Raw genomic sequence first — 284,065 nt, forward strand, 5'->3', positions numbered from 1 at the left:
CTCTTCCTCCCTGAGCCCGGCTCCCAGCTTCCACCCCACACCCCACACCCTTCCCTGCTGCTTCCCCCGGTCTTCCTGCTGCATCTGGAGGGACAGCAGCCCTGGGCAGCAGGGCCTTGCCACCTCAGGACCCCAGCCCTTCCTGGGGCTTTCAGAGCCTCCCAGCTGAGGCTGGGGTGGGGAGAGGGAGTGCTAGCTTTCTAAGCGGGTTCTTCCGGATTGTTCTCTGGCCAGGGTCTGTGAAGCTCCCCAAGGATGGGCAGATCCTGGACTCGTGCAGGGAGGGTCCAATACGGAATCAAGTCAGGCATAAGACAACACCCAGTCGGGCTGAGCTTGAGAGGAAGGAGGATCCCAGGGGAAATGGACAAACTGAGCAGGCTTGGGGGCTGAGCCCTCAGCTGCTCTGCCCCTACGCTGCTGGCCATGCCCGAGCCAGCTACTTCCTTAGGGTCCATGTCACAACAGCGGGGAGTAGAGGGTGACTTGCTGATCAAGCATCTCCCACCCCCACCATGCGCCCTGGAAGGCATGGGGAGAGTGTGTATGTGTGTGTGTGTGTGTGTGTGTGTGTGTTTATGTGTGTGTGTGTGTGTTTATGTGCCAGGTGCTACCTGTTAAACTGTGCGGATTAACCCATTGAATCTTCTCGACCGCCTGCAGGACAGATACTAGGACTGTCCCCACTGTTTTGTTTGTTTTTGGGGGGCCACACCTGGCAGTATCCAGGGGTTCTTCCTGGCTCTGTGCTTAGGGTTCACTGCTGGTGGTGTTCAGGGCATGAAACGGAATCCTGGACAGGGACCCAGCCTGGGTCAACTGTGTGCAAGGCAAGCACCTTCCCTACTGTACTATCACTCGGGCCCTGGGACTATCCCTACTTTCCAGAAAGGAAATAGAGCCCCAGAACTTTAAGCCAATTGTTCAGGGCCCTAGTCAGGAGCAGATGAGATGACAGCCAATCAGATGAGACGTCTGCCTCCTCCTGAGCTCACCCTTGCACCTGTCGGAGATGGATGCCATGTCCGCATATATGTGTGTGTGTGTGTGTGTGTGTGTGTGTGTGTGTGTGTGTATACACCAATGCACGCATGTGTGCGAACAGGGTGGTAGTGGTCCTGTGTGTCTACCCCAGCACTGTTCCAGGGAAACGTGGAGACTTTGACCTTGTCCTTTGCCCAAGAAGCCCTTGACTCGCTCTGTCATTGTGCCCAACTTTGACAAGCCCCCGAAGCCTCCCTGTGCCCGGGCTGCTGGCAAACGGGGGCCCAGCAAAGTGAAGGCACGTGGGCTCGTCGGGCTGGGCTGGGGCTGGCCCCTGCTGTAGCTGGACTCCTGGCCACCCGTGGGCTGTCTTGGCACACACACCAGAGGTGGTGCTGCAGTTGCTGGGGCCAGCTGGGCGGAGGCTGTGTCACTGGGGGACCTGCTGTACTGTGGAGAGGGGCAGTCCCCACAAGGACTGTGGGTGACATTGTGGGGCCACTGGGAGCTCCCACAGCCGCCTGGCTTCCAGGCATCCTTCCCAGGAGGCTGCGCCCCCTGCCTCGGGGCCCTCCTTCCCTCGTGTGCCCCTCCACTCACCGCCTGGCTGCCTGCCACCGTGCCTTTCTTGCGGGCAGAGAGACGCCGTACCTGCATGCCAGAGAGGCACAGGTGTGCCCGCGCCACTCACACAGCGGACCACCTGCTGGAATCTTGGCGAGGGCGGGCTTGGGATGGGATCCACGGGAGAGACAGTCTGTGGCATAATTAAGAGGGAGCAAAACACAAAACAAAACATTGTTTTCCTTCCTCTCTCTTTCCTACCACTTGCCCTAATTATTTTCCCACTTTAAAATTCTACATCAACTTTAATTAAGCTGGCCTCGGGCAGGGAAGTCTGGCAAACTTGAAGTTCACTTGTTTGTTTTCTCATTGCGCTGTGATTGTGTTGTGAGGTGCTCTGTCTGTTTCTCTCTCTCTCTCTCTCCCTCTCCTCCTCTCACTCTCTCTCCCGTCCTCTCACTCTCTCTCTCCTCCTCTCAGTCTCTCTCTCCTCCTCTCACTCTCTCTCCCTCTCCTCTCATTTTCTCTCTCTCCCTCTCTCTCCCTCTCTTTCCCTCTCCTCCTCTCACTCTCTCTCCTCCTCTCACTCTCTCTCCTCCTCTCACTCTCTCCCTCTCCTCTCATTCTCTCTCTCTCCCTCTCTCCCTCTCCCTCTTCCTCTCCCTCTCTCTCTCCCTCTCCCTCTCCCTCTCTCTCTCTCTCTCCCTCTCCCTCTCCCTCTCCCTCTCTCTCTCCCTCTCTCTCTCCCTCCCTCCCTCCCCACCACTCCCCTCTTTGGCCCCACTCTGTGGAACCTTATTCCCATGCAGGATGGGGAGACTGCCTTTCAGCACCTAGGGAGGTCTTTCTAGGGAAACCGCCATTGTTCACACCCGCTATTGGCCAATTCGTGCTCCAGCTGTGCTTTGCCTCCTGGCCGGACCTTGAAGGTCAGGGGGGTAGCAGAGGGGAACTAGTTATCAAGTGACTGAGGGAGTCACTGGGCTCGGGGCCCAGAAAAGTGTGCTTGAAGCTCAGTCTTGTAGCCCACTCATGGTGCTCAGGCCATTCACAGCCGTTCATTCGTCCCCCTATTCACCCACTTGCTTATCCCTTCATTCTTCTCTCCCTCATCCCCCCCCCCCCTTGTCGTGCGTTTGCTTATTCACCTGCTCTCTCCTGCGCACGCTGAGAGAAGCACATGCAGCAGCTGCCTGGGGCCCCTCTCCCTGCCAGCCTGTTATTGGACGCCCCCGAGCCCTTGTTTTCCTCCTGGGGTTGTTTCAAGGACAAAGAGATCACGCGGATGGAAGCCAGTGTGCCACCTGGCTCAGGAGGGTGGCATCACGTGGCCCCACTAATATTCTATTCATCACCGAGTCTGGACTCGAGGTCTTCGGGGGACCTTGGTCTTTCAGGTAAGTTCATTGTCCAGACAGTCTCCGTGGTCAAGGTTGTCCTCTGAGTCCTGAACGTGGCTGAGTTTTGTGATCAAGTGAAAGATACCAGCGCAGGGGGTTCTGAAGGAGCCCGGCGGACCTCAGCGCATTGTTGTGGATGGTTCAGAAGGCGGGGGATGCGCCTCAGGCTGGAAAGCAGTCGTGGGGCAAAGCAGGCTGGTGGTGGTGGCTCTGCCTGGTGGGGAGGCCACGCGTGACCAGCAGCCAGTGAAGAAGCAGGTGTATGGGATGCGAGTGAGCACCGGCTGGAGGAGAGGATGAATGAGGAGATCCTGGAGTGACTCACAAAAGAGCCGAGGACTGAGCAAACGAATGAGTGAATGGATGTGTGAGCAAACAGGTGATCCGGTAATGAGACAACAAAGGAATAAAGGAGTGAATGAGAGTCATCGCAGGGTCCAGTGGATGTGGACAGACCAGCTGAGTGGACGGAAGCGTGCAGATCGGAGAGCATACATCTGGGAACGAGGGAGAGATCGAGCGGCGACTGCAAAATAAGTGAATGAATGAAGTGACTGGGCAATGTCTGTGAGGACAGGTCGGTGATGGCATGAAAATCAGAGAGGGTCTGATCCGATCGATGCAACGTCTGAGCAGGCAAAGACATCCTCATCCCCGACAGCCAATCAGCCGCCGGCCCCTGGGAGGGGACCAAGGTTCACCTCCTCCCCGCCCCCCAGGGCAACAGAACCCCCCAGGGCGGGCGCTGCCCCATTGTGTGCCATCCACAGAGCGCTGCTGGGTGTCCTTTGCTCCTCCACCAGCACTGCACTGGAGTTACTGAAACGCAGATGTCAGTGAAATAACATATCTCTGGTGACTTGTCTACCTGTCTCCCTCACTGCTGAGAAATAACTCGCAGCAGCGGGTTAAGCTGACAATAAACACAGGAATTGACTTCACTGGGAATGAACTTGCTTGACTGTTGACAAAAATCTAAGGTGATGCAGCCTCTGCTGGGCTGGCTGCCGGGCGCCAGCAGCCAGCCCAGCCACCCCCAGCCAGCCCCCAGCCTCTCTCGTTGGGCTAGGAATGGGGGACAAAGCCCCCTCCGCCCCCCCACCCCCTGTCTGAGGCACAGCTCACAGGATCCTGTGAAGGAAGGGCTGAGGCTTGCCTCCGGGGTGGGGGGGGTGGCACAGGTTTTGTCCTGAAGGAAGAACTCTCCCTCCTCCTCCATGCCAGGGCAGTTGGCAAAGAACAAGCCAGGACTGGCAGTGGCCACTGCCACCACCGCTGCTGCCGCTGTCCCCCGGACCCCCTCCAAGGTGGGCGGGGGCAAGCTGCTCTCCCGCCTCTTCTCACCCCCATGCCCCAGTACAGATGCTTGTGCAGGCCTGCGGGAGGCCAGGGGAGCAGCTGGGGCCCCGTGGCAGTGCCCTGCCCGCAGCAGCCTGAGGGAGAAGGTAGGCAGGCCTCGGCAGAGGGCAGTCAAGCCCTAGGAATCTGCACTCAGCAGCCGCCGGCGCCCCGGCTCCGGGAAGCGGAGATCATGAATCTCCGTAACTCGAGCCCTGGGTCTCATCACTCAGTGTGATTGGGGGGCATGAGAGCTGGAGTGGATGAGTCTAAACAAAATACACACACTGGGGACTCATCCAAAGAAGCCCGCTTGGCCTCCACCGGCACCCCTTGAGCAAGCCTGGGAGGGGCCCCGGGAGGGGCGGGCGATGCGGGTGGGGAGGCCACCGTTGAGCTTCTCCTCCTCCCACCCCACCTGTGAGCCGGTGGGAGCCATGAATCTCCCTGGCAGTGACTTGGGCCAGCTCAGCCGTTTTAGGGGGATGCTAATGAAATGCAGGAGCACTTGTCCTTTCAGACAGGGCCCCTTTTATTTCGGAATGAAAAGCTGCATTAGTCTGAATGAGGTTTGGAGGCCTCGTAAATCCGGAGCTGGCGGCCTCGCAGGGGAGCCAGGCCTGGCGGTTGCCTCCACTTGTTTACCAACAATCCCCAAAGCCAGACTCCGAGGCCCGGGTCCCCGGAGATGCCGCCTGAGAGGCTGCCAGCCTGGGTACTGGCGAGTGGCAGGCCAGGCGACAGGTTCCTCTTGATGAGTTGGGGTGACAGCTCCCCAGAGTCTTCCAGTCAAGGACGCCCTAGCCCTATTTCCCGGCCCATCTTCATACAAGAGCCCCCTGCCCTGGCCTCTAGCAGAGGTGAGGCGGGTCTGCGAGCTCCTGCCCCTCGCGCTGGCCCACAGGGTCAGACTCTGGCCAGCCCTGAACCCTCAGAGTCACAGAGGCCTGCAGGCACACCTAGCTGGACACCCGCAGAGCCTGGCCACCAGGGGAGGGAGGGAAGGAGAAAGGAGGAAGGGGTGTGACTTGGACTGCTCCATTTTCACCTGTAAAATGGAAGAACCATGCAGCTCATCCCCTCCGGGGGGGGGGGTGCGAGGGTCCTCTGAAGACTGGCTGCGTGCTACCCGCCAGCCACCGGGACTGAGGGTCAGAGACATTCTGAAAGTCTCTGGCGTGGACCTTTTTCTGAACCCAATTGCAAGCTGTTCCATAACAGAAAAGGTCTCCCCAAACTGGCAACAGCCTGCTCCCCCAATTCGGGGATGATGAGACACATTCCAACAACAACAACAACAACAACAACAACAACAACAACAACACAGCAAGACAGTCCTGGGCCCAGATCTTCAGCGGGCTGCTGGGCTTCTGAGGAGCCTGACTTGACCCAGCAGCTGGGCAACTGGGAAAGGGCCCCCTGCCTCCTCCTTTTCTCCCCCCACCACTTCCTCCCGCCTCCCCTCCCTCCTGTCCCTTCTTCCCTCCCTCTCCTCCCTCCCACCATCCCTTCCTCCCTCCTCCCCTCCTTCTTTCTCCCATCCCTCTTTCCCTTCCTTCCATCATCCCTTCCTCCTCCTCCCCTTCATCCTTCCCTTGCTCTTTCCTCCCTATCTTCCTTTTTTCCTTCCATCATTCCTTCTTCCTTCCTACCCTCCCTCCATCCCCTTTCTTCCCTCCCTGCAGTATTGCCTCTCTCCCTCTCCTCCTCTTCTCCACTTTGCAGTGCTGCCTCTTTCCCTCCCTCCTCTCCTTCCCTCCCTGCAGCCCTCCTCCTGCCTTCCCTCCCTCCTTCCCTCCCTCCCTTGCTCTTGCTGTTTCAAGGGTGTCTGGGGGCTGCAGGGGAGGGGACTCTCCCCCAGAGAGGGCCCACTCTGCCTTCACCCCTCCCTTCTCCAGAACCACTCTCCTGCAAGCTTTGAAACACCCTGCTGCTCCGCCTCCCCTCCCACCTGTAGTCCTTCCTCCCGCCAGCCTTTCCCATACTTTCCCCTTGGGGTGCAGTGCTGCCCCTCCCCCAAACTCTCCCCTCCTGCTTTTTATGTTGTCCTGCCCAGCCATGCATCCCCTCCCCCTCCCCAGATGGCGGCTACCTTCTGGCAAACCCAGAGTGCTCCCCCACTGTCCCAGGGTGTTGCCAGGGATGCTTTCAGTCCTGCCTGCTTTGCCCCAGCTTCAAGTTTTGCCACCCATCCCCTCTCCATTTCCCCATTAGGATACAGGAGTTTTCTTCCTGAGAAAGCTGCCTGCATGTGGGGTTTCCCTAGAGCTGTAGGAACTGTATGATGATGAGGACAGGCGCCCAGTGTTGAATGAAGAGGCTCTCCCTAACTGGGCCCTGTTGGGTGGGACCCCGCCCCTCCTCCTGTGGCCAGGAGGGGAGTGGTGTATCACTGGCCACCAGGAGGCTGCCTTCCCTCGGGCAGCATTTTCCAGTGGCTGCTTCCCAAACCAGCAAGCAGCCGGGCTGCTGTGAGGCAAGGCGGGCCCACGTGTGGCCAACAGGCAGCGTGGGTGCCCTCATGCTCTGCCTACTCTCCTCGGAGATCCTCAGGACAGGCTCGAGGTGACGGGGGAGCAGGAGGGGGGGAGCAGGAGGGGGGCGCCTGGACTCTCTTCCCCTCAGCCACTGGGCGGCCACTTCCCTCCTGTCCTCCTCCTGGCCAGGATGGGCCATGGTGCCTGCTTCTGTCCCCACAAAATGCCAGGCCCCCCACGTTGCCCCTGACACAGGGAAGAAAGGGGAGGACTGGAAGATTCACGGGCCAGCGAGTGCTCGACTCACAGTCTATTTGTAAGAAAATTAAAGATTTGTTTTTCAGATGTTGGGGGCCAAGCTCTTACCAGGCAGCTGGCAAATGGAAGAGATTGGGAATGATGAAATAGATCAAATTATTTAAATGAGAAAAATAAATTCACACGCAGCCTAGCCGCTGCCCGGTGACAGACCCCTTTATTTATCTACTGTTTCGGCACCGCTTTGTCTCTGTCAAAAAGGTCATTAAACTCGCCTAACTGCGTCATTCGCTGCCTCCTGCTCCCTTCCCTCGACGCCCAGCGCCACTTGAAAAAAAAATTTATTATTGCTAATAAACAACGGCGCTTTTATTTTTAACCCTTTCTAGCTGGCTCGCCCACGGGGCCCCTACTCGTCCCGCGGAGAATCGTAGCGTCTCTTTATCCTTTCTGAGGAGGGTTGGGGCCGCGGGAGCCTTCTGCGTGCTTGAGGGGGAGAAACGGGGAGTAGCCCTTGGTCGCCGCGCTCTCTGGATTTAGCCATTTTCCTCCAAAGCGGCAACAGTAGCAGCGCGCGGCCCAGGGGGGCCCACCGGCTGGGCTCTCCCACCCCTGACAGCTGCCAGAGGCTTCCCCTCGCCCCAGCGCGGACCATCCGCTGCATTCTGTCGCCCCTTAGCCCCGGTCCCAACTCAACTTCCACGAGGAATGGGGTTGCGGGGACAAGCCGCCGCCCGGCTCGGTCTCCCGCCGCTGCCGTCCCGTCCACGCGCCAGAGAGCTGCAAGGCGAGGTCCCGCGCGCGGCGGGCCCGGGGTGCCCGTGCTCCCGCGGGCGCGCCTCCCGCAGCCGCTCGGGCCGCTAAGGCAGCCGCCGCCGCGCCAAGCCAGCGCCCGTGCTCCGCGCCCTCGCCGCAGCCGGAGGGACCGGGGGGGACGTCTGGGCAGCGAGCGGGGACCAGGCTCTCCGGCCGAGCCCCCGCCCCGAGCTCGGCCGGCCGGCCCCGGCTGCCCTTCCCCGCCCCCCGCGCCCGCCGTGCAGGTGTGAGCGCGCGAGGGTCCGCCCGGGCGGGCGTGAGTGTGAAGCGCGTGTGCGCGGGGGAGTGCGCGGAGGGAGCGCGGGCGGGCGGGAGGCAGGGCGCGGGGAGGGGGCTGGGCGCGAGTGTGCGCGTGCAACTCCACTCCGGGGCTTTGTGCGAGCCCGGGCGATAGCATCGGCGGCGGCTGGAGGAGGAGCGGCGGGAGACGCGTGCAGCCCGCCCGCCGCCCGCCCGCCAGCGCCCGGCAGCCGGGGCAGGTGGGAGCCCGCGCGGGAGCCGAGCCGACGCGAGCCGCAGCCGAGTCCGAGCGGAGCCCCAGGAGCCTCGCTCGCGGGCGGCCCGTGGGCGGCAGCCGGGCGCGGCGGGCGCCGGCGGGGCGGCCCCCCAGTAAGATGTGCGCGGCGCCGCGGGGCGCCCCCCACTCGCAGCGGCGCTCGCGAGCCGGAGCCGGGCAGCTGGGCCAGGCGGCGCCTCGGGGGCTGCTGCGCGCCGGCGCCTAGAGCTGCCCGCCCCAGGGAGCCCGCCACGGCCGCGCCCCGGGCACGCTCGGCGGCGCCCAACGATGACCGCTCCCTGGCGGCGCCTCCGGACTCTGGTTTGGGAATACTGGGCCGGGCTCCTCGTGTGCGCCTTCTGGATCCCGGACTCGCGCGGGATGCCCCACGTCATCCGGATCGGTAAGAGCTCCCGGGAGTCGGGGGTCTGCGTGCGCCCGGGCGGGGGCAGGCATGGGGTGGGAGCAGCGGACGCGATCCCAAGAGATTATCTCCCCCCTCCCCCCAGCCTCGCCGCGGGCAGCCGAGGCCGGGGGCACCCCTGGGAGCTCGTGCCCGCGAGGACAAAGTTCCAAAGCCGGGGGGAGGAGGGGGGCATCGGCCTCACTTATTAGCACGGAGGCCGCACCGGGCCGCGCCGGGCCAGGGGCCCTTGGCGCGCATTGGGAGGCCAGACGTGTCTGAGTGTAGCCGAGCATTCCGGCCTCGACCGAGTTGCGGGCGCGCTTCCCGGGCGTTCTGGCACCCTCGGTCGCAGATCGAGTTGTGGGAGCCGATTGCTCCACGGAACGGGAACCAAACCCGGGACAGGCGCCAACTTCTCTCCAGCCCTCGCTGCCCGCGGGCGCCTGGCCCCTACCTGGGCCACGGCTCCAGAGAGCGCGTCCGGGAAGCAACGGGGCAGGAGGGGGCGTCCCTCCTGGCAGCGACCCCCTTGCAGCCTCAAGGTGCTGCGCAGGGGAGGAGCAGCCCCCAGCTGGCTGATCCTGCGGAGCTTGGCGACCGAGGCCTCTCCCGGGCCTGGGGCAGAGCGGGAGGGCGCGCAGAGGAAGCTCCGGAGCGCGCCCCGCGCAGCGGGGGAAGAGGGTGCGCGAGCGGTTTGTAAAGTTATCCCCCAAACCCTCGGCAGCCCGCGGCGGCTGCGGGGCTGCGCGCGGTTCTCAGGGGCTCGGCGGCTCAGCGTCTCTTCTTGCTAGAGACTCTTACTTGGGGCTTTAACTTTGTTGTGGGCGCCCTGGGAACCCTGGTGGCCGCGCTCTGGGCTGCGCGGGGGCGTACGGGGGCGACGTACGTGTCCCGGGTATCCGTGGTCGTGGCCAGCCCTGGGCCCGGCCTGGCCACGCGGGAGCCTCCGCCACGCAGGCCACGCGCCCGCCGCAAGGCCGGAGCCCCTGGGCCGCCTGGGTTCTCTAGAAGCCCTCGCTTGCGTGTGGCACCTGCCAGGCAGAGCTCAGCAGAACCGCTCTGCTGCTCCCCTGCAGCCCGGCTCCCCGCGCGCACCCTGACCTGCCAGAACGGGGTGCGGAAAACCCGTGTCGCCCGATGGGTGATGGTACTTGAGGTTTTTCGAGGAGACAGTGGGAAATCCTAAAGGGTCTATCTCCTCCGTGGGCTCCCTCCCTTGAACTCCACGTCTGCAGGGGAGAGAGCTGGGCCATGGGCTTTGCCCCAGGAGGCAGTGGACCGGGAGCTCGCCCCAGGCTTAACCCGTTGTAACCCGAACTGCTCCTGGCCGAGCACTGAAACCTGTTCCCTGCATTTTTGCCCGCCTCAGTGCTAAATTGGGTGACCATTCATTCCAGGAGTCGTGGATCAGCACTTTCTTCCCTCCATCCTTCCCTCTTTTTTCTGAGGGGGCCTGTATAGTTGGGTGCCCTTGGGGGGGGGGAAGAGAGGGGACCCCAGTGATGCCACGTGCCCACGCATTGCAGTTCCTCTTCCCTGGCCCCTGCACCATGGGGAGGGGCTGTGTGGCTCAGCCCAGCCCAGAGATGGGGGTGTCCGGGGGTGCCCTGGATGGAGGAACAGGTCAGAGCAGCCAGAAAAAGATGAGCTGGGGGAGAGCCGGGACATATCCTGGCTATCCCCCCTAACTGTGAAATTGACTTGAAAGGGGGCGGGGGTCCCTCACTGCCCAGAGGGGATGCCCTGAGCCTGCCTGCCCGCCCTTTCTTGGGTACAGCATGTAATGATACAATTAAGGAAGGCAAAGCCCTCCTCTCTTTTCATCTTCTTCGTATTAAACCCCGGGATTAATTAGCGTGTCGGCCCAGGTCATTTATATCTGAGCGCCTGCCCTGTTTGGTTCCCAGCCCAAGAACGGGGGTGCTGTGCTGATGCCAAACGTGACCACCGGAGCTGTGCCAGCAGGCTGGAGGAGGGACCGGAGGGCTCTGGCTTCTCAGGCGCTTCCTCGGAGCTTCCCAGGGCGCTCAGCCTGTGTCTTTTTCAGCCGTGGCTTGAGTCTCAGCTGGAGAGGCGGAGGGCAGAGAGGGGTAGTTACAGTGGACCTGACATACAGAGAGATAAATACTCTGCCCGAAACCAAGTACACCCCTTACTGGGTCTACGCCCTCTCCCTTCCCCTTTAGCCCTGTCCTGGCATCTCGTGGGCTCAAGTGGGGGTCACCAGCATGGAGGCCAGGAATTGTGTTCTAGAGACTGTGTGGGGAGTGGAATCTTCCTCAGTGATGGGGCGGTGCCCACACCCGCCTGGTGGAAGGTTTTTCTGCAGGTGTGCCAGGGGCTCTCCGGGTTGGGGAGCGGTGTTCCCGCCCCCTCTCTTTGTGCCTCTTATGGGGGCTGAAATTTCCTCTTAGACAAGGAGATGGATAGCTCAGCAGTGTGACAAAGTGTTCAAACAATCCGGCTTGAATAGATGAATTGCATTGCTCTGTCTTTTTGTAATTGTGTCTATCAGAGGGAGAGGTCAAGGCATTGATTGCTTGGATGGTTTGCAAGTAACAAAGGAGAGTGAGGGAGAGAGCGAGGGAGAGGGAGTAATTGGATTGTAGTCTGCAGGAAAAAAATGATCATTGATTATTTTATATGAATATGTGGAAGATGTATTCTGTGTGTGATTATCAAGTGCTGCTCATTGAAGGCTTTCAAGGCACATTGTTCTGCATTTTATTATTATTATTATTATCATCGTTATTATTGTTCAAATTAAACCTGGTCTTAACCCATGGGAAGCGGTTTAATGCTGGGGTTCTCTCAGCCAACTGGGGCTGAAGGACCTCCAGGTGGATTTTCTGCTTCTTTGGCCTGGGAGCTTCAAAGGGACCAGTGCAGGGCTGAGGGCCCCAGGGTCTGAGATTTTCTGCTTTGTCTCCACCAATTTTACAGGCCTACCTAGGTCTAGTCCATGTCAAGGGTCAGTTTTCCCATCTGTAAGCTGGTGGCTGGTCCCCAAAATGGTTTGTGACAGTCTGAGGTTTCCAAGCTCCCTGGAGGGCAGGCTGGTGGGGATGGTGGCACCATTGCAGGTGTCACTGGTGACTCTCCTCTCTTGTTACACATCTCCATGGATGGAGACCAGCCTAGCATTTGAAAAGGAAAGCCAAGAGGGAAGAGGGTGGTGTCAGTGCAGGGGGGCGGGGACAGGGGTGGGGGTGAGTGGATGGTGGGGCTCTCCAGCCAGCTAGAGGAGAGGTGCAAAGCCGTGACTGTGGAGGCAGCAAGCAGGTGGTTGCCTGTGTGTGAGAGAGGGACTGGGGGCAGGGAGCAGGGCTCAGTCAGCTCTGGACTCTCAGAGGATTTTGCAGACGGAGCCAAGCCCAGCTGCAGGGCCCTGAGCCTGGGTTGGGGGGCCCCAGCAAGCAGCTTCAGTCTTTCTCCAGGGGGTGCCATCCTCGCCCCCCCCAGAGCTCCAAACCTGCCGGGCCTCCCAGCCAGCATCCCAGTTCTTCATGCAAATGGTCCTGAACGTGCGTTTGTCTCTAGAGTTTGGGAGCCGCTGCCTGTAAAACAATGAGGAATTTCTCGCAGTGGCTGGTGATGCGCTGAAACAATCCTGCCGTGTAGGCACAGACAGGAGTTGAATGAAGATCAATAGGGTTTCCCCCTGGAAGTAAATAGCTTCAGACAAGACCTGGGAGTGGCCCTAGGGGCCTTGGAAAGCTTTCACTTGAGGAATTTCCGCCTCCCCTGCCTGGGAGCCCAGCTGCTCCCTGCGGCCCGGGCTTCCCCCCTGCACCGGGCCAAGTCTCATGGCTTCTCCGTGCTTGCCTCGCACTGCGCTAAACAGGCTTTTGACGTCAGGATGATCTGGGGGTTTAGAGGTGGTTGGTGCAGGGGTACGAGAGACGCTGCCTTCCCACAAGCCCCCGCCAAGGTCACTGGCAGCCCCTTGGTTCGCAACCCCACCCCAGGACCAGCCCCTGCCGCCCTGCACCTTCCCTCCAAGAGGGCCGGCTACACTTCCTCCCCCTCCAGGAATGCAGGGCTGCTCAGCCGCGTTTGGGGGCCGTTCCCTGAGACCCCCACATCTACATACACTCTGTCTGTCCCTCATCTCCTCATCCCTGGGCACCCGCCACCGATGGGAGGAGGTGCTGAAGATCCCTGACACCCCCTCCCTGCAACACACACACTGGAAGGAGCTATCTGCTTGGTGGGGGGTGATACAGGGCGTACACGGGGGAGTCTGCCGGGGTGTTCCGTGAGCCGGGGGCACCCGCCGTGTGCCCAGCCACTGGAACCATTTCTGACTTTGCTGAGGCCAAGCCGCTGCCCTGCGGTTCCAGTCGGCGGTCCTAGGGGACCGCCCTCTATGGGACGCTCGCTCGCAAGGAGACCAGAGCACAGACTCTGCCAGCCCCCCCACGGGCCCCGCCTGGCAACAAGGCAGCCAGGGCGGGCGGACACTGGCTCAGGGATCGGGGCCCTCTCTTCAGAGCCCCGCTGGTCCTCCTCCCAGCGGAGCGGGAGCCTGGGGTGCTGAGGGTGGGGGTGGGGGTGTGCTGGGGCTTCGGAGGCTCTGCTGCCGCCTCCCCCCTTGGGGTTGGTGCGCCGCTGTGTCCTGGTTGGCTGGAGCCCTCTTCTCCCGCGTGCCCATTCCCCGCAGCAGCACCAGGGGGCAGTGTGCCTGTGCTGAGGTGCCCGAGCTTCTCCCGCTTGGGACCCCACCTGGTCGGGAGCAAAATCAAAACAGGAACCACCCTCCTCAGGCCTGCGGTTCTCTGTGGCTACCTGAGTTGGTGCGTTTGGGAGGGGGGGGAGCGGTAGCATGGGGGTGGGGGTGAGCAGTGAGTGCTCCCTCCGTCAGAGGGATGCCCCTTTGACAATAAGTGTCCCGTTGCCCGTGATCACACAATGAGTGAGTGGTGGAGGCCGCTGGGCAGGTCTGCGGCCTGGCTGTGCAGTCTGAGGGGTCTGGGGACAAGCAAGTTGATGATTTTCCTGGGGTCTGAGTGCCGGGCCCTGCCCCTGTGGTTTTGGGTGCTGGGTGGGGCCTCGGTGGCTGGGCTGGGCTTGGCTGGCTGTGGGGGTGGGTCTGTGGGCACCCTGGGGCTGTTCTCAGAGTGAGGCCGTCCTGAGCAGGGCTTTGCCGACTCCCAGGAAGAGGTTGGAGGATCTCCCCACTCAGAATGGCTGCACGCGCGCCCCCTGCCCCACCCCCGCCTTCTGGTCTCTGGTCAAGCCTCTCCCCCAAGCCCCAGGAATGCGTGGATGCCCCCTGCGGTGTGGCCGGGACCCTCACCCACAGGACCCCTCTGCTCTGGCTCAGACTGTAGACCTAGACCATAGCCTCGACCAGACTGTCCTCCAACACATAGCCCCCACCCCGTCCTCCCGCAGGAGGGACCCGGCTGCCAGGGAAGGTGGTCGGTCTGTGTGCTCTGTGCTCTTCCTTCCCTCCTGCCTCACCCCTGTCCGTGCACACCGTTCTTATTCCTGCCAACCTTTCCCAAGACAATAGGTTTCATGGTCATTTTTTTTTTAAAGACTCGCATTCTGTCCTGGCGAGGGCTCCCTCCCGACCTCCTGGGGCGAGGTCCTAGTGCAGGGCCTGGGGGGGGGGGTGTTGCTGTCTTGCCCAAAGATGTTGTGCACTGGGTGTGTCAGGGGCAAAAGAGCAGTAGCTCCGCCCCGCCCCACACTACCTCCCTGGCAGATCCTGATTGTCCTCCTCTAGATGCACCCGGAGGCTGAAGGGGCGGGGGTGTTGGCCAGGAATCTCTTGTGGACATGAGGGCCGTGCTTTTGGGGGCTGTACTATGGTCCAGAGCCTCAGTCTTCCTGTCTTTGAAATGGGGCTGCCCCCATTTCAAGACAGGTGCAATGTCCTATCAGGAAAGCTGAAATGTTGTATAGGGAGGAACATTTTTTGTAGGCTGAGGAGTGAGGGAGTTGGCACTGCACCCAAGGTGTGGTAAGGTGGCTGGGGAGCAGGACCTAGGGGGCTCTTAGAGACACCCCTGCCTTAGTGTGATGGTGTAGTGTGGGCACCACCTTCAAATTTGTGTTTTCTTTTTTTCTTTTTGGGTCACACCCAGTGATGCACAGGGGCTACTCCTGGCTACTCAGGAAATTACTCCTGGCAGTGCTTGGGGGACCATATGGGATGCTGGGAATCGAACCCGGGTCAGTTACGTGCAAGGCAAACGCCCTACCCGCTGTGCTATTGCTCCAGCCCCATCAAATTTGTGTTTTCATATTCCTCACTGGCCTTGTGCCTGTGTCTGTCTGTGTGTGGCCATGTGTGCCTGTGTGTGCCTATGTGTGCATGTGTTGTCCATGTGTGTATGGGTGTTTGCCTGTGTGTGCATGTGTTTGTGTGCCTATGTGTGTATATTAGTGCATGTGCCTGTATGCCTGTGTAGATGTGTGTGCACATATGTGCATGTATGTCACCGTGTGTCTCTGTGTGCATGTGTGTGCATGCACGCACCTATGCATATGTGTACCTGTGTGTGCATGCCTGTGTGCACCATGTGTATCTGTGTGCACATTAAAATGTATGCTCACGTATGCATGTGTGTATGTGTGTGTTTGGGGGAGCCTGCCAACATCCTTGTTTACTGTGCAGTCAATACGTTCTTCTGCTTCTCTGTGCTCCAGAGACAAAACCCTAATGGAGTGTGATTGGGAGGGAGGGGCTGGACTGATAGTTCAGGGCCTGGGGGGGAAGACAATAGGTCATTGTAGTGTCCTTGTCTACCTCCGCCCCGGTCCAGGGCAGCTATGTAGAGCCCTCTGCAGCTCCGCCCCGCCATGTTTGCTTTCCGTGGACTTACCTCCCTGCTCACACTGTCTAGGGCTCCAGCCTGGCCCTCTCGGCTCCCTGCGCTCACTCTCCCTCAGCCCTCGCCTCCCGCGACCTTTCTACCTTGTTTGCTGTGCTTATTGACCTCAGCTGCGGTTAAGCTCGTGGGAGTGTCTGCGGCTTTCTCTCCTGCGCCGACGGGGCTGCCCAGGGCACTGCTCATGGCCACTGCTCGAGGCAGGATGGACAGAATGCTTTGGAGACAAGTACCATGTTTCACACATTCCAGCTCGCCTCCCGGTTGGGCAAATCTCCACCATCAAGTGTCAGCTCAGGGCTCGTGCGTAGGAGTTTATTCTTTCTTGGCTTCTGGAAACCTGTGTCCAAGTTCGAGGCGAGTGTGGGTCTGATGTGATGGGAAACATCAGAGTCTGGGGGTGGACCTAGCAGAGACTTGAGTCCCCACTTCCTCCTCTGTACGCGACAACTGTTAATGTTAGGTTAAACCGAAGTCTGCTGGTTCTGACCTCCAAGAATTCCGTGAGGCTGAACCTCATTTCTCTTTGTGTGGTTATTGTGCGGATTAAAGGAGAGGAGGTATGGAAGGCGCCATACAGTGCCTGATGCTTCGTGTGGGCTGGAAGGAAGGGGAGGGGCTCACCCAAGGGGAGGCCAGCCTCCGCCATCAGACCACAGCCACCGAGGGGGTCTGATTCTCAAGTGCCCTCTGCCTCATGCGGATGCTGCTGCTCAGTCCTCGAGCCTCTCGGAGAGCACTGCCCATTTCCGTGTGAGGGATGGGTCCAGCAGCTGGGATGGTTTTCCAGCAGAGTAGGAGGCAGGAGAGGTGGCAGGCCCTGCCAGGGATGCGCCTGTAGGTCAGCTCTTGGCTTAGTATCGACCTTGCCTTTGTAGCCCCTGGGGTACCGGTTCTTTCCGCTTTGGCAGCCCTTTTGTGGAAATGCATTTTCCATGTGTTCAGAGTCAGAAAGAACCCGTTTAGGGAGTGCGCCCGAGCACTTGTCTCCTGGAGCCTGGGTCAGTCTTTGGGTAGGGTGGCCAAGGTCTCTGCTTCCCGAACAGGCCAGCATGGCCCAGCAAGGCTCTGCAGCTGGGTGCTGGGCCTCAGGGGAGAGACACTGCTGGTTCTGCCGGGAGACACAGGCTAACGAGGCGAGGAAGAGAGAGTCCCCGGTGATCTTGCGGATCGGAGCTAATGAGATGGAGTGAGATCCAGGGGGAGTGGCGGCTTGGACTCCGGCTCCTTTGGTGCCGCGCTGAATGGTGGCTGAGGACGGCGGAGGGAAAAAGAGGAGCCGGGAGGAGCCGAGCTCCTGGTCGGCGTGAAAGGGGGCTCCAGTCCACGAGACACAATGAAGTCTGGCACTATTAAAGGGCCCGATGCCGGCAGGCTGCCGAAGGACGAGGGCTGATCGCCTCCTCGGAACAACTGCAGGGATAAGCTCTTTAAATATGGGAGTGAGGGGGCCTTCCGCAAAGCCTTCCTGCATCTGCTTTGCAGAACTGAAATATGTGATTCCAAGAAGCCTGCCCAATTGGGCGGAAAAGCAGGAGCAGAGAGCCAAGGACTTCGCGGGGCTCTGGGCATCACATTTCCTGTCTCTGCCGACTGGAAAGAGCCCCTTGGGTTATTCTAGACCTCTGGTTTTCGAACAGGAGCATGCAGCTGAGTCCGAGGTGGGCCTGTCGGAGCACAGATTGCTGGGCCCATCACCGGAGTTGTGAGGTGAGGTCTTAGAGTTTGCTCTTTAAGGGGGTCCCGGACCGAATCAGTGCTGCTCATCTGGGGAAGCTGCTAAATCTTTGGGGACCCTCGCCTGTGGACCGGTGGTCTCTGATTGCACGCCTCCTGTAACACCGAGTTCCCCACATCATCACCCGGCTTTGCTCTTTGTCATTATGGTCTTTTATGCACTAAGGGGCTTCCAAAAAGTGCTCAGGAGGCTTGGGGACCCCTTCTCATGACACTTGGCCTGGTTGTACTGGCCTGAAGGTCCAGTACTCTGTTTTTTGTTCTGTTTTGTTTTTCTTTTTGGGTCACAGCTGGCGATGCTCAGGGGTTACTCCTGGCTTTGCACTCAGGAATTACCCCTGGCGGTGCTGGGGGGACTATATGGGATGCTGGGAATCCAACCTAGGTCAGCCCCATGCAAGGCAAACGCTCTACCCACTATACTATCACTCCAGCCCAGGTCCAGTACTCTGGCCTGGCATGCTTGAGCCCAACAGTGTTGGGGTCCACCAAGGTTGTGTCCAGCAGTGTTGGGGTGGTGGAGAGGGCCTGGGGCTCAGAATGTGCCAGGCATGTGCTCTAGTCCATTGAATTATATGGCAAATGTTTTGACCTAATCCAATATTGGTTGCAAATTTCCCTCTAAAATGTATCTCCCTGCAGTTCAGTGGAGGGTAACCTTTGAAAGTAGAGGTTCTGAAATCCATCCAACTCTCAGTCCCGCCCTCTCAACTGAGTTACTTGGGGTCAAGTCACTTCATTTCTGTGATCCTAGATTCCCTCACCTGTGAAATGGGTATAACAGTAGTTTGGGCCTCCTGGGATCCATGTGGAAAGCCTCCCCGCCTGGCAAACAGGAAGCTCTCAATAGGTGTTAATAATCTGTGATAATCTGCGAGGTTCGGCATCAGAAACTGGACATGCTCACAGATTCTAGAATTTGACAGCCTGAGTTTGATGGTTGTGTCGCATCCTACATGGAACATCTTGGGCAGGTGGTTTACTCTTTCAAAATAATTATAATGAAGACCAGAGTGATGGTACCAGTAGGACACTTGCCTTGGGTGTGGCTCATCCCGATTTGATCCGCAGAACCACATATGGTTCCCCAAGTCCCACCAAGAGTGATCCCTGAGCACAGAGCCAGAAGTAAACCCTGAGCACTGCTGGGTGTGGCCCTGGAACCAAAATAATAACAATAGTGATAATGATAGTGTCTGCCTCGTGATTTTTATAAGGCTTAAATGAACCTATGCGTATAAAGTGTTGTGTCCTGGCAAGTGCTTGGCAGTGTTCGCTGTCACTCTTACCATCACAATCCCCCCGCCCACTGATTCTGGTTTGGGTTTGATCCCTGTTCCACTTGGCAGCCCCCTCAACCCCGAAATGTAAAGACCTTTGTCCAGATTCATGCCGCCCAGTTTTTCTAGGATGCAGTTAAGCAGCATCATGGTACTGCGAATGTTCTGAAACCTGAGTGCGTGTCCCCCCACCCTCCCTCGCCTCAGTTCTCCACCTCGGCAGCCAGTTATCCAGCCCCAGTTACTTCAGCCCTCAGCTGCCACTTCACTCTGGGGGTCTCCAACCAGCTGGTGGTCTCAGAGGCTCACAAGGCAGTTGGCAAGGGCACGGGTGCCGGTCTCTAACTTCTCTCATCTTTTCTTTGGTAGTTGATCCTTTGAGTTGAGAAGGCAGGACCCATCATTTATTCCTAGCAAAGTCATCATAGAACCTCTGAGTAGTGATTCTAGCTGTTTCTGGACCACCCTAAGCCTGTTTCCCTTCCTCTATCCTGCGGAGGCGGGCATGTCCCACCCCCTCTTCCTTCATGGCTTCCCCCTGGATGAGGGGAGTCAGTGGGGCAGTGGTTTATTAGTTCTTCGCCACAGAGGTGGAGTGCTGGGAGCCACTTCTCTGGGCAGTGGCGCTTTTGTATCTTCCTTTCTGTTGCCTGGCCTGCTTCCTGGCATCTGATCCCGATGCCAGCCTTCCTTCACTTCTGCCAAGTCTGCCATCAGCATGTCGGACAGGAAATGACCAATGACAGAAGTTTCTGGACTTTCTTCAGGGGTCTGTGATCTACCACTCTTCTCTTGAACCAGTCTCACACTTCCGCTGGCTTCTTCCTCCTTTTAGTCAACTACAGGCAGCGTCTTGGTGATGCCTTCTTGTTTTTTGGTTGTTTTCTTTTTCTTTTTGGGTAACACCTGGCAATGCACAGGGGTTACTCCTGGCTCTGCACTCGGGAATTACTCCTGGCAGTGCTCAGGGGACCATATGGGATGCTGGGAATCGAACCTGGGTCGGCTGCATGCAAGGCGAACGCCCTACCTGCTGTGCTATTGCTCCAGCCCTGGTGATGCCTTGTTGCACTCTCTCTTCTTCAGGTCTTCAGCTCCCAGGTACCCAGAAGGCACTGTGCCTCCTCAACCCTGGGCCTCTGTGGTTCATTCTTTCTTGCCAACTTCAAGTACCCTTTGGGCAGCAGCAAGCACGGTGTTTCCTCCAGGAAACCTTTCTTACTTCACACCTCCTCTGGGAGTCCCCACCACACCCTGGTCATAGGAATTGCCGTTTTGTAAATCCATTGCTAGTTTGTAATAGGTGGGAGCTATGCCAGAGATGGCTTAGTGGTCACTTTATCTGTCCAGTACATCTAGCACCGTCCATGACATAGTAGGGAGTTTTAATACTTAAATGTAGGTAGATTCATCTGTTAAATAAATGGGATCATTGATAAATCTAATAATTTGATGCTAACCCATCTAATTTCCTTGTCCTTCAGTTCAGCACTTTGCCCATGGACCAGACCATGAAAAACCTTGTTAGAATCTTCCACGAAGCTAAGGAATTGGTGCTGTCCACTGGGCTCTTCTGAACCATCCATTTGGCATCTCCTAGGCCAAGACCTTTCCAGGGAGTGTCCTGGAAGAGAAGGGGATTCCGAGAGGATGAACCTTCTCTCCCAGACCACGGGCAGGTCTTCCTATGTGCTGTGGAATTTGTTACATCACGCAGAGTAGCACAGCTTTCTACCTCAGGAAGAGACCGAGGCAATGACTCATGGTCTTCCTGCCTTTCCTGATCTGCCCCATGAGGAGGTGTAGACAGCAGGTCCGCTCGGCAGTGAACCTGGAGATTCAGGCTGTAGAGACAGTTCGCTTGGACCACTTTGCCCTGGGGGTGTAGGTATTCTCCACACAGGGTGCTAGTAAGGGTCTCACCGTGGGAGGTCTGCCTTTCTGGTTCAGACTTCCCAAACTGGGTCTCACCAGTTGTCTTCCTTAGACCAAGCCTGCTGACTGAGGGTCGCCTTTTCTTTGCAGGTGGGGAAACCGAGGGCTCCCGCTATCTGTGCTGCCCTGATTGCCCCATCAGCGAGGCTGAGAGTGAGGGTGATGCTGTTTCTGGGGCAGCCCTGCACAGGCCTCCACCTGGGGCTTTGTTTTCCCCTCTCTTACCTCCCTGCCCCAGGAAACGGGAGAGCATTACGAGTGGAAGGAGCCCGTTGCCACACGCCATTTTTCCTGCCCAGTTTAATAGAGGTGACAGCGTCTATTTCACTTGTCTCGTAACATCGAGTCAATAAATAAAATATGGGTAACACTCAGGTTTAGCTGAATTATGGCTGGTTCACAGGGGACCGAGGACAAGACGTAGGGGGAGTTGAGCAGAGATTGACGCCCCTGCTTATGACGGGAGGAGCGGAGTCTGATGTCTTCCTTGGGACTCAGGAAGTCTTTCAGACAAGGTCACGCTGTTGGGAGTTGCTGCATCCATGGAGAGCCAGGGCACAGGCAGAGGTACCCTTCAATCTGGGGCTTCAGAGCCAATGGGCTGCCCTCATGCGTTTTTTTGTTTTTTAGTTTCTGGATAGGGAGAACGAAGGCTGTAAAGTGGAAATAACTTGTGCTGCCTCTCTCGGTGAGCCCAGGGGAAATGAGATGAAAACCAGGCTCTCTGACCCCCGTCTGTGAAGAAAACTCCCCCACTCCCACCCACCTCTCTCGTCCCCCTCCACATGTTCGCATTGGAGGTTTTTTAAAATTTGCAGTCTTAAGAGAAAACGACTAGGTTTGGTTTATCTTCCCCCCTCACGGTGGCAAAACAGACATTTAAACCATTTTTCCACATTGAGGAAGAAACACAAATCAGATTCATGTGTGTTTATAAAAGCTCCCAGATAATGATACACCCTGCGTAGTTTGGCAAGAGGCAGGGAAATTAAAGTTCACCCTTAACCTCTGCGATCAGCACCCTGGAGAGCAGCCAGACCTCAGGGTAGCCAATGAGCATCATCGCAGGCTGACACTTCTGGGCTGGGAGAGGTGCTCATTGCAGGGTCTTGGTGAAACAGGCTTTTCCTGAATGCTGTGTGTTCCTGAGGAGTCTGGCGGCCTGAGGTGTGGAGCCAGCACACAGTAGGCTGGTAAAGACAATCTGTGTTTATTCAGATAGAGTAATTCTCCATGAAGGAAAATGAGCCCAATGTGTGAAATCCTCCCTTCCCCCCGGACTCTTATTATTATTATTTTTTCCTCCCCCATGCAAATCGTTGCAAAACCTTTGTTGCCTTGCGCAGCTTGTCTGCTCAGGAGCACTAGCAGATGACAAAACGCGTGAACATTCCATTGTCAAATGTTTTACCTGATCCTGAGCGTCTTTGGTCTGCTTGTCAGCAGCAGCCGCTCCCGTTGCATTTGGTAAGTAGACTTGTGTCAGGTATTTATATCCTGCTAAATGTGATGTCTTCAAACTGTTTTTTGCATGATTATTTCCTGAGTTGTGGAGCCCTGTGACGCCTACAACAGAGCTGTATTTGCGGCTAGTAAATAAAATGACTCCATGTTCAGGTGATGGGAATTAAATGTGAACCCAGCTTTGTGGCAGTTCCCCAAAAGAACTCCAGGAGCACCAGGTGTTCTGCCACCTGGACGTGTCTAAGAAACCTCATGTTGGCACTGGGTGTTGGCAAAGGCCCCTCCCAGGCGGGACTGGCACTCTCGGTGTGTCTCAAAGGAAGGGGTCTGGGTGGTCGTGCCTGGGATACCTGGACTAGAAGCTAAGGGCTTTGGGATGATAGAGGGACGGGCATTTGCTTCCGAGTCAGGAGTGTGCTTTAGAGAACTGGGCTCTCGGGCATCAGGGGGAAGATGCCAACAACCCCAGAAGCAGCTAGAGAGATCCAGAACAGGCAGGGGGCGGGGTCCACACAGTAGGGCTGCTTCAAGCATCAATCCCGAGCTAGTGAGAGGTTTTTTTTTTTTTTTGGTTTTGTTTTTGCTGTTCCTGCTTGGATTCGCAGAATCAGAAAAATGAAAAATCTGCTTTGGAAATGTAGCTATTTTTATGCTGTTTGTAATTTAGTGTTTATTTCCTCTCTTTTTCACGTGGACTCTGGGCTGACTCATTGATTCACCAAACGTTTATGGAGCGCCCACTCTCAATACTGCAGAATCTGGGGTGGGGTGGGGGCAGGAGGAGCCACTGGGAAGTGGGATATATTCCCTGAGGGCACCATCCCTTAACCATTTAGTTGCCACAGTTCTGAGAGTCCTGTGTGAGTTTCCTTGCTTCCCCTGTGTGCTGGGGGAGGTGTCAGGAGCCTCCCCGTCCCAGGCGAAATGTCATCCAGGCAGCCTCTGGGAAGCCGCACCTCCCTTCCGCCTTCTCTTTCCTCCTCCTAGTCCTTACTCCTTCTGTGTCATCTTGCCATCATCTGCATTGTTCCTTCTTTCCTACCGGACACGCCTCTCCTCGAGTCCCCCTACCCCACCCCGCCAGGCTTCTCCAGTTCTCTACATCCTGCAGAACAGAAGCTCAGAAACTCAGCTCCTCTCCAGAGATGCTGCCTCGTGTGTGCTGGGCGAAAGTTCTTCTCCCTGGCGATGCCTCCTGCTGCTGCGGCCATCAGTCTTGCCCCCGACGTGACTCGGCCATCTGTGGCTTGGGGAAACGACGTCTAAATTGGGAGCCAGTAGCTTCGGGGACTTTGCTGTCTGGGGCCAGAGCAAAGATATTCGCAGACAATTAAACTGAAGCAGCTCCGCTTCTTGGCTCACACAGGCTCAGCCAGATTTACAATATTTTCCCTTTACAAAAAAAATTGGTATTTTTTTTTCATGGAGACAATGATTTATGGAATAATCAATTTCTTTATCTACCTAATACATTGGAGCCATCCGTCAGTGCAGGCATCAATCTCCCCCCGAGGTGAGGGCAAGGGGCGGGGGTGGGGGGCAATGCAGAACCCCTGAGCCTGACTCAGCGGGCAGAGGCCTCGCTGGGAGCTGCGCAGGGCCGAGCGTGGCCGTGAGGGCTGTTGTCAGGACAGTTCTGTGGCACCCGCAGCTTTATTTTGAGAAAAAAAAAAAAAGGACAATGCCTTTCTCCTCCTGGGTCTCTGGGCCCGTGTGCTGCAGGTCCAGAGTGTGGAACCAGAGAGGGTGCCCACACCAGAGCCTGGGGAAAATCTCACAGAGGGAGCCTAGAGGTGCAGAGAACTGGGGCCCTTGGGGGGCAGGGCCACAAGGGCGGAATTCCACTCGTCTGTCATGAGTCGCACACTCTCAGCCATTTCCGTGAAGTCCCCTGTGCAGGACTGAGCCCCCTGTTAAGGGAGATATTCAAGGAGGGAGAGGTCAGAGAGGTTCCTGGTTGCTTTCCCGGGGGTAGTCCGGCCATGCTACACAAACCCAGTTTTCTAGGTTTCTGGAAAAGTCTGGTCTGTGCCGCCCTCGGGTCCTTGCTGGCGAGCTTTGTGCTTTTCTCTCAAAGGGCGTCTCTGTTGCACGGGGACCCACCCCACCCCAGGAATGACATTGGTGGCCGAGGTCAGCACCAGGGAAGGCCCGCGACAGTTCTGAGCCACATCATGGCAAACATCCATCGGCCTGACAGGTCTTTTTCCATGTTGGTAGGCTGACCTCCTTCCTGACGTCCAGGAAGGGGACGGCCAGGCGCCTTCGCTGGTCGGGGCGGGCCTCCCTCCCCTCTGCCACCTGCACAGCTTCTCAGCCAGACTTGTCTGAGCAGAAGCCTGTGGTTTTCAAGCCTGTTCCACCTGCCGATCCATGAAAACTGGAGAAATGTTGTGCAGACTGACTGCAGAGGCAGAAATAAAAGCCATTACTGACAGGATGAATATTTATTTACATACAACATGTGTACTAGTATCTGACCCAGGTGGATCGTGTGTGACTATGCGGAAATAACTTTTTCAGTAAGTGGCTGGAAATCTCACTCATTGGATCTGCCCTGGCCTGTGGATTGCCGGTCACAAGTCCACTGACAGTAGCTCTGTGCGTGTCCCTGTTGGATGCTGGTCTGTGTGCTGAGTGATATCCCAGCACCCTTGTCCTCTCAGAGGCAGGTGGTCATCTGGCAGGAGCAGCAGACACTGGAGAGCCTTTCTAGTTCAACAAATGTTCCAGGGGAAGAGCATCTGCAGGGAACATCAGGAGAGGCTTCCTGGAGAAGGAGGCCATTTGGTCTGAGACCTGAGAGGGGCCCCTCATGGCCATTAATTCAGTTTTAAATGAAATTCATTAAAAAAATTTTTTTGAGTCACACCAGGCAATGCTCAGGGGTTCCTCCTGGCTTTGCACTCAGGAATTACTCCTGGCAGTGCTCAGGGGACCATGTGGGATGCGGAGGATCAAACCCAGGTCGGTCGTGTGCAGGGCAAATGCCCTCCCCGCTGTACTATCGCTTCAGCCCCAAATGGAATTCATTTTTTTTTCTTTTTTGGGTCACACCCAGCGATGCACAGAGGTTACTCCTGGCTCTGCACTCAGGAATTGCTCCTGGCAGTGCTTGGGGGACCATATGGGATGCCGGGGATCGAACCCAGGTTGGCCGCGTGCAAGGCAAATGCCCTACCCGCTGTGCTATCGCTCCAGCCCCTGGAATTCATTTTGTAAATGTATCCAACACTCCCCAATTGGGGGCTTTGTAGACACACTTGGATTTCAGTCCCTGGCCACGTTCCCCCACGTGACAGCCCCATCTCCCTTTGCAGGGCGCTGCCACCCCAAAGTGAGACTACTGTCATCAGGCAGTTGTCCTGTAGGGAGGGAGGAGAAGGGATCCTGTGGGGCTGGGTGTGGATTCCCAGAGGCAGCCAAAGGCTGTTCTTCAGGTACTATACTTGGTCCTTTCCGTCTTTATTGCTCCTGTGGCTCCTGGTTCCCGCATCCCCACCTGGCCCGGGGCTTCTCCAAGGCAGTGGCCTTCTGTGACTGCACGTTAGCTCTGTAGTAACCGTGGCTGTCTGTCTCGGAGCCCTTTCCTAAAGCCTCCCCTCACCCTTGGGTGCAGTTCCTCCCCCTTCCAGATGAAGGGCTGGGGTGGGGGGGGGCAGCCCCGTGGGTGAAGGTCTCTTTCAGGAGGGGAGAGCGGGCATCATGACCCAGGCTGCCCTTCCGGTTCCAGCTCCCCGCCCCTCTGACCCCCCTTCCCTCGGAGGCCATTCCTCAGTGGCCTGAGCTGTGGGGCACCCCGGGCTCTCCCGCCCCTCTTCTGTCTCTGAGCGGAGGATGCTTGCTCCCAGGTGGCCTTGCCCAGGCTCCAGTTAACATGTGCTGGGCAGAGAGTCTGCTGTGAGGCCCTTGGCGGGACCGTGTCTTCCGGGCGCCGGGACACGGTGTGGGCCTTGGCGCTCAGCAGGAGCATTTGCACAACCTCTGTCCTTGTTCGCTCCCCACAGTCTGAGCAGCCGCCACCAGCCCGCAGCTCCGACACAGTGCAGCGACTAATTGGACCTGGATAATAGGCCACCGAGACATGAGCCCTTTCTGACGCCCTCCCAGCTCGGAGGGGGGCTCGAGAGAGGATTCTCTGCAGAGCCTCACGTCTGCCTGGAGCAGCTGGGAGAAAACAGGGCATGGGGGGAGCAGCTGTGCCCTGCCCGGGAGACACGGGGCACTGATCCCCCCCCCCACAACCCCATTGACACCTAGAGTGGGAGCGTGGGCTGACGGTGTTAGGAGGCCCTGGGAACACTCTCGGAAAGTGTCTATAACAAGGAAAATTTAACAAATGGGGTGTGCCAGCTCCCCACGCTGGATTGGTGCCCATCTCTGAGCCCAGCTCCAGGTGTGACCCAAACCCATCCCCCCAAAAAATATACACGAGATCCTCTTCTTTCTGGGCTCCCCACTTACAGGATGGCGGACAGCAGACGCTGAAACTAGGAAGCGCAGTGAATCCCAGCAAATGCCTGAAAACAGGTTTTGGTTTGGGAGCTGGAGGGCATCTTGGCAGAGGTGGCATTGTGACCGGGCCTGAAGCCTGGGAGACGCAATGTCCACTGGAGGGAATAACATGAGTGAGGGCCTGGAGAGGGGACAGAGTGACAGAGAGGGAGGCCTCTCTGAGGCCAGGCATGGCACAGCAGCCACGAGCCCTGCTCTGCTGGGACCCCTTGGTGCTCCAAACAAGCTCAGGGTCTAGCCAGGGCCCCTCCCAGCCTCTCACTGGCCCATTGATTCTTTTGGCCTTTCCTTGCTTCTGCAGGGCTCAGCCTCACAGTCCCTTCTCTGCGTCTGTCCTTGGTGCTGCCTGAGTGGGTGACACTGCTCCCCGCTGAGGAGCCTCTCTGAGCCTGTCCCGCCTTGGCGAGCACACAGGCATAGGCACTGAGGGGCTGAGCCCAGCTCTCTGCAGGGGTGGGGCCTCCGCCTCCTGCAAACCCCAACTTCCAGGTGCGCCAAGCCCTGCACGCTGATGGTGCTGAGTCACTCTGGGACCAGCACAGCACCTCGGGTCCTGACTGACGCCTTCCCCGCCTTCCCCGAGGCCCGGCACAGTGGGTGCCTGCACACCTGGAGGAAGAGCTCACACACACTCCCCAGGCACAGCTGACCCACCAGGTCACCAGGCTTTGTCCACCACGGCCTCTCCCACGGGGCCCCAAGCCCAGGGAAGACCTTCGGGGTCCTTGTCTTCAGGAGTGACGTTCTCGTCCCTGTGCTAAGCATTGTCTCATCTGTGTCCTGCTCCATCCTCCCAGCTGAGAGCTCTGCGGGCAGGACCCTCCACCCCGCCCACAACCGTGATTTGCGGGCACCAAGGTTCTATGTCTGGAGCCACACCAGTGAGTGCTGAATTGGGCCATTCCTGACGCAGGATCTGAAGGTCTGTCCACCTTTCACCCCTCTAGTTGTTCTGTGACCTTGGGAACATAATGCCTGTCTCATTTTCTTCCCACCTGAATAGCAGGAAAGACAGGGCCAGATGCCAAAGCGTCATAGCCGGGGCTGAAAGGAGTGGGTGCTAGAAGAGGTGGAGTCCCCCTGCCTCCTGCCTCCAGGCCGTGTCCGCTGGCTGGCAGCTCTGCATGGTAGCTGCTGCTGGTGCCATCGCCTGCCCTCCTGCTGCTGGGTTTCAGCTTGACGCTGGCCCTCAAGCAGAAATGTCTTGGTGTTTGCTGCCAGGCAGACAGACAGCTGAAAGACCGACCCGTCTTTCTCTCTCTCCGCTCCAGTGTTCTCTTGTCATGAAGATAAAGCCAGAGACGAGTGGCCAGGGCCTCCTCCCAGTGGCCATAAAGCATGGCCCATCCCGCCAGCCCTGCCCGCCTCAATCCAGTAAAGTGCCCCTTGCATCTAGCACATGGGTGATTTTTTACAAAATCGCTGAACTGGCCATGTTAGCTGTATTGATCAATAAATTACTTTGATGAAAACTCAATAGACAATGGCCCCCTGGCACTCATTCCCACACAAAGGAAGGGCTCTGCACTTTTTATTTCAGAAACCTTGGTGCCGCTTCCCATCCCATTTTTCTCCTCTGCCTGACACGCCCAAGAACCACTTGGCAACTTGGAGATTTCTGGGACACATGGCAGGCTTTCTTCTGGCCTGGGAGGAGAATGGATGCAGGCTTCGGAGAACTGTTTTGATTCAGGGGACATAGCTCAGTGGTAGAGTATATGCCTTGCATGTGTGATGTCCTGGATTCAATCCCTGACACCATGAGAAAGAAAGAGAAAGAAAGAAAGAAAGAAAGAAAGAAAGAAAGAAAGAAAGAAAGAAAGAAAGAAAGAAAGAAAGAGAGAGAGAGAGAGAGAGAGAGAGAGAGAGAGAGAGAGAGAGAGAGGAAGGAAGGAAGGAAGGAAGGAAGGAAGGAAGGAAGGAAGGAAGGAAGGAAGGAAGGAAGAAAGAAAGAAAGAAAGAAAGAAAGAAAGAAAGAAAGAAAGAAAGAAAGAAAGAAAGAAAGAAAGAAAGAAAGAATCAGTTTATTTTCCAGGGTACACAGAACCCAGCCCCAGTCCTGCTGCTACTATGTATCGTCCTTAAATCCGTGAGACATCCCCCAGCCTCCCTGCCCCTTTAAATGATCAATTACAGAACTTCTGCTAAGAAGACCGGGAATGTGAACATTCCTAAGCATGTCCTTCATTCATTCCTTCCTTCCTCATTTCTGCTCTGTGCTGTTCGTGGAGAACTGATATCATAGGATCTTAAACAGTGGTAGGTGTTGGACGCTAAGTCTTCCCCGTTCCCCTTGGGTTTAGCAGTCGCCGGGGCTTAGGGAAGGCAGGAGCTGTGCAGAGTGTGTCTGGGTCCCGCAGAGCCGCGAGTGTGCTGCTTACCATCCCAGGCTGGGGCGTGCTCTCCCGGTCAAGTCCTGGCTCTTGATTTGGGGCAAGATTAGACCTTCTCTGTGCTTCTGTTTCTTCACCTGTGAGATGCAGATGAAAATGCCTGGCCCCTCGGGGTGGTAGAGGTTGAGTTTCTGTGGGGGAAGCCCATGTGGCCGGGACATGGAAGCAACATCTCGGGGCTGGCTTTTACTGGAGAGGAGTAAATGGGCTCATATTTGCCTGGTGCTCCGGACCAATGTCTGATTCTTAGAGCTAGAGGCATCCAAACCCTTGCCAGTTCCATTCGCGGTTACCACAGTGCTAGGAGACCCAAGCAATTCGCCTCCCCACTTTACAGTGAGAAAACTGAGGTCGAGCATACCACCTGGATTTCAGAGCAGAGATTTTACCCAGCAGGGCTGACTTCAGCGAGCCCCACCTTTTTCTCTGAGCAGTAATACTGCTTTGGAGGTGGCCAGTGTGGGAAATGCTGGCCCGGCTGAATACACATGAAATGGAAGGGAAATTGACTGGAAAGGCACCGGGTCCTGCCTGAGTGCACAGGACAGGCAAGTGCTGACTTCTGGGCTGCCCGTGTGCATGGCAGGGGGGCGCCGCAGGTGCTGAGGAGGACTCGGTGAACCTGGGGAAGGGCCCGTGTATGTGTGCCTTGTGCCCCCTTCCCTCCCAGGGCTTCAACTAAGAGCTCTCTTGGCAAAGCTGCTAAGAAAGCAGGTTCTTGGGTCAGGCTTGCGAGGCTTCAACCCTGGGTCCACCGTGTCTCTACTTCACGGTTTCTGAGCCTCATTTTCTCTTGCCCTCATTTCTCTTGTAGAAATGATTTGGTGGGGGTCCCATGTTCAGTGCGTAGAAAGCACTTAGTGGATGTTCTCTTTCATTTATTCTCAAGAATAAACATTGGGTTGGAAAGACTCAAGGTCCATTTGACAGCTGCAAACATAGTCACAGCTTGTTGGGAGCCTCAGATGGCCCAAGCGTTGGAAGGATCAAGTTTATCTTTCCTAATTGTAGCTGAGGTCCAGCTTGCTCCACTTCTTCCGGCTGGACAGCTGGCTGGTGAGAGGGGCAGGCGGCAAATGCACATCTGCAGCTTGGCCACCCGGTTCACAAGCTCCGCCCAAGGGAAACCCTCCCACCATAAAGAAGCTGGTCCCCACTGGGTGCCAGTGTGAGTTCAGAAGCATCTGCCTTGCCCTGGGACTAGGAGTGGCCAGGATTGCTGGCCCTGCCCACTGACTGTCTCCTTTTCCCATTCGCCCCAACTCTCTAGGCCCCGCCCCTATTCCCAGCCCTTGCCCTGCCATTAGCATTCACAGGATCCGTGTTCCCCTCCCCCACAAGCCCTGCCCCTGTTCCCGGCCCTTCCCCCTGACATCAGCATCCTCAGGACCCAGACATTCTCCCCAATTACTCTTCCCAACTTCCTGTTTCAGCCCTGCCAGGCCCAGCCCCATTTGCATACCATTATCTCTGATGCCATGCATTATGGATTCATATTTAATTTTAGTACTTTTTGGAGGCAACTCTAACCTAATTAAAATCTCCTCTCCAAGATCCAGACGTTTTCCTGAACTCTGGTAACATGGGTGCCTCACAAATGGATCCCCCACACCCTTGAGCACACTCACATACCCTACCAGCCCTAGACATGTACACACAGATGCACAGACACGCAGACACGCGCGCGCGCGCGCACACACACACACACACACACACACATGCACACACTGCCATTTCAACCCCAGTTCCATAAATTCAATTCTTAAGTGAAAAGGAAAAATATGAAAAAGTCTTTTTCCCCCATGATGATTTGTATGCAGACTGAGCCCTGTAAGGCCTCCAGGGCTAGTGCCGGGAGAGGCTGTGGGGCAGAAGCCAGCAGGAGCTGGGGAGGGGGGGAGCCAGGCTCGGGCCCAGCCCCTGCCACCTCCCTCCAAGGCTCAGCTCGGCCTGCTTGAGGTTGTTGCAAGAAAGACAAAAAAATTAAATTCCCACTTCATGTCTTTACCCTCAGTCCTGTGGGCAGTTGGAGACAAGGTCCAGGGGGATCTTCCAGTCAGGGAGATAAATAACTGGAGGGCAGGAGGCACACAAGGATGGGGCGTGAGGTCGCCAGGATTCTGTAGGGTCCTGCAAAGGCAGATACGTGTTATTATCCTTTTTGTCAAAGCCTGAGGTTGAGCCACAGGGATAAACCCTGCTGTACGGTGAACCCTGGGTGATCCGGTGTCGCTGTGGGTTCATTGACTGGAGTCACTGTGCCTTTCAGGTTGGGGAAGGCTGTGTGGAGAGAGGGATGGCAATGCAATTATTCCTGTTCCTGTTCTCTATGAACCTGAAACTTCAAAACAAGATTTCTTACAAGAATACTAAACTAGCTTTAATTTCCTGATGTTTACCCTCTGCCAAGCACTTTCATGCTCTAATTCCAGACAACAATTTGAGGTCGCTGTTGTAGTGGAATGGTTCCGTCCCCATAATTCAGAGGAGGAGACTGAGGCTCAGAGGGGTCAGTAGCTTACCCAAAGGTCACACAGCGAGGGCCCGGGGCAGAATGGATTTGGACTGCACTGACCTACCTCCTATGCCCGTGCAGGTCTTAATTCTTCCCCAGCTGCCACTTCCTTTGTTGCAGGGAAAGCGTCAGGGAGAGGCAGGAATGGCCCCCTTGTTCCAGTGCTGTAAGGCAGAATCCCTCTGACCCAGGAGCGGTCTCAGATCTTTCTCCCAGATCTGCAGGTCAGAGTTTGCTGCCCACATCCTGCTCAGACCAGGTAGCCGGACATGGCCCTGGCTCTGTGTCCTCGTGGGCAGCCTGCAGAAAGAGGCCAATGGCTTTGTCTGGGCTGCAGAGACAGGTGCCTTGTCAGAAACGTGCTAATTCTGCCCCTGAGCTTCTAGAAAGCTCCGAAGTGCACAGCAAAGCTGAAAGGACTGTGTGGCCACCCAGCCTTTGTAGGACCTGTGTTCAGTTGTCCCTGCCTGCCTGCCTGCTGGTGGGATGGGGCAGTGCTGACCAGTGAGGCACACAGACCCACTTTCCAGAGGCAGTGCTGACCAGTGAGGCACACAGACCCACTTCCCAGATGAGGGTGCCGTGAGGGCAGCAGGCAGGTGCAGGAGCCTTCTGGATGTCTCCAGCCCCCCACCCCACCCCCCGCCCACCTGCCTTTGTGCCTGACTGCTCTGCCCGGGAACCCCCATGGGACTCTGGGAAGCCCTTTGTGGTGTAGACAGTCCCCCTCCCACACCACGTCTGGAGCTGCTCTGTGGCTTGCGTGAGGAGCAGAGATGAGAACGGGATGGCCAGTGCGGCCACATTTCTGGCGTAGCAATGGCTCCAACTCTGGGGTTCCTGGACCCTTGGGTCTCAGAGCCCCAAAGAGTCCTTGAACCCTGAGAAAGGCAATGGCTCCCTGGCTCCAAGGATGCCCCCATTGGCTCAAGGACACCCCACTGGCTCCAAGGATGCCCCCACTGACTCCAGGGACACCCTTACGGGCTCCAGAGACCCCACCTTGCTGCTTCTGCCTGCTGTATTGACTGCCCGGTGAGGGCGGGATTGGTCAGTGTCCCACCCCACCCTGCTGTTCTCCTGCCATGCTGGGCCTGCACCTTGGACAAGGCCAATTGGCTCTTCCACTTCCGGGTGCTGAACCCCAGGCTGGGCCTTTCGTGGGCACCCAGAATGTACCCTCTGCCCAAAGCTGCCCGACACTTTGTACCCCTGTCCCCAGCCAGGCCACAGAGCACCCTAGTGTCCCTGTGACCTTAGGCCTGCTCTATCTTCACTGGGCCTCTGTGCCTGCACTGTGCCCCTCCCATCAGGGTCCACATCCTCTCCTCCAGGAAGCACTCCCAGGTTTCTGGAGGAAGACTTGTCCGGGCTTCCCTCTCCATTTGAGCGCATGGCTGAAAGTAGTCTGTGCCAGCTGCCCACTGGGACAGTCCACTCTCTCACTTGCTGGTGATGTGACCTGAGTAGGAGAACTGCCTTCTCCATTCATCTGTTTCTTCTGAGTTCCTGTAGAGAAGCACAGGGGCAGGTTCCAGGGAGCCCCCACACCCTCACGTCCTGGTGTGCAGATTCGGGGGGCCCTTGGAGGAGTTGATGTGACTCTTGAGTTTTGTCTCCACAACTTAGCACAGGGGGTGCTGGAGAGGGAGCAGGATACCCCAAAGGCAAGAGCAGGCCAACTGGCCGGGGAAGGGAGTGGGCCTGACCCGGCAGCATGGCCAGGGCTGTGGGCTGGGTGGCTCAGCAAAGTTGGGATTTCCCGGGCTGGAACTTGTAAAGGCTTGGAAAAAGATGAAAAGAAACATTGTCCCAAATATACTACCTGCAGGTACCAGCACAAAAATGGGCTTGGTCGTCATGAATGCCTGCATAGATACATATAGGGTCTCCGGGGACAATGTATCCCTGCCACCACACACCACCCCACAGAGCTCCACGAGGCCTTTCTTGTACTGCTTGGAGCAGCTGCCCAGGGGACGGGTGGCTCTGAGTTCATACCTGGCTGCACTGCCAGCACAGGCCCCTCCTGGCCGCCTCTTCTCTCCTCTCCTGCCCCTCTGGCACCCCAAGACTCTGCCACAGCCGCAGGCTCCTCACAACCTCCTTGGCCCCGGCAGGCAGGAACAGAGGTCTGCACCAGACTGGTTTGTCCACACATCGCCGGGGATAAGGGTGAAGTTTGTGCCAGTCAGCTTCCCCAGCCCACCCTGCAGGGACCCCCACCTCCCATTAGCCCCCACTGCCTCTCACCTGGGCCCTTTGGCAGAAAATCATTTCACGTTTCTCTGTGTTGTAAAGGAGACTCTGGGAAAGGCCCTGGTTCTTTCAGGACAGTGTGATGCCCAGAGGGATTGGTTCGTGACATTAGGGGAGGTCTCAGATGAGCTGGGCCACTGGGGAGGGGAAACACGGGCAGTGGCGTGGCCTGGGGGGACAGAGACCAGAGCGGGCACCTGAGACCAGGAAAAGTTCAAGTACCTAGGAATCAGCCTAACTAAGGAAGTAAAGGATCTCTACAAGGAAAACTACAAAACACTACTCAATGAAATAAAAGAGGACACGAGGAAACCCGGAAAGGTGGGGTAGGTGTGGGCCTTCTGGGGTGGGAAAAACTGCCAGGCTGGCATCCAGCTGGCCCAGGGAACAAGGAGGAACTGCCCCCAGAGACCAAGGAAGGCATCAGGGGCTGAATAGGCTGGGCTGGCCTGCAGGTGGGCACCGAGGGAGGTGAGAGTGGGCTTCAGCCCGTGTAGACCGTGGTGTCCCCACAGAAGATGCCACATCCCAGTCAGCTGTGTGACATTGTCTCCATGGGAAGGCTTCCTAAGACACACATACAGACACATGTGCACACAAAAGCACATAGACATCACACACACATGCATGCAGATTCCCATGTACACAGACCACATGTATATACACAAAGACATGGGCACACCCAGACACATACAAGCACAGCTACACGTGCATGCAGAGTCACATGGACATGGACACACATGCACACAGACACAGGTACACATGTGTGCACACACATACACACAGATACACATGCACATAAGGTACACTTGTGCACACAGAAACAAGTACATCAACATGTGTGTAGACCCAAAAGCATACACATATGCATGTGCACACAAGACATGTGCACCCAGGTACACATATGCATAGGCACACATATACATGGTAAAACGAGCATGTGCATGTGCATGAACACACATGTGAGCATACATGGTTCAGTGACAACAAAGGACCCCAGTGTGGAGCATGGAATGGTCCGATGCCTCCCAGTGATCTGGACGCCCCTGCTCAGAAGGACAGAGTCTGTGCTTGAAGACAAAGGGAGGACTCATTGGTTCCAGGGGCAGCCTTTGGGCCACCCCCAGGCTCCTGCCCTGCTACAGACCTGAAACCCCACTTCTCCTGGCTCTCCTGTGATCACAGAGGAACAATTCGCAGGACACTGCCCTGTGCCCTGGGTCCTGCTTCCTTTCCCCAGTTAGAGCCTTTTGTGTACGTTTACATTCCATGACCCCCTACGAGCCCAGCTGCACTCAGGTGTTAGGGATAAGCCTGCCCTCTAAAGTGAGTCTAGAGGACCCCAAAGGAGGCAGAGACCAGAACCTGCACTCAGGCATTAGAGATGAGCCTGCCCAGAGCAGAGAAGGGTCTTCTCAGAGCCTCGGCAGGGGCAGGTGGCCGTGGGTCAGGGATTGGCACCTGGGCGGTGACCTGTCTGGGGCATTTTCCATTGACCGTGGGTGTGGTGTTTTCGGGGTGCAGCTTCCATGGGCTGTCCATGCTACCCAATGTTTTCGGGTCTGTGGGGGCATGTTCTGGTCAGAACAAAATCCATAATGACCAAAACCCTGCTAGGAGTTTCAGTCCTGGATCCATCCTAGGACAACCAGAGAGGTGAGTGGCTGCCCAGCCTCTCTATCTGTTCTCCCAACTGCTGCTTCTCTCCATCTCTCCCGGGGGGTCCTGTTGGGCAGGAGACAGCAGGAGCTGCTGTCTCTGGCTGGAACTGCCATCCAGGTGGCCGGAGGGGGCAGGTCTCGCTTTCCGTCAGCATCAGGCTTCTTTGATGGATAATGATCACCTCTTAGCAACAAGACTTAGCGTGTTCTCAATAATGGGATTCTGCTCCTCTTTAAGGCTGTACACAAGTATGCCGCAGTCGATCTGCTCTGTGCGTTACACATCACACACACATCATTAAGAAGGGTGAGGAACCAGGTCACTGTAGGAGGGAGTTAATAGTCATGTCCTCTCCCGGTGGGTGGCCTTGTGCCTGAGAGGGGGTGGAGATGCACATTTTCCTCTGGATGGTTTCACCAACCTGGCAGCTGGCAACCCTAGCAGCGGGCAAGGGCTCACGGGGCACTGCCCGCTTCCTCTCCCCTGGTGCCTGTGGCCAGGACCCCACTGAGGTCTGCACTCCTGGGGCAACGTCCCTTCCTTTCCCTGCCTCCCCCTCACCTATGGAGCCAGGGATCACCCGGGCTCAGGTTCTGGTCTCTGCCTTCTTTGGGGTTCTCTAGACTCAGAGCTCCCTTGGGAGGGCATCGAGGGGTCTTGTGAGATTTATCTTCTGACTGGAGCACAGAGAAAAGGGCCATGGCATTTCCCTTCCCACCCAGCCCCGAGTTCACTCCCACACTTGAACAGATGGGCAGCTCTGTCGCTGGTGTGGTGATTTGGGCCTGGAAGATTTCCCTGTTCACCCTTGCTCCCAACAGGTGCCCCCCGCAAGAGTCCCAGGTTGGAGCCCCCTGGCAGAACTCACTCCCCCCTCCCCCCCGCCCCAGTAATGCAGTTAAGGCCCCCCGCTCTTTGGAGTTATTGAATAGAAACTCGTTACATTTGAGAGGACAACAGCCAAATGCAATTGATTTTTGCTTTAGAACAATTGATCTCCAGCAGTTCTGTCTGACAATAGGCAGATGAAGGGTCTCTTCTCCAGGGCCACTGCTCCTGGCTGGGGACAATAGCCTGGAGCTCTGGGTCTTGAGCTTATCTTTCCAGCTCCTTTGGGCAGTGTGGGAGCAGGACAAGCGACTTCCACCTGAAGCATCCAAAGGCATCTTGGTGGTAGGTTAGGAAAAATCCTGTAATTCCAGGAATAATCTGGGATAGTTGCTGACAGGAAGTTCAGGAGAACAGACCTGAGGCATTCTGCCCCTTCCTTCTTCCACACAGTGCCCTCCTGGCTGCCCGGCTGAGTTGCTAGTGAAGGCTTTGTCATGTGTCTGTAGTTGCTTGCTGACTGTGGACTTAAGACCTGTAACACCCACCCCAACAGGCATAAGAAAGAATTCGAACTTGGGCCACTGTTTTGTTTGTTTGTTTCTTGGACCACACTTGGCAGTGTTCAGGGCTTACTCCTGACAGTGCTCAAGGGACTACATGGGGTGCTGGGGGTGGAACCTAGGTGAACTACATACAAAGCAAATGCCCTACCTGCTGTACTGTCACTCCCATCCCAGGGCTGGAACCTGGGTTTCAACCCCTCTGATTTCAAGTCCCTCTGAACCCCCATCTAGTTCAGCTGGGCAGAGGGCAGAGGAGACTGAATTGCATTCAGACAGATGTAAGAATGACTCTTGACTGCCTTGATTCCCATATGACCTATGCACAGCCATTGCCTCTCTCTGGAATCTCTATGGAATTCTCTTCCTGTAAGATAGTTGTCAGCCATAAACTACACTCAGCATGGTGCCCTCATGGCCTAGAGTTGTGTGATCTTGGGTACATTTTCTTACCTCTCTGAGCTCCACTTCCTCACCTGTCAAATTGGGTTATTAGTGCTTGACCTCGTAGGGTGGATATGAGGATAAAGGTGTTAAATGTGTGTGTGTGTGTGTGGAATCTCCCAGGAGTGTCCAATCAAGATGAGCTGTTTTGTCTGTAGTGATGTCTCACTTGTGGAGCTAACAGTGGTGTTGAAGGTTGTACCATCTTGTCCCCCTGCCCTATAGGAGGGCTGAGAGATCAAGGAGAGGATGGTTTTGTGAAGGTCATTCCTTCATCCTCTAACCATGATTTTATCCATGGTCCAGTTACTCTTCTCAGCACTCCAGAGGCAGCAGGAAGTAAATCCTTGCAGGCAGCAGAAATCCTGGACCCTAGGGAACCTACTTTCTAGTGGGGCCAATAACTGCAAGTGAAATAACCTGAGTAAGGCTAGAATGTACTTGCACAATTAAGATCGAAGGAGACATGTTGCTTGGAGGAGGAGTGAGTGGGTGGGAGGGGTTCCCAGCTCAGGGACACCGCTCTGAACAAAGACTCAGAATGCTTTAGAGCTGAGAGGTATCCCAGTGACATGAATGCCCTGAACTAGGATTTTCTGTCTAGGCCTTGATTGATGCTGGAGGCAGGATAAATGAGATGGGGGGTGATCCCTGGGGCCTGTGGGCCTGCAGGGGAGGCAATGTGAAGGTATGGGGCCCAGTAGTCAGATCCTAGCAGAGGTGCAAGGGGATGCGGGGAGATTAGCAGGCAGTCAGGGAAGAGCCGGGCCTGCACTGATGGGAAGGAATCCTTGGTTGGGATGGGGTGGCGTAGGGGCTGGGGTAGGTCTTTCTTGCAGCAGGAGGCAGTAGTTTGGTTAGATCCCCAAACATGGGCCCAGCGAGCAGTCAGTGGCTTTTCTTAGGCCTATGGGACGGCCCCTACTTCACCATCCCTTCTCTCCAGGGCCCTGTATTCTATATCAGCTCCGATGTGTGACCCTGGACCAAGAGAACGTCCATCCTAGTTGGGGAAGGTGATGGACCTGAGGTGTGTGGACACCAGCCCTAGCCTCTCCACCTCCCCACTGAGAACAGCCCCGCCGCCCACATCGGTCCTGGCCTCTCTTGGACCAAGCCTGGACTGGACATCCCTGGCCCCTCTGAGGACTTAGGCTGGGTGACCGCTGTCACTTTCTGCAGGAGCCTCCAGAAGGGCAGGAGCTGGTGAGGGCTTTGGAGGGAGTCCAGCACCCTTCCCCCAGGCCTCCCGCACCCTGCACTCCTGCCCGTGCTGTAAAGTTGGGGGCCTCCCCCCCTCCTTGTGTGTGGTGCCAGCTCTGGAGTTATCGTTCCTGATTTAACAACTGCAAGTGCTTGCCGCAGCTTTACTGCCTTAAAAATGTTTTCTAATAATCCCCAGGTGTTTCTCTCACATACAATAGCCTAGCTTGTTACAGCCCAATTAAATCCTTATTTGAGACGCTTAATTAAAACTCTGCACAGAACAAGCCATAAAACTTGCTCTTTGCCAACCTCATGCCCAAGTGCCAACCGACCTCGACCTGCCACCCTTCCTCGGGCCTGGCCTGGCACTGACCACTTCTGATCTTGACCTAGTATGGAGCTGGGTCAGGGGGAGGCTCTGCTTTCCCCTCTGGGGGGTAAGCTGGGCTTGAATGCCCAGCTCGGTTACCCAGAGACATAGGATGGCCTTGAACCCTTGTCTCCTGCTCGCCTGCCCCGACTCTCTGCATCTGTCACAGGCTCATCACCGCTGACTTGGGGACAATGCTTGTGTGTTGTGGGGCGGCACCCCTGGGCTCTCCCCATCCCACTCCCCGTATCTCCAGACATGGCTGATGTCCCCAGGGGCTGGCGGGTGCCCAGTGACTGCTGCTGAGAACCCCAGGAGGCGCCATCCCAGCTCCACAGTATCCAGGAGAATTGGGTGGAAGCAGATTCTTGCCCTGACCCCAAGCTCATCCTCAGAGACTGTGAAGCTTCAGGTGACAGACAGCCCTATCCCCACAACCCCTGCAGGAACCGCCTTTACCTTTGAGTCCCGGACTTCCCTGCACCCCACTTCTGGCACCTCAGAGACAGTTCCTCTGAGTTCCGTCTTCCAAGTGGACGTGGGAGGTGGGAGGGTCTGACCCTCAGGTCCCTTTGCCAGGACTTTCTGGCTCAGCTCTGGTGATTCAGGCCCAGTAAACAGGAAGTGGGCTGGTACCCAAAGTCTGTGCTCCTGCCCAAACCCCGAGTCCCTCCAGTGTGCCAGCTGCCCTGGGCCACCACCCCTGCCAGCCTGCAGGGCCAGGAAGATCTGCACCGTGACTCAGGCAGCAAGCGGGGAGCCCTGTGGCTCCATTCAGCCTGTGGCTGCCCACTTCTCTCTCAGCCCTGCTGCCATCCTTGGATCATGCCCACAGGGGCTGGGGGCTGGTGGCCAGGAGCAGTCTCGGTCTGGAAGGAAGAGGCAGGAGGTGCTGAGCAGGCCCCATGTGGAGTGGCAGGAAGGCGGCTGGGGAGGGGCTGCCAATAGCAGGGGGCCTGAGATGCGGAGAGGATGCCCGTTTCCTGCTGCACGGATGCAAGTAGACCCAAGGATGGGGAAAGGGCTCTGGTGGGCCTTAGCCTGGGATATGGAAGCCCCACGGAGACCTGGGTCTCAGGGCTCGCATCTGAGGCTGAAAAGGGAGGGGCTTGGCCCTTCCCAAGGAGGAATTTCAAGTGCTGAGACTCTAGGGCAGCCCACCCAACCAGAAAGAGGATCTGGCCCACCCGGTGCAGCCCAGGAGCCGAGGCTCAGCCTGCTCCCTGGTGCCGCTTGGGTGGGTCTCACAGTGACCTTGAGGTTGGGAGCATTTCTTCATTCTTGTCAAATGAGGAAATTGAAGCAGATGATGGTGCCCACCCAGAGGTCGAGGGGTCAGCAGTGGAGGCAGCTGTAAAGAGTTACACAGACCTGGGGTGAAGTTTGGGTGAGGCTCTGGGTCATCTCTCAGCGTCTCTACTGGAACGGGGCCATGAGGCCTGGAGTTCGTGCCAGCTGTTCCCCTGAGCCGTGCCGTGCGGGCGTTTCCTGGGCACTGGTGTCCTGGTGGCCCGGGGTGCAGGGGAAGGGGTGCTGCATGCCGAGGGGAGAGGAGACAGGCTCCAGTTTCTCTTGAGAGTCAGGCAAGGGCTTTGAGCCCCTGGATGGCTAGTGACACGGAGGGGCACCTCATATGCGTTCTGCACTTACAGTTTGAAGGGAGTGGTGAGAGCTGGTGAGTAGTAGGGGGAGAATAATCCCAGGGTGGGTTTACTGGGCCTCTAGGCCTGGACGCTGCAACATGTAGGGCTGAGATACTGAACCCCACAGGTCACTTCTGGAGAAAGGGCGGGTCCTGGGAGATGGGGGTAGGCAGATTGCCAAAAGTAGGGGAGGGGACTTCTAGACATGACGCATTGGGAGCTTGTTTGAGGCCCAGGGTGTGGACACAGAGACCCAACATGCATCCCCAGAAAAGCTTTCTGAAAGGCCTCGCCTGGTCACAGGCTCCGTAAGGGACAGGGGCAGTCTTGCCCGATGGATGCCCACTGCATCCAGAGGCATCATACAAGCATCATGGTGCCTCTCACAGGGCAGACTGTGGCTCTCAGGACAGTTAGGAGGATTCGTTGGAGACTCGGTGACAGAGTTCCAAGGGGCTGGCCAGATGGAAAGGGCTTTCCCTTGCAGAGTCCCACGGGCCCGCCCTTGGCTCCCATGCAAAACCTCTACATGGGCCATGGGGACAGAGCCAGAGTCCAGGCGGAGCCAGCGCTGAGGGTGCTTTAGGTCCAGGGTGTCCAGGACCTTGGCGGCGAGAGTGCTTCGTCTTCCGGACTGGGGTACCCTTCCCTCTGCCCTGCCCCTGTGACTGTTCATGGCCTTCTCCTCCTGTTCCCTGCCTTGAAATTCTTCTCATCCCTCACTGCAGCCCCGAGGATTGTCCGCCAGAACCTCTCCACACCTACCCGGACCCCACGGCATCCACTAACACCTGCTCCACGCTCAGATCCCCACGAGGACTCAGAGGGGGGCTGTTCACCCAGGCTTTGGCCATCCTATAGTAGAATCACCAGCTTCCAGCCTCTCAGGGAGGAGCGCTGGGGTCACAAGCTGCCCACAGGCTGCCCACTCCAGGCTGTGTCTGGGCCCAGTGAACAAGTCACGAACAAGAGATCATCACTGGTGTGGTAGCTAAGAGCAGGATGACTACCACCACGTGTAATGAGAGATGTGGAAAATGACAAGGATGTCGATTACGTGGTGACACACCATGCTTCTGGGCATCCCAATGGTGCCGCCGTGTTCGTTTACACACTCCCTTGTGCTGGTAGCCTCTGGACTGCACTGTCTTGGGGCTTTGCTTCGTCCACTGCTCTGCGAAACCCTCACTGCCCGACTCTTCTCTCTAGAAAGGACCCTAGGCTGAGCCAGCGGGACCGGGGTAGCTGGCAGGACTGGGGGTGCTTTGCCCGCAGGGCCTGAATCCACAGTTGTCAGCAAAAGGGTTTGAAAATCTGAGATGTTTCTCCTGGGATCTTCTTTTCTTTGTGGGGGTGGTTGGAGAGGAGTTTGTTTAGTTTTGTTTTTTCATTTTGCCACGAATCTTAGAATGATGCATGGAGGCGGAAAAGCCCCCTTCTCTAACTTCTGGGCGGTGTTCATGGAAGTAATGAATCCAAAATGGAGGCACTAATGTCACTTTATTCTGTTGGGAGAGACCAAAGCCAATAGCTACATGTTCGCTTCTGGTGCCAGCTGATGGAACAGAGTTAGGAAGACCATGGGCGATGTTTACTAGCCTCGAAGCGTGCAAGACACTGTCACCGAGCCTTGTCGGGGGGACAAACTCACTCATCCTTGCAGTGACCCTCGGACCCAGATGCTGTTTCATAAACATTCAAGGAGGCATGGAGAAGTTCTGTGACTGGCTTCAGATGGTTCTGCTGACAGCCGAGAGAAACCGGGCATTTGGGCAGTCTCTGGGGAAATCTGGGATGAGGATGCTCGGTGGTCAGGGGGTTCAGAGGCAGAGTCTGTGGGAGCAGCACAGGGACAGGGAAGCGGCACTTGCTGGTGCCCCTGCACACGTGTGAGGGAGGGGGCTGTGCCCACAGGCCTCCCTCCAGGCTGGCGCTGCCCTGCAGGGAGTCTGACACGGGTGGGCACAGAAGTCCCCTGGCAGGCGGTCTGGTGGGGAGGGCTCTGGGCCCACCTGTGGGACACAGGATCGGGCAGCAGAAATCAGTAGAAGGACCCAGTTCCCCTGGTCACATGGGGCGGGTCTCCACATGCCCCCAAGAGGGCCCCTGTCTGTATACCTGATGCTGATCCTACGTTCCAGACGGGCCCTCTGGAGCAGGTGGGACCTTAGACAAGACCATGTTCGCCAGCACACTGGGCTGCTGGCAGAAGCCGGTCCCTCCATGCACTTTCTTCCTGAAGAATGGGGGCTCTAAACAGTGCCCTGCAGCATCACCATGCCACTCTGTCTGTGTCATCTATCCCACCTGCCTGAGCTCACTTCCCTCGGGAATACCCAACCTACTCCGGTTTGGGACCCCCGAGTTCCCTCCATGGCACCATGTGGCCCAGGGGTGGTCCTGATGAACCCTCAGCACAGCCAGACGCTAGCACAGCACTGCCTGCCAGCACCTTACATCTCAGGCCTGCACCACCGGGAGTGGGCACTGTTCAGAAACCCCCACTTATGTCCAGGGGTGCCCTGAGTGCCCTCCCAGACCCCCTGAGTATTGCAAACAGCCCCCGGGAGGGTATAGGCATGAGGTGTAAATTCACAGACTCTCTGCCAGCAAGAGGAGAAGCCACTGGGGCACCAGCAAACCCAGCTTCTGAGCCAGTGTGACTGCTTCTCGCTCAGAGTCAGGAACCCCGGGAACTGGTGCGGGGAGACCCCAGACTGTGATCACCCTCCCAGCTCTTCCTGTGTCTGCCCCACACCCCACCCAGGGCTCTGACTCCGCCTACAGAACATCCATTCCCTGCTGAACCCAGCCCCACACGTGGCCCATCCACCTGTCCTCCATATCCCCTAGTGTCCAGCTCTGACCAAGTCTCTGGCCCCAGCCGCGCAGGGTGAGAGGTCAGGTGGGGACCAGCCTGGGTTCAGAGCTGGGTCAGCAATGACTTGCAGTGTCAGGACAGTGTCCTACTAGCTCTAGGCCTCAGTCTTTGGGGGACAGCACGGTGGCCCCACCTTACCCTGGTGATGGTCAGCACAGCTGATGGTGTGAGGGGCTTGCAATGGGTCCCTGGAAACAAGAGCTTATTACCAAGTGCTCCTGAGGGCTTCACACGTTCCCCCACCTGACTTGTAGAGTGCCCCATTTTTCCTGTTGCCCCCTGTCCCGGGCACACCTGCCCACTGCTTCCCTGTCACTACTGTCTCAGCCACACCAATGTCACTTTTCACCAGGACCTTATAGTATTTCCTATAAGGCTTGGCCAAGCCACCCCGGGGCCCTGCAGCCGCTGATGTGACCTTTAGTGGTGCTCCATCCATGCTCCCTGTTCCCCAGCTTTCTGAGAGGGGTACACAGTTCCTCTGCCAACCCCACCCCCTCTCCAGCCTCTTCCTGCACCTCATGCCTCTTGGGGGTCCCCATTGCACTTGCTGCCGATGACCCTCTCTCCACCTTCCTCCCCTGGTTCCAGGAAGGGCCAGCAACCTCTCAGCATCTCTGGGGTCGCTCAGTGGAAGACCCCGGTAGAGTGTGGCCCTATAGGGGCCGCCCCAGTGGGCCCTCCTTTTCTGGCCAGGGCTTGGCCTGTCCCAAGTCTTTGGCCCTGCCCTCTTGGCCGACCTGACCTCCCCCATAACCTTCCCCAGAACTTCACCCCCAGCAGTCTCCTCCTCCTGTTTGGATTTGGCCCCCCTGCAGAGGCCAGGCACTGCCCCAGGGTGGACTGTCCAGAGACCCTCATCCTCAGCTCTCCAGACACTCTTGTTTCCTGGCGGACAGCCCCAGGAATGGTGGCTGCCATTAGGGTCCCAGCGCACAGGGGGTGAGGGCTGCAACCCCTGGGCAGAACCCAGCCTTCCCCCTAGCTGTGGTGCAGACACCCCTGCCCCTCGCCATGGCCTGGCTGTCGGTCTGCAGGATGAGCTGTGGTGGGCGCGGGGGCACTGCCCTGGGAGGCTCGGCCTCTGAGTTCCTGCCTGCTCACGGCCTCTCTCTGCTGCAGGGCGCAGGCACTGGGGAGATGCTGCAGACTCCAGCTCTGAAGGTCTGAGGTTCCTGGGAAAGGGTGTCAGGGCATGGGGAGCAAGCAGAAAGGCACTGGGGTGTGTGAAGCCCTCCTGAGGTCCTGACTCCACATGCTCAGTGCTCCATGTGCACGCACACTTGAGTCTTCCCTGCAGCTGGCGAATGGAGGGCGAGTATTGCTTCATGACAGATGGAAGACAGGCTCAGAGAGGCCAAGTCACCTGCCTCCGGCCACACAGCATGGGCCTGGAGTGTTGCCCCTGGGGCCAATGTGCTTCCATCGGGCACCTCAGCCTCTTGCCCCACCTCATCTGTCCCAGGAAGGGGCCGCTCTGGAGCTGAGAGATGATGAGAAGGCTGGCACGCAGGGACCACCTGCACCGCAGAGGCCAAATTGGGGTCCTCACCCAGACCTTCGAGCCCTGAGACCCTGTGCCCGCAGCTGAACAGCACCCCTGAAAGCCAGTGGCCCCTCGAGCCACCCACTCTCCTGGGAACTCTGATGTGAGCTCAGCGCACTCTGCAGTTTTCTGCCAACCCCCGCCACTGGCCAGGGCCCTCCCTCCCTTGACATACCGGGAACCTGCACAGCCATTCGGGAAAGCGACCCTGCCCCCTCCTCGCGAGCCGGGCCCCAGCGACTGTGCTGGGGTTAGCTGGGGTTAGCTCCCGACTAACCAGATATTCAAACCTGCAGGCTGCCGGGCTGGGGGTCCGCCCACGAGTGCACAGCTGATGGAGCCCGCCCAGCCCCTGCACAGGGGGACGTGACTCTCTCTAGCCAGGCCACGAGGCAGGATCTCCGTGCACCTCAACTCCGTGGTGCAATTGAGGCCAGGAGACCCTGCAGGCGGCTGTCCTGATGGGCACACTGTGTTGGCCTCTGGCTCAGAAGTAGGACCTCTGGGAGGCCACAGGAAGGACTGGCCAGGGGTCCCAACACCCCCTGATAAGTGTGGGTTCTGGCTGACTGTGGTGAGGGCTGGAGGGGGCACCGGAAGTGGACACCTGGCTGCTGCAGAGACCGAGGGTGTTACTCCTCTTCCTCCACTTCCCTGGGGCTTGGACGAGCTTTTGGTCCCCTCAGTGCACCCTCAAACTGTCAGGGAGGCTCAGCGCAGAGCCTGCAGGATGTCACTGTGATGGGGTGCTGGGAGGGAGGGGCTGAGTGGGGGCTGCTCCAGGTTGAGCACGTGGGGGAGGGCACAGGCTGTGGCCCCAGCGGGCCATGCAGGAGGAGACCCCTGCGGCCCCCAACGGGCCGAGCACAAGGGATAGCCCAGCCTTTCCGCGCCCACTGCCTGGTGGGTGAGGCTGGGCCAGGATGGGGGTATTGGGGGCCCAGACATAGTCTCCCTGGGAGAAGCCTGGGATCGGAGCGTGTGATTCAGGGGGCCCGTTTTCCAGCCAGCTCCTTCCACTACAGACTCCAAGCAATTAAGCAGCCAGGCCCCCGGGAGGAGCGCGGCGGCGGCAATCAGAGCAACCTTGTTCTCCTCGTGCTGCCCTGTAGTCGCCGCCGACCTTCCCTCCACAAGGTGCTCTTGAGTGGAGAAGGGCGTCCCCTCCCTCCTGGCCTGGGGACACTCCTCCTTCTCCTCCTCTGCCAGCTCTGGGGAGCGGGCAAGGGCTCCTGGGCCTGGTCCAGCTGCTGGCACTCCAGTCTCCCAGGAGACCTCACCCTCCTTTGGCCTTTCCCGACGAAAATCCCTTCACAGCCCCTGGCGTCTTCCTTAGCAAGGCATGACATCCTGAGCTCTGTGTGTGTGTGTGTGTGTGTGTGTGCGCGCGCACGCGTGTGTATGCGTGAGTGTGCACATGCATAGGTGTAACACGTGTGTTCCTGTGGGTGCAGGGGCTGAGGCCTCTGTCTACTTGTGCAGGGCTGTGGGGATCCCGAGCCTGCAGAGGGGCGGAGCGTGTCTGCAGGGGGCGGGCAGGGGTTGCTGCACTCCAGAGGAGAGGGGGTGTGTCGGAGGTCTTGGGAGGCGGGAGATTCGGGCTGGAGGGGGTGCGGAGGGCTTCAGGCTTTCGAGTTTGAGCCTGGAGAGACAGTCCTCTTCCCGCCCCCCCTCTGCACCAGCTCGGGCCTGTACGTTTCAAATACTTCATTGTCAGCCCTGGTAAAGCCTTTATTTATAAAGTGCGGGTGTTTCATTCAGCTTAACTGAAAAGGCCTTTAAATCACCGCAGCTGGGAAGGGCTAATTGCAGTTAGAGTTGTCAAGGACTCTCTTGTCTGCTTTTGCCATCTGTGACATAGTGAATGCAAAGATCATTTTAAACATAGGCAGTTAATGTAGAGAATAATTTGAGAGCTTTAGATATTTATGGTAAATTATTTAACTTTATAGTTGAGTTTTATTGCCTCATTATTCTATGCGTGAGGATTCTTGGCGTTTTCTGACGCTGCACTTTGTGAGTTTCACTTTGCAGCGCTCAGGAGGAAAGTTACTCTGCACTCACGGTGCCCAGCACGTCGGGAGGCCTCCCACGGAGGGCTCTGAGCTGTGCCTGGCGGCTGGCCGCCCAGGAGCCTTCCTGCTCCACCGTCGGGGTCTGCAGGAGGCCCAGGATTCTCAGCCAGGCTTTGGGGCACTTCTCACCACCAGATGAGTGTGGCTGCTTCCGACTTCCTCAGAAGTCAGAAATGTGGGGTGGCCAGGTCACGACCCTCGGATAGCCCCGCCATGCGTGGGCTCCACGGGGCTGCCTGGCTTCTAGGACGATGGTGCATATGTTTGCATCTGCAGGCGTGCATTGGTGGGCGTTTGCAGGAAAGCTCTGTGGACGCCCTGTCCAGCTGCTGTGGCTCCTACCTGAGTCCTATTAGGGCAGGCACTTGTCATCTGGATGTCTCAGACGGACTTTAGTGATCTCGGATCACTGTTCGGAACGAAACCTTCCCAATTACTGAGATTTCTGTCGGAAGCCTAAGTCTTCCCTCGGAAGAGCAGCTGGCCTCTCTTTCTCCGCAGTGTGTGGGCGTGGGTCGTGGCCTTCATGTGGCCGCAGAAGCTATTGGTGCCATGGCCATGTGTCCTCCTGCCCATCTCGCTGGGAGGATTTTCTGCAAGCAATCAACAACGCGATGGATGCTGACACCTCTGGGTGGGCCTGGAGGCTGAGGCCCCTAAGACTTTGCTGTCTGGGACATGTGTGCTGGGCTACAGTCTGCACCTCCTCCCGGCACGTCCGGCCTGATGGAGCGCTAGTTGCTCTTGGGGGGAATCTCTCTTGCTTTTTCCCCTTCCCTGCCTGTGCCTTCTCCAGGGTTCCCTGGCAGCACCTCTCAAACAAGTCCCTGTCCCTGGGCGTGCTTTAGGAGAAACCCTGTGAGCACAATTGGACCTGATGTCATGCCCTGCAGCTGTGGCCCTCGATCTCTGCTCCTTCCGCTCTGCTAGGCTTTATATGCTGGGGCTCGGCCAGGCTTCTGCTCTTGATGAGAACTTCTGCATAGAGGAAGAGAGTGTCCAGCTAGCCGGAGTGGTGCTGAGGCCCCTAAGAACCTGTGCTGGGATCTGCAGGGGTGGCTGTGTCCTTGGGGGTGGCGGGCCACTCTTTTCTGTGAGGTTCCAGTTCCCAGGTACAGGTCTAAATGACGGATTCAGGTCTGAGCTTAATGGCAGGGGAGGATTTAGTTCAAACCTCAAAGTTATTAGTTGTGGAGCTAAACCTGTCACCAGACACTTCTGAGGGCTGTTGGGACGAGCTCTCCCCCACATCTCTGGCTGGAAAACTGCCACTCATTCTTCAGACTCAGCTGAAATGTCACCTATTCTGCCAAGTCTTCCGTAGCTCCTTCAGGCCCTGGCCAATGTGTTTCCACAGCTCTTTATTCAGAGGTTGGTGATCCTACTTATCACGTTGTCTTGTCATTTATCTGTCTCCACATCTAGTCCCTCACCAGGCTGGATGCTCCTCGGGGCCAGGAATGTGTTGATTCATTTATTTGTCCTTTGAGTGAGGGCTTGGCATGGCCATTGCTCAGGGAACATGCTCTGAATAAATGAATGGATGATTGGATGGGTGGGTAAATGGATGGATGAACTAAGGGAGGGAAGGAAAGAGGGATGGAAGACTGGAGGAAAGTATGGATAGATGAATGGATATGTGGATGGATGGATGGATGGATGGAGGGAGGGAGGGAAGATAGATTAAAAGGGAGATGGATGAATGTATGGATGACTGGGAAGATGGATGGTTGGGCTAAAGGATAGGTGGATGGATGGATGGATGGATGGATGGATGGATGGATGGATGGATGAGTGATGGATGGATGAACTAAGGGCAGGATGACTGGGTGGATGGATGAATGAATGGACTGAGGAGTAGAAGATGGGTAGGAGAGTGGATGAGTTAAAAGAGGGAGATACAGATGGGTAACTGGGTAAAGGGATGCATAATCTAAGGAAGGATGGATGGGTGGATGGATGGTTGTACTAAGTGTGGGTGAATGGATGGATGGATGAGTAGATGGAAGGCTGCATGGAAGGATTAATAACTGGGTGGATGGATGAATGAACTAAGGATGTAGAACTGACTGGCTGGACAGACTTTTGGGTGGATGTTGAAGAAGACTGATTTCGTCAAATTATGTTCATGTTGTTTCAAAAAAAAAGCTGTTTACTTTTTCCTATGGCTCTGTATTATTGTGCAGTTGGCTTCTTAGGATCCTCTCTGAAAGCAGATTGACAGAGACAGGGAGTTCAGGTCCCTTGAGGTTGGCTGAGGTGGCCCTAACCCTTGTGGGTTGGGTGAGAAATAGCTAGGTAGGTGCTTCAGTGCTTGGAAGATTCCCTAACTTCTGTACCTTGTCCCTTTCTCTTCTACCCCTGCCCCATTGATTTATAAAGACTCGAGTTGATGATGAGGGGATGTCATCTGGAAGGGGTCTTTGATGGTAAGTCCTACCTTGGAGGATACCATAAAAGAAATGCCCCCAAAAGTGGCATGCCCAATTGCAGTAGGGTGCCAGCTAACGCCCCCAGCTTTGTAGGAGTGAGTCTGGGGGTGATGAGCTAGCAGCAATCTGGAGGGCAAGAAGTTGTGTGCCTTGGTGGCATCATGAGCTAAGTGCATGGTCTCAGAAATGCCAACTTCTCTCATTTGGCAGTTCCTGGGGTGCTTTCCTCACCTGACTTTTTGTGCCCCACATGAAGGCCATCCCTCTACCGAATTTGGACCCATCTCAGCTCTGGGGAAGACCACCACTCATGGGGCCCTCTCACAGAAAGCACAGGAGATGTCTGGAGGACCCCTGTGCCTAGGCCCATGTCTGGTCTCAACACGGATGCACAGTGAGCATCCTGGAGATGGTGCTCAGAGGCCGGGGAGGGTGACGACAGCCCCCAGAAGGCAGATTTGAGGTGTAGGACCTGGGAAGGAGCCCGTGCCCCAACCCAGCTGCAGGGTGCCCTGTGTCTTCTATGCTCCAGGGCTCTCTGGGGGCAGGTGGAATGTCCTGGGACAGTCCAGGTAGAGGAGCAACCTGACCCTCCCTGATCCCTCCTTGATTCCAGGCTCTCAGACCCTCTCCTCTGCTCTGTGGTCCCCAAGCTAGAGGTACCCCTGAGAACCCACCTGGGGGGACTCTGAGCGGCTCCGAACGTGTATGTGAGTGTGAGTATGGCGTGTGCATGTGAGAAGATGCTTAGTGTGTATGCATGTGTGTATGGATGTGGATTGGGTGTGAGTGCATATGTGTTTGTGTGAGTACAGTGTGGTTATATGAAGTAAGTGTGCAGTATTAAGCATGTGAGTATATGTGAGGGCTCTGTGTATGTGTATGTGTATAACATGGCATATGAGTATGTGCATGTGTGTAGTATAGCATGTATGGGCATATGTGTAGGATGGCATGTGTGTGCTTCTGCATGTATGTATATGGCAGGTATCTGTGTGTAGTGTGCATGCATAGTTTGTGTGAGCAGTTGCTGGTGTGTGTGCTTGGCATGCTATGTGTGTGAAGGTGTGCATGTGTGATGTATCCTTGCAGTATGTGTGTGGTATGTGCACGTATGTGGTATGCACATGTGTGTGGGGGGTGTGTGGTGTGTGGTATGTGCATGTGTGTGGTGTGTGTGTATGGTGTGCACACATGTGTGGGGTGTGTGTGGCATGCATACATGTGTGTTGTATATGTGTGGTGTGGTATGTGCATGTGTGTGGGGTGTGTGCATGTGTGGTGTGCACACGTGTGTGGGGTGTGTGTGGTTTGTGGTACGTGTGTGTGTACAGGGGTATGCCTGTGGAGGTGACTCCAGGTCCACTGCGCACTGTTGCCCTTCTGTCTGTGTTTTCCCCTAGGAGTGCTCAGCCCCCAGCAGAGCTCAGCCCAGGCCTGTGGGGCTCAGGCCAGCAGCGCCATCGCGGGCAGAGCCAGGGGCCTCTAGAGCTACACCACGAATGCCTTGGAGGTCACACAGTGCCGAGGATGGAACCCAGGACCTGGTCCTGCCGGGCACGTGCTGTCCCTCTGGGTGGGTGCATTCCCACCGAGCAGCTGCCCTGCCCAAGGCACCTGCTGATATCGCTGACTGAAGGTGACAGTGATGGCCCCTTCCTCATACCACTCCCTAGAGCACCGACCCCGTGGGAACCAGGGCCCCCCGGCCTATGTCAGAGGGATCTGCTTTGAACAGAGGTGGAGAGGAGGGTCTCGGTTGTGATGACTCTGCTCTGGGCTCCGGGGATGAACCCTACAAAGCAGTGGGTGAGAGCTTGGGGCTGAGGCCCTGCTCTGCTGCCCGGGTGCCGCGAGACCCGGGTAACTGCCCTGACCTCTCTGTGCCTGCCCACCTGTCAAATGGGAACAACCTGGCTGGTATCTTCTGGGGCCGCAGGCGTCAGGGGTGGTCATGGAAAGCTCTTAGGACAGCACCGGTCTACTAGGAAGCCTGAGTGACTGTCCCCTGGAATTCCTACCCACCCTCACCTCTGCAGTGTTGGAAGCACTGAGCATGCACGGGGGGAGATACTGTGTGGGGCGGAGTGTGTGGCAGCAAGTGTGGAGATGGGGCCACCAACAGCAGTGTGTGAGATTGCGTGTGGTGTGTGTGTGTGTGTGTGTGTGTGAGAGAGAGAGAGAGAGAGAGAGAGAGAGAGAGTGTATGCATGTGTGTTCTCTTTAGGAATGGCATGCTATGGCTGGTGTGTGTGTATGTGTGAGTGTGTGTTCTCTGTAGGAAGCAGTGTGCTCTGCCTGGTGTGTGCACGTGTCATGTGTGTGTGAGTGTGCACGGGAACCTTGCTGGGGCCCAGTGACCCCGAGGGAGCCCCGGGAATGCTGCCCGGGGTGCAGAGCCTGGGCATCAGCGGCATGTGTGACTGAGGATCAGCGTGCACCGCGGGTGGGGAGGGTGGGGTAGGCGCTGTGGCGGCGGCAGCAGGTGGGCCTGGCAGCCAGGGCTCCCCGGGAGTTTTAATTGTCCGTGGAGATGAAGGCCCTGGGGAGCTGTCAGCGGCCCTGGGAGTGCTGCGGTCGGCTCCGTGCCCTACTTGTTGGCCAGCATCCTCCAGCGGGCTGGCAGCCGGCCCCTCCCTCCTCTCCTCCCCATCTCCTCCTCCTGTTTCCTCTGTGTTCCCTCCCTGGCTCCCTGCCTCTCCCAGCCTCCCTGCTGCAGCCTCTGGGCCCCCCTTCCACCCTGAGGCACCCTCAGGGGGCTGGCCCAGGCACCCTGCAAAACCCCATAGTGGGAGGGGGGCTCGCTTTAGGCAGCGCTTCCCTGACTGCAGGGACTCACTGTGCTCTCATTGGCGGGTCTGGTGTGGAGCCTGGGACCTTGCATTTCTATCAAGCCCTCGACAGGGGTGAGGCTGGTCATCCAGGACCTTAGGCCAGCACGGTCCTAGTGGCTTCCCTCGGGACTTGTGACCTCTCTCTCTTTCTTGTTGGAGGTTGGGGCCAGTTGGGCTATGTCCGGAGGCTGCAGACAGGACCCTGGATGACAGCAGCCACAGTGCACGTGGCATTTCTGGCCAGCAGTCTGGCTCCAACCTGCCGTGTCCTCACCCCAGGTCTACCCATCTCCAGCACCACCTGTCCCCACCTGTCCCACACAGTCCTCCTGGACAAACTGGGACATCTCCTGAGCATTCAAAGGTCTCGTTTTCTTGGGGGACTTACAGCCACTGCTGAGCCGGCTGAGGTGAGGGTGGGGGTGTGCAGCCTCGGGAAGGGTCACGAGCTTGGGGAGGGTCCCTTCTCCCTGCTTGACTCTTCCCGGCTTCCCACCCCCACCCCAGTTGCAGCTTCCGAATCCTTTGCAGACACCCCAGGCACAGATGTTCTTTCTGCTCTATTTATCTGACCACCACGAGAGGCCCCCATGGCCCAGCCCCAGGGCCTAGAACCACAGGGGCAGTGAGCAGGAACACGGGAGCAGGGCTACAGAAAGGCCATTGCAGTCTGCCAGGGGGTGGGAGGGCCCAGGCACCCGCCTGCCCCAGGAGGGAAGGAGGAAGGGACAGGCAGAGCCACTCATGGGGTCTGGCTGAGCCCTGGGCTGACCATGAGGAGGTGAGCGCTGGGCAGATGCTTCCCTGAGTGTCCTCAGCCACCAACTGCGACAGCAGCCCCAGAGTTTCTGAAATGAAGCCCTGGCAGCTCCCCCCATCAATGGCTTCCTCCTTGCCACTCCTTGCCTCTTTGCCAAGTGACAAGGCCCCTAGGCAGGGCGGGTGGTGAGACCCAGCCCAGAGTCACCCTACCCAGACATCCAGAGGGCTCCCTCCATCAGCAGACTCCCCCATAGTTGCAGATGCAGGGGGACAGAGCTTTCTGGGTGAGATCCCACCTGCACTTGGAGGGTTCAGAGCTCCCTGCCCTAGACTTCTCAGTCTGGCACCCAGTATGTCGGCCGCGGCTAGGTGGGGGGCGGGGGGCACTCATACATTTCCTCTGTGCTCACTGTTTCCTTTGGGACAGAAGGTGGTGGGGGACACTGGGCAGTAGGAGAGACTTGGGTCCCTCCCCTACAAGTTAAGGAACAAGACAGTCCTGCTCATTATTTCCTGCTGCTATGCACCTGCACTTCGCCTCTTCCTCCTTGTGGTGCTCTGCACAGTCTTCCCTGGGGGCGGGGGGGGGCGCTGGCAGAGAGCGGCCCACCAGGGGAAGCCAGTCCAGCCCAGGACTGGGGTGGGTGGGGCCTGGACTGGGCCTCCTGCCACCTGTGTGGGCAGGGAGAGTCTCCGAGTGCCTCTGAGGATGTCCAGGCATGCCTAGTGTCCAAACCACACACCGATCTCGGCAGCCAGAGGGGCAGAGGACACCGCAGAGGAGCGAGCGTGCCCAGGAAGGGGGAAACAGCACTGCCGAGGTCTCTGGGCTGTAGAAGCGGGGAGGGGAGGGCCGAGACGTGCCCCACCGACCTTAGGAGGAAAGGAGGCTTATGATCAGAGCAAGGGGCAGTGCCCACGAGCTTTACACGGAGCCATGGCCTTCTCGCACTCCCAGAACGGGCTGAGTGGGGGTGGGGGTCGGGCTTTGGTCCTGCTGGTTCCACCACCACCAAGTGAGTCTCTCTGGGAAGGAGCTTTGCTAGGATGGAGAGAAGGGACGCGCCGGGACACGTGGGCCTCTGGAGTGCTGTGGTCGGCTGTGTTGAATTGCAGGGAATAAAAGCCCACTTAAGAGGGTTTACTCTCAAGATGCGTGTGGACTGGAGCTGTAGCCAGAAGCCGCTGGGATCCTGAGGATGCTGAGAGCAGCCCGCTCCTCTCCTCACCCCCCCCACCATCAGAGGGTGTTTCAGCCGAGTACAGTGCGAGTCTCCTTGCCTTCCTCCTCCCTCTGTCTCTACCCTCCTGGGCCATCGCCAGCACCCCTCTGAGCAGTCTTCTCTGTCTCTTAGCGCTGGTTCCCCGGAGATGAAGTCTGATTGGATGAGCTGTTCTTTAGCACCCGCCCCCCCGCAAGCTGACCGCTCAGTTGGCTGCGTGATGTTCAAAGTTTGGTGGGCTCTGATCTCCCGCTAGAGGTTGAGACCCTGGCCGAAACCCAGATCAATCCCAGCAGGGGCCTCTGCATGGAGTCAGAGGGATTGGGAGACTTTACCCCTCTTTGGACTGGCTCATTAACCTGGGGCTGCGTGTCACACACACACACAGGGCCATTCGCTTCCTAGAAACCACCACAGCCAAGAATCGTTCGCGTGGCCCTGGGCTGCCAGCAGATGCAGCATCACGAGGGAGTAGCTGGGCACGGCAGTGCTTGTCCTCAGCTCTGCAGCATCCACACCTCCCGGGGCGGGTTGATGGTGACAGGTGGTGTTTTCCTGCCTCCCCCCGATCACGGTGTCGGCAGTGTGCTGCAGCCTCTCCCATCCAGAGTGGAAGTCAGTCACCGTCCCTGGAATATGGCAAAGGGACATTAGGCAGTAATGTCCTTGAGTCAAGCCTAGACCTCAAGACTTTGTGCATGCTTTTGCTCTCCTGGAATCTGGCTTCTGGCCAACCAAGAAACCTGCTGTGTCTGCGGTGATGGGACATCGTGGCTAAGCCACTCCACATCGCCTCAGATGATAGCCAGTTGTCATTAAATGGGGCCCGAACGATAGTACAGTGGGTAAGGTGCTTGCCTGGCATAAGGCCAAACCAGGTTCGATCCCTGGCATCTGATATGGTCCCCTGAGTACCAGCAGGAGTAATTTCTGAGTGTGAGCCAGGAGTAACCCTGAGTATCAGCAGTTGTACCCAGCTCCTCAACCCCCACCCTGTTTCCCCCACACACAAAAAAAATGAGGCCTCCCTCCAGATGCCTGAGACATCCTAGCCGAGACTTGCTTTGCCATGTCTTCTGGGTTATGTCAGTGGAAGCGTCCAGGTGATCCAGGGACTCCTGAGTGACAGCAAACGTGTCTTGTTTTAGGCCTGGTTTGTTACACGGCAGGCAGGGTAGCTAACTGATACACTTCCCTGCTGAGAGACCTCCAGGAATATGTTGATGCATGTGCTTTCTGGCTCTTCTCCTTCTCCCAGAAGGCTCACTCCCTGCAGGCAAGACTCACAAGGGGGGCGGCCCCATTGCGAAGATGACTCATGTATTGATAGATGCCCTGTAATCTGGGTAATCTGGGTTGCAGTGCCCGCCAGGCAGCTGCAATTCCTGCCACTTACAGAGAATTTGCTGTAATGCATTGTGATGCATTAGCATAATAATTGCTAAGCATTCGCAAATGAATAGCTCACTGACTGATGGATTTTGTACAGAATCTGTGAAGGTTACATCGAGGGTGAAAACATTTCACTGTGTCAATGAACATACTTAATTTTTCTGGAAGTGCTATTTAAATTGCGTCTTGCTATGACATTAGCATAACAAAGACATAATGCATTCGTTTATGCTGTAGTAGGAACGCTGCCTTAATCAGTGGACACACCATGGGGAGGAGGGAGGGAGGCAGGAGATCAGGTGGCCAAGAGCTCCAAAGAGCAACCCCATTGGGTCCCTGTGGCAGGGCAGGGGCGGTGCCACTCCTGCAGGAACCACCCCCTGGCTTGGCTTCAGAGGCTGGGCAGCCTCTGGCAGTGGGCGGGCTCTGCTTATTGGCTTTTTTCCTTCTCACTGATTTTTCGCATCTTCCTGCTTCTTCCTGCTCAGGCTCAGGGAGTTCTGCTAATGGGGGGGTGGGTCTCTGCTGTCAGAAGAAACTCCCTCAGGAGAATAAGGAAACCTTTGGATTAGGCAGGACTCATCCGCCCCTGCAGGGGTGCCAGGGCACCTCCCCAGCATTCACCAGCTGGTCCCAGGAAGCTGAGCCTGGCACTCTGGCATCTCACCTACTCCCCCAAAGAGCCTCTGGGGCTGTCACTGAAGGCTTCCTGGGGAGGCTGTCGCCTACATTTTAGGTTTTTCCTTCATATCTGACTCTTGGAGGGGTCAGTGTCTAGGGAGGAGAATCTGCTAATTGAGCACCTACTGCTCTCTAGTATGGATCTGCCTTCATGCTTGCCTGACCCAGCTCAGGTTAAACAGGGCCACCAGATTCTGATTTGCTGGATTTCCCAGAAACTTTGGGGGATTGTATGCGCTTCAAGAGGAAACAAGAAGAGGATCTGAGACCTTAAGGCCCTCAACCCTGAGTAGGGAGAGGCAGTGGTGACTGTATGTCTTCCCTCCCTCCTTCCCTCTGTCCCTTCCTCCCTCCTTCCCTCTGTCCCTTCCTCCCTCTCTCCCTCTCAGCCTTCTTCCTTCCTTCCTTCCTTCCTTCCTTCCTTCCTTCCTTCCTTCCTTCCTTCCTTCCTTCCTTCCTTCCTTCCTCCCTCCCTCCCTCCCTCCCTTCCTCTCTCCCTCCCTCACTCCCTTCCCTCCCTCCCTCACTCCCTTCCTTCCCTCCCTCCCTCCCTCCCTCCCTCCCTCCCTCCCTCCCTCCTTCCTTCCTTCCTCCCTCCCTCCCTCCCTCCCTTCCCTCCCTCCCTTCCCTCCCTCCCTCCCTCCCTCCCTCCCTTCCTTCCTTCCTTCCTCCCTCCCTCCCTCCCTCCCTTCCCTCCCTCCCTTCCCTCCCTCCCTCCCTCCCTCCCTCCCTTCCTTCCTTCCTTCCTTCCTTCCTTCCTTCCTTCCTTCCCTCCCTCCCTCCCTCCCTCCCTCCCTCCCTCCTTCCTTCCTTCCTTCCTTCCTTCCTTCCTTCCTTCCTTCCTTCCTTCCTTCCTTCCTTCCTTTCTCCCTTCCTCCCTCCTTCCTCCTTCTTCCACTCCCTCCCACACTTCCCTTGTCTCTCCCTCTCTTCCTTCCTTTCCTCCCTCCCTTTCTTCCTTCCTTCCTTCCTTCCTTCTTTCCTTCTTTCCTTCCTTCCTTCCTTCCTTCCTTCCTTCCTTCCTCTCCCTCCCTCCCTTCCTTCCTCCCTCCCTCACACTTCTTTCATCCCTCCCTCCCTCCCTTCCTTCCTTCCTTCCTTCCTTCCTTCCTTCCTTCCTTCCTTCCTTCCTTCCTTCCTTCCTTCCTTCCTTCCTTCCTTCCTTCCTTCCTTCCTTCCTTCCGCCACACCCAGCACTGCACAGAACTTACTCCTGACCCTGCACTCAGGAGTCACTCCTGGCAGGGCTCAGGGATCATTTGTGATGCTGGGAATTGAACCCAGGTTGGCTGCCTGCAAGGCAAGTGCCCTGCCTGCTGTACTGTCTCTCCAGCTCCCCATTTGTTACCTTCAGATGAGATTAGTGATTTCTACCACGAGGAAAGTATTGCTAACATATCGCTAAGGGAGAAGACTTCTCTGGAAAGTGCTCTGCACAGGGCTAGCAAATGGCCTCAGAGGGCCACGTGTCCGAGTCCCCATCTCTGGTGCTGACACTGGAGGACAGTGGGACTAGTTTCTGGAGGGGGACAGAGGGGCTGACAGGCATCCTTTGGAGGGAGAGACCCAAGGAGGCGATGGGCAGTCACCACTAGTCACACCCGCTCAGCCCATGACCAGTGGGGAATGTTTTGGAGGTGTGGGGGAGGCCAGAGCAGGGGGGCATGGGCCCTGTCCATCCAGGGGCAGCCGAGGGAGGGATCCCATAGGTGCTAGTCTCTAAGGGGGGACACTTCACACAAGAGTCCTGGGTATGAAGGGGCTGCAAGACTGTCGGGGGTCTATCCCCAATGGTGGCTCCAGGAAGGAGGGAGGAATGGGGGAGATCCCAGAGTCATGGGGAAAGGGGGCACCAGCATCCCCAGGCCCCACACCGACAGCCCACCCTGAGCAGTCCCTTGGCCTGACATTTGCCTTTTCAGCATCTCAACCCTCCTCCCCGGTGGTTGGGGTCTGGGTAGTGTCTGAGCTCACAGGGGGCCTCACCTGCATGTGGAGGAGTGAGCTAGTGGTGCTAGGACTGTGCAGGAGGCGGGGCAGGGAGTGGTTCCCTCCCCGGATGGCTTTCCCCAGAGCACTTCTTGTTCTTAGAGGATCACTAAGTCCTTTCAGAATTACTTGGGAGATACGGGCCCTTGCCCCAGAGAAGTGCACATTTGCCTCCTAAGTTATGGGCACAGCTGCCCTGAAGACTGTCCTCAGTAGGCCCTGCTATCTTAGGAGAAATGAACTGAGCAGTAGAGCAGGGGCCTCCCCTGGGCTTACGAGGGCCCATGCCAAGGCCAGCAGCTGGCACTGGGCTCATTTCACCTTCTACCTTCCTTTTCAGCTGTCCTGCACTAGCTCCCTCGTATGTTCCCCCAACCCCTTGCATGCTCACCAGCTGCGGGTCCCGGGAGCACTGTGGCTCTCCCACCTTTGAGCCCCACCCTTGGATTTGACCCTCTTGCAGTAGACCTCCCCACCCCCACCCTCACCCTCGGCTTTCCCGGTATCGTTGAGTTCCACCCCATTTGACTGGGCATTTACGTCTTAAGCTCTTGCCACAGGTCACCTGTAGGGACACATGGAGAGTCATGGCTTACTAGAGGGAACCGGCATGGAGGTAAATGCTAGCAGGTGTGAGGAGTTTCACAAAAGGATTTACATGCTGGTGCTTCCTGGAATCACAAAGCAGTGGGGATTTCATTCCATGGTGGGGAGAGGGTAGCCCCAAACTCTGATCATTACAACTTTACCTTCATGGTTCTTTCCCTACCAGCATTCTCTGTGCTGTTTTTTTACTTCGTACTGTTTCTCATGAAATAAACTTTAGCTAGGTTCATCGATCTTCGCCTTATCCTAAGCAGTATATCTATGGAGTCACATTTTTCCTAATGGACTCATTGTATACTTGGGAAAGTGAGAGTTATGTTTCACTGTGGTAAAATATACAGGACCGCGACTTTACCATGTGACCATTTTTAAACGCGTGACAGCATCGTTGAGTGCACACATAGTGCAGTACGCGCATCTCCTGGTCCACTCCCGGGAACCATTTCATTCACCCTCCTGGACTGAAATCTGGACCATTAGGCCATCACGCTCCAACCAGCCCCAGCCCCTCCCCCGTCCACCTCTCTTCTACTTCCTGTCTCTGTGAATTTGCCTCTTCTCAATAGCTCATACAGATGGAACAATACAACATTATCCTTTTGTGTCTGGCTTTTTTCACTTAGCATAATGTCCTTAGAGTTCAAACATTTTGTAGCCTGTATCTGAATTCCATTTCTTTTGAAGGCTGACTAATACTCCATTGGGTGCATCTACCACTGTGTTTGTTCTTCCGTGATGGGAATTCAGGTCATTTCCACCTCTGGGCTCTCATGTATGCTGTTTGTATTTTAATGTATCTTAAATCCCACACAGAAATCTGATGTAAAAAAGAAAGTTCTCTGTGATGGCCTCTCCTGAGAGCAGAGCCCAAGATAAGGACTGGAGTGCAGGTGGTTTCCAGGGAATGATTGCCTGCTGAGTGGAGGAGCTGATGAAGATAATCCAGGGAGGGACAGGACCCAATGAAATAACGAGCCGGTGACTATTCTGGCTCATTGAGCTGCTGTCCCAGGACAGCTTTCCGAAGAACTGGGTAGAAGGTACCTGAGAAGTTGCCCTGGGGCACAGGAAGCTGGCACACCCTACCATTCCCAGCACCCACTGCTATGCTCCCTCCCCCATACACTTATTGCTGGGCTTTGCTCCCTTTTTTTTTAGGATTCTAGGAAGTGGAGAGTCCCTATGGTCAAGGCTTGAGGCTGAGTGAGCAGGGAACTGTCCACCACAGCAGTGCTGAACTCCAGAGGGGGCATCCCGAGTCTGAATTGATAATTTGAATTTACACTTTGGGAGGGATGGCCCCTAGGACAAAGGCGGCTCCACTGGCATTTAAGGAGGGGCTAGGAGCCAGCTGGGGTGCCAGAGGCTGTTCCTGATGGGAAAACAGTTCAAGCCCTGCAGCACCGTCTTAAGGAAGCAGGTCCCAGAAAACTGGTGCTGCAGGGGGTTGGGAGGTGGGATGGAAAGATGACTCTGGGGAGGTAGGCAGTGCAGGGGTGGGCTCTGGGGGACCCTGGAGCATAAGACGTAAATGCCCAGTGAAATGGGGACCATGAAATCCATTGAGGATTTCATGCTCTCCCTTGAACCATGGGAGTTTGGGAAGGACTGAAATGTGACCTCAGTGCTTTGCCTGTCCTGTGTTCTCCAGGGGGGCAGTCTAGACTATGGAGGTCACTCACTGTAAGACTGGACAATTTCAGGAGTCTGCAGTGAGGCCTCCCTGGCCCCTGGACTCCTAGGACCTGGCTGGCCCCTTGTGCAAGCTCAGCACACGCAGAGTGTTGATGATGGAGACTCAGGTCTGAGATCTGGGTAGGGCTGGGGGATGGGTCAGGGAAGGGGCAACAGCCATGGTGGAAGAAGGCATTTAATTGGGTGTCTGAGGTGGAAGGTGGTAAAGTGTTAGGCATGAAACCCTATTGTCAACAGTACTGTAAACCACAGTACAAGATCTTGCCCCAAAACAGTAGTGTCTCTTATAGAGGCAGACTGGTAGGTGGCAGTGAAATGTGCGTGTGTATGTGTGTGTGTGTGTGTGTGTGTGTGTGTGTGTGTGTGTGTTTGGGGCGGTTGGAGTAGGGAAGTGGACAGTGGTGAAGATATCAGAGTTGAAGCACCTAAAACCCAATATATACCTAAAATCCAATCATATACCAATATATATACCAATACATACCAATATATGCCTAACCCAATATATATACTAATATATACCTAAAACCCAATCATAAATAACTTTGTAATTTCATGGTGACTAAATCTTTCAAAAGAGGGGTGTAAACAATCACTGTATGACTGAAATGCAAGCATGAAAGTTCATAAGTTTGTAACTGTACCTCACAGTGATTCACTAATAAAAAGTTTTTTTAAAAAGAGGGAGAGACCCAGGCAGGGCAGAGCTCCATGGGATTCTCTTAGAGTTGACAAACCTCTCCCCAGGACACATGTTCATTCCCCCACCCCCTGTAGTGTTGTGGGAAGGGAAGAGTCAGGGGAACTGGGCCCCACCTCTGATTTCAGCTAGTTGAAGGACCTATATTTAATCACTTCTCATCTCTGAAATTCACTCCCTTAGTCTGGGAAGTGGGAGGGATGTTCTGTGTCTCGCATGGTTGGGGCAGGGCAGAACCCCCAGGCAAGCATTGTCAAGGGCACGCCAAAGAACTTGGGAGTCAATATCTGAAAATGGGGTTCACACACTGATCTTGGTCCCTGAACTTGGCCTGTGTGAGATAGAGGTGAGGTCACAGGTAGAGGAAACTCTGGTAGCAGCCTGTGCTCGGACAGAGTCCACGGCTCGTTCATAAGAGTCTGTCCCTACTCCTTCGATCCTCTAGGGACTCTTGCGGGGGCAACACCATTGTCATTCATTTTGTTTCCTCATCCAGGATGGCTTCAGCTGGGTCTGGTTCTTTGCTGTCAAGGTGCTGAAGTCAGGAAGGGATGGGTCAATCGGATCTGTCCACTCTTCATCCTCTGGCTGGACAGATTGGGGTCCTGGAGGATTCCAATGTAGCTCCAGTCTCTGCAAGACTCTGACAAGCAGTTCCCAGGGCTCCCAGTCCCTGTGGCTTTCCCTCCAGTGATACTGGTCCTGTTGGGATTCTGGGCACGTGGCAGAGCCCCTGCCTAAGATGGAGCAGGAGCCCCGTGTGTGGCCCGGCCAGGATGAATTCTACGGCAAAGGAAATTGCCATCACCTCCTCCAGCCCCACTCCTGCCTGACTCTGATTCATTTCCGTTCAGAGAAGTTCAATAATTAACAAAGGGGATTTCTAAGAACAGATGGTGCTTGGCCCTGGGGAGTGGTTCTGCTGCAGACGTACTTTGCAGAGAGGTAAGTTGGAGATGGTCTCCTGCTCGCTCCATAGTCTCTAGAGCTCTGTGACTACTGAGTTCATTTGCATAATGAGGTTGCAAGGAGAGCTGAGTGAAAAAAAGGGTGTCAGTGGGGACTTGTGGGTGCTGGTGTCTGCTGGAGAGGGGGCTGCCAGGCAACTGTCTCCTTCACTCTGCTGTCCACCTAGAGGTCTTCGAGAGAAGGTCAGAGCTGCCAAGGGTCAGGAGAGACTGTTTCAGCGCCTTTCCAGGAACAGGTGAAGCAGCTCTCACATGAATGTGTCAGAAGCCTCCAGGGACATCTAAGACACCTCAGTGTCCATACATTCTCCAGATCGCTTCTGAAAGCAGGGAAATTTTCTCATTTCCAATGTTCATGATATAGAGGGAGAATGTACTCTTGAGCAGTCTGGATTTGAGAATTCCAACTCAAGGTACCTTAAGGAGATTTGACAGAGTCTCTGAATTGAAGGGTCTGGGTTTCAATTGACATTGGGGGACTGGGCCATGCTTTCCCTTGCCTTTGCTTGTGAGGGTCTGGAGTGGACGTTTCCTCCTCTCGATTTGTGTGAGAAAGATCTAGTACAAGCCCTCCACCTCTACCTGAACTTGGTCCTATGCCTATCCTGGAGTTGATTTTGGTGGCTATGAGAATGACTGCTGATTTGCCATTTTAGACATGTGTCTGTCCCTGTGGTTGGAAGAGAGGACACCATGCTTGACAGCCCACAATAAGCACAGAGTATGGCGCTTTCCAGGGGGAGGGCTGCAGAATAGCCAGACCCGCTGTGCTCTGGAGCCCAGGAGATGCAGTCACCCAGATTCCCATAGCAGCAGGGCTGAGAGCAGGAAAATTGTGTTTTGTTCAGCTGCCTCGTGGCTTCTCACAGCTCAGCATGAGCCCTCAATGAAGGCTTGTTGTGAGTTCCTATAGGGACTTGCCCAATGATCCAGGACTATCTTGGAACAAAATTCAGTGTCTTTCTTTTTGCATTAATTGCAGACTCTTAGAGAATAAAGATGTAGAAAAACCAGTTGTAAAACCAAAAGAAATAGAAATAACAACAGTGGGGGGGCAGTCTGGAATGAAGGCATGATTCATTTCCTAGTGAGCATGGCATACCCATTACCAGGAAATAAGAGGAACGAGTAATTACTGTGCTAAGCATTGGACTGGGGGGAATGAGGAGTCCTGGAGGTGAAGTGTTATGATCCAACCTCACGGGTAAGCTAGACTTGAAAAGCGAGTGCCCAGCAGAGCAAATGCAATGGTAAGAGTTCATTCACCTATTTAACCATTCATCTGTCCGTCTGTTCTTTTATTCATTCTACAAGATATCCAGTGAGCCCGGTTTATGTATGTAAGTTCAAGGAACCCAGCTTACAATGGTGATCAAAACAGTATAGTATGGACAGGAAGTGGTGAGTAGAAAGGTCCAGTAGGAGGGTGCGGGAGTGAAAGCAAAGGCGGGGATGGAACCTGGCTCAGAGGAGGAAGGTCTCAACTCTCAGATGCCTGGTTTCAGGATTTCCCAAGGGTAGCCATAGTGAGGTGATGCCTCTCAGCACAGCCTCCAAAGCTGAGTCAAGAGTCTCAGGAGCAGAGACATCTTCGGCAGCTCTGATCATGGGATGTTCTTTTCCCAAATCACACAAATGGCGGAGTTGATAAGATGTCCTTCAGCACCTCAATCCTTGATTGTTTGTTTTATTTTTATTTTTTTAATTTTTTTGATTGTTTGTTTTAAACCCTCCTGGCTCCAGTCAACTCTAGCAGATGACATAGCTAGTGACAGATGAGTTGGGGGCGTCACCCCTGACCTCCATCACCCTCCCCGCCAGATCTGTTCACCTTTGATGTAGCCACAGGAAGAAGACTCGAATCATCCCTTTTACCTTTCCAAAGTAGGATTTTCATGTGGTTTCCCTCAGAGAGTGACTGTTGATATAACCTAATGTCTATTTGCCAAACTGGTCTTAGTTTACCAGTGAAATTCTTTGTCTGCATTTTCACGCTGTTCCTTGGACTTGGGGGTGTGATTTGGATGAGTCTGAGAAGTCTTGTGTGGAAGCCTAAAGCCAGCATGCATGACCTCCCCAGGGGTTCCCCTCTTCTTGCACCAGAGCCGGCAGCCCCTCTGCTATGAAGCCCTTTCTGAGTGGCCAGGGAGGCCTGCCCACTGTGATGTCACACGGGACACTATGCTTCTGTGAACTCTTTCACTGAGTTTCCGCTTCCGCACCTCCTCATCCCTCCTGGTGCAGTACATGTTGAAGGAATGGAGACATTTATCTGGGATCACATGTGATATCATCGAACATATCTCAAGTTCAGTGAGATGACCTTGCTTAGGTCAAAGCTTTGGGAACTCTATACCAGAACCAAAGCCCAAATCCGTCCCCAGTCAGATGCCTGCTCTCCATGGCAGCCCCCACTCTGGGCTTCACAGGGCAGCTGTAGGATAAGGCGACCTGCCTCAGCCCTCCGTGATCGGTTGCCAGGGACCGGGATGATCACCCTGACTTGTGTGAGTCCCGTCCTCCCCCTGCTTCCAGGTTGCCTTGACGGTCTCCAGCCATTGGCAGGTACCCATCCCCACCCCTAGGAAACACTTGACCCGGTGCCCTCTGGGGCTAATGGAGCAGATGAGCTGAAGGATGCTCGCCTGGTTTTCTGGAAAGGTCGCTTTGTCTTGGGAGCCATAGTGATTTGAGGACTGTGAGGGCAGCATCTGCAGCATTTCATTAATCTGGTCCTGTGGGGAGCGGAGGAGCGGAGAGGGGGAACCGGGAGGGGCTGGATCCACCCACGCCCTCTGATGAGGCCACTTAATTAGTTTGCCTCCCCGGGGGAAGGTTGGGAAGGCTCTCTGCCTCGGGTTTGTTTCTGTTGAGTCATTCTGTTTGCTGAACCCATCCGCAATACAACAGTTGTGAGGATGTCCTGGGTGGGGGTGTTGGTACTGCTTTGAAAGGCTCGTGCGTCTGAGGGACCAGCTCTGGGGACTTGCTACTGCTCTCCCTGCACCACTGACCCAAATGTCTTGGCAAGGTCTCTGAAGTCTCACTGCTCTCTCCATGGAGCTGTGGCTGGGGGCTTTGGGAGACTGGGAGTCCAGCTGTGAGGCGGATGCTCTTAGCCCACACCCCACTGCTGCTGGACTGGCGAAGTATCTAGTGGACATTATTATGGGGAGTGGCTGATCTCTCAGCCTTTGGGAAAGCAGGTGAGGACCTCCTCAGGGATTCCCACAGCCTGACTTGAAAATGGTTAGAATGTTCCCTGCTCTGAAGGAGAGGTATCAGTCCCTGGGGCACAATTGCCTGAAAATTGACCTACGAAGAGAGAGCTGCTGGTCTTCCTCCTGGGAGCATCCCTCCTCTCGGTGGTCTCAGGTTATTGTGACCCACTGGATAATGATAATGGTAGCGGGAGGCAGAGAAAGTGCATACATGAGGGGGAGAGACAGATAGAGACAGACAGATAGACAGACACAGACACAGAGAGAGACAGAAAGAGAGAGAAAGTGAGAGAGAGCTCATAAATAGAGCAAAACAAGATCGAAAGAGACAGAGCCTTGAGATATGAAGAAAAGCATTTGAGCAAATGGAACTAGGGGAAGGGAGAAATCATACCCCCCCAAGCCAGGGTATAGGGCTCTCCTCTCTGCAAGAGACCAGGGAGTGGTTGGCACCGTGGGGTTCACAGTCAAGAGCACCTGCTCTCTGCCTATGGGGAGGAAGAGCTCCGAACCTCCACTCCCAGCTCCCGGGAGTTGGGGCTTTTCAGAGCCACGTACTAGACAAATCTAAGGCATTCACAGCAACTATCATTTATTGAGCCCTGACTATGGGTTATAGATTAGTAATCTCAACTGCTTGTCATTAGGATGTATTTTGCTATTAGTCCCATGTTACTGATGAGGAAAGTCTTAGTTTAAGTAAATTGCCTATAGGCAGCAAAGTTGGGCTTCAGACTAAGGCCCATCACACACCAAAGCACAGCTTCTGTATCCTTCTGCCCCTCGTTTTCCCTCACCTGCCTCCTGCAGGACTCTGCACCTTGCCCCCCGCCCTCCTGCTCTCTTAGCTGGGTTTCCTCACATTTGCCTGCTTCCTCTTGCCTCCTGTGCCATCATTTCCCACCTCGCCAGAGGTGCCTCTGCACCAGCATTGGTTTTTTCAGGTGACATAGGACTCTGCTCCCTCCTTTCTGATGGCACCATCTAGAAGCCTGAGCTGTACATTGTGGAGTGAGTCCCGGCAGGGGCTGTCAGGGCTTGCTGGGCCCAGGGATGGGAGGAGAAATCCAGGACAAGCTAGGGGGGAGAACAAAGTCTTCCATCACATCTGGAGCTGCTAAGAGCCTCTGAGTCTCCAGAAGTGCCTGTCAGGGTTTGAATTGTCCAGAAGGGATGCGGGTCCGAACCCATGGCTTCTGGGTTTCAGCCCCGAGTGGGGAAGGAAAGGTCAGGGACTGGGGAAGAGAACTGAGGCCTCCAAAGCATCCAAAGGCTTCCTCCCTAGCATGGGCCTAACTGCATGTCAGTGTCCAGTGGGTGAGAGGGCAAGTGCTGGGTCAACATGTCGGAGTTCACGTCCTGACTCCCCCTCCCACTTGCTGTGTTACCAGATCATAGTGTTTCCTATTTTACTGGATTTCTTGGGAAAGTAAATGAGATATTGTCTATAGAATGACCCAGTAGGGCTACTTAGGATACAAAAAAATTTCAGTGATGATGATCATGAAGTTACTTGTCCTTCCCTGTTAGAAAAGGCAGATTATACACACCTGTTATTTCACAGTTGTATCATTAGAAGGAAAGTGACTGGGGCCAGAGACAGTACAGTGGGCAGGGTGCTGTGCAAGTCACCACGCTGGGTTCTATCCCGGCACCCCGAGCACTTCCAGGACTGATCCCTGAGCACAGAATTAGGGCCTGCATAGTGCCAGGTGAGGCCCCAATCTCTAAATAAATAAATAAATAAATAAATAAATAAATAAATAAATAAATAAATCAGAGAGACTGTCTCTGCCTGGACCTATTTTTATGCTTGTTCCCTGGTCAGGGTCACCATGAAGATGAGTGTGCTAGGGTGTGGGGTAGTGTGAACTCTGCCATGGAGGAAGGTCTGATGAGAATTGAGTCTCACCAACTCCATGAGAGTCCATCGTGTCCAGAACTAGGCATTGAGAGGTGGCCAGAGACACCCATATCCTTGATAGAAGGGAGAGAGGTCTTGAGTGGGCAAGGACTGACCATCTCCACAGAGGCTGGACCCAGCCTTCCGGGTTCTGGCCGACCGTGGGGTCACTCAAGAAGGCAGCAGGAGCATGAACCCAGCTGGGGAGCTGTCCGTGGTTCTGGCCCACCCCTCCCGGGTCTATGCTGGCCCAGGGCCCCGTCCAGAGCTGGTCTGTTCCGCTGAACATTCCAAGGCCCCTGCTAGCTTGAGCAGCTCCTTCTCTTCCATCCAAGCTACTCCATGGCCCTCTGTTTAAAGATGGTTTGGGAGCAGGCTGGGCCCCTCTCCTGTCTGCGCCACCGCACACCTGCCATCAGCTGCCTTAGCCGACGCACATGGGGCCTGTGTGGGCTGAGAGAAGGAAAGCACTCGCTCTCCCCTGCCGCCTCTTCTTATCCCTGCCCTCGGACACTGGCTATGCCCACTCACCCTGCACTTCCACAAACCAGACACTCCCCATCCCTCCAGGGTCACCTAGGGTACATTTCAATTCCGTTGGCTAAGGACTCCTCAAGGCCCACTGAAGGACCAGGTCCCCACTGGATGTGGCTGTAGACGAGGATTTTCATGACCCTTTCCGATGGTTTGCTAGGATAATTCACAGAATTGAAGGAAACATATGCTTTATGGGTTTATTATAAAATAAAAGACAGGATAAAGGATATAGAAGAACATCCAGATGAAGACGTCTACATATATGTTCTGGCAGGACCCCGGCACAGAAGCTCTGCCCCCATGCAGTCAGGGTGCGCCGACCTTCTGGTTCATGAATGTGCCACTAGTTCAGGGGCTCCCTGAACACCTTGATTTAGAAATGTCCGTAGGGTGTTCATTGAATGCACATGGTTTGTCACTTGTCTTCCTCTTCAGCCTGGACGAGAAGGCTCACTGCTGAGAAGTCCGAGACTTTTCTTCTGACCTCATCTTCCTGGTGTGCATTCCCCACCCAGGAGCCAGCCAAGAGTTGCCTCGGTGGAAGAAAAGATGCTCCACTCACCCAGGATATTCCAAAGGGTTCGGCAACTCTGCGTAGGAGAGAACTGTGTCCTCATTCACTCCAGGAATGAAATGGGTTTGGGAGGTTCTCTAGTAGGAATGCAAATCAAGGAGCCAGTAGTACAGGAAAGAGAGCAAATAGGTATTTCGGGTTGTGTCACAGGTGAGTCTTCTGAACAAAATATCAGCCCTTCTGGCTGGAGCTGTAGTCGTGGTGACACCCCTCGCTGGCCTGGGAGCTTTAAGCCCTAAGGGTTCTTGGGACCATGGGCCATATTTCTCTTCCAAAGAAACACTTGGTTTTGGGCAGGACTGAGAAGTGCAAGCTCAGCATGCTGCGTCCCTGGCTAATAGAGCCATGTGCAGCCTCATCCCAGCAAGGGCAAATTAATCATTTCCACCCAAGCCTCTGTCCTGGCCAGATTTATGGTGGCGGGAGCATGGGTGCCCCCGACTTTATGGTCTTGTAAATTACAGAGCTGCTTGTGCAAGAGGCAGGCCGGATGGTAAATCATGTGTAATTGCTTGTAAATTGGGAAACAAATAGTATTTTTTACTTAAATTGCCCTCTTTGCAGTGTTTCTTAGGGAATTGAGTTTCCATAGAAGACCTTTGACCTCCTCGGGCCCCAAATTCCCTTTGGGATTCAATGCGAACCACTGCAGAGTCTCTCAAAGCTACCTCCCTGGAGATCTGGAGGCCTCTGGGTCAAATGGAGGAAGAAAAATTGACTGCAGTTGTCATAAATTCCTCTTTAGGGCAGGCCTAACCCGTTATCCTGGAACTGCCCCCCCTCCCTCTCTCCCTCCACTTTGAATTAACCCCAAGGGTCTCTTCAGACCCTGACTGTGGCCAGCCCTTGTCCAGCCTCTGAGAAGACCAGCCCACGTGAGCCGCAGAGAATCCAATTTCATTCTTTCTTACCCCCCACGCAAACAGTGATTCACTGTCTGCCGGTAAGCGTGGCCTCTGCGTTCAGACGCTATTTGCTGGCTTTTTTTCTCATCTTTTCCCATTTCATTGAAATTGCATTTATAATCTTCTCGGCCTGCCTTGGTCAACTTTGAAGAGTCATTAAATGTGCTGATGGGCAGCCTGGTAAACTTTAATTGAATCACGAATCACGGGCTCCTAGATGGTTCAGCCTCCCAGGGACCTTGGGGACCGCGTAATTCAGTTCCTTCATTTGACAGCTGAGGAAATGGAAGTCTGGGGCAGTTAAGTGACTTGCCCAAGGTCACACTCTGAATGCGGCAGCTCTGGGACAAGCAAGCACAGAGCGTCCCTTCTTGAGGACCACACGCTCCTCTCCTGGGCAAGAGGGCTAGTGGATTCAACTGTCGCCACGCAGCTCAGCAGCTGGCTAAGCCGTCACAGGATCAGCCCGCGTCTCTCTTCACACAGAGAGAATTAGCAGTGCTTCCCAGTCATTCCCTGGGAAACTGAGTCTGCTGATGGCCTTGAGGGGTAACATTGGCACCCCAGAGCCGCGAGACCTCCCAACAGGCCCATCTCAGGACTAGTTTTTCCAAAGTGGCACTTGGTGTTCAAGCAGCTGCTGCTGTTTATGTCTGGGCTGGCTGCCTCCAGTGGGGTGGTCACAGAGCCTCGTTAGAGGGGACGGATCCAGTCAGTGATACTCCCAGTGGTGTGAACTTGGTCAAATCCCCACATAGAACCTCCGTTTGCTTATCTCTCAAATGGGCGTCTGCAGGGTCAGGTCACTGCGGCAACTAGGAAAGATGCAGCTTGACAAAGTGTAGGTCAGAGTTGCTGTGGGTGCAGTGTCTGGACTTGCCCACCGTGCTCTGTGTGTGGGGCACACACTCCCACTCTCTGGGCGCTCCCAGCATTCCACAGGCAGGGATCCCGGTGCCCTCCGCGGGCGGCTGTGGGCCCCAGACGCGGCTGCAGAGAAAGAACCTGTCTCTCAAAGCATCCCTCGATATGGTGATTCCTCCCCAGGCATCCTCACCTCCCTCGGAAAGGGGGTGTCAGCACCCATGCCAGCTGGACAGGGTGCCCACTGGGCACCCATGTGCCCTGGTCTCAGGAGGCTGAGCGGAAGCTGGGTTCTTCCTGGAGCCGCTTCCGACAGGATCGGGAGCCAAGCGGGCAAGAGGCAGAGGGAGGCAGACTGGCCGCCTGGTGGCGTGGAAGGCTGTGGACAGCTCCCGTGGACAGACAGATGGCTTAGAGGACACTGTGCAAACAGCCTTGCTGCCCTGGGCCTTGACCCCAGGCCCGGCCTGGCCCAGATGGACATACCCACCCCGCTTCTCCTTCTTTCTCTTGCTGAGGCTCAGTGCTTCCGTCTCCTTCCAGCCTTCCTGCCCTTGCTCGCACCCGCCGCCCCTCCCCCACACGCCTGCTCATTTTGCAGTCTCTCTGGCTGTTTTTCCCATCCGCCCTTCCTTCTCCTTTACTGTGGGCCTGCTCGGTCTGGCTGGGCCCCTCTCTCCCCCATGCTACCTTCCTCTCTCCTCTTTTCTCTGCCTCTGTGTCTGTCCCTGCATCTGCCCTGGCCTTGCTTCTCATTCGTCCTCTTCAGTCTCGGTTCTCACTGATTCACATGCCCCCCTCATCCCTGCTGCCTCTCTGTCCTGATGCCACCGACTTCCTCTGCAGGCCCCTGTTTTGGGGGGGCTCATCAGCTCACTTGCTGGGCACCCAGGCTGTGCTCCAGAGCCCTGGGTCTCCACCAGCGGGGGGTGCTAGATGCTCAGTCAGGTCCCTTTCCCAGCCAGAACCGTCACTTTGATTCTTTCCTGAAAAGTGGGCTCAGTGCTGGGGCTGGTGTCCCTGGGGCGTGTCTTGGGGCAGGGGGTGCCTTGGCTCCAGGGGATGCCCAGGGTGGGGTGGGGAAGGCAGCAGCAGGGGAGCTGAGCTGCACACTCTGCCTGTGCTTGGTGCTGGAGGAGGATTTATCAGGCCTGCTGCTCAGGCTGTGGACCCCAGCAGGGAGAAGCTTCTGGTCGTGAATTTGCTCAGAGGCTGCGGTGCTGTTGAAGGAGCAGCCGCCACATCTCACGCTGCCTGGAGGGGGGTCAACATCTGCACGCCCCGGCCAGCCCAGGCCCTCCTCTCTCCTGTCGCACCCCGTCTTGCCTGCCCAACAACCAGGGTCCCCTGTCCGTCCACTGCCAATCCCTGGACCCGGTGCATGGGCAAGTCAGTGGCAGATGAGGGTCATCTCATGGGTTTCCTGGCCTCCAGCTGGCTCGGAGCTTTCAGTAAGGACAGTGCCTCGGGGCCCTGCTGGGCACCCAGGGCCTGCGACCTGATGGAGCTGAGGGCAACAGGGAGCTGCAAGCGGACTTCAGGCAGGTCAGCCCTGGTGGTCTCCGGCCACTGGCAGGATGGTTTGTCTCTGTCGCCTCACCGCCATTCGGACACTGGAGACGGTGCTGTCAGGACCTGGGGTCCGTTTCTCCACAGAAACAGGTGGGCGCTGATGCCTGTGTGGGTCTCGGAGGCAGGGAGGACGGGCCCCCTGGGCTCTGTCAGAGCCCGCGTCCCCGCTCACTGCTCCGCCGAAGATGCCACCTCTCGGCGCCTGTCACTGTCTTTGTCTGTGCCCCTGCTGTCTCTCTCTGTCTCTCTGTCTGCCACTATCCTCGTCCTCTTTCTCCTGGGCTTTTTTTCCCCCCTTCTGATGGGATAATTATGCTAATCAGCCTGTCAGAACAAAGATAATTTGTGGTGGGCTATTTCAGACTTCGGAATCCAGGCCAGGCCCCTTTCCTGCTTGCCTCTGCTTGGCCCTTCACCCCAGCCCAGAGCCGGAGCCAGGCAAGTCTGCGGATGGGGTGGGGTGTGACTCGGAGGCAGAGGCTGTGTGAAGAGTCGCAGGCAGGGAGGGATGGGCAGGTGTGCGCATGCTCCCGCGAGCACATCCCGATGCACGGGCCTCTGTGTAGGAAACATCTGCAGACACCAGGGGCGCACCAGGAGGGCATCAGAGGGCCACCCCGTCTCGAAGGGCAGCCCTGTGCCCATTCTGGCTCTGGGGTGGCTGCTGACTGGCCCCGAAACTGTGATGTTCGTGTTAGATGGTAGAGTTTTAGCCCAGACCTGGGCCTTGGGCTAGGCTAATTGGCCACTGCTGGACAGTAGACGTGGAGCGGCCCTGGGTATAGGCCAGAGGGGCACTGGGGTCCTGAGGTCTCTGAGCACCTCCAAGGGGTGAAGGAGACGATTCCTCGGACTCAGTCTCACAGTGGGGGTTCTGGGGTGTGGAAAGCAGAGCCTGGGGGACAGATGTGAGCTGATTCTCCAGAGGGTCAGAGCCCCAGACCCAGCTAAGCCCTCCCCCCACCATCCCCTTAGCAGTGCCCTCCCTCGCTCCTTGCCAAGCCCTGGGGAGGGCACAGGTCCCTCTCCAAGTCCCAGAGGTTCCCAGAACGTTCCCTGCAGGCTAAGTGTTTTCCTCCTATCTGCTAGTGTTGCCCCATGGGCGGGGGCAGCTCAGCACCCCCAGCCTTATTCTGGGGTCCATGGGGAGAGCCTCCATTTCTGCACCCATCATAGGTGATTTGCGCCTGTTGCCCCCCGAGGGTGAAGGAGGTGGTGGAGAGGTGGTGTCTCCCCCAAGCCTGGTTACTGGGGTGTTCACAGCTCTGGGGTTCCCGGTCGTCTCGCCCCACCACAGCCATCTCCCCGCACACAGTCCTCCTCCTGCCCCATGCCAGGAGCTGGCTCTTCTGATGACCCGTCAGCAGCTGACCCTGGGGCCACCTCCTGTCCCCGCCTCCCTTGCTCCCTCCTCTCAGCCTCACAGACAGTCCCTGTTTCCCGAAGAGTCACCCTCTCTGTGCACTGGGTGTGGACCCAGACCTCAGCCCCCTGCAGCTGCCTGCTGACCCTGCTCTGTGACCTGACCCCGGCCCAGCAGAGGGTCCCAAGGAGGACTGAGTGAGCGATAAATTGGTGCTCGCTCAGCGGCCAGTGGGAGCTTCTACTGTCAGGCTTATTCTCAGCCCACAGGCTGGTGAGTTAATGTGAGGGCCAGGGATGCTGTGCTGCCCAGGGCCTGTGACTCAGGGTGTCTGGGGCTTTTGGCTGAGCTCTGGGGGACATGTGGTGCCAGGGATAAATCGGGGCCAGCCCCTTGCTAATATGCCATAACCCCTGGACCTCCCCCCAACATCTCTCCAGCTTCCTCTCCCCACCACCTCCCTTGCAGCTTCTTTTAATGTTAGAAAGTTTCAAACCATATCAAAGCAGAGTGACTGGAGCAGTGTGCCCTCATCCTCATGGCCCCCCGCCCCGCCCCCTCCCCAAGGGCCAGTGCGGCTCAGATCAGGCCACTGCGGTGCCTGTCTTCTCCTGAGGGTGCTGGGGTTAGGAAAAGGATCTCTTAGGAATCCTTCAAGCCCATTCAAGGGCACAGCGGTATGTGTGGGTGAGGGTATGTGTGCAGGGACGCAGACTGGCGCCTCCTTGGGGCACAGAAGCCCATGAGGAGGGAACAGTGACATTACTCTGCCCTCTCAGGTGTGGGGACACGCTGATGTCACTCTGCTCTCAGGCCCTGCAGATGCGCTGACATCACTCAGGCAGTGGGATGTGCTGACGTCACTCTGTTCTCAGGCCGTGGGGTGTGCTGACGTCACTCTGCTCTCAGGCCCTGCAGATGCGCTGACATCACTCAGGCAGTGGGGATGTGCTGACGTCACTCTCTTCTCAGGCCGTGGGGTGTGCTGACGTCACTCTGCTCTCAGGCCCTGCAGATGCGCTGACGTCACTCAGGCAGTGGGGATGTGCTGACGTCACTCTGTTCTCAGGCCGTGGGGTGTGCTGACGTCACTCTGCTCTCAGGCCCTGCGGATGCGCTGACATCACTCAGGCAGTGGGGATGTGCTGACGTCACTCTGTTCTCAGGCCGTGGGGTGTGCTGACGTCACTCCACTCTCTGGCCTTGGGGACCATGCTGACGTCACTCCGCTCTCAGGCTGTGGGGTGGCTGACGTCATTCCGCTCTCTGGCCCTGGGGTGGCTGATGTCACTCCGCTCTCTGGCTGCGGGGACGCACCGTTCCTGTAAATGGCGACTGCCTCCCAATGAGCCGTTGACTCATGTGATGGTTGTCGGGAGATGCAGAACTGACTCACTGCATCTTCCCGAGTAACTTTCCTCTCTGGCCTTGTGATCACACGGCACCGAGGCCCTTCTCCGGTCAAGGTGGCTCTGTCGTGTCCATCACCTGCTGTCGCCCCAACCCCCGCCTGGGCTGGCTTAGCCGAGAAGGGATTGTTGGAGAGACCCCCCAGGTGACCTGCAGGGACCTGGTAGCCTAGGTGAGCACGTGGCCCTGGATTCTGGTTCTTGGCACTGGGGCCCCTCGCTGTGAGACACCAGTGCAGACACTGAGCCTCGTCGTGGCAGACTTGACCTGGGCCATGTCCAGCTTTTCTGGGTGACCAGCCGGAACCCCAGATCCTGGCTCTGTTGGTCAGGTGAGAGGGGCCGAGGTGCCAGACTCTCCGGCATGTGGTGCTTGCTGTGGGCTGTGTCTGCACGTGTGTGGTTGGCTCCTGAATGCCTGGCATGTCATGCGTCTATCTGTGGATGTGCCAGCGTGTTGGTGAGCTCCTGCCTGTGTGGGCTAGCGGGTGTGGGCCCATGTGGGCCGTGGATCTGCGGAGGTTTGGGCATGTAGTGGTGCGGGCATGCACAGCCTGTGTGGCTGCCTCCGTGCCTGTCCCTCTGACATGCCTGTGTGTGGGCGGCAGTGCCCGTGCCCCTCCTTGGCATGCATCTGGCCTGGCTTGCGTGGATGTACATCTGAGTTCATGCTCACCGGTTCCAGGACAGTGTGGCAGTCTGTGCCACCATCCTCGTGTGCCTCTGTGGAAGGGTCCCGCTCACACCTCAGTAGGTCTCTGCATCTGTCCAGGTGCTGCTCGGGTGCTGGGGGGGGGAGGAAGGCAGGGCAGGGTCGGGTTGGCCCCACCCCCGGGCCCATGCCTGTCACTTCCCATGCCGCTGGCAGAGCTGACGGTAGCTCGTGCCAGGCCCTGCCATTAGCCCTGTGGGCTGTCACTTCTCTGTGGCTGCTATTTTAGGCGGGGAAGCAGCTGGCGGGCTGACGTCTGCGTCTCAGCAAATCAGTGAGCCGAAGGCATTCTGGGCACCCCTCACCCTGCAAAGGGCTGTTTACAGCTTCCAGGGCTGGGGGGTCCGCAGGGGCCAAACCTCTGCCTGACGCTGCCTGAAACATGCCATCCCCCATCAAGGCAAACCAGCTTGCACCTCGCCTATGTTTGAAGGAGTCAGCTCTCCCCAGGGCTGCTCTGTCAGTGTGAGTTGGTGCATGTGTGTGCATGTACCTATGTGTGTGTGCACGTGTGTCTGAGCATATGAATGTGTATATCTGTATGCGTGGAGTGTGTGTGTGAGACATATGTGTGCATATATGTGTGGGTGTGTGTGATTGGAGTGCATACATGAATATGTTGGAGTATGTGTATATGGGCTGGAGCGATAGCACAGCGGTTGGGTATTTGCCTTTCATGCAGCCGACCTGAGTTTGATTCCTCCGCCCCTCTCAGAGAGCCCGGCAAGCTACTGAGAGTATCAAGCCCACTCGGCAGAGCCTGGCAAGCTACCATTGCGTATTGGATATGCCAAAAACAGTAACAATAAGTCTCTCAATGAGAGACGTTACTGGTGCCTGCTCGAACAAATCGATGAGCAATGGGATGACAGTGACAATGTGTACATGAGTGTGTGTGGGATTGTGTAAGTGCATATGTATGAGTGTGAGTACATGTGTGAGCATGTATGAGTATGCGTGTGTTGGAGTATGTGCATGAGTGTGTGCACGTGGGCATGTGAGCATGAGCTTGTGAGTACATGCATGACTGTGTGTATGTGTGAGTGTGTGTGTGAAAAGTCCACACAGGCCTGGTTCCACTGTACACTTCTTGAAGCGATTTTGTTTGGCCTGAATCTGCATGTCCCTGTGTGTGCAGCTGTGTGTGTTTGGCAGGCCTTGCAGGGGGCTATAGTGTGCCTGAGTGTGTGTGTGGAGGGGGCGAATTAACTTCTGACCCAGCCTCCTTACTTGCTTCAGGCCAACCCTCAGCCTCCCCTTATTTTCCTGCTCTGCCCCCCTTCTAATGCTGTAGCCCTTGCCGCCCCTCCCCCCACTGAGCACCACCCTTGCTCTGACCCCTCTGGGGCCCGTCAGTGCTCCCTGAAGAGCACCCACTGCATGCTGGCCCTCCATGTGGGCCTGCCCCAGGCTTCGTGCTGAAGCCAGTGTGCTCTTGGGCCCCGCCCTTGCTCGTGGCCTCCGAGGAGGGGCACTGCGAGCAAGTCCTCGGACGAGCTGTGCTCTGGGAGATGCGGCAAGAGCTGGCTACACCAGCACCCCAGGGAGAGCCCTGCCCTGGGGTGGCTGCTGCACACACGGGCACCTGGGGGGCCCGCGGCCGGGCTGCCCTCCTCCCTCTCGGCCCGAAGCCCCTGTCACTGGGCATCTTCTCCACAGCCACTCTGGGGGATGCTCTCCCCAGGAGAGAGCTGTCCCCCTCCAGGGCACCTCAGCTGCCCTGCTCCCCCAGGCCAGTAGGTGTCCTGGGCCGGCCAACACCGTGGTTGGCACAGAGGAGGGGGCTAGGGCAGCCTGCGTGAAGAAGCTCCTCTGGGGAAAGCTCACGGGCTCCCAGGAGACCCCCCGGCCCTCCTGGGCCATCGTCTCCCCTCTGGCCCCATCTTCCCCCGGGCCCTGCTTGCTCTTCTCTCCCGTGGTGGCTGTGACGCTGATGAAGCCCACGCCGGGCTCCTCTCCGGGAGCTCTCGCAGTCCTTGCCCGTGTCTCCAAGTGGACACCCCCCAGGAAACCTGAGGGTCACAGCTGCTCCTTTCCCCCGGCTTCCCCTTCTCCTGCCCCACCCTCACTGTCACGGGTCACCCTCTGAGCATGCCCAGGGCGGTGTCCTTCTCCCACAGGTTCTCCCTGCCTGGGCGTCATAACCGCCACGTCAGCTGTCCTCTGGCCTCTGCTGCACCCCCAGCCCCCCACCTCCCGCATCTGCAGACTCTGTCCTGAGCCCTGCGGTGCCGGGCAGCGGTCACTCGCCAGGGCTGGGAGACAGAGACCCTCAGCCCGCCTTCCCTTGCAGCCCTTCTCCGGATCCCATGGCTCAATGCCCAACCTGTGCTCGCTCGGGGACCCCTGCCCTGCCCCACGCCTGCCTCCCCATCTCCTGCCTGGGTCCTGGCCAGAGCACACGCGATGCTCACATATTTAACTGGCTCCCCCTGCCTGCCTCTTCTCGCCCCGGGAGTATGAGACCAGGCTGTGTCGGGCCCACAGGGTGCCATCGGGGCAGCTTCCATCTGCAGGCTGGGAGCCCAGCACAGACCCTGGGGAAGGGAGGAGCCGAGGGGGGCAGCGAGGACACCGGCACCATCAACTCTGCTCCCCCCGCTCTTCCTGCTCTTCCTGCTCGTCCTCTTTCTCTTCCTCTCCCATTCCTCCTCCTCTCCTCCTCTTCCTCCTCCTCTTCCTCCTCTTCTTCCTCTTCCTGCTCCTCCTCCTCCCACCCCTCCTCCTGGTCTCCTGGTTGAGCCGTGACATGGTGTGGCGCCCTTCATGGTGGTGCCACCTGTGTGTGCCATGTCTCGGGCTGTGTCTGCCTGGAGAGCAGTTCACTGTGGCACTGCGGGACTTCCTCCTCCGGCGCTGGCCTTGGCTGTCAGTGTGAGGCCCTCCCTGCCTCCACACACAGGTGAGGCAAACCCTCCCGCTGTCTGTCACAGAGCCTTGCCCCCCCCCGACCCCCAACCCGGCACACCTGCCACATGCAGTCCTTTGCTCACCTCCTTCCCTTGGCCGGTCCCTGCGGGTGGACCGTGTGTGTGCTCCCCGCTGCGGGTCCCGTGCCTGTCGCCGAGCTGGCTGGGCGCAGAGCAGGCTCTTGGTAAGTGTGTGAAGGAAGTGAGGAGGGCCCGCCTGCTGCAGCTTGTTTCCCATCTGAGAAAGGAGGAGACTGAGGCCCAGAAAGGCTGGACACAGTTCCGGAGTGATAGCACAGCGAGGACGGCGTTTGCCTTGCATGCAGCCAACCCGGCCTCAATCCCCAGCACCCCACACGGCCCCCTGAGCACCGCCAAGAGTGGTTCCTCAGAGCAGAGCCAGAGTCAGCCCTGAGCATTGCAGGGTGTGGCCTGAAAAGACAAGAGAAAAAGAAAGAAAAGAAAAGAAAAGAAAGGCTGGGCACCGCACAGCGGCTCCAGAGCTAAGGGGCCTAGAGTGGACATTCGCCCAGTCCACTGACTCCTGTTCTGACCCAGAGTCCGTCAGAGCTGAGGTCTGGGAGCCACTGCGGGCCCGTGGGGGAGAGGACCCAGGAGAAGTGCTAGGGAGCCCCTGAGGGGGGGTGGAGGAAGGCTGCAAGAAGGGCTCTCCGAGTGAGGCTTGGAGGCGTGAGCGGGCGTCGGGTGGTGCAGAAGAGCGAGCGGGCAGGGGCTGGGGCTGGGGTGGGAGCCCCCTGCCACGGCCACCCTGCTGCCCCAAACCCGTTCCCACTTCCCTTCCGCTGGCTGTGGGTCCTGCCCGTGCTGTGTGTGGGCCGCACACGGTTCCCTGCTCGGCTCAGGAGAGAGGACCCCTGACTCGGGCCGGGAGGGGCCGGGAGAAGGGGGGACACCCACAGGCTCCTGCTCCAGGGCACTGCCCTTCCCTACAGCTGGCACTCCCTGCGTCTGCTCCAGCCTGCCTCCCTCTTCTCCCTCCCTCCCTCCTCCCATCCTCCCCTCCCCTCTTTCAGCTCCTTTCTCCCCTTCTCTCTCCTCCCCTCCCTCTTCTCTTTTCCCTCTCCTTTCTCCTCTCCTCTCCTCCTCCTTCCTCTCTCCTCCCACTCCCCCTCTGCCCTCCCCTCCCTTCCCCCTTCTTCCTCTCCTCTTCCCCTTCCTTGTCCCCTCCCTCTCCATTTCCCCTCCCTCCCCCTTCTCCTACCCCTCCCTTCCTTTCTCTTCCCCCTCCTCCCCTCCTCCCCTTTCCCTCTCCTTCTCCTTCCTTCTCTGCCCTGCCCCAGTGGGTGAGCACAAGGGGTAGTCAAAGTTAATTTGGGCTCAAGTGCCTGGTCACCTAGAAACAAGGCCAGTCCCCTGGTGCAGGGCCTCGGCCATGGCCTCATTAATCTGCCGGCCGGCATCGCGGTGCCGACATAAGTAGGACAGAAGCCAAGCTGCCGTGGAGAGGGGGCCTGGGGCTGCGGCCACCTGGCCCCAGCAGGCACATGGCCGGCCCCAGGTGTGCAGTGAGGAGAAGACAAAGGAGAAGGACAGAGAAACGGAGCCCCCGGGTGTGCTGTCCCCTCCTACCCGTGTCCTTGCTCCAGGCCCAAGGACCCGCGGGGCTTACTGTCCCTTTCTTGCTGTGTCCTTCGTCCTGCCCACTTGTCCTCCCCAGAATGGGGGCTGGCTTGGTCCCTCCGTCTGTGATGCTCAGAGACCCCGTGCCAGCCTCTGCCTACAGCTCATCGTCCCCGACCCCTGCAATTGCCCTCTTGTCCCACCATTCCCCTCTGCCTGGCGCTCTCTGGGACCCCCAAGCCTCCTTTGCTGGGTGCTGCGCTGGGAACCTCTCCCTTTAGATCTGACCTGTGCTGCCTGTCAGATTCTGAGCATCCCACTGCACAGGCCCCAGTATCCCTGGGTTGGGGGGGGGGGGAATGTTCAGATCAGCCCTGACGATCCAGTCCTGGCTTGTTTCTGGAATGGGGGAGCATTCGAGCAAGCACAGACCCCCTTTCCGGAGTGCTGTGGCTGAGTGGGAAGAGAGTGATCGCCCCGCCTCTGCCACAGCCCAGTGCTGCCCTGCCAAGCCCAGAGACCAGCCCCGGAGGTGGCCACTGTGTGTCTGGGAAAGTCCAGCTAGCCAGCAGGCCGGACGGGTGAGCGTCCAACTGGCCCGTCTGACTGTCCACCCGCGCGGCTTTTCCAGGAAATCTCAGGGCTAGTGTGTTCTGAGGAAACTCCCATTTTGTAATGGAGTTTTTAAAAATTGTGTTGCAAAGCACAGATGCTGCAAACGGAGAAGCGGCTGGAAGGGCCTACGCCCACGTGCAGGCAGGCGTGTTCTGGGTGGAGCAGTGCTGGGGGCTGGTCCTTTTCCAGTGTCGCTCAGGAGACCCGCGTTTTGTTAGCAGGAACGGCACCATGGCAAGTCTGAGTTGCCGCGTACCGCAAGGCTCGCCCGTGTCCCTGCGGCACTCTCTGGCAAACCAGCTCTTTCAGAGTCCCAACTTCAACACCTCCACAACTGGGGCAATAAAAATCATTTCATAGCATTGTTCCAAGGAAAATCAGATTGACTGTGTGTGTAGGGTGTGTGTGTGTGTGTGTGTGTGTGTGTGTGTGTGTGTGTGTGTGTGCGCGCGTGCGAGCATGTGTGTGCGCACACACGTGCCCATATATATAAACATGAACTAGACCAGATGTAAAACAATTCCAGGGGGCTGGAGCAGGTACAGCATTTGCCTTCCACACAGTCGACCCAGGTTTGATTCCCAGCATCCCATATGGTCCCCCGAGCACTGCCAGGAGTAATTCCTGAGCACAAAGCCAGGAGTAACCCCTGTGCATCGCCAGGTGTGACCCACAAAGCAAAAATAAATAAATAAAAAATAAGACAATTCCAGTGTTACATGCTCACACAATAGTGCTTGTCTCATGGCTCTGATACTTTCCAGCTGTGTGACTTTGGGAAAGTTTCTCGCTCCTTCTGTGCCTGTTTCTTGTCTGTAAAGTGAGGTGGTTCTGAGGAATAAGTGAATCGGTCCAGGCAGAGTGCATGCAGTAGTTACTGTGTCCAGCAAGCACCAGGCCCCTGGTCACTGTTTTGTTCCTGATTATGTGTCCTCCCCCTTTCCTGCCCTGCAGTTTGGACTGGGAGCCCCTCGTGTCCCTGTGCCACCTGCTCAGTGATGCCTCTTGCACCAGTTTCAGGGACGAGGCTGCTGGTCACAGCAATTAGGGCCTGACCACCCCCAGGAAAGTTGGGGTCAGCAGATGACAGGTCAGGGGCCAGATGAGAGTTAGTGCCAAATTCAGTCCTGGGTCAGGGCCAAGCCTGAGTTGAGGGCAGCACCAGGACCCGCTGGGCCAGGCCCCACATCCTCTCTTGTTCCCGTGGGACCAGCTCCGTGCCTCCCTGCAGGGCAGAGAGGCCTTCCTCACCAGCCCCCAGAGCCCAGCAGTGCCGTGACGGGACTGTCCTGGGGCGGCCGGGGGCCCTGAGCATCCCCCAGCCCATGGAGGGGCGCTCAGCTCCGGCAGGTGGAAAATCCCCTGCCCCAGCCAGCCTTGGCTTTACAGCTGCAGGACGGAGCAGCTGCACGCAGGGTGGCCTGGGGACCCGTCCACCAGCCAGCGCCAAGTGGGAGACAGGCTCGTGGCTCCCAGGGGCGAGCTGGGCTCCTGCCCTGGGCCTCGCTGCTGAGCAGAAGGACAGCCGTGTGCGCAGATGGCCCGGTACTCAGAACTTGCCGGAAGAAATGTTATCACGCACCCGTCACCCGTGCTGCCATCACCCTGGCCTCTCTCTCGTCGGTTAGCACCCTGGGCTGGGCTGACTGGGAAGTGCCCAAAGCTTGGGCCTACTTTCACATCCCTTGCTGCCCCCGTGCTGGACCAGGCTCCCAGCAGGGCACCTCGCTGCCCGTCCATCTGTGGAGCTCGTCCACACATCTGCACACGGGGCCTCAGCCAGCCCGGGGAGCACGTGCTAGGTGCCCCGTGGCACGGAGCCCAGCACACAGCTTCTCCCCACACAGAACCCGGCAAGCAGCAGAAATCTAGCCCCCCACACGGGGCTGCACATGCAGCAGGACCTTGACCCTCTTAGAGTCAGCGGAAGTGGATCCATGTCAGGAGCATGTGTCGGATTCAGAGGAAGTGGATCCGTGCCAGGAAGTGTATGGTGGATTTGTTGTCATTCCCTTTGCTGGTCTCCCAGCATCTTCCAAATACCTAGTCTGGACCCAGCTGGCTGCTGGCACAGTGGGGCAGGAGTGGGGGGCAGGGTTGTCAAGACAGACCTTTCATGCTTGCTGAAGGAAACGACCTGCCAAGGGTTGAAAGGTCGTCCCCTCACAAACCTGTCATTCTGTGACAGACTGGAAGGCAGAGGACTGCCTGGAAGAGGAGGTACTAGAGATAAGTCTAGTTTTCGTGTTTAGCTAACGGCCGAAGGTGAGTGACAGGGAGCAGGTGGGGCTCCCAGAACAGACCGTGTGTGTGTGTGTGTGTGTGTGTGTGTGTGTGTGTGTGTGTGTGAGGCGGGGGGATAGGGACGGTCACCTCCCATGCAGCATGTGCCTCTGAAACCCTCCACTCTGGTGGCCAGCTCTGAGTAGCCATCCTGTTTCAGGGACAGGAAAGCACAAGCAGGTGGGGGGAATCAGTGAGCAGAGGGGTGAGGGGTCTGCTGTGATGGGGTGACATGGAGCAGGAGCCCGAGCCTGGGGGAGGAGCACCCGGGGCCCTGGGGAGGAGCCCCGATGTGTGGGGATCGGGGTTCAGGAAGGACCTGTTGTCTGGTTCCATCACCTTGGCCTGCCGCAGAGAAGGAGGAACCCACAGGATTGCAGGAGGTAGGTGACGGGACCCTCCCTCCCTCTCCTCTGCAGTCTGGAAATCAACCCAAGCCTCATTGGCATCTCCCACGTCTGTCTGTCTGTCTGTCTGTTTTCCTTGTCCTCTTTTCCCTCTTCCGAGCCCCGTCCTTGGAGGGAACATTGAGTCAGGGGATCACAGCCGCTGGTCAGCGTGGGCAGTTTCAGAAGTGGCTTCCTGGGGCAGAGGGAGGCCGGAGCAAACAGCGTGGCTTCCGGCCGGCCAGTGAGTCTCTGCACCTCTGGGTGCTGGCCCTGGGCCGCGCAGAGGTCTGAGCCAGCCTGGCTGCTCCACGGCAGGTTCTCTTTGGTGCTCCTGGTTGTTATCGAGGCCGTGTCTAGCCGGGCTTCACCCACCTGCCTGTGTCTCGGGTCACTCTGCCGGAGTCACTCCCGAGAGCTGCCTGCCCACGTGTCTGAACCCCCTGCCCAGACTGCTGCTGCTGGCACTTGGGTGGCCACAGCAGGCAGCGCCCCCGTCTCCCCGGGACCCGGAAACTGCATGTCCTGGTGCTCAGAGGCAAGTTCTCAGCCCCCCTGCTGAGGCCTGGGTCCCCTCGGGCAACCACGAGTGTGCCCTCCTGGGTCGCTTTGGCCTGCAGGGCCATCCCTGGCTTTCCTGCCAGGCTCTCGGGCACCGGGCACCCCATGAGCTCTGGGAGCCACAGTTCCATGGAGCAGTCCCATATTCTCACCTCTGCCACCAGCCAGGGTCTTCCTGCAAAGTTTGTCACCCTAGGGAAATCTGGGCATCCGGGATGGTGAGACTTCCTGGAGGGAAACAAAGGGGCACCCGTGCCAGCTTAGGGTGGCACAGAGAGCAGAACGCCTAGAACTCCCTCCTGCGCATCAGCTGTGTGACCAAGTCACCTAACTTCTCCGAGCTCATTTCCCCGACTCTCGGTACAATTCTGAGTCCACCCTTCCAGGGCCACGAACTGGTGGAGCCACAGCCTGGGCCCAGGCCCTGGGGACGCCGTGGCGTGTGGTGGTATTGGTTCCATAGTCCTGCCGAGTCAAGAGACACAGGCCGATCTCTAACCTGACAGGCACCTCTGAGCCGCCGACTCCATTGCAGGTCCCCAGTGTCCTATCTGCCACATAAATGATGCTGCCGGGTCAGTCTTAATGATGTCACTAGTCCCTGGCAGCTCCATGTTTGTGCTGCCCTGCCTCACTGTCCCCCTGACCCCCCCTCCACACACACACACCCACCCTGGGACTGCTTCCAGGTCAGAATCCTGTGGCCAGAGAGCCGGCTTGGCCAGGCAGAGGGCCCGGGCCTGGCTGCCCCCCCTTCTCCCTGAAACTGGCGCTCTGTCCAGAAAACTAATTGCTCTGACTCCAGTGTTGATTTGGAGACAATACAAGTCGATTGAATCTGCCGCATCAGGAGAACTATGTTCCACTTAGATCTTTAAATGAGCTCGGCACCGGCCTTTGATGAGGTGGCTCCGGAGAGGCACCAGCCCGGCTCCGCTGAGCGTTAGGCGTTAGGCACCGGGGGCTGTTTGCCTAGGGAGCAGTGTGGCCAGCATCTGGGGGGCTGGGGGACAGGACCGGCCAGTATGCCTGCCCGCAGGTGGAAAGACTGGTGGGGGGCCCGTGCCAGGGTCCAGGTCTCAGGCTGGAGAGGGTTGCGGGTCAGCTCAGCTGCTGCTGTGACCATCACAGAAATATGGCCTGGTCACCACATGGCCTGGCCCCCTGTGACTCTGCAGTGACCCCCACCCTGCCCTCCCTCCGAGTGGAAGGCCCCAGGGGTCACAGGAGAGGCCAGGAGGAAGGGGCTATGCTGAAGGAGGTGCAGATGTACGGGGGGCCTCAGAGGCTGGGAACACTCTGCTGACCCCTCAGCCCCCAGCCCCCGCCTTTTTAGTCTCCTTTGGATCCTGCAGCGCCCCGTTTCCTGCCCGGCCCACACCCCTGGTTCCTGTGCACAGGGGCTGCCGTGGCTTCCAGCCTGGACATCCCTGCACCCTGACACTGTTCTCCAGGGACCCCCTTCAGAGGGGCCCACTGCCTTGTCTGCGTTCCCCTGCCTCCTCCCACTCTGCACCCGCCTCCCTCCTGGACAGGTGAGATTCCTCAGGGTCGTGCGGCCACTCTTGGGGAGCCCCGGTCCGAGCCAGCTGCCTGTACCCCAGGGAAGGAAGGGCTCTTCCCTCCCATGCTGCCTCAGGTTCCCACACAGGGGTGCCTGCATGCACTGGGGTCCTGAGCTGGCCAAGAGCCTGGCAGAACCGTCACTCCGCCTCCTGGTGGAGCCTTGGGCTAGGGCTAGGCGCACCCCTGCGGGGTTAGACACAGCAGGGCTGGTGCCTAGAGCAGTCCGGGTCCTGGTCAGGCAGCATGGCGTCTATGGGTGTCCCAGGCTGGTGTCCATGGGTGTCCCGCTGGGGGGGCGGGCTCCTCTGTGACAGGGAAGCCTTCTCAGCTGGGGGCCCCGGGGGTCACCAAACAGCAAGGCTGACCATGAATGAATGAATGGATGGATGGATGGATGGATGGATGCACCATGACTGGCCTCGGTGATTTCAGCTACTGCACATTCATTTGCTCCGTTGCTGCCCGCTGTTGCCAGGGGTTTTCTGGTCCCAATTCTGAGCCTGTAATTATCTGCAGGGCCAGAACTCTAATGAGGTGCCTCAGGCACCAGCTCCAGGCAGCTGTTCCTCTAGGGCAAAGGTGCCCGACTTACGACTTACGCCTGAAAAAGGCCAGCTGGGAGGGGCAGAGACAGTGGCCTGGGACTCAGAGAAGGGGAAATGGAGGCAGAGAGAGCCCACTTCTCCCCGTCCCCCCGCTGGGGGTCTCCCCTGATCCGCATGGCCCAGTAACCCTGTTCTTTCCTCCCAATAGGCCTCAGTTTCCCTGCTTGCCAGGCCCCTCCTGACTCCTTTCCTCCCTTGTGTTATGTCCATCACCCCCTGACACAGCCTGACTGTCCAGGGGCTGACCCAGAGGACAGTGTCTCCGTGTCTCTGGATTGGTACGGAGGGAGGGAGGGAGGGAGGGACAAACAATAGTGCAGCTGTTGGCCACTCGGGGGCCGTGAGGCTTCCAGGGGGCAGTTGCTGTCATCCTTCCTCTGGCCCTTGGTGTCCATGGCTGGGCACCCTGTACTTGATCCCCTGAGGGTGGGGAGAGTCCACCCTGCACCCCAAATCCTCAGCCTGCCCAGCCCCCTGAGGCTTTAGCCCTCACCTGCAGGGGGCTCCCAGGGTGTCACCCCAGCTCTTGCGGAAGGAGAATGAGCACCTAAGTGTCCCATGTGGGTGGGCGGGACTGGGCTGGGGTTTGGTCCCTGCCCCCACCAGCTCTGACAAGGGAGCCCCTCCTCCCCGGAGGCTCTCAGGAGAGAATTCACACTTCCCTGCAGATGCGTGGGAACAATTAGCAGGTCTCTCCTGGAGAAGCCTTTGAAGTCACAGCCCAGGCCCAGCTCTGTGAAGCGCTGCCCAGAGCTGACTCTGGCCCTTCCCCAGCACCTGCCTCCTCTAGGGCTAGGGCTGGGCGCTCCAGCTGCCCCCTGCAGGGCTGCAGGGCTGCAGGGCTGCAGGGGGCTTGTCAGCTCCCTGGACGTCAGTTCTCTGTTGTACAGAGCTCTCCTTCCCGGGAGGTGGCTGGGCGCTGGGCTCTGGACTTGGAGCCCTTGCTTCCTTGTCCAGCACCTACAACTGAGAGGTTAGGAGATGAACGGGTCAATGGATAGATTCCCCCAGTGCTGACCCTGTAGCTGGAGCCCCTCCTCCACTCTCCCACCTGCACACTGGACTGGGGGCTGGAGGGGGCTGGAGGGGGCGGGCTCACTGGTCTCTCGTAACCTCACAAGCCTTGGAAAGGCTCATTCTGCAGCAGGGTGAAGGTTGGGTCCAAACTCTGCTCCTCTTGTAGCTGTGTGGTCTAGGGCATCTCAGTTTCTCCATCTGTGCAATGGGTGAGATAGTCTTCAGCTCACGAAGCAGCGGTGCAGATGAAACCAGGTCACATCTACAGAGCCAGGCACTATCAGAGCTGGTGATTTACTGAATTGGGGCCTTTTCGACCTCTGACACAGTGGACTGGTGGACTGTCCATGGTGGTGTCAGGTGGTGGGGGGTCCTTCCTCCAGCCCCACCTCTGGGAAGGGAGAGGCAGGGGCACAGAAAGTGAGGGTGGGAGCTGAAAGGGCCACCCCCAGCCTGGGCCTCTCGGCTGTTGGATTCCCATTCTCTGACATTCCATCCATCATCATAATTGCTTCTCCCGAAAAATGAATTTGTAGTTGATTTCTTCAAAAGAGGGAATCAGCCAACAGATAAAAAGGTTGTTTTATTTCATTTGCATGAAGAGGCCGCCTGCTGCTGCCCAGCTGTGCCAGGGGGCTGGCGGGGGAGGGGCGGGGACAGTGGCTGCGTGCTGGTGCCACAGGTAGGCACGGCTGCCCGTGCCGCTCGGGGTCTCAGAGCTGGGCCAGCAGGGGTCGTGTGTAGCCAAATGTGTTTGGCCGTAGGAATCTGTGAGCTCTGGGGGGTCGGGGCTCCTAGTCCTGGAGGCTGGGGACCACGAGTTTAGACACTCCTCGTGGGCTGGAACATGGAGATCGGGGACTCCGGATGGCAGATGGCAGCCAGGTTTCTTGAGAAGGAGAAAAACTGAAATTGCATGTAGTTTGGGTCAGACGGGGGCCTCAGGCTTCTCTCGTAGTTGGGGTTCACTTGGGGCGGGGGGCGGCAGCAGACAGTTGCTGGGGGTCTCATGCAGGTTTCTCCTCCCTCTGAGTATGGCCAGGGACATCAGTCTATGTCTGCAAGACAGAGTGTCCTGGCCAGCTGTCGAGGGCCAGGAGTGGCTGCAGGGCTTCAGGGAGCCCATGGTGGGGAGGGGGGGTGCAGGGCAGGCTTCCACTTAGGGACACAGCGCCGTGGCCAGTCGCCCCACTCTGCCTTGCCCTGGCATCTAGTGGGGCTCGTCCCTCCTGCCCACCCTCCTGGTCACCTCTTACACAGGCTCCCCGGCTCCCAGGAGTCCCCCAGCTCTCTCTGCTTCCTGTGGTGTGTCACTGGTTCCTGTCCTATGCCCTCCGTGTGGGTGGAGCTGGGGGTTGGCTCAGTGAGGACAGAAGTTCCCATTCTGTGCAGGCCTGTCTGCAAGGCAGGGTCCCACGGGGTGACCCAGGTCACACTGCCGGGATGGTGTGAGCCAGGCTGTTCACTCCCGCTGATGTGTGGACTGTGTTGTCCCCTGGCCTCTCGACCACCAGAAAGACATTCTCCTGCCCATGGGCGAGGGCACGGGACCTCCTGACACAGACAACCCCACCCTGGCAGCCACAGCTCCGGGTTCTCCACTGACCATTGCAGACCGGGTCACATGGTCAGGGCTCCACCTCCGGGCAGGATGAACCGACTCACCCCCGGAGGGATTGTTGGGGAACAGAAATGGGTTCTGTGCCCTACCTGCAGTGTCTGCCGTGTCCACTCCCTCTGAGGGTCTGTGTCAGAGCCAGTGCGGGGGCAAGGCAGTGGAGCACCATTTCTGTCCTCCCCATGGCCCTTTCGCTAGGGTGGCAGCCCCTCTCTCCCCCTTTCCCGGCTCCCCTTCCTGGGGACTGCACCTTCTTTTCTTCTCCGTTCCGGTGCCTTCCCTTCCTGGGTGACACTGTGTGCTGTGTGTCCTTGGTCCTCTCTAGCTTCCCGCCCTTTGGCCTCAGCAGCCAAGGTGGTGGTGGGGAGTGGAGAAGGGGAGTGGGGGTCTTATGGACGTTTAAGGCCCCTCACATGCCCCAGGGCTGAGCAGACTGCTGCCATCCTGCACTGTGAGTCTGGTGACCCTCACTCAGCTGGCCCTTGATCCCCACCCTCCCCCACATCCCCAGAGTCCTGGTGACCCTGGGACATCCTCAGGACCAGTGTTTGACTGAGCATTGGTACCTCTAAGGAGGCATGTTACTTATTTCGGTGTGACAGTTGCAAGCCCCCACATACACAGTCCACTGGTCCAGTTAGGCGGTCACTACGGTTTAGTGAGATACTGGGTTTTGTCCTCGGACCCGATGCAGACTCCTCACTCGTCTTGAAACTTCCCTATTGACAAATGCCATAGGAGCATCTTTTGCCCTAGCGAGGGGCCTCTTGGCAGGTGCTTCCCTCACTTGAAGACAGGGGGCCAAGCTAGAAGGGCCTGCATGGAACATTCAGGTCTGCCCATCTCAGACCTTTCGGGGCGGGTAGAGGAACTGGAGACGGAGCTCGGCCTCCAGTGACCAGTGATTTAACCGATCGATCGAGCCCAGATAATAAAACCTCCATAAAACACTCCAAACAAGGAGGCTTCCGTGCCTTCCCAGCCGAGGAGGTCACCAACGTGTGGGGAGATTGGTGCAGCAGGGGAGAGTGAAAACTCCTCCCTGCCCGTCCCCCTCACCTTGCCCCACGAGTCTCTCCTTTCTGGCAGTGCCTCGGTTGCATCTTTTAGTATAAACCAAAGGATGGAAGTGAGTGATTTTCCTTAGTTCTCTGAGCCATTCTAGACAATTAGGGAACCCAGCGCAGGAATTTCTAACTGGTCTATTAGAAATAGAGGTGGCCCAGGACCATGAAAGGTGAAGGGTCATCTACAGGGATGGCCCTTCACCCTTGGGTCTGTGCTAACTCTGGGGAGTATCAGGGTTCCGTTAGACACCCACCCAGTGTTAGAGCATCCCAGAAGTATTTTCTCACTTCTTCCTCTTCTGGTATAGGCATCGAGGTCCAGGACCCCCAAACCTCATTTGCATCTAGTTATCCCATCCGGGGTGAGGACCCTCTGAATCTGGGACCATTGATGACCCTGTGCCAGCTCTGTCTGGGGAAGGCCAGCTCCCCTCTCGCCTCCCCCACCGCTCTCCCCTGCTCTGCCCCCACATCCCCACATCCAGTAAAGATGATGCGAGAGAACAAGCATAGAGGCATGGAGACTTCCCTCCTGAATGATCCCGCTAATGGTAAATTGATGGGATTGAATACATTCAAGTCGGAAACGATCCAAATATATGCTAATGAAGCTGAATATGCATTATTTAGACTAAAACAAACTAACTGCGAGTCAGGAAATAAAGTAGGTGAATTATTACTTTGGCAACTCAAAGAATCGGAAAACGCAAGCGCCGTTCTAGAGACGGGCAGAGGCAGGCAGGAAAATGTGGTTAATGAATTCTACACCAATTAACCGCAAATTAATGGCGTGCTATAAGATTCGCCACCCCCGACTCCCTCACTCCATTTTCTGAAAATTCAAGAAGAAAATGTCGTTGCCCTGCACTCTTCTTAAATGTGCTCTCTGGGAAACCGAGTCCCGGGAAAGAAGAAAAGAAAATGACAAATACATCCCAAAGATGGAAGGTGGGGCTATTTTAGTCACCGGGGGAGAGCAATGATGCAAAGAAGTTTCAGAATCTTGCTCATCCGAGACTGAAGAGGGGAGGCCTGGACCAGAGCGAACTCAAGCTGGAGATGGGTGAAGGAGATGTGAAGAACATGCCTTGTTTGTCCAGGCTAGAATTCAACTGTCCACGCTAAATTGCTGGGCATCTTCGGGAAATCCAATGTGAGGCTCCCTGGAGACCCCAGAGCCCAGATGATGGCCTGGTGTTTCCAAAGCTGGCCTCTGTAGACTCAAAAGTGTTTGATGCGAGTCATAGGTAAATCTCGAGCTCTGCTCTTCAACAGCCATCATTTGCGACATTTTAGGCAGAGCTGGCTGGGTTCCTCACAGGCTCGCTGGGGGCCAGGTGGCCGTGGTGCTCTCCTGATCTCTCCACAGAAGCAAGCCCACCCAGCCCCTCTCACGGCTGCATTTTCTCTAGAGCAGTTGCTGCTGTCCAACACAGATGTGTGTTTTCCTGCCTCTGCCCTTCTCCCACTGAGCTTTGGGCCCCCTGAAGCCCCGGGTTCTTCCTGGCACACGGTGGGACCCAGGAATGCTGCAAAATGAGTGAGACATCCCTCAGTCCTTCACATTTACCCTGATGGCCAGGCCCTCTCCCTGCCCTGCCTCCTGGTTCAAGGACAGAGCTGAGGCAGAGCCTGGGAGCAGCCCCATCCCTTTCACCTGGGGCCTGACTTCGGTGGCATGTGTCTGCCCTCTGGGACTGGTGGCTCTGTCACGCTGAGTGGTCCATTAGCAGTGGCTCAGCCACCAAGGTGCAGGCGGAGGAGGGATAAAAATCCTTCTGTGTCTCAGACTCACCAAGGGGACCAGCCCAGCCATGGAGAAAGCTCTAGGGGCACCGACAGACTCAGCCCAACATGATCTCCTGGTATTCTTGTATGTGGGCCCAGTGGCAGAGATCCATGAAGCCGGTGATGACTTCTGCTCCCTGTCACCGCCTGCACACCGTGGAGCAAGGCTGCCTTCCTCGTGCCGCAGCCTCTTGGTTGCTTTTGGCGCACTTGTTGGCTTGCAGATGGACCGTGAGACGGTAACAAGAAGAAAGCATCAGGAGAGGGAGGGCCGGTTTGAGAGAAAACCATGTCCTGGGTGTTACCAGCTGTGGGGACTCCTGCTTGGAACTGCTGGGTCCTCGTTCGGTCCACGTTGTGTCCTTGATGCTATGAATTCTCTCCTTGCTCTCTGCTCCCCTTCACCCCACAGTCTCTTCAGAGTAGGGATGGTGGAGGAGCCAGTAAACGCTCTGATGAAAGACCCTTCTGGGGTGACTCTCGGTGGGCTGGAATCTGGCACCTTGAACGTAAAGAGACCCCTGGGTGGAGAAGGGGCGCAGAGCCTGTGGTGGAAACACAATTCCTGGAGCTCTGGGCTCCACGTCTTGGCCCAGGTGGGGTCCCAGAATATGTTGAGCACAAGGAGTTCACCTACTGGAGGGGGGGGGAGGACGGGGGGGGGCAGTGTCACTTGGGCCGGGTTCTCTGGGAGAATCATGAGGCTGCAGGAAGAACAGCCTTATATGGGCTTGTGTGGATCACACGTGACTGGACCCAAGTTCATGTGTCTGGGCATGTTTGGTGACTGAGCAGCAGTGAGGGCTTTTCATCACTCCTCTCCTCCCCCACAGTCTCCACACACTCACTCGAAAGAGGTTCATGTGCGGGGCACTGGGCTGGGGATGCAGGCTTGAGCGTCTCCACCAACCACAGCAGTCAAGGGCAAGAACTGACTTTTCATCGACGCACTCCTGGGAGGGACCAAGTGCGACCCCTCCCTCCTTGTCCCAAATGCACAAATGAGAGAGAATGGGAGAGCTCCGTTAGGAGTGGGAGCAGGTAGGTGACAAGGGGTGGTCTGGACACTGGCAATCTTCTTTAAGCTGGAAGCTGTCTGCTGGACAAAGTATCACCCACCCCCAGAGGGCCACCGTGGCCAGTGGACCTTTATTGGGAAGAAAGGGATGTCATCAGCAGTGTTGCCTCCACATCCTGAATCACAAAAGCCGTCATGGGATCTGCTCTCATGTCCCTGGAGCACTGTACATAGAAAGGCTCAGAGGACTACGCAGTACTCAGGCATCCAACACCGTCCTTCTCGTGGAGGGGAGGCCACAGTCAGAGCAAACAGTGGGCATTGCCGACTGGGGAGGCTGAAAGACTGGGCACTGCCCAAGGCCTGGCCCACTGTCTGTGCTGGGAATTGTAGGGCATGAGGCGCATGGCACCAGAAACGCAGAAGCGAGCGGCCAAGAGATGAGAGGGAAGGTAAAGCAGAGCATCAGGAAGTGGCCAGCCTGGGAATCCATCCTGCCCGTTGCCCCTTGGTTTCTCTGCAAAAGATTCAGGGCATGAGCTGAGAGTCCATGCGGGAGGCTGCCCCCACCCCAGCCCCCAAAAGTGCTGTGGCATCTGCCAAGTTCACGCATGAAGGGGAGAAGGGAGGGTGCTAAACCCAGCTGTCTAGACATGCGGGGGCCAGGATGGGGGGGATGTGTGGATGCATAGCAAAGGGGTGGAGGCAGAACCTTGGGAAGGTCCAGCCAGGGTGGGACAGCACAGAGAGGTCAGGGAGAGTCCACTCTGAGACAAGGTGGCCAACAAGAGTGGGGCTAATGAGTCAGCCCCTCAGCAGCTGTGGAGCAGACAGGGCCCGAGCAGACACCGGAGATGGTGCCTCCGAGGGGAGCCGTGCCCAGTGGGAGTGGGTGGGAGAAGCACTCATCCCCTCTTCAGGTCAGGAAGTGGCTCCCCTGATGTCCGGTACTGGACTCATGGTGGACAACCAGCTCTCCCACTGGAACCTGGGCAGTGAAGCTTTGGATTGGGCACAGAGGAGAGGAATGGTCACTGTCCAGCTTTGGGCCAGCATGGGGGAGCCAAATGGTCCCTGTCCAATTTTGTGGGGCAGGCATTGTCCACATCCTCATGAACCGTGCAGGGGCTGGAGCAATAGCACAGCGGGTGGGGCATTTGCCTTGCACGCGGCCGATCCGGGTTCGATTCCCAGCATCCCATGTGGTCCCCTGGGCGCCGCCAGGAGTAATTCCTGAGTGCATGAGCCAGGAGTAACCCCTGTGCATTGCCGGGTGTGACCCAAAAAGCAAAAAAACCCAAAAAAACAAAAACCTCATGAACCGTGCAGTGTAGGTGGGCTAGCCATGAGGCAAGTCGATGGTAGGCGGATAGTACAGATTGTGGAAGTGCAGTGAAAGGGGGTCAGGGAGGGCACTGGCCTTCTATACGGCTCACCCCAGTTTGAATCCCAACATGGTGATGCTCATCTGAGCACACCCAGGGATCAGTCCTGAGCACAGAGCCAGGAGCAGCCCCTGAGCACTACTAGATGGCTCTCAATCCCTCCACCCCCTAAGTACTGGAAGCAGAGGGAGGCAGGCTCCTGAGGAAGGCAGGATGGTTCAGCTGAGGCCTGCAGAATGAGCTGTCATTGTTGCCGCCCTGGGGGACATGGAGCAGGATGAGTTTGGTGGAAGGGGGCGAGTGCCCTGTCTCCGGCCTCACTCCCGATTCTCTCCCCCTGTTTATCCAGCTTTTATTAAGAGTCATCTCGGGTCAACTGTAATAATTTGGCAAATTTACTTTAGAGGGAGAGCATATGCTAGCATGGAGACTTGTGACAAATGCGTTGCAGGTTGGCGGGGAGGGCGGGGGTCCTTGTGGACGCAGGTCACAGCCCCTTTAGCAGTGCCTGAGCTCAGGGGAGCCTGGTCCCTGGCATGTGCTGTGCAGGGCCCTGTGGAGCCACCCAGACACAAGGGCCCATGGGCCTGTCCCCACTGCTTCCTACTCGTTGGTAGGCCTGCTGGTGGCTTCCCAGGGGGAAACTTCTCATTCCTCCTGACCCCCCAGAGGGTCGTGGTGGGTCACTGAGAAACAAAGGGATGAGACTCTCTCAGAGACTCGGAGACATCGTCATCCAGAGACCAGGAGGATTGGGCTCCCAAGCTCCCCCACAGTCCTTCGTATACCCCCCATCCTCACAAACGCCCCACTACACTGTCCCCCACAGACGGACTTGCTCTTGGCTCCTTGTGGCCGAGACTGCAGAACGTTCCAGGGTTGGGGCCAGAATGGACCTCCCTTCTGGACTCCCCAGCCCGTGGACTCAGACCAACACCTCGGGGGCTCGCGTGATGAAGGAAAACACAAGCAGAGTTCTGCAGCCCCGGCACATCCTCATCCTCACTGACCGCTATTTCTTCACTTCTAAGAGATGAGTTTGGGGTATGTGGGACCCCGAGGACTCGTGTGTGGTCGGGAGACATGTGAGGTGTGGAGGGCCATGTATCAAGAAGACACGCAGGACGACAGAGCACGAATGAGTACTGAGCGTCGAGGGTGTTCACCGGGATGGAGACAGCTCAGACGGCGCCGTGTGTAGCGGCGGGCTGAAGGAGACGCTCTGATCACCACCTTCTGGGAATTTGAGCCGCAAGTCCACCTCTGGTGTGAGTGAGCACCTCTGGGCAGGCCCCTCCCTCCCAATGGAAGCCCATGAAATCGGCTGCCCCACAGGTGGGAGAGCAAAAGGGTGGGCCCGTGAAGTGATGTGGGCCGGGGGCCTGGCATAGTGAGGCTCCTTCCAGATGTCCACGCCCTGAAGGAGGCTTTTCCCATATGTGCGGTTGCTCCCTGGGGCCAGTGCAGCACGGGGGAGCACTGCGTGGGGGAGCCAGAGCCAGTGAGGGAGGGGCCTCCCTGCCCCCCCTCCCTTGTTCTCTTGGATCAGCTTGTTACCAGAGCACCCATGAAGGAGCACCAGGAGCTCTGCCCTCTGCAAAGTGGAAAGTGGGTACCCGGCCCCAGCCAAACTCCCAGAGAAGCACAGCTGAGGTTGCCTCCCTGAGGGCGCGCCAGGACTCGTGCCAGACTTGGAACTAGAGTCCTCCAGCCAAGCTGCTCCTGGATTCCTGACACTTAACAGGAACGGGGAGATAATATTTATCGTTGCTTCAGGTTGCAGGCTTGGGGTAATTTGTTACACTGCAATCAATAGCATCCTGGGCCGGAGAGATAGTACGGGGGTTAAGATGCTTGCCATGCACGCAGCTGACCCTGCTTTGATTCCCCGCACCACGTGGTTCCAACCCTCACCCCACCCCCCGCCCCCAGCATTGCCTGGTGCAGCCCTGGGAGCCTCCCGAAGCTGTCGAGATGGCCTGGGAAATCCCAGCACCCCCAGCCTGAGCGGCACCACGTCCTTAGATCTTTGTGCTGAACCACCACCCTGTTTGACTGGAAACCACTGCATTGTCAATTTCCAAAGAAGGGGACCCGAAGACGGTGTTCTCCCAAGTGTGTGTTGCGGCTCTGGTCTCAGGAGATGCTCCCCCGCGAAACAAGCCTAAGAGACCCTGAAATGGAGCAGCCTGGGAAACAGGACCCCCCAGAGTCTCGGGCCCACAGGCATGCTTTTGTGCCCAGCGTCTGCAAGAACTGCTCTGGCCGGGGTTTGGGGAGTCACTGTTCAAGGGCAAGTGGAAATCCTGGATCATTTCGTTGTGTGGTATAGTCTGTCAGACCTGTTACCCCTAAGTATTTCAGGCCCAGGAAATAGACCCACGGGGTCTGTTTCGGTTCATTGTTTCATGCATTCATTCATCACGGTGTAAGTGTGATGGAGTGTCTATGGAGGTCCTCGGTGGGGGTGCAGGAGACTGTGGACTCAACGCGGCCACGGCGCTGGTGCGGTTCTAGATGCATTGTACACAGGAGAGAGTAGGGGTGTTAGTGTCCCTACAGAGAACAGCAGTGAATTTCCTGGACGCCTGTCACCCCCAGCCTCTGCCTCTGCTCACCTCTTCCCTCCCTGTAAGAGCGCATGGCTGTCTCACGTCAGGGGCACCCAGCTCGGAAGGCATTTCTGAGGGCATCCCAGAGACCTGCACCCGGGACCCCTCCCTTTGAGCAAGACGAGTGGCCACTTGACACTGTCGGCTTGGGGGCACCAAGTGAGTGGGGCCGGGCCCCCCAGGGCTGCTTTCTTCCCTCTCACACAGAATTCAGGAGCAGGGAGGATCCCAGACATGCCCTCGTTCCTCCTCAAGTCTGCGGAATCGGGAACCAGAGGGCAGGCGCGGGCTCTGGGTCTCCAATTATCTCTCTGCCCGGCGCCTCTGGGGGCCCCTTCCCCGCTCCCACTCGGCTCCAAGCAGTCAACAGCCTCTCCGAACCTGTTGAAATCTATTACCGACCTTTGGTCTCGGCGCCACAAAGGAGCTTTCTGCTGCGCAGGGATGGATTAAACAGAAATGAATTGGCGGAGGGAGAGGCTCTCTGACTGCCTTCGTTCTTTCCTCCTTCCCCCGCCCGCCTCTCTTTTCCGTCCTCTCACGTTTCTTTTTTTTCTAGAGAGCCTGCTGGGCCGGGCTGAGATAAGGCAATGTGATCCCAGTGGACTGAGGTCAGCGCACCTGCACGAAATTCACTTTGTTCGGTTTTTGCAAACTAGGGCACTGGCAGTTCCACTGCACGGGGCCCGTTAAGTGCTAAATTCATCGTGTCTGGCAAAAAAGGAAAATAAAACAAAATGAAAAGCCCATAAAGTTGAACGGTTAAATATTTAGGGCTCGTGATGAACAGCATGTCATAATATTTGTTGAATTGCATTTGCTATTCCATGCATCTTTTCCATTTATGGCCCCAGTTTCGGGAGGTAGATGGAGAAAGCAGAGAAGAATGGGGTTGCGTCAGAAATGAAACGTGGGCTTTAATTTAACCTCAAAAGACAGATCTGGCTGTCTGCATGCCCTGGGCCGTGTGGCTATTAGCATGCTCTGGGGGGGGGGGGCTTGGCGGCCCCTGGGACTGGGCTCTGCCTTCACATGCAGCCCTGCATATAATTAAGCAGATGCTTCTCCATGTCCGACTTAAATGATCAAATGTCAGAACATGATATTTATTTGTGTAGGTTTCCTCACTTAGCGGTTCAGGCGGCACCTGGGGAAGGGGGAAGTGTCTGCTCAGCTCCGCAAGTGGCTCTTGCTGGCTGGAAGAGGGAAGTGCTGCTCTGGAGGTTCGACTCATTGACTCTTTGGTTTCCTCGATCTTACCTGCACCTTCCCCAGGAAAAGGTGTGCAAGCCCCAGGGCCGACTTGCCTGGGTTTAGTTAGACCTTTTGCCTGGGTTTAGTTAGACCTTTTCTTTTGTCCTTTGTCCTTTCATGCTTTCCCTTTGCTTTTTGGGCCACACCCAGTGGTGTTCAGGGCTTATCCTGGCTCTGTGCACGGGGATTACTTCTGGAGGGGCTCAGGGGGCCATGTGGGGTGCTGGGATTGATCTCAGGTTGGCTGTATGCAAGGCAAGTGCCCTACACGCTGGATTACCTCTCCAGACCCAGTCAGACCTTTTCTTGATAGCAAAAATAGTGAATAAGAACTTGGGGCAATGGGGGAGGGGAGCTTAAGAGAAGAGAAGGCCTGGGCTTGTGCCCTCAGAGATAAGAGCAGATGGGGGGTGGGGATCCTGCTGAAAGGGGTGCAGGGAGAGGTAGGGAGTGAGAGGAGAGGAGGGAGGCTTGCACATGTATGCAAATTACCAGGTTCACCCAAAGCCCCCATCTAGTTGGCCCTCCACCACCCCCCCACTCTGTGGTGCTAACCAGTCCATCAAGGCATTTCACTGGTTGAGGTTTGTCTCTCCAGAGGCTTGGAGGGCAGGGTGAGGACAGTCAGGTCTTCCTCACTGAAGGAAGTGAGGCCCAGATCTTGGGAACCTTGGGGTTGGCCTCGGAGCCCTTGTGGTCCCTGGGGTTAGCAGAAAAGAGTCTGAAGAAGCTCCAGCCGGGTGAGATGTTCGAGGGCTGGAGCCCGGGCTTTGGGAATGGGAGCCCCTAGATTCAATTCCCAGCACCACTTGCTTCTCTCAGTACCATCAGGAGCAACACCCCATGCAATGAATGAGCCAGGAAAACCCCCAGCACTGCTGCGTGTGGCCCCAAACCAATCTGGAGTGGAACAAAGCCGCTCTGATTAGCGACTACTCAAGTAATCAAGCTGTGACCTTGGGAAAGAGGGAGCTGACCTTGAAGGTGAACAGGGAGGGTCTGAAACATCAGCCCTTGGGGACCCTGAGCACATGAGTGGCAACGGACTCACGAATGATGCCAACACCAGGGAGAGACATGGATGCAGCAGGGCAGCTCGGTGTCCTGGGGGGCCAGACCAATGGGCACTGAGATTGTGGGTGATGTCCAGGGCTTCCTGGCCAGGTCCCACCAAGTACCCTTTCCTTCCCCTGCAGAGCCAAGCCCCAAATTGCCTTTTGCTGAGCTTCCCCGGGACTCTGGAGAAGCCTGGACCCTCTCCCCTTCTGTGTCCAAGTTCTTGTGTGTGGCCTGGCCTGTGGTGGGGTCCATACTGGCCGTGTCCCCAGCAGTGGGCAGTGGCTCTGTGGGAGGGCCCTCCTGGAGCCCTGCTCCCCATTTCAACGGGCTTGTTTGTTTCCAGCCAACATCTGGGCCTTCTCGCCACCATCTGGACCTGCTCCTGATCAAAGCCCGTTCTCTCGCTGCCAGTGTTCTTATCAGCATCAGCCAGGCAGCCTGGCCGGAAGCAGGAGAGCTTGCCCAGGAGGGCCTCGGGAGCAAGGACAGGTCCCCTGGGTCTGTGTGTCCTCCCTACCTGGGAAGCAGGCACAGGAAGAGAGTCGCAGGGCCTGAGAAGGCAGTTTTCAGAAGACACTGCACTGTGTGGGCGTGTGTGCACAGCATACTGCTCTTATCTTGCTGTGATGTTTTCAGACCACACCAGCAATGCTCAGGAGCCACTTCCAGCAGTGTTAGGGGGCCATCCGGTGCTGGGGAATCAAACCCAGGCCTCTACATGGGAAGCGTGGGCTCCTGCCTGTCTCCCCAGCCCCGTCGCAGCTCTGAGGGCACGTGTAAGAGCCCACGTGTAAGAGCCCACGCACACCTCCTAGAGCTGTGTGTGGTGTCTGAGCATCCTTGGGGTGGGCCAGTCTGTGTTTGTGTGACAAAGGGTAGGACCGTTCCCCACGAGAGGCTTCATCTCCTTTTCGGGAAAATCGGAGTGGGATGGAGTTGGTCCCGCAGGTCACCCAGAGTCGGGTTAGATCAGGCCTGGGAGCCCCCAGCACCGCGCCTGACTCAGGTGCGTGCCCTGCGCGTGGTACCACCCCGGGGTGGGTCTGCACATGCGCACACACGCCCGAGGGTGCGGGGCTGCGTGTGTATTGGCACGAGGCGGGGCTCTGGGGCCCTGTGTGTGTGTCTGGGGAGTCGGTTTGTGGATGTTTATCTCCGTGTGTTGGCACGCCATGCCCCTAGCGAGTAGGTGTGTGCACGTGTGCTCGGGAGCCAGGCGCCTGCTAAATATTTGCTTTGTTGGGCCCTGGGGAGCGCAGTTGGCAGAGCTGCCAGCGCTGGTGTGGTTTTTCTGACAGCTCAAGCGCGGCCTCCAGAAGTGTGAACTTTCTCAGGGTAAACAGCTAATGATACCTTGAAGCCCGGCGCTCACCTCCTCGCAGGCTGGCTTCCTGGCGCGCCTCCCCGCAGGCCAGACAAGCCGGGGCAGGCGTCCTTAAGAGGCTTCGGGCAGTGTCCACCTCCCGCTCCCCCCAGAGAGACAGGCAGGAGGCGGCTGGGCGTGTAGGACCGCACCGGGAGCTAAGGAAGCCCGCCCCGCCCACCCCACAGCGGTGGAGAAAAGCCGCCTCTACCTCCCAGCACCTTGGAGAGCTCCTGGAGGCCCGAGAGGGAAGGAGGGAGGCGCAGGGAGGAGCCCAAGGCCTGGGCGCCAGCTCCCCCTCCCTGGCCCTGCCGCCTCTGCGTGGCGGAAGCTAGCCTGGCGGGGCTGGGACTCCTTGGTTCATTTATGCGAAACCTCACTCGTGTCTGAACTGGGTCACAGCCTCTGGGAGCTCCTGCAACCCCGGCACGAAACCTATTTTGTTGATGAGAAAAGTGGCCCTGGGTTCTCCGCCCCAGCAGCGCCCTTGCTGCCCTTGGCTCCAGGTGCCGCCTATGAAATGTGCTTCTCTGCATGCGCCCGCCCCCTTCCCTTGCCCGGGTGACCCACCAGGGGTCCAGTGCTCTGTGTTCCCCTGCGGGAGCATATGCGGGTGCTCATGAGGGAGCCTGGTATGTAGGGGTGTATGTACAGCTGCCTGTGTGTGTGATGTGTGTGTGTGTAAGGGGAGGTGAGTGTGTGCCTGAACATGGCATTTGTGTGTTTGCGTGGACGTGTATGTGCGTGTGTGTGTGTGTGTGTGTGTGTGCGCGCGCGTGCATAGATGCGTGAGTGCCCTTTTGTGCTTGTCAGGACAGGGGTTTCCTAGAAATCAGGCACAAGAAGGGTCTTGGGAGGCGCCCAGATGGAGCTCAGCCATGAGGGGTCCTGTCAGGGTGCTCTGGGGTCTACCCTGGCAATCTGTACCGTGAGAGAAGCAGGAGGGGGACGAGCGTGGGAGGAGCCTCCACCCCCGTGATTTCAGAAGGGGCCAGGCCCTGCCCAGAAGTTGGTTTTGTCACGCCTGCTGAGCAGACAGAGCCCAGCCTGGGCCCCCATCCTGCTTCCGGTAGCCCAAGAATGGCCCCCGGCTTGCACCCTGCGCCCTGCAGTGACCCCAGATTCAGGTTTCTGCTGTAGTCTGGGGAAACCCCTGCGGGTCTCGGCTCCCCCCTGCAGGGCCCTCTAGCAGATGGATCAGCCTCCGGGCCACCCCCTGCCTCGGCTGCCGAGAAGGGGGGCCTCTGCAGACAGCCTGTCTGTGTCTCATTACAAAGACGCAGCCATATTCCATTAATTCCTCATTTGCTGCAGGCAAAGCGCTGATACGGACATTTTTACCTGGGGTGGTTTTAATCAGTTAATTTAACCAGAAACATTAATAATGTATTTCTTTGCCACTCGACTGCCCATCTGTTGAACAACTTACCTGTTGGAGAGCAATGTCACCTCCGGTGACTCCGGCCCTCCACCGCCCGGGAACAAGATGAGAGTCTGCGTGTTAATGATCTCCAAGACGCAGCCGAGGGCCCGGGTGCAGTTCCCTGCCTGCAGGGGCTCCCACGGCCTCCTTGGTCCTCCCAGCCTTTGACCACAGCTTTGTTGGCCAATCAGGAGGGTCAGGAGAAGTCGGGCCCCTGATTTCTGCTGAGGATTAGAGGGGGGGTGTGAGTAGGACGCTTCCAACAGGAAGATCTGACCAGTAGTGTGCTGACCACGGCCACTGCTCCCTGGATGCACGGCTGCCCCCCGGGGCCCTCCCCCACACCTGGTTCTGCAGGAGGGACTCAGTGTGGTGAGCGCAGGGCACAGGGCAAGACACCAAGCACTGTGCTCAGAAAAGGCTAACACTTGGGACACCTCCCAGCATGGTCCAGTACTTTCGAGGCTGGATGTCTTTGGTGGGGGTGGGAGGGAGGTATTCCATGTAAGACTCGCTCTCCTGTCTGGGAGTGGGGGAGCTCCTGGAGGCCCCTGTGGCATTAACCCCCTACTTGCTGGTCGGGAATGGGGCGCAGGGGGCAGGACCCCCAGGGAGAAGGGGGAACAGTTGGACTGGGCTACCAGTCCAGTTCTTCTAACTGAAAGTGGGGGTGACCCCCTCACCCCCACTTTCCTGGGCTTCTCAGAACCCCTCCTCCTCCCCAGAAACCCCAAAGCCCCCAGGTCTGACTGGTGCAGCCAGTTCTCGGTCTGCATGGACAGTGTCTGCATCCATCTTCCCAAGTCCTGTGCAGTAGTGGAGCCACAGGGTCCCTGCCAGTGACAGCACCAGCCCTGCCCGCCGCCTGCCCTCAGCATGGCCTGGTGCCCCCTGCACGACCCCCTGAGTAGCGTAGAAGAGAAGGCTCCATCCACAGACCCACTGTCGTCCCTCCAGAGACGCTGGCCCGCACTCCTTACGGGGAGGCCCCGGCCCCAGGGAGCAGAGGGGCTTCTCTCAGGTGGGGCCCAGGCAGGGCTGGTGGGTACCCCCACGGACAGAGCTGTGCTGCCCTCCAGGGGAACTCTCCCTTTTGCCTTGGGCGACTTGGATTCCATAAATTCCGAAGCAGCATCGACCGTAAAATACAGAATTTTATGTACTTCCCTAAGAAAGAAAGAAGCGCTACCAATTAAACTATGACACAGTGCTTTCTCATCATCTCTTGCAACACCCGTCTCTATTGCAGGGATGTTAAACTATGGGAGGCGAAAAAAAAGTGTGACTTGGAATCAATGAAATATGGTAATAAAAACAACGTTCAAAACAACGCTTGCTGCCGTTTATCAGAGCGCTCCAAGAGGCAGGCTGGCCGTGGAGGGCGGAGGGAGGGGCTCCCCGGGGCCCATGGTGCCCTGTGGGGTGAGTTACAGCCCAGAGAGGTTAAGCAGCACGGCAAGGCCACACAGCCCCTTGCTGTGACCTTCCTTTGACTCGGCTCGGGATGCAGCAGGCTCACCCCAGGCCTGCAGTTTAGGGCATCGAGACTCAGAGAGCAGCTGAGCTGGCTGTGGGCGTGCAGCCTGGCTGTGGCAGGACGGTTCCTGGGGCTCCCTGGGTTCATCCTGCTCATGGCTGGAAGGGTCAGGCCGGGAGGGACTCTGCTCAGCGTGGCCAGAGCTTGTGTGGCACTGGTGATGTCCTTGCCTCTCTCTGCAAGGGCCTGGGCCCCAAGGGGTGGGGGTGCTCCTCAGTCTCCCCAGGACTCCTCCCTCTCCCTGTTGAGGCCCCTGGAGGCTGCTCCCTGCCCCCCTGGGCCTTGACTGCTCTTCTTAGCTGCCTGCCTGGCCGGCGGCTGGCAGGCAGGCAGAGTGTGGTGGTTCCTCTCTCCAGCTCTCCAGCCTCCCTCAGAACCCTAATCGCCAGTGGGGAGCAAGCGGGAGGGAGCAGCAGGCAGGCAGAGCCGAGGCTGAAACAGAGCAAGAGCTGCCGCCGAAAACTCACAAATTGGTCCCAGAGAGAAATGGAGGTTCCTTCCCCACCAGCTCGCTTCCCCGGCCATTTCCAGGGCAGCAGCGTGAGGGCTTGGCTGCTGCGGCAGGAACCAGGCGCGGGTGTGGGGGGCGTGCTGGGGCAGCCCCCGCCCTCTCAGAGGGGCACCGAGATCCCAGAGCTGCTGGGGGAGGGGAAGAGGGGGGGGACTTGCGCTTCCAGCAGCACCCAGATGGGAGGGGCCGGGCCCCTCTGAGGTACGGAATACCGGGGTGCCTGAGAGATGGACTCCGTGACCCAGGGGTGGATGGTGGCTGCTGATGGTGGCTTCCGGGGCTCAGGTGCTGGCACAAGGTGGGGTGGGCTGAGGGGTGGCCAGCCAGGAGCAGCCTGGGCCCGGGCCCTGGCAGACAGCAGCACAGAGCTGCAGACCTGGGCTTCCACTGCCTGACTGCCCTGCTGGCATGTCCCCCCCTCAGCCCTGCAGGCTGCCTTTGCCGGGACCCCGCTGAGGCCGAGTGGGAAGGGGTTTCTGTTCCAGGGCCCTTCTGGGGAAAGAGAGCCCCGCAGACGGGTGCACAGAGCCAGGCGCGGGCGGCACGATGGCTCCAGGGATGGGGGTGGGGGGTTCCCATCCTGCCCTACTCTCCCAGCAGCGTGAGCTGAGGCTGAGACAGCCCGGACCTCCCACCTGGACCCACGGAGCCAAGAGGGAGCCGGGCCAGCTGAGGCCCCTGCGGGAGGTGTCCCGCCCTGTCAGCAGCCCCGCCCCCAAATCTCAGCTCTCTGCTGCCAGCCTCTCAGGTGATCCCAGTGCCTGCAGAGGCTGGACAAGCGGGCACGGAGCGCGGGCACGGAGCGCGGCCGGCCCAGAGGAGGCGGCCATGGCACCTCATGTCTGTTCTGAGTCAGGGTGAGGGTGACTATCCCTGGAGGGAGGTAGCTGGGCGGGGTGCAGAAGGGACTCCCCCCATCCACCCTGGCACCGGCCTGCTTGCCAAAGCCACTGCTCCCCCCTGCACCATTCCTGCTGTGCCTTTGCCAATCTGGGGCTTTCACACTTCAGCTCAAGCAACTGCTACTCACTCTTCAAGGCCCAGCTTCAATATCACCTCCTCCAAGATGCCTTCTGGGATTCTGCCAGGTCATTTCCATCCCCTAAACTGCTGCGTTTATCATAACAAACTCTGGTCTGCCCCCTTATGGCTGATTATTTCTTCCTATGGAAAGAGGAATCGGATAAATGCCAGGTTGGAGGCTGACCCAGCCCATGTGGCGCACAGGGAGAACTCACCTAGGTTCTTGGGGTTCCAAATGTAAACCTGGAGGAGGGTGCTACTGTCTCTGACCTCAGTTCCTTCCTTCCTCACACAGCGAGACTCTGCTGGAGCCTGGTACGGCCTGAAGCCGTCCATGTGCACGGGGTCCGGAAGAGGCCTCCAGTGACTGGTGCAGGCTCTGCATTCAGGAGCTCCTAGTTCAATCCCGGGCCCTCCAGCACCCCTGGGTGCGGCCTCCCCAGCCCCAAATGGCCGTGTGCACAGAGCTTTGAGCCTGCGGAGGGACCAGGTTCTTTCAAACTTAGTGTCAGCATGAGGCGCAGAGATGGGGTCGCTCAGGGCGCGGCTGGGGACTTCTGATGTGGCCCAGCCATGCCGCAGAAAAGGCCTTATGGGAGATGAGACAGAACGGTAGAAGGGAGAGTTTTGCAAGGCGTTAGGTGCCAGAACAAAGACTGGTACCCCTCTACTCAGCCCTCCCTGGCCCACCTGCCCATCTTGATGTCCTACCTCGGATCCACTTAAACCTTTTCCACGTGTGACCCCTGTTTGCCCAGGAAATGCAGCATGGGTGAGCACTGCCAGAAACCGCTTGGATTTGTGACATGATTGACTTTGAATTAAATTTTGATTGTGGCGTGTGCAGAAACCTTTCACTGTTGCCAGACTTTCTCCAGTGCCCCCTTGCCTCCAGGGGTGCTGCTCTCTTGATGAGGTCATGACCCCAGTGTCAGAAGTGAGGTGCTGGCTCATCACAGGCTTGTGTTTGCAGCCTGCAGCCCCTGTCAGGCCAGAGCAAGCACGAGTGTGGTGCAGAAGCTGTGCACAGCGGGACAAATCACAGGCTTCTCTGAGCTTCTGTTTCCACCTCTGGGGGGAAACGGGAGGAACCAGGGAGCTCGCCCGGGGCTGGCTGAGCGCATGCAGGGGCAGTGAGGTGCAGACGGCTTCAGATAGAAGCTCCTGGGCACTGGGGATTCTCACCATTGTTGCTAGGACCCCTGAACGACTCTGGTCCCCTGCTAACCTGCGCCAGATGGTTATGCAGGAAATTGTCTTTGCGTTTGTTCAAAGTGCAGGGTTTAGCGACGGTGTGTTTAAAGCTCTACTTAAAAAATTCCAAAGCCCTGTTCTCCTCAGCCCTGACAGCCCCTGCAGATTTTGTCCTCGAGCTTCGCTCCTCCCCGCACTGTACCTGCAGCCCTGCCTGCTACGAGCTCCAACTTTCTGAGTGTCTGGGACCAGGAGGAATGAGTCTCTCTGACTGGGCAAGAAATGGTCAGTTTCCAGATGGACGCTCCCGTCAGGGGACCTTCCCACAACTATGCTCTTGTGGGCTCCCCTTCTGCCACCGGGGCTATCATGATGCTGGTTATAGCTGCCGTCCTGTGGCCTGCTCCCTGGAAGGCCCTGGTTTCACCATTTCATGCTCAGTGTAGATGCACGTTTCGAGAGCATCCGTCATGCATGGGCGAGCAGCCTGTGTGGAGCGCCTGTTGATGTGGGCACCGGAGGGAGTGTTTTCTGGTGACGGCAGAGGCAGATGATAGAGACTGGGGTCATTTCCACGTGTGCTGAGAACTCTGGAAATACTCAAGCTATCACGGGGTAGAAGGGTCCAAAGCTTACCATTGGCCTGGGGGTGGCCCACCGTCTGCTCCGGGGATCCCAGCTGGAGAAGGGCTCAGAGCAGGATGCGCCCACCAGCGGGCCACATTGCCGGGGGACAAGGTCGCTGGGGATTTCTTGCAGGCACCGAGAGCTTGTGGAGAGGCCGGCAGCCTCATTTGCTAAGGAGCACGATTTAGTCAGAATCTCTTATTTCAGCGCAATACCTTGGGGAGAGAGGCACGAAGCGTCCGTGGATGAACTGGCTCCCCGGGATCTTCTCTCCCTGCTGTGCCTCCACCCCAGCGAGTGATGACGTGTGTGCTCACGCCTGCACTGGTGCACAGGCACCCGCTCCTGCATGCACAATGCTTTCACCTGTGTACACCTGTGTGCACATATAAACATGTGTGCACTCATACATGTGTGTTACTTGTGCATGGATGTGTATGTATCTACATGTGCACATTTGTACATGTGCTCATGCACGTGTGGCTGTGTACTAACTGTGCACATATCCACATGTGTGTGCAACCCACGTGTGCACACATACACATATACACACATGCACATTTGTGCACACACATACACTCGCGCATACTGAGGACGTCCAGGAGTAATCACTCCACTAACCTGGGTTAGGACCCCCAAAGACTGGTGTCCTGGAACCATCCAGGAAGAAACAGATGCGGAGCCTCTGGCCCTGGACGTCAGACAGCTCAGACCTTAGAAGGAAAGGAAAGTTTTGCTCAAATCTCTGTAACCCAGCGATTCCCAAGCGCGCTGCCAGCGAGCTGCTCTGCCAGGAGAGGTTTCCACGGCCGTCAAGTGCGTTTGAGAAACGGGGCTGATGCCACCCCCCTCTTGGAGGCTGCTGCGCGTGAGGGAAATAAATGCCCGGAAAAGTCCTGCAGCAGAGACGCCTGCGTGGCATGGAGTTGCTCCTGCTCCCACACTTGCAGAGACTCCAGGGCCTCTGCAGAGATGAGTCCCGGTGTCGCTGAGAAAGCAACGACACGGGTCCGTCCAGCCCTCCTCGGACACCCAGGGCAGCAGAGTGGGTGGGTCAGAACAGGGTGGGAGAGCCAGCCGGGCTGGAGACAGGAGTCCTGTTCCTCTTCGAGGAACTCAAGCCCTGCTACTCCAGGGCCTGGGGGCCACAGAGCTGTGGTGGGGCTTCCTGGTGAGCAGCAACGCCAAGGGAGGCTGACAGCGCGTCTGATTCCTGAGGGTCAGAGCAAGTCCTGAACTCAGAACTCAGAGGGGGTCCAGGGGTGAGCCGGAAGTGGGCCTGGGCAGCAGCTGGCATTGATTTCTTGAGTGAAGAGGGGCCTTGTGGGGCTGGAGTGACAGTGCAGGAGGCGAACCCGAGTTCCATCCCCGGCTTCCCATATGGTCCCCCGAGCACTGCCAGGAGGAATTCAGAGTCAGGAGTAACCCCTGAGCATTGCCAAGGGTGGCCAGAAACAAAACAAAACAAAACAAAACAAAACAAAAAAAGAGGGGGCTGGCAGGGCGGGTGGGCAGAGGGCGGATGGAAACCAGAAGGGATTCCCGCCAGAGCTGAGCGGAGGGGCAGTCTGCCCTCGAGGACACCCACCCGGCACTCACCCAGGATCCAGGCAGGGAGGGGCGCACCCTGTGGCGAGCTCTTCCTGTCGAATGAAAACAACATGTGCTTTGCTCACCCCTCTCCCCCCACCCAACTCATCACTCCCGCCAACTGCCGTATTGTCAGAGAGAAGAAACAAAACAACATCTAGAAGTGGAAGTTGATTCTATAATTAGTGCCGTTTCTTCACTGTTCATTCAGGATCTCCAGAGATCAATTAGCTTGCTTTTAAGCTAAAAGGCATCTGAATAAGTATTTAACCTGCATAGCAATTGATATTTAAAGCAGATGAAGATAGGAGTAGTAATGCAGAACCTGCTAGCTCCTTCCTCCGCTAACTTCCGGAGGTTAGCTCCCCTGGCCCCTGGCCCCCCGGCCGGCCGCCCCCGATGCAGGCCAAACTGAGATCTAGGTAGGGGTGAGTAGTCTGCTCCTGAGGGACTGCTGGAGGCCGGACTGGCTTCCTGGGGCTGGCACCCCTTGGAGGCCAGAGAGGCAGCGGCTAGCTGAGGGGTCAAACTACAGCCAGGGCCACGCGGCTCCTGTCTCTAGCGCCCCCTAGCCGCATCTCCAGGCACAGCCCCCGCACGGGCGCGAAGGGGTGGAGTTGAGGGAGTGTCAGCTGGTGGCTCCGCCTGGGCGGCGCTTCCGCTTCTGCGAACAGCGCGTCATTGCTGGACAGGAGGGACCGGAGACACAAGACCTCGGCACCCGGGGGTCTTCCACCCGACAGCTTCGTTCGTGCATGACGGTCTGGCACATACTTAGATGTTTTCTGCTTTGTCAAAGTGTCAAGGTCTAGAACTGGGATTAGTTATTTACATTTTTCTTTTCATCGTGTTTTCTTTATTTTTGTGTCATACCTGTACTTAGGGGCCTCTCCTGCCAGTGATGGGGGACTACACAGTGCCAGCGACTGAGCCAGGGCGCCCACATGCAAAGTCTGTGCTCTGTGAAACGAGAATTAGCACGTGTGTGTGTGTGTATGTGTGTGTGTGTGTAAGGGGTGTGGGGTTGGCACCAGACTCAGTGGTTCTCAGGGATTACTCCTGTCTCTGTGCTCAGGAATCACTCCTGGTGGGGCTTGGGGGTTCACAGGCGGTGCTGGGGATCGAGCAGGGGTTGGTGTGTGCAAGTGTCTTAACTCCTGTATTATTTCATCAACCCCCAGTATTAGCATGTTAAAGCAGACAGCACGTGTGTTTGTAAGTGTGCATGTGCATGCAAGCATGTACACTTGTAAATGTGTTACATGCGCTTGTGCATTTAACAAGCTCGTCTCAGCTGTGCTGGACCAGAAAAGGGTTGCCGGGACCCCTTTCCTAGGGTGAAATTAGTGTATCTGGGGCTGAGCCCAGGGCCCTGGGAACAGATAGGGAAGCATCCCTGTCTAGAGTGGATGGGGCCTTGGCTCGTGACTGTGAGGGGTAAGGACTCTGGGATCATCCACCTGTCCCCTGCTTCCTGGCAGAGACCACTCCTTCACATCAACCCTGGCTCCAATGGCCTGTCCCAGGTACTGGGCAAGGTGGCGCTTTTGCCTGAGAATATCCAAGATGCTGGTGGCATGACCCTGGCCACGGCAGCAACTTTTAGGACAGATACAGGAGAGCGGGAAGTTTGGAAGGAGGCAGTGGGAAGGACGAAAAGAGGTTAGAGAAGGGTCATATCCCTGCCTGGGCACAGGCAGAGGCAGGGAGGGGCATCTGCATGTGCCCAGGCAGGGATGGCGGCCCAGGCCTCGTGGATGGGGGGGGGTGCCCTGCCTGAAAGTGCTCAGGCTGGACCAGGAGGGGCCTCAGCCACACAGCTTCTGGGCTGGCCTCTGTGCTGGGCACGGGGTACCCAGGAGGCTGGCTGGCCCAGTGGTGCCATCTAGGAACCAGGACGGGCCACCAGGCTGGGGCTCCCTGGTGCTGGTTCTGGCTCTGCGTTGCCTGTGCCCCTGGCAAGGGCGCACGTGGTTCCCTGGGCCCCGGCACAGCGGCTCCTTCCCAGCGGCCCGGGCTTCTGCCGCTCTGCCGGTGACAGCCCATCGGTCATTAGGGTCTCGGGGCAGCTCGGCAGCCTCGGGCCGTCCTCCCGCACGGTCGATCCTGCGGTATTTGACTTGCGTGTCCCTGAGTTGTACAGACAAAGCTCTGCGTATCACCAGATCAATTAAGGCAACTGCCACCAGGCCGGGGCACTCCATCAGAAGCCCGTTCCAGGGGTGCCCCAGAGCAGGGCCCGTCCGCTCCTTAGCACTGCTCTCCTCTGGGTGCCCCCTGCTCCGTGAAAGACTCCAGCTTCCCACTCACCGCGTAATAATAACTTTTCCTTCCCAGGGCTTATATGTGCTCGAGATGATTCAGGCCACTTAAGCCTCAAAATAGCCCCCGGGTGCAAGTGCTATTAATATCCCTGTCTTCAAACAGTGAACGTGAGGCCAGGAAGGGACTCGCCCAAGGTCGCACACAAGAAGGTGGTGGGGTGCACCAGGCTGGAGCCCCATGCTCACCTGGCCTGCCAGCCCCCTCCTGACCCGGGGGACGTTTGGTGTACACTCTCCCAGCCCCCTCCTCATCTCACCTCATTATTGACTCAAAAGCACAATCCCTGTGGCTCTCTTACCCACCCTAGCACAAGCCCCCGGCCCACCCCACTCCACCCATGCAAGGCCCATCTCTCCCACCGACTGCCATATTCATTCCAAGGCCCCATCCTGGGCTCAGCACATGCTGCCTCCTCCAAGAAGATGGCCTTGATAAGGCCCCTCTCCAATTCCCCATGGCTTTCTACTCTTGTCACAGGGAGAATGTTCACTCTCACAGAGATTCCCCTCTGTCCCGCAGATCACATCTCCTCTTCCAAGCAAGTCTAATCTCTCCCACACGTCCAGTGTCCAGTGTGGTACCTCATTCACAGGTGCCGCCAGTGACCCGGGGAGCAGAGGGATGATGGGAAAACTATCAAATCCGAGGGACCCACGCATACTTTTCGTCCCCTCCCCTCCCCTCCCAGAACCTCAGCACATCCTGGACTTTTCCCACTCGCATGACTCACCTCTGTAAACTGTACTCTCTGCCCAACCAGGAAACCAGCTGACTCGCACTCGCGGCAATGCCTGCTCAGACAAGGGCATTGAGAGGCCCAGGAAACAGGCCTCACGGCAGCGCTGGGGCACCCCCAGCGGGAAGCAGTCCCGGTGCTCCCAGCACACAGGCTGCTCAGAGCCATGCCAGATCACCCAAAACTGGCTCAGGCTGGCATGGGGAGCGGAGGGGACCCCGATCAGAGCAGAGAGAGAGGCGGGCCCCAAAGAGGCGGTGAGACACGGGGGTCTCGGTGAATCTTGGAGACTTCAGAGAAAGAGCAAAGCAGACAGGAGGTGTGAGCAGACTCAGGCCCTGGGTCCAGAACCTGGGTCTGGACCTGTGCTGGGGAGTTGGGTCCCCAGGGACTCAGCACCTTTAACTGCTTTAGGCCCTGCTTGAGCCCCCTGGCTGTCTGCTCTGGGTCAGCTGTTGCCAAGGCCAGGGGAGAGAGAACGAGGAGCATAGGAGCTGACTTCAGGGCAGCCCCCAACGGTGTGAAGGGGGGCCCTTAGCCTTCTGCCCCTGCCTGCTCTGTGGCAGCTCCCTGGAGGATCCCTAGGGTCATCTGCCCTTGCGGGGTGCAGGGTGCAGCACTGGGTAGCAGGACTGACAGCCCCACATAGGCCTCCTGATCGGTCACCAGGAGGCCCGGAAACCTCAGCACATGTCCAGTCACATACAGAAAGAAGATACTCGTACAACATTGGGCACTCATGGAATGGGAGAAATTACTTACCCAGCACTCATCTGACAATGGGGGTAATATCCAAGCTATAAAAGGCACTGGTAGAGGGGGCTGGAGCGATAGCACAGCAGGTAGGGCGTTTGCCTTGCACACAGCTGACCCGGGTTCGATTCCCAGCATCCCATATGGTCCTCCGAGCACCGCCAGGAGTGATTCCTGAGTGCAGAGTCAGGAGTAACCCCTGTGCATTGCTGGGTGTGACCCAAAAAGCAAAAAGAATTAAAAAATAAAAAATAAATAAAATAAAAGGCACTGGTAGAACTTTAAAAAAAATCCAAAAATACGGGGAAAAGAAATGAACAGAAACTTCCTCAAAGACGAAATACACTTGGTCAAAAGGCACATGAAAAAACACTCCACATCACTAATCACCAGGGAGATGCAGATTAAGACAACAATGAAGTGTCATTTCACACCACAGAGACTGGCACACACCAAAAAGAATAAGAACGACCAGTGCTGGAGTGGATGAGTGAAAAAGGGATGCTCATTCACTGCTGGTGAGAATGTCCACTCATATAACATTTCTGGCAAATAAATATGCACATTCTCCAAAAATCTTGGAATTGAGCTTCCATTTGAGCCAGCAGCTCCACTTCTTGAACTATATCCCAAGGGGTCAAAACAGAATGGAGAAAGGACATGTGTACCCTATGCTCCTGGCAGCACCATCCAGAATAGCCAAAATATGGAAACAATCCAAGTGTCCAAGAATAGATGACTGGGTAAAGAGACTCTGGCACATATACACAATGGGATATTACTAGGCTATAAGAGAAGATTATGCCAGGACATTTGCATGTCCTGCTGAGTGGAGTGAGTCAGAGAGGGTGAGACCCACACAGAATGATCTCTCACAGGCGGGATGTGAAGGATCACAATGGGGAAATCGAGAATACTCCAAAGAAATAGAAACAAAGAACTCGAGAACTGGTACTCAATAGAAAACATGCCACTTGACAGGGCCGGGGGATGGGGCAGGGAGGGGACAACATCTATGATGAAGGGAAGTGTTCAGCGGGAGGAGGAGGTGGTGCTGAAAGGTGGTAAAGGGTAATGTATGAAGCCCCCTCAGCAGCAGGACTCTAAACCACAGTGCAGAAACTTACAGGAAGAAAAGGAAAAGCACCTCTTGTTAGAAGCAGACTGGTGGGGGGGAGGCAACCTGGGGTGGGGGGTGGCCTTAGTTCGGGGAAGTGGATACTGGTGAAGGAGTTGGGGTTCAAACTTTGCCTGAAACCCAATCATGAATAGTTTTGTAATTTCACAGTGATTAAGTTTAAAAAAGAAAGGGGGGTTATTTATTTACTTTGAAAGCACCCCTCTTGGACTCTGACAAGAGAAATCCAATGCCTGAGCAGGGTGAAGGTTGAGGGGTTGCATAAGGACCGTGATAGGCTACTTTGGTGGAGGTGGAGGTGTGGTCACGTGGTACCCCAGAGCATGAACCCGAGCACCACCACAAAACAGGCTCCCCCAAGAACAAGAGACTCTTTAGAACCTGGCGACGATGTGCAGGGTTGTCAGAATCTCCCTTGAAACACCGATCGTGGCAGAATGAACAAGGTAGGACTTGGTTGTGGTGGGTCCAGCTGTTTGGACGCTCTACCCCCCACCCCGATGACCTGCCCTCCCTGCAAAGGATAAATCCAAGCAGAGACTTTCATGCCGTGCTTAGGGGAGCCCCGGGGCTCCAGAACTTTCTCAGCAACTGTGGAACTAAGTCTCCAAAGAGTTCAGATGAAGCTGACTCCACACGTGCTAGTGAACACGCTAGGGGTGGGAGCTGGGGACCTCTGAGTCAGCATTCACTGTTTTCTGGGGGGTAAAGACTCTCCCTGTGGCATTGCAAGCTGCCGACAGTTTAATAACCAGCTTTCAGAATTCCTGGAGACGCAAGCATGGGCTCTAGTGAGCTGGATTAGGCTCCCAAAGTGAATTTGCCACATATAGTTTTTTTGCAGTTGTACTTTTAGATTTTGAGGGCCACCCCCAGTGGTAGCACTTGGGGGCTGGGGACATTTCTTTTGGTTCCCAGAAGGTCAAATCCATTTTCTGGCATGCTAAGCCTGCATTTTCCCATTGGACTATTCACATAGTAGGGTGTTTTTTGGGGGGGTGGGGATGGAGGATGGAGGGAATTTGGCTCAGACCCAGCAGTGCTCAAGGACTCCATGGGCAAGGGTCACTCCTGGCAGTGCTCTGAGGACCATATATGGTGTCTAGGACCAGGACTGGTCATGTGCAAGGCGCGTGCCTTACCCTGTGGATGACCTGTGCCCCCATCCCCCTTAGCAACTTTAACAATACCCTTATCTTCCCTGCACCTCAAGTTTCTCTTGTGTAAAATGGGCCCATGGTAGTTCCTGGAACATGGAGCCATAGAGGTTCCTGCGAGCCTTCAGCCCAACCCTGTACCAAATCACGTGCCTCTCTTGGTAGTGGGGTGGTTTCACCCACTGGGCCTCCACTCAAGATTTTGTTTGGAGAAGATGTTCCAGCTGCGTCTGCGCTCCACCCCTGCTCACATCATCTGAGACTCATCATGTGTGCTGTGCCAGCATACACACGCACACAGCACACACAAACACACACACACAAGCGCGTGCACCCTCCCATTTTCTCAGCAGCCTTGGTGTCTGTGCTCCATTTTATTAAAGTAGAAAGCAGTGACAATTATTTTCATAATGAACTGGCTCTTCAAATTAATGCCAATTACACTATGCAATCATGATTAAGATTATGCATTAATCAACGGTGCCAACCTACTTATTAGCCTCTTTAAATAACGATCATGAGGAATGTATGGGAAGGGAGAGAATGGAGACGAGCCAGTTGAATGGGGGAGCTGCCTCCAAGGCTCTCTCTAGAAGCCAGGACCCAAAGCAGCTTTCCAGCCAAGGGGTGGGGCTTGGAGGAGAAGCAGCATTTCTGGGCTTCCTAGCAACAGGGAAAGGCGGAAGCAATAGTTCCTGAGGGACGGGTTAAAGTCCTTAATGGTTGATCAGTGAGTGTCAGTGCTCCTTGCTCAGTCTCCGAAAGCAATAAGAGATACGTGGTGGAAGGATGTGGACTCTGGTGAAGGGATTGCTGTTGAAACACTGTGCTTGAAATTCAGTCATGAATAACTCATGGTTGCTTTATAATTCATGGTGCTTCAATTAAATATAGAATAAAAATTAAATAAATAACACATATATACTGAAAATGATTTGGAAAATACCAAGAGCAAAATAAAGCATACATGACTACCCATAAACCCCTTTGTTAACAGCATTCCCTGGTAACAAATTGGTGTGAATCCTTCCAGCTTTCTTTTCTAAAAATGTAAATACGAGGGGCCAGAGAGATAGCACAGTGGATAGTGCACTTGCCTTGCACATGGCCCACCTGGGTTCAATCCTCGGCATCTCACAGGGCCTCCTGAGGTTGCCAATAGTGATTCCTGAGCTCAAAGCCAGGAGTAAGAGCTTTGAGCACTGCCAAATGTGGCCCAAACCCTCTACCCTACCACACCCCCCAAAAAAAGAAAGGAAGAAAGAAAATATGAGCTTCTGTTTGTGATCTAGGTGTCCAATGGTAGTATTCATTTGTTGCTGGTGTTGAGGGTTGGAAGATGAGCCTCTTCGCTGAGGTTATTTTTTTCCAGAGGCTTTTTGAAATTTTATTTCCATATGACCCTAGCTCTTCAGTGAAGACGACTTGAGGAAACAGCACAAACCTTGAGCAATCCATTATCTTTTTACTTTCTAGAAAGAACTTGTGTTAACATTGTGGTGTATGCCCTTCCGGTATGTCCTTTTCGATTTTAATTGAAATTACATTAAATTTATAAATTAATTTGAGGAGAGCTGACATCTTTACAATACTGAGTCTTCCTTTCCAGGAGAAAGTTACGACTCTCCATTATTTCAAGTCTGTTTTTATGTCCCCCAGTAAAGTTTTGTCGTTTTTAAATGTTGGAATTACACGTTTACTGTTGCGTATTTCACTTTTCCTTGTTGCTTTTGTAAATAGGATCTCCTCTTTTACCTCTTCAATTCCTCCCTGTTTGTTGCTGGTATGCTGGAATGGATTGGTTTCTCGGTAGTTGCATGCCACTGGCCTCTCCTAGCAATCTTTGATTTCCTCAGCTTTTGTCTGATTCTTGAGTGTCAGGAAACAAGAGTATCGGAAAATAGGAGTGCATCTCTTTTCTGAGTGCTCTCTCCTTTTGTTACTTTTGTCTTCTTTAGACTATGACTTTCAGGAATATTCTTTTTTATCTGTATTTTATTCTACAGGTTTTATAAATTTATATTTTATTTTTATGTTAAGATTTATTTATTATTTTTTAAATTGAATCACCATGAGTTACAAGGTTGTTTATGATTGGGTTTCAGTCACACAATTTTCAACACCCATCCCTCCACCAGTGACATTCCCCACCACCAATGTCCCCAGTTTCCCTCCTGCTACCCTCTCCATCTACCCAGCCTGCCTCTATGGCAGACACTTTTCTTCTCTCCGTCTCTCTGTTTCTGTCTGTCTGTCTCTGTCTCTGTCTTTGCCTCTGTCTGTCTGTCTGTCTGTCTCTCTCTCCTTTGCATTATGGTTTGCAATATAGGTACTGAGAGATTGTCATGTATATCCCTTTACCTACTTTTAGCACTCAATTTTTCAAGAATATTCTATTATGGAGAATGTCTCTCTCCCATACTCTGGATGAATGGTGTCAAGAACCCTTGTGGACACACCATTCTGGTCCCAGCAACCAGAAACCCCAGCAACCATCCCTCCTGCCCTCCCACAACCCCTCCACACCCATCCCTCCCGGATCATCTTAGAGCAAGGCCTGGACTTGGTTCTTGCCATCCTATGCCTTGACTGCTAATGCCTGCGAGATGCTCTGCCAGCTGGGTGGATCTTAATATTTTGAGTTCTCTCCTTCTTTTGGACATTAAATTGTTTCTATTTTTCTCAATATTGTGTCAAGAAAATCCTTATACATAAATGTGTTTCTGTATCTGTTTTGTTTTTCTGAATTTATATTCCTCGGAATGGAATTGCTGGGTCATATGGTATTTTGATCATTTATTTTCCTTTAAACACACACACAGAGTCACATGATGGCTTTCTGATGAGAAGTAGAACACATGTCTCTGCAAAAGTTTTTTAAAAACACAGTAAAACAGCAAGAAGGAAATGGAAGTCTCCCATAACTCTACTGTTAAGGAACCCCTCACCATTGGGGGTGCTTTCTAGTCTGTTTGTAAGCCTGTGCTTCCTGGTCATGTGTATGCATCACTCATGTGTATGCTTGCAAGCACGCACACACACACACACACACACACACACACACACACACACACACTGGTTATACATGGTCAACCTGATGGAGTGGCTGGGAAGGGGCACATAATTTATTTGTTCACTTTTTTAAAAACATTTGCAGCTTTTTAAGTTTCCACAATGATGGAAGTGGGTAAAGCATGATGTATTTGGACAAAGCAATGTCCTTTAGCAACCACAACATGCTGATGCTGTTTCTGACATGGATCAGCCACCACCCAGCCCAGGTGAACAGCGAGCTGAGTAAAAAGACAGGGGCAGGGGTTACAAAGTGTGGTTCTGGGGCTGAAGCGATAGCACAGCAGGTAGAGCATTTGCCTTGCACGCAGCCGACCTAGGTTCGATTCCCAGCATCTCATACGGTCCCACAGCACCACTAGGAGTAATTCCTGAGTGCAGAGTCAGGAGTAACCCCTGAGCATCACCAGGTGTGGCCCAAAAAGCAGGAAAAAAACACCACAAAGTGTGGTTCTGTTCCTACAAATTGTCCGGAAGAGATGGGCTCAGAGATTGTGCAGGGATGAACAGGTGGGTACCTGGGTGGGGCTGATTGGCTGATTGATTTCCGGGGGGGAAGGGAGCTTTTTTTAGGGTGATGGAAGCAATTCCAAAACCACATTCAAGTATTGGTCACATAACTCTCAGATGGCTTTTAAAGTCCCCAAACACTGAAAACAAGGTGGACTTTGTGAAATTTCTTAACTAATGACAATACCTCAGTGACATTAATTTTTAATAGAAAGTAATCAAGGGACATTTAAGCACAGAGCCATGTGGGGATGCTCCTTTCTGGCCCTGCGCGAGATCGACCCTGGAGGCAACTGAACCACTTTGGACACGAGCGGCGCCCCCAAAATGCCTCCAAACTGTGTGCTCGGAGCTACTGGCCCAGGCGCTGCCAGCGAGTGATGCAACTACCAAAAGAATTTTCCCTGGACTTCATATAGAAATCCAAAACGATAGCAACCACACAACCTAATATCTCTTGATTGTCAGCAACGTGTAAATGTTCCTTTTTGGCAAGGCTTACCGTTGGGGGGAAACTCCAAACAATAGTACTGAGTTTTTTGTTGAAGGGTAAAAGATTGTAGCGATAGAATTTTAGGCAGAATTTTCCCTGGACTTTATATAGAAACCCAAAACCGTGGCCGCGGCAGCCTAATGTCATCTAATCATCGGCAATATGAAATGGTTCCTTTGTAATGGGTTGGACTTTGGGGGGACCATAATAGGGTTAAAGTTTGTAGCGATGTGTAATTTCTGGCTGTACTTTCCCTGGACTTTATACAGAAATTCAAAGCCGCGAGGCCGCTGCCATGGCCACACAACCTATTGTCATTTAATCATCACCAATATGAAATGGTTCCTTTTTAATGGGTCGGACTTTGGTGGGAAATCCTAACAAGAATAGTAAGTCTTTTGCTGAAATATTGAAGGCTACCAAAGTGGTAGCCATCTCTATAGACTGAACTAAGCCATATCCCCACGCCGGCTGAGAAGAAATATCCTTCTTTCTCGGGAAGAAACGCGGCATGGCGTTAAACATAGTATGATGTCCATTAAGCTGACACGGACCTGGTGGCGTGGGAATGGGATACAAGGGAATAAATTATTATGTACTTGGAACATCGGGACACTGGTGGAATCTCGAGCCGGGGCCGATACCAGCGTATTACTTTTGGTTCCAGAAACTGCTTGCAGACATTCTACCAGACTATCAACTAAGCCAGAGCCCCACGCCAGCTGATGACGGGAAATAACCATCTTTTTTGGTTTGTTTTCCCTTTGTCAGGCAGCGTGGTGATTACTAAACAGGCGTGAACTCGGTGGCGCGGGACGAGGGGGGAAAAAATAGAAAAGTTATGTAACAAACAGCAGGACTTAACATCTCTACATTCTCAGCAATGGAGAGCCATCAAATGCTTCCTTGACAGTGGGACTGTCTTTTCTTTTTTGGGGGGAAACCCTAGCAACAATAGTGAGTTATGTGTTGAAACATGGACTGTAACCAAGATAAAGCGTAAACGAAGTGAAACTTATCACTTACAAGGGCGGGGACTGGGGGGGCGGGAGGGGGCGGGAGGTATAATGGGGTGGTTGGTGATGGAATATGGGCACGGGTGAAGGGAAGGGTGTTTGAGTGTTGTATAACTGACATAATCCTGAGAACTATGTAACCCTCCACATAGTGATTCAAGAAAATTTAAATTAAAAAAAATAAAAATTAAAAATTAAAAAATAAATAAATAAATTATAAAAAAAAGAAAGTAATCAAGGTTTGGAAAATTAGAAAAACACATAAAACAGGAAAATTAATTGGCCCATTGGACTTGAGTTGCTGTTGCTTTGAAAGGTCCCCTTTGATTCTAGCACAGTGACCAAGCTTCCTGTTCCTCTTCTTCTCTTGTTCCTCTTCTGAGCTGGGGTCACATTCTAGCCCCTGCTTCAAAATCTTCATTTTAACTCAAACAATCTGCCAAGGGGACTGGAGCGACAGCATAGCGGGGAGGGCATTTGCCTTCCATGTGGCCGACCCGGATTCAATTCCCAGCATTCCATAGGTCCCCCGAACACCTCCAGGAGTAATTCCTGAGTGCAGAGCCAGGAGTCAGCTTTGAGTATCACCAGGTGTGGCCCTAAAAGCAAAAAAAGAAAAAGAAAAAAGAAAAGAAAAGAAAGAAAGAAACGACAACACCCAAAGGGAGAGAGAGAGAGCAGAAGGGAATGCCCTGACACAGAGGTGGAGTGGAGTGGATGGGATGGGTTGGGGTGGTGGGAGAGATATTGAGATCATTGGTGGTGAAGAATGGGCACTGGTGAAGGGATGGGTACTTGATCATTGTATGACTGAAACGTGAGCACAAGAGTTTGTAAGTCTGTAACTATACTTCACGGTGATTCATTAAAAACAAAACAAAAACTTTGGGTGCCAGCCGTGACGTGGACAGGCTTAGCAGAAGCCACTTATTTGTCGTGTCTCAAGTGTGGGGCATCTCTTCCCATCCCCGTGGGCCATCTAGATGGCTGCTGGTCCTGCTCAGACAAGTGCCTGGAAGCTGAACTGTTGAGTCAGAGATGTGGGGGGGCCTCTCTTAGGCAGGGCTCTGGGTGCCCACGGGGGTCACACCCCACAGCACTTGCTGGACAATGTGGGCTGTGTGTGAGACCTTGAAGATATGGTGCTGCTCCTGGTGTGGGACCTACAGGGTCACCCAGGGGTGCTCAGGACCGCGCAAAGTCTGGAAGAGAACCTGAGTCAAGCACAGATGAGCCCCTGACCCATGTGCTTCTCCCTGACCCTAAGATGTGAGTCTGTTAAGGACTTTTTTTCAGTGTTTTGTTTGTTGTTTTGAGTTAGTTAGTTAGTTTGTTTGTTTGTTTGGAGCCACACTTGGCAATGCTCATTTATTATTCGTGGCTCGGTACTCAGTAATAACTCCTGGTGGTGCTCATATGGGATGTCGAGGATTGAACCCCCATTAACCACAAGCAAGGCAAGCACCCTACCCACTGTACTACCTCTCCAGCTCCATCGTAACATTTAAACTACGTTTTTTGTTGGTTTGTTTCTTTGGGGAGCCACACCTGGCAGGTGTGGCTAGGACATCTCGCTCTGTTCTCAGGGATCACTCCTGGCTGTGCTCAGGGGACTATATCAGGTGCTGGGAACTGGATTGAACTCAGGTGAGCTGTGTGCTTGGCAAGTGCACTACCCACTGAACCTTGCCTCCGACTCCTTTGATTTACTTGTAATGGGCATGAGGGAGACAAATGTGCAGTTCCCACTCCTACCGACAGTGAAGCAGGCGTCTGTTTCCAAACACTCTCCCCCAGTCTGCTCTCTTTTATGTTTAAAAATGGGATCAGTGGTGAGGATGGGGAGTGCCGAATTATTGGCTCAAGTCCAGTTTTTTTTTGATGATAGGAGATGCACATTTCTTAAAATATCAGTAGCTCCTTTGTATGAATATTCTTTCTGCTTTTGTGAAACATACATTTGCACCGTTTTCTACAGGCCTATTTTGGTCTTTTTTTGTTGACTTGTAAATGCTTTTCATAGAACAAGAATATCAACTTATGCATTGCACTATACATTACGAATGCTGTCCCCAAATTTACCAGGCATTTCATTTGTTGTGTTTTTGAAGGAGATGAGTTTTATGTTATTTCTGTGGTTTATCAATCATTCATCTATGATTTCTGACTGTCAGAAAGTTCAGAGGCTGTCGCCTCAATGCTGTATAATATTCACCTACATTTTTTTTTCTTTTTGGGTCACACCCAGCGATGTACAGGGGTCACTCCTGGCTCTGCACTCAGGAATTACCCCTGGCATTGTTCAGGGTACCATATGGGATGCTGGAAATCGAACCCGGGTCAGCCACGTGCAAGGCAAATGCTCTTCCCACTGTGCTATCGCTCTAGCCCCTCACCTACATTTTATCTGGGGCATTTCAATGGCGTTGTCTTTTCTCTTCTACTCTTACCTTGCTACTGAAACATTAATTCATTTGCAACTTATTTTGATGTATGGCTTGAGATTGGAATCTCACTTAGACTTCTCCAAAATAATTGAATAATTATCTCAGTGCAATTAATGAATAATTCACTTTTTACCTGCTGATTGGAAAGAGCTACTTTTATCAAGTCTTAAACACTTGTCTCTACTTGACTCTCTGCGGGCTTTTATTTTGTCCCATGGATGCTTTCCAATGCAATAGTTTTCACTATTTGGACTTTATGCTGTATCTGAAATTTGTCAGCACAAGTCCCTTCTCTTTTTAGGCTGTTTTCTCCTATTTAGTCTTCTAGGTACGTTTTAGAGTCATTTTGTCAAGTGAAAGAAAAAAATCTTTTATGGTTCTGATTGGAATCGCATTTAACAGAAAGATTCACTGTCACTGTCACTGTCATCCCATTGCTCATCGATTTGTTCGAGCGGGCACCAGTAACGTCTCTCACTGTGAGACTCATTGTTACTGTTTTTGGCATATCCAATACGCCACGGGTAGCTTGCCAGGCTCTGCCGTGAGGCATGATGCTCTCAGTAACTTGCCGGGCTCTCTGAGAGGGGTGGAAGAATCAAACACAGGTCAGCCCCATGAAAGGCGAATGCCCTACCACTGTGCTATCGCTCCAGCCCAACAGAAAGATTAATTTAGAGAAAACTGACCCCTTCACCTTTGATCCTAATTCTCCAAGAACATACTGTACCTCTTTATTTGTCTGCTTTTGTCTCTCCCCTAAGGTGTCTTGTCACTTTGGGGGGTGGAGGGGGATGCCACATCAGTGGTGCTCAGGGACTTTTCCTGATTGGGCACTCAGGGGGGTAACTCTTGGCCATGCTCTGGGAACCATGTGATGCCAGGGATCAAACCCGGGGGTCCTGTACACGGGAGCTCCAACCTGGTGAACTGTCATCTTGGCCTTCTCTTGTCATTTTGACACCAGAGTTGTCATATACTGGATATTTTATTTATTGTTCATCTCTGTATATTTTTGTATATTAGGGAGAAAATCTTTCCCATTAAGTTTTCTTACTGATCATTTATTGCTGGTATAAAGAAACATTTTTAAAAACTAAATCACAGTGAGATAAACAGTTACAAAGTTGTCCATGATTGGCTTTCAGTCGCAAAATGTTCTAACAACTGTCCCTTCACCAGTGTACGTTTCCCACCACCAATGTCCCAAATTTCCCTCCTTTTACCCCTCACCCCCAGTCTGTCTTTAGGGAAGACACTTTTCCTCTTTCTGCCTCTCCCTTCCTCTCCATCCCTCTCTCTCCCTCTCTCTCTCTTCTCTCCCTCCCTCCCCCCCCTCTCTCTCTCTCGTCTTTTGGTCATTATGATTTGTAGTACAGGTACTGTAATACTGCAATGATGGGTCTCATTCCCCTTACCCTGAAAGAGCTTCCAATGCCACACCGCTGGGAAGAACGAGTAAAGAGAGGCTGCTAAAATCTCAGGGCTAGGACAAATGGAGACGTTACTGGCACCTGCTCAAGCAAATCGATGATCAACAGGATGATAGTGATGCAGTGATACAGTAATACAGTGATTGTCATAGTGATTCCTCATAAAGAAGCATTATTACTTTGTGATAACTGGTCACTTAATTGGACTCTTGATTAGTTCTTACTAGTTTTATTTTTCATTCTCACTTTTTGTGGTACCAGGGTTAGGACTGAGTCCTTATATATTTGAGTCAAGTTGCCTACTGCTGAGCTGTGAGTTCACAAAATGTGTGTGTACTGCGCGATGCATGCGTTTCGTGGTCAAGAGCTTCCTTCCATTCTCCCTAGGCCTCCCCAGCAGAGAGGTAGAGAGAAAGGGGACCACAGTCTGATGGTGAAAATGGCCAGCTTAATACAGAGCTGCTAGCATACTTATAGAACATCTGAGGGGGGTTGAGGTATAGGACCTATGTGTGATTTATCATTTACGGAGATAAAACATTTGGCAGAGGCAATTCTCTTGGAGATTAACTCAAGGAGACACTCTGTTTCCCAGGGACATCTACATTGTTTCTGTCTTTCCTTCTAGTTGTAAATGTTAAACAATTAAGTTTACTTCTTATCAATACTTGCATTTGTTTGGATAAAAATAGTAAGAGACAAAGATCCCACAACTCTGGGCTCTGAGAGCAACCAAGATTTTTACCGTAAATCCCAGACTTAGTCCTCAGGCAAGTTCAGCTTGTGCTTCCCCATGGAGATCCTGTCTCTTAAGTCATAAGAGCTTGTGTCAAAACCATGCATTTATGCTTTCTAGGCTGTCCCATTTTGTTGCTGGGGTAGCTTTGCCACTTGCCCCGGGTCCACCCCAGTCTCACAGCGGGACATCCCTTTTGGTGTGTTAGGAAGTATAGCAACTGAAGCCTGAGTCAAGTAATTATGACCCATGCCCAGTAGCAGATATATTTCAGAATCAATCAAGTCCCAAATATTAGGAACATTAACAGTCTTTCTGTCTTTAACCAAAGAACATTGCTCGATAGTAAAATCTGAAAAAGCTATAGGGGAAATCTATAGTAAAATCTGAAAAAGCAGGTACAGATACACAGCACTTCAAATACAAAGCACTACAACTGCAAAGTCCAGAATTACCAGAAAGTTTTGGCTTATAAGTAATCAAGACTGACATGGGGAACTGTGACAATGAGGGTTAAAACACAAAGGAAAGTTTAAAGATAAACTTTAACTAAATTAGGGATGCTAGCAAGAGTATGTATGGTAAGCTGCTCTGGGAGGAGGGAAAGGGGCAGTTCGCTGATGAAGCCTAAAACACTAAGGGTTAATGTCCAACACTGAGCTGTATCTCCTAACCCCTCTTACATTAGTTTTAATGTTTAAGGATTTATTTTAAGAGGTTTTAGGCAATCATTTTTATCATGTACAAATCAGATTTTTCTCTTTTCAAGAAGCATGCCTCTAAATTATTTTTTTCTTATTTCATTGATGACTGGTGTGATGTGAATTCATACTCTACTCTTTTCCCCTCTTTTAATGAGAATCCTTCTGGTGTTTCAACATTAATGTGATATTAAAGGCCAATTTGTGCTAAAGATGCTTCAAGGAAGTGTCTTTTCTGGGGCTAGTTTAATAAATATTCTTAACAGCAGTAGCTATTGGATTTTATCAAATGCTTTCTTACATTTTCTGAGTGGATCATGTGATTTTTCCCCTTTTAGTGGGATGATATTCATAGATTTTTTTTATATTGAACCACTCTTACATACCTGAAATACAACTCAGCTTGGTCATGCTATATTATCCTTGTAATAGTCTGATGGGTTCTACTTGTTAGCACTCTATCATGAATTTTTTATAGCAATATTAGTAAGCTGGTCATTTAATTTCAACTGTCAGTACTGCCAGAAATTTGCTAACTGAGTAAAATGGAGGCGAAAGACTCTATTTCTTCTGCTCTGCATAATTTATATGGGAATTGTCTAGGATATTGTTGACTACCCGTCCCCATAAAGCCCCGAGTGCAGCGCCCTGGTGCGTGTCCAGCTCCTTCCTCCATACACCACTGTCCCATCTCCTGCAGGAGGGATCTTCGAGTACACGGACGGCCCCAATGCCCAGGTCATGAACGCAGAGGAACACGCCTTCCGGTTTTCTGCCAACATCATCAACAGGAACAGAACTCTGCTGCCCAACACAACTCTTACCTACGACATCCAGAGGATTCACTTCCACGACAGCTTTGAGGCCACCAAGAAGGGTGAGTGGGGGCACATCAGACCCTTCCTGTGCCCGGGAAAGGGGTGGGAGGCCACGTTTGCTCTCCACTGTCATTGTAGCACTGTCGTCCCATTGCTCATCGATTTGCTCATGCGGGCACCAGTAACGTCTCCATTGTGAGACTTGTTGTTACTGTTTTTGGCACATCGAATACACCACAGGTAGCTTACCAGGCTCTGCCGTGCGGGTGGGGCACTCTCGGTAGCTTGCCGGGCTCTCCAAGAGGGATGAGTATTTAATACAATATAAACCCAAAAACCATTTCTCGAAAAGTAGTAAGTTTGTTTCCATTTGTAACTTTAGGCTGCTATTCATAACTTCTTTCCTTACTACTATAAGACAGCAGAAAGTAAGTAGTAAGTGGTAAGTGGTGTTTTCACTTCAAAATTCTACTGAGAAGCTGCCAATGGAAGACATTTGCTCTCCAAGGTCCTGAAAAGGGCCAGCCTCTAGGAAGACGCGGGCCTTGGGTCTTTCACACCTGGTCGGGTAAACTGCCTCTGTCTGTTTGGCCATGTCATCTTCCAGGGACAGTGGGTTTTTCCATCGGAGCTTCCCAGGACACTTAACAGAGACTGTGAGGCAATGATGGGTGGGGCCTGGTGTGGAGATGGGGGCTTTGCTCAGGCAGGGCAGAGGAGGTAGCAGGGAAGAGTCAACCCAGATCTTTAAAACCTCTGAACATAGCTCATGTTTTCCAACTTATTTTTCCCTCCTTTAATTGACATCCTATGCAGAATATCAACATATTTGAAACACATCATAGGGCTTGTGTGTAAGTTCAATAGGCAGCACTCACTTGCCATCACTATACTTTCTAAAAACAAAGAAGCTTCCTCAGTGGCTGAAGTTTAACCCTAGAAGCTCTAGGTGATGCCCAAAAGCTGACATTGGCCTCAGCATTCAATGTGTTTGTATATTTATTTTGTCTGCACAATAACAAAGAAACGCATCCACTAAAATAAGGTACCATGTGTCCAATTAAACAGTTTTTCCCCACACCTGAATTCTGAAAGTAATGGAAATAATTACTTTATTATTTATGGTGAGGGTATTGAATCACTCCTGCCCATCACTTCTTGGAGTAAACTTGCAGTTCTGTGCTCCTGGTGGTGCGTAGGGACCAGAGTGAACCTCAACCTCCCCCGTGCAAAGTCTGCACTCAACCCTTTGAGTGATCTCCTCAGCCCCAAACGTAACATTTTGAAAAAGTTGGCCTGCACCCCTCTTCATGAGTGACACATTCACAGTCCCTCCAATGAGTGCACAGAAGGAACGGAAGTCTGTTCCAAGAGCCACACACACACAGAGCACAGGGATGTGTCAATCCCTGAGTGAACAAGCCATTTGCAAGGGGGCATATGGCACATTTGGGTGACAAGTGTGCTTTTCTGTTACTGTTTTAAGACAGAGAGTTCATATATATGAATTCATATGTACATCATTTTTATTGAACTTTAAACTCTCAGAGATGCCCAAAGTTTCATGGGACTCCATTTAAAAATTCTAGGCCTAAAGACTCTCATTCCAAAGGACTTGTAAGCCGTCTTCACCTCTTGCTTTTCTTCCTGAAGACACTTGTCACAATTTGTAGTTCAATAATTGCATGGGTTGAATGTCTTTCCCCTGCTCCTAAGCACTAGTGGAAAAGGAATTGCTTCATAGCTGCCATGACCCTGGTTTCATGACACTTTAGAGACTGGCGTATGGAAAGTGCTCAGTGGGGTGATGTTTAAATGAGTCAAATAATGAAGTGTGAGAACAGGGCAGGGTGGCGGCTGGACATAGCTGTCCAGAAGGGGCCTCGATGGTTGTTCTCAGCTATCTCCAGTAATGAATCAAGGGCTCCCTGGCACAGACCAGCCATGGTGCTGCCCATTGCTGTTGTTTTTCAAAACCCCATCTCAGCCCAGAGAGGCTGAGAGTTAGAAGGTCTATACTTGCTCACTCCAACTCTGCTGATGAAGTACTTGCACCTCAGTCTTCTCATCCCCAAATGGGCTTAACTCTGCTATAGGCCTGTGTGAGGAACTCTCTTGTACTTTGTTCCTGTCACACTCACCACCTGGCTCTCCACACAGGGTGTTGTCAAGTAAAAGGCCTCACCCCCCAGGTGCTTCCCCACTGTGGAACCCTCTGTCACTATTCTGCTTCCCCTTCCTGACATGGAACAGGGGGATTCCTGACTTTTAATTTTGGTGTTTGGGCCACAGTTGGTGGTGCCCAGGGCTTACTCCTGGCAGTGCTCAGGGGACCACATGGGGATTGAAGATAGATTCCCTGTGTACAAGGCAAGCGCCCTACCCGCTGTGCTCTCTCTGTGGCCCCAACTGCTGACATTCTGGAAACTCAGAACCAAATTGCAAGAAGACTAGATGAACCCCAGCATTTTCGGTTTGAATTGAGTCCCTTTGACTCTCGGCCCTGTCCTGGGTCAGCTGCCTCCTCTCTGCTCTCACCCAGCATGCGGTGTCCCCTTCCCTGCTGAGTCTAATGCTGGCACCCTCTGCCCAGCCTCATACAGTCGCAGAATAACTGAACTCAACCACTGCTGCTTGGTGGAAAGGTCGGGACACAGAGCAAAAGACACAGGAGTCACCCTGTGGTTGAGGGGGGCCCATGACCTGCAGACAGCCCTGCTGGATCTTCTCTGTTTCCTGAAGATCATGAAGCTCATACAGAGACCCCCGTGCTGCTGGCAGGCCTGGGCCAGACCCAGCCTGCCCTGACTCCCGGAGTCCTTCTGGAGGAAGGTTCCCACCAACGTGAGCCTGCCAGGCTGTGGACTAAAGGCCCGGCTGGCATGTCCTGGGCACCCAGGGGGCACAGCCGCAGCCACGGCCCCTGTTCCCCTACGCCTGCTCCAGCATTGCGTTAGTTCCAGAATCTGGATGGTGTGCTCTCATTACCAGGGCCCACGAGGGCCTGTCCAACCTCCTCCCAACACCCCAACTCCCACCCCAGCCGAGGACACTGGGCTTGAGCCAAGCTGCCCTCCTCAGGGACCCAGCTTCCTCCACCCGAGGCTTTTCTCTCAGACTGTGACTCCCTTTCCCCAGGTACCCCTCCCCATTTTGTCTACCAACTCAACCTTCTCCCCTCAAACATCTGTCCTCAGAAAAGCATCCCCACCTGTCAAATTCAGTCACCTGTTTCTGTCTTCTAATAGTATGTACTTCCTTTCACAACCCCAACCACACATGCATGCGCATGTGCGTGTGTGTGTGTGTGTGTGTGTGAGAGAGAGAGAGAGAGAGAGAGAGAGAGAGAGAGAGAGTTCTTTGCCCATCACTCCCACGACCTTGTCCACCCCCTTTCCTTTCACCACTGTGCCATGGAAACTGGTCTGATGGTGGCCCCCAGGCGGGAGTTTTGTCTGGGTTGAACTTCATATCACTGGACCACCAGCAAATGGCTGCTTCTTCGAATCTTCTTCTTGTTCCCTATAGTGTATCCCTGGGATACGTCTAGGTTATGGACTGTCATGGGGGTCCATTATCTTTTGGTGTTGTAGGGTGTTCCATGATATGAAAACACCCCAGTATTTTTCAGGAGAGTACTCCCAAGCAGTACTTAGGAGACCTCAGGTCTCCTCCCAACAATTTTCCACCAACCTGGCTGGTGGTTCGATGCCAGGGTGCAATAGCAAGGTGCTGCTCAGACCCAGTGGCACCCAGGGTTACCCAGGCCACCTCAGTAGTGCTTGGGGACCATAGAGTGCTGGGAACTGAAATGAGGTTGGTTACATGCCAGCCAAGTACCTTAAGCCCTCTGCTGTCTCCCCAGCCTCAAATCACACTTCATTTTTTTTTCTATTTGGGTCACATTTGGTGTTGCACAGGGGTTACTCCTGGCTCATGCACTCAGGAATTACTCCTTGAGGCGCTCAGGGGACCATATGGGATGCTGGGATTCGAACCCAGGTCAGCCACGTGCAAGGCAAACATCCTACCTGCTGTACTATCGCTCCAGCCCCAAATCACACTTCAATTTGTAAAAAAAAGAAGAAAAACCCCAACATACTGTTGGACATTTGAGTTATGTCCATTGGGGACCACACAATAGTGCCACTGGGAATCTTCTCATCCGTGCCTTTGGCACAGCCGCACAGGCCCATTCACGACCCCTGTCCCACTGACGACAGCTGCCCTTGCCTGCACGCTGCCCCACCCTTGGTGAAGTTCCTGTGACTTGACTCTTAGCCATTTGGCCGGCTTATGTAGTGGGCTTGTCCGTGAGGCTGTATTTTGCGTTTCCCCCGACAACCAGAGATGTGGAGCATCTTTTCATATGCTAATGGATCATTTGAATCTTCTCTTTCCTGGAGTGCCTTTTTGAGCCTTTCAGCCACTTTTACAAATTGAGTTGCTTGTCATTTTCGTATTGATTTGCAGGAGTCTCTTGGTCTCCTGGGTAAGAGTCCTTGGCTGGAGAAGTCTGAGGGGCTCGCCCATGGCGGATGAGTTTGCCTTTTACTCTCTTGGTAGCATCTTTTGAGGAGCAAAGTTCTTGATTTAAAGAAGTCCAATTCATCAATATTTCCCATTATGGCTAATGCCTTTTGTGCTCCCTCTCTTTTTGTCTCTCTTAAGGTCATGAAGATACTCCCCAATGTTCTCTTCTAGAAGCTCTGTTGTTTTATCTTCCACAGTTAGCTCTCTGATGGATCTCCAGCAGATTTTCTGTATGTGGTGGGAGGTAGGGGTGGAGGATTCTTTTTCCTATTCAGTGCTCTTGCAAGAGAAAACTGGTTCACTTTCTCAGGAGAATCGTTTGGAAATAACTACCAAAACTGAATGTATGCCTGCAGGAATGTTCTAGCTGCTTCATAATAGCCAAACGTTGGAAATAAATTAGTGGTCTATCAGATGAAAAAGGGATTCATTTGGAATAGTTAGCCAGTGGAAGTCTACTGGGCAGTTAAAACAAAAACAAAACACAACTCTTGCTCTGCAGAGCATTCTGCATAGAAACTCACAGATGCTGAGTGGAGAACAGGGGGCCTGGGAGAGGGAGGGATGCCCCAAGGATGAGGGCTGAAAGTGCGGGGGGCCAGGGGAGCCTGCCTGGATGTTGGGTGTTATAGGTTTTGATTCAAGTAATAGGACCAAGTGGGTACAGTTACATGTGCTAGTCATATGTAAAAATGCATTCAGGCCTGCACTTAAAACAAATGCACTTTATTGTATTATATCTCAATAAGAAAATAAAAATGTGTAAGTGGTTTTTCTCTGCCCAGTCTTCCTCAGTGCCCTGCAGAGCAGGCACCTAACTAGACCCTGCTCTGACAGGAAGCACCACCATCCAGCCCCAGTGGCATTTCTGCAATTTCTCCAGCTCCACGCACTCCTCCATCCCTCAGGGAACTCCATGCTCCTGTGATATGTTTATGCCTTTGATGTTTGGTTTTTGAAAAAAAAAAAAAACGTATTTCTCAGGAGCATCATTAGGAGTCTTCCAGGGACCAAACTTGTGCCTAATTCTAAGGAACCCGGCAATAATTGGTTTTCCCCCAGACGGAGGGCCCAGCCCCACTGGCCCTGCCAGGAGCTGGACCTAGTCTCTGCCTTGGTTGGGGTCAGGGGGGCTGGCACTGAGCCTTCAACCCCGTCAGCTCAGGTCGAACAAAACCTTCCCTTAGATGAGGCCTTTCCCCATTAAAAAGGACTTTCACTCATTGTCTTCATTTTTTAATGTTTTATTGGAAATGGAAAGACAAGCGACCCGCCGGCAGGAGCTCAGCAGCCTTGCAGGGCACGGTGCCTCCTCCCAGGCCCGACCCACGGGGCCTGGAATCGACCCAGCACTCCCCAGGCTCCTCCGCCTCCACTTATTCTCCCGGCTGCTCAATTCCTTTTAAGACACGCATTGATTGGGATAATTTTGGCTATAACTACGATGGCCACGGGCAGGGGGAGGGTCTGCATTCAGGCTGTGGATCCCTGCAATGACTGTGAACCACAGAGTTACAGTCAAATGACCAGAAAATGGTTTCAAAATTGGAGCCACAAATAATGTAATTACTGCAGTTGTGTGCTCGGGGCTGCCAGGACAAGGGCTGGGGCTATGCTGGAAACATCTGGAGATGGAGCTGCAGCTGCTCGGCTGGCCTCAGTCCCTCCATCCCTTCCAGGCCGGAAGAGCCTCAGATGGTGGAAGAAACAGGAAGGAAACGGGGAAATGGGTCCAGGGAAAGGTACACGGAGAGGCCAAGGGCAGGACCCAAGCGGGGCTGCCTCACTGGTGCCATCTGCCACCCAACACCGAGACTCCGTCCCGCATCCTTGGCAAAAGGAGACCAGGGTGACTGTCCCCTGTTGCCTCTCAGCACCAACACATGGTCACTGCCAACAGTGGCGTCACCTCTGCCTTGAACAATGTCGCACCTCCATGACCCCCCTGCTGGCCTCATTCCCCTCACAGCCCCCCACTGCCAGGGGGCCATGACACCCCCATCTGCGTCCTCACCAGCCTCAGCCACACCAACACCATTACCAGTGTCCCTGTCTGTGTCATCACTGTTCACAATGACATCGTAATCCTTCAGCATAGCAACCTTATTAACCCCATCCAAATTGCCACAGACCAAGAGAGACAGAGGACCTAGGTCACATGTGGCCTGCCTCACACATGGCTCAGCCTGGTTTAATCCCCGGCTCCACCAGGTGTGGCCCCAAGCCTGAAGTGGTCACAGATGACATCCATCTGCATCCTGGCCACCATGACCTTCTCCTCATTCATCCTCAGCATCCTCAGTCCTTCTCATCACCAGCATTCGCATCTCCTCCTCACCTCATCATCTGCAGAGCCAGTATCCCCATGGCACTGACATATTTCTACCACCAGTCCTGTCATCAGCCTCCCATCTTATGTCACAGCATCCGTCTTGTTGCTCGCTGCACCCTGCACCTCCCCCCACCACATCAATGTCATCACTGTGATCCCCGACCAGATCTTATGGTGTGGTAACAACACAACTTGGGTTGCAATGACCTGGGTGGTTGTTCTGAGACTCAATGCCCAAGTTCTCCTCCTTCAAGATCACTCCTAACGACCCGCTGCATCGTGGGTGTTTGGTTCAACAAAACGCCCGGATGCTGGGGGAGCCTGGGACTGGAGGGCAGAGTTCACCTGGCCGCTTTAAGGGCAAAGGGGGAAAGGCAAAGAATCACTTTGTGGTGGTGGGAGTGACAGGAAGGAGACACAGTCATTCCCTAAGCTGCCCTTAAAGAGCCCGAGAGGGGAGAACGAGAGGCAGCCAGGCAGAGTGGGATGGAACCAGGACTCAGGCAACAGCTAGAAGGTTGCACTGGCGGGAAGCAGAGGAGGCGAGAAACTTCCAGATTTCACGAGGTGCGGCTGTTTCTGTCTCACACTGGAGGGAGAAGCAGGCGGGGACAGCGGTTACTCCGCCACATCTGCAGGCTGGTGTCCAGCCTCCAGGCCACAGTGTGATGCACATGCAGTGTCTTCCTTCGGCCTGGCTATCTTCGGGGGGAGAGGCGGGTGGTGTGATCAGGGCAGACTTGGGACATATCCAGACACAGAAAAGGGGTGTGGACAGCCAGGCCCGGCCTCCTCGGGGCCAGGGCATAGACATAGACGACTTACCAACCCACCCCAGGTCCAGTCTGGGGACATTTCTCATCTTTGGGGTTCATTTCACACAGACCGCCCCCCAGGCATGGTTCATCCAAGGGTGGTGCCTGCAGGAACAGACCTGCTTCCAGCCCCACTCTGCACCACTACCCCCACACTGGGTGACAAGGCCCTGGGTCACCCTGCATGCCCTGTACTGGCCCTCCCACTGCCCCTGGCCACTGTCCTGTTCTGTTTCTGGGCCCTCAGTGGTGTTCTCTGGTGCAGTGGGGTGCAGCTCCAAGGAAACCGTCATTTCGAGCATCTCTCATTCCCATGAGCCACGACTGCAGGAGGATGGGCCGGAAGTCAGGAGGGAGCACTAGAGCCCCCACACCAGACATTCTGACGAACTCAGAGCCACCCCGTGCCCTTGCAGCTGTAACACCTCAGCCCAGTCAAGAGGGCCCCTCCAGACCCCGCCTCAGCTGTTCTGCTCTCTCCAGGCGCCTCTTCCCCCGGGAAGGTGTGTGGGAGGTGTCCGGCCTGCCTGCCTGGACCTGGTGGGCTGCCGATCTGCTCTCTGCTGCAAACGGAACCCTGAACCCCCCTCCCAGTCATCCTGAACACCCCCAGGCCTGCGTGAGGGAGAGCCAAGGGGCCCTGGTGACATCTCTAGATCTAATCTGGGGGTGGCCAGGGGACAGTGACTGCAGGGGTGTGGGTAGAGCTCAGGCATCAGGGCTGGGGTGTTCACATGGGGAGCACCCAGCATCTGTTCATCTGAGCAGCGTGCTGAAATATGGAGGGGGGCGAGTTGGAGTTGGCATAGAGGGGCTGGCCGGGGTGGGGGGTCTCCGCTGAGCCCTCAGGGATCAGTGTCTCAGCCCTCTCCATCTCTCCAGTTTCCATCTGGTACTGAGCTGGCACAGAGCTGGCACAGAGCTGGCAATGCAGACGATGGTGGTTGCCTGCCTCCCCCCACCCCCACCCCCAGTCCATTTTGTGGCACCGTGCTAAGCCCTCCTGTGTGTTATCTCCTTCTGCAGTGCTGTGCTGTGCTTGCAGGAGGCCAGGGCTGTTCCCACCTGGTTTCCAGAAGCAACAGGCGAGATGCAGAGAGACCTGAGGAGGCGGCACTCAGATGGGTCTGGGGCGATTCCCCCACACGTGCTTATGGGGTTGTGCCTGCAGCCCAGCCTGACACTCTGCTCTTGTCCCTCCCTCTGCCACAGCCTGTGACCAGCTGGCCCTGGGCGTGGTGGCGATCTTTGGGCCCTCACAGGGCTCCTGCACCAATGCCGTCCAGTCCATCTGCAATGCCCTGGAGGTGCCCCACATCCAGCTGCGCTGGAAACACCACCCGCTGGACAACAAAGACACCTTCTATGTTAACCTGTACCCCGACTATGCCTCCCTCAGTCACGCCATCCTCGACCTGGTGCAGTACCTCAAGTGGCGGTCGGCCACTGTGGTCTACGACGACAGCACAGGTGGGTGCCGGGCACTGGGGTACAGGTGTTGCTCAGAGACTCAGCATCAGGCACCTCAACTGCTCCCCAACTCAGTTGACTCCCCAGGAAAAGACTCACACTCACATCCAAGGCGTCTCCAGTGTCCCCACGTCGACCCTACACGCCCTCCCGGCCACTCGCACTCAGCCCCAGCCCGCCTCACAACTGCCTCCCATCCCTCCCCACACTTCCACCTCCCCTGAGCAGCACGCTCACGTCTGCACGCAGCTGTACCTGAGCACTGTACTTACACAGGTGTAGGAGGACTTCCAGGCTATGGCCACGCCCACACTGTGGCCACACCCACAGGCCATAGCCACGCCCATCGCAACGGAGCCACGCCCATATCTGTGTAGCCACTCCCACTCCCGACCCTCCAGCATCTGTACTTGTAAGTTATCCCTCCACTGATGAATCTCCATCTGCAGCGAGCATGTCTGGCTCTGCGCTGGCTGTCTGGTCAGGCTTTGGATTCGGGGTGGTGAGAAGGTATGTGCCAGCTATGAGACTCACTAGCTGCATAGTGTGGAGCTATTTGGGGCTACTGTCTCCTCTCCTCCTCATTCTTCCCAAGACATTGCTTAGCCTGCCCAGCCTTTTAAGAGAGAACGACCTTGGCAAGTTACTTAACCCATCTGGCCCTCCTCTACGCACATCTCAATTCAAAAGCTGAAGCCTCCAGTCTGGAAAGTGCCTTCCTGCTCTTGGCTGTTCAGTGCGAGTGTTTGGTGATCTCCTCATGGGGACCAAGACAAGGGGGAAAGAGTCCCTCGGGAAAGACAAAACTAAGAGTCGCTCAGCCTGGGCTTCTGCTACAGCACCAGGCAGGAGCCCAGGCCCCCTTTCTGCATGGTGGTCCCTTTGCCATCCAGGGGTGCTCCCCGCCAGCTCTGACTCACCACCAGTGTCTCTGAAGCCCCGGAGATCTGTCCTAACACACTAAACGATTTTTGATCTTTGAACCTTTTCCTGTCTTTGGGTCACGAGCTTTTGGGGATTTAGCATGGGGCCTGGTCTAACATAGATGTTTTAACATTATTTTTATTTATTTATTTATTTATTTTGCTTTTTGGGTCACACCCGGCAATGCTCAGGGGTTACTCCTGGCTCTGCAGTCAGGAATCACTCCTGATGGTGCTCGGGGGATCATATGGGATGCTGGGAATCGAACCCGGGTCGGCCGCGTGCAAGGCAAACACCCTACCTGCTGTGTTATCGCTCCAGCCCCAACATTATTTTTTTTTAGTGAATCAAAAATCAAGCTAAAATAAACTCTAACTTTTGCAGGAAAATGATGTGTTGGGTGCCGGTAAAGAAGAAGGTGGGAGCTGGTTGTCCCACGTTCCTTTGCCCACACTCTCGGGGAGTAGGTGTTCTCTGGCAGTCTCAAGACATCAGAACCAAGAATCACGGGGCACGGGGGCTCAGTCAGAATTGAAGGCACCGGGAAGAGTACGCTCTGTGGCTCTGGCTTTAGTCTGGCTGACCTCTCAGCGGAGAGAGACAGGGCGGGACCTGAGAATGGCGGGACCCTCAGAGGGACTGGCAAAGGCAGGGGGGACAGAGGGAGCAGAATTAAGCAGGTGGGACTGTGTCTGATGTTCCTCCCAGATAGAGCCTGATTCAGGGAGACAATTCAAATAAGGTAGGATTTTTTTTTTGTTCATGTGGGGCTATACCCAGTGGTGCTGGGGTACAGGAAGCATCCAGTGCTGGGGATCGAACCCAGGACCTTACACTTGCTGTAAGTGCTCCACTGCTTGCACCATCTCACTGGCTCCCCTGGGATTTTTGTTATGTGACTCCTAACTTTGCTTAGCGAATTTCTTAATGTGACCCCTAACTCTTATCCGGGGGACCTTCCAGAAGGTTCTTATCCCAGAACCTTCCAGAAACCACCCCATAAAGTTCCCAGGATCTATCCCTACATCTCTGAGCATAGTCAGAAGGGGATGGGTAATGTTAGTTGGCACCTACCAACCACAGTCATCTCTTGGAACCAACGTATTGCCACCCAGACATGCTCAAAGGGGGCACTGGATTATGCGTTCCTACAATAAAGCTCTGTAACAAATAAAGGGCTGGAGCGATAGTACAGAGAGTAGGGTGTTTGCCTTGCACGTGGCTGACCCGGGTTCGATTCCTCCGTCCCTCTCGGAGAGCCTGGCAAGCTATCGAGAGTATCCTGCCCGCAGTGCAGAGCCTGGTAAGCTACCTGTGGTGTATTTGATATGCCAAAAACAGTAACAACAAGTCTCACAATGGAGACATTACTGGTGCCCGCTCGAGCAAAACGATGAACAATGGAAGGACAGTGCTACAGTGCTACAACAAATAAAACCCCTTCCCTGAAAAGAATAACACTTAGTGACTTAGAATAATCAACCTCAAAGTTTTTACCTCAAAGTTTGTATTTACCTCAAAGTTTGCTGAGGCAGTGCTGGCTGAGTGTGCCTAGGTAATTATTCCTGTCTCCACTCTATTCCTCTCCTGCCTGGGACCTCGCTGGTCGAGGCTGGCATGGTTAGGTGAGATCAGCCCTCAATGGTGCGGTGGGAAGCCTAGTTAGAGGGTTCATTGAATTTTCAATCTCACTCTTTGTTTGGCCCATGGCTTCAGGATGTCAAACCATTACAGAATATCTGAATATTGCGACAGCACCCAACAGTGTTGGAGAGAGCTTTGCCCGTGTTCACATCCCCCGATAATACAACCCCAACCCCAAGACAAACCCATTCCAAAGGAAAGGGCTTGGAAAACCGGAAGTGGACAAAGGTTCTGAGAGTCGACAGTTGGTGTCTTGTGTCTTACCACATTGCTGCCACACTGCCAGAGCCCAGGGGTCAGCAAGTCCCCTCTGTGGGCCTCAGTCTCTCCATCCATATCAGCGGAGCGAGTCTCCCCGCTGCCTGCCTTCGAGGACAGGGAGCTGGTTAAGTAGGGTAATGAATGCAGAAGCACTTTGTAAGTGAAAAGCATGATTCACTGCAGATATTTTGAGAGAGATTGATTGGGGAAGCAGCCAGGAAGGAAAGCTCAGCTCCGGCAAACAAAGAGAGCCTAGACTTCTGCTGGGCTGGGGTGTGGAGGGGCTGAGATGAGCCCCCAGTCCCCTTCGGGAATACACTGATAGGAAGGAGAGATGCCACAGGGCTCAGGGGATGGGGGGAGAGGGTGGGACGAGGGCCACTGTGCTTCGCACGGGGCAGTGCACTTGGCTGACAAGAAGGCCCTGGTGGCCTCTGCGCTGCTGCCCAGGCTGTCTCTGTCCTCGTGTCCTGCACCCCTGAAGCCCTCGTGCCTGCTGAAGCTATACATGAACCTGGAAGCCCAGCACGTGGGGGCAGAGTGGGCAGCAGGGGCCTTGCAGGGACCTGGGAGTGAGTGGCAGGACCCTTTGCTACCCTCGGCATTTCTAGGTGTAGTTGGGAGAAGGAAGCTGGGAGTGTTTGGGGAGACGGGGTTGCAGCTTCCCCTTCTGCAAACGCCAGCCGATACCCGCATCCTGTTTATCCTCCCATAAGGTCTGATCTCGGGAGGCACCAGCATGGTCCAGACTAGTCAGGGCTCCAGCGACCTCTCCCAGACTTTATGCCGAGGCTCAAGACCTTCCAGGGCCAAGGGCTCCTGACGCTGCCGGGCTGGAGTGCTCTGTGAGGGGCTGGGGCATGAGGCTCTCTTTCTGTCCATCCTGGCAGAGGAAGTGATGGGGACCAATCAGATTGCCTGTCTGGCACCCAGCCCTCAGGAGTGGGGATGAGGCTGGCAAGACCCAGGTGTGTGGACCTGAAACAGTTTGAGAGCCCATAACTCTCTATGGAGGGCTCCTGAAGTAGGCTGTGTCTGTATGGAGGTGGGGTGGGGGTTGCCCAGATAAGGGCTGCCAAAACCAGGTATTGCACTGTAGCACTGTCGTCCCAAATCAATTGTTCATTGTGTTCATTGATTTGCTCGAGCAGGCACCAGTAACGTCTCCATTGTGAGATTTGGTACTGTTTTTGGCATATCAGATACGCCACAGGTAGCTTGCCAGGCTCTGCCGTGCAGGCGGGAGACTCTCAGTAGCTTGCCGGGCTCTCCAAGAATCCCTCTCGGAGGAATTGAACCCAGGTCGGCCGCGTGTAAGGCAAAGGCCCTACTCGCTGTGCTATCGCTCCAGTATTGCAAACTTTCATCCAGAGTAATGTAGATTGAGCAAAGATGGGGGTGGGAGTGGGCGGTGATTGTTGGTTGCCTCCACTAGAAAGTTCAGGAGTAATTTTAGCTTCAGGTGCCATTCAATTCAGGGACTCAAATGAGTGCCATCAGGATGGAGTTGCTCTTTGCCGTGTTGGACTCCCTGAGTTCTATGAACTGGCCCCAGACTCACATACTCCCTGTTGGAATTAAATGGCATACAGATGTCTCTTCCCCCTTCTGAATGTCGCTTTGGTAGGTCCAGCTGATGTCAAATCCTTACCTGGAGGATCTTGCATGCTCCTCGGCCAGGTGGGGGTCACATGTTGTGCACCTGTATCTCGAGAGACTGGGTCCCCGTGGATGGAGGGGATCAAGCAGATGTCCCCCGAAGAAAACCAGAGTGCTATTGGTGGGGCTCTAAAGTGTGCCACATGTACACACAGGCTGGACACAGACCCTGAGCCCTGAGTGTGGGCAAAACTGGAGCTAGGATGAGGGGGTGGGGGGCGGTGCTGAGGACCCTTACCCAGGGCTGCCCGCCCCTCCCTGCAGAGAGCAGGCATCATGGAGAGCAGGAACAGACCGTGAAATAGAGATGGAAATGAGCTTAATTAGACCTCAGTGAGCCATTTGTCTCCAGGAAGAGACACCCCATTCTCCTGGAAGTCCCGGATGAAGAGCTCATTAGTCGCAGGCTGTGGGGACGCCCGTTTCAGCGCAAGGGGGAAAAGCCTCACCCACAAGTCACACATGACTGTGAAATGGGGCGCTGAGCAGCAGCCAGCCAGGCGACCCACCAGGGCAGGTGATGTCCGAGAATATATACAGAACAGGGGCAGTGAGAGAAGGCCAGAAGCCAGTGAGGAGCGGGCCCCCAGACTGAGGAGGGAGACCGGGGAGATGAGGTCTGGGCTGTTTGGTGCAGAGGGGCGGGCCTCCAGGAGGAGTGCTTACCTGAAAGCCGCCTGTCCTGGGAAGGGGCTGGACCCAGTCACCACCTGGCCCTCCCCAGGTGACACTCGGCACAGCTGGGACTTCCCCATATGTCTGCAGCTGGAGCAGGTCCCAGGCTGCACAGTGCTCTAGGGGGCTGGGTGAACAAGGGTCTCCTTTGGACCCCACTCCACAGTCTGTCCACTGGTATAGAGAGCACAGTCAGTGTGTCCTGGGCGCTTTAGAATCTACATGTTTACATACATCTACACGTACGAGCCATGGTGTGTGCACATGCGTGTCCCACAGAAGTTTGCATCAGCCCAGGGACACACCCTGTCTCCACAAACATGCGTGTGATGTGCTCCATGCACACACGCCTGCATACATACCTGCACACATGCGCACCAGGAGCCCATGTCCAGGCCGGACTGCTCCCACTCGTGTCCCCATCCCCGCACACGCCCCTCTCTCCACGGGCTGGGATCCGCGTTCGCACGCAGATACAGACGTGCAGTCCCCGGCAGCTGTGCCCAGCACTCGTGTCTTCACGTATGCACACTCATGTGTCTTGTGCCCCGGGGCCTCTCAGGGCTCATCCGCCTACAGGAGCTCATCATGGCTCCGTCAAGATACAATATCCGCCTAAAGATCCGCCAGCTGCCCCTGGACTCCGACGACGCACGGCCCCTGCTCAAGGAGATGAAGCGCGGCCGCGAATTCCGCATCATCTTCGACTGCAGCCACACCATGGCCGCGCAGATCCTCAAGCAGGTACGTGAGCACTGGCCGGCGGGGCGGGCTGGCCGGCACTCGTGTGGCCCCTCCCCTGCCCTCACCATAGGCTTCTGTGTTCTCTCTGACCCCAGCTCCGCCCTCTCTGGCTTCACGGCCCTGGTGTCGCCTTGGCCTCTCTGGAGCTGTGTCAAGGGTCCCCCGTGGGACAGGCTCAGGGGCTTTGGCACATACCACGGCAAGATGGAGGTGGCAGGAATGGAGTGGACATGACCCCTAGAGTTCCGAGACTGGTGGGACAGGGTCAGGAGTGCATTCAAGACCTGGGGGAGAGCACTATGGGCCTGGGCACCGTCAGAGAGTGAGAAGCTGCATTTCTGCCTGTCCCTGAATGAAACTTGCTGCTCTCACCTGTGGCTTCCAAGAACAGCCCCCTCCCCCAGGGTGTCCCCCCAGCTCCTCTGCAGCCTGTCCTGCCCACGGGGTTGCCCACCCATGATCCACACCCTGAAGCTGCTAACACTGTGCTCTCACGCAGGCCATGGCCATGGGCATGATGACCGAGTACTACCACTTCATCTTCACCACTCTGGTAAGTGCCTCCGACTCCCGGCTAGGTGACATGGGTTGTGGTGGGGGATCCCCTCCGTTCTGAAGCTACAGGTCACTGGGGTCAGACGTGGCTCCCAAGGCAGGGTGACAGCCCCCGGTGACCGCACAAATGTGTATGTATGGCCTGCCTGCTTTTGGAAAGTGATGTCTCGTTGGACCACAGGTGGGGCTGGGACCCCCTGCATGTGGGCGCATGGCTATGCTTATTGGCCAGAAGGGGGCTCTCAGATGACCCACCTTGATTGTTAGGGTAACCCTTGACCCCAACCCACGTTTTCTCGGGTGTGGCGCTGGCCTCTCTCGCTCCAGCAGGAACGGCCACTTCGGGTTCCTGCGTGGGGACCTGTCCAGAGTGGACGCACGCGGAGGCCTGTTTCAGCCCGGGAGGGAGTTAGTGGCACCCAAGGACATGAGACCACCCTCATTTCCTCGCAGCCACAGGCCTCTGACTGCTCTCAGGCATGGCTGGAGCCTCCGTGCCGCCTCCACCCTGGACAGTGTTGCTCCCAGCCTGCCCCGAAACCAGCTCCCGGGGGCTGTGTGGGCCTCTGTGTCCCCCCCATTCAGACACCAGCGACGAAGGTGTCCTGGAGTGCCGGCGACACAGCCGGGAGAGAGGCCGGTCCCCCAGGAGTCCTGCTGTCCACTCTGCCTCTCGTGTCTAGCCGGCACGGCGTGCTCGTGACCCCCAGGCCAGGCCAGATGGCACCGGGCACAGCGGGAGGAGATGCCTGGTGCTGAGGGAAATGAGAGTCGGGCTTTGCAGGAAGCAGCTCCTTGAACTGGGCCTCAGAAGCTCAGCGGGGGCTCCCCAAAGAGAGAGCGAGGAAGGGCATTCCACGTCAGGGAACGACAGAAGCCGGGGCCAGGAGGCAGGAGCACCTCTGTGGGCTGTCAGAACTGGTGTCCCCGGAGCTGCTATGTCCATCTCCTCCCCACACAGTGACCCGGTGACCGGCTTCTGTCAGCCACTGAGGGGGTATTCACAGCGCGGGGGTTGGCCAAGCTTGCCTTGCCCTGTTCCCCCAGGAACTGGTGATTAAGCATTTCCCAGCACACCCCAGCTGACTGCCCCTCTCCACCACCTGCCCACTGTATGTGTGTCCAGGGGGACTTAGGGACCACCCTGCACATCCTGGCCCAGGACTGATCCGTCCCTTCTGGAGTCCACCCACCCGGAGCTGTTTCTGCAGACACCGAGGTCACCAGATGCCCAATCCCCCAGCTCTGCTCGAAGTGGGGAGAGGGCAGAGGTGCAAGGCTGGGGGTGGGGTGGGCACAGTCTAGGGCCGGGGACCTCTGTGCCCCGCCCTGGCTCCTTGGGCACTGAGGGGAGGCAGGTGCTCCCCGCTCTCCTGCTCCTATGGCCGCCGGAGCCCGTGCTCTGAGCTGCTGTGATGGAAGCCTGGCCCTGTGGTCACAGGACAGAGGGACAGCGAGCTCGCCCCGCTCTCCAGGGTGGCCTGGCCCCTGGGACGGTGTGTGCCCCGATGCCTCTCACCTCTCCCTCCCTCCCTCTCTCTCTCCCCCTCTCTCTCCGCTCTCCGCCTCCCCACCCCCAGCTCTCTCCATCTCTCATTCTCTCCTGCTGCCAGAGACTCCTGGTGTCCCAGGGCCTCGGAGCTTGTCCCTAACATGGAGATGAGCAGGGGACAGCTTCCAGGTCTCCCACCCTCGTTGGCCATGTTGGTTTTAAGGAAATCTCATTCAGACAACCTAATGGTTGCAAAGCCTCGGGTCACAAAGAACATGGCAGGCGGGGGAGGGGGGCGGTGGTCCTGGATCCCCCTCTGGACATCACGGGAAGGACAGTTCCAGCCCCATCTCTCTGCCCACTGTGCCTTCCCCTGCTCTTGGCTCCAGCTTGCTCCCCCAGATCTGCTCCCTGACATTGAGTGTATCACGGTGGGGGCGGGGAGCTGGTCACAGCCTAGCTGCCCGTTCATGCCGCCTCCCCTGTCTCCAAGAGCTGCACCCCTAGTCCCACCGGGGCTGGACTCTAGGGGTGTTTCTGCCTCAGTGGTGGGACTGGGCCTGCACCAGCACAACATGTCCTGCCCCCCATGGATCAGGGAGCAGCCCTGTCCTGTCCCCACACACTGGCTACAGGCTCGGTGACATGTAAGAAAATGCCACCCACATTTGCAAACACCCTGCCTGGGAACAGATGGGAGAAACCCCCTTGGACAGCTGACCAGTCCTTGTTTAGTCTGCTGAGGGGGAGGGACAAGCAGGACTGGACTCCCCCCTCTATCCTGACCGGCCCCCAGAAGAGATGGGGCCACAGGTGGTTCCTGTAGAAGTGGCATGGACAAAGTTTACACTGCTAACACACACACAAATGCACACACATGCACACAGACACACACAGACATAGGAACACATAGACACACACAGACATACACACAGATATACAAAAAGGCATACACTGACACACACAGACACAAAGACACAAGCAAACAGACACAGGCACATATAAACAAGCACACACAGGCACACACAAGCACACACAGACACACAGGTGCTTGCATACACACAGGCACATACAGATATAACAGGCACATGCATACACATAGGCACACACAGATACACACAGAAAGACAGGCACACACAGACATACACAAGCACACACAAGCACATACAGACACAGACACATAGGCACACATAGGTACACACAGACACACATAGGAACATACAGAGACACAGGCATACACAGACACATACAGGCACATACAGACACACAGACACATAAGCACATAGGCACACATAGGTACACACAGACACACATAGGGACATACAGAGACACAGGCATACACAGACACATACAGGCACATACAGACACACAGACACATAAGCACATAGGCACACATAGGTACACACAGACACACATAGGGACATACAGAGACACAGGCATACACAGACACACACAGGCACATATAGACACATAAGCACATAGACACACATAGGCACACACAGACACACACAGGCACATACAGAGATACAGTCACACACAGACACACACAGACACACACAGGCGTGTACCCTGAATCTAACTTATAGGTCTGCCCAGCTGAACGCTCTCTCTAGCCTTGTTCTGAGTCTAGCTCCAACTGCTTAACTCAAAGCATCTTTTCCAGTCCTACCCCCTCACAGGGCCCCATGGGGTGACTACCTTGGGGCTAGGAATAGCAGAACCCAAAGCCGTGGGCCCTCAGCCGTGCAGCCTGGCCACCCTTTCCGAAGCACACCAGTGGGACACATCATGCCCCACATAGATGCTGTCATACACCTGGGTCCAGCGCTGGAGACAGGAAAGGGGGCTGCAGAGTGAGGCCCCCGATAATATCCAGCTCCCTTTTTTTCAAACCTTCAGCAATCTGTTCAGTTTGTTCACTTTGTTAATTCGCCCATTCATTTTCTCAGGAACCATATAGAAATGCTCACTGGGGTGTCAGGCCTGAGCCAGGCGCTCAGTACAGAGGGTGGACAGAGACGGAGCTGACACACATAAGGATCAGGGCCCTGCCCCACTCCCCTGCGTAGTCCAGTGCCCAAATGGCACCTGTGTGCGGTGGTCACTCCCAAAAAGCCTGAACGGAGGAGTGAGTGGAGAGCCAGTGAACGAATGAACAAATGCAGAGAAACAATACAGAGTGGAAGGTGATCAGTGTAGTTGTCCGCCTCCTCACCATAGCAACAGTTAAGACCAGAGACTCCGGCTGCAAAGATCCCAGCGGAGCCTGCCAGAGTTGGAATCCAGAGACTCCCACTTCTCTTGGCCTGTGTCCGCGCTATGGACGGGCCGCAGAGCTGCATGCAGGGAGCTATGCTGAGCGTTCACTGTGTCGGTGCCAGCAAAGGGCTTAGGCCCCTGTTGGCATTTAGGACCTTGCACACGTTCAGCCCACGAACTCCCTGTTTCCTGTGTCCTCGTCTCATCCAAAATTCAGAACACCTTCCCCAGGAAGGTGTGCCTGCCTCTGTGTTGCACACACGTGCAGACGGAGTCTCAGAGAGGTCACACCCCACAGCGAAGGGTCCGAGTGAGGCTGTGCCTGCGGGGAGCCTTCCAGCTTCAGAGCCCTCCACCGAGACTCATCAGCTGAACCCACAGGCCTCTTCTGGGGCTCCCAGTCCACTCAGCTGCCACGGCTCAGGCCTGTAGGTTCACACTGATGGTGGTCGGGGCAGCGCCCACACTTCACAGCGTCCCCAGCCTTTCTTCCACATGGCTGGGTTTCCTCTTCCTGGGGCTGGGCACATGGCCTGTTGGCCACTGGGGGAGTCCCAGATGAGAGAGGCTGAGACATGGGCCCAGGTTTCCGAGCAGATGCACGAGGGAGGGCTGGGTGCTGACTTCCGGGTGTGTCTATGGCTGTTCCAGCCCATGGCCCTTCTGGGAGGGTCAGAGAGAGCTCTGCCTGGGGGAGGCACAGTCCTGGGACATTGGTGGGAGGGCCTCCCTCCAGGTGCCCTGCATCCATTCCCCCAGTCCTACTTCCGGTTCCGGCATCATCAAGATCCTCCAGACTCAACCCCTGGTCCTACCTCTGGGTTCGTTGGTCACTAGTGGGTGGGTGGTAGACAGTGGCATTTGGCATTTATCTCCTTCTCTGTAGGAGCCCCATGTCACCAACTCTGCCTCTGAAACATTCTCCAAACTTGCTTCTCCCACACAGAAGACATTTTAATTACCCCAGCTGCCATTATCAGTCCCAGCCAGCTTCGAGCCATTCCCAGATAACCCCGCGTTAATCAGCCCCAGCTGAGCCCCTGGTACATGTCATGTGTAGGTAAAAGCCTGGAGGTGAAAAAAAGGAATTATAATAAATTAATAGATAAGCAATCACAATTAATGCCACTTCCCGGCAATAACAGTTATATCATGGGAAAGATATTTTCATCTGTCATTCCTTAAGGCGATGTTTTCCGAGCTTCAGCTTCTATCCAGTCAGACCCATGGGGTGCTAATGAATTAGTCTATTATGTTATGCTGAATGTTTCTAAAAGGTCCCTCGTCGATACTGAATTCAGTGTGTCAACATTTGGCATCGAGAACAGCAACTTTCTGCCAAGCAGCAAAGGCTTCACACAGTTCACCGTGTACAGCACTTGGGGTCTCTGCCCGGGGCAGTTGGGGCAGATCATCAGAACAGGACAGAGTGGCCTCTACCAGCTCCCCGCTCTTCCTGTCTTCACAACAGGACTTGGGGTGCCCCAAGTCCCCCAGCCCTGCGTTGATACCTGGGCTCCCAGTGGCAGGGGAGAAAGGTCCCCGCACTGCACCACCCACCCAGCCGCTCCCCCTTGCCCCCCACTGGCGTGGCTGAGGTCAGCAGCACTGCAGGTGGAAGGGCTGTGTGGACGGCACCCACACCGCACAGGAGCTGGGCAGTGCTGGTCTGCTCTCTCTGTCCTGGCCCCCTCTGGGCCCTGAGGACAGGCCCAGGTACAGAGGTCCAAGAAGGCAAATGCGTTGGCTTCTTTCAGGTCTTAGAAGAGGCAGCCTGAGTCTCACCCCACCCAGGGCCAGTGGCGCTTCCTCAGGCCTAGCCTTCAGATTCCTGCCCAGACTCTGCCCACGCAAAGCCCGTCCTCCCCAGACCCAGTGCCCTCCAAAGGCAGCTGCGGGAAGATCTCCCGTTTCAGAAGGCTCAATCCCCTGAGCCCCCAAACCAAGAAAAGTGCAAAACTGGCCTCTTGGAGGGAGAGGACCCCCAATATTTGAAGCATGTGGCGCCCGAGTCGGCTCCACCTCCTTCCCTCTGAGGCTTATGTACCCCGCAGTCAGCTGGCTGAACTGTCTTTCAACCAAAGGAGTGTTTGGCCCAGATGCTCATAGAAGAGACAGGTAGCAGACACAGACAGTTATCAGCAGGGTGATGTTGAAAGGTCCAGGATAGGAGCAGAAGTGCTCTGACCTGCCCTGTCATTCTTGCATGGAGTAATAGTCAAGGGAGGCTTCCTGGAGGCAGTGACCTCTGAGCTAATTCTCAAAACAATAACCCGCCCACCAAGGTTAAAACAGCCATCCAGCAGATGGGACATGCGAAATGACAGGGGCACAGGGAGGGGCTGGGGGAAGGGGGCACAAAACACGGGCAGTGTTCCTAGAGCAAAATGCAGGCAGGAAGGCACGTGAGGCTGGAGGGGAGGAGAACTTGGTCCTGAGAAGCCAGGGGGAGCCTCTGCTGGACGCTGAGCCTGGAGGAACAGCTGGGCAGAGTCCAGCAGGGAGGCCTCTTTGGGTGCCGTGAGGAGGGCAGCCATCCTGGGTGCCGTGGGCAGTGCTCCCTCGCTGCCTCTGACGTGGGGTGCTGACCCCCTCCTGAGGCAGGCACACACTGACCGAGCTGGCCGAGGCCTCCTCACGGCTATCTCCACATTGCAAGAGGGGGAAGGCGGAAGGACCCTATCCCTGACACCCTGCCCCTCCCACAACCCCCAAACTCTCGAATGTAGCCAGGAGCTGGGCACCAGCTACCAGACAGGGCAAGCCCCGAGTGTTCATCAGTCGCCTGACCACCAGCCCAGCTCTGTACATCGCTCACCCCTCTCTCCCATGCCACAGCCTTGTATGACACGATAGAGTCCACGGCCTGGCCTCACGGTTGGTCAATGCTGCTAGCCATAGCTGTGGCCACCTCCCTAAGCCATGCTGGGCAGAGTGTGGTGAGAGAGGTCTTCAGTGAGCACCTCTTCTAGTGAGTCCTCCCTCCTCCCAGTGAGCCATCCCCTTCCAGTGAGTCCTCCCCTCCCAGTGAATCCTCCCTCCTCCCAGTGAGCCCTCTCTTCTCCCAGTGAGTCCTCCCTTCTCCGAGTGAGTCCTCCCTCCTCCCAGTGAGTCCTCCCCTCCCAGTGAGCCATCCCCTCCCAGTGAGTCCTCCCTCCTCCCAGTGAATGCTCCCCTCCCAGTGAGTCCTCCCTCCTCCCAGTGAGTCCTCCCCTCCCAGTGAGCCATCCTCTCCCAGTGAGTCCTCCCTCCTCCCAGTGAGTCCTCCCCTCCCAGTGAGTCCTTCCTTCTCTGAGTGAGTCCTCTTCCTCCCAGTGAGTCCTCCATCTTCTCCCAGTGAGTCCTCCCCTCCCAATGAGCCATCCTCTCCCAGTGAGTCCTCCCTTCCAAGTGAGTCCTCCCACCTCCCAGTGAGTCTTCCCCTCCCAGTGAGCCATCCTCTCCCAGTGAGTCCTCCATCCTCTCCCAGTGAGTCCTCCCCTCCCAGTGAGTCCTCCCTCTTCCCAGTGAATGCTCCCCTCCAAGTGAATCTTCCGTTCTTCCACTGAGCCCTCCCTCATTCCACAAGCCCTTCCAATGATCACTCCCTGGAGTGACCCCTCCTCCTGCCCCTCTCGTTGCACATGGATCCCCTCTAAGCTCAGACCCTTTCTGCATGTCTCCATTTGGGGATAATAGCTCAGTCGTGGCTCTCAAAGCCACATCCCCTCCCTAGACTCCATGGAGCTAATATGTCCCCTGCAGATCCCCCCAAAAATTCTGGCGTGTGTCTTGTGTTTGACAACCACTGAAGACACAAACCCAGGATTCTGAGTGAGACAGTGTGTGTGTGGGGGGGCGGGGCAGAGCCAAGAAGGGGTGTGTGTGTGGGGTGCAATCCAGATGTGTAGACTTGCACATTGTGGCCCAGGTCAAGGTGCCATGTAGTGGCCCTGAATGTCATCAGGGTCCATAGGCCAGTGTGAGGCCTCCCTGCCCCGTGGGCATGAGCCCTGGCCAGTCCCTGCCCCCTTCCTCTCTCAGAGGGGCCGAGGGTGGAAGACTCGCTTCCTGGAGGGAAGGGCACATCATCCGCTCCACATGGTGGCTAAGCGGATGCCCCCGGTGGGCACGAAGATCTACCCCGTGGAGATACCCTTTGGCTACCTCAGTGGGGACCCTCATCTCCCACCCAGCCCCTTCCCCATCCCAGACCAGAACTGTGTTTGTCTGGGCAGGGCAGGACTAAGCTCTCTCATTCGAGTCTGTGCTTCCCTACACGGTATCTTCCAGAAGGAGCCTGCTTGGGGGTGCAGGAGAGATGGGGTTCAGTGCCCCTCAGGGGCGTGTCTGAGACCAGAGGAGACAGCACAGTGTGGAAGGGCAGCTTCCGGGGCCCACGCCTGCGTCCTTCTTTCCCGGGAGCCTGGAACCAGCCCCAGAAGGGTCTGTGCTGGGGCTGGCTGAGCCCCGCAGCCAAGGAGCGGGCACGGCAATGTGCCACCACCGTCTCCCAGAGGCAGAGGACCTGGAGAGTGTGCAGGGGTGGGGCGGCAGCTCGGGAAGGGCAGTGGAGGAAGGGTTAGATGACGAGGCTCAGACAGGGACCCAAGGACTCAGTTTCCCCACAGAGGGGTGCGGCCAAATCGACTGTCAGTGTCTTCGTTCAAAAAGTGCCAGTCCTGGCACCTGCCAGAACAGAGGTGAGATGTGGGGGACCCTGCGCTGTGCCCAGGGAGCTGCCAGATGCCAGGAGCACAGCAGGGGGGGTGGGGTGGAGGGGCAGAACCCAGCAGTCACCGCAAAGGCCCAAGGCTTCTGGGTGCCCCACCCAGGCCCCGCCCTGGACCAGACCAGGCATCATCCTCTCTGGGCCTGTCCCCAGTGCTGGGCACTGGAGTGAGACGGAGAGTAGGAGCCTGGGGTGTGGCGGGGGCCTAGGTGCGCCTGGGACCCCCCTCCCCACCAGGGCACTGGCTGCCCTCTGCTGGCCTGTTCCCAAGTCAGGGTCGTTCTTCGCTTGCTCCCCCTCACCGACGACCCCCAACCCCCACACACATTTCTCCTCTCAGCTTCGAAGATGACTTTGCCCAGCCCACCCCACACACACCAGTCTGCTGATAGGAATCACCCCCTCCCCCTGAGCAATGCTGCCCCAGGCATTCAGACCACTTCCTGCCCCAGGCTAAACCTGGACAGGACCTGGACAGACAGACTGACCTTCCTGCTGCTGCAGGGGGCTGAGGGAAGGAGGGTGGGGATCCCTGAAACATGCCCCTTGGATGTCAAGTTCTCCCTCCAGCATCCTCTGAGCAGCTTGGACGGACACCCCCAAACCCAGGGCCCTTTGTCGCCCCCGCCTCTCCTGTGGAGGACAGACCACTGTGAGCCCACCACACTCCTGGGGTGTTGGGGGCAGGACTGACTCTTCAGTGCTCTAAAGGCGCCACCTCCTCCCTGTTGCAGAGGAAGAAACAGCTGGGGGCTCTGCAGTGAGGGGCTGGTCTTAGCCAAGAGTCAGGGGGTCCTCGGGGGTCCCAGCCTCTCCTCGGGGGAGCTCCTTCCCGTGCCACTCCCTCCTGAGCCTCCCTGGCATGTTGCGGGGGAGCAGTCGGGGTACAGCAGGCACCCCCCTCCTCACGCCACCCTCCTCTGCCCAGGACCTCTATGCCCTGGACCTGGAGCCCTACCGCTACTCGGGCGTGAACCTGACCGGCTTCCGCATCCTCAACGTGGACAACCCCCACGTCTCGGCCATCGTGGAGAAGTGGTCCATGGAGCGGCTGCAGGCGGCGCCCCGCGCCGAGTCCGGCCTGCTTGACGGGGTGATGATGGTATGGCGGCCGGCAGCCCCCGGGGCTCCCCTTGCCCTCCCCGCTCCCTCCCCTCACCCCTTGCTGCTTTCTGCCCTCCTCCCTCTGTTTCTTCTTCCCTTTTTTCCCCCTCCCCCCCCCCGGCCATCCTTCTTTCCTGCCTCTCACCACTGGTCAAGCGAGCAGCCAGATCACAAAGGAATCAGGCCCGATGCCTGGCCTTGGACCCCCTCCCCAGGCCCCCTGCAGCATGCAGACATATGGGGACCAGGTAGAGGGCGCCAGACTGTGACTCCCGGGAGCGTGTGGCTGCCGTGGCCGGGGCGGCAGGAAGGAGCGGGTATGGACAGGGCCCGGGCAGGGGCCAGGGCACAAGGGACCTTGGGGGGGGGGTGGAGGCGCAGCTGCAGCGGGGGACGGTCACTGCCTTCCCACGCCGGGACACTACGTGGGGAGGGGGCCTGTGGGCCCAGAGCTCCCCAGCAGGCCGCCCCCATTCCAGACCGATGCAGCCCTGCTGTACGACGCTGTCCACATCGTGTCCGTGTGCTACCAGCGCGCGCCCCAGATGACCGTCAACTCCCTGCAGTGCCACCGGCACAAGGCCTGGCGCTTCGGCGGCCGCTTCATGAACTTCATCAAGGAGGTGAGAGCAAGGCCCCCGCCTCGTGCCCCTGCATCCCCACCCCGGGGGCCAGGAGGGGGGCCAAAGGCCAGCTCGGAGCATCCTGGGACTCTCACGCTTCGCAGGCCTGGGCGTGGGCACGTGACCCTCCATGCCCTGGGCCCAGTTTCCCGGGGGAGAGCAGACTCAGGGGGACTCGGGTGTTGTGAGACCGAATCAGGGCCTCCCTCAGCCGTCAGAGGTGGGGGGACGCGTGGCCTCCTGGGCGGGCCATGCTCACGCAGCACCAGAACTGGGAGGCTCGGGCCAGCAACCAACCCCAAGTGCTCTGCACGCCCGCTTCCCGCCCAGGGTGCCCACAGGGGCCCGGCTCTCCTGGTGCCGTGGCAGCTGTGGCCAAGTGGCTCCAGGGAGAGGCGGGCGCAGGCCAGTGAGTGCAGGGGGAGCGAGCGGTGCAGGAGGCCCCTCTGGCCTCCTCCCACACCCCCCCATGAGGGCACTTTCCATGGCCCAGGATGAGATGGTGTTGGAAGGGGGTATGGGGGAGGGCTGGGAAGCCGGCGGGTGGGCTCCGAGCACCTGGCCCGGAGGAAAGCTGGGGAGGAGCTGAGGGCAGGGTGGGCCAGCACCCAGGGGGCAGCCCTGTGTGGTAGGGGCCTGGAGGGGGCAGTCCCAGGAGGGAAAGGAAGCGGCTGCCTGGGGGATCGAATCGGGGTGCGAATGCCGCAGCTGACCTGCAGCCTGCCGGGTGCCGGCCCCCGCCCTAGGATGAGTGGAGGGGCCCCGAGCACCCCCGAACCTCGGCCAGGAGGGGCAGACCGTCACAGGGCCAGGGCGCCTGCGGGCACAGGAGCAGAAGGAGGCTCTCCCCGGGGTCCTGAGTCCGCCCGATGCTTGGGCCGAGGCCGTGCTGTGCCCCTGTGTTCCAGAGCACGCCAGCGGGGCGGGGGAGAGGCGGGCCTTAGAGCCGGTGCCCGCACCTCTGGCGCTCTCGGCTTTGCTTCTCCCTGGGGCCTTCCCGGCAGCCCTGGGCGTGCACGAGGGAGCGGGCGTCCTGCAGCACTGCACCCTCGGGAGGGGTGCTGTCCGGGGTGCTCGGGCTCAAAAGGCCTCCCTGGAATCGCACTGGACACTGGTTGCAGGTGCCCAGAGGAAGGAGCAGCAGGTCGGGGGCGTCACTGATCACCCACTGATGTGCCCACCGTCCTGGCATCCTGGTGGGGGGCAGACAAGTGGAGATGAACCAGACCCACTTTTAAGCTGTGTGACCTAAGACAAGCAACTGGGCCTCTCTGGTCCTCTGCACCACCTCTGCGGCCTGGAGGTGACACTAGGGCTGTTAGAGATCACAAGCCCTGTGGGGCAAGGGAGGCACTCTGGACCCCACCAGGCACAGAGCGAGCACCTCTGACCTCTGGCCTGGCTCTGTACGGTCTCCTCGTTGGGGTCTTCACAACTACGGCTTTGTGTTCCCTGGGAGAGAGAACGTTCAGGCCACACAGATTTGGGGCCGTTCCCCTGTGTGCCCCAGGGATGCTCAAAGCTCAGGGTGACGCCTGGAGGAGAGCACATTCATCACCGGCCTGGAAGGGGGACCCCCTTCCTCCTGCAGGGCCCAGCAGCTGGCTGGAGCTGCTGCCCCACTGTCCGTGCTGGCCCCTGGCCCGGGAATGGCCCAGCCCACTCAGACCCTCATGGAACCTTTCAGAAACACCGTCAGGGCTGGGGAGGTGGCTCAGCGGTCAGCACTTGCACGTAGGAGGTCCTGGGTTCCAGCTCCAAGTGGGAAAGGAAAGCAAAGGATGACTTTGTCTCTGCTCGTTTAAAGGTGCCGGGGATCGGTCCCCGGTCCCGCAGTCAGGCCTGAGGTTCCCATGTCGGCCACACTCGTCCCTGTGACCACTTGCAAACTGCCCAGTCTCCCCACCTGACTGCATGACAGTGAATCATTTTAAAGACGTGGCATTTCTGAGAAGAGCTGGAAATACCAGGCCGGAGTTCAGCGCGCGGGAAGCATCTTTCATTTAGCGAGTCCTGAGCGGCGGCTGGAGGGGCGGGCAGGCGAGGGAAATGTCACCAGAGGAGCGACGCGCTGCCTGCTGCCCCGGCCAGCCCTGCCCACCGCCCACCAGGGCCGGCACCTGCTGGCATTTCATTCCTGGAGCTGACAGGGAGGAAGGCTGCGCTGTGGGCAGGTTTGAAGGCGCCTGCTGTGATTTCCCTGGGGGCCTGGAGAGAGCCTGGGGAGAGAGGGGGGGCTAAGGGGGGGCAGTGGAGGGCGGGGTGCAGGCCAGTGTGGGGAAGCTGCTCACTGCACGCCCCAGCTCTCCCTGGCAGGCGTCAGGACCGGCTCTTCCATGCTGCACCTGCATGGAGACTGCCCTGGGCCCTGCACCCCATTCCTGGGGACCACCCTACTTGGTCTCCTCAAGCCCCCATGCCTCTGACCATAACTGGGGGTGATTCCTCCTGGCGGGGTTGCAGTGGGACCTCTGGGCCCTACCCTGTGACCTCCCCAGTCCCGTCTCCTAAGGAAAGGAGCAATGGGGGGCCACAGAGATGGTCCAAGGGTTAGAGCATGGCCTCGAATGCCTCTGGTTCCCCTTCTGTTCCTGCACTTCCTGCTCCCCTGGGGTACCGTGTGTGGTCCTGGAGGCCCCGAGCCCACCTGATGCGGCCCGGGTGGTTCCTCATGCCACAGGGCCTGAGCAGCGCCCCACCACCTGCTGCCCCTTGGCTAAGAGTGGCTGGGAGCAGGAGGAGCCATCGGACAGTGACAGCGGGGAGGGTGATGGCCTTGCATGCGAGGACCTGGGCTTGATCTCTGGTCCTGGGGCACTGCCAGGAGTGACCCTTGAGCACAGAGCCAGGAGTAAGTACTGGCATCACTGGGTGTGGCCCCTGCACAGAAAAGAATTGCTGGGGGAGTCCCTGCACCCTTGAGTACTGCTAACCCCCGACCCGCACTCACACACACACACACACACACACACACACACACACACACACACACACACACACATACACTGCAAAGAAATGACATTGGGTCACTTTTTTGGGGGGTTGGGGTCACCAGCAGTGTTGGCCAGGAGAGCTGCTTGCAGCCCTGCACAGCCCAGCAGTGTGGACCAAGGTGCTGTACCCGGGCCTGGCCATGTAGTGTAGCTCGAGCTGCCAGGATGGTGCAGGGCCCAGCTATACGGGGGTCCACCGGGCCGTATCGAGAGGCTTAAGGGGCCACATGGTGCCAGGGCCACACTCAGGGTCTGGCCCAGGTGGGGCATGTGCTTTACCATTTGGACTCACCCTACCCCAGGTACCTTTGAACCCCTGTGAAAAGGGCCCCTGCCCCTTCCTGAAGCCCAGAGCAGGGAGTCCGGGTGTGCCAAACCCACATCCTGTCCATTTTGGTTTTATGCCCCCCTGGGTCCCCACAGCTGCCTCCTGTCTGGGCTAGCGCCCCAATTTGCCCATCTTCATATGTTTCCAGTAGGTTCGATTGTACTCTACTGGCTCAAGAGAACATGAGGTCTTTAAGCCCTGAGCTGAAACCCTTACATGATGCACCAAACTGAAAAGCTGTATCTAAGTTCAGCTGTTCATTGTCTTTTCAATTCTATCACTTTCCCACTTAATGCGGTTATGTTTCCTACCACAGGGCCCAAGGGGTTTGTTTGGGTGGGCCTGGGGGCTAGTGAAGGCCGGTACTTGCAGTTAGCTTGTGTCAGCGTGGGGTGGGCCCTGCAGCTGGGAGGGGGCGCCGGTGCCTAAGACTCTGAAGGGGGTCCTGACCTCAGCGTGACAAGGAAGCTGAAGTGGTCGGGACGTCCACCACTGCCTCCTCCCAGTACCCCCATCATCCATCTCACGTGGCTACAGGACATGCGCATAACCATGTCGTCCCCTTCTGCCCACTCCCAGGCCACTTTCTTCCCAAGACCCCCGGACTGCAGGACCGTACAAGCTCACTCTTCTGGCACATGGGCATCTACTGTGTGCTGGCTGTCCCCTGAGCCCTTGGAGCAGAGAGAGCCGGACGGATGGCATGGGGGGGAGGGCATGCCTGGGAGCCCCAGCTCCAGTTTAGTTCTGCCTCCTGTTCCTTCCATGAACTGGGGTGGCACGTGGCCCCGTCCCAGCCTGCTTTCTGCTCCTGCAGCGGGGCTGCACGGAGCTCCATCACCAACTCGGTGGGGTCTGAAGGCCAGGACGGTGGCAGCAATTCAGCAGCAATTCAGTGGCGGGACGCAGCGCGGGTGGCCAGGACACTCTGTGCACCCGTGGTGGAAGGTTCTGTTGATGGCGGTGGGAAGGGGATTCTGTTGATCCCAATGTGCAACGCCAGCCCAGAAGCACCTGCCCTTCCCGTTGGGGTCCTGAGCCTTGCCCTGCATCTCTGCTCACCCCACACCCCACCTCTCATGTCAGGGACACTGAGGCAGGAGCCACCGCTGACCACAGGCTCAGCCCATCCCAGGTATTATTCTAAGTACCTGGGGGAGTAGGGGGTCTCCGCCGGTAATTATCAGCCAGCCTGGCTGGTGGGTCAATGCAGGACCCCGAAGATGAGGTGCTGCCAGGGTCCTGCAGGGCCTCACAGTGTTGGGGGCCTCCAGGTCTGACCCAGCATTGCTCAGGGCACCCCATGGTACAGCAGATCAGACTTGATTTGGGTGCCTGTGGGACAGGAGTCCTCACTGCAGGACCAGCTCCTAATCCCCTGCCTCTCCTCCTGTTTGGTAGCAATTTCTGTGATTTATTTTTCCCTCCGTATTTTGGGTGCTTATTGTTAAATTCTGTCCTGTGGACAAGGAAACTGAGACAGAGAGGTGAAATAAAATTCTTGTGGCCACACACAGCCAACTCTGGGGGCATCCAGGACCCTGATCCTAGAGTTCTTATCAGGGCATGCCTGGGGCTGAGTTGTGGGGGGGGGGCTGGGCCAGCTTTCGGGGGCACCTCTCAGGGTCTCTTCCACAGCCAGGCAGACCTGGCCTCTGAGCTTTCTGCCCTTGGCATTGTGACTTGCCCCGGCTCTGCTGGTCTCCCTCCTCACCCCGCTCCGGGGATCTGACACGGGTCCCCCTTCTCCTGGCTTCGAGGCGGGGGCTCATTTGAGCGCATCCGAGATCGATGTTGTACACGAGAGGTGCAAGTGTAAAGCTGGCTAAAGAGCATAATAGAATTTATGGAAATCGCTGGCTCGCACCATAGCCCGAGCAATGATGGAGGTGATTATTAATTAATCATGGTCTTGGGGGAACAGTATCAGTGCAAGGAGTAATTAAAATGAAGCATTGTACAGTTGTACCGAATGATGATTTATGAGCCTGAGGAATTGCCTGTCTGCCCTCTCCCCTCCGGCAGGCTCAGTGGGAAGGATTAACTGGACGGATTGTTTTCAACAAAACCAGTGGCTTACGCACGGATTTCGATCTGGACATCATCAGCCTGAAGGAGGACGGCCTGGAGAAGGTACGTGGGCTCCGGAGAGGGAGGCGGGCACGGGGCAGGCGGCAGCAGTGGGCAAGACCCACCCCGGGTGGGGGAGTTGGGGAGAGGGCCCGGAGTGTGAACGGACCCGTGGAGCCAGGCCTTGATCCTGGAGAGGACATGAAGGCCAGGTCAGGGTGGAGGGGCAGAACCTAGGGGTATGCCCCCAGCAGACCCCAGGTCAACCCTGTGACCCAATCTGGGAAGGAATGAGAGGCTGGCAGGGTGGGCAGAGGTTCTACTGTGTGGGGTGTACTCCCCCATGGAGGCGCCTATGCAGGCAGACCAGGTGCCACGCGCCCATGTATGTGAGCATGGTCAGTCTGACCTAGGAGGGAGGCTGCGGTGTGTTTGGGGCGAGTGGGTTTTGAAGGTCTCACTGGGACTTTCTAAGTCCTCTGTGCTTCCGGGGAGGTTGGGGGAGGACAGCACCCGGCTGGGGGTCTCGAGTCTCCTTTTTGGAATCCTCGGGAAATGTTTGTCACGGAGCCTGGGAGCCCGTGGCCTTTTCTGCCAGCATGGACTTCCCAGCTGAGAACGGGGGTCCAATGAGGCACTTGCCCACCTCTGGAAGTGGATGTCTAACACGCAGAGGCAGGAGGGCCCAGCCACCACCTCTCCCGCCCTGCTGGCTCAGGCCTCTTCCTTGGATTTTTCTCGACACCCTGACCTGGCTCCCCAGAGCCTCCGCTCAAGCCATCCCACCATCGGGCACCCCCGGTCATACTCCGCAGGCACAGCTCTCCCTGCTCTGACCTGCTCACGGCTCTCCCGCCTCTCGCTTCTCAGGATCTCCGAGAAATGCTGCAGCCTGCCTTCCAGGCCTAAACTCCACTCTCCCCCACACCCAACCAACCCGCACCCCCCACTCTGCCACACCTCCCAGCTGGTCCCCTGGGTACAGATCAACCATAAAGAATAGGCACTAACCCTGCTACACCTGGACAGAGGTTGTCAGAGGCTCCTGGCTATTGCTCCTGACCTGTAGACCGGGCGTGTCTGCTGTGGGGCATTTGGTCCGACTGTTTCCCCCTCCACACACACACACACACACACACACACACACACACACACACAGTGTCTGGGGCCACCGGGGCAGGCGGCTCAGGAGAATCTTTCTGGCGAGGGTTCTGTTGTTGGTTCAGCCACTGGACCACTGTTTACCCAACGCCCCCTCCACCGAGGGTTGCTGCTAGGGCCCCTCGTGATGTGCTTTGTCCCTGGGCTCAGCCCACTTGAGAGAAGAGCCCTCGAACGCCGCTTCTCTTGGCTCCGGGGATCCGCGTAGACCGAGCCGCCGAGCCCCCACGTGCGGCCACCGTGCCGCTCGCTTCCTGCCTTGCTTACTGCGGCCAGCTCCAGCCAGTGGCTTTGGGAGGATTAAGGCCGCATTACCCGGCCTAATTACACGTCCCCCTGCTATCTGCTCTGCACAGCTCTCTTAATGGCATGTTTGCAGTCGGCCTCTCTGCTTAATTGATTAAGCTTCCTCAGTACCCCCCAGCCGGGCCAAGTGAAGTGGGCTGCCAGAACCTTTCATGAGACAGGACTGAGGTGGGGGCCACCCCGGGTAGAGTGGGGTCCCAGGGGCGCTGCTCGGGACACTCGGGGTTGACACCTGATTGCTTCCCGGCAGTTTTGGGTCAGAGAGCCATCAGAGCCCTCAGGGACAGACATCCTGTCCCCGCAGCAAGGCGGCTGCTGACTTAACAGAACAGTCACGCAAACTGCCTGCAAGCCAGAGGTATCCAAGGCCCCAGTGAGGGCCACCCACGTTTGTTCTGTGGGCCCCCCAGACTCCTCAGCACCAGCCTGTGATGACCCCCGAGTCCCCTTGGTCACTCAGTCAACAGGTGCTCAGAGACCCTCCTGGCCCAGACCTGCCAGGAGTGAGCCCTGGGCCGGGCCCCAGAGAGTGAGCTGCTGTGTACCCGGGGTTTCCCCCAGTCATGGGCACTCTCCGGGCTTGGCATGACTGTGACCGTGTCCCAGGGCAGGATCCCCGGTGTTCCCCAGCCAACCCCTCCCCTGCATTTTCTCCTTCTGCCCTGACGGGTTTGGCAACAAGTGGGTTTGCGGCAGCTGGACCCTGGGCTCTGTGTGTCCTCAGGAAGTGGGGAGTGGCCCCTAGAGTGGCGAGCCAAATGTGGGGAGAACAAGGAGCCATGAAATCAGCCTGTCTGTCTGTCTGTCTGTCTGTCTGTCTGTCTGTCTGTCCCACAGGTCGGGGTGTGGAGTCCTGCTGACGGCCTCAACATCACGGAAGTTGCCAAGGGTCGCGGCCCCAATGTCACGGACTCACTGACCAACCGGTCTCTCATTGTCACCACCTTGCTGGTAAGAGCCGGTGACCGGGCCCACCCCCAAGCAAAGTCTTCAGCAAGATGTCTGGGAGGCAGAGTGGGGCACGCTGTACGAAGGGGGGGACATTCAGGAGGTGCTCAGAGAGCAGGAGGGGCAAAGCCCCAGCCCCCTCCATTTCCCTGCAGCCCCCAGCCTGGTCAGCACCCCTCTCCTAACCAGGCGGACCCCAGAAGTGGCTCCCCTGTCTCCTGGCCATAGCACCTATGGCCTCCCCACACGTCCCTCCTGGAGGCTGCCCCGGTGTCCAGCGGCACAGCACAGTCTCTGCCCCCAGGGGTAGGGGCCAGCTGGCCACCCCGCCCAGGGCATCCTGACCCAAGGGCCCTCAAGGATGCGTGGGCCCAGCCTGGTGGCATCTCCTTGGGAGACAGCGGGCCATACCCGAGGGTCTCCAGAGCAGAGGGGCCCCTGGTAATGGTGGCCAAGGATGTCAGGCAGCCACTGAAGGGAACAGGGTCTGCGTGACACTGAGTTTGGCTCTTCTTGGGAGCCTTGGTGAGGCTCGTGCTGCTGCTCCTGCCAGGGCTGGCTTGGCCAGGCCATCCTGGCGCTGCTAGACCCTCCTGCTCCTGGAACTCAGGTGTCGGCTCCGGGGCCGGTAGGTGGGTACTGTGGAATGCACAGTGGGGTGATGCTTGCTGAACCCCATTCTCCCAGGAATCTCTCTGTGCAGCAGACATGGGGGTCCTGTCTCCAGGTGCAGAATATTGAGCAAAGCCCATGGAGACCTACGGGTGCTTCTGGGAACTCTGCGGTGGAAAGCCCTGCCCCCTCTTTTAGGGCATCTTCCCCCAAAACCAGACATCATACCTGCCTTTATTATTGACCGGCTTCTCATCAACTAAAATAATCGACACAATAACAGAACGTTAAAACTAACGGTCTCATCAGGAACAGGGGGGATAATTGTAGGATAACCCAGCGGATTCTAAAGAAACACCTAAGAAGAATCCAGGGCTGAGTATAGTAGAGGCTGGTGCATGATGAATGGAATATTGCTGTGGGTAGAAACAGAGAAGACAAAGAGAACAAAATAAAAGGCTGAAGGGAAAATAATAGAGAAGGATGAAAATAAATGGATGAGATGAAAAGGAAAGCCATCAGAGAAAGGATGAAAAATTAAATAATTAACAGCTCTGGCTAGACAAGGTGGAAAAATGTAAAATGTCAGAAAGCAAAGGATAAAAGTGTGACAAAGCTAAAATATAAAAGGGTAAAAATAAAATAGTAAAAGGGTGGTAAAAGATTAAACGCAGAGCTGCATAAAATGTGAGATATAAATAAAACACTTTCACAAGAGGAGATTTAACCAAGGTGAAACTGATCGGCGCTCGGAGATTAGGAGAGATGATGGGACGTGCCGCCGTGGGGCGGCCCCAGCCCGAAGAGGCCAGGAGAGGCGAGCAACCAAAAGGAGGCAGAGTGCACAGCCTGGCACTGCCCAGGGCGCTCTGCGAGATGGAGGGCAGGGCGGCATCCCAGGACAGCATCCCTCGGACTTGTCTCCACCCACAGAGGCGGGACCCAGAGATGTCCCTGCCGCTCTTGGTTGCTCCCTGAGAGATCTGGCCCCTGGGTCTGGCTCGCACTCAGACACCCCAGGGCGCAGGGAAGGGGAAGCCCTCGTCATCCAGAAGTGTGACCACGCCTGGGGAAGAACAGACTTGGGGGGCGGTGTTCTGGCTTTCCCCCCCTTACTGGCTGGGTGACCCCGAAACCATGCTTCACTGCTCTGTACCTCGGTTTCCCCGTGGAAAAAGCGGGGACTGTACCTTCTCGCTGGTGCTTTTGTCTGAATGATTAATGTCAGAGGCATGGACTGTTGCCGTTTTGGCAATAGCTGTGGTGGTTTCTGGGGTCCCAGCTCACTGTCTGCTCTGGGCACAGACAGAGCCCTGAACTACACCGGAAAACCATCAGGTGCCCCGGAAGACCAGGCGTTCTGAGCACTTTGCCCTTGAGTGGGAAGTCCTCAGCCTGCCCAGTGCTGCCTGAGCCCCAGACCCTGCCACTGGTGCGGTTAGTATCCAGTGTCCCTCTGTCCTTCCTGACTGGTCTCCAGTAGTAGGAGGGTCTGGGCCTCCTGAACCCATCTGAACTCTTGTCTCCCTGCTACATGAAGCCCAGACCCCAGTCCTTTTCCGTACCGTGTCAAGGTCGAGGTCAGCTCCTCGTGTCCCTCTGTCCTTCCTGACTGGTCCCCAGCAGTAGGAGGGTCTGGGCCTCCTGAACCCATCTGAACTCTTGTCTCCCTGCTACATGAAGCCCAGACCCCAGTCCTTTTCCATACCGTGTCAAGGTCGAGGTCCGCTCCTGCCCACCCGTCCACTCTGTCCTCTGCAGTTGGACAGGTGCTTGATGCTTCCACAGCTCCTGCCGGCCATCTCAACCTGTCGTGCTCATGGTGGGTCACCCCACTGTCCTGCAGTCTGGGTGGTGGTCAGCGTCCCTCCCCCGGGGGAACAGAGAAAGAAGCCCCCGTGTCCTGGAGTGGAGTAGGGAGGGTGCCCTCTGCAGTGTCAGGCCTGACACTGTCCTGGGCTGTCCTGAGTGGGGGTAACTCCCACACAGGGCCTGGTGCCTCCTGAAGACCTAGTGCTGGTCTTGCAGCTCTGGGGTGTCAGGAATTCCAGTAGGGTCTTCCCGAGCCCTGGGGTGCCCTCCAGTCACCCGATGTGGGGAGTGGCTCAGTCTGACCCCACCCAGATGCTCTGGCAGGAAACCCAAGCCTGAATGCAGGGCCAGCACCTCCTGCCGAGGTCACTGGCCCCTGCCCAGCTGCAAGTGCGTTGTCAAGGCAACAGCACTTTGATTGACAGACAGGTACCAAGGCTGGAGGTCAGGAGCATCCAACTGCTTTGGCCCCAGAGAACAGGACCTGCTGGAACGCCCTGAGAGGTGCTTCTCCGCCTCCTCCTCCCCCTCCTCCCCCTCCTCCTCCTTCTCCCCCTCCTCCTCCCCCTCCTCCTCCTCGTTCCACCCCGTAAGTCTGAGCGGGGCAGAGAGCAGCAGCTGTCCCACCCCAGACCCCACCCTCAGGATCGGTCCAAAGGTGCCTTCCTCAGTCGGGGCCAACAGGGGCACAGAGCCCCTGGCCCCTGAGCTGTGTGTGTGTGAGGGGCTGTCCCATGCCAGGGCCAGAGGGGCCGGGCAGCCTGCCATTCCCCCCTGTTTCCCTGCCCCCACCTAGCCCTCCCTGGCCGGGCCCCAGCCTCTGCTCAGCCTCGAGCTCATGAAACATTCATCCGCCCAAACCTCAGCTCACACACCAAGAAAACAGCCGACTCGCTCCTGGGAGCCCCACGTTTGAAGGTTCAGGCTTCTCAGGGCTGCTGGAGTGAGCAGCGGCGTTGGCATGCAGGCAGGGATAGGTGTGGGTGTGGGCCTCATGCCGGCGTCCGGACATGCATCAGTGGCCGGATCTTCGCCCTGTAGACTTCATGACCCACATAGGCACCAGCACCCGGCAGGTGGGGCGGACAGCAGGAGAGAGAGAAGCTGAGGAAGGTGGAGCCCAGGAGGGGAGGGAACCGCAGAGCTGGCCCCGGGGGGTTGTCTGTGGGGCAGGGCGGGTGAGGATGGGGGTCAGCCCTGCCCAAGTTCAAAGGCAAATCGGTTCTTATGGTGCTTCCTCCGGCTGATGCCACAGGCCACACCCAACCCTGCTTTCTCTCTGGCATCCGTGATCAGACCGACTCAAGACCAAGAGCCCTGGCGAGGAAAAGTCAGAACCGGGTTCTATTTCTGGACCCCTGTTTTCTATGACTTGTTGAAGAGAAATATTACTGCTGCTCCTCCGGCTGCTCTCCCGGAGCCATAGGAGAGCGTGAAGTTAGGAAATTGAGGGCACCTTCACTGAGCAATCGATTAGCAGCCCAGAGAGCTTGTGAATTGGCTGTCTGGACATTTCCAGTAATAAATTGTGAAATAGTCCATGAATAAGTAGTTGGCGGAGTTCAGAATTACCCCCTAGGAAATGTTGCCGGGCTGCAGACACATCGCTAAGCCGAGCACCGTTTTAATGCTCTGGGCTTTGGCTGTTAAATATGTATGCCGTCCGCAGAGCACTTCCCGAAATTAATGGCATTTTACAGCTGCTCCGAAGGCAGCGTATTTATATGGAGATGTATAGATTCTGGGGCTGTGGTGGCTTCCCAAATGAAGTGCTAATTTTAGAGGCCAGGCCAGGGAGGGGCAGGCAGAGAGGGTCAGGAAGCGAGCTGGCTCGGGGACCTTTCCTGAAATGGCCCTTTTGCTGCCAGTTTTCATTTTGTACCTTTGGTGCCGTTGGACGTTGGTCTTCTGGCCTGGAAGGCTAACTGCCCTGACGGGCCGCTTGGCACCCAGGGAGAAGGAGGATATTCATAATAATGATAGGAATCATCATCATAATGGCAGCCTACCCTTGCCAGCTTCCTCTACCCTTGCTTCCCATAGATTTACTCATTTCATCCTCAAAATAGTCCTGTGGGGGAGGTCTGAGTGTTAGCCCCATTCTACAGAAGCAAGTAGGGTTTGTCCAGGAATCTCTGTGGGGCCAGTCTCCCCAGGAATAAAGGCCTCTTCTCTGCTGTGCTCTCCTGGAGTGCACCTCGGGGCCGCCACGTGTCGTGGTGCTGGTTGTTCACTGCACTCGAGCATCTACCCAAGCAGACGGCCCGTGACGGCCCCGCCCTGCCCGTCACTGGGAACACGTTCTCCTGAGGCACACCGAGGCCAGGGAAGTCTTTTTAACATGTCCTGGGGGTGCTAATGCTGCTGGCCCAGGGACAGGCATTGGGAGGTCCTGCCCCGTGCACCTGGGATGGCAGGAAGGGGGTACAGGCATGACGGCCGGAGCTCATCCCCCATTCACCGCCCCTGACAGTGACCGGGGTCTGGGGGGTCAGTGTATTCTTCCCAGCCCTTTCTCAAGTGGGGCCCCACCAGCAGTGGCCATTTGCGAGGCTCAGAGTTGGGTCCAGAAGAGGCCCTGCCCTCCCCTGGCAGAGCAGAGCAGCCTTCCCAGGCGCCCCCAAATATGAGTTTACTTTTATTTAAGGGCAGTGTTTTGGGCCGTGCCTGGCTGCGCTCTGCGGCTGTTCCTGGCTCTGTGCCGGGGTCTCTCTAGAGATGCTCAGGGGAGCAGGTGTGGGGCTGGGATGGGTCTGGGGGTGATCGGGTGCAACCTATGCAAGACGGGTCCTGCCGCACCAGCAGGGGCCTCTGACCCAGTGCTCCAGCCCGCCCACCACCCCCCCCCCCGACCCAGGCTCAGCCCCTGCCCCTCCGGTCCCCGCAGGAGGAGCCCTTCGTCATGTTCCGGAAGTCTGACCGGACCCTGTTTGGGAACGACCGGTTCGAGGGCTACTGCATCGACCTGCTGAAGGAGCTGGCGCACATCCTGGGCTTCTCCTACGAGATCCGGCTGGTGGAGGACGGCAAGTACGGCGCGCAGGACGAAAAGGGCCAGTGGAACGGCATGATCAAGGAGCTCATCGACCACGTGAGTGGGGCGCAGCGACGGGCGGGGCTGAGAGACCCAGAGACGGGCACAGGGCCTGGGGACGGCCGCACCCCTGCTCCCCAGCTCCCAGCCACTCCCCTGCACCCAGGCACGTGGCTCAGGGCCCTTGCCGCTGGAACCGCGGAGGCTCGCCTTGGAGGGCTCCTCGGAACCCCACTGTCTTCTGCTCTGCAAAGGGCCACAGGAGGCTGCCCCAGCCATGTAGCGAGGGCCCCGTGCCACAGCCGTCCCCTCGGGGTGGACAGAGAGGTCCCTACGTCTCTGGCTCGAGCGACGTTGGCTCCAGGGAGGAGGTGGGTGGTGCTGGGGGCACGGCTGGCAGAAGGGCCTCTCCGGAGCTGGGAGGTGCTGAGGAGCCAGTGTGGGGGGCTTTGAGGCACGGGAGCAGCTGGGGCTGGGACCAAGAGGGAGAAAAGCTGTAGTCTGGGGAATCCCCCGGTGGGCGCCCAAAACCTGAGCCCTTCACGAACCGTGAACAGGGCTGACCCTGGCCCCCTAGTAGGTGACGGTCAGTGTCCTTCTGCAGTGAGCCGCAGCCTTGGGCCCCGCCTCACGAATATGCGGGGTGACATGAGAGTTGGAAGGCATCGGCGGTGCCAGGGCGGAGGGCCTGGTCTCAGCTCCGCCCCTGACAGATGTGACCTGGAAATCACAGTGACCCGGGAGAGCCTCAGTGCCTCACTTTGAGCAGCTGCGAGGGCCCGTGGTCGCGGGGGAAAGCGGGAAGCACCGTGGACGGGGGTCTGCCGGTGCTCACTGGACTCTCCCCACCCCCCATCCCCGTCCAGAGCACCTTCTATCAGAGACCTGCTGTGAGGGCAGGGAGCCGATGGCTTCCAGACCTCCCCTTGCCAGGCCCCCGCCTCTGACCGCCCAGAGGAGGAAACTGAGGCAGGGAGCAGTGGAGGGCCCCCTGCAATTAGCGGTTGGGGGGGGGGTCTGGTGCTTCACGAGGGGCTGTCTTTGTTGGTTCTCTGCCTTGTGTTCTCATATGTGGGGAAAGAGCCCCTGGGGGCTTCCCCAGGGCAGAGGAAGCGGGTCCCGCACTTGACACTGACTGGATGTTCTTCTGAGAGATGCTCTCCTCGGCCAGGGGGCCCTGGCGGCAGGAACCTGCTGCCACACAGGAGCCCGGAGATCAGGAGTGAGGACAGAGGCAGAAGTCAGAGCCAGCAGGGCAGGCAGAGCCTGGCCTAGGCCCTAGGCCGGAGGAGCACAGTGGGGAGGGGCGTGAACTGGGGTGCCACAGTGCTGCCTACTTGCTGTGTGCTCCAAGACTAGTTTCTTAACCTCTCCGTGCCCTCCAGAGTCCATGATAATAATAGGACCTTTCCCGTCTGTGCGGGCCCAAGCCAGCATCCTCTCTGCATTCACTCTTGCCCTGTTGGATTTAGGGCTCTGGGATATGCCCACGAGACTGGGCTGGGGCAGTTTGGGCAAGTCCCTTTCCCTCCCTGCCAGCCCGTGCCCTCCCTGGCCTGTGGGAATAATCCCTCCTGCCCCGCGTGTGCTCCGGCTTAGAGGGAGGGTCAGTGGCAGTGAGTGGTGGGGAAGCGGCCCTGGCACTCGGGCGGGGTCTAAGCGGAAGGGAGGGAGTGGTGGTGTCACCGTATTCGTGGTAACGGTAATTACTATGGAGATCAGTCGGCAGCCTCCAGATCATTGGCTCCCCTGAGGCCACCAGTGGACGTGGGAAAGGGGGGTGATACGGGCGGGGGGGGGGTGTTCTGAACCTGTCAGCTGTAGAGACTCTCGGGCCGGGGGCTGGCAGGGGCGGGGAAAGCCGGGACCCCCTGTGGGCCTGAGCGGGGCTGTGAGTCTCGTGCCAGCATCAGCAGCGGGTCTGAGGCTTTGAAGAGGCTGCAATCAGAAGCACCCAGCAGTAGCCAGAGCTTCCTCCGCTGACCCTCGGCTGGAGAAAGGAGGACGCCCTGCCAGGGGTCCCTGTGCAGCCCAGTACCCATCAAGGCCACAGGGACCTGACGGGACACGCAGGGGACCTTGTTAAACCCGAGTTCCTGCCGCTGATGAGCCCATTCATCCTAGCTTGGTGCCATTTTTAATAACATCATAACCATTTATTAGTGCCGTCAGATAATTAGTCTTCTCACGAGCTCATGGGAAGCCTGGTGGAGGCCCGGCAATATTATCACGTCCTTATTAGGAAGCTGCACAAGACGTAAAAATGATGGATGTCCACCTTTGCGAGTGTCTGTCCCCCGGGGCCCATTTGGAGGTCCTGGGGGTGGGGAGCCCCTGACCCATAGGGCTTAGGAAGTCCTTCCCTCTCACTTGGCTCACCTCTGCACCCTGTCACGCATCTTCCTGGGAACGAGGCCTGAGGGGCTGAGGAAGCTGGGGCGTGGGGAGTAGGCGGGGGTGGAAGGTGCACGCTCACAGGCTCCTTCCAGGTCACCTCCAGGCAGGGGAGCCGCAGGCAGCTCCGTGGCACGGCGCCTCCACTGTCCCCGCTCCGATTTTTACTGCCGCTCGCTCCTTTCCCCTCACCTATTTTCTCGCCCACATGCCTGAAAGACTCCCCGAAGTCTTAATGACTTCAGAATCCCAGGCAGAGGGTTCCAAATTCCAGGTCTGGCACATTCCGTGGAAGTTGGGAGAGCTGCCCAACCTTCTGGCCCCCGTTCCCATATCTCTGAAGTGGGGGTGATAAAGACGCTCTCTCACAGGCTCGGGAGAAGATTTCCAGCGATTCGGCATCAAGTGCCGGCCACCTGCACTCCGTGAATGTGGGGCATGTGCAGGGGGAGGTCCAGAGTCAAGGCCATGACCCCATCTACCCAGAAGGCCAGGCAGGGTCTTAGTTCTGGTCTCGGGTACTGGTGCTCCAAGGTGAATCCTGTGCATTCCAGGAGATCCTAGGGACAAGTTAGCATCCTGATGGGACAGGGAAGAGGAGCACAGAGAAAGGCATCCACAGGTGGACCCTTGTCAGGGCACCAGGTGCTCAGTACTTTGGGCAGCTCACATGTGCCTGTGGGTGCCCAGGCAGGCAGCTGGAGGACAGGGGAGGGTACTGCCATGCTGAGGCGTACCCCTCAGTCCACAGATGCTGGTCCAGAGCCAGCAGAGAGCAGCCTGGACTCAAACATACCAGTACAAGAGCAGATGAGGTGGGGGCAAGAAGCAACAAGGCCTCCGTGGAGAAGAGTAGGAGGGTGTCAAGACGCCTGCACCCTGCCCTGGAGTACTCATTCTGCAGAACTCTCTGGAGAGAAGGCTCGGCCAGAGCTGAACTCCACAGAGCACACCCCGACTTAGATACCCCAACTTCATTACGGGTGATGTTAAAAGGGGGAGATGGGATTCGGGGCGGGGAGAGCCAACACTCGGACATGTCCTCCAAGTGGGACTGATGAACACATCAAGTGTGGCATGAGACGCCTTATTCAGTGTGTCTGAGGCCATCTCTGGGATGGACACAGATGGGGGGCAGGTAGACCCTCCACTTCCCAGCTGCCTTAGCTGCCCACGGTGGCTGGGGCAGGGTTGGGGGGGTTGTTGCTGTGTTGGGGAAAGGTTGTTGGGGGTCTGGTGTGGAGCACGAGGGGGTTCTGAGCTGAGCACTCCAAGGCATGTCAGCACCCCAGAACCCACAGTGGCTGGAGTGGTGGGAGCAACCATGGTGGACGCTGTCCCTGGCCTCTGGGACCAGCACCGAGTCGGCAGGCACCTGACACTCACATTTCCGTTGATGCCGCCCAGGGGTCTGAGTTTGACCTAAGAGCATGGGACAGGGAGTGACAAGCAGCCCAGCAGGAGGGGCTCCTGGGCTGAGACTTAGTGAAGGAGGACGAGATGTGGGGGGAGGGGGCACCTGCCTGGCTGGACACATGTCTGGGGGGCCTGCGAGGTGTGGGAAGGGTTTTTTTTTTGAGAGTGGAAAGCGAGGTGCCTCCCTCCTCATGCACCCCAGCAGAAAGTCCTGCCCAGCTGTCCTAAAAGCCAGACACAGGACAGGATACCGGAAGCAGGGGCCCATGCCCTGCAGCCAGCACTTTGGGACTTCCTGGCATCTGTTGGCATCTGCTAGGTTCCTGGTGACTCCCACACTACCCATGACCTCAGAGCTGATGGCTCAGTGTGGCTGCTGATTGCTGGATCACCCACAGATCTAATCTCCCCACAGTTCAGGGGCACTTGGTGTGCCCCCCTAAAAACCATTTATGCGGCAGGCCCTAAGGGTGTGCTTGCTGGCTGCTCGCCTCCTAACCTCACTGTTCCTCCAGCCTCACGATTCGTTCATTTCTTCAAGAACTGCTTTCAGAGAGATAGTCCAAGGAGTAAGACACTCGCCTTGTGTTCAGAAGACCCTAGTTGGATCCCCGGCATCCCATATGGCCCCCCCAAGCATTGCCAGGAGTGGTCCCTGAGTGCACTGCTGGGTGTAACTCAATGTCTGACCCCCTACAAAGAACCACTTCCAGCCAGGCCCTGCATGTGATGTGTGAATGCAGCAGTCAGCCAAGTAGGTGGGGAGCCCCCTGAGCCTCGGGAGCCCCCATCCATTGTGGTGGAAGAAATGGAGAATCTTCTGTAAGCTTACGAGTAGAGGCCATCTCACAGTCAGGGCAAGTGTTCTGAGAAGGTGCCCGGGCCTTGGCCGGCTGTATGTCAGCTGTGAGTCGCCACTCTGTATGATTTGCCAGCCCCCATCTCCCTGTGGCTGCAGAATTAGCTGTCACGCTAACCTCCAGAGCCTTGCAAGGGACACTTTCTGGAGCCAGGAGCTGGGTCATCCACTGACGGCCGCTGTGACTTACTTCCCTCTTCTCGCTTGTTCTGGATTCTGCCAGCTGGTTCTAAGGACCTGCTGGCTGGGTCTCTCCTGAGCCCCGAGTGTTCCCATCCATTCAGTCCCCATATTCCTACTGAGGCCCTGCCAAGAGCCAGGAGCTGTGCTAGACCAGAGTGACACAGAGAATCTCTCAGCTTCTCTAAATCCAGAGCTAGGATCAGTGCAGGGAGAAACCCCTGTGCTCCGAGGAGCTCCTCCATTGCTTCTCAATGGGAGAGTGGGCACCAGGGAGACCTGCTCTCTTCCACTTGTCTGGGGCATAATGTTTGAGCCCAGGTCTCCAGGGGAAGGAGACAGTAGCTACACCAGAGAGCCCTGGACTTACTACACCCAGCACTCCCTCCTCAGAAAATAAAAATTACTCAGCCCCAGAAGTGATACCCCAGGTAACCCCAACTTTGGAAAACAGGAGCAAGTCTAAGAGCTTGGGGAACATGCTCCAGATAGAGAAAAGTGCATGTAAAAAGGTCTTGGAGGGAGAGAAAGCATGAGAGGGTGGGGCTATGTGGGAGGCCAGTAGGGTGAGCAGAGGGGGAGCAGAATGCACGTAGGTGGGAGCCACTCCCCTGCACCCACCCCCCTCCACCACCACCATTGGCCACTGGGGATATTTACATTGAAGCAGCAATTAATTTAAAAAAATCAATTTTAAGTTTATTGAAATCATTTCATTTCCAATCAATTTGAGTGTGAACTCAGTTCCTAAGTTACACGGGCCACATTCGCGTTCTGGATGCTGGAGGTCACCATCTGGAAAGCACAGAAATCACCTGCAGTCTTGACTGTAGAACATGGTGCTGGACTCCACTGGGTTGGGTCATGAATGGCTTGTGGGACCCGTGGTGGAAGAGAGCGTCTTCAGGACAGGAGGGAACCCTGACTGCATGATGAGGCACATGAGAATGAGGAAGGGCTTGGTGGGGGAAGGACGGGGGTGGGGGAGTGAGGGGTGAATGCCTTGGACACCACATACTGGAGGAGTGGGTGGAGGGCTGGCAGAGCCCCCACACCTGTCCTGTAAGTATGGGGGGGGTTGGTTTTCCTGAGTGACTATGGAGGCAGAGGAGGAGGGACCCAAAGGGAAAGTGGCAAATTGCCCTCATCCGGCACCAGGAAGTTCCCCAGACAAATCACAAATGTCAGGTGTGTGCTGTGAAAGCTCTTGTGTGGTGACAGTGAGCTGCGTGAAGTCCAGGTCTCTGGGAACACACCTGGGCTCACGGCAGCAGGCAGGGCCCAGCCATAAATCGTGATGGGTGACACACACTGGGCTGGGGCCGACAGTTTTAGGTGGACGAGGCTCAGCTTGGAGCCAGGTGGCAGGAGTGTGGAGTTGGAGTCATAGTACAGCGGGTAGGGCGTTTGCCTTGCACACAGCCGACCCATATTTGATCCCAGCATCCCATATGGCCCCCCCAAGCACTGCCAAGAGTGATTGCTGAGTTCAGGACCAGGAATAAACCCTGAGCACTGCCAGGTGTGGCCCCCCAAAAAGCAAAAAATTAAGTGGCAGTTGTGTTCACTGCTTAGGGCTGCCCCGAGAAATGACTCTAAATAAAGTGGCCTCAAACACAGAAATGTATTCCCTCAATGCGCTGGAGGCCAGAAATCAAGGGTTGCAAGGGCCGTCCCCTCACTAAGGAAGGTTATTATAATAATTGTATTTTCAGTTATTAGGGGTTGTTCGAACATGACTATTTCAGGGGAGGGGCATAGTTCAGCTCACTCCATGCAGCTGGTGTGGATTCTTCCATCCCAGTGAGTTGGGTGCAAGTGCTAGCTCAGCGACTGCCCAGCCTGGATATGCCTGTTAGCCTGATGGAGCCACAGTACCCCATCTGGAATGTGTTGATGGCATTTACTGCTTCCTGGGGCTACTGGGAGGCTCACATAAGACCCAAATATAGCACTCTTGGCACCTCTTGTACATGAGAAGCATCCACAATGAACAGCAGTTCTTACTAGCTTAATGATCAGGGGTCAGAGCTTGAGGAGCCAGGTGGCCTGAGGGATTCCTACCTGAGACAACACACAGAGAAGGGGATGCTGGTGGAGACCATAGTGTGGAGTCCTGCTGAGGCCAACAGGAACAGAGATAACAAGTGGGAGCTCAAGAGGCATCCTAGGAAGGACCCCGTCCTAAGAGGAGGTTGTTAACTTGCTAGAACTGGGACCAGGGTCATCTGTTAATAGAACTGGATGGAGGTTATGGGAGTACAAAGTGCTAAGAGTCCAAATATGGAGTGATTACTGGCTGAGTCCATCTTGCCCTAGTTCAAGTCGTTGGAGACACAGTAAAGCAAATGGCACAGTGTAACCTCATCTCGGATGGAGGCAAGTAGGAGTGGCTGACCTGATTGTGGCAAATGGAAAAACACTTATGGGCAGCAAAAAGTAAGGTCTAGGAAGGGTCATCCTGTTTGATCCAGAGTTTAGAAAAAATATGGAAAGATTCTTTGCAAGGCTAGAGGGACTCTAGATTACCACAAGACCTTAAATCACCAAAAAGCAAATGATGGCTGACCAAGTCAAGGTTCAGTTTGTTCAAGGACATGATTACTGTAAATATAACTGCCAAGGCCTTGGACCTTCTTTACCCCTCAGTTTCCCTCTGTGAAAAATGTGGGGTTGGAATAGATGTTTTTGAAGGCCTGTCCAGTTCTGACAGCCTATAGTTTTATGAATCATTTCTCAAAGGAAACTTGCACAAGTGAGAGGAACCTGCCAAGTTTGGGCCTTTCATTCTGAGTAATGAACTGAAACAGCAAAGTCTTGACATCTGTTCTGCTCTTTCAAGAGAAGTTGGAGAAAATAATGCCTTTTTTCAGGGCAGTCATAAGCAACAGTGAAAAGTAGAATTTCCTGCCTAAAACAAATAAAAACGGAAAACTATGGGCTTCTGAAGCCCGAGGGAAAACACATATTGAATCTTCCCAGGAAGATCAGGTTGACCAGTTGTCTCGCTGCTGTAAGCACAGAATATGGCAGATGTTATTTTCTCTAAACCCTTTAGCAGACCAGAGAAGCTGGTGAGGAAATGCTGAGAACTTTGAGAGGGTATCAGCTTAGGAGGAGGGCCTGTGATCCTGCACTCAGCTTCCAGGTCAATCCTGAACCACTTATGGACAAGCTTGGGCTACAAACACCTTGATTCCCTGGTCACTCGCTGGTGGTCTTGTTCAACTTGTGATCCAAAATCAACAAGGAACATTTCTCAACATTGGTGAAGTCCTTCTCACTAATCCACTACAAGCCCTGGGAACCATCCCCAGAAACAAGTTCCAAATACATCAGAGCAGGAATGACCTCGGACTCAGCCTCCCAGATACATGTGCTTTGAAGGGACAAGGTTGGGGGTAGGCCATGTCCTATGACCAAAATCCCACTCCATCCCCATTATAGCCACATTGTAGAGGAGACTAAGAACTTCAGGACAGAAAGGACCTTCCAGGAGGTCCCACCCACCTTCCAACCCCGCCCCCCCCCCAACAGGGACTCTCTAAGCTAGAGCCGTGTGAGAGCCAGGTTCCTGCTAGCCCTGTGCACCCAGACAGCCCCCAGAGGTCTTGAGCAAGCATATGTCACTCAGTCTGCTCCTTGCTGGTGATTTTCTGCCCTTTTCTGGTTTTCCTTTGCACACGCTTTGAAATGAGAAGTTGCTGAACTAGGTGATAACATCTTCCCATTTCTTCTTTTGCTCCAAAGCAAGGTAAATTCCAACTTGCATGTGGGGAAATATTTAAAAGGGAGGGCCCTACAATGATAGTTGTAAATGATCACTCTGGACAAGAACTGAGTTCTGAAAGGAGGTAAAGCAATATATACAATAACCTTTCAGTACCTGTATTTGCAAACCATAATGTCCACAGGGCCAAAGGAAGGGGGACCAGAGACGAGGCGGGGTGGGGGGAGGAAACTGGAGATATTGGTGGAAGGAAATGTACACTGGTGAAGGAATAGGTATTGGAACATTTTATGACTGAAACCCAATCATGAACAACTTTGTAAATGCATATCTCAGTGATTCAACAAGAAAGGGAAACTCCTAGTATGAAGTAATCACGTGTGACAGGCTCCTCCCAACTTCCTTGCCTGGTTCAGACGTTCATCACATCCTTGGGATCTGAGTGTCAGTGGCGGGAGTTGGAGCAACAATGGGGTGAGGGGGGGTCCATTTGCCAGCATGGGCCACACACAAGCCCCTGAAAACTCAGATTCCACTCATCCAAGTTCTCCCTGACTCAGTTTCTGGCTTGGTGGAATCAGAGGCAGCATTACCAACTAGGAACTAATTTGATTAATGTCCATCTTCCCCTCATTAGACCAGAAATTCCTTAAGGGCAAAAATCATGCCTGATTGGCTCCTCTCTGTATCTCTAGTGCCTAGTGGAACTTGTTAAATAATGTATTATACTTAGGGATGGGGGAAGAAAAGAGAGGAGAGAAGGAGGGAGAGTGGGTGGAAGAGAAGGAAGGAGGATAGGAGGAAGGCAAGGAAGGATAAAGGGAGGGATAGAACTGGAACACACCAGTGAATGTGTCTTTTAATAAAGCCTCTTCCGTGATTATCTTCAGGGTCCATCTTCTCAGTCTTGTCCCACCTGAGGATGGAAAGTGATAACTTGGTTCACGTTCTATGTGCAAATAGCCACAGGAACCCCACGGGCAGCCTCTCAGAGGGAAACATTATTAATAAGCAAACATTTCAGAGCCGAGATGTGGTCTGGGAGCAAAGAAATGAAATAGTGACTCAGCCAACATCAGTTAGGAAGTCAGAGGTAAATCACAGATAAGACGAAATGGCCACAACTACTGCCAAACTGAGCATATCAGAACCAGCTTCATGGGAGCTTAGTATAGTGGCAACTATCTGAAGGGCTTCCTGGAAGAGGCAGCATGTTCAAAGGAGTATGAAGGATGGCAAAAGTTAAACCGCAGGGGCTGGAGCAATAGCACAGCGGGTAGGGCGCTTGCCTTGCACGCGGCCATCTGGGGTTCAAATCCCAGCATCCCATCCCTGAGCACTGCCAGGAGTAATCCCTGTGTATCGCCAGGTGTGACCCAAAAAGAAAAAAAAAAGTTAAACCATAGGGAAAGAACTTTCTAAAAAGGGCTCTGCTTAACGTCTAGCCAGGAGATGAAGAAAGGTAAAGTGGTCAGCAGGAAGAAGTTAAACGGAGCCTCATACAGGAGGAGGCCTTGGGAGAGGCTGGTAAAATGAGAGTGAAGAGTTCTAGATTTTCTGCTGAAAACCCAGGCTTGCGGGACTTGTGACTGAAAATTCCAGGTCAATGGAACCATGAAAGGGTGACCTCTGCCCATGTCCCTCCATGGTTCTGGCAACTTGGCAGTCACACCCACAAGCCACCTCTGGCTGGCGCCAGATAGCCTCATCAATGACCATGATCCAGAGACTCATTGTCCTTCTCTCTCAGAAGAGAGCATAAAACACATTGCGATAGCCATGCCGCTGCCGGACCCCAAGCCAGGCTATTTTATTCGGGACGCCCTCGAGGGGGGGGCGGGTGAGGCCCCTCCCCACCCCAAGGGATCCAGCTCCCCCTCCCACCCCCGGCAGCAGCCGAAAACCTGCAGAACTCAACTTCTGCCATGCTCAAGGCCACTCCCCACGTGCTCGGGCCAAGCCTCACCCATGAGTAAACCTATCCCTGGACTGTGCAGCCACAAACACAACATCTCATACCTCACACCACTCATATTCCAAGAGTAACGCACCACATCTGGTGGGAAAGCAAACAATCTTAGAGGGAAATATATATAAAAGCACACAAGGCTTAACAACGTATTAGTAATCTCTTATAGAAGGACTTAATGGCCTCTGGGTGAAATACAACAGTCTTCACACACTCTCCTCCAAGAAGTTTTTTGGAGCATTTTCAGCGGTTTATTTATAACAAACAATATAAAATAAATTATTTCGGTTCTTCTTTGGGGCAGAGGTTGGGGTTCCAGATGGAAACATTCAAAATATGGTGGTGGGAAGGTGTAATGGTGGTGGGACTGGTGTTCGGATATTAAATGTAATCAAATATTGTGAACTACTTTATAAAAATTAAATTAAATTAAAAATTTTTAATCTAGATTTTTTTTAATCACTGTTGTGGGATTACACCTGGTGGTGCTTCCGCAGCCATGCAGAGCTGGGATTGAAGGGGGAGCCCTGCTCACGCCTGGCACATGAGCCAGCTCTCCCTGGCCCTGGGAGCATAGATTTTTAATGAGGAATAGCTCAGACCAGAGATGGAGCTTTAATTATTCTTCTCATTAGGACTGATGGGCTAAAATTGATCAGCCTATGACCGTGCCTAGACTCCCCGCCCCTTCCTTTCCTCCTTGGCTCTCTTCCTTCTACTATTAAAGAGGGCTCAGGGTTTACCTGTTTTCTCTCTCCCAGCCCCATGCCCTCTGAGGACTATGATTTTTGTCCAGCTGGTTTGGGGGACTGTCAGGATCAACAGAATATCTAGAATGGGACCATGCAATTTTGTCAAGTAGGTAGGAAAGGAAACCAGACTTCAGTAAGAGGTGTTGTGCATGCTGTATCTGGGCGTCAGAAAGAGACTGGCGCTGCCTTGGCGTGTTTGTAGCTTGCTGGGCTGCCTTTCTCTGACAACGTGCCATGTGGCAATGGACAACGCAGCACAACTTTGATTGGGCTCTGTTGTGGTGTGGTGCCCCGCTGTCCTCCCCAAAGCTCTTGTCGAACAGGAGCTCCGTCTGTTTTGTCTGCCCAGCGCCCTGCGTGTGGTGGGGCCCAGGTTAATGAACAGGGGAGTGCAGGTCAGTGTCCCCGACCTCGGGGAGGGACTCCCCTCCCGCCCCTCCCCTCCTCCGAGAAGGCCTTTTCTGTCCCCTCCTGGTCTTCCGCTTTGCTCACCATCTGTCTCGCGTTGCAGAAGGCAGATCTGGCCGTGGCTCCTCTGACCATCACCCACGTCCGCGAGAAGGCCATCGACTTCTCCAAGCCCTTCATGACCCTGGGCGTGAGCATCCTGTACCGCAAGCCCAACGGCACCAACCCCAGCGTCTTCTCCTTCCTCAACCCTCTGTCCCCGGACATCTGGATGTATGTGCTCCTCGCCTACCTGGGGGTCAGCTGCGTCCTCTTTGTCATCGCCAGGTAAGGCCAGTGTCTCTGCCAGTGTGGGGAGGGTCTCAGCTGGGGACAGTGCTTGAAACCAAGAGGCAACTCTAGGACTCCTCTAGGATTGTTTGGGGATGGGGAGGTGGGGAAGGGCGCTCTCAAGGAATGCTGAGAGTCCTGGGGTCACTTCCCCCTGGCCAGCTGGCTGGATTTAGTGGTCAGTTTCCGTCAAGGGCTGGAGCCAATGCTTAAGTTCTGTGATCTAGCTGGTTGGTGCTAGAGACTGGCAGGGGCACGCTCAGGGGTGCCGGGGGCTGTGCAAACTTGGGCCTTTGTACATGCAAAGCACAAGTTATCTCTGAGCTCTCTGACCTCTGGGATGTCCCTGTGACCCTTAGAACTGGTTATTTCTTTACTCTCATTCGATTCCAAATGGGAGCCCCATATTCAAGCTTCTCCACCCCGCCCCCCCCCCCCACTTGCAGGAGCCTCCCCTTGGCCAGCAGCGTCCCCCGGGACAGCTTAGATTCTTGGACCAGACGGTGGGCCCCCTTTCGGAGCCCCCCGGCTGGTTTTGAGTCTCCTTTGGAATTCTCATCCCATCCCACTTTCTGCAAGTGAAATTCTCCCAGGCGCCACGGTGACCAGTGTACGATTTAGGAAAGCTTTAGAGGGCAGCGGGAAAGGCAGGCGAAAGCCCCGAGAGCAAGGCACGTTTAATAGCAGCGCGGGGAGGCTGCTGGCGGCCTCTGAGGCCCGGGAATGGCCCTTGGAAGGGATAAGGCAAACTAAACCCAGCTCCCTGCACCTTCTCTCTCCTGGCCTCCTCTGAGACTCCACACTCCGCACTTCCCAGGGCTCCAGCCTGGGCACTTCCTCTAGGCCTTCATCTCCCCGATCTCAGTCTCCCCAGGTCTCCGTCTTCCCAGGTCTCTCTCCCCAGGTCTCCGTCTCCCCAGGTCTCCCTCTCCCCGGGTCTCCGTCTCCCCAGGTCTCCCCAGGTCTCTCTCCCCAGGTCTCCATCTCCCCAGGTCTCTGTCTCCCCAGGTCTCTCTCCCCAGGTCTCTCTCCCCAGGTCTCTGTCTCCCCAGGTCTCTCTCCCCAGGTCTCCATCTCCCCAGGTCTCTGTCTCCCCAGGTCTCTCTCCCCAGGTCTCTGTCTCCCCAGGTCTCTCTCCCCAGGTCTCAGTCTCCCCAGGTCTCCGTCTCCCCAGGTCTCTCTCTCCCCCCGGGTCTCCCTTTCCCCAGGTCGCCGTCTCCCCAGGTCTCTCTCCACAGGTCTCTCTCCCCAGGACTCTGTCTCCCCAGGTCTCCATCTCCCCAGGTCTTCATCTCCCCAGGTCTCTCTCCCCATGTCTCCGTCTCCCCAGGTCTCTGTCTCCCCAGGTCTCTCTCCTCAGGTCTCTGTCTTCCCAGGTCTCCATCTCCCCAAGTCTCTGACTCCCCGGGTCTCCGTCTCCCCAGGTCTCCATCTCCCCAGGTCTCCATCTCCCTGGGTCTCTGTCTCCCCAGGTCTCTCTCCCCAGGTCTCCATCTCCCCAGGTCTCCATCTCCCCGGGTCTCCATCTCCCCGGGTCTCCATCTCCCCGGGTCTCCATCTCCCCGGGTCTCCATCTCCCCAGGTCTCCATCTCCCCGGGTCTCCATCTCCCCAGGTCTCCGTCTCCCCAGGTCTCCCCGGGTCTCCATCTCCCCGGGTCTTCGTCTCCCCAGGTCTCTCTCCCCAGGTCTCCCCGGGTCTCCATCTCCCCGGGTCTTCGTCTCCCCAGGTCTCTCTCCCCAGGTCTCTCTCCCCAGGTCTCCATCTCCCCAGGTCTCCCTGTCCCACAGTTTCCACCTGCTGACATCTCAGCTGAAACTCCCAAGTAAGCCAGCCCCCATCAGGACTTTTCTTCCCTTGAAGGTAGAGGGAGGATCTTAAAAATGTTCTTCCTGCCGCACATAATTTGTATATTCAGAGATAAAGCTGCGGGGAATGATTGTGCACATTGTTTTCCCCGGGGGATGGTCTCACAGTCCTTTCACATTCACAATGTATTCTTCCATCCCACCTGAATGCTTGACAGAGCGTGTGCTGTACTTTCATCCCTTTCAAGTTTCTAAAGTATGCAAGTAATTCAAAAGCCTGTGTTCTCCTTTGAGGAGATTCACATCCTATCATGCAACAGGCGTCTCTGATACTGCTTCTGCCTTTCTCACTCCCCCTCCACGACACAAACACCAGCCTTTCTCAGGTCTGAGCCCTTCCGGCCTCTGGCCTGCCTCCGTCACCAGGTTCATGATGGGGTAGAGAGTTAAGTCTTCAGGACTCTGTGCACATGATGTGGTTGTGCTTATTTTTATCGCCCATTTTAACTAAACAATGCGTGTGGAAGATCTCTTCCTGCCAGCCGTCTGGAAGTCTCCTGTCCTCCTTAACAGCTGCACGATGGCGTTGTGGATGTAATCACTTCTCTATTGAAGGACGTGGAGGTGGTTTCTAGCTTCCCCTCTTACAAACAATGCTTCCGTAAACCCCCTCCCTACTTCCCTTGGCTCATTGGGAGCATTTTTCTAGGCTGGATAATTGTGGCTGAATTGCTAGGTGGAAGGGCATATGCACTTTTAATTTGAAGGCCTGCTGCTGAATCACTTTTACAACCAGATAAGGCCACGAAATAAATAAAGAACGAGAAGCCAAATGGCCCTGGTGTCCCACCCAGCGCCCGCAGAGGAGAGCGTATGTAGATGTGGTCTGCTGCGGCAGTGCGGGCTGAGTCCCCTCTTGAGGGGCCTGCACAGCCCTGTAGCTCAGAGCCCTATCCCCCGCTCCCCCCTTCTTGCTGCAGATTCAGCCCTTACGAGTGGTACGATGCTCACCCCTGCAACCCGGGCTCCGAGGTCGTGGAGAACAATTTCACTCTGCTCAACAGCTTCTGGTTCGGCATGGGCTCCCTCATGCAGCAAGGTAGGCACCTCTCCCGGGCCTGCTGCCCTTCCGGGGCTCCCTCTCCCTGGGGACCCACTGCTGAGCCAGTGCCCTCCCTGGGCAGCCTGGGCTGAGCCGACGAGATGGAGAGAGCTGGAGGCCCCACAGCACCGCGCATCCCCGGCACGTTAGCTGCCCCCACCCGAGCATGGCATACGGGGCTCCTCCCAGCCCCTCCTGTTTCACCATGTGGGCATGGACCCCTGTGCATGCTGGTGCTGACCTCTCTGGTGGTCCCCACACCATGGACTCTGGCTCATCAAGCTGAGCCCATGGTGGGGAGCACTATGGCCAGATTAGGGTCCCGAGGCCTGACTCGAGCTACAGCCCTCCCTGGGAGTGGAGGGCAGACATGGGCTGTGAGGACCTGGGGCTGCAGTGGGGGCAGACAGGACCCACAGCCGACTGTGGGCAGCCCTGTCTGAGGCCACAGGGGAAGGTGCTCACAGGCGCTATTGGCCTCCATGCACTTGTCTGGGGGCCGGAGCCTGTGGCTCTGTGGAGCCTGTTCAGGGAAGTCTGCCTCTGGACAAGCCTCCCAGCTGACCAGCCGAGCACCTGCTCAGGGCCTGTGGGGGACAGAGGGACAGAGAGAGCAGCCCCCACCAGCAAAGACACTCCCCAAGCCCTCCAAAGCCCTACAACTCAGGTCAGGTTCTCAGGGTTGCCACCTCTCAAGTCCCACGTCAGGGTCTTCTGTCTTAGAGATTGGGGAGTCCGCCATCTGAGGGTCAGTGGGCGACTAGTGGGCAGGAGAGGAGAGCGGGTGAAGGGGCCAAGCGGCCTTCCACGCCCCTCACTTACCTGTGTGTATCCTTATGCCCTGCCACAAAGCCTGCTCCCTGTGCAGGGCCACCAGCGAGTTACAAATGAATGAACAAGTGAATGAATGAATGTGTGCACGAGCACCCAGGTTGACACTGGCATTTTAATAATGGAGAAGGTGAAAAGGCAAATCTGTGCACACCCACTCCTAGCACACATGTGTGCGTGCACACACACACACACAAATACACACACCCGGCAGTGAAGAGTTAGGGCCAGGGGCAGAGCCAACAGGGCTCACCAAGCAACTGAAATAAATCTTTCTCCTATGGTGGGCACGAGTATCCCCTATCTGGGACAATCTGGGGAAAGGCAAGGTAGGTGAGACTGTAGATAGCTGGTTAGGAGGGGAAACTGAGGCACCTTGATGGCTTCCTAGGAGCCTGGAGGTCCCAAGACAACTCTCGCGAGAAGTGTCTGCTCCTTGCTGGCAGTCCGTGGCGTCCAGAGGATGCACCTTGCCTTGTGGTTCATCCTCCTTGTTCCGCGCCAGGCAGGAAGTCCGGGGAGCCCCTCCACGCGTAATAGCTTCTCCTCGTCCACCTCCTGCTGCTATTCAAAGCACCAGCCCCTGATGTATTCCCTGCGAGGTTTTGATTAGGAGGGAGAAAAATAGTTACGTATTGAAAACTCTCCCTTGAGTGAGTTCTTTGAGAAAAAAAAAAAAAAGAAAAATCATCCATATCAAAGCAAACGCTTTTCAGATTGCCAGTCCAAATATTCTGGAAAGTTCAGGAGTCACTTGCTATTTAAATCTCTTGAAAGCAGCCTTGTTAATTACTTCAGTTAGAAGGTTTCATCTAAATTGTGTGCCTCACCGAAGGTCGGGGAGGAAGAGCGATCTGACTCCGCGGAGAGCTTCAGAAAGTGTTGGTTTTCTCCTCCTGCAAAGCTCCGCATAGCAATCTGGCATTTGTGCACCACCTTTATTTCCCACACAATTTCTCCTCAGATGATAGCACTGCGGGGACGCGGTCTGGGGTGAGCCTGGGACAGAGGAAGGACGAGGCGCAGGGCTCGGCGGCATCCCAGAGATCAGGGAGCTGCCTGGCATGACAAGAGCGTGGACACCTCTGGCAGAGAGTTAGGAGTCAGGCTCAGGGTTCGACGCAAACAGTCTGAGCAGCCTGTCGCGCGACAACAGCCGCTTTTGAACTCGAGCCCGTGCCTGGACCCCCAGGAAGGATTCTCACACTCAGATTTCTGGGCCCGCACCCACTGTGGCTGCCTCACTAGGTCCGAGGGCGTGCGGGTGGGGAGCAGTGGCTGGACCACTGCCTATTAGCTCCCAGGTGATGCTAATGTCAGACCCCAGGGCAGACTCGGAAGCGCCCCGCCTCCAGGAAGGGCCTGGGCTGTGTTTAGCGGCACTCGGCACTGACAGGCGGCTTCCTCCTCCCAGGCTCTGAGCTGATGCCGAAAGCCCTGTCCACACGCATCATCGGCGGCATCTGGTGGTTCTTCACGCTCATCATCATCTCCTCCTACACGGCCAACCTGGCCGCCTTCCTGACCGTGGAGCGCATGGAGTCACCCATTGACTCTGCCGATGACCTGGCCAAGCAGACCAAGATCGAGTATGGGGCTGTCAAGGATGGCGCCACCATGACCTTCTTCAAGGTGAGTCTCCCCCGCCCTGCCGAAGTACAAGCTGACCCCCACCAGCATATGCACGCGCGCGCGCGCACACACACACACACACACATACACACAAACTCACATACACACAGTCCTCACACAAACTCGCATATACAACTCACACACAAAAAACTCTCACACACATGCACACACACACACACAAACTCACATACACACAGTCCTCACACAAACTCGCATATACAACTCACACACAAAAAACTCTCACACACATGCACACACACACACAAACTCACATACACACAGTCCTCACACAAACTCGCATATACAACTCACACACAAAAAACTCACACACACATGCACACACACACACTCACATACACCCCCCACACACACACTCACATATACATCCCCCACACAAAAAACTCACACACATGCACACACGCAAACTCCCATACACCCCTCACACACAAACTCTTATATACCTCCCCACACTTACAAACTCACATACACACCTCTCCACACAAACTCGTATATACACCCCCATACACAAATTCACATACACACCCACATACACAAAACCTTGCATATACACCTCCCCCCCACAAACTCGTATACACCCTGCACACACACAAAAAAACTTACATATACACACCCCATATACAAAATCACACATACACACGTGTGCACAAGCGCGCGCACACGCACACACACCCCTTCACTCGCTCTAATCACAGTCCATGAGCCAGACACCCCCAGGGCTCAGCGCCATTGCTCTGGGGTGCTGTGATAACGGGGCCATCTCATTTGGTCCCGGGACAGATGCTAGAACCTCTGTATATGGCAAGTGCCGGAATGTGCTTATCTTCTCGAGTCATTGGAAGAGGCTGGGTGGGGAGGAGGGGAGGAGAGGAGAGACCCAAACGCAGGCGCGGCCCCTGGGCCCTCGTGCCCCTGGCTCTGGGTCTCTGTGGCAGCCCTGTCCGTAGGCTGATTCGGCACGGAGCTGAGCACGCGCCCTCTAGGACAGCTGCGCAGGTCACAGCAGAAGCAGGGATGAGATTCGTGCCTCAGCACCCCCAGCTCCAGGAACGCAGGGCCCCCGGAAGCCCTGCACCCACTCACGGCTGTGTTCTGCGAGGGGCCTAGCCCTGACGTGGCTGCCCCCAGACGCTGGTGGCTTTGGCCTGGTTCCCCAGCCTCGTTTTAATTTTTTCACCTTCAGCTTTAGTAGCAAAGGCTGAGGGGCTGGCTGAACGGCGGACGGGAGCAACACTGGTTCCCACGAGCTACCCCCAGAAGTGCTCCTTGTGAGCCAGGTGTGGTACTAAATGCTTGGCCTCACTCCATCTCCACTGGGAGCTGGGCCAGTACTGGGAGCTCGCAACTGCCCTTCTGTCCACTTTTGTACCTAATAGCTCTAGGAGGTGGAGACACTTGTCGGAACTCACAGCTGAAGACGCTGGAGGTGGACCCAGGCCCGCCTTTCTCCCACACCAATGGTTGAGGCCCTTCCCCACTTGTGTTTCCTTTCTGTGGCCTCTTCATCCTGCCGTTGACCCCTGGTGTCATGTCTTGGTCCCCTATTGATGTGACTGATATCAGTGGCCCCTTGGGGTATCCTGGGACCTAGAGGGAGCCATATGGCCCCCAGTTGAGAAATGTTGCAGGCAATGGTACTCAGGCCTCAGTTTACCTTCAGCTCACCTGGAAGGCTGGTGGAACCCTGGATGTCTGGACCTACCCTCAGAAATTCTGGTTCAATAGATGGGAGGGCAAAAGCAGAGCCAATCAAGTGTATTTCTGGAGAAATACACTTTTCTTTTTTGTTGGTTGGTTTTGGTTTTGGTTTTGGTGGGGACGATTATACTCAGTTAGCTGGGCTAGATAGTTCAGTGTGTGCGCCCCGCCATGCTCAGAGGGCCCCCAAGGCGACATCTATAAGGGCCGAGCGTGCAAGGCGCTCAAAGGACTGACCCTTTCTTTAAGCTCACCTTCAGCTGCAGGAATGCACACTTCTAACACGTTCTGAGTGATGCATCAGCTGCTGGGCGGGTCCTCTGAGAACCACTCCTGCAACTCTTGTCAGAAGTGCTCAGGCTTCGGGAGCTCTGGCTGTGGGCCCATCCACCCATTCATTTGCTTGTCAGCTGCTCTCCACCAGCCTGGTTCCCCTCTCCCAGTCCTTTCTTCCTTCCAGGCCCAGCCTCTGAGTGATCCTTTTGGGGTCTTTAGAGCGGAGCGCAGGGAAGAGTCAGGCGGGAGGGCCCCCATCTCCCAGGCTCGGGCTCCGAGCAGCACCTCCCCACAGCTGCCTCTGTCCCTCCTGAGTGGGAGCAGCTGCTTGGCGGGGAGCATGGAGAGGAGGGGACAGCGCCCCTCTTGGGTGGCCGCTGGCCCTGAGAAGCCTGAGACAAAGCCTTCCTTTGAGGTCACAAGTGCGTACTTAAAGGGAAGGGCACAAGAGGATTTCCCTGCGTCCCACTGTATGTGTTCATACGTGTGAGGACGTGCATGCACGCGTGCAGCCTGCAGCAAGCTAGTCAGCATGGAGGTGTGGTTCTCGGATGGATCTGCATATGAGCACGTGAGCCCTGCCCACAAGTTTGCTCTGTGTGTGTGTGTGTGTGTGTGTGTGTGTGTGTGTGTGTGTTGGGGGGGGGTGCCCCTGTTTGTGCTTGGACAGAGTGTCTGCAAGGGGAGCTCAGCGGGGATCGTGTCTGGGCGAGAGTGCACAGGTGTGTGCCAGCATGTCCACGGAGAGGCTTGTCCCTGATAGGAGCCCGGCTCTCGCATCTCTCATGCATTACTCATGAGCCGGTCTCCGAGCACAGCTCCATCAAAGGCAAGCGGCAAAAAGAACGAGACCGCGCAGGCTCGGTGCCGCTGATTGGACGCCCTTGCCTCCCTCTGTGCTAGCAGGCTCCGACTGGCTTCCAGGAGCCTCGCCCCAGGTCCCCATCCGGCCACTGTCCTTGGCGTAAAACTGCACCTCAGCCGGGTCCACCCTCACTTACCCGCCCTGCAAACAGCGAAGCCAGGAAGAGGGCCGAGGAGACGGGAAGGGGTGGTCCCAGGCCCTGGCTGGGATGCACGAGCCTCTGCTCAACGGAGCCTGTAGCCAGAAGCGGCAGCTCCACATCCCCTGGCTGGCTCGCTCCCCTTGACTCCAGCCACGTGGTCCACCCCTGGAACAGGGCAATGCTCTTCCTCCCAGGTTCCCTTGCAGGGGCAGCTGTTGGGCTGTCACAGAGGTGGGGCCTGGATGGTCTCTGCTGAGGAGCTGGAAGCACAGGGCCTAGAAGGACCCTGCACAAACCACCACCACCCCCTCCCTCTCCCCTGCCCTGGGCCCTGCTTAACCATCCCCCATCCTCAGCCCAGCCCACTGCCACTCGGGGTAGAGCCAGAGGAAGGGCTGAATCCAGCTTGGAGAGCTGGACGCTTAGCAACTGACCTGCAGTCCCAGCGGGGCGTGACAGAGCCCTTGTGCACATGGGCCGCAAACACTCGGAGCCTTCTGCACGCAGTCTCTCTCCTGCCCTGCGTGTCCATGGGAAGGCTGGGCCCAGGCCTGGGCAGCGATCAGCCCCAGGAGTGGACACCAGTGTGGGGAGACCGTGGCGAAGGCAATCATCGCCGGGCTTATCCTATGTACTAGGTGCTCCCCACTTCCTCCATCTCCCCCTCAGAACCACCCTGGGAGGTGACATTTGTCAGTATCACGTCCGGTTCGCACAGGCCCGGAGTCAGGGCTCTGAGACTAGCTAGCACTGGCTTCACACAGCTGTGAGGTTCCAGGTGAGGGTGCGAGTCCCCTGGCTCCAGGGCCAGTGTCCCCGTGTCTGCTCTTGCTCAGACGGCAGCCGTAGTTCACCACCTGGTGAACTAAAGGTGGGCATCGAAGGAGGAACTGGCAGAGAAATTGCAAGAATGCTGAGAACAAGGCCAAGCTGGTGACGACCTTGAGCTCTCTGGGGCGAGGGCCATTGTGCCCTTCACTTCCATGGTTAGTGCATTTCCTGGGAGGCTGCAAGCTATCTGAAAAGCCTCCACCAATGAGAGAATGTGAGGGGGGAGGGGAGGAGAGAGAGGAGGGGAGGGGAGGAGATAGAGGAGGGAAGGGGAGGGGGAGGGGAAGGGAAGGGGGAGGGGAGGGGAAGGAGAGAGGGGAGGGGAGGACAGAGAAAGGGAGGGGAAGAAAGGACAGGAGAGAGAAGAGGAGGGGAGGGGAGGGGAGAGGAGGGGAGAGAGGAGGTAAGGAGAGGGGAAGGGGGTAGACAGGGGAAGGGAGGGGAGGACAGAGAAGGGGAGGGGAAGAGAGGACAGGAAAGAGAAGAGGAGGGGAGGGGAAGAGAGGGGAGGGAAGGACAGGGAAGGGAAGAGGAGGGGAGAGGAGGACAGGGGAGAGAAGAGGAGGGCAGAGGAGGACAGGGGAAAGAAGAGGAGGACAGAGGAGGAGAGTGGAAGGGAGGGGAGGGGAGGGGAGGGGAGGGGAGGGGAGGGGAGGGGAGGGGAGGGGAGGAGAGGAGAGGAGAGGAGAGGAGAGGAGAGGAGAGGAGAGGAGAGGAGAGGAGAGGAGAGGAGAGGAGAGGAGAGGAGAGGAGAGGAGAGGAGATGGTAGGGGAGGGGAAGGGAGGGGAGGAGAGGAGAGAGCATTCGCATCCAAAGACAGCAGCCCGAAGCAGGACTCTTGGGGGGTTCCAGACCCCTCGCCTCCTCCTCCTCCCTGCAGCCTGGGGGATGGTGGCTGCAGGCAGCCCCCACCTCTCTAAGGAAATCTCATTTGAGAGTTGTCAGAGAACAGCAACATCACACACAACATCCCCTGTGTTGTCCTCCCTTTGTCTTGGAAGATAAAAATTAATTAGGAGATGAAAAAGGAGGCCTTTGAAGGCCCCGTTTGGCTGTGCGATGATGTGGGCTAAGTGCAAGGAGGCTGTAGGGAAAGCTGTCTGTGGGGAGGAGAGCTTTGGAGGGAGAGGGTGTCGCGGATTCGGCCCTCAGTGCCGCTGGGAAGGACCTCACACAGGAGGGAATACTGCTGCCGGCCTGGTGCTGGCCAGCCGCCCCCCTGCACAGACTCGCCTGTGCTAGCACCTGAGCAGACAGGGGTCCGCCGAAGCACTGCAGTCTGTACCCGCCTTCCCGCGGTTCCCCAGGGGCTTGCCTGGGCAGGAGGGGTCCCCAGCTCCAGGGCGATTCTCCTGACCCATTGCACGAGCCAGGAAGTCAGCGGGCTCTGGTGGCCCTGCCTTGTCTATCTCCACTGTCAAGACTTAGTGTCCAGTTCTCCTTGCCGGGCGCACAGCCAGCCCAGTAGGAGTCCTCACAGACACACATCGCTGCAGTGCTTGCCTGGAAAGGCCCTCCTGTGGGCTGGCCCCGAGGGAGGGGAGCCAACTGCACCCTCTTGCCTTTTGCCCCACGGTTGCATCACCAGCCCGCACTCCCCCTGCAGGGACAAGCCAGCAGCCTCACCCCACACTCCCCCCTGCAGTGGCCAGCCCATGTCTCTGCATAACTGGGTCCCAGGAACGAGTACAGACACCAGTGTGTCAGAAAGTCTGGCCTGGCCAGGGAGATTGCAAGAGTTTGTGTAGTATCAGATCCAGTCCCTACAGACATAACCCAGGAGATGTGAGTAGTTGTTCAAGTACACGGATCCAGTAAGACCACAGACTCCTCCCCCAGGGGCAGGAAAGCCAATTAATCTAGGAAAAGTCTCCTTTCCCACGTGGAAACCCAACATCTCACACGGACCCACATTGCTGCTGCCGCCTCCTCACATACAGCCCATGGTCTTCACTCCTTTTGAAATTGATATCAATTTATATATGTATGTATATATATATATACCAATATACATTTTCTTGTACAGAAATGTTAAATTCTCAAGATTAAGTATCTTCAGTTGGGGAAAATCAATTTACTTCTTTGAGGAGGTTGGAATTGAAAGTCATAAGCCTGAAACTTACTTTCTTGCCAATTTCCCTGATAAAAAAAGCTCTTCCATCCTGGCACGTTGCCCTACACTGGCTGCTCCAAACAATTCCATTAATTGATCTGGGTGACTGGCCCTGAAGCAATGCTTATTAAGGTTCCCACCGGTTAGGACAGGCAGGAGGACTGGGAGCCGTGGGACTAGGAGGAGCTGACGGCCGGGCTGGGGCCTGTAGCCCTGCCCAGGGAGGTGGGAGAAGGACCTGACATTCCAGGGGAGCCTGCCTGCCCGAGGGAAGCATCCCCGGGATGTGCCCGGGAATCAGAATCAAGGACAGAACTTAACTGGAAAGAGTCCTGAGTGATATACAGTTGAGAAGGGGGCCCCAGCATAGACTACAGGCACAGTGGGGGGAGGGCAGAGAGACGCAGGTCTCAGAGCTTCTGCCTAAAGCTACCGCAGGGAGAGTTTTGGCTTCTGGAGCTGGGAAATCATAAGCTCTTGAAGTGGCAACCAGCTTCATGTCTAATTGTCACCTCTCAACTGGCCAGGCTCCCTCGTATCCTTCCCCATCTTCCTCCTCTCCTGTGTTTTTACCTGCTAGAAACTTTGATACTGAGTGTCTCTCCCTCAAGTCCATCAGCATCAAGACTGCCCCAGTCCCCAGCTGGTTTATCGCTGCCTATTATGAACTGTTACTGGGATCTCTCCGGTACCTATACACGGAAGTGGTGTTGGGGAGATGCAGGCCAGAGACTGAAGAAGGAGGGGGAAGTTCTAGTCCCACTCTGAGGCATGCATGACTAGTTCAGGCTCTACATGTGCTGATGGTGGACTGGTTGCCTGGAGAGAGAGTGGGTTAGACGGGGCAGGTGGAGAAGTGGAGGGGTGGTTAGGGTGTGGATAGGTGGGGTAAGCAGATGGATGGATGGAGAGCTGGGTAAATGGACGGGTAAACAGTTAACAGGCTGATAGTCACATGATTGGATGAGTTCATGTGGAGATGTGTGGGTTAGTGGCTAAGAACATGGATATGATGAATGAGAGGGTAAGTGGATGGATGAAGGAGAGAGGGATGGATGGAAAAGGGATGGATGGGTGGATGGGTGATGGATGGATGATGGATGGAGGAGGGAGGGAGGGATGAATGGATTGATAGGTGGGGGGATGGATGGATGGATGAATGAATGGATAGCTAGATGGAGTCTGGATAGATGGAGTGATAAATGGATAGAGGGCAGGAAGAAGTGTGAGTGCATACAGGCATGTATAGGAGGTGAAGGGAACCCTTATCAACGCAGAGTTCCCACCTGTGCCAGAATAAGGAGAACCTGGGATAGAAAAGGAATAGAAGCACTGGAGCCAATGACAGGAGAGGAGAATTCTCAGTCATCAGGAGGGCCACGTGGTCGAGGAGCCTGGGAATCTGCAAGCAGGTTTGCTTGGACTTGAATGATTTGATTAGTGGGGTAGTTAGGATTGACTCTCGGAAAAGCAACTGCATTGGGAACAGAAGAAGGAGGTGGTGTGGGAAGAGAGTGTCGTTATCCATTATGTCATCACAGATAACCCCTCACCTAGGGTCCTTGGGCAGCAGAGACGACCCATGAGAGAGTCAGGAGACGTGGCATCTGCTCTGGGTCCACACAGGCTCTGTCCCTCCGGCTGCCTCCAGGCCCTGGGCTCCTTCTCCCCGTGGAGCATGGGCTGGAGCTGCCTTCCCTTCCATCATGTGTCCATGCGTGACACCCAGCATGGCAGCCAGCCCCCTCGCCCCATCAGGCGAGGGTGGAGGACATGTGGCCAGAACCCATTTCCTATGGGTGCGGTGGGAACACAGCCCATCACTCCTGGGCTTCAGAGAGCCACAAGACCTGGCGCATGCCCAGGGCAGGGGGTGATACCAGGAGACCAGATTATTGGCGCCAGGGAGAAGCTTTGGGCCACAGACACTGGTCAGGAAAGGTGGCAGAATGCAAAAGAAAGCCTGAGCAGGAGACTTCGAGCACCAGAAATCATGTCAAAAGTAAGGAATGTTTACAGAGCCAGAAGAACAGTAAATCAGGGATGTTTTCTATGGGCAAAAGGGATGGCTTATAAGGGGAGAGGCAGGGCAGGAAAATCACTGTGTGTGGGGGGGGGCAGGGAATCCACTAGGGGACACAGTGGGCGAGGAGGTGAGAGTGGCAGAGGAAGGGGTAGCTGTGGATGGGGCATCGCAGAAAGCCAGGACCAGCTACAAGTGGGACCAGACCAGGCAGGCACTCTGCAGGTGTGGAGCATGGCAACAGGCCCCGGAACAGATAAGACCTGTCCCTGCAGAGCACCCAGTAGGGAGTGTCCGGGAGCACGTCACAAGCACCAGGCATCCGGTCTTGAGCCTCACCTCCCTCTCAAGAGTCATTTCCAGCTGCGGCATCTAGCCCTACCTGGGGTTGGACCGGGCCAAGCAGAGTTGGAAAGGTGGTAGGTCAGTAATGCTAAACGTTAGGTAATTGGCCCATCCTCCTAAGCCGAGACCCTCTATGAAATAGGTGTGTACCTGACAATAGAGTGAGCAGCCATCGGCTGTCTCCCGGAGTGGTATCTCCGTGTCACCCTTTGCCCCACATCTGCCCGGCGTGTCTGGGCGCGATGGGGAAAACTGTTCCCCAACATGCAGGGGGCAGTGGGGGAAGGGTGCCAGCCCTTCCTGCACAGTCTCACCTCTGGTGGGGAGGACCCAGGCAGAGAGAACCGAGGAAGAGAGGACGCAGGTGGGGTGGACCCCACAGGAGGACTCAGGAAGGGCGGGGGGGGGGCGTTCTCCTGTGTGGGAAGGTGCCCCAGGCCTGTCCGATTCAGGTTCGGATGTAACTCCAACTAAGGTCCTGCCTGCTGTTTGGGGGGCCCCAGGTGTGCCAGGAGCTCGTTTGGGAAGGGTCTCGTATCCTCCATGTATCTCCCCTCTCACTAACCCCCATAGTTAGTGGCTCCTGGGGCAGCAGAGCCGCTGAGTGATCAGACGGCATCAGGAGAGTCGAAGACACACTCTCCTCCTCCCAACCCTGCCAGCGGCTCCTGGCAGGTCCCGCAGGCCCCTCCCCACCGCCCCCAGGTCTGCTAGCCTGTTCCAGTGCTCCTGGGCCGTCACGCACCCTGGAGCCGGGCCAGAGCCCGTCAGACAGGCTGACGTCACAGGCAGGCACAGCCAGCCTTGGAAACAGCTGGGTGCAGCGGGGCCTGAGAGCCACCTGCTCCCCTGGGGTCCGTGGCGGTGGCCATTCCCTGCAGGCAGGCACTGAGCTGGAAAGAATCTGCTGCACCAGGCACCCTGGCCGTCCGTCAGGGAGGACAGCGCCCACTGGCCTTGCTCCCTCCGGCCCCAGGGCCCTCTCTGACGCTCACTGCTAGCCTAGGACGGGCAGACACAGCCCCGCCACCAGGCCTGGCCCCAGGGGTGCTGAGTTCCCCCAGCAGCAGCAGGCAGGACCTTCCGGGGCAAGGACCGGTGCAGCCCTGCCTTCTCCCCACTCTGCTGTCCGTGGTCCTGAGGGCCCACCTGTTCTCTGAGACCCGGCACGCAGGAGTCACATGGTGTGGGGGAGGGGGCAGGGGTGCCAGGATCCCTCCACGTATCTCTCCTCTCGCTAAACCCTCATAGTTAGCGGCTGCTGGGCGATCAGACAGTGGGTCTCCAGCCGGAGGTCGGCTTTACCCCTGATTTTCCCATCGACCTGAGACAGTCCTACCTCAGCTTTCCCACTTGTGAAATGGGGCTGGTGACGGTCCCTGCGTCTGGTGAGCTCTGCAAAGAGCCTCTGAGTTGATGCAGCTAGCAGCCTGCCCGTGCAACCCTTCAATCCACGTCAGAGAAAGGAAGTCCAGTTCTGAAAACGCATCTGAAAACCCCTTGCGTCGAGGCAGAGGAGAGCCGAGAGTTTTCCCAAGAGAAGGGCCTGATCCGGGCTCAGGGCTGGTCCACTCCCTTCAGTGAGTTTGGGGCCCAGCCCTGGCAGGCTGCAGCTGCCTCCCAGAGCGACTCCCTCCCACGCGGCCCCGAGGCAGTTCCGTGTCCCAGCCCTGCAGGGGGTGAGCAGTGCTGGGACGCAGGTGCGCTCGATAACTCTGCGTGTCTCGTCTCTTGGGGGGGCCAGAAGTCCAAGATCTCCACCTTCGAGAAGATGTGGGCCTTCATGAGCAGCAAGCCCTCGGCGCTGGTGAAGAACAACGAGGAGGGCATCCAGAGGACGCTGACGGCCGACTACGCGTTGCTCATGGAGTCCACCACCATCGAGTACGTGACCCAGCGCAACTGCAACCTCACCCAGATCGGGGGCCTCATCGACTCCAAGGGCTACGGCATCGGCACCCCCATGGGTGAGTGAGGCACCGGGGAGGGGGTCAGGGCCGCACCCACCACTCCATGCACCGCCCCCCCCCGCCCCAGTCTCCCGCCTCCTCTCCCCTCCTCACTCCATCGAGCCTGGAGAAGGGTGGTGGGACGCAGCCCTAGTCTGAGTAGCTGGTAAATGGGGGTGAAGTCGAAAGGGAGGAGAGGGTCAGTGCTTAGAGGTCATTGCTCATCTGACCGCCCCTTGCAGAGGTGGTAGCCCAGACGCCCCGATCTGGCCAGGGGCCTCTGCACACAGGTACACCCGGCTTGAAGCACGATCCTTCCTGGAAAGCGGGTAAATCGAGTCAAGGGGGTAACTATAGTAACAGATAGAAACTGGGGGGCCTGGGGGTGAATCAAGCAGGAGATGCTGTTGTTGGTTCAAAAGGCTGCAAATCTCTCCCCGGCATCCAAAATCGACAGTCCTGCCATCGAAGGGGGCTCTGACCCCAGAGACCCACTTTCCGGAGCCCAGTGGGCGGGTGTTCCGGGCCAGGGTGCGGAGGCCAGGCTCTCCTTCCTTCCCGCCCAGGCTCCCCGTACCGGGACAAGATCACCATCGCCATCCTGCAGCTCCAGGAGGAGGACAAGCTGCACGTCATGAAGGAGAAGTGGTGGCGTGGCAGCGGGTGCCCGGAGGAGGAGAGCAAGGAGGCCAGCGCCCTGGGCATCCAGAAGATCGGTGGCATCTTCATCGTCCTGGCCGCCGGCCTCGTCCTGTCTGTGCTGGTGGCCGTGGGCGAGTTTGTGTACAAGCTCCGCAAAACCGCAGAGCGAGAGCAGGTGAGGCCCCAAACTGGGGTCTTTATGGGAAGGGGCGGGGTGGGGGAGGGGTGAGGCAGGGCAGGGGAGTGGGATGGGCTTGGGCTTCGTTTCCGGCAGGCCACAGAACACTCTCCAGTCTCGACTCCCCTCTCCCCCTACCCTCTCTCCCCACACTGTCCCCGTCCAAGCTATGCCCTGTTGGACACTCTATCCCAGCAGCCGGCAGCCGCTGGGCAGGGCGAAGGGGCAGAGGGCATCACTGGCCTCTTCCCCGCTCCCACACACACATGTGGAAATTCCCATCATCAACCATCCTGTCTCCAACAGGAAAGAGCTAAGAGAGCCAACCCAACCTCACAGGTGGTGAAACGACACCGGCTTTATCCCAGGGTGTCTGGGTGGTGGCCCTGTGCCCCGAGCCAGTGACACTCCCAGGGAGAAAGGGTTTCAGTGCTAATGCCCTGTGTTCCCACGGAGACTGTGTTGGTTGGTCTGCAGTGGATCCGGGCAGTAGTACCCGAAGGCACAGGGTGATTTCAGTGGGCATCGGGGCAGACTGGGACTGGCTTCTCCAGATGCCCAGATCGGGGAGAGCAGGAGGAGGGGACATGCCATGAAGCCATGTGGGGAAGGACAGAAATGAGCCTCTGCCTCAGGGAGGGCAGGAAGGAATCCCTCCTGCCCAGGACGCCAGGCCCGCAGAGAGCAGAGAGGCAGCTCTCAGTGTGAGGGTTGGCAGCTGCCTTCCAACATTGCACCACCAGGGAAAAGGGCATTTCTGCAAGGCAGTTTGCAGGACGAGCACTTCTTTAAGAGTCCACAGGCTTTGACTGCTTCCTACTTTTAGAAATGAAAGTGTATAAGAGTCTGTGCACTTTTTTTTAAAACTAGGATGATGTCAAAGCATGCTTGCTAGCATATCAAAAATGAGGGGAGCCTAAGAGGAATATGATATATAAGAGGAATATAATATATAATATGACCTAATATACCTAAGAGGAATCCACTAAAAGTCTGCTACCTCAAGAAAGATTCAGCACATTCTGTGGGGATCCTTGTGCAATTGAAGTGAGCACCATAAGACTGCACTTCACTCTTATCTCTGACCAGCCTCTCCCTCCCTTCCTCTGCTCTACTGCCCTTGCCATCTTTCATTCCCTAAGTGCATTTCTGCCTCAGGGCCTTTGCACCTGAGGTTCACCCTAGTGCTTGGTCTCTACAGTTCAGTCAAGTTGTCACCCACTTGCCCTCTTCTCACTCTGCCTTCCATCGCACCCAGCCCCTCTCTAGCCCGTTAGCTGCTTGGTCGTCTTCTTATAGGGATTGCAGCTGTTTCTGCCCCACCCACCGTGAGTTCCCTGAGCTTGCTCACTGCTGAGTGCCTAACACCCAGTACGGGCTGGGTCCAGGTCAGGGCTCTGTAAATGTTCCCGGGGTGAAGAAAAGGAGGGCTGAGGGAGGAGACTGGCAAGTGAGTGTGGGCATCCTTGGGGAGGTCACAGGGCTGGTGAGAGGCAGAGTCCAGGCTCAGAGCTCCGCTACCCTGTCCCAGAGCGAGAGGCAGCCTCACTGGCTAAGCTGAACCCTACGAGAACACTCACTGCCTTCCAGACCAGCCACGGAGAACCTCTCCGACAAGCCACTGCCCTCCCAGACCTATACTTTTTCGAGCCAGGTGAACTCTTTGAGCTTGGATGTGCAGCCAGGGCCTCAGTGTGCTCATCTGTGAAACGGGCCTAAGATGCAGCACCCTGCTCAGGATGTTACACACACAGGGCGAGGCATAGAGAGCACAGGCCTGAGGGCGTCCAGGCTGTGGGAGGAAGGGGGCGGCATGGCAGGACCAGGCCTCACCTGTGTGCCCCTTCCTCCCCGCCCCTGCAGCGTTCCTTCTGCAGCACCATGATTGATGAGATCCGCTTCTCCCTTACCTGCCAGCGTCGGGTCAAGCACAAGCCGCAGCCTCCCATGATGGTCAAGACCGACGCCGTCATCAACATGCACACGTTCAATGACCGCCGGCTCCCGGGCAAGGACAGCATGAGCTGCAGCGCCTCTCTGGCCCCTGTGTTCCCCTAGGCACAGGGCTGGGACGCCAGGCCTGGGGCAGGGCAGAGGGAAGTGAAGGGGACGAGAAGGACGGTCCCCTGGCCCCTGCTGGCCACAGGGACCAGAGCTGCTGCCGCCTGGTGAGCCAGGAGCCCCCTGCCCCTACCTCCTAGGGAACCAGCTGCCCCCCGGCCAGCTGCGGGGGCTTCACTCTCCTTCCATTCCTTCTCTGGGTTTCCAAAGCTGCCAGCCGAGACAGCCAAGGCCAAAGGAAGCACACGCCTCTCTCAGGCCAAACCTGCCTGCCCCTCAACCACCCTCCATGGTCAGAAGTTGCTCCCGCAGCCCCACAGAGGCCAAAGAACATGGAAAACACCACTCCTGACCCCCTAGCCTGGGTCTTCTGGGGGCTTGGTCATGAGATCAGAGACACAAGCTTTGGGCAACTTAAGAATGTTAGTGTGGCTGCCAATGGGAGCCAAAGACGGGGGGGGGGCTCCCCCCCACCACATGCCTGGGCAGAGGGAAGACGTCAGCTCTCAAGGACTACGTAGTTCCGGTCTCCTGGACTTGACATCACCTACGTTTGGGCAGAGTGGAAGCAGAGTTCCACTGGGAAAGAGTTTGGGTTTGGGAGGAAGGAGAATGCTCAACGGACACCATCTTGAATCCTCATGGACAATATCCCGGTGGCCCCCATTCATCTAGGAAGGAGGTCTCTGGGATGATACGCTGGGGCAAATCGGAGAAAATTCTTCTCTGCTTTCTAGCTGGAGGAGAAAGAGGCCCCTTAGCTACTCCCAAAGGATGCCCAGATACTCAGCAGGTATTTGAAGCCCAGAGGAGCAGTGGAATCCCTACAGCAAAAGAGCCATGGGATCTTACCGTGCTGGTCACCAAGCTGCCGTCTAACCCCCCTGGCGCTTGAGGGAGCTTGGGCTCCTTCACATCTACTCAGCAGCTGCTCCCAGCGTGCCGTGACCTACTTGCGTCATTGAGGAAGAGTGGCCTAGACTCAAATGACAGTTACCGCCCTTCCTCCAGTGAGAAGTGGTGTCTTACTTCACGGGATCACTTTGGGGTAGAAGGGAACTGCTGGTCTCCTGAACTTGCCAGGCCTAAAGAGATGCCCCAGGAGAGGTTTCCCGAGGCTGTGGATCATACTGGTGAAGCCCCTGAGGGTGGGAGGGAGCAGCTGCCTCCTGGAGAATTAACCAAAGAGCCCATGCAGAGACACAAGGCCGTCCTGGCCCCTGGTCTCTCGTCCTGAGCAGCTGGGACCTCGCGGGGCATGGGGGCGCAGCAGAGCGGTAGTAGCACCTCAGATTCCAATGGGGGGGACCAGCTGTTGTGGATGCCTTGCAGCTCTGGGAAATGAGTGGGACCATGGAAGGATCAGGAGCAAAGTGTCCTTAAAGAGAACAGGAGGGGGCCAGCAGGGCTGCCTGTAGCCAAGTGCAGAGGTCAGGATACAGACTAGAGACTCCGGACAGGGACCCAAGAGACACCAGCCATCCCACTCCCAGGGGAAGCTGAGACATTTAGGTCTCACTGGAGCAAAGAGTAACCTCTGAGTTCTCCCCAGGACTCAAAAAAAAAAACCCAGTGAGCACTGTGGGCACTTCAGATGCAAACAGCCCCTCCTCCAAACTGCACGCTATGGATCAAGCCAGCCAGTTGCCAGCATCACGGCTGTGTGCATTGGAGGGGAAGAGGGCTGGGCATGCAGTGTAGACAACACATGTAACATGAGGAAAAGCCATGCTGGGGTGAGCTTACACATGAAGGAACGTGCGCGCTTTGCTCTGCATCTCTGTAGGAGGATGAGCTTTGGGGACTGGACTAAAAACAGAGTCCAGGGCATGCAATAAGAAGAGAATTCTTTGGGTTTTGGGGTGTGTGTGTGTGTGTGTGTGTGTGTGTGTGTGTGTGTGGTGCACGCACTTGAATTATAGAGGCAGGAAATGAATCTTGCAAACAATGCCCCGTTATCTGTTAGAAAACAGGAAAAGCCATGTTGGGAGGGGGTTTGGGTGAGTAGGGTACAGATTGTTGCATGTGTGGGTTTTGTGTGTGTACGTGTGCCTGAGCACATGCATGCATTTCTGCTCCAAAAGGCAGAGGGAAGGGACAGGACTGACCCTGCAGCATTGCCAAATATGTTTAAAAGGAGAAGCCATGTCAGCAAGGTGTTCACGTGGGGGCGAGAGCAGACAGAGGGGCCTAGTGTGTGCCTGGTCTGCAGAGGCAGGACAGAGCCAGAGGGACCAGCAACGGGGCAGCAGCTCAGTGCACATGGTGTGAGGGAAGCTGGACAAGGGCTGGTGAGTGTGTAAATATGCTCACCCACATGTTCATACACAGATTCCAACTCCCAGACAATCAGGAAGGAAGGGAGCAAGGGTCTGTTTGCACTTCCGTCCCCGGAGAGAGCAGCAGGCACCGAGGTTTACCGGGACTGTATTATTGTCAGTGTGGTGGACTGGCCGAGTGGGGAAGATCCCTTTTGGGGACTCGTGGCTGCTCTCAGCTGCGTCTGGTTGGAAGGGACACCAAGTGTCTGGGTAGTCCCAGATGACAGGAAATCTAGAGCCTTGTGGCCAGTCTCAGTGGCCAGTGACTAACTATGGTCTGTTCCTCTGATAGAACTTCACAGCACATGCTCACACCCAGGCTCGAGTCACATGCTCCGGTGTGTGGCTTTGTGTGTGTCACTCTAAGGATGTGCCCTTTCTTGGGAGGCTGCATGCTTTCCGAGACACTGGTGGGGGCCAAGGCAGTGCCTGGGGCAGGGAGAGTTTTCATCAAAGGGAGAAGAAGGGCGAAATTCAGAGGCACAACTCAACCCAAAAACCCCGCCGAAAAGTGCGGGAGTGATTTTTAGCTTCCTGCATGGATGGCACCACCCACTGCTGAGCTGTCCTCCGCTGAGCCACGGCCCGTGTTTGTCTGCCACCCACCCGGGGTTCAGACGGGGTCGGAGACCGTCTGCCCGTCTATCTGGGCCCTGGGATTCCTTTGGGCTGCTGAAGATGCCACTTTGCCTTGGCATCTGTCCCCAGCAGGGCACAATGTATGAAGTTTTGATCTTCTTTCCGGTGGGCGTGGACCACGCTGCAGGGGGCGGGGCACATGCTACAGGGGGCGGGGCCCTGAGGAGGCACTCGGGCGATTGGCTGGCTGCTCCCGAGTGACAGGGCAGGTGAGTGGTTTGAATGGAGCAAAAGATGCACTTCTCCGAGCAGGTGCTGGACTGAACCTGTCTGGCCCCCTCCTGCCACCCCCATCTCCCACCCCACGTGTCAGGTCCTCTTCTCACCCTGCTCATCCTGGCCCAACTGAGGGGGGCAGTGGAAGATGTATACACCATCTCCCAGGCGCTGGGGACCCTGAACCGTCTCTCTCCTCCTCCCCCCCTCTTCTGGTCTCTCTGCCATGCACAGATAAAAAGATCCTGAGAACTTTGTCACCATACAGGAGTGTTGGTGACATACTCACCGCGCTGAGTGTCCCTCGAGGAGGGGCCCCGTTCCCATGAGGCCACTTCAGATCTCTGAAGTGGGGGAGACCTCCCCTCCTGGCACCCAGACTCTGCCTCCCCCACTCCCACTGCCTCTGCCCATGGAAATCCTGGTCCTGTCTGGAGGGGGGGGTCCTCCCAGTGGTTAGAAGTCACCCACCCCACCTTCATCAGCCCCAGGTCAGACTGACCAGCACACACCCAGAACAAGGTGGGGAAGCCCCTCGGTCTTTTCCAGGTGCTGTGGGGAATGCAGCTGCTGCTTCCTCACTCAGCACAAAACTGCCCCTCACCCCAGCCCTCCCCAGCTATAGGCACAAACATCTGGAAGGCCAGCTGGGAAGGGCCTAGTGTTTGGATAAACAGCTGTATGGACTTAACCACCGAGCATGGGGCGGCCCCAAGGACAGAAGCAAGGAGTGAGTCTCCTGGCGCAGGTGCACACATCTGGACCAGGCCCCCTGCTGCTGGCCGCCAGCCCCATGGACCCTGCCCTGTGTCTCCAACCCAGTCTGATCCATGCCCTCATTTCAGCCCTGGATTTGCCCTGGAGTGAGTGAACATTTCAGAGTTGAGGGCGTACATGAAATCACAAAACCATTGTTGGTAGAAGGTTAATGCTCTGTACTATATATGTATGAATGTAAAAAAAATATACATATGCTGTATATATATATGCACAGTGTACATAGGACCTGTAGCCCCATGTACATGCTCCCTCCCGCACGTCTGCACACACAGAGTGTACATAACCCAACCAGTGTGGGCGGGGACCAGGTGAGAGATGGGGTTGAGGGCAGCAGAGTCTGGGACACTGGGGGCAGAGACCATGGGATGGGGGCGTGGGGGGCTGCTGCAGAGAGCCCCGGTGGGTGGGCTTCTGCATTCATCAGCTCCGAGCCCTGGAGAAGAGGCAGCACCACGGGGCGGGGGTGAGGCCTGCACAGCCCCTGCCTGGGGAGGGGCTGGAGCAGGAGAGGCCTGAAGCACCCAGTCTCCTTCTGCGAGCACCAGAAGGTGGGCCCATGTCTGGGGCCCAAGGGCATGCTAGCACTGCGCCCCAAGACCATGGCGTGGCTGTCTGCCACGTGCCAAGTAGGTGACGGAGGTGGCTGAAGGCGGCACGGGCTGCATGCTGCTCCCCACTGCTTCCTTCCCCGCCTTCTCGAACACGAGTCGCCATTCAGCACGCCTCTATTGGACAACTCCAAACTCCGAGGCTTCTAGCTCTGGGGAAGCACTAAGGACCAGCAGTACAGCCAAGAGTGTGGCCCAGCTGACCGCCCCCAGCCCCACTGGACCGGAGCCCAAGGACAGTGAGACGGGGCGAGGGAGAGGCCAGGCCCTCCCGCCTAGCACAGTCCCTGCCATCTGTCCGCCTTCTCTCCTGGGGCATTGCCCCACTGCGGGCAGTTGACGGGGAGCAGCCCCTGTACCTGCTGATCCCTGGCCCCGCTACCCCTGGACCTGTCTGTCCTTCCAGGCGTCCAGACTCCGCTTGCGGGCCTGCCCCCCTGATCAGAGCAGCTCTGAAGCGAGCCTTCCCTCGGCTTCCCCGGGTGGCCGACTGGCGTGCGCAGCACCCTGGGTCTCCTTGGGGGCCAGAGCTCCCCGGAACCCAGCCCCCGAAGGTACCAGCCCTGGCTCCAGGATGGAATCAGGGCCTCAGAGGCCCTCCAGCCACTGTGTCCCAAGTCCCCCGCCCACCTCTGCCTGGCCCCCTTCCTGGCTGGGCCTCCCAGGTTGGGGACCTAGGTCCCCGGCCCCTAGGCTAAGCCCCCAAGACAGCACCATGCAAGACCCCTGGCTCATCCCACCCCCAGACCAGAGTGCCTGGATGCCCCCCATCCCAACTCAACGTGGTTCCCACACACTGGTCTCTGGGCCATTCAGGGGACGCCCTTTGTGGACATGCAGAATTTCTATGAATATAGTTTTTTGTAAACATTTTGTAACAATTTGGGTTTCATAGTAACTGTGTTACTTGCCAATCATTCTAGGCTGATGTAAATAAATTTCCAAACAAATCCGATTATTTTCCTTTTTAAGACACTGTGATATATCAAAGTGCACAGTTTGCTGTATGAAGTAATATGGTTTTAAATTTTAAATAAAGAAATGTTTCTAGAAAACAGGACCCCCTGGAGGTGTGTTTTCTGCTAACCCACACCCACACCCCCTGGAACTGGGGGATTTCCTGCTGCTAAGCTGTGTCACCTTCCCCCTGCATGACATGCAGCAGAAGAGCCAGGGGAAATGCGGGGGGCGGGGGGGAGTGTCTAGCCCAGGCCCCAATTCCTATTTTTTTTTATCAACTTGACCTCACTCTCAGATATCCACACAGTCCCCTGAGGGGTAGCCAAGTCCCTGTGTGCCCCTGTCCCTTTAGCTACGGCTTGGGGATGGAGCCTCCCAAACAGTGATGAAGGGACCCAGGGCCACTCCCAATGACATCAGTCCACTGTTCTGGGTGTCAAGGCTAAGGCCCAGCTCTGCGGAGCTGCTCGCATTTGCAGTGTTGGGTCTGTGGATCTCTAGCCAGTGGAGTTTCGGGGCTGCGTGGGGACCCAGGCACGTGCCCCTGACTACTGAGTGACCCTCGAGGCCCCACGGCCTACAGTATTTGATCTAAGCTCGGCCAGTCAAGTTGAGTTTTTTCAAAGCAAAAATGAGGACGCTTGATTGACATCGCTGGCTCTTGGGAAATGGATGCACGCAACCAGGATGCAGACAGGACATCACGAAAGGAAGGGATTGAAAACAGACACGGAAGCCTGGGATGATGTGGAGAAGCAGGGCCAGAACTGACTCCCCCCCAGGGCAGCAGCCATATCTGAGACTTCACTGGGAGGCCAGAGGGCACCCCAGGGCCCTGACAGCCAGAATGAAGAAGCTGCCCCCCCTGCCATGGCTGCTGCACAGTTGCTTCTCCTCACCCAGGATAGCTGAGCTGGAATCCAGAGTGAAGCCACTGAAAAGCAGCCTGTCCCCGTGTCAGAAACGGCCTAGAAGGGGCAGCATACTGGCCTCTGCCTTCCAAATCTCACAGAAACAAATTTAATTGGTAGTAATGAGTGTACAGGCAGCCCCCCTCCTCCCCTGTGATATTATTGTAATCAAAACTCGTAATTTTTAGCACTTCCTATGTAGCAAGGGAAGCGTGGAGCTCTTGACAACTATTATCCCCTTCCATACTCGCCTCTGACCCTCACCCTGCCCACACTCTAACTCCACAGGCCCTTTCAGTCCAAATGTCTGCCATCCTGACTCATTGCTAGGTGACCAGATGGCCAGGAGAAAGATGCTGATTGGGTCAGATCAGTCGGCCACCTGAGGTCCAAGCACATAACACACTCCTAAAACCCAGGCTCGGAAACTTGACAAAAGGGGAAAATTCAAAACAGAGCTATATGGCCTGGGCAAGTCTTCTAAAATGGGCCTCCTACTGCAAGTGCCACGTAAACCAAGTCCCCAGGAAACCATGCAGAGAGGAGAGAAAACCAGGACCCAGGGCTACCATGTTGAAAACTGTGTCTTAGCCTTGAATCAATCGCAGTCAAGAAAGAAATTCCAAATGAGGTTAGAGGCAGAGAAAGGGTCTGGGTGTAAGAGCAACTGTCAGTCATTGGTGGGACAGAGATAAGGCCCGTTCTCTAGGAGACAACACATCAGAGTTTAGGATGGACTCCGGGCCAACCATAGATGGGGTAAAACGGGAAGAAATAGAGAAGACATAGTAGGAATGAGGTCCTCAGTTCAGGTAAACATAAAATACACAGCCTCCACCCACCCACCCATCCATCCACCCACTTACTCATCCACCCACCCACCTACTCCTCTATCCACCCACAGACCCATCCACCCACCCATCCACTCATCCATCCACCCTACCACCCACCCATCCATTTACCCACCCATCAACCCACCCACTTATCCAACCACCCACCCATCTACTCATCTACCCACCCACTTATTCATCTGTCCATCTACCCATCCAGCCACCCACCCGCATTTTATCTATCATGCACTAAGCCACCCATCCATCATGCACCCATTTACCCATCCACCCACTCACCTATTATGTCTATTATCTATTCATCCATTATCAATTCAAACCCTGATTAGTTATGATCCAGCAAGCATAGGACACAGTGCCACTGGCCTCCAGCCTCTCTGAGAAGTCCCCGACTGCCCCCTGGCCCATCTACTCCTCACTGGCCCTCCAGGACACTGAGTTCCCCCTCTACGTGGCCCTTCTTAAGGAGAGACGGCGATGCTGCTGCCCAGCCCCCAGACTGGGGGTATTGTTTCTCTCCTTACAGAGGGGTTGCCGCTGCTCCATCTCCAAGGAAGGGTCCCACAGTAGCAGACACTGAGTTCCTACTAAATATCATGGACAGCACTTTAGACACATTTCCTATGGACTTAATAGTGACCCCCTAAAGTAGACGCCGTGACACTGCACCTTACAGTTCCGGAAGCAGAGATGTGAGTGGGCTTACACAAGGTCCTGTGGCTAGTTAGTGGTCAGTCTGTGCAGAGCCCTGGTTTTCCAAGCAGAGCTATCCCTCCCCGAGCACCTTCTCTTCAACCCCCATTCCAAGGATCTTTCCCCCAAAGCGATGAGGCACTGACACCCTCCCGACCCTGCCTCCTCCTGAAAGTTAACAGGAAGGGGAAGGGAACCTTGGGCCTCGGGAACGGGAAACTCAGGAGGGGAGTCAAGGCTCCGTCCTATACACTGAGAAGGAAGGTGACAGTATGACGGCGACTCTGCCACCCCTGCCACATGGAACTAGATTAGAGCTGTCCTTCTGTGCTGGGGAACAACCCCCTTCCTCAGTATCCTAGTCATCTTCGTCACCAGCACCCACATTACCCAATGGTCTTCCAGATATACTGGGATTGACCACCTCTAGGTCCTAACCTAAACCAAGCCTTGGGGTATGGGTACCTGGGTACCCAGCTGCCTCCTCCTGCGTGCACCAGGTCCGGTGACTTGGAGGCGATTCGACAAGATGGTACTGAAATAGACTTTAGACACTGGGGCGAACCATTTTAGCTCAGTCACCTCTTGATTCCCGTCTTACTTGACCTCTGACCTTGGCTATGGATCTCTGTTTAAAGGAGGTGAGCGCCCTCATGAGTGGGCTCCCACCGCCACCCAGATCAGGGACCCCCCTCTCTCCTGTTGTTTCCTATAGCGAGAGCTGCCTTGCACTCAAGTTGGAGGGGGAGAACCGGAAGATGAGCTTTCAGGCCCCAAGCCATCCTAAGCAGATGACCTTGTTTCCAAGCCTCAGGAGGTAGCTGGCCCCGTTGTGGGGTAGGGTGGCAGAGGGGAGATTCCATTCTGACAGTATGGGCAGCTCAGGTATGGACCACGGCAAGACCCCCAGTGCGCGCAGCAGGCTAGTGTGGGGCCTGGCTGCTCTCCACGTGTCTCCCCTTCTGCTTGTGTCTCCCCACAACTCCCCTCCATCTGGAGCGAGGGAGCTGCAGAAGGGGTCAGGGCCGGGGCACTCCTGAATCTGGCCAGGCCAGGACACTGGGCTCCTGGGGGCGGTTCTTGATGACACTTCCCTGGGAAACAGAAGCTGGTGTTTCAGAAGCATCTGTCATTATGGAAACAAAGTTGCCAGGCCATTTTTTCTTTGACTATTTTTACTGCGGTTTCATTATCTTATGCAAATGAGGCCGCTGATGAAGCCTTTCTGCAGGGTGGCCCATGCTGGGACCAGCTCCACCGACGGGATTTATTGCCTGCCTGGGCCTCCAGACAGGATGGAGGATGAGGAGGCCCCGTGGAGCTGACTTCCGGAGCAGTGGCCCTGCCCCGTACACATGGCTCCCCACCAGACCAGCGCCCAGCTGCTGTCTCCCTCCCAAGGAGGCCGGTTCTTGATTTCTAAAGCCCTGTGTCCCCTGTGCAGCCTGGCTGACAGCTTGTGTCCTCCATCCCCTAAGCCCTGGAAGAGGCAACTGCCGTAGCCAGCAGGACGGAAGAGTGGATGGGAGGAGCAGAGCAACTGGGCTTCCTCCCACCAGGGAGGTCGGTCCCGGGAGAAGCTGCAGCTCAGCGTTCCCTTCCAGGACCGTGGCTGGCTCGGCAGGAGAGCACAGGCCTTGCATGGAGAGGACCTGGATTCAGTCCCCAGCACGATGAAATGGGAGGGAGCCAGGGTACACAGAGCCTTTGGTCTAGGCTGATGCCCAGAAGCTGACGACGCTGACGGTCCTCCACAGGCGTCAAGGTGGATCCTGAAGCAGGTCAGGCCCCTGGCAGGGTAAGTATGACAAGTTGGCCACTGGTTTGGGAGTAGGGAGAACGGGGGTGTACATGGAAGGCAGGTGGCATCCGCTCCAACCCCATTTCACAGAGGCCAAATTACCTGACCAAGCCCCCAGGAGTGAGTGCCAGGGCCGAGGGAACCCTGCTCCTGCTTCCTGCTCCGGGAGCTGCCGGGTCTCCCTCCCAGCCAGGTGCCTGCCTAGCCGGGCCTACCTGGGAGCCCCCAGTCCCTGCCTGCTCCAGGCCGGCCCCCAGCCGTCTCCCCAGCACTCAGCACCTGGCTCTGGGTTTAGTGGGCTGTGAGGACCCCTCCTCCTCCCCGACCCCATGCCAGGCACTAAGTACAGCATGACAGCTGCTGGGACAGGGATAAGTCACCTTGTTTTAAGAACTTCTGCTTCTAGGGGACCCTCCTTCATGGGGGGCCCTCAGTGCCCCATCCCCAAGTGCTGGGGAGTGGTGGAATGCAGGATATGGAAAAGCAGAGCTTTCCCAGCCCCACACCCCCACCCCAGTCTCCTTGGGGGAGGAAGTCCCAATGGTGAGTGACCCAAATGTCACTGCCTCTGTGCACCTGATACCATTACCTTGAGTCCCAGTGCCCCCTTCAACTCAGAAGTACCCTCAGTTATGGTTGAACACTAGAGAGCTCTTAGAGCTTAACTTTCTTTTCTAGAAGCTTCCATGAATAATAATAAATGACAGCCATGGGCATAAGAAGTATCATCCTTGGAGCCAGAGAGATACTACAGCAGGCAGGGCACTTGCCTTGCATGTGGCTGGCCAGCTTTGATCACTGGCACACCGTATGGTCCCCAAAACCCCACCAGGAGTGATGCCTGAGCACAGAGCCAGGAGTAAGTTCTGTGTACAGCCAGGTGTGGCTCAAAAAATATTTTTTAAAGTATCAGCCAATTTAGGAGGCTGGAGCAATAGCAGAGCAGGTAGGGCCTTTGCCTTGCACGCAGCCGACCTGTCTTCAATTCCCAGCATCCCATATGGTCCCCCAAGCACCACCAGGAGTAATTCCTGAGTGCAGAGCCAGGAATAACCCCTGAGCATTGCCGGGTGTGACCCAAAAAAGCAAAAAAAAAAAGTGTCAGCCAGTTTAGCGACTCTGTACTATTTGTCACATGGTTACCTCATAGCATCGAACTCTCACCAGAGAGCTCTGGGAGTTGAAGGAGCACAGCCCCACTTCACAGATGTGGACATCGAGGCTAAGGGAAATAGAGTAACTCACTCCCAAGCACCCAGTCAGCATTCAGATGCAGCCTCCAGGCTCCATAGGATAGATGAGTCATTGAATGAATGAATGAGGTAGAGAATAGCCACTGGCCAATGCTGTGTATGGTCACAGGGGTATCTCTCTGCTTATAGGGATGGAGAAAAAAAATCCAAACTTGATTGGGCCAAAAACGAGGATTACTAATTACAGCCGCTTGCAGCAACGACCTACCATTTATGCCTAATTGCAGTGCAGTCCAATAACAATTATGCACATCAATAAATGTGTCAGATTAACTTAGTTGTAAGTTTTATTTGATTGCAATGCTGAACCCTGTTTGTGGTGGCTCAGACTGGGGAGGCTGTGGTCATGGTGCCTGTTGTCTCGGTCCCTTCTGGAAGTGAGGGGGACCCTCAGGTGCTGGAAGGGAAGAGAAGAAGGAGAGGGAGAGACACATCTCGCTTGCCGCAGCGCGTCTGTCCTGGCAAGCATGAAGGAAGCGGTTTGGCGGGGGGTCTTTGCCGGGCGTGCCACGTCACGAGCCTCCCCTCCTTGCCTCCATGCCAAAGGCAGCTTCCTAATTAGAACATCCATAACCCTCAGCATCTGCTCCCAGAGAATTCAGCTGCTCTAAGATGGAGAAGTCCATTAACTTTATTGCACAAAACGTCGGACGTGCTTTTAGACAGAGGATTGGTGCCAAGTGAGATAAACGGCTGAAACCTGCCAGAGAGATGGACCTCAACTTCCTGCAGTCTCCAGCTGGGTCCTCGGGACTAACTCCTCTCCGTATCCCGTGCCCTGGTGGGCTGGCAACCTCCTTAGAGGCTGAAGTCCAGGGAAAATGGTGCATTTCAAATGCAGGTAGAGCGGGAGCACCAGGCCCCGTGTCCTGCAAGCTCACAGCCTGCTGAATGGCAGTGGCAGACAGGCACCATCTGATTCCCAGAACGCGTCATGCTTCCCAGCCCAGAGTCGGGGCAGCTTGTTCCTCTAGCACAGGAGCTGGACATGCTGGGCAGAGGACGGAGATGCTGACAGCGAGTGCTGGAATCACAGATTCCTGGGGCGGAACTCCGCTTTGCCACTTACGAGTTACGTGTGACCTTGCCAACATGTTTCAATTGCTTAAGGCTGGTTATTAAAGGGGCCCAATAATAGCCGCATCTAAGAGGATGAGAGGAGATGGTGCTTCAGCACTGGGCTGAACCAGAGAAGCACCCTCTCCTCCCACACCCAGTGTGGCAATGGGGAGGAGAAGGTGGCACCCCCAGTGTGAGGGAGCGTTCCCACTAGACTGTTCTGGGTTTAATCCTGGGCACCCAGGTCCTTAGTTTTCCTGTCTGTGAAATGGGGTGAAGTATCCTTGTCTTCCTGCAGAGAATGAAAAAGACCAGGAAAAGCTTAGTGGCCACTGGGACGCACCCAGAAATGCAACACCCTCTTCCTGTCAGCCTGCCATCCAGCTCACTGTCCAGAGCTCCCTGGGACATGCTGGGCCCTCACAGGCCTCCACTTCACCACCCTCCCTACCTTGGCACCCTGTCCCACCCTCCTGCCTCCTATCGGGCAGCCCAGCCCCCCAGCTCCCGGGTCCCAGAAGCCTTTCATCCTTGGCGTCCTGGACGTCCTTTCTCAGCATCAGATTCTTTGTAATATGAATAATTAGCAGAAACAGCAGCCATTGCAATCGCCCCCCGTGATTTCTGAGCCTGGGGAGAGCCCAATTTTGCTCCAATCCGGGCGCTGTAAATTCCCATCAAGCTAAGAAAATATAGTGCAATTTAGAAACACTGATACGGCAATAAAACACAGATCTCCGGCAAATGGAATTCGGCAACATCTAAAAATGGAGCCGTACATTACCCGCCTGCAAACGCCCTCTGGGGACCGGGTGCTGGGGAGGGGGGGTGGGCTTTGTGCTCAAGTTGATCTTTCCTTTCTGGGTGAAGGCAAGGCCACACGCAGCTGGGCCCTGACGCCCCCATGCAGACCTTCTTCTGTGGCCCTGGAGAGCTGCTCAGGCACAGACTGGTGTCCTGGCCTCAACTGTGCAAGGGCTATTGGGGGGCATTCAGAGGGGTGTGGAGAGAAATGCATTGTGGGCCACAGAGACCTCACAAACAGCTTTCAGGGGGCACGAGATGCAGGTTCCACCCTCTGAGCCAGCAACTTGTTCAAGGTCATCTCTTGGCAAGGTGAAAGCTGGATCCGAACCCCATGTCTGCCTCTTCTGTGTTCAGACTGCTTTCTCCCCAGCCCGGGGCTTAGCCCTCACGCTGGACTAGCTGAGAATGACAGAGAACCACCACTAGCTGATTTCTGGGCCTGCTGGGGGGACCAGGGGCTTCCTCCCTCTGCTTCCAGGTAGAGAGCAACACCTTTTCCTAAACAAGGCAGGGAGAATGGAAGAATGGCGTGGCACGGGGAGGAATGGGGTGTCATAGGGAGAGGAAAGACCCAGAGCTCCCAGGAAACCCAACGCCTATACTTCTTCCTAGTAGAGGACAACTGATGGCTTATCCATTGGTACAGGGTACACCTACCTCCTGCATTCCATTCTACATTCTCTCTCTCCCTCTCTATCTCCCTCTCTCTCTCTCTTTCTCACACACTCATACTTGCTTATACACTCACATATACACACATGCACTCATGTACACACACTCATAAATGTATGTGTGTACACTCACACACACACAATTCTTCTGGGTTAGTCTGTCCACTAGACTCTAAACTCTGTGCAGAGTCTGGCGTCCAAGGCCATGGCTAACTCCACTCAGGGTCCCCACTAATGTTTGGGGCTCTCTGGAGAGAGTTCTGATATGCTCCCTTGTTCCGACCACTCAATCTCAAAGCCCAGAGCTCTGCAAGGGCAGTGAAAGGAAGGTGATCTTGTTCACCGTCCCAGCCCTGGGATCAGAGACTTAACCTGCCTTCCAGAGCAGTTGCCTTCTTGCTGTGTGATAACAGATGAAAGCCATTTAATCTTTTAAACCTCAGTTTTCGCATCTATGAACATGCAGTTCATAGTTCTGTCTGGAAGCCTGATAAAAAGGATTTAGTGAGATGGTATGTATCAAGCAATTAACACTAGAGATGAACATAACTACAACTACAGGGGTCAGAGCCACAATGCAGGGGGTAGGGCACTTGCCTTGCCTGCAGCTGACCCAGGCTCCATCCCAGGGACCACATATGGTTTCTCTGAGCGCAGAGCCAGGCATAAACCTAAGTACTGTCTGATGTGGTTCCTCCACCCCGCCAAAAAATATATATTAATAAACTTTAAAAGTAGGTAAGGGATATTCTTGACAACCTTTCAGTATCAATATTGCAAACCACAATGCCCAAAAGAGGAGAGAGAGAGAGAGAGAGAGAGAGAGAGAGAGAGAGAGGAGAGAGAGAGAGGGAGAGAGAGGGAGAGAGAGAGGGAGAGGGAGAGAGAGAGAGAGAGAGAAGACAGTGCTTGCCATAGAGGTAGGCAGGGGTAGGGGATGGGGGCTGATGGGAGGGAACCTGGGGACACTGGTTCTGGGAAGTGTACATTGGTGGAAGGATGGGTGTTGGAATACTGTATGACTAAAATCCAAGAATGAACAGCTTTGTAATGCTCTATCTCACAGTGATTCAATAAAAAAGTTGGGTTTTTTTTGGGGGGGGTCACACCTGGTGATGCACAGGGATTACTCCCGGCTCTGCACTCAGGAATTACTCCTGGCGGTACTCAGGGGGTCACATGGGATGCTGGGAATTGAACCCAGGTCACCGAGTGCAAGGCAAATGCCTACCTGCTGTGCTATCACTCCAGTCCCATTAAATAAAAAGGTTTTTTAAAAAATTAATAAACTACAGGAGAGGATGGGAGGGAAAGAAAGGGAAGGGGAGAGGATAAGGTACTGTACGGTAGATTCAGATAAAGTAGATCACAATAGGATACTTTAGGGTAGATTAGAACAGAATAGATTAAGAGGACTGGAACAATAGCACATCAGATTGGGTGTTTGCCTTGCACACAGCCGACCCGGGTTCGATTCCTCTGTCCCTCTCAGAGAGCCTGGCAAGCTACCAAGAGTATCTTGCCCACAAGGCAGAGCCTGGCAAGCTACCAAGAGTATCTTGCCCACAAGGCAGAGCCTGGCAAGCTACCAAGAGTATCTTGCCCACAAGGCAGAGCCTGGCAAGCTACCTGTGGCGTATTCGATATGCCAAAAACAGTAACAACGAGTCTCACAATGGAGATGTTACTGGTCCTCGCTTGAGCAAATCAATGAGCAATGGGAAGACAGTGACAGTGACAGATTAAGATAGATGGTGAGGAGGGGAGATTCAAGAGAAGGGAGAGAAGAAGAAAAGGAAGAGAAGAAGAGGAGGGGAGAGGATGAATCCAGAGGCGACAGGGCTGCAGCAACAAATAGCCCCAACTCTGCCTGACACACCAGAGCCTGCACAGCTGTTCCCTGCCGTGGAACCTCTGTCCCAGGCTGCTTTGCTCCTACAGTTCCCTCTCTCCATAGGGTGTTTCGCTGCCACATTCCTCATCTTTACCAAAGTAGGTAAACTCCTCCCGCCACCCACCCACTCCCACAGAAGCCCTGGGAAGAAAAAGGTGTAGTCGAAACCTTGGGTGCAAACTAGTTTGTTTTCTTTTTTTTTTTTTCTTTTTGGGTCACACCCAGCGATGCTCAGGGGTTACTCCTGGCTTTGCACTCAGGAATTACTCCTGGCGGTGCTTGAGGGACCATATGGGATGCCGGGGATCGAACCCGGGTCGGCCGCGTGCAAGGCAAACGCCCTACCCGCTGTGCTATCGCTCCGGCCCCTAGTTTGTTTTCTTGAAGGAAGATTTTTGTGGGGTTGGCTGCATAAGGGTGAGGCTGAGCACAGAAGGGAGAGCAAAAGACTTGTAGGCGCTCTCCACAACCCCTGCCTGGGGCTTACTCTCCTGCTCCACCAGCAGCTGAATGCGTGTGTGTGTGTGTGTGTGTGTGTGTGTGTGTGTGTGTGTGTGTGTGTGTGTGTGTGTGTGGTGGGAGAGAGTCTCCCCTGGACGGGATAGAGGCCAGCAAGCACCAGCATTCCCTGCTAGTGACCCCCTCATATTTGACTCCTAGATCTGGTGCCCATTGACATGTGACCCAGGATTTCCACACTCCTGCCATCATGATTGTGGTCCTCACAGCCACTGTACTGACCCTGCAAGGGAGGCCAGCTCAGGACAGGACAAGACCCTCTGCAAAGGAAGACTCTGACCCAAATCCTAACACCTAACCCTTAACTCTAGCCCCTAACCCTAACCACTAACACAAACCCTAACTCCTAACCCCTAACCCTCCCCCTAACCCTAACCGCCCCCCAACCCTAATCCCACCCCATAATCCCTAGCCCTAACCCTTAACTCTAACCCTAGCCCCTAACCATACCCCTAACCCTTAACTCTAACTCTAACCTCTAACCATAGCCCTAACCCTTAACTCTAACCCTAACCTCTAACCATACCCCTAACCCTTAACTCTAACCCCTAGCCCCTAACCATACCCCTAACCCTTGATTTTAACCCCAACCCCTAACCATAACACTTACTTAACTCTTAACTCCAACCCCTAACCATGCCCTAACCCACAACTCAAACCCTAACCCCTAACCATGCCCCTGACCTTAAGGCTAACCCCTAACCCCTGCCTTACCTGCCACTGCTCTCCGGCTCCTCCTCACTCATAGCAGAATCAAGTCCCTGGAGGTATGTGGTCACAGTGTCCATCCCTCTAGCTGTCTGTGGTCTGGGGGAGGTTCTGCACTGCAGGAAGTGTCAGCAGAGAGGACTCAGGCCTGTGGAGACGCCAGACGGGACAGCCTCTAAGCTGCATGGCCTGAAGGCGGAGGGGGGTTAGGGAGAAGCTATGCTTGAAAATGCAGAGGGATGGTCGTGGCTGATGAAGGTGCCTCAGGGTGGACTCCCGGGGGCTGAAGACCCGCAGCACCAGCACCAGAACCCTGTGGCCGCCACACGGACACTGAGTTCTGTGTCCCCATCCTTCCCCTCCCCCCATGAGCCGTGTGACCAGCCCCAGCTCAGTGTCCCAGAGCTCCTTGGGGACCAAGTGCTCTAAAACTCTGCCTCGGGGCTGGAACAGAGAAAACTGAACATGAAACGCCTGGCCCCAAGGCCAGGCTGCAGCAAGACCTCATCAGAACAGAGAGTGGACGCCTAGTAGGGGACAGGCATAGCCTCCGTGTGGACATGCTGGGCCACTTTACGGCAAAGTGGGTTCTCAGAGCACCTCACCTGGGCTGACCCTGCTGACCTGTCTGAACTCTGGGGCCTCAGGCAGCCAGCGTGTGTGTGTGTGTGTGTGTGTGTGTGTGTGTGTGTGTGTGTGTGTGTGTGTGTGTGTGTGTAGTGTAGTGTAGCTACAGGCCTGTATTCAGAATCTGAGCTGGATGCCCTGGGGGGAACCTGGGTTCCCTACCTGGGAACCCAGCCCAGAGCGAGCGAGGGTGAGGCTTATGGAGAAGGGGGTTCAAAAAGGGAAGAAGAGAAAAACAACCCGGGAAACGAAGAAAACTCGCAACTCTTCCGAGTTGTCTATTTATTGCCTCCCTCATTGACAACTTATCCCCAAGTACTTAAACAGGATTTGAGGAGCTTAAAATTAAATGCACTTAGAAGGGAAGGGCTGTGAAAGCAAACTAGCACAAAATCCATGCAAGGGGTGAAATATTTTTATTTCCTTGGAGGCTGACTGTGATCGTGAAGGCAGAGCTCCTAACAGATTCAGGGAAGTGGGGTGTTGGAAACAGGGCCATCCAAGAGTCAAAGGACCCCTTACTCCCCAGGTCCCCCTGTGAGCCTGAATTCCCAGCCCGGAGGTGGGGGTGGGGGGGTCAGCCCTAAGAGAGACTGAGGGCCCAGCAGTGAGGGTGGGGCAGACGGATGGGGGCAGTGGTGGCTGGCAAGGGCAGAACAGGTCTGGGGGTGGGAAGGGGGCAGGAAGGGGGCTGTGGGCAGGCGGGCACTCCAGGTCCCGCCTGACCTTGGTCCTTAGCAGAAGGCAGCTCTGTGCTGCACCCAGAGGGTGCATGTCCCATTTATTCCCGACTCCTTAAGCAAGACCCTGCAGACTCGCTCCCCCTGGGAGGCTGGCTCTGGCTCAGCTGGTAGGAGGCAGTCAGGGTGACTTGGTGCCAGCACTTTGATCCCTACCTTTACCCTCCCCACTAAACAGACTCGGCGCACTCCCTGCACAGCAGCTGGGTCCTGCTTTGCTTAATTTCCCCACCTTAGATGGCACATTTGCATCCTAATTTGCTTCCCCAAATTAAGCCCTTTGCCCCAAAGACTCTGCTGGGGCACTTAAGGCTCTGGGCTGGCAGAACTTCTGCACTGTGGGGCCTCTGGGCAGGAGCCGCCAGCCTGTGGCAGGGCCTGTGCCTGGTTAGAACCTGACGCCCCTCCTCAAAGCCTCTGCCCTAAGCTTGCGCCTCTCTTTGCACTGAGGAGCCCCCGCCCCCATCTCAGAAGGGCCATGGGGGGGGGGGTCGGCTGCCAGCACTCCCGGGGCCTCCTGGCACAGGGGGATGCATATGCCGCAACTGCCACTTAAAAAACGTTTCTGAGAAGTGCAGAGGCGGCAGGAGTAAGCGAGGGCCGCGGGGAGCAGTGCAGCTCTGCAGACGGCCCTGCTCTGAGAAAACCTGCATTTCCTGGGATGCCTCATCCAGGCCTGGATGGCCCTGGAAATCAGGGACCCCTGGGGGACATGTGGCTGCTCTCTCCCAGAGCCCAGAATGGCTTGAGCCGGGCTGGGGTCCCCACTGGGGGGACCACGGAGATTCAGAGATCAGAAACTCAGAAGCATTCACCCCACCCATTGTGTTCCCACCAGGCCAGGCCACCAGATGGCCACTGTCCTTCTCCCCCTGCTAGCTAGGGAAACGGGTGTGCCGAAGGGAAGAAGCAGTTTGCAATGGGTTAAGAATGTGGGCACTGGGGAACACACTGACGGCCTCTGTCACCCTCCCGCAGACTGTCCTCGGCAAGGCCCTTGACCTCTCTGAACCTCAAGTTCTCAGCTGTGAGGTGAGAGGTCACTGTGGGAATTAGATGATAAAGATGAGCCCCGGGAGCCAGACCCCCACGTGCCGGATCCCCAGCAGCTGTGCTTATTATTAGATTACTCAGGTCAATCTGGTTCAATATTTATTGATGACTTGATGAAATTTATTAAAATATGTAGTCAAAATCCGCCAATTCTGATGTCCCAGCTGAGGATAATGCTTAGCGTTCCCCCTGCGGTTACCTGCCCTGGTCTGTGCAGACACAGTTACTGGGCAGCATGAGGGCTGGGAGGCAGGTCACCCCAAAGTCATTGCTCCTCACTCCCCCATGGGGAAGGGGAGTCACACCCAGTGCTTCCCCAGGCTGGACACAGGGACGGGGCTAGAGGGTAAGGACTGGGCTGACTTAGGGGCTGAGAATCTGGGGTCAGCAATGAGGAAGACGGTGGGAGCAGGGGCAGGTCAGAGCTTGGAATCCCAGGAGATGAGAGGAAAGAGGAGAGACTAGGGGGGGCGAAAAGTCAGAGAGGAGATTCAGGGGATCCAGATCAGAGGTCGAGAGTGGAAGTGAGGGGCCAAACAGAACCCCTGGAGGACGGTCAATGTCAGAGGTCAGAGGTGGGAAGTTGAGTGTGTGTCTGGAGGGGGGTACCCCATTCTTGTTGCTGCTGTAACGATTACCACATGGGGGTAGTCAAGCATCTCCTGCCCCTTCCATTGTTCCTGCCCCAGAGACCACCCCACGCCTTCCGCTGCTATGCCAGCCTCGATGCCTTCCAATGGTGACCTTGACCTCTCCGCTCAGCCTCACTGCCCCTCTGTCCATGGCAGACTCCCCTGCTCCCGCTCATCTTTTTACCTTTTTTTTGGTTCTCTTTGTCCATACCCAGCAATGCTCAAGGCTTAATCCTGGCTCTGCACTCAGCAGTTACCCCTGGTAGTGCTGGGGGGACCATATAGGATGCTGGGGATCGAACCCAGGTTGGTCAGGTGCAAGGCTGTGTAAACACAAAAATGGGGGGTACAGGGCAGCAGCACTCTATCTCTCCCGCCGCCCGAGTTCGGTAGTCTCACGTCACTTCCCCCACCCCAGGGAGGTTGATGACAATGGGCAGGCGAAGGAAAGAACGAGGGCCAGGCTGTTGGTCTCAGTTGCAGTTTATTCCATTCCCTCCTCCATTCTCCTCCGATTCTCCTCCTGCTTCTTCCTCCCCCATGCTACTTCATTCTCCTTCTCGCTCTGGATCTGGATCTCGATCTGGCTTCTCAAGATCTGGCACGCCCAGCCCACTCTTACAGCCTAGTTAAATCCCCCCAGCATGAGGGGTTGGGGCTTACACATAGCTGTGGTCACAATCAATAGGGGTAAAGTTCTTTCCTTCAGGGCATGCTGCTTCTAGGACAGATTCTCTTTCAGCAGGACACCCACCCAAGAGCAGAATCCCATGAGTGTATTTCTCCTCTCTTTGTCCAACTAACATAAGCATTCATAATATTAATCATTTTGTATGGACACAGTAAGAGATACATTAAGCTTATAGAATTGCTCTCCTGGGGCCATCTCGATCTCAGACTACAGTGCTCAGGCCAGATTAGTCTTTCCTATCCCTAGCAGGGTCCTAGTCTCATTGTTGTTTTTGGATCAGCATTTGTCCATGATAAAACTCTTAACTTATAGTTAAGAATTATGGTGCTTTGGCCTGGCCCATATCAATGCCAGGGTAGCTCAGAGCTTGTCCTGGGTCCCTTCAGTCCCTCGTTGGGACCCTGCTTTTGGGGTGCTAGGAACTAAGGGCAACTGAGGTTTAAGTCGAGAGAGCAGATGCCTGGGTATGAATAATATTCAAAGCCAATTAAATCCCAAATTATAAAAGCATAATATTGTCTTCCTTTGTCCATACAAAAAGGACATTGCTTTAAAGCAAACTATTCAAAAGACATAAGGAGAGGAGAAAGGCAATATTAACTTACAAATTCAGTGTTCTAGAAAGATCTGACCTTACAAATTAAGAGTCTGATTAGGGGAAAAAGCTGATTAACTGGTTGGAAGAGAGCATAGAGAAGTGGTTACAGATAAACAAAGGAATGGGAGTGACTCGGGAGGACTATGATGGGAGTGACCCGATAAACCTAAGCTTCTTGTGGCAAGGGCGAAAGGACAACCCATGATATCCTACACAAGGAAAACACCGTACCCACTGTATTCTCTCTCCAGCCGTCATATTTTTCATCGCACTTTCCTTCCTTTTGTTATTGTTGCTCACACTTGTCGCTCTGTCCAGGGTGGCACTTTTGGTTGTGGTGCTCACACACACAGTTTCAGCACAGGCACACAGTCGAGGTGGTTGTGACGTTCATACACACATGACTGTGGTGCACACACATGTAGTCACGAGGCACCTGTTGTGGAGCAGGTGACCATATCAGCAATGTGAGCTGGTGGCCGCTTGCCTGCAAGGAAGCTGTTCTACCATGGAGGTAGCCCCAGGCCTCCCATTTATAGGGGTCTTTGTGATTATATCAAGACCACCAAGTTGATCCAGAGTCATCTCCTGGCTCCAGTTCTTTTCCTTGAGCCCGTCCAGCTGATGTAGCTGGTCCCTTTAAATCTCACCCACTGAAAAGGTAGCACTGTAGCACTGTCCTTCAGTTGTCCATCAATTTGCTCAAGTGGGTATCAGTAACGTCTCCATTGTGAGACTTGTTGTTACTGTTTTTGGCATATCGAATATGCCACAGCTAGCTTGCCAGGCTCTGCCGTGTGAGCAAGATGCTATCCGTAGCTTGCCGGGCTCTCCGAGAGGGACGGAAGAATCGAACCCAGGTCGGTTGCATGCAAGGCAAATGCCCTACCTGCTGTGCTATCACTCCAGTCCACTGAAAAGGTAGCCGGTCCAAATAGGTCATGAAGCAGTTGGGGTGGGAATAGTAAGAGAGGAAAGTGCCCAGGCCAGCTGACTTCCTCTTCGACCCGACACTCACCCAAATGACAACAGCCTCTCTTTGACCCTTCACCTGTGCCAGGTGGATGGCAGGAAAGCCATCCTAGAAGATTCTGAGCATACTGCACGTGCCCAGAGAATGCAGAATTGCAGAGGGGTGGGAGCTGCCAGGCTACTGGCCCCGAGAGGCCCAGCAACAGACTAGAGCAGCCAGCCCCAGCAAAGGACAGCAGCTGCAGGCCTCCAGCCAGATGCAGACCCCGAAGCTGTACACGGACTAACCAGGATAGCGTGGGCCAGGAGCAGGCCAATAGAATATTGGAGACAAGTGGACAGTGAAAGGACAGGACCAGGAAGTCAACTCTGAACCAGAACTGTGAAGTGTCAGGATGAGTAACACTGTACATTGGTTTAAAAAAAAAAAAAAAGGAGGTCTGGACAAGAAGAGGGGCCTAGAACCATCTACTTACACTGTATAATAAACTCATTACTTCATAAACATCCGGGGTACTGTATGCAAATCTTTCATCTAATGCCTCAGGACCCACATACTCCAGAAGGAACCGTTCCACACTGATGCGTACACTTGCCACCCCCTGCCCCCGGTGGGGCTCTGCCCAGTGTCAGCGGGGGAGCTGCCCCGAGGACCTAGGTCTCTGGCTTCCTTGGGAGGTTCCTTAGCTGAACCACAGAAATTTTCCATTCCGGCATCCCCATTTCTCCTGGCCCTCCACTCTGCTTCTCTAATTTCTACCCCCATACTCGTCAAGTATCCAAGCCCCACATTAAATTAACATTAGGGAAGGGGGAAATGAGGACAAGCAAATTCAAAGCGTGAGCTTGAGAATGAAAACGGAGCCAAGAGTTATCAGAAGGGACGTGGCTGCAGGCCCTCGAAGAGCTCGGAGGGGCCCACAGGAGAAAGACCAAAGGGTTTCCGGGGTTCTTGGGCTAGAGACCAGGGCGTCATCTAAACGCCCTCAACAACAGCAAATTAGAGCCACCAGCACCGCTCACCCCCGCCCAGAGCCAGACCCTAGATGACAGAGGGACCCTGGGCAGCGAATTCCCTCCCTGGCCATTGCAGCTGGCACCCCGGGAACCTGGACTTGTTGCTGTCCATCCAGGCCCTTGGTCCTAAGCATCAGAAGAGGAATAGAAAGGGTGGCACCTTTATTGAATTCCTACTGTATACCTCACTTGCCCTTTAGGCTTCCCAAGGACCCTTCCACCTGGGTCTTGGCTTTTATCTTTCTGGAATACTCCTCATATTTTTTTCCCTTTCTGTGTCACACCCGGCGATGTACAGAGGTTACTCCTGGCTCATACGCTCAGGAATTACTCCTGGTGGTGCTCAGGGGACCATCTGGGATGCTGGGAATCGAACCCAGGTCGGCTGCGTGCAAGGCAAACGCCCTACCCACTGTGCTACCGCTCCAGCCCCCACTCCTCATATCTTTTGCCATGACAAGTGCCTTCACATTCTTCGGGCTACATGATGCTTCCTTGAGAGGGTTCCCGACCCTCTGTGTGTCCTGTGCCCCTTGTTGTCTCCCAGAGACTGCTCGCTTTCCCTCCAGACTCACAGCACCACCCATGAGGGATTAGAGAGGTTGTGAAAGACATGTCGCCTACCCCCTTGTTGCTGCTTTTTATGTGTCTGCATCATTTACCAGAGTGCCTGGCACCTGGTAGGCACTCGATAAACATTAGCTGAAGGAGGGGGGAATCATCTCCACGTCTCAGACGTGTATCCAGGAAGCTAATAACTTGCTCAAGCAAGAAGGAGGCGGAACCAGGGTGTCTGGACTCAGGTTGTCCAGCCCCATGATCTACTCTCCATAGCATCCATGAGGAGAACCTGTGGAGGGTGAGGGGGCTTTCAGAGAGCTCTGACAGAGGAGGGAAGAGGGCTGCGCAGGAAAGAGCATCCCAAGGAATGTTCCCTACCACCTGCTATTTGTAAATAGAAACTTTTACTCTGCACCAAACCCTGAGTTATCTAGCAAGGCTCCAGCAGTGAGGCAGATGAAGGTGCTCGCTGGTGGAGACTTGGCAATCTAGCAGGACCCCAGCCCTGTCACCTGCAGTCCCGCCAGGGGTCGGGGGGGGGGGCTGTGGAATTGTCTCCAAGCAGGTCATGAGAAAATATCATTTAGTGTTAACAATGTTCAAGACGACAATTCAACACAACCATCAATAAAAATAAAATCATATAAATCTACCGCTCAATAAGCTGCTATAAATCAAAGTCCCAAAGAATCCGCTGGTGTCATGACTAGGTCTTTCCCTCTGACCTCAAGGTATGCCCATCCGTGGCTCTGAACTGACCGAGTCCAGCGGTCAGTTGGGCTCAGCCCTTGAGCAGGATGCATTTGTACCACAGAACCTGATGAACACTCCATGCGGGAGGCACTGTGGTTGTTTCAGGTTGTTTTTGAGCCCATAAAAATTCCTAGTCCTCTGGCCGCTCCTCAGTATAAAGTTTAGACCATCTCTGAGCCGCTTAGCTCTTAACAGGGAGTGGGGAGGCCAGAGACTGGGGCTGGGGTAGGAGGCATTGGACATTCTGCGCCCTTCCTCCCTCTTCACTGGCCTCTGGGTGGACTTCCAGACAGGTGAGTGCCCAGTGTTCCACAGCCTCAGACAGAACCTCAGGCAGCCGCCGCAGCAGAAAACAGCTGTTCCCACAGAGCTCTCCCGGTTTATCTCCGATCAGAGACACAGCTGGACCGCGGCTCCCACGCCGACGTGTAACTAACTTTCACTTTACTCACATTCTCGGGAAAATTGACGATTTTCTACCGTTTTATTACACTTGACGATAATTTAAAAGGCAGGTTTAGTGCATCCATAAAACCGACTTTCGCAACAAGCTTGTGATGGTAGAAAAATATATCTGGCCAGGGCCTATTGTTCGGCGCTGTAAAACAGAGGCCGGGGAGAATCTCCTCAGGGCGGCCTCTGCTGGCATCTCACCTTCCAGCACCCCAGTGCTGCTGTCCCGCGTCTGGTAGCTGCCCAACCCTGCTGGGCCATGCTGGAGGCTGAGCCCTCACCCCTGCCCTGACCATCTGCCCGGGGGACCCCACAGCCCTCCCCAGGGCTGGGAAGTAACCCAAGTTCTGGAGCAAGCACCCAGGGCCAGGCCTCTGAGGGCAACTTCCCAAAGGGAATTTACCGTCCGCTAATCAGAGCTTAATTACAGCAGCACAGCAGGCTCCAGCAGGAACTCAGGCCGAAATGGTTCTGCTAGGAAACTTTTTACGAGCTTAAGCAGAAGCAGCAAATTAGCAGGAACAAGAGGGAAATGGTTCTGCCATCCCATGTCCCCAAGCTGGGGATCTGCAGTCATCCTGCAGTTTGTGGCTGTTGAGCGGTCTGGGAACGGGATCACGAAAAGGAAAAGCAAAGACCAAGAGAAGAGTCGGGCTGGAACGGGTTTATTGAAATGCTTCCAGGTGAGGTTCACTGACCTCCAAAGAGACCCAGTGAAGTCGCACCCAATATGTGCTCTAAGGTGGACTTACAGTGAATCACAGGAGTCTGGGGCTAGGGGTAGGCTGGCTCCAGGGCTTTTGAGCAGGTTCCAGGAATTATAGCAGTAATAAGAAATCCCTGGGGGTGCTAAGAAACCCCAGGATGGTGGTTTGATGAGCTGCACATTCAGTTCTTTCTACCTGAGCCCCTGAGACAACCTATCTGCTATGTTGGGTGGGGGGACAGCCTGGGTGGGGACCCTGGGGCCTCTAGACTGACTTGGCCTTCCCCACCTCCATCCTTACCCCTCTCCTGTGGGTCCCTAGAAAGGGCTAAGAGCCACCATACAATGAGGAGGCCAGAGTTTCCCCTTAATCCCAGGCTCTCTCACCTTCACTGTCAGTGCTTCGTAAGTGCCTCTGACCAGTCAAAGGTCCACCTGCACATCCTCCCCCCTCGCCTGCACTATCTTATATTTTAAATTTCCTCTCCTCTCTGCAAATCTCCTTCATCACTTCACAAACTCATCTCCCACTCAGCTGAGGACCCAACTCTCAGTTCCAGACACACTGGAAGCATTAGTCAAAAAACGCTTCAAAATCTCTACTCAGCACCCCTGTATCCTCACTTTCCTACAAGCACGACTTTCCTCCGTCCTCTCCTCTCTGAAGAAAGATCACTTTCAAGGCAGACCTGGGTTCCTCCTCCACCCAGTTCCCCAGTGTTCCAGTAGCTTGGCAGTCACACCCACAAACCAACCCCTCCCCCCCCCACATACCATGTAATCTCATCAACGGCCAAAATCCAGAGACTATAAAATAAAGCTCCCGAAAGACAGTGATGCAGAATCTCCCGAACCCATGCCAGGCTGTCTTCACTGGGGCACCTCGGAGAGGGGCAGATTGAGTTTCTTCCCCACCCCAAACAGAGCTCCAGCAGCCAAAGCCTTCAGAATCCAGCCGCAGCCATGCTCAAGGCCACTGTCCACATGCTCCAACGAGCCTCACCCATGAGGGAACCAGCAGAAGAACCCAGGTATGCGGGACCCGTGGCTGAGATCTTCAAGCCTGCTCAGATCGGGACTGGGCCTCCTTTACCCAGGTCCCCAGTTTTCCAGTAGCTTGGCAGCCACACCCACAAACACCCCCATCCCTCCCTGGTGCCATGTAGTCTCATCAACGGCCAAGATCCAGAGACTAAAAAACAAAGAGAGAAGAGAGTGATGCAGTATTTCCCGGAGGGCGCAGCTGCATTCACAGCCACGCGACCTCTTATACTCTAGCCCACTGATGTACCTACAATAGCACACGTGTGTTTGGTTTTAACATACTTGCTTATATTCTTGTACATATGGGCTTAAATGGCCCCAAAATGAAATACAACAACCTTCACACACTTCCCTCTTATTGAGGTGGGAAGATGCTCTCTGGTTGGGTAGGTGTTTGAATATTATCTGTAATTAACTACTGTAAACTACTTGATGAAAATAAAATGTATAAAAATGGTAAAAAAAAAGAGGCAGACTTGGGTTTGAGGCGCGTCACTGCCACTAAGTAAAACGTACTTTTTTCAGTAATTCTTAATTAATCAGGCTGCTCCAAGCCTGTGCCCTTATCTGTGAAATGGGAATTCTAATATCTTTAACACAAAGTGTGAGGCATTCCACTGACTGATCCATGGAGGGTTGAAAAGCACACCTGCAAACTGCAATGTAAAGATTATTTTACAGAAACACTATTTAAATGAGATGGGAGTCGAGGGGCTGGAAAGGAGTTCCCAAAAGTGCTCCCTCAGAAAACTACAGGACCCAGCAAGCCTTGCACCTCTGACAGGAAGTGATGCTGCTTTGTGCCCCCACAGAAGGATGAGGGAGGGGCCTTCCTGCACAGTCATGGCCTCTCAGGCTGTCCTGCGGGGTAGTCATTGCCCCTGGAAGTGCCCGTGCGTCCTGCAACTGACCTGGCTGCCTTTTTGCAGTTGTTCCTGAACAAATCTATTTTGCTGGCAAAATAGATGATCGCTTTTTGTTTGAGGTCCAAAGTGATTTTCGGTGAATGACGGTTATTATATTCAATTATAAGATCTATCGAGAAATCTACAGAGATTTCTGTGGCCCACCAAAAAGAGTGTCTGCTCTGACACCAGAGCAACTAGAATCTTGTCTTTTATCGAATACCAAATACCCTGGCTTGGTAGTGAAACTGAGGAGGGAGCACCCCGGGGGTCTCTGCGACGAGGGAGACAGGGTTTCCAGTACCCGCTCTGGCCTGTCAAGACAGAGGGCTCCGGGAGAGAGTGAGCCAGGCCCAGTAACTCCCAGGGGTGCTGAGCAGGAGGGAGGGAAGGTTCAGTGCTTATTTCCATTATCAGCTCAAGTAGACTTTGGGAACTAATCATTTTATTTACAGACTGAGAAAGGGCTTCAACATGCTTTGTGCTGCGTTAGCCCACGTAAAGGCTTTCTTTCAACTTCATGAACTTCTCTAACAATGAATAAAACCGCTCTGGCATGACAGGAGGCTGTCGCATTGGGTGCAGACTCCATATTCCTAATGTCATCAATTACAATAATCAGATAACTGTAACAGGGTTGGAGCGGGATGCTGCCGAGATGCAGGCGAGCGAGACCAGGGCTCTTCAGAACCGCTCACTCGTGCTCTGAAAGCACCAGAAGGTGGCTGGGAAATGTGATTGCCCTTAAGTTTTAAATTACCTGCAATCATTAAAATAATCTAGCTCATATACATAAAGCTGTGATTATATTTTACATACCCAGTAAACACTTTATGAGAAAAACCCACAATTCTGCAACGAAATAAAGAGGCTAGATCCAGTGGCATCAAAAATGCTAAAATACGTTGGCGTGAAATCTGTTCTGAACACAGAGTCGGAGGAAGAGCATTGTCCTTAGAGCATGGTGACTGGTGTAGGGGAAGGGGGAGTGTTTTCATAGCCCACCAGGTGGGCAAAGGTGAGAAGGGACATGAGAGGAGAAGACATCCATTACCAGAGCTTCCAGAATTGTCCTTGACCCATGCCTCTCTCTCTGTCTCTGTCTCTGTCTCTGTCTCTCTGTCTCTCTCTCTCTCTCTGCCTCTCTGACCCTTCAGGACAGTGAGAACCCCCATTGTGGTATGGCAGCAACACAAGATGCATGCTGGAATCCAGAAGGAGGGACTCTAGTTTCTAACATTTGCTAGGTGGGACGACTGCAGCTCAGAGGGGATGAGTGATTTTCCTAAGGTCACACAGGATGCAGAAAAGCCACGCTCCAACCCCAGGGTTCCCAAAACCACACTTTCTACTTTACCCTCACTCAAGGTCACTGGGCCCTGAATGGACAGCCTGCTGGCAGTACCCTGTGCCTGCTCTCATCCCATTAGGCTCATTTTGTTTTCCCAGGCACCATGAGATGATGACTACTCGGCACTGAGTGGTGTGTCCTCTGTGACATGTCCAGGGTAGTGCCCAGCAGACACTGAATCTGAAGCCATGCATTTTGCAAAAAAAAAAAAAAATCCTGACTTAAAAAGGAATTACCTATTTCCTTTTTAAATTTCTAAATGAGATTATTTGGGGGCACTAATGATCTTAAGGAGGTCCACTCAGTGGCGTGGCCGGCTGCCCCCCCTCCCCAGGTGAGAGCCCCAGCTTCCCTGAAGAGGGGAGCAAGTTTTGGTGTGCAGGTGAGCCCTTCACTGGGTGGTGGTGCTGCAGGGCCCAGCCGGGGTGCAGAGGGGAAGATCTCCCCATGCAAGAGCGGGGGGGCCCAGGAGCTGGTCTTGAGCAGAGCATCCTGGGATCAGAGGTCCTTCTGCTCCCCAAAAGGTCAAGCCTGCACCTGCCGAGGGCAGCTGAGATGGAGCCATGGGAAATGGCAGAGGCTCCCATCAACAGTAATACAGGTTCTGGAGGGAGAGAAACAGAGAGACAGAGAGACACTAAGAGACAGAGACAGAGATCCCAAGCATGGCTCTCTACTTTCCCTCCTGTGGCCTCTGCACAGTTTACCAGGCAGCAGCCTGGGGCACATTGATGCCATCTGCCTTGGGCATGCCCAGGAATGGGCATCACAGTCACCACCACCACCACCCCTGGCTGGCAGAGGTACCTGGGGCCAGGAGCTCTTCCTGTAGGTTCCCTGTTCTAGTACAGACATCTCAGCTCGGATGCTGAGCCTTTAATGTGGCCTTGGGATGCTTCCCAGGGGATTGACCACCCAGAATCCTCTGCATCCCAGCAGGACTTTGAATGGAAAATGCCAAAGGGTCCAGGGGAATGCCATCCCCTAAAAGGGGCAGAGGCAGCTTTTCCAGAGGTGCCCTCAAATGGGTCTGAGTCCCTGGTGTGAGGGCCTGGGGCACTCTGGCAGGCTGGCCATGCCCTCCTGTGACTCTGGAGCCTGCTGGAATGGTCTTTATGTTCAGATGATTCTTCATAACTCTCTGCCCTATTCTGATGCCTTGATGCCCAGGGTGGGATATGATATTCACAGAGAAGATGGAGTTCTGGGGCCTGGCACCTCTTTTGCACCAGCCCTGGGAGCAGGCTGGGTCCTGCTGAGAACAGCAAGGACAGTGCCAGGTGCCAGGAGCTGGGGCAGGAAAGTCTGAGGTAGGGCTCAGCTCATGTGCTTCAGCCCAGAGCAAGAGTTGGTGCCAAGTGCCCACCTAGAGTCTGTTTCTCTGGTGACCTCTCTTCCAGCCCCACCTCCTCAGATTCACCCTCAGATTTTACCGGACTCCCACACACACACCCATAGCCACCCCTGCCCACCTGAATGCACCTGCCTACACAGCCAGGGGCTTCCTTCCTTCTCCCACCCCTCACTCTTCCAACCCACCCTTCCCAAAGGATGTCTGAAAGTGTAGGGGAGATCCCCCAAAGCCCTTTGCTGGGGCCACAAGGCCAGTATGATTCAAACCCTCCAACCTGCCATCCCCTGCCACCCCATGCCCGGTCCACCTCCTCCCACACACTGGCATAAGGCAGAAGAAATAGCCACTTCCTCCTTCTCATGCAGACTCTGCCTGAGAGAGAGAAGAGGCCCCGTCGAGCGTATGCTGTCCACTGAGGGAGGGCAGAGGCCAGGACCAAGCCTGTCCCTGAAGAAACCCTGAAGACAGGTCCAGGCGCTGTCCTGCGTGTGACCACACGTGGCGACCAGCCCTTGAAATGTAGCTGTCCCCCATCAGAGGAGCTCTAAGTGCCAATGTTCAAACTCAATTCAAATCCTGGCAGGGCAAAAAAGAATTAAAAATGTCTTGTTAGCAAATTTTAATTTCAATTGCATATTGAAATGATATTTGGGTTTCACAAAAGACCTTAGATCATTTTACCCATTTCTGTATATCTTTTTATTTATTAGAGGGGTTCACACCCAGTGGTGCTCAGGGTTTACTCTTGGCTCTGCAGTCAGGGGCCATTCCTGGCAAGTCTCAGGGAACCACACAGGGTGCCAGGGATAGAACCCAGGTCAGCCACATGCAAGACAAGCACCTTATTCACTATATACCATTGCTCTGGCCCATCTGCATATCTTTCTTTTTTTTTTCTTTTCAGGTCACACCCAGCGATGCTCAGGACTTACTCCTGGCTCTGCACTCAGAAATTTCTCCTGGCAGTGCTCGGAGATCCATATGGGATGCCAGAGATCCAACCCAGGTCAGTTGCATGCAATGCAAGCACTCTACACACTGTATATCACTCTGATCCCTCTGCGTATTTGTTTTTAATGTGGCTACTAGAAAATTCAAACTCGTGTGTGTGACTCCACTCTGATCCCACCTTCCATTAACTGAGATTCAAAGTGAGCCTACAATGAAGGGTAAGGGGCCAAGAAGGATAGACGTCCCACCCCATCAGGGACCCTACCCCCAGTGTCGCTGCTTTACCAAAACTCAGGAGGGCTCTCTGAGCAAGGAAGCCTCTGCTCGAGCCCTGGGCCGAGACTTCACTTGGGGGGCACCTGGGCGCCCCCCTTCCTGTCTGATGCAGGCAAGAGGTGTGGTGTGGCTCAGAGCATCGGAGCATCACTGCCACAGTCTGATGCCCAAGGAGCCGCAGCCAAGAAGCCGCTCGCGCCTGCAGAGAAGTGTTAATAAATATTTACCGAGCCCTTTGACAGTGCCGAGGGGGAATACGAATCAGCCCAGCAGACGCTGGAACAGGCCTCCCGGGGCTGGCAGCCAGAGGCACTGGCAGCTCCAGGCCCAGCAGCCCCCTGACCTGCGCCTGCCTGCCTGCCCCTACCCGGAGTGGCCGGGCCAGCCCTGTTTACAGAAGCCATGAAATAGGACAATCTCTCACTATTGATTTTGTGCCTCTCCCTGCGACCGCCGCCCTGGGTAACTCACAGCATATGGATTTTTCTATAAACCCCCAAATTAATATCTGCAGCGGGAGGGGATATACTGCAGCCTCCGGGCTCCCTCAGCCTAGCGATCTGAGGACATGTAGCCTGTGGCTGCCTCTTCCAGACTCGGGCCCACCACCTCACCTCTGCTCTGCAGCAGTCAGCTGGCTGGGGCCTGGTAGCCTGCCCCGGCCCCCCACCATGGAGGCCTCGGTTCTCGGTGTTTTGCGTGGGGCTGTGCATGCAGGAGGGCCCCTCAGCACCTGGCTCCACCCAGAAGAGGAAGAGGAAGGAAGAGCAGGGCCTCCTGTTACTGGCTTTTCTCCCACCTCTACCACCAACCTGCGGTGGGACCTTAGAAACTGATTTAACCATCTCTGCCTCTGTTTCCCAACAAGTAAAATGGGAATAACACGGTGTTAACAGTACGGGGCTGTTAAGAGAAGCATTTGCTTCTCCAACAGGCGCGGAAGAATCTGGAGTAGAAGCTATAGAGGAAATGATCAGGGTGATGACTTGGGCCGAGAAGATTGCTCAGTGACCAGGGTCATGTGACTGGCCGAGTTAGAACACCAACACACCAACACCACATGGACCCCCAGGCATCACCAGGTGTGGCCCTGGGGCCCCCAGGCCCTCTGGGCTCAAGCAGCACAGCGTTACGCAGCACTGAACCACCGCCCAATTGGTGCCTAGTTACTGAGTATCACTGGGAATGGCCCCTGACACCCTGAGCACAGCTTTCAGAGTCCCCCAGATATTTTTTTAAACTTGGCAGTGGTGGTGGGGGGAGGTCACTTGAGTCAAGGTTATCAGGAGAGGTCTCTCAAGAGGTGACAGTTGACCGGAGGAATAAGAAGGGCCCAAGCAAAGGACCCAGACCATGGAGACCCTTGAAGATGCCAGGGAGTGACCTCTGCAGGGATCTCCCTTGGGACCAGCTGCCTCCTTTTGCCCCAGGCAAGGAAGCTGCTTGCTGAGGGGTACGTGGTCAGAGGCGATGAAATCTCCCTCCTTTGCCCTCCAGACCAGCCCTGGGCACCCTGTCTCCTGGGCAGGGGCCAGGTGAGAGGAGGTGAGAGGGGTGGGCAGCCTGGTGCACGGCCCCTGGCTGTGCAGTTGAGAGGGAGCAGACACATTAATGAAAAATGGATCAACTCCCCAGCGCCAGCCCGCAAACGCCGCCTGCGCCAGCGCCTGATTCAATTGTCTTTAATAAAACTGCTAATTGGGCTGGGGAGCCTGCCCGGGGCCTGGCCAGCCAGGAGGCTCTTTAGCAGCTCCCCAAACTCCACCCACCCAAGGGGGCTCGTCTGGCTTCACGAGTTAATTCCACTTGACACTCCGCGATTCCGAGGCAGACGGCGAGTTGGGGCTGGCGGAATTCTCGGCACCGCGGAGATGTGCGTCCGCCTGGACGGGGCAGCCTGGCACGAGTGCAGGGAGCAGCTGAGGCCTCGGCTCTGCAGGGGCTCAGCCTCTCTCCCAGTGTCGGCCTCTACACAGGGACTCGGACACCCTGGCCGGCAGGGACGCCTCCCTCGGGAAGCCCTTGGGGGTACACCCTAGCCTCCCCAGCTCAGCCTCTCCTGTCATGTGCTCTCCTGCTGCTCTGCAGGGCCCAGACCTCACCCGACACAGCCCAGCCTGCCCCTGTGCCAACGGCCGCCATGATCCTGAGTCTAGCCACATCCTCCTCCCTGCCACACCTTTCTAGGCCACAGCCTCAAGTCCCGCCACGGCCACAACCTCCCCCATCAGACTGGCTCCCAGTCCTCCTCACCCTCACCCCACACACACCGGCCCAATGGGCTGCTCTGTGTTTTCCCCGAGAGGACAGACCTGAACCTGCACTCTCCCACCGCTTCCAACCCGACAGAGTCTATGCGTGTGTGTGTGTCTGAGTGTGAGTGTGTGAATTTCCGTGTAAACACGTGTTTGAGTGTTTTGAGTGTGGGAATGTGTGTGACTGTGAGTGTATGCCTGAGTGTGTGTGATATGGGACACGGTGTGGATGTGGATGAGTGTGTGTGAGAGAGGGTACGTGTGTGACAGTGCCTTTATGTGTGTGAGTGTGTGTATATGTGACAGTGTGGTGTGTGGATGTGACAATGTGTGGATGTGTGTAACAGTGTGCTGTGTGTGAGTGTGTATGAGTGTATGTGTGGATATGTGACGGTGTGTGTGACGGCAATGTGTGTGACAGAGCTGTGGGTATGAGTCTGCATATGTTGTTTGGAAGTAGGTGGGTATTTGAGGGTGACCAGCAGCACAGAGGGGACAGGCGGGGTCTCACCAGGCGAGTCCTTCAGCATCGGGGAATCTAGTCTCAGGAGGGTTGTGAAGGGGCCCGGGAGGGCACTGGGGGAAGGGGGCTGAGTGGTCCCGGACTGAGCCACGATTGCTGAAGCACCAGTAAGCTCCAGATGCTGGGAGATGGGTTTGCCATGGCCCCTGGGTGCCCAGCAGCCCTACCCAGCGGGCCTGGAAACCCATCTCAGAGGTGCAGAGGGACTCAGTGACCTTCCCAGAGTCACACAGCTAGTGATTCCCACAAGGATCTGAAAGGGACACGGTGAGGGCAAGACTTGGAGACAGCAGTGATGGGCAGTGCTGCTGGCAAAGTCAGCTCCATCTGACAACAGAGGCGGGGGGTGGGCATGCCTCTTCCTGGTGGTCAGGAGGCCAGACAGGATGTCCACATGGCCACTGAAGCCCCTCAGACGGCAACAGGACTCATGTGAGAGAGGGACTTGAGTCAGAAATCACAATCCCCATGCATGTTCCCCTCTCCCTCCTCCCCACTTCCTCTGCCCTTCTCCTCTTTCCTCCCTTCTCTTTCTCCCTCCTCCCTTCTCCTCCACCCTCCTTCCTCCTCCTGTCTTCTCATCTCCTCCTCCATCCCTCCTACTCTTTCTCCCCCTCCCTCCTCTGCTCCTCCCTTCTCCTCTCCTGTCCCTCTCTCCTCCTTTCTCCCCTCCTCCCTCCTCCTTCCTTCCTCTCTCTTCCTCACCCCCTCCCCTCCCCCCTTGCTTTCATTCATTCTTTCAATAACTTGACATTTATTGAGCACTGAGGTTCTAGCCACCCACTAGATAAATCACTCCCTCCCCTTGAAGGGCTGACATTTATTTTGGTAGGGGAGAGACACTTTTAAAAACCAAAGAAATGAAATAATTCCAGTTAGGGATGAGTTCGTGGAGAAAATAAGAAAATGATAGAGCAAGTGCCAGAGAAGGGCTTCCTGCACAAGGAGCCAGGGAAGGAAGAGCAGTATCCAGGCAGGGGTGCAGAGGGAGAGCATTGCAAGCAGAGGGCACCAGGGCACCAGCAGAAGTACCTGCCCGAGTTGGAAACAACCCAGTGGGCCAGGTGCAGGGGAAGGCACGCTGTGTGGAGTGATGCAGGAGGGGCACCAAGGGAGACAAAGGCTGGCAGGAGATACCAGTTGTTCCAGGGACAAAGAGAAACTGGTAGCTTGGGAGCAGGGGGAGAGATGATGTCACATTGGAGAGATTGAATCAAAATGGGTCACAAAAATTCAGTGTGCTATATGCTTACATTCATCCATCATCCATTTATTCATCCATCATCCATCCATCCACCCACACATCCATCCATCCACATCTTCATCTACCCATTCATTCATATTCATCCACATACCCATCCATTCGTCTATTTACCCAACCATACCATCCACCCACCCAGCCATCTATCCGCTGACCCAACCATATCTATCTACCTACCAATGCATCAATCCATCCATCCATCCATCCATCTATCCATCCATCCATCCATCCATCAATTCATTCCATAGGCCATGCATTGCCTTGGGTTCTGGGGACACAGCAGCAAATCAAAGAGACAAAATATCTGACCTTGGGGCCTGTTCCAGAGGGCAGAAGACAGCCATCACGGGAACTAAGCTGTCAGTAATGGGTGATGGAGCGGTGAGGGACACAGCTGGGAGACAGAGGAATAGGCTGGAGTGTCAGTGTAGGTCAAGCAGCCAGGAGAGGTCTTTCAGAGAGCCGTGGAGGTCCAGGCAGGGCACAGCATGCAGAGGGAAAAAGGAAAGGGAAGTTCAAAGGCCCTGAAGTGGGAGTGAGCTTGGTAAGCTGAGGGACAAGGAGCCAATACTGGGACAGTAAGTCAGGAGAGAGAGGAGGAGGTGAAGTCACAGTCCAGAGACCATCTCCATTCCTCTCCTACAGTCTCAGGCATGTACCACAAATCCCCATGCCCAGAGAAGGGGTGCGGGGAAGGGGGTGCAGCGCATTCTCAATGCAATATCTATGGCCTCCAAGCCAGGGTGGAAAACCTGGTCAGCCCCGAAATTGGTGCCTTTCCTGAGTATACACTGCCACTGTCACTGGCTATCCCACAAGGAGGGGCCAGAGGGGATTCCAGCAGCCCCCCAGCAATGCAGAATGTCAGTCAACTGCTGGGGTTCTCAGATGAGTTCTTTCCCAGAGGAGGAAACCGAGGCAGAGATTCTCTCAGATTCTGAGGTCCTGCTGCCAGATGGTGGTGGTACTGGGCTCCAAAGCAGGCCTTCCTGGCAGCAGGTAGTCTGTGAGCCTGCACTAAAGACCAGGAAGAGGAGTCAGAGGGGACAGAAGCAAACTGGAGTCCAGCCCAAGAGGTGTGGACAGGAGGCCCAGTCACTCACCCAGCCACCCACACACCCAACCATTCACCCAGCCACCCACACACCCAGCCATTCACCCAACCACCTATACACACCCAGTCATTCACCCAACCACCCACACACCCAGCCATTCACCCAGCCACCCACACACCCAGTCATTCACCCAGCCATTCACCCAGCCAACCACACACCAAACCATTCCCCCAGCCACCCACACACCCAGCCATTCACCCAGCCACCCACACACCCAGCCATTCACCAGCCACCCACACACCCAGCCATTCACCCAGCCACCCACACACCCAACCATTCACCCAACCACCTATACACCCAGCCATTCACCCAGCCACCCACACCCAACCATTCACCCAGCCACCCACACACCCAACCATTCACCCAACCACCCACACACCCAACCATTCACTCAACCACCCACACACCCAACCATTCACCCAGCCACCCACACACCCAGCCATTCACCCAACCATTCACACAACCATTCACACACCAAACCATTCACCCAGCCACCTACACACCCAGCCATTCATGCAGCCATTCACACACCCAACCATTCACCCAGCTACCCACACACCCATCCATTCACTCAGCTACCCACACACTCAGCCATTTACCCAGTCATCCACACACCCAACCATTCACCCAGCCATCCACACACCCAGAAATTCACCAAGCCACCCACACACTCAGCCATTCACCCAGCTACCCATACACCCAGCCACTCACCCAGCTACCCACACACTCAGTCATTCACCCAGCCATACACCCATCCACATAACCAGCCATTCACCCAGCCATCCATGCATCTACATAACCAGCATTCACCCAGACATTCACGCATCCATGGACCTAGTCATTCACCCAGCCATCCAGGAATCCCCAGACTCAGTCATTCACCCAGCCATCCAAGAATCCCCAGACCCAGTAATTCACCCAGCCATCCACACATCCATGGACCCAGTCATTCACTCAACTATCCACACATCCACGAACCCAGTCATTCACCCATTCATCCACACATCCATGGACCCAGTCACTCACCCATCCATCCAGAAATGCAGTCTTCTGCCCCCACCATGCTTAGCTGACTCTGCTGGGAACTGGCTCCTGCCCACAAGAAAAGGGCTTCCCTCCAGCCCATGGGGCTGGCACAGGGTGGCCTCCCGGGTCCTCTTCCCACCATACTTCACACTCCAGGGCCCACCCTACAGCCCCACCCACCAGCTGCCCATCAGGATGACACGCCCTGGGACTTGTCATTTCCCATCCAAGATTCTATTACGAGTTGTGATTGTTGAAGTAATAGACAGATAACAGATCTAGCCGAGCCCCGCCTTGTGCACTGGGCAGCTGCCGGGTTTTTCCCATTAGCCATGGGGCTTGACGGACAGTAATGGATTTCATACTGATGCCGGAGCCTGCGGCGGATAATTCCATGATAACGGTTTATCAGGCACTGACGGGAGGTAATGGGTAATCACCAGGCAGAAAGCAGACCTCAGGGAGCCCCAGCCCCCGCTCAGCGGGCCCCACTTTTGTTGTGCCAACTGCCACCTTTCTACCTCCTGGGTATTTGCCTTCAGTGGAAGAATGATGGCTGGTAACCCTGCCCTCTGAGCCCTGGCTGCAACCTCCGGACTCTGCAGAGAAGATTCCCTTGGAGGATTTCCTGCCAGCCAGCCCCTGACAGCTTTCTTCCCCCTTTGGATAGTAGCAAACTTGGGAGAAGGATAATGGGGATTTAAGAACAAGATACCTGTAGGTCGCCAAGTTCCTGTCCTGCCACATAGTTCTGGTTCCAGTTCTGGATCTCCAGGTGAACCTACAATACCAGCAGGACATCACTTCTTGCCACCTTCTCCCCAGGAGGTGAACAAATTTGCCACTAGGAAACATCCTCCTTGCCCCTTGGGCATCCTGGGGCATCAGTGACCCTTCCCCAACCCTAATTCCCCCACAACTCATAGTCCAGAACTATGCAAATACTTGAGCCTGCCACCTGCTTCTCCGCAAACTGCCCAGGAAAGTCTGTCTTTTCAAATTCATATAAGGAAGGGAGGGAGGGAGGAATGTAACTAGTATAATTTTCCTCACTTTATGGATCTTTCCTCCTTTGGGGGATAAAGGACTTCCAAGTGGTAATTCGGAGGATCCTGGGTCCCACCAACAATTCTTAGCCAACTGGGCTGTTGGTTCGGTGCAAGGATCCAAATATGTGATGCTATATGGGCCCCGTGGTGCTGGAGATACCTGGGTCACGTCTGATGATGCTCAGGGGGTCGTGTGGTGGTGGGAATTGAACCCCAAGTTGGGAATGTGCTAGGCATATGCTCTAGTGCTGCACTATCCCTCAGCTCTGTCTTTTGTTTCTTGAACATCTGGTCCCTTCTTGCCTCCCCATGATTATTCCAATGAGGTATTCGTAAGCATCAGTGAGAAAACTCTGGCCGAGCTCTTCATCCGAGCTGGTCCACCCAGCTTTTCTGGGCTTCTCTTGGGTCCACCGGGTTTTCCTGGGCTTCTCTAGTGCTGGTTAGCACGTGTACAGCTCATTAGACATTTCTAGTGACTCCAGTGAAGACTTCCCAAATCACTATTCGGTACAAAATCTCGGATCTCCAGTTTTCATGGATTTCCCAGGGCCTTCCCATGAAGGACCAATCCTAGATTGGGGTGTGAGAGGAGAATCACTGACCAGGAGTCACAGAGGGACCTAAGAGTCACAGAGGGTCCTTTAGAAAGACTGCAGGGCCAGGAAGAGCTCCCTGGTGCAGTGCAGGTGGAGCTGTGGGATGAGGGCCAGGAGCTGGGTGCTGGGGTACCTGGGCTGGATGGGTGTCTACAATGACTGTGACCAGGCTCAAGAGGTCATCCAGGGATTCATAATAACCATTGTTTAGAGTCAGACCCCTTTCATTTAAAAAAATAATGTTGTATTGAATTAAAGAACCATTATTTATAAAATTATTAACAGTTGAGTTTTAGGACTGGAGCGATAGCACAGCGGGTAGGGTCTTTGCCTTGCACTCGGTCGACCTGGGTTCGATTCCTCTGTCCCTCTCAGAGAGCCCGGCAAGCTACCGAGAGTATCCTGCCCACACAGCAGAGCCTGGCAAGCTACCCATGGCGTATTCGATATACCAAAAAGAGTAACAACAAGTCTCACAATGGAAATGTTACTGGTGCCCGCTCGAGCAAATCGATGAACAAAGGGACGACAGTGCTACAATGCTATAATATTTCAACCAGTGTCAACTTCCTGCCCTCCATCTGCCTGGGTTAGTTGTGGTAGATCTCATGATTTCAGTGTTGTTGAAAGAGCCAGACAACCTTCTAAGTGCTTTACAGGGGGTCTGGGGTCACCCTCACACCCAGGAAGGGGTCTCTTCATCCCTGCTTCACAGAAGAGGAAAGAGAGGTGTGGAAACTGGCTCACAGTCCCAGCACCAGCTGGTGGCACCATGATGGATCCCAGACCACTGGACTCCTAAGCCATGACTCCGTGACCCCATGCTGCACACCCCGCCCCCAGGTGGGTACAACCCGACTCAGATGGGAGGGTGTACAAGGGCTGGAATCCAGAACTGGTAGCAAAGAAGAGGTGAGGGTGGCCTAGAGTCTGGGCCGGAGGGATGAGTATCTGAGCCACGGGGAGTGAGGAGATGTAGGCAGCCAGGTCTGGACGTCCCACAGGAAGAGGGGCTGGGGGCGGGGCTGAGGATCTGGGCCTGCTTTCTGGGGTTGGAGGAGCTGGATGCATTTCTACCGCAGGTGAGAACGTGGTTCAAAGAAGGTGTTTGTGCTGCCTGTGACATAAGACCAGAGAATAGCTGGGGCAGGGACCTGCGAACCTGAAAAGCAGAAGCACACCATCACAGGCAGGCCCGGTGGAAGGCTCCGCCCCTGGGAGGGGACATGGTAGACAGGCAGCCAATCAGGACACAGCCTAACCAGGGGCTCAGCAAGGTCTGGATGCACTGAGGCGCAGGATGCAGCATGAGGCTAAGTTGGGCCCAGAGCGGCCTTGACCAGACTGGAGGTCCAGGCCCTGAAACAATCGCGTGTTTGGGGGAGAAGGACTGGAGTCAGCTTGTACCCCTTCTGAGTACTGTGGACAACCCTCCCAACTGCATCTGGGAGACCCTCTTGGAAGCAGCAGCTCTGCCATGGTAGGCATGGTTCCCAAAATCAGCAGAGACCAGACGCGTGGGAAGGGCGTTGCTGCCCCTACCCACAGCCCCCAGAGCTGCTTCTTGGATGTCTGTCTGCATACCACTACTTTCTAGGGTGATGAAGACATTTGGGGAGAGGTCTGTGCTGGGCTCTGGAGTTTATACAAAAAACAACCAGTTATTCCAACTGCAAAACAGGCTTATTCCGGAGCAAGAATGTAAATGCAGTTTGGGAAGCGCTCTCTCATGGTATGACGAATAACAAAGTCATCTTTCCTCTGAAACAAAAGCCAGAACCCACTTATATGAATTTTCAGAGGGGCTATTGTAAGCCAAGAACTCATTGGAGGCAATGAAGAGGTTGATGTGTGGTGGCTATCCATTGGTTGCTTTGGGGGCATTCTCTCATTGGCCGGGCTGTTGCTGGGCAAAGAGGAACCTCGTTTCTTCCACTGGGGGAGCGCATGGCTTTCCATGGCCGTTTCCAGGCATGATGGAGCCTGTAGTTGCCCTGGCCAAGTGCATGTGGTGGGGAGCAGCATTCTAAGAAGAGTTTAGTCTCCAAACTAAACTCGAGCCAGGGAAGTGGCTCAAGCAGCCCTGGGTTTGATCCTGGCACCACATGCCGTCACCCAGCCCAGCACTACCTGGACACACACACACACACACACACACACACACACACACACACACACACACACACACACACACACACGGAGGCCCTGCCTTCTGCTCCACGCCCTCCCAGGCACATAGACCTTCTTCAGGTGCTCGGGGCTCCCTCACCCAGCTGACTCCCAATCCTTCCCATCCCAGCTCCAGTGCTATTCCCTCGGGGGTCGCACACTGCTCTGGCCCCCATGTCCCCACAGCGCAGGCTTCTCCCGAGTCCACCTTTGGACCATCTATAACCAAACATGGTTTCTGTGATTATTCCACCGTCGGCTGCCCAGGCCTCGTTGTATGCAGAACGGGACTGGCAAACAGTAGGTGCTCAGTAACTGCTGCAGGGGTGGAGGGCTCAGTGGAGAAGCACACACAGGCACTTGGGGTGGGGGGCTCTACAACAGGTAACAGCGGGAGGGGACTTGGGAATGCCCCTCACTGCAGATGGAGAGATGAAGTGCTGCTGGTCTGTCTATTGTCTAAGAGGCCAACGTGGGTGTGTCTAACTCCTGCCCCAGCCCACCTGTCCTTTACCCTCAAGGGCTGAGCAGTGGGAAGAAGGACTGGGTGTATGACAGGAAGATGGGAACCAGCCTGAGGAGTCGGGCCCGCCCCTGCCGGGCTGTGCACCAAGGCTAATTAAACTGGGTTTGCTCAGCCAGGCCCTGGAGGGGCCCGCTCCAAGCACTCCAGATGGGCTTTATTTGTCAATTTGAAAACTAATCTCTGACTATTTAAACAGCAGCTTACGCAGGCCCAGGCCAGGGTTAGCATTTGGCACCTTGGCTGAAGACCGTGGGCAGCGCGACCCAGCACGGCGGGTGGGGTTTGAGAGTGAATTTCCATCCAGCTCCTGCCTGACCAGCAACTTGCTCTGCAATGCCCACAGCTCCCCGTCCCCAGCCATCCTGCCTGGGGTGGGGGCAGGGGACGTGGAGGGGAGCAAGGCGCACACCCCACCCAGGGCCTGTGAGCTCACCACAGTCTCTACTCTTCCCTGGGGAGGCAAGAAGGGCAAGCAGACGCCCTCTGAGTTTACCCAGAGCAACTCTGTCTTATTCCCAGGACTGTGGACAGCCCTGGGTGCCTCACTTTTCTCTGGGTTTGTGATTCATGACTCTCAGTCAAGGAACAGGTCCCTGAGGTCAGGGAGCTCTATGAAAAGCAGGCACGGTGCAGAATGGAGGCCACTCAGAGGTGACCGATGGCTGTCCTCAGAGGTCTCTAGGAAGTGACAGATGGCTGTTCTCATGGGCGCTCGCTTCACCCTTTAAATTCACTAAGAAATTGTTTGGAGCCAAGAAGCTTGCTCAAAGGGCCTGAGCACATGCCTGGGTATTTGCAAGGGCCTGAGTTCGATCCCCGACACTGCATGATCCACCAAGCAACAAACCCTCAGGCCTGTGTCACCAGGTGGGGCATGATCAAGAGTGTGACCCAGGCCCCTGAGGGCCACTGGGGAATCCTGTATGATAAAGCAATGTTTTTGAAATGTCAGTGAGGCCTGGATCAAGTGCCAGCCATAGGCCGAGGCCCTGAGAACCTAGCGGTGAGAGAGAGAGAGAATTGGGGCAGGGCTGTGGAATCCTGCTGTGTGGGGGGCGTCAGTCTGGTGGGGAAGGTCAGCCCTACAATTCTCTCACAGTGTCAGGCCTGGTGTCCCCCCATCTCCATTCTATACCCCTGTGGTGGGGTGAATGGTGGCCCCTGAAGAGACGCGTCCACCTCCAGAGCCCGTGAGCGTGCAGAGCTGTGGGAAACGGGTCTGTGCAGATGTAATTAAGTTAAGGAGCTCAAACGGGAGGTAATCCTGGATTAGCCAGGGGTCCTGAATTCCAGTGACAGATGTCCTTAGGAGAGACAGAAGAGGAGACACCAGAGAGGACGGGAGAAGCCTCTCCCAAGACATCGAGGACCAAGGCAAAGATTGGAGCAACAGCCACAGATTATGGGACGTCTGAGCGCCCAGGGTCTAGGAGAAGCTGGAAAGACTCTCGTGAGAACCTCTAGACACGAGCCCTGACCCCTGGATTTCAGGCCGTGCCCCTGGTCCTTGGAGAAGCTGTTTCTGCCGCCCGTGGGTGGAGATATGTTAGAAATGTCAGCCCCTTCCGGTCCTGCCCTCACAGATGGCTGGGCCCAGGGCCTGGGCCTTGCCTCCACTCTCCATACCCCTCCCTCAGTGCCTCGCCCACCCATGCACCCCTTGAGGCCTTCTATAAATCAAGGTGCCCAGAGACGTGTGCCCAGCCACCAACCAGTCCTGGAACTTCAGACTCATCCATGCCAAGGGCTACTGGACAGAGCCTTTCAGCAGAGAGCCACCTGCAGTGCTCCAGCATTCTTCTTGGGCTTCCCTGCCAGCCCATTTCCCTGACCCTTACACATCTCATTAAGTGTCCAGTTACTTGGGCCAAACCACACCCACAGCCAGTTCCCTGGAAAATCCTACTGGCACTGCCTGGGAGCTCAGCCTGGATTCCAGCCGCGGCTGGACCCGCCTCCACGAGAGTCACTGTCCTGGGTCCACGCCTGTCTCCTCGGCCCAGACTGTTGGCACGCCCAGCCCAGCTTCACACTTTCACGCTCTGTCACCCACAGTGCATTTCCCACACAGCAGCAGGGCCTCCGTAGCTTCTTATAAAACCAAAGTTCCTGGCCCTTAATGGGGCCTAAGACATGTCCCCAGCTGCACCCTGCCACCTCGCCCCCCTAATGCCCCTTCTGTGCTCTCCTCCCGCAGCTCCATGCCCCTGGTGCCAGCTCCCCACCCCAGCCTACCCCCACTCGCTGCTCCCTCCCCCTGGATCTCTCCATCCTGGAGTCTCCCCAAGCCTCTTTCTTTCCTCTGATCCAGGTTTGGGCTCAGAAGTGACCTCAGATTTGACGGTACAACCCCTACAGTCAACTAGGCACGTATTACCCTACACCTGATGTCATTTGCCTCCATAGATTGTGTGTGTTTCCATGTATGTCCCTGTGAGCACGTGCATCTTTAAGTGTCTATTATGTCTGTGTACCTGTGTATGTATGTGTCTGTGTACGTGTGTACGTATGTATGTCTATAAATGTGTGTCTGTATATATGTCTGTCGATGACTATGTTTGTATGTGTATCTATGTTTGCGTGCCCGTGTAGGTATCTATGTATCATCTGTGTCTATGTGTATATATGTCTACGTGTGTGCATGTTTGTGTATGTGTGAATATATATGTTTGTCTGGGTACATCTATGTGTATATATATCTGTATGTATCTGTGCCTGTGGGGTTTTTTTGCTGGGGTGGGGGTGTAGATTTGATGTCACACCCAGCAGTGCTCAGGGGTTACTCCTGACTCTGCACTCAGATATTACTCCTAGAAGTGCTTGGAGGGACCATGTGGGATGCCAGGTATCAAACCCAGGTAGGTTGCATGCAAGGTAAACATCTTACCTGCTGTACTATTGCTCTGGCCCCTGTCTGTTTCTAGGTGTGTCTGTTTCTATGTGTGTGCATGTCTATATATGTTTGTGTGTGTCTCAGTATATCTGTGTGTCTGTGTGTCTGTGTAGGTGTATGTGTCTCTGTGTGTCTGCACCTATGTGTGTCACTGTGTGTCCATGCGAGTCTGTCTGTGTTGTACCCACTCAGCTCTACTCCCAAGGCTCATCGTTCACTGCACCGGTTACAGAAAGGAGCAAACAGGCCACTAAGAAAGATCCTGGCATGTGTAGATCCTCAATCAATATTTGTTGAACTATAGAAGGCAGATAAGAAAAGGTTTCCCTGAGAAAGTGGTGTTTCGGCTGAGAAATGAGAAAAGGAGAGCAAAGCGGCTGGCGGGGGTGGGGGGGGAAGGGGGAGGGGGCAGAGGGTGGGTGAGCTTTCCATCAGCACCAGTGGACTGTACGTGCAGAAACCCTGTTTCTGCAAATAGTGTGGCGCAGGCCAGACACAGAGCAGGCCAGTGTGCTGGAGCACTGAGTGGCCAGGAAAATGTGTGCCTACCACATGCAACCAGGTCATAGACTTGTGGCTTTCCAGCCCCTTGGGCGGCCCCCCACACCTGGGCCCAAGACTGGAGTTTGTTCCCTGCTAAGTGGTAGAATGACAACTGCCCTGGGGTCCAAATACCTCACTCCCTTCATGTTGCCTGTGCCTCTCGGCCCTCCACCTCCCCGTTTATACAGTGAAAGTGGGGGTCTACCAAGACACTCAAGGCTCATTCCCCAATGGATAGATGCGTTGCTACCGCCCAGTGCTCAATGCCCCACCTGAACCTCAGCACAATCACCAAGATTGAGGGTTTTGTTGCAAGTGACAGAAATCCTAGCTAAACTGACTTGGGCATCTAGAGAATATGTTGATTTGTGTGGCAGAGAGTTGAGTAAGTCAGATAATGCTTCAGGTCTGGTTTGAGCCAGGGGTCAATCCATCATCCCTTTTCCCCTCCCTGTTCGTCTCTCTCTTTCTATTTATAGAGCTCTAGTTTCACAGGTTCGACCATTTGTATACCCCGTGGACTGGCCCCAGTCTGAGGTCTGGTGTCTGGGACCAGCAGGCTGGCAGAAGAGGGTGCCTGAGCTGCCACCTACAAAGTCTGACTACCTGGGGCAGGGTGGGGGGACCACATGAGAAGACCCTGAGACTGACCACAGGGGCAGGAAAAGGTAACAGCCATGCCCAAGACACTGGGCAGTTGAGAGGAGCCAGCCTGGGCTCCGAGCCGCCAGCTGGACACCCCTGAGAGACCCAGACGATGTGCGTGGAGCAGAAGAATCGTGCAGCTAAGTCCTGCATGAATATATCACCGTTCAAATGATGAGTCAGAATAAAATAAAAGTTAGTTTAGCTTCCAACTTGGAGAGAGTCTCCTACCCAGAAATGGGTGACTCACGGGGCTCTGCGGTTTGGGACCTCGGGTGTATGACCACATCTACAAAATGAGGATAAAATTGACTTCCTTATAGATTCATGGTAAGAACCAAGAACCAGGAGACAGAACAGGGGTCCTGTGTGTATGCTTGTGTGTGTGGTGCCCTGGTTTGACTCCTGGTGCCACATGCCACCTCAGCGCCATTGGCTGTAGCCCTGGCAGCCACCAGGAAGTGCTGAGTGGCTCTGGTGGCCCCCAGAACTGCAGGGTCCAAGCACCACCACAAGCCTCAGGTCCTAGCATTGATCCTTTCAGCCCAGTTGGCCAAGTATTGCCAGGGATGGCCCCTGTCGCCCCTGACCACTGCTTAGAAGTCTCTCCCCCCAAAAAAGAGCTATAAAGGTGACACAGCAAGACTAGTGTGTGACACTATCTTATCACTTCGAATTTCTCCAATAACCCTAGAATTTGTCCAGTTGCAGAAACAAGCTGTGAGCTTGGGTTTTCCTGGAAGTCTTCATTCATGCACACACCACTGGCACTGGGGGAGAACCCAGGTCTCAGAAACAAACAACCTGGGTTTGCATCTGGCATTGCCACCCCTCCGCTGTGTGACTTTCAGCAAGCACTTCACCTCTCTGGGCTTTGATAACGTAGCTTCCTCCTGGGATGGGCAAGGGGATAAGATGAATATCCGCGTAGAGCACTGGGGAAAGCACACGCTAATAGAGAGGATTCTCCAAATGTCAGCTGTAATTATTTTTTACATGTCTTAATGATCTGGGAGGAGGGTCGCTGGGACTCGAGGAAGCAAAGAATGACCCTGAGAAAAGCAAAAGGAGCTTGTGCAGAGAAAGAAACATGTCCTTGCCCTGCCCCAAAACCGACCATGGGAGAGACTGCAGGGTGGGGGGACCCTGGGCTGCAGGTTATGGGGGGCCCTTCAGCACCCTCACAGATGGACAAGTCGTGTATTTTTAACAGCTGGCTTGAAACTTTGGAGAGCTCCTGAGTGCCCGCAGCCGGCCCCAGAGCAGTGCCTGAGAGGAGGCAGCTCCGTCCAGCCGCCCCAGCCCCCGTGGGGCCAGAGGGCAGAGACCTGCAGGGGAGTGGATGCTGCAGGCAGATGCACATTCAAAGGCAAGACTGTACCTCCCACCATGTCCAGTACTGGCAGCTGACAGGCCACAGCCCTGACCCTCCCGGCAGGGCCCTCAGCCCCCCCCCACCACCATGTCTCTAACTCTGCTTCTACACTTTCGAGACAAATCAAACCACTTTGGGAGTTAAATCCCTTTGGAGGGTGGGTGAGGGGAGAGGTGGCTGAGATGAATCCAAGGACAGGAGCACATGTTTTGCCCGTGGGAGCTTCTGATTCGATTCCCACAGGAGCTACTCCCAGCAACAGAATGCGGAGTAGCCCCTGAGCACAGCTAAATGTGGCTCAAAAACGAAGAGAAAAAAGAAATTGAGGAAAGGTAAAAGGTATGGGAGTAGGGACGGGAAGGAAAGGGGAGGGAAGGAGAGCAAAGGGAGGGAAGAAGGGGGGAAGGAGATGGGGGGGGGGCGGGAGGAGAGCCAGGGAGGGGAGTGAATCCCTCTCTGCAGGAAAGCCGCTCTGAGTGGCTGGAGGGCAGGAGAGAGCCTTGCAGGGCCCTGGGTCGCCTGCAGGGATGGGCGGGGTGGGCCAGGCTGGGGGGCGCAGCTGCATGGCCCGGGCAGCCCCCTCTCCTTGCCTGCATGGCCCGCGTCCTCCTGGCCTTCTGCACTGGCGCCTGGCCTGGACGGGGCTCCCGCTTCCTTTCTCTGAAGCAAAGATGCTCTCAGCCTGCAGCCCTGAGTAAGGGGCCCTCCTCACTTCAGACCCTCGGAAAGGCAACCACCCTCCCCTGCAGCAGCAGAGTCCTCGCCCCTGCACACCTACAGTCCGATGGCTCTAAGGGAGCACTGCTCGCCTGCCCCCTTTCCTGCCTTCCTCCCAGCTCCCTCCTGCACCCTCTTCCTCGCTCACCCTCACTTCTCCTTTCCTTCCCATCTCTCTCTCCCCCTTTAGGTCGCTCCTGTCCTGCTGGGTCTGTGCAACCCCAGGCGAGGGACGTCCCTCCAGAGGCCTCTGCGGTTGGTGAATCAAATCCTTGCGCTTCAAAACTCCCTGTCTGTTGCCACACTTCAGTTTTCTCACCTGGAAGAGGGAACCAAGCGACCCCGGCTTCTCAGGGCCCCTGAGCAGCGGCCGTGCCACTCTCTGCCTTAGGTCAGGGTGCACACAGGGATGCAGCCTCTGTTTTTAATCCCCGTCTCCCCAGGGACAGACACACGTCAGTTTCCTGCAGAGAGAAGGGGCTGGGGAGGATCCAGGAATCCCCTTCTTCTCATTCATCCTTTGCGATTGGCTGAGAGTGAGACGCCCCCAGGACTCGTTGTACCCTTCCACACCCCCCAACCCTTCCGTGTTCTGGGGTCCGAAGCCACGTCTGCCACGCTCCGCCAGCATGAGCCATCAAAGTGCCACACTGCCATCTGCTCGGCCCACATCCTCACGTGGGATTTATTACCGATTCCTCCCATTAGCATAAATAATATGGAGCTTGGGTTTCATGATGGTTTACATAATAAATAAAACAGGTCAATTGCCCACAAAACTAGTCTCTGTGAACAGTAACAGATTTAATTAGATTTATTTTACCCTGGTTTTCTGGAGTGAGGCGGATGTCTCTCGTGCCAAGGATAAACTTCCCCATAAACTTCTATTCTGGGCCGGCAGCTCCCCATCCCCCAAAGACACAGAGAAAAAAGCTGGGGGTTGGGGGAGGAGAGACAGGAACCATGGAAGGACAGAGGGGAGGCAGACAGTGTGGCCACACCACTGTCACCCTCACCTTCCTCCATGACTGTCTTGACCTTGACCCCCAACCTCTGATGGAATGAACGTTTATGTGTGTTGAAACCCCATCTCTGGATGTGATGGTTTAGAGGGGATGTGCCTTAGACTGAGGGCCTGGGGCAGAGCCCCCAGTGAGAGCTGAGCTCTTCAAGAGACTGAAGATGCTCTGTCTCTCTGTCTCTCTATTTCCCTGTCTCTCTGTCTGTCTGTTGTCTGTCTGTCTGTCTGTCTGTCTGTCTGTCTGTCTGTCTCTCTCTCTCTCTCTCTCTCTCTCTCTCTCTCTCTCTCTCTCTCTCTCCCTCTCTCCCCCACCCCCAACCCCCTGCCATGTACCAAAGACCACAAGAGAGTGAAGGCCACACGCCAGCCCGGAAGCACTCTGCACTCCCCTCCAGCGGGCACCTGTGTTTTGTCTTCTCGTTTCAGTTGTGGGAGCTGTGGCAATCTGCATCCTCACTCACCAACACCCGGCTCCCCCGCCCTGCCCACAGGCCCATCTATACATTCAGGGTGACCTGCAACCCACTGACCACCAGGTAACCATGTGTGTCCCTCTCCCCTCTCAGAAGGGAGGAGGGAAGCACCCTGAAGGCAGGAAATGGGGTTCACTCATCCCTGGGCCCAGGCTCCCAGGCCTGCCGCGCTGGGTTTTCCATTCCCAGGAGCCTGGGAATGATCCCCCACCTGTGCCCTCTGCTCTGAGTGATGGTCAAGGACACTGGGTCTCTGTCTTGGGAGGGAGGGAGTGGGGAGTGGGGGACTCCTCCCACTTTCCCTCCCCTTCTTTTGCTCTCAGACCATCTTCCGGCAAGCCAGCACCAGCCAGGAGCAGGGGGCACTGTAATCGGGTCTCTGAACCTCCAAGGCTGGGTAACCGATTCTGGGACATCAACTGGTCAGTGGAACTGAGCCTGAACACAGGCGCCCATAGAAAGAGGCGGTGGTGTCTGGAATGGTGGACTGTGGGCCCTGATCCCCTCTAGGAGTCATCCCTGAGTGCTACTGGTGTGTCCCCTAACACACACACAAACAGACACACACACACATAGACACACACACAGACATACACACAGACATATACACACAGAGACACACAGACACACACACAGACACACACAGACACATACACACAGACACAGACACACACAGACATACACACAGACATATACACACACAGACACACACACACAGACACACAGACATACACACACAGACACATACACACAGACACATACACACACACGGTGTGAGTGCTGGGCCGTGGCTCTGTTTCAGGCAGCCCTGGGTTCCATTCCTGGCCCCACAATGGGCCCCCAAGCACCGCCACAACAGAAACCGCAGATGTCTGAGCAGAGACGCCCTGTGCAGAGCCCTCAGTCACACACCCGGACAAGAGCCTGGCTGCAGAGGACTCCCCACTCCCCCCTTAGCCCCTCTGCAGAGCTCCCATAGCACACTACAAGCAGCAGGGGACCCCCATGGCCCAAACATGCCTCCTCCCTCCTTGACTGGACATGTCCAGTCAGGAATCGTGACATGACTTTACTCTGACAAACGGTAAAAGCCTCAACCCCCCCCCCAACTCGCCACCTCTAACTGCCCCCCATGTGCCGCTGACATCCCCTCGGGAATTTATGCATATGTCTGCACAGACAGGCTTGGCACACATGCCCGCAGTGAAGCGGTGAAGGGGCCTGGCTCAGCACGGATACAGCCCCCAGAGGGAAAAGGCAAGGCTCCCCCGCAACAAGTCCCCCAGAACACTCAGTCCCCCCCCCCCCCCGCCAGGGTGGCTGAAAGTTGGAGGCTGAGCCCACATCCCACCGCAGACACTAGGGAGACTTGCTCTGGGAAGTGGAGTGAGTGGCGGGGGGAGGAGCAGAGGCTATGAGGAGGGGGGCCTGTGTCAGGAGGCTCCACACCGAAGGTCAGCCCAAGGAGCCCAGCGGGCACAGCACCCCTGCAAGCTGATGGGGTGGAGGGAAGTCGCTGATTGTCCTGAGAAAGTTTCCAGAGGAAGTTGGCACCAGCCCAGCCCTTTGGGGTGCTCATCTCTACAGAATTATGCAGCCTTCCTCGCCACAAAGCGGCTCATCACTGCGGCTGCCTGCCAGGTGCCCATGCTGAGGATGGCAGGGGGAGGGCAAGAAGGGTTTCAATTAAAGAGGAAATTGGGCAGCATGTGGGGGGTGGGGGACCGGATTGCAAGGCCAGGACACCCCTCTGTTCAGCCGTTGCTTTCTGGGGCAAGTCCAGAACGTCCTTCAGCCCTGCCCCCAGGCCCTGCAACTTCACCTGGCCTAGTGAGGCGAAGGGTCCTTCTCCTGGGACCCTCTCTACCTCGTGGCATTCCCTTGGCCATTTCTCGGGCCAGCATGACCAGGAAAGCCAGCTGAGAGGCAACGGAGCCAGGCCCGGCCACCACAGAAAGAAAGATGAGCGCAGAGGCTGATCTTGTTTGAAAGGAGATGAAGACGGCCACCAGGTGGACGGGGAGGACCCACTGCCTGGAAGGAGGGTTAAACGCTGGCGTTCAATAGAAGGATTTCATTCAAAGGGAGTAGAGCCGAAATCCAATCATGCAGAGAGCGCGCTATTAGTATAAAATAGCGGTGCAATCACCACACGCTCAGGGGAGGCTTCTTACAAGAACAGTTCACTAAAAGAAACAAAAGACAGTTTTAGAAAGGTCTCAGCCTTTGTTGTCATTCATTTTTTTTTTAATTGACTGTTTTCTGTCCCTATCATCTTGTCTTTTCCAGAACGTCATTTAAATGGAACAAAACAGCATGAAGCCCTCAGGGTCTGGGACTGTTTTTATGTTTCATTTAATGTTTTTGGCCACGCCAGCTGTGCCCAGGGCCTACTCCTAGCTCTGTGCTCAGGGATCACTCCTGGCAGTGCTCAGGGGACCGAATAGAGTCCTGGGGATCAAAGCCAGTCAGCCACACGCAAGGCAAGTGCCCTACCTGCTGTACTGTCGCTCAGGGCCCCATGCAGCCTTTGGAATTGGTTTCTTTAAGTTCGTGCATGTGTTTATGTCAGGATTGGAATTCTGGTTTATAAAACCTTTCTGAGTTGTTTTCCCGGGAGGCTGCAGGAGCTTGCATTGCTCCCAACATGAGAGTTCCGGTTTCTCCACCTCCTCACTAGCAGTTGGTATTGGCAGCTTTCCTGGCTTTACCTCTTCCGATATCTAGCTGGTTGAATGTCACTGTGGTTCTCTAAGTTGACTCTTCAAGGTGACAAATAAAGAGGGAGGTAATAAAAGCCCATGTGGGTGATTTTGGCTTTGGCCTCGGGATGCCAGCGGAAGTGATGTCATGTGAGCCCTGAGCCTCCACCTGCTGAATCCTCGTGCACTTCTCTGCCTCGCAGGCAGGAGACTGGCATGCCCAGGGCTTCTCTGGGCCCACAGGAGGTGTGGACTAGAAGCATCCTGAACAATGAGCAGGCCAGCAGCTAACCCCGGGGCTGGCGGGCATGAGAACGCATACTCATTATAGTTTCACAAGTGATTTAGGGCTGAGGGGTGATTAAAATCACACAGCATTGTTGTAGCTGACTGTGCACTAGATAATTTAGGCTTAGTATGTTCAGGTTTACCACAAAAAGTCAAGTAAATAAGCTCATCTATAAGCTCAATAAATTGGATTTTAAAGTGGGGCAAAGTAAGTGATAATGAAAAGATTTAGGGGGAAATGTAGCCAGTTGGCCAAAGGTAAGAGAAGCTAAGGGAGGGCCAGATGAGGAGAGAGTAGACTTAAGTGCTCCTCGAGTCTTCCTCAGAAGCCTGTGAAGACAGACACCAGAGTGCTGAACCAGCGTCAGAGATGTCAAGGACCAGGTTTCCCCCCACGCAAGGGAACAAGGCGGGAGCTAGAATAATAAATAAGAAATGATAAATATAGAGGGAAACCTCTGCAACCCAGTACCAGTCCTCCAGGCTTCTGATGTACAACATACAGCAAGAGAACCAAAGCGACTGCCAGAGAGGGCAGAGGGCTGAGTCTATTGAAAGGAGTTGCTCAAGAGCAGCTAAAAATATTGAAAGCATCGAAACCTAAGCAATTATAAGTTAAATTAAAATTTTAGTGTAAATGATTATCCTCAAATCAGATCTGGGGGGGAGGGGGGGAACTATTGTGGCAAAGGAAAAAAAAAAAAAGCAAACTTGGATTTATGTCCCTGTCACACAGGATACCGTTGAACACTTGATCTTTTTAGTTTAGTGTTTTGGTTTGGTTTGTTTTTTAGAACCACACCCAGTAATCCTTGTGGCTTGCTCCTGACTCTCTGCTCAGGGCTCACTCCTGGCAGTGCTCTGTGGACCATATGAGGTGCCAGGGAATCAAACCCAGATCAGCCATGTGCAAGGCCAGCGAGACATTCTCTCTCTGCTATAACTGAGCACTTGAAGTATGGCTGGTCTGAACAGAAATGTGCTAAAAAATATAAAATGCACATCAGAATTTGAAGACATACCACAAATAAAGCACTATAAAATAATTCTACAATTTTAATGCATATTTTGAAATGCCAACATTAGGGATTTGTGGAGTCTAGTCAAATATATCAATTTCATCTGTTATAATTTTGTTTAACAAGGGTTATTTTTTTTAATGACTTGCATTTTATTTTTAACATACAGTAAGGATGAAGAATGAGGGTTAGCAAATTGGCCTTCTGGCCAAATCACGTCCACCACCATAAGTTGTCTTCTTGAAACATGGTCCAACTCATTTGTTTACATATTTCTATGCCTCTTTCATACTACAATAGAGTTCAGTCATTGCAGTAGCAGGCAGATAGGCTGCAAAACATAAAATATTTGTTATCTAACCATTCTCAGAAAGACAGCCAACTTCTAGAGTCATAAATAGCAATCAATTGTGTGGAACTTTCAAGCAGAATTGGGGATTAAAAGGCAGCGTCTTGTCTAGATAAAACCAAATTCGATGTGATAGGTGACTTTCCCCTGTAAGTTTTTTTTTTCTTTTTGGGTCACACCCAGAGATGCTCAGGGGTCACTCCTGGCTCTGCACTCAGGAATTACCCCTGGCCGTGCTCAGGGGACGGGACTATATGGGATGCTGGGAATCCAACCCCGGGTCGGCCGCATGCAAGGCAAATGCCCTACCCGCTGTGCTATCACTCCAGCCCCCCGCCCCGTAAGTTTAACAGAGATTTGTTTTGCTCTTTACTTTTCCCCCTTCTTTTCCTTTCTTTCTTTGCTTCTTTCTTTCCTTCTTTCTTTCTTTCTTTTTTTTTTTTAGCTTTGGGACCACACATGATGGTACTCATGGCTTACTCATGACTTGCATTCTTGGCAGTGTTTGGGGGACCATAATTGGTACCAGGGACTGAACCTGTGTCAGACATGTGTGAGGCAAGTACCTTAACCCCTGTACTAGCCCTCCAGCCCCAACAAAGCTATTCCTATATTCTCATTTTCAGAAGAAAATGCAAAGAAAAACAAGGACAAAACTACAACCATAAAGATCATTCTGTTGATCAAAATATCATGCCCTAAATTAAAAATCAAACAGCAAATAGGAAATAACATTTGTAACATATATGACAGGCAAGCTGAAGAACTCTTATAAATCAATAAGAAAACACCATTAGAAAAATAAGCAGAGGCTATAAACAAGACATTTATTATAAAAATATACAAATAGCCAATAGATGTATGAAAATGTTCACCAGCACCAGTAATAAAAGAAATTCAAATTAAGACAATGAGACATATATTTTGCCTGTCATCTTAGCCAAGCTTTTAAAACACCCAGTACTTAGGGCTGGCAAAGGTTCAGAGGGAAGAGAACTGTTCTAGGCGAGGGGCGTGCGGGTTGCCACATCCATTCTGGAAGGCAATTTATTTATATGGATCAAGGGCTTTAAAATGCCCATACCCTTTGATAATGCAATTCCATTTATAACAATTTATCCTAAGGAAATAATTAGAGATGTGCACAAAGATTTATTTCCAAGGAGATTCCTAACAGCGTGGTACACAATAACAAAACAATCAAAACAAACCCCCCAAAAAAGACAATTTACTAGAGGATTTGTTAAATAAATTAGGTTAAATTCATAGAGGGGAATGCTATGAGACCATTAAAAATAACATTTTCAAATCATAGTTAATTTTAAAGGAAGACGCCCAAGGTGTGAAGTCAAGTGGATACTAAAAGGAACTCGGGATTGCATTGATTGTCTGCATGAGCAATTTCACAAGCACCGCTGCTCCGTTAGCTGACATGTCTCACCTCCGCCTCCTCGGCCCCCTGTAACTTCTCCCAGGGCAGCTTGTCTCTCCCGCACTGTCTTTTCTCCTGGGCGTGTCTGCCCTCCCCCATCACCCACCTCACTGGGGCACTGTTTCCCCCAGGAAGCCTCCACCCCTCCCCGCTGCCAGAGCTTCTACCATCTCTTGCCAGACCAATGCATCACCAGCATCCAACGCCAGGTACCAAAGCCTCATTGTGACCACACCTGGATTAGCTGCATGAGAAGAAGCGTTCGCTGGTGCCGGTGAGGATGAGGGAAGCACGGGAACCAGAGCGTGAACTTGAATGACAGGGGTCTGGAGATTGTCCTCAGTCTTCCTTCTCAGGGCCCTTGGCTGTCCCCTCCTTCCCAGAATGGGGAGAGGAGGTTGTCACCCCGAACTACAGACGTCTTGTCTCAGTGCTCTGCCTTCAGAGAACTCATTCCACTCTATCTGACTTCGCTCTGAGAACATTCTGGATTGGCTGGACCTTGGTCGCCCAGGGGGCTGCAAGCTTGCATCCTACTATGGGCAGCTTACACTTGAAGCCCAGGAGAGTGGGAGCAGCTCCCCAGGGGAAGGACAGAGTGACAAGTAGACAGCTGGAACTCCTCCCTCCTCTGAGTGGTGTGCTGATGCAGTGTTCCTAATGTCCCCCAAGGCTCGATGAGGGTTTTAGGCAAGTTGTTCTGTTTTGCTTTGGGCTTCTTGCTTTTGTCTATGCTTTGCTTCCCAGGTACACACACAGGCGTCCTTGGGGCTAAGGGTGGGAAAACCTGAGTTCCACCCCATGATATGCTCAGCCTCACCTCTCTCTCTCTCTCTCTCTCTCTCTCTCTCTCTCTCTCTCTCTCTCTCTCTCTTCCCCTTCTGGCCCCAAGGCTGTGCCTGTCTCTTCCTTTCCAGGCTCCCTCCTTGTGCAAACACGCTGGGTCCTTCAAGGCCTGTAACTTGTAACCTGCATGACCCATGCAGCTGCAGGGGTACAAATGCAGACTCGTTTATTAGTATTTCAATGCCCACAAGCAGTCCCGTGACTCCACAGCAAGGCCTCTATCCCCACCCGAATGGTTTCCTCTGTCCCTGTCCTATCATTCAAAACCCGCAGGGACTGCTGCGGTCAGTAGGGTTCGACATGTTTATAAACAGTATTGAGGAACAGGGCTGCTCTTGCTAAAACTGTCCACATAGCAGGTCAGCTTCCTGCCAGCACACTGAGCATCCAAGTACCCAGTCTTTTATTATGTGGGTCCACACACACACACACACACACACTCATGCACATATACTCTAAAAGGTCTTGTTACCTTTCAGTCTGTTTGCCCACTGGTCTCGTGTTTGCTTTACTCAGAGAAAAATCTCAAGTACCTTCCCCAAACAAAGGCATGTACTCCACTTCTGTCTGTGTCAAGAAAGTCGCTGGTGACCTGTGAGATGAAAAAATACTGTCACGGGCACCTTGTTGCCTGTATCTTCTCTCTCTGAAGCCCACCTTTGATGGCCACTCTCACCAACCATCTGTCAGAAGGGGAAGCAGGACAGTGAGTCAGATTTCATTCATCCCACCAGCCTAGCGCAGAGCTGGCCAGCTGGCCCCGCTCTGTCTGGAGACTGCCCTGTGGCCAGCTCAGTCGCCTCTTCCCTTGGGAGAAGTTCTCTTCTAAGAGGAGCTTCAGTCTCGGCAGGAATGGGGAGACCCTGTGCTTCCAGCTGGCCAGATCCCTGGCCCCAGGCTGGCTTTAGCCCTGTGGGGAAGCCCTGGCCCTTGGCGAGGTCACTGAGAGACGGCAGATGGGGAACAATGCAGTCGAGACTCAGGGGACGCACTGCTAAGCTCAAGGACTTATTTTCATCTTCTTCTTTAACTCATTTTTTGTCCTATCATTGTTTCTGACAATAAACATAGATTACTTTTATCATTCAACTCGTATTAAAGGATGTATACATATATTAATTGTAGCCAAATTCTCTGCACCCCAATATTAATTCTACTGCTTGTCCATATCCTCCACCATCTTCACGGTTTTCCCGAAGATGTCTGTCTGTCTGTCTCTGAGCACTGAAAGAGTTAGGGTTGTAGCTCAGTGGTAAAGCACGTGCCTTGCATGGGTGAGGGTGTGTGAACCCAAACTCCAGCACCACAAAAAGAGAGGAGGAGGAAGAGAAGGGGGAGGAGGAGGGAGAGGAGGAGAAGCAGGAGGAAGAAGAGAAGAAGAAAAGAATGAGGAGAAGCAGAAGGAGGGGAAAGGAGAAGAAGGCAGAGGAGGAAGGAGGGAAGAAGGGAAAGAGGTGGGGAAGGAGGAAGGGGAGGAGGGAAAGGGGAGGAGGGAGAGGAGGAGGAGGGATTGGGGGGGGAGAAGGGAAGAGACAGCAGCAGCTGTGACTGAGTGTCTGCTCCCCTGAGTTGGAGGATGGCCCGTATCTTTGCAGATGATGAGCCCCCTTCTGCAGGCTGGACACCCACCGTGGACTGATGCCAGGGACCCAAAGTAGGCACTGCCACTGCCCTTTGGGGGACGAGGAAATGGGGGTGTGAGTGAGCTCCTCAAGTTCACCTTGCTTGAGACTGAGGGTCCCTCCCGCTCACACCTCCCCAGGCAGAGTCTGGCCAGGAGGAGGAACGTGTTCTTGTTGGTTGGGGTCAGCCCCCCTGGGAGGGGAACCTGCCTTCCTCTGACCCCCCCCCGACAGTAGGAAGTAGTGATGGGGAGCCTCAGCTGTCCTACACTCACGGAGACCAAGCAGAGGGACACTCCAGCCCCGTTGTTGTGTGTAGTGCCCATCACAAGACACTGATGGCAGCAACCCGGGAGCTGAGCTGTCCATCTGCTCCGTCTCCTTAGAGAGCACCGTGGGCATGGGGACCTGTTCGGTGGTCTCCCAGGAACAAGGCACTCCTAGGCTTCTTGTGTCTAAGGACACGGATGGTAGAAACTGAAGGTCAGAGTAGCTCCTTCTGCCCCACACCTCCCCAGCTAGAGGCCCTCTGGCCCCCTTCCTCCCTCCTGAGCCCAAGGCCCCACCCACAGGGGCTCAGGACGATTCCCCCTCCATCTCTTCCCAAAGCGCTCCCTGCAGGCGGCCCCGTGACAGGCTGGACTCCCTGTCCAGGTGTGGAGGTTGGGGGTTCTGTCCTGCTCCCCTGATGGTGGAGATGAGATGCCCCCTCCAGCCGCAGCCGGGAGCCCTGTCCTTACCGCAATCATTGAGCGGGTTTATTTTCTTTCATTTAACCTCTCCCAAAGTTAATTTAAAGTTTCTCTCTTTTAAATACATTCTGGCTGCGGCAGGAGCAGCAGTGAGCGGCAGGGGGAGAGGAGAGGAGAGATGATTGTCTGAGCAGATATTGCAGCAGCTGAAATGAAAACCCGTGTCCAGGGAGAGGGGGAACGGGAGGGGAGCACTGTGTGGGGAGGAGCCAGGGCACATGAGATTTCCCCGGGGGAGCCAGGCAGGCCGCCTCTCCTCCCTCTCTCATCACAGGAAGCCCCTCGCGGCCTGAGGACACCCCTCCAGGGCTGTCTCCGGGGCTGTGCTGTTATTTCACCCCCACCGGTCCCCACTTCACCCCAGAGGAGACTCCAAGCCCAGGGAGGAAGGGAATTTGTTCACCCAAGATGAGCGGGTGATCTCTGGGGGCCCAAAGCCACCCCACCTGCCCTCTCCCCACTTGCAGCTTGCCCTCAGGGGGTGTCTAGGATGAGCCTGTGATGGAGCACCACACATAGCAGTGGGGGTGGGGGCGTCCCTCCGCCCTGCTCTCCTTGGCTCTGCGTCAGACAGACTCAGTGAATGAGTGCGGGACAGCTGTGGTTCCCCATCACTGCTTCCTAATGCCATGGTGGGGGGGGGCTCAAGGGGGCAGGCACAGAGGGGGGCAGGCACAGAGGAAGGCAGGTTTTCCTCCCAGGTTGGTTTCGTCTGTCTTGCTGGGAAGAAATTCAAGACTCTCCTTTGCTCGACACTGAGTCCTTTCCCCTGACCCGGTGTGACCAGATGGGGGGACGGGGGAATCAATGCTCACTCTCCCGGTGAGCCGGGGACACCCGGGGCAGAGGCCTGAGCTGGATGGCAGTGCGGGCACCCCTCAGCTGTGGACTCACACCCACCTCCCCCCACCACGGCTCCTGGAGCCCCTCTGGCTTCTCTGGTGCTGGAGAAGCCGGGAGGTGTCCAGCCAGCACCCTCTGGGGGGTCCATTGCCAGACCCCATCTCTGCTCCTTTGACATGAGAACCAGATCGGCCCCCATTGACCGCCACCCCCAAGGCTTCTTTCTCCGCTGACACCCCCGCCACCGTCCACACAGATGCGTGCACGCACCATGTATCCTGATCACCAACTCCCTGCCTTTCCCTGCCAGTCCGCCTGGATCTCATCCTGCCAGGAGGTCGTCAGCAACCGCCGCCTCCTGGGCCACAATCTGAGGTTCCACCTCTGAGCTGGTGTCGCTCTCCAGGCCTAGATGCAGGGAGAGGCCGGGCAGGGTCTGAGAGGCCCGGGATCATGGACCAATCTTCACTGGGTTGGGGTCCTGCCTGCTGCCCCCTCCACGGGGCAGCTGTGCCAGCTCCCTGCAGCAGAGAAAAGGGGGGGGGATTTCCCATGAGTAGGGAGCACAGCCCCTCGATGCCATTACCCCGTCCTCACTCCCTCTGCCCCCCTGACTGCCAGTCTGACCTGCCCCAGACTGTTTGCACTGGCGTCCATTGGTAAGAGCAGCAAGCATGGAGCACCCAAGTGGGCATGCTCCAATCCTATCAAGAGGGCCCAAGTGACCCCAGTACCCTTCTAGGCCCTGGGGCACAGGGGTGTGTGAAGGGCACAAAAAGGAGGGATGGAGGCAGAGCTGGCGGGCTCTGGAGGCCGGGGATTCCTTCTTTAGGAGTAGGACATTTTCAGGAGGTGATTGGGGAGCAGCCCCAGGTGCAGGCTTCCTTGGCTTCCTTCTCCTGTGTAACCCGTGCCCAGGGTAAGGCCCTAAACTCTGAAGGTACCGCTCACCTTCCTGGCTGCATCCTGAAGGTGAGAGCACAAGACACCAGGTTCTCTTCCAGGGCTGCAAGGATCTGCAAGAAAAGGCCCTGAAGAGGCGCTGGGGGAGGAAACGTGCTGAGGGCAGGGAACCAAGGGCGAGACTTAACTGCTCTGCCCAAGAAGTAGGACGCTGGGGAGGGGGGGGCGGAAATAAGGCACGGAAGAAGGAGAATCACGAGCAGGCAGCAGGGAGCAGGCATGGCTGAGAGGCTTCTAATATAGGAGTATCTGATATATATCTCAAAGAGGGGCTCTACACCGCTAACATCGGGACATCCCTTCTCCGCATCCTTTGCAAATGGACCCCCAACCCTCATGCCTCTGTGTACCCGGCCCTGGGCTTTGTTTTAGGAGGAGGCTGGTTACTCTCATGGCACCTGAAGCAGAAAAGAGGGGTCCCGTCAGGGCTGGCTCTGCGGTACCAGCAGTCCCTGCAGGGCTAAGGGAGGCATACAGGAGCATTCCGAGCTGGGAAGGACAAGGGATGCAAAATGCTGAGAGGCCTCTCCTGTCACTGAGCAGCACGTGAGGACTCAGCCCTGCCTCACAAACACCCTAGGAGTCCTCGGGATTGTGACCACCTCCAAGCCCCTGGAAGTCGCAGCAAGGGTGGCTGAGGGCATCACCCGGGCACCTCCAGTGGCGGGAGGAGAGGAGGATTTGTGAGCCCTGCAGTGCCCCGGGGTCCTGGGATTCAGAAGCTCCAGGGAGAAGTTACCCGAGGGGTCGGCAGGAATCTGGACGCTGCCCTCATCTGTCTGCTGATCACACCACATCCAAAACACCTGGCTGAGTTTTACAGAGCAGACAGCCAGCCAGGTTGACCCGCCGGGTCCATCCCAGCCCCCTCAGTCCTGGCTCTGTGCTCCCCCAGATCTGCCCCAGACCAGGCACGGAGCTGGGAGAGGCTCAGATTCCTCGAGAGTGGGAAAGTCCCCAAGGGAAGCTGGACTGTGGGACCCCGCCAGGTGGGGCTGCAATCAGGACCACAGGAGGCTCTTCCCCACTGCTGCCGCCTCCCCTCCCCCCCAGGCGCTAATTCCAGCGCTGCCACCGCCTCCCTGGCGAGGTGTGAAGCTGTGGATTTTTCCTAATTGAGAAGGAAAACATCTTCTGTCTGGTGGAGGCAGAACATCAAGGCAGGGCTGCGGAGAGGAGCAGCGGGCTGGCAGCAGACGGCCACACTTCCCAAGTGCTCTTCTTGCGAGGTGGCGCATTTAACTCTCCTTGTGTTTTAAAATGCCAACCAGCGCCCCCCTCTTTGAAGGCACGGGAGAGAGAGCTCCTGCATGGGTATCTGGGGGGTGTGGGGAGGGGGGTGCATAGCTCTTGGGAGGGGCAAAGGCGCGCAGGCTGCCGGGACCTCTCCCCGCATTCTGGATTTCATTCTCGTGTGATAAAAATTGAGATGTACAACTCTTGTCTCTGCAAACATGGGCTGCAGTCAGCCGGAGAGAGCTTTGTTCTCCCGTGTGGGCGGGTGACGGGCAGCAGACAGGCTCCTGGGAAACGTCTCGGGGACCGGGGTGCTGGAAGCCCCTCCTCCATCACTCTCTCTCCCTCCAGCGCAGACACACAGGTGCAAGCATGTGTGCTCCCACCGGATGCGTACTCACACTCGTGTAGGCACACACAACCACACAACAGACACACACACGTGCACTCTCTATGCCTCCATCCCTTCTCCCTCGGACCAGAATCCAATTCACCACATGCATCCCTGTGTCAGCGACAGGAGAGCTTGACCCTGTCCCCGGAGGTCTGCAGACAGCTGCTCTCCTGGACAAGGCCCCACTGGTCCTTGTGGGGTCAGGGGACAGGAGAGCGGTGGGGAACCAGAAGAGGCAGGGAACCTGGACGGGAGCAGGAGAGAAGCTGAGAGGAAGGACGGGTTGGAGAGAGGTTGGGAGACCGTCTAGCGCTGGGGTGGAAGGAAGGAGGGAGAGAGGGGCAGGAGTGAAACTGAGGGCTGGAGATTCTCCCAGTGCAGTGGGGGATAATGAGGGTGAGCCCAAAGGGCAGCCCTGCAGGCAGCTCCAGGGCTCCGCTGGAGACTGAGGGTCAGCTCTCCACACAGACAGCAACCTAGCCGGCAGGCCCAGCCAGGAGGGACTCGCAGAAAGGACAAAGGCCTGGGGGAGGGGGGCGCAGGGAGAGAGCCTGGAGTCAACTGAGAAAGATGAGCTGGGGAAGTAGAGGGACTGAATGGGGGTGGGGTGGGGGTGATGGGGGGGGCAGAAACTCTGCACAGAAAGTGACACCTATAAAGTGTGTCCAAGGAAAGTGGATGTGGTCAGTGGTCCTGAGGGGTCTGACTGCAAGATACTGACAGGTGGGGGAGGCGGGGGGAGGAGGGTTCTATCTGTTCTACAAGGATGCACCTGGTGAGCTTGGAAAGTTCTGATCAAAGCAGAAGACAACAGACTGGAGTGGACGACGAGGAGGTGAAAGTAGGGAATGGAGCGGCCCAGGAAACCCAGCTGCAGAAACGGGCTCAGAGCCTGGGGTCTGCGCCTCTGGTTCGTCTCTGCTGGCGTATTTTCACAAGAGTCTTCACAGACCAAACAGGCAGAGGTGGTGCCTCCAAGAGAGAGACTCCCCTAGAGAAGGTGGCAGGGCCGGGCTCAGTGCTAGGGTGCGGAGATGGGGGAAAGCTGTGTGAGAGGATGGGATGCGGCCATACAGGACACAGGAGAGGGTGGTCCAGGAGGGAGGGAGCCCAGAAGCAGCCTTCAGGAAGGGCAAGGCTAGGGCCGGGCCCCACCAGGGTGGGTGGGCGCAGAGCCAGGGAAGGAGCTGACGGACTGCTGAACGGGAGCAAGGGCGCACCAGGCTGGACTGACCTTCCTTAGAGTCCAGCTCTGTATTTCTCTATCGTGGGAGCATCTTGCTTTCACCCCATGGGCAGAACTATGCCCTCCACACATCAGTGTGGGCCCACGAAAGTGGCCAAGGAGAGAGAAGTCAGTCTGACCTGAGATTTATTTCCTGCCCAGCCAATGCTGTGGGTACCTGTAGGAGGTGCTGCGTCCCTTTTAGGGGCTGGGGGTCTCAGCAACATGCCCCCTGACTGCTCTATGGAGGACGGTTGGCCATAGGCCTTTGCATCTCTTCCTGCCCTGGACAAGGAAGAAGCCAGTCCCTGAGGTGGGGGGAGAAAGCTGAGTCAGGCCAGACCAGGGCCCTGGGGACACCCCACCGGGCTCCACATGGCTCTTGGGCGCTCCTGTGCCCCCAGTCATCCCGGGAATGGGAGCAGTCCTGCCCCTTCATGGTCATTTCCATGAGCCAATGAACACCTCCCTTAGCTTTGGTCCATGCACCAAAGTGGTTCCAGCCACCTGGTTTCTGTCATTTTCAGAAACTAAGGGTCAGAGGAGTTGGATCTTTTGGCCCAACTCGCAAGGCCAATAAGGGGAACAAAGGGAAGCTGTGGCCCCAGAGTTTACCCTACCTTTCCCCTCTGCACAGCTGATCCCGTGCCCAGCCAGGCCCTCTGCCCAGTCCCAAACCATGTATTTTGGTAACGCTACCCTCACCCACATCTTCTAAGAAGACTGAAACTGGCTCCAGTGGGAGCTCCAAGCCCCCTACCCTTCAAGCTTCAACTTCACCTCAGAGTTGGGCCAGATGACCCAGCAACCAGCTGAGTGTCCCTTTGGGACTCAGGGACATTGCTCTTCCCAGTGTTTCCACCCTCATGGAGTCCTCGTAAGGAGTGGTCACTGAGGAGGAAACTGAGGCTCAGAGAGGGAGCATGGCTTCCCCCATGTCAGCTAAGCGCCTTCAGGATGGGTCAAGAGCACGGGTTTGGGGGCTGGAAAGATAGCACAGTGAGTATGACAATCCCTGGCACCCACAGGGTCCCCCAAGTCCTGTCATCTGATTGCATTATGCGTCAGGAGTGATCCCTGCGCACAGACAGGTGTGGCCCCAAAACAAAACAAACGAAACAGAACACAGTTCTCCTAAGGGACAAGTCCGAGTAATGTCCCTTCCACCCATCCCCTGTGGATTTCCAGAGAGTCAGGCTTAAGCCCCACTTTAGCGAGATGGCAGATGTCTGGTTGTGGGTACTGGTACTGAGCGCCCTGAATTGGCCCACGGAGTAATCACAGAGGTGAGTGTGTGCCCTGCATTCCCTTCACCCCCAGGGGTCCACGGCTCCAGAAGAATCTGGTGGAGACCTGAGGGAGCTCAGGGCTGTTTAGGGTCAAGCCCTGGAGCCAGGTCAAGGGCTGAAGGTCTCTGTGGCTGCCAGGGGGCAGCTGGGAGGTCACAGTCTGGAGGGTACCAGGCCCAGAGTAGGGTCCCTGGAGACTTCCAGGGGACGGTGGTGAAGACTTCAGCTCTGTCTAAACCCACGAGATGAGAAATCTTGCTTTGGGGGCATGGGGAGACAGAGTGGGCAGTGTGGCACCCCCGGGAGCAAATGAGATGATCCGAAAGGAAATCCTAAGCTCCCATAAAATGCTGTGTGTGGATCCAGCCTCCCCGTCCCTCCCTCACTAGCCCACCCGTCTCACACTCGCATCTGCAGCTTTTTTTGTGAAGATTTAAATGTCATCTGATTGCATTATGCGTCACGAGTTGGGGAAGAGAATGGGTCCTGCAAAGCCCCCTCTGCCTGCTCCTCTCTCCCACTGCATTGAGGAAACTTAGTCCCGCCCTAAGTCACCTCCCCAAGGAGCTTGCGGTTCCCTCAGCCAGTGGCCTCAGCAGCCAGCTGGTCCGAGCCCTCGGGCCTGGGGGGTTCACTGGGGTCAGGTCTCCCCACCTCTGGTGGCCTTCCACAGATGGGTCCTCCTTTGCTGCCGTCACTGACTTTCGGTCCTCCTTCATTTCTGCTCAGATTCTGGGGGCGCCGGGACACAGGCTGACCTGGAGGGCACTATTAGCAGGGTGCTTGCTCCCCAGCTCAGCTCCTCCTCCCCCAGTCCGACCTGGAAAGAGCTCTGGGGCAGTCCACTTCTCCTTCCCCTCGCCCCCAAGAAAGGGGTCAAGGGTACCAAGGGGGCCACTAATGTCATTTTGAGGGCTCCACACTCAGGACCCAAAGTCCCACCACCACCCCTTGCGTAAGGGTGTCAGCATCTCCACATGCAGATTTGGGGGCGAGGGACACAACACTCAGTCCATACACGATCTTTGGGGTCATCTGAGACACGGGGCATCCTGTCCCTTCTCAAGCCACTGTCCTGGGGGCATCTGGCATCCCCGGATGCCAGTCTGACTGAGCTGGGGAAAAGCATCCGGTACAGCCCAGAAGGACCTAGGGTGGGGGTGGGGGGGTCTCCTGAGGTCAGAGATGCTGGGGTGGGGGGTGTCAAGCTGTCTTGTGGGGGGCGGGAAGGGGAATGGGTGCAGAGCTGTGTCTGCTGGCCCTCCCTGACGCTCCAGGGGCCTTTCCTTTCCTCCTGGGTGGGCAAGGGTGCGCCCACTGGCTCCTGCAGGACAGTTTAGCCAATCAGCACTTTACTGGCCTGGGCTCTGGCCTTCTGGAGCTACTTCTCAAGACTGCTCCTCTTCTTGCCCTGAAGACCCCAGGAGCAACCGCGTCCAAGGTCTTTCATCATTTCGGTGTTCTGCCTGAACTAGAAACCCGAGGGAGCCCAGGACGGCCTAGGGGCACATTTCTAACGGGCAGAAACCTGGGTGCAGAGGGACCGGCCTCACGGACGCCTGCAGGGGAGGCTGAGCTCTGCCTTCTCCCCGCTGGCTCCCCACCCTCAGGGTCTCCACCGGCTGAGCTACCATTCCCGGCCACCCAGAACTGGTAGCTCCTGGCTTCCGCCCTTGGGGTTTGGTCCCGGAAGAGGGGGGGCTCTCTCCCCAGCCCCAGAACAAAGCCTCCCCCCAGCCTCCCGGCGTGGAGGGGTGAGGTTTCCCGCCCGGTCCTTCCCTCTCCTTCTTGGTAATGACCTTTTTAAGTCTCCACTTTGCTGTCTTGGTATTTAGAGAGCAGCCCGGCCTCCTGGGAGGGAAAGCAACTGAATACTTAGTCCCTTCCCAAGCCGCCCGAAGAGAAGGAAGAGAGGCCCACCTCTGCCCTCTGGAGGCTGCAGCGCGCCCGAGCAGAGCCCCCCAGCCGTCCCGCCCCGCCCCACCGCCTGATTGACAGCTGTCACTCCAGCTTCCCACCCCTGCCTGCGCCTCCCGGCGAGTGACAAGGTCCTGTGCACGCACGCGCGCCAGCGAGACAGTGCCCCGCCCAGTGGCCGGCGGAGGGGCTGGGTGCTGAGCTGCACGCCTGCCGGGACTAGGAGGGTCCCAGGTCTGTGTGTCTGTGCGGCGAGGGGGGGAGGGGCTGGGAGAGGACTCAGTGTAGGAGGTCACTGCTGCCGTTTCGGAGGCCATGGGGGACTGCAGGCCCATTTCCCTCCCCACCCCAGGAGGTGGGCGGCTCCTACACATCTGGCCCATGACAAGAGCCATCCCGGGGACACCCTTTACAAAACCCTCATCTCTCTGCCTTGTAGCTTCCAGAATGGTCTTGCATGGCACTGCCCTGCGTCCAGGGGGAGCTCCACGCTGCCCTCTCTTCTCCCAAGTCAGGATGCCCCGCTTGTCTCCTCAGATCCAGCCCCAAGTCCCTGGCCATGCCCCAGGAGGTTCCTGCCCAGAGTGGGCACTGGATAATCAGGGACGGAATGAACAAGGGCAGGCAAGGAGGGCACCTTCCGGGCAGAGGGGAGACACCGGCCAAGGAGCGAGCTGTTCCAGGCACACTGCCCGGAGCAGCTGTGGGAGCTGGCTACCTGCGGGTGGCGCTTGCTCGGGAAAAGGTCAGCACTAATTTAGACTTGGATGGTGCCATGGACTAGCTTTCTGCCCCCCTGAGGATGAAGTTCTAGCGTCCCCCCCACCTGGCACTGCTGACTACCCTCTGGCCTTGCTGAGCCGCTCTTCGGAAATGGCTGTTGGCTGGGGAAAATTCACCAACACCAATTCCCCACCCCAGGACCTTGACTCCCCACTGCAGGGACCCCCAGTGGACACCCTGGCCTCTGTCCAGGGAAACTGAGGAACCGACTTGCACAGTGTCCACGGGATTGGTGAGCCCCTGTGTCATAGATAATGCCTCCCTCATCTGCCTCTCACATCCCTCTGCGCCTGACCTGTCTGAGGACAGTGTGTCCCTGAGACAAGGAAGAAGGGGAGGGGAGAGGGAAGACGGGAGAGGGGACCAAAGTCCTGAGGAACAAAGATTGGTGGACCTCAGGCCAAAGAAGAATGGGCCTGAGGTCTGGGGAGAAAAGCAAAAACTTCGATTGCCAGAAAGTCGAAGGACAGCATGATAGTCACCCCCCACGGAGAGGTCCACTCTGATAAGAACTGGAAAATAGAGCAGACCTCCAAGAGGGTGCAGGTGTGTAGGGTACATAGGAGCAGGGATATATGCCACAGCAGATAAGTCTGTAATTTTGTAATTCATGGTGATTCAATTTTTTAAATTTTAAAGTAAGTGTGATATGTATACACAATGGATACTATGTGACTCTAAGAAAGAACAAAATCATGCAATTTGCAGTAACACGGATGGGACTAGAGGAAATCATGCTGAGTGAAGTCGGCCAGAAGGAAAGGGGGAGATACAGAATGGTCTATCACGTGGGACCTCTCTCAGGTGCTACACAGTAAGTCAGCAACTCAGCGCCAAGGGCAACATAACAGGAGACAGTATTCGCACAACTGAGTTTATAGGGGGAGAAGGTGCGAAAGGGAGGGCCATTGGGGTCCTTGGGGGAGGGAGGTGGATAAGTGATGGGATGGTGTTGGAATTATGTACACAGGAAACCATCATTAACAATAATGTAAGCCCCAGAACCCCAATCAATTAAAAAGGGGGAGAAGCTTGGAGGGATCTTTGCAGATGTGAACACCAGAGAAAGACAAGGCCATAGCCAGATGTGATGTATTGTCGATGCTTTTTAAGATAAAAAAAGACCTTGAAGCCTGTCCCGTTAGAAGGCTGCCTCCACTCATGACCTCAGAACAGCCTTCATCAGGGACTATGGGGTGTTGTCTTTTGCCAGAAGCAAAAGTGACCCCCCTTGCTTAGTCATGACACATCTCTACTGCATTACCCTGAACGGACACTTGTCACTGCAGAAAAACCCTTCACATGGACAAAAATAGGGTGTCAGGGCATGCAGCCTTGGCAGACTTTCAGGGTCTTCCCAATTATTGTCCCCTCCTTCTGGGCATCCTTCTCGGCCTTGGAGGGCAGCCTGGGAAAGGATTCAGTCCCACTGTCCTGGGAGGGACATGGCAGAGGGCGGCGTCACTAGCCACCAAGGAGCTCTCCAGTTGTCTTGTTCGGGTCTGTTTCCACAGAGTCTGCAGCATGGGAAGACTGCCACTTGCTCATTAGCCAACCCAAGTGCTGGGCACAATTGCTGCCCCCATGCCAGTGTGGACAGAAGCTTCAGCAATAGGGGAATCTGGATTGGCTATAACTGCAGTATAGACTAAAAGTTCAAGTCAGAGGATTCACTAATAGTGCAGGCCCTGGAGCCAAACAAAGTGAGCTCACCTCTGTCTCCTTTCACCCATTTCTCCATTATAGGAATAAAGACCTGAATCCCACACATGCGGTTTATTCATCCAGGAAGAACTCTCATGGAATTGGCTTCAAGGTCTCTTCATGGTTCAAAGTGGCTGAAAGAGCTCCAGCCATTACATTTGCATTCCAAAACTCAGGAATAAAGCAAGGAAGACATAAAGGAAGCTCTCCACTTTAAGGATATTGGTGGGGGGTTGTTTGGGGGCTTATCCAGCTGTGCTCAGGCTTACTCCTGTCTCTGTACTCAAGGATAATTTCTGGTGGTGCTCAGAGGACTGTATGCCATGTCAGGGATGGAACCTGGGTCAACGAAATGCAAGATAAGTGCCTTACCCAATTACTATCTCAATAGTCCATTGGCCCCTAAGGAATTTTTTTTGAATGGTCCTCCTGATAATATTTCTGCCTACAGAAGTAAGGCATTGGTTCAAATTTAGCTCATGGCCACATCCTGGTGTCAGGAGTCTGGAAGACACATTCTTCAGTCTAGGCACAGTTGCCAGTCCAAACAAAATTGGAGCCTGGTAGTAATGGCCAAGGGGAATAGACGACAGTGCGGGCAACTAGAAGTGTCTCCTACAGCCTGTGGTTTCAAAGCAGTTGGCTTCACCTTCTTTGTAGTGGTAACATTGGCTCCTTAGGACTGTTGCCATGGCCGACTGGTCTTACCAATAGGGGGCCAAGATGCCAATGTTTACAAGCACAAGAGAGGGATGGGACTGGGACTTTTGTCCCTTGCACAACATACACAACTTCACAGAAATTCCGCTCAGCAGCTCCAGATATTCCACTGGGTGGAGTGGTCACACCTGGCTCTGCACTTAGGAACTACTCCTGGTAGGGATCAGAGGGCTGTATGGGATGCCAGAGATTGAACCTGCGTGGGCTGTATGCAAGGCAAGAGCCCTGCCCACTGAACTATCTCTCCAGCACCCAGATATTTTGATGTTAACAAAAAAATAATTGAAAGAGAGAAAGAAAAGCAACTGCCATAGAGGCAGGCAGGGGATGGGGAGTGGGAGCTGATGGGAGGGAACCTGGGGACACTAGTGCTGGGGACATATACACTGGTGGAGGGATGGGTGTTGGAATACTGTATGGCTGAAATCTAATTGTTAACAGCTTTGTAAGGGTCTATCTCTCAGTGATTTAATAAAAAAGTAAAAAAAAACTGACAAATATCTTCAGTTGTAAACCTAGAAATAATTCACATTTTTTTAACAAGGTAAGAACCAAAATACCCACATGTGCACACACATCTCTTGGGTAAATATGCCCTGTGATGTTGGTTGCTCTGATCTAGGGCCAATACCATCACCTTGTATTAAGAGATCTCCAAATCTCCAGCTCTTGTTGGTATAACAGGTTCTTTCTCAGGGAACATGGGCCTGAGAAAGATCTATCTTGCCACTATTTATCGTGCCACTATCTGGCACCTGGGGTATCTATGTGTGTGTGTATGGGTGCACACACACTTGGAATTTGAAACCCATGTCCTCAGAACCCCCCCCCTTCCAGCCCTCGCTTTCTCCAAACAGGGCGTCCTAATCATAGCCAAGCAGCCTTCAGGAAAGGCAGGGAGCGTTTTAATCCTTTAAGCAAACAATGGAAGCAAGTCAACAATAACTTGGATTGGAAACTTGGTTGCTGGCCACAACTTGAGCCATGTGACTTGATCGATATCCCCCTGTAAACCATATTGAAAATTGATGGTTTGCATGCCATCTTCCTCTGGCCCACGGCCGACTCATTTCCATTCTCCAATAATAGCCTTATAGACTTAAGCTCCTTTATAGACTTTGTTTGTGCCACTTACCCTAATTACTGATTCTGATGCTCAGATTGTCTCTGCTCCATCCTGCCAGGGGCAGGGGCGGGGGTGGAGAGGGTGGGAGGGGCTGGGAGTGGAAGGGACACGGAGGAGCTCCAGCATGGTCCAGACTCCCAGCAGGCGTCTTTGAGAGCATCATTGCCTTCCAACCACAAGGCTTCTGCACCCCAGCATATCCTTCAGGCAACCCTGGCTTTCTCAGGGAGCAAGATAATTTTAAAAACAAATCCATGACCAGTAGGACCCCGAGGTTGCTCTACCCCTAGGCAGGGCCAATAACCTCTGTGCATGCTCTTCTTTTTCCTTCAACTCTAGGACCTCTTAATTCTTTCCCATTAGGGTCTAAAATACCTTTGTCAATTTTTTTTCATTTTCTGTGTTTTGGCTTTTGTGGTCACACCAGGCCGTGGCCAGGGCTTACTCCTGGCTCTGCACTCAGGGACCACTTCTGATAGGCTAGGGGGACCATTTGGGGTGCACGATGATTCAACCTGGGTCGGTGCAAGGCCATCACCCAACCTGCTGTACTATCTCTTCCGCCCAGCCCTTGTCAATTCTGATTTTTCCCTTTTCTCTGAGAATGCTGCCTCGTGCCTCTCCTTCCCTTTATATATGACATGCTCCTCTCAGATTCCACATATCACACTAAATGTTGTCACACCAAACCATGTGTTGAATTATGATGCTGCCCAAAGCCCGAGAAACATCAACACTTAAATGCCAATCTGTTAATATCCCTTTCAGCCAATGGGCCCACGCTTCTCAGCTCCTGCATTTGACTTCCTTACTTGACTCAATTTATTAAGAGTGCTTTTTGTAACGGGTGGCCTCAGGATGGTCTGTAATGGTGCCAATTTCGCTCCGGGCTGTGTCTTCGTGGAGAGATTGGACCCTGTCCACAGGGCTCTTAGAGAAACACTCCTGAGGTCTGTGTTTGTGTATCGAGTGACACGAGTACAGAAGTTTACACTGAAAACTGCCTTCGACACAATGCATTCGATGCGGTCAGAACAGCACCAGGATAAACACATTGGATATTCCGGGCAGGCTGTGCATGTTGGCAGCTGGAGAACTGTGGCAAGTTTGGATTTCGCTAGTGGCATCTGCTCTCACAAAACCCAAGTCATCATTTCAAAACATAAATCAGAACCTGCCTCTTCCCCACTGCGAAGCCGCAGTAACTTCCTGCTCCAGTGCGGAAGGGAGCCAAACCCTTCACACTGCCTTAAAGGTCCTGTGGAGACGCTGCCCGCGCCACACCACCAGTCTCCTCCCAGCTGTGTCCCACCTGCTTGCTCCACTCCAGCTATTTCCCTGTTCCTGGGGCCCCCTGGGCTCTGGGCCCCAGACACGAACAGCAGCTCTCCCACTCCCAAAGACACTTCCTCTAGACTTCACCCGGCCAGCACCACCTGATTATTCCATGTCACCTCCTCGAGGCACTGCCCTCATCCCCCCCATCACTAAGTGGTGCCTGAGTCTCTCCATGCATCAATTTCTCTTGCCTGCACCCATCCCTCCGTGGGCACTTCCTTGTCTCCCTGTCTGTGTGTGACACATGCCCCTACCGCCTGCAAAGCTCCCTTGGCCCAAGGGACCTTGGGTCTCGTTCCCTGCTCTGTCCCCAGCACCTGGCACTGTGCCTGCAGAGGCTTCTAAGAGTGGAAGGAAACCCCGATACTGAAGACAAGTTTGTGCCAGCCCTGTGGTTGTGGGGTGGCCACCGGGCTCTCCACCTGGGGAGGGGTGCAGATGGTAGGGGGTGAGAGGGAGGCGATGAACATCCAGCTCCCAAGCTGCATGTTCCTTCCTTCAGCTGTCTCACTTACAGCTGGTGGTCCACATTGCCCCCAAGGCCCAAAGTGGGCACGGCTACCTCTACTTCCCTCCCCCATACCCAAACCTCCTCAGACAGTTAGTGGTGGAATGGTGCATCCATCACTCAGGGGGAAGAGCCTCCGCACGGAGGTCTCTCTCTCTCTGTGGCTGTCAGGTGCAAGGACACACGCCCCGGCTACGGACGGGCCTCTCCTGCCTGCTGACAGCCTCGCTGGCTCAGGACTCGTCGAGATGAAGCTGTTGTCTGCTCAGCAGCTGCCCCTGCCCGGGGCCGGGGCCAGGGCCAAGGCTGTGCAGTGGGAGGATTTACAGCTCGGTGCTCCGGCAACACACTTGACAGCGGATAGCCGGGACGTCCGTGCAAACCCCAGCTGGGAAAACACAAGCGCCACCCCGCAGCACAGCCCCCCTGTGGCCTCACTCGGGTCCTCCTACCCCGCTCCCCAGGTGATCTGAACTGAAAGAGGCGAGCCACTTCTCCTCCATCTGACATTGAGAGGCAGCCAAGGACATCCACGTCGGAGGAGGCACACCTGCACCTGGGTTCCCGGTGCATCCTGGACTTGCTGCATGAGCTGGACATGCCACTCTGCGAGGTCTGGGGTGGTCCCCAACATGCATGGGAAGTGCCTATGGTGCACGTTGGGAAAGCGGCTCTCAGGCCCGTGCGGCCGCCAGCCTCAACACTCGGCTGCATCCTCTGAATATTGGTGCCACGCTCCACCCTTTCAGCTCCCGACATACCAGAGGGGAGGTGGCAGGGCCACCTTCCATGTGGCCCAGCAGGAAACAAAGGCCAAGACGACCGGCTTCCCCCTTCACGAGCTCTGCTGCCCGCCATGGGGGACAGTGGAAGGAAGACACAGAAGCAGAGAGCCTGGTGGCCACCCCACAACCACAGGGCCGGCACGAACTTGTCTTCAGCACCGGGGTTCCTTCCACCCTCAGAACCTTGCTCCCCCTCCCACCCCCACACTGTTCCTGTGTCTCACATACGATGGGACCATCCAGCAACCCCTGACCTTTTCCTGGCACCTAATACCATTCATTAGAAACTCAGCTAAGAATCCACGCTTGGCTCACATGCCTGTTAGTATCACTGTATCACTGTCATCCCATTGCTCATTGATTTGTTCGAGAGTAACATCTCTCATTGAGAGACTTATTGTTACTGGTTTTTTTTGGCATATCTAATACGCACAGGTAGCTTGCCAGGCTCTGCCACGTGGGCTCAATACTCTCGGTAGCTTGCCGGGCTCTCCGAGAGGGGCGGAGGAATCGAACTCAGGTCAGCCGCGTGAAAGGCGAACGCCCAACCGCTGTGCTATCGCTCCAGCCCGTTACCACATGCCTGTTAGAATGATAAAATAAAACAGGCCGACACCCCCGAGTCCTGGGATGAGGCCGCACTTCTACTGTGCTGTGAAAATGCAGAGAGGGACGGCCCCTCGGTCCAGTCCTTTACACAGCTCACATGACTCAGCACTCTTGGTCCTGGGTTAGACCTTGGTCCTGGCTTAGAGCGAAATGGAAACTGACTTCTAAACCTGCTCGTGTAAGCAAAGATGGCTTAATCAAGGGCACCAGGACCTATGGCGGGAGAGCAAGGAGGCTTATTTACACTGGTGGAGGAAGCAGAGTTGGGGGGCTGAAACTCGGCAAGAATGCCTGAAGCCATTAGACCCCAATCTGAGTCTCAAAAAGCACTTTTTCTATTTGTGCTGGTCCATCCATGTTCCTTATCAGTGACACAGCAAAGGCTTCATGAGACTTAGAGCAAAGGAGGGGGATTTAGGGAGTTCCCCGTTGCCAGGGATCTTGTGGTACAAATGGTAAGATAAGGAATTTTTCAAGTTAAAAACTCTTCCTCAGGGGCCAAAATGATAGTACAGCTGGTAGGGCATTTGCTTTGCACACAGCTCGCCCAGGTTCCATTCTGGGCACGTTATAGGATACCCACCCCCTGCCAGGAATGATCCCTGAGCGAGCATAGAGCCAGGAGTAAACTCTGAGCACTGCTGGGTGTCGCCCAAAAACAAACAAAAGAATTTTTCTCGCTTTGGACAGGCCAGGTCAAAAGTTCCATTTAACTAAATCAAAACTGCAAAATTATAATTTGCACATTACACATGGATATGCATAGCCTCATTATTCACAATTGCCCAAAGCTGAAAAGTGCCTCAATGTCCTTAAAAAGGTGAGTGAATTAAAAAAAAAATTGTGAACCCACATCCCACCACTGCCCACATGTAAACTTCTTCATGGGCCCACCTCTACTGACTCATGGTTAAATCTCAGAAGAGATGCAAATCAAGTCACAAAAATTCATGGGCACACCAGTTACCCAGTTGAAAATTCTTGGGCCCCTTCAGGAGCGGGGTGGGTTGAGTTTCCACCCTACATAGACCCCGAAGCCACACCCAAACCCCACAGCGGCCACCACACCAACAGCCCCTCTCCACTGCTTCACAACTAACCTCTGCAGAGGCGCCAAACTGCCCAAAATTTCAGGCACACCAATTTTCAGGCTGAGAACTCTGGACTCTACTCAGAGTGGGTGCAGGCAGTCTCCTCCCTGCCCCCCAACCCCATCCCTCTACTTCCACTAGTCACACCCACATTGCACAACCACCTCCATGTAAACTCACCACCCAGGTTTATATCCTTGAGTTTCTGGAGTGACACCTCCAAAATCCACAATACTGACATCCCAGTAGGAGCACGCCAGATTCAATGGGAAAGTAACATAGAAGCCAACTACCCTCAATAAATAATAACACAAAAGATTCAACTAGCAATGAACAGCTTAGTAAACCCTCAGACAAGAACTTAATGACCCCATGGTGAGATATAACAATTTTCACAAATCTTTTACAGAAGTGTTTTTGATAATTCCATTGCCATTTAGTTGTAACAAGCAATTAAATAAATATTAACGTATTTGTTTAATATATAAAATAAATTACTGTGTGCTTACTAAGGGGGCAGGCTGGGTGGGGGTGGGGTCAGGAAAAAGAGGACAAGGATAAAGGGATGGTCATACTGGCGGTGGGACTGGAATTGGAATCTTTTTTTTTTTTTGCTTTTTGGGTCACACCAGGCAATGCTCAGGGGTTACTCCTGGCTTATACACTCAGGAATTACTCCTGGCAGTGCTCAGGGGACCATATGGGATGCTGGGAATCGAACCCAGGTCAGCCGTGTGCAAGGCAAACGCCCTACCCGCTGGACTATCGCTCCAGCCCCTGGAATTGGAATCTTGAATGCCTGCATCAACTATATTATAAACAACTTTGTACACCATGGTGTTTAAATATCACTGTATCACTGTCATCACTGTCATCCCGTTGCTTATCGATTTGCTCGAGTGGGCACCAGTAACGTCTCCATTGTGAGACTTGTTACTGTTTTTGGCATACCAAATACAACACAGGTAGCTTGCCAGGCTCTGCGGTGCGGGTGAGATACTCTTTTAAGGTTTCTGAAGGTTGTATATGTGGGGTCACAGCGGGTAGGGCATTTGCCTCACACACAGCCAATCCGGGTTCAATTCCTCCACCCCTCTCGGAGAGCCCAGTGTTTAAATAAAGGGGAATTTTTTTAAATAAAGAATCACATCACAAAAATAAATGGTGTAGGACCTCAAAAGAGTGGACACTCACTCAGCAATAAACAGGAACTACTCTCAATCCACATGAGTGCGACTCTCAAGCCTGAAAAAAAGCCAGACTCAAAAGATTCCAGGCTGATGACTGTATGGATACAGCAGTTTGGAAAAGGCAAAGCTATAGGGTGGAGGAGGGGCTGGTTACAAGAAGCTGGATTACACAAGGATTCCTTAGTGGTTTTGTCTTGGGGCCATACCTGGCAGTGCTCAGGGCTTACTCCTGGATCTGCATTCAGATGTGATTCATGTGGGGCTCTGGGGACCATATATGGTGCCAGGAATTAAACCCTGCTTGGCTGTGTGCAAGGCAAGCACCCTACCAGTTCTATCTTTCTGCTCCCCTATACAAGAATGTCATTGAGCTGTTGAATATAGCCTATTGTGCAGTGGTGGTTCCCAGACACTCCATGGAATAGAACACATGTAATTCAGAAGAAAGTGGTCATGTTAATTTTACCAAATATTAATTTAAAAATGAAAAGTAGGTGGACAAAAGGAGAGAGGGAATAAGAAGGAATGTGCCTGCCACAGAGGTGGCGGGGGTGGGGTAGGGGGGAGGGAGGGATATTGGGATCATTGGTGGTGGAGAATGGGCACTGGTGGAGGGATGGGTACTCGATCATTGTATGACTGAAATGTAATCACGGAAGTTTATAAGTCTGTAACTATCTTATGGTGATTCATTTTAAAAAGAGAGAGAGAGAAATTAAGCTTGACTAGAAGAAAAACAAAGAAACATGAGACACAAAAAAAAGGGGAAGAAAAGTAGGTGGAAAGCAGCCAGAGAGATAGTACTACAGGTAAGATATTTGCCTTGACCCCACCAATCCAGATTCAATCCCCAGCACCCCTTATGGTCTCCAGAGCACTACCAGGGGTGAGTCCTGAGTGCAGAGCCAGGACTAACCCCTGAGTATTGCCAGGTGTAGCCCTCCCCACCCTCACCCCCCAAAGCAGATGGAGAGTTACCTTCAAAAGATGAAGAAAACCGAGTTTGCATGATTGGGAGGTAGCCAGCCCAGGACAAAAGCCCCAGGTGGCTATGCCAGTCCTCACCTGATGAATTGTGTCCACTTGGCATTCCTTCAGCGACTTTCCATGACTTCCTTCCGGCATCTCAACCCTTATGGGCTTCTAAGCACCTCGGTGTTAGAATCAGCCACTGCCAAGGCATGCCACAGCAGTCTCTTCTTCCCTGGCCCCTTGAGCAGGGAGGACAGAAAAGCTAAGTAGCTGGCAACCAGCACACCCAAGGAGGGAAGTGTTGGACAGGACTTGACTGTCAGATGAGAAGCACCACAGCTCCCTTAGAAATCACATACATGGGAGCATCTCCAGCCCCAGATCACAGCCTGTGTCTGAGCCACACACCAGCCCCTTGAGGAAAAGGCAACAGTGTTTGCTTCTTTGAGGTCAGAGTTTATTGTTCGATTCTCTTAAACGATTTGGGGATATGGGGTCTACAACAAAATTTTCTTTAAATTCTATTTTTCAAAAATCAGAGCCAAGGAGATAACCCAGCAGTCAGAGGTGCAGGAACGAGGAACCAGGTTTATTCCCCAGTTCTGCATGGTCCAGCCCAGTTGGAAAGTATCACCAAAAATGTCCCCCCCCCCCATGGTTCTGGAGCACTGCCTGGAAACGCCCCCTATCAAAATAATTAAGTTGGTACCAAAGCAATATTACAGCACATAGGGTTGAACCAGGGTTCAATCCCCTTCATCCCATGTGTCCCCTGAGCACAACTAGGAGAGATACGTGAGTGCAGAGCCAGGAGTAACCCCTGAGCATTGCTGGGTGAGCCCAAAAAGCAAAAAATAAAATAAAAAAAATAATAGTAATTAAGCCCCTTTCTCTTACCCCTGACATCTTTTCTTCCACTCCTACCCTCTTGCTTTCTGGCAAACTTAGTTTTGTTGTCAAAGCCCACTAGCTTATTTTTATTTTCTTTTGCCTTTTCATCACTTTTATTTCGTCTCTTGCATGGATGTGACTCCCGCTGCCTCCCCTCCACAGGAGCCTCGTCCATCATCCCAGAGGCGGCCGCCCAGCCAGCACAGGAGGAAGCTGAGAGCGTGTTGAAAGAGCCGGGCCTGTGCGCTGACCTTGTAATGGTCCTGCTTCATCAAAACCTGCCTCTCAGGTGGGGAACATCGGATGCAACAGATAAAACAAGTCGTGGGGTCCATTGATAAGATGTTCGCTGCCATGTTATTCCATAGACTGAAAATAACTTCAAAATCCAAACCCACAAGATTTCAGCAGTATAGACTCTCACTGAAATAGTAATGGCTCCTTTTCCTTCAATTATTCATGAGATGGTAAATGATGGGGGTGCAGAAGAGACCGGCCTGAAAAATGCAGTCCTGGGGTCTCTGCAGAGATGCCCACAGATATGTGTGTCCATGCAGGGGGCTTATGTTTATCCTGAGGTTTCCTCAGAGTTGGCTCTGTGCTAGGAGCTATGCCACGTGCTTTATGTGTGGCATCTCATTGGAGTCTTCCTCAAACGAGTGAACTGGGTCCATTATTATCCCCAGTTCCTAGCAGACAAAATCGAGATGCTTAGTTGCCTTAGGTCTCATCACAAGCCAAGACCAAGGTGAGACTGAGGCCAAAGCTCTTTTCTTCAACAATATCTCATTCATTGTTTTGGCCACACTCAAGGATGCTTGGGGGCAAGGTGGGGGTTGGGGGGCTACTCCCTGTGGTGCTCAGAGAACTGTGCAGTATCCGGGATGGAGCTTGGGGTTTTCACGTAAAAGCACGTGGTCCAGCTCTCTCTGCCTCTCCCCGGGCCCATGTCCATGTTCGGAAGGTGAGTAAGGCGCCTTCAGAGTTCAGAGCACAGCCTTTTCACAGGTTGGAATGAAGAGATACCCACCAAAATCCCCTTCAGCATCTCACTTCCCGAGCTCCTGCCAAAATAAGAAAAATAATAACATTCTTTTATTTGAATGAGTATGCTTTCTCAATTTTGTACAAATTCTAAGTAAAATGATCCATTACACCTTTGCTACCCTTTTGGCCCCAGAGTGTACAAGCCCGGTTATCAGTTGTGCTTCCTCTGCAAATGCAGTTTCAACAAATGCTCTGACCTGGCCTCAGCTGCTTCCCACTGGGTTGGTTGGTATCACTCCAGCCCTCCCTCGTGGAACTCCTGAACCCATGGAGCCACCGTGGAGGGTGTGTGCGTGAGACGGAAGCATAGCAAGGCAGAACCGGAGGGGCGCAGCCAGCGTGTGTTCAACACTTGAAGGGTCTGACCAGCCAGGACTGACGTAAAGAGATTTTAGCAGGGCAGGGAGATGACTCAAAGGGCCAAAGGGCAGATTTTGTAGGTGGGAGCCCCCCCAGATTCAGCCCCTAAGCATTTTGAGAGTGACCCCCAAGCATGGTGCTCTGCCAAGACTAGCAGTGCTGATGTGGTCCCCCCAAAAACAAAACAACAAAAAGATTTCAGCAACCCCCAAGTGAGGCAGGGTGCCGGGGCTAGGTTGAGGGGTGGGGGACACCTCCACCAAGGGGTGTCATTACCGTAATTAGGGACACCCCCAGCAAAAACCTGGAGCTGGACTCTTCAGGGCCTCCACCATCTCATCAACATTGCCCTTTTCACTTTGCTTCTTGGACGCAGCTGGGATAAAAAGAGTCCTTGGAGGAGCCCAGAGCCGGGTACTCTCTCCAGGACGGATCCTGCGGTCTCCGGGTCTCCAAGTGCTTGCTCAGGACTAGCAGGGAGTCTGACACAGCGGGTCCGCTGAGCTGAGCAGGGCGGGGAGTGAGGCTTGAGCAAGAGTTCTCTCTCCTGAAGCTCCTGGAGCAGGTTCCCCCCACCTCTTCCCTTCCTTGTGCTGCTGTTGCCGCCACTGCTGTGCCCCAGGGCAGTGCTGGACAATCCTAGTGGGAAGCCAGGACTGAGAGTCCCTGGACAGGAGTGAAGGAATGGAACTGCTAAGGATAAGGGGTTGTAACAGCAGCAGGACCACCCACGGCTGACCTCAGAAACCATGAGCTGGGCACTGTAATCCAACGAGGAATAGGCATGGGGCAGGAGAACAGGAGAGGCTGGGGCAGAGTCAAATTATCTCTCTGTGTGCAGACAGTGGGATAGACCTGAGGATCCAGAAGTAATCCCATACAGGTATGATTTTTGACAAGGGTGCCATGATCATTCCACAGGGGAAAAGAACGGTCTGTTTTTCTAAGTGATGGGTATTCACATGAAAAGGCTAAATCTGTCTCTCTGTGCCAGTACCAATTTTGTCCACTGTAGCTTTGCAGTGAGTTTTTACGTGGGAAATATTGTTCTTCTTTTTCAGAGTTGTTTTCATTACTCAGAGTGCCTTGAATTTTCAGTTTACCAACGGCTTGCCAGGAAAGGAAGGCAGGAAGGGAAGAAGGGAGAGGGGGCAGAGAAGGTAGGGGGAAGGGAGGAAAGTTAAGAGGAAGGGAAGGAACTTTAATAAAACCATGTAGAATCTGTGGTACAGTTTGAGTAGTAACCTTTTCCTAGTAATGTCTCCCAGCCCATGAATACAGATGTCTTTCCATTTATTTAGATCATCTTTAGCGTCTTTCAACAATTACTTGTATCATACAGTGCATAACTTTTGTATTTCTTTGACTACATTTGTTATTATTTTAAAACTACTTAAAATAGCACTGTTTCTTAATTCTCTTTTGCTATTTCTCATTTTTAGTGTAAGAAAATACAAATGAAGTATGTATGTATGTTTGTTTCTTGAAACTCTTCTAAGCCTATTTACCTTCCATAATACGACTTTGGGTTTTCCTGTACATAAGAGCATGCCAGCTGCAAATAGAGGCGATTTTCCTTTTTTTCTTTCCCGTCTTAATTGCCTTCATTCTATGCTGGGTTTTCATTGCACTTCTGCATGTTCTTGCCTAATTTTCTGGTGGTGTTGAGTACCGGATCAAGATCACATATTCTTGTCTTAGTCCTGATCTTTAGAGGTGAAGCACGGCTTAGTACATTAAGTGTGATGTTAACTATGGTGCAGTTTTGTTTCTTGTTAGGGGAGTGGGGGACCATGCCTGGTGATGCTCAGGGCTTATTCCTGGCTCTGCACTCAGGGATCACTCCTGGCAGGGCTTGGGGGACCATAACATCAAACCCAGGTCAGCCACTTGCAAGGCAGCTGCTCTACCCACTGTATTACATCTCTATTCCCAACCATAGGTTTTTTCACAGATTCCCTTTATTGAGTTAAGAAAGTTTCCTTCTAGGGGTAGAAGAAATAATACAGGTCTTAAGCCTCCTGGTTTGCATACAGCAGGCCCTAGATGAATCTAGGTGCACCTGAGCACCACCAGGGTGATCCCTGAGCACAGAACCAAGAGTAAATCCTAAGCACTGCCAGGTGTGACTAAATAAATAAATAAATATTTTTTTAAAAAAGAATAAAATTAAAGTTTTGTTTCTGAGCCCAGTACTGTGACTCAAGTTGCCAAGCACATACCTGTTGTGTTTAAGGCTCTTGGTTAGACCCTCAGCCCCACAAAGCCCCAACACTATGGGTATGGGCGTTATTGGGAGTAGGGGGTTTGGGGCCTTGCCCACCATACTCAGGCCCTTTTCTAAAGTTCTCTCCTATTTCTAGCATGTTGAGATTTTCCTAAATTATTATTATCAAAGGGTTTTGGATTTTGTCAATGTGATTTTTTTCTTCTGTGTCTATTGAGGCACTCATGCAATTTTCACTCTATTCTGTAGCCTGGTATATCACCAAAATTGATCAAGTTTTCATTTGAAAATACAGTTTACCTGTACTATTTTTATGTAAGCAACCTAAGTTAACAAGATATTATTTAGATATATGTATTCAGGGATCACAGTTAGAGCAGAAACTAACAGAATAATAAAGAAAATTTTGCTAGAGCAGGTTCTTTATGGAAGAGGGAGCCGCGGATTAGCCCGGAGAGCAATTCACAGATAATTATAATGGTTTTGATCATGTTTAATTTTTAAAAGTGCCCTGGGCATTCAAGTGGGCAGACATTTCCCTGCTCAGATAGCCTAGAGATTATCAAACATCCAAACCAGTAACAATCCTCCTTCCTGAAGTGCTTCCTATCATCTTCATCATATCAGAAGTCCTGCTATGCACCAGGCGTGTGTTAAAAAGTAGCTGCGTCACTGTTTACAATAGCCAGAATCTGGAAAAAACCCGAATGCCCCAGAACGGATGACTGGTTGAGGAAACTTTGGTACATCTATACAATGGAATACTATGCAGCTGTTAGAAAAAAGGAGGTCAAGAATTTTGTAGTTAAGTGGATGGGCATGAAAAGTTTCATGCTGAGTGAAATGAGTCAGAAAGAGAGAGACAGACATAGAAAGATTGCACTCATCTATGGTATATAGAATAACAGAGTGGGAGACTAACACCCAAGAACTGTAGAAATAAGTACCAGGAGGTTGACTCCATGGCTTCGAGGCTGGCCTCACGTTCCGGGGAAAGGTCAACTCAGAGAAGCGATCACCAACTACATTGTAGTCGAAGGCCATGTGGGGGAAGGGAGTTGCGGGCTGAATGAGGGCTAGAGACTGAGCACAGCGGCCACTCAACACCTTTATTGCAAACCACAACAGCTAATTAGAGAGAGAAAACAGAAGGGAATGCCTTGCCACAGTGGCAGGGTGGGGTGGGGGGGAGATGGGATTGGGGAGGGTGGGAGGGACACTGGGTTTACGGGTGGTGGAGAATGGGCACTGGTGAAGGGATGGGTTCCCAAACTTTGTATGAGGGAAGTATAAGCACAAAAGTGTATAAATCTGTAACTGTACCCTCACGGTGATTCTCTAATTAAAAATAAATAAATTTAAAAAAATAATAATAAAAAAATAAAAAAAATTAAAAAAAGTAGCTGCGTTACAGAAGTGAGCTCTAGAGTCAAGGAAATGTCAGGGTAGAGGATTACATGTGCACAGGATCGAGGGCAACGCTATGTCAAATGAGGCAACATGTTGCAAAGTAAGGGACTGTCATTCAGCCACAGCAAAGAAGAAGTCTGCCTGAGAGGAAAGCATTTGAAGTCTGCCTCAACCCCTTTTAAGGAGGCCCAAGTTGACTATCAACATTGATGCACTGCCAAGCCTTAGACTCATCTGGGTCCATTTACTTTGGAAGAATAACCGGAACAAACTTCCAAGAGATCTCAGACCCTAGGAACTCCGTCATGATTTTTTAAGAAATGGCTCTGACAATCATCAGTGAAGAATACAGGCCATTCCAGCAGCACCGCAGGCCAGAGAATGCTCCGGACCCCAGACTGAGCCAACAACACCGGGGTGCCAGACGGAGAAAGTACAGCCAGCACGCCTTCTCCAGATGGAGCCCCGGCGACACTGAGCTTCTACTAACATGGCTCCAGTATGCAGGACTGGACATCTCCAAAGCACGGCGGCGGGGGGGGTGGGGCCGGGGCACTGGAACAGGGAGACGCCAGCCCAGTTTCCAATTCTCCCCGGCCACTGGAATCACTCCCTCGACCCGCCCTCGGCGCCATCTTGCCACAATCAGCAGTGAAGAATCCGGGCCATTCCAGCAGCACCGCACGCTGGAGAATGCTTCAGACCCCAGACCGGGCCAACAACACCGGGGTGCCAGACAGAGAAGGTACAGCCAGCACGTCTTCTCCAGATGGAGCCCCAGCGACACTGAGCTTCTACTAACACGGTTTCGGTGTGCGGGACTGGGACATCTCCAAACCCCGCGGCCGCATAAGCAGCCACGCGACCTTTCCTATTATACAAAATATATGCTCAGGGATGGCTCCGCCACTCCTGAGCATCCACTATCCCAGAGGCACAGAAACAATCTCAGAACGCAGTGGCTGCTGGCAGATATACTCCTGGACTCCAAACTAAGCTATGGCCCTTTGCAGCCCCAGAAGGGGAAGGGTTTCTGTCCCTCGGCCTTTTCCCCCCTGCGACAGCATGGCAAATGCTGGAATCAGTTGGACAGAGAGGTAGGAGTTTGCAGTGATGGGATGGGATGCCTGGGGAATCTCGCAATGGGAGAGGCAGAACCGGCCCTGCCTCCTGCCCAAATGAGACCCCGAGTAGTCACCCATGGACAGCTCTTCCGCTCCTGAAGAGCCATGATCCCAGCGCCACAGAAACCGATCTCGGAATGCAGCGGCTGCTGGCAGAAATACCTCTGGACTTAATACCAGAATTCCAAATCTGGGCGGCTGCTTTCACGACCGTGCAACATCATATGCTCTTTGTTACCAACAATAGAAAACATAAAATCTAATGATGTCGTTCCGACAGGTCTGACTGTTGGGGGTAAAATACCAAATAATGATAGTGAGTTTCCTGTCGAAAACTGAATGTAATCGAAGTAAGGAAAGATTAAAGTGATAATCATCTGCCACACAGGCAGAGGGGGAGTGGGAGGGGGGTATGCTGGTGTTATTGGTGGTGGAACATGTGCACTGGTGAAGGGATGGGTGTTTGAGCATAGTATGACTCAGACTCGATCCTAAAAGCCCTGTTAACTGTTCTCACGGTAACTCAATTTAAAAAAAATGCAGAAGAAGCATAAAAAAAGAAAAAAGAAATGGCTCTGGCTGTGTCCTCTCCATGCCATTTTCAAAACTGAACTGCGGCATCCCACCAGTACATGGTCCACTAGTCATGGTCACTAGTGATGTGTCCAGGCAGGATGGACTGTACCCTACTTCTGCCTCTTATTGAACAAAATATTTAACTAGTGTATAAAATGAATGTACTTAATAATATATGTGCCAGAGCTGGAGACATAGTTAAGATGCTTGCCTTGCACACAGCTCACCCAGGTTTGAATCCTGGCATCCTAGAGGGTCCCCTGATCCCTGCCAGGAGTGATCCCTGAGTGCCGAGCCTGGAGTAAACCCTGAGCACAGCTTGGTGTGGCTCAAAAAATAGCACTTACTGTAGCACTGTAGTCCTGCTGCTCACCAATTTGCTCAAGTTGGCACCAGTAATGTCTCCTTTGTGAGACTTGTTGTTACTGTTTTTGGCATATCGAATACACCATGGGTAGCTTACAGGCTCTGCCATTCAGGTGGGATACTCTCGGTAGCTTGCCGGGCTCTCTGAGAGGGAGGGAGAAATCAAACCCGGGTCAGCTGCATGCAAGGCAAACGCCCTGCCCACTGTTCTATAGCTCCAGTCCATGGCTCAAAAAATAATAAGAATAAATATATTATAAATAAATAACTTATACTCTTTAAAAAGCACTGTACCTGCCTTTCATAGTCTGCAAGAACAAAGTGAGCCCATATATGTGAAGTGCTTAGAGCCGTGTCTGGTCTTGACCCCCATCACCACATTCCCAGAGATGTGGATCCAGTCACTAACGGTTCTGGTCTGGCGGGTCTGGATAGCTGGACGCTGCTGATGTCTCCTTCTCACAACTCCTTCCTTCTCAAGGTTTCTTTTTTTACATATAATGTAGGAGTACTGCTATTTATTCAGCCATTGATCAAGCTGATTGAATTGGTCATGAACTCCACATTACTTTTTTTTATTCAGAATGTTCATTTTATTTCATTATTTTATTATTATTTCCCCCCTTTTATTGATTCACCGTGAGATGCAGTTACAGTGCTTTCATGTTTGAGCTTCGGTCATATGATCATCAAACACCCATCCCTTCACCAGTGCACATTTTCCACCACCAAAATCCCCAGTATTCCCTCCCTCCCATGCCCCTGTTCCAACCCTTCCCTTGCCTGTGTGGCAGAAAACTCTCCCCATACTCTCTCTCTACTTTGGTTACATTCAATATTTGGACACCACTCTCACCACCACTCAAACCTGCTGAAAAGGCAATACTAGACAATTTGTTTTGTATCACTTGTCATCCCCTTGATCTTCGATTTTCTCGAATGGGTGCCAGTAATGTCTCCATTTGTCCCTGTCTTGTGCTAGTGTAGACCAATGATATCTGCTCACTCCAGGAACAGGAAGAGCCTCAAATCGTTCATTCAGGGTTTTGACAAAGAAGTCTGAACATCTGGTTGGTGAGTGGCCACGCGGTCTTTTGACGTCCCATGGAATTCAGTCAGTAACAGCTCTAGTCCAGCAGTCGTCTCTGAATCGAATTACGTGTCCAGCCCATCTGAGTTTTGACACGTTGACAAACGTGATAGCTTCCCTGATTCTTGACCGTCGACGGAGGTTGGAACTCCGGATTCCTTCTCTCAATTGAGTGAAAAGTGATATTCCTAGCATAGCTCTTCCAATTCCTCTTTTCGATACCCAAATAGCGTTCTCATCCTGTTTGCGTAGGGCCCAGGTCTCTGAGGCATATATTAGTGCAAGAAGAACGGTGGAGTCGAAAAGATGTGCCCGGAGCCAGAGATTCTTAACCACTTCTTCGATGCTCTGGAAGGCGTTCCATGCTACTCTCTTCCTCCTGCACATTTCTGGCACCAAGTTATTCCTCATATTGAGTTCTCGACCCAGGTACACATAGCTGCTGCATTCAGAGATGTTCATTCCATTGAGAGCAAATGGAGCATCAGGTTCTAGTTTGTTTTTCATGAGCATCATTTTACTGAGATTCAGCTGGAGTCCAACCTTTCCACACTTGCCGTCGAAGTCAGCCAGCATTTGTGCCACTTGGCTAATGTTTGATGTTATGACAATGATGTCATCAGTGAATCGGAGGTGGTGTAGTTGCCGACCATCTATCTTCACTCCCATTTCTTCCCATTCCAGTCATTGCATGATGTTCTCAAGGGTGCCACTGAAGAGTTTCGGTGAAATGCTATCACCCTGCAGAACCCCTCTCTTTACGTCGATGATCACTTCCTTGCAGAATGGTGAGATCCTGGTGGTGAATCAGTAATACCGCTCAAAGAGGATCTTGATGTACTGGATTTGAATGCCTTGTTTGGCTAGGGCTTCAATGACCGCTTCAGTCTCAACAGAATCAAAGGCTTTAAATCGATGAACGTTAGACAGAGTGGAATCTTGAACTCTCGGGAAACTTCAATGAGCTTGGTCACTGTGTGGATATGGTCGATTGTGCTGAATCCTTTTTAGAACCTGGCTTGCTTACATGGTTGTCCTTCATCTAGTGTTCTGCCTATTCTATTCAGGATTACTCTAGTGAACAACTTGTAGACAACAGACAGCAGGCAGATTGGGTGATAGTTGCCAATGTCATGGATGTCTCCCTTCTTGTACAACAGAATGGTCCTGCTGGTTTTCCATTGGGATGGAACCTTGTATTCGGACAGGTAGCATGTGAAGAGCTGAGCCAATGTATTGATGAGTACTGGCGGCAGATTCTTCAGGTTTTCAGGTCTGACCTTGTGTGAACCAGGCGCTGTATGTGTCTTTATCAACAAAATGGCGTGTCGAATTTCAGAAAGGAGGACGTTAGGAACGACATACCCATCCTGCAAAATTTGGTACGTGGGCAGGTGGACGTGATCATCTGAAGAGATCCAAGTAGAGGTCGTGAATAATCCTCTCCATTGCCCTTCTGGAAGATGTGATAGATCCATCAGGATGTCTGAGGGCAGTCATCTTGGTCTTGTGGTTGACAAAGGACAGGTGAGCATTGCAAATACTTTTCCCAGCTTCTGCCCTATCAGCCAACACCGTTCTCTTCTCTTTGAGGTCTTCCTTTATAGCTTCTCTGCACAGCTTTGCAAGCTTGGACGTTAGCTTGTGGTTGCCTGAGGCTCGTGCCAAACCACATTGGCGAGTGAGCTCGAGAGTTTCCAAAGACAGGCATCTGTGTGTGGCTTTCCCACTCTTGGCATTTTTTGCGCAATCATAGAGGTGCTGAACCAGTTGATCATATTCTTCATCGATGTTGTCAACAACGGCATCTTCCCACATTGCCGCAATAGTGCCAAAGAGCTCCCAGTTGGTGGTCATTCTGGGATTTCTCTTCTTAAACTTAAACTTTGCAGTCCTTTCTCCTTGCTCTGTGAAGTAGAATTTTGCACAAAGGAGACGGTGGTCCGATTCGTTTGGAATTTTGGTACAACAGCGACATTGGTCAGGCAAAACCATCGATTGAATATGATGTGGTCAATTTCATTGTGGAACTGTCCACTGGGAGACTCCCATGTCCAACGTTTAGATTCTGCCTTCTGAAACTGTGAGTTGCAATGGATGGTCTTGGTCGACATGGTGAACTCAGACAGTCTCTCACCCTGATCATTCCATTCTAGGCCATGGGACCCAATGTGGAGTTCTTCGGTGACCTTCTTGGTCCTATCTTAGCATTAGAATCACCAACAATAATCTTGTAGAAGGTGTAGTCTTCTTTTTAGAACTTCTCATCATAGTTGGATGTTGGTGCATAGATGACAAAGATAGAAATTGCTGGCAGTGAGCCACATCTATTCAAGCATAATCATCCGATTTGGGTTGTTAGACATTCTAATGAATCAATGCTCATGGCCAAGTTCATGTTGACAAGGACACCGACGCCACCGATGCCTCTGTTGTCTCATGTTCCGAGGAACAGTTCTTCTCCAGGGTCGAAAATAGCATGATGTGATTGATGCCTTCTCATTTTGGTCAAACCAATGATGTTGTACTTGATCTTCTGCGCTTGCATCATCAGATCCTCGATGGATGCTTCTGATGCCAGCGTACATGCATTGAAAGTACAGTCAGTCATTTTAGTCTTTCTTCATTTTGGCAGTCTAGTTCGTCCCTGAGATTTTATCAGCCTCTCCTTGCTCATCCTTCTTAATGCTGCCGTATTGGTGACTCTTTCGGTGTCAGGCAAATGAGTCCCATTGTTGTTACTGTTTTTGGCATATCGAATATGCCACAGGTAGCTTGCCAGACTCCGCCGTGCGGGCGGGGTACTCTCGGTAGCTTGCCGGGCTCTCTGAGACAGATGGAGGCTTTTAGGGCAGCCTCCAATTGCCCTTGCAGTGTCCCCATGGTTCATACCATATTTGAAGCCCACCAAATATGGTGCTAAAAT

At 55.2% G+C, this 284,065-nt stretch overlaps 1 protein-coding gene across 1 annotated transcript; it reads left to right on the forward strand.

Moving 5' to 3' along the window:
• The first annotated feature begins 8,340 nt into the window (after window positions 1-8,340).
• GRIK3 (glutamate ionotropic receptor kainate type subunit 3) lies at window positions 8,341-200,407 on the forward strand. Its single transcript, XM_004614243.2, has 16 exons — window positions 8,341-8,736; window positions 125,049-125,225; window positions 134,059-134,316; window positions 140,042-140,223; window positions 140,723-140,776; window positions 150,169-150,342; window positions 150,824-150,967; window positions 156,314-156,421; window positions 158,663-158,776; window positions 164,085-164,288; window positions 176,043-176,266; window positions 179,057-179,175; window positions 181,424-181,641; window positions 191,698-191,920; window positions 192,469-192,719; window positions 194,586-200,407. The coding sequence occupies exons 1-16, from the start codon at window positions 8,622-8,624 to the stop codon at window positions 194,778-194,780; spliced, it is 2,760 nt and encodes a 919-aa protein (XP_004614300.1). The 5' UTR covers window positions 8,341-8,621; the 3' UTR covers window positions 194,781-200,407.
• The last annotated feature ends 83,658 nt before the right edge of the window (window positions 200,408-284,065 follow it).

This window comes from Sorex araneus, chromosome 5 (assembly GCF_027595985.1).
Source record: "Sorex araneus isolate mSorAra2 chromosome 5, mSorAra2.pri, whole genome shotgun sequence".
In the NCBI taxonomy this organism is placed as follows: domain Eukaryota; kingdom Metazoa; phylum Chordata; class Mammalia; order Eulipotyphla; family Soricidae; genus Sorex; species Sorex araneus.

Coding starts and splice junctions, on each gene's coding strand:
- GRIK3 (XM_004614243.2), top strand. CDS start 8,622: ATGACCGCTCCCTGGCGGCGCCTCCGGACTCTGGTTTGGGAATACTGG. Junction 8,737..125,048: donor GCCCCACGTCATCCGGATCG/GTAAGAGCTCCC, acceptor CATCTCCTGCAG/GAGGGATCTTCGAGTACACG. Junction 176,267..179,056: donor GTCCTCTTTGTCATCGCCAG/GTAAGGCCAGTG, acceptor TTCTTGCTGCAG/ATTCAGCCCTTACGAGTGGT.